The sequence below is a fragment of the Nelumbo lutea genome, chromosome 3, assembly GCF_056320005.1.
Source record: "Nelumbo lutea isolate HS-2025 chromosome 3, American lotus-T2T, whole genome shotgun sequence".
Taxonomy (NCBI): Eukaryota; Viridiplantae; Streptophyta; class Magnoliopsida; order Proteales; family Nelumbonaceae; genus Nelumbo; species Nelumbo lutea.
In genome coordinates this window covers 87187579-87475936 of record NC_142686.1, presented here as the reverse complement: position 1 = coordinate 87475936, position 288358 = coordinate 87187579, and the positions used below count along the sequence as shown (strand labels likewise).

At 40.2% G+C, this 288358-nt stretch overlaps 3 protein-coding genes and 1 long non-coding RNA gene across 15 annotated transcripts; 1 reads left to right on the top strand and 3 right to left on the bottom strand.

Annotated features, from left to right (window-relative positions):
• The first annotated feature begins 52383 nt into the window (after nt 1–52383).
• LOC148866218 (9-cis-epoxycarotenoid dioxygenase NCED1, chloroplastic-like) lies at nt 52384–57833 on the top strand. The gene has a single exon (XM_088981072.1). The coding sequence runs from the start codon at nt 55561–55563 to the stop codon at nt 57430–57432; it is 1872 nt and encodes a 623-aa protein (XP_088837198.1). The 5' UTR covers nt 52384–55560; the 3' UTR covers nt 57433–57833.
• A 14068-nt stretch (nt 57834–71901) lies between these two features.
• LOC148866217 (uncharacterized) lies at nt 71902–160937 on the bottom strand. 2 transcript variants are annotated; one of them, XR_016109672.1, is made up of 2 exons: nt 160650–160919; nt 71902–72244 (listed from the first exon to the last, which is right to left on the bottom strand). It is a non-coding gene; the product is annotated as an uncharacterized LOC148866217 (long non-coding RNA). The 2 variants fall into 2 exon arrangements; XR_016109673.1 differs by lacking the exon at nt 71902–72244 and adding an exon at nt 109065–109817 and having other exon boundaries at nt 160650–160937.
• A 3672-nt stretch (nt 160938–164609) lies between these two features.
• Nucleotides 164610–184153, bottom strand: LOC148866216 (pyruvate dehydrogenase E1 component subunit beta-3, chloroplastic-like). Of its 7 annotated transcripts, none has more exons than XM_088976833.1 (8): nt 184048–184153; nt 183793–183888; nt 183539–183645; nt 183390–183436; nt 170488–170539; nt 170156–170226; nt 169943–169999; nt 164610–165762 (listed from the first exon to the last, which is right to left on the bottom strand). In XM_088976833.1, exons 2-8 carry the CDS (start codon nt 183884–183886, stop codon nt 164790–164792), a joined length of 1401 nt encoding a protein of 466 aa, XP_088832959.1. In that variant the 5' UTR covers nt 183887–183888; nt 184048–184153; the 3' UTR covers nt 164610–164789. The 7 variants fall into 7 exon arrangements, with proteins under 7 accessions (XP_088832959.1, XP_088832958.1, XP_088832957.1 ...); XM_088976832.1 differs by having other exon boundaries at nt 183977–184126; XM_088976831.1 differs by lacking the exon at nt 184048–184153 and having other exon boundaries at nt 183793–184031.
• Nucleotides 184154–236174: 52021 nt separating this feature from the next.
• On the bottom strand, nt 236175–285938 carry PTAC12 (plastid transcriptionally active 12). 5 transcript variants are annotated; one of them, XR_016110913.1, is made up of 11 exons: nt 285473–285938; nt 285285–285352; nt 275936–276607; nt 274786–274898; nt 272437–272696; nt 253250–253371; nt 239506–239574; nt 237650–237703; nt 237464–237565; nt 237041–237232; nt 236175–236565 (listed from the first exon to the last, which is right to left on the bottom strand). XR_016110913.1 is itself a non-coding variant. In XM_088981590.1 (10 exons), the coding sequence occupies exons 1-10, from the start codon at nt 285504–285506 to the stop codon at nt 237134–237136; spliced, it is 1593 nt and encodes a 530-aa protein (XP_088837716.1). In that variant the 5' UTR covers nt 285507–285790; the 3' UTR covers nt 236628–237133. The 5 variants fall into 5 exon arrangements, 2 of the variants coding, with proteins under 2 accessions (XP_088837716.1, XP_088837714.1); XR_016110911.1 differs by having other exon boundaries at nt 236736–237232; nt 285285–285355; nt 285473–285726; XR_016110912.1 differs by having other exon boundaries at nt 285285–285355; nt 285473–285726.
• Nucleotides 285939–288358: the final 2420 nt, after the last annotated feature.

Genomic DNA, 288358 nt, shown 5'->3' with positions numbered 1-288358 from the left:
TAAGGGTATTACACAGAAACATACCAAGGGAACATGAATCAAATATGCACTTTTATTCATTTACAATAAACTCATAAAGTACATCAATTTGATTGAAGCTAAGGGCATGCGAAACTGTCTAACAGCTCCCACTTGCACTTAGGTCCAATCAGGTACTAGATGGAGTCCCATGATTTCCTCGTGTTTCTCAAACACTTTCTGATATAGTGGCTTCGTCAATGGGTCTGCTACATTTTCCGTTGACGCTACTTTCTGAATCAGGATGTCCCCTCTACCAACAATCTCCCTTAGTACATGGTACTTCCTCTCGATATGTTTCGACTTCGAGTGGGCTCGTGGCTCCTTAGCCTGAGCAATAGCTCCATTGTTGTCACACAACAATGGGATGGGTGATGTGCTGGATGGAACTACTCCCAACTCGTTAACGAACTTCTTCATTCACACGGCTTACTTGGCAGCCTCACTTGCGGCAATGTACTCGGCCTCGGTCGTGGAGTCTACAGTAGACCCTTGTTTGCTGCTTTTCCAGCAAACAGCACACGATCTTATCATGAAAACATACCCAAATGTAGACTTTCTATCATCTAGATCTGACTGGAAATCGGCATCTATATACCCTTGGATTTGTAGTGAGCTACCATCGAATACTAGACAAAACTCTTTTGTCCTTCGAAGGTACTTAAGTATGTTTTTCACAGCAGTCCAATGCCCCTACCCTGGGTTGGCCTGAAATCTGCTTAATACACTCACTACCTGAGCAATGTCAGAGCGAGTGCACAGCATGGCATACATGATGCTCCCTACGGCAGAGGCATAGGGAACGTCATTCATGCCATCAATCACCTCAGAAGTCTTGGGAGACATCTTCTTGGAGAGAGTGACTCCGTGCCTGAAAGGAACAGACTGTTTCTCGACCTGTTGTCTAAACTCTTTGAACTTTTCAAAAGATTCAGACTTGTTTCTCATTAGGTACACGTAACCATATCGTGAGAAATCATCTGTGAAGGTGATGAAATACACGTGTTGATTCCGTGTCCTAACACTTAGGGGACCACATACATCAGTATGTATTAGGTCAAGTGTGCCTGTACATCTTTCAGGCTTACCGTCAAATGGCCGTTTTGTCATCTTGCCTTGTAGGCAAGGCTCACAGGTGGGAAGATCTTCTACAGTTAGAAAATCCAAAGGACCATCCTTTACCAACCTTGTGATTTGGTCAACACCGATGTGGCCAAGCCGGTAGTGCCACAGGGATTAACTGTATCATGGGCTCTCTTCTTGGGGATTTCAACTGACGTAGTTTCGGTTATGTTAGTTTCTAGAGAAGGATGTAGAACATAGAGACCGTTCTCCAGTTCCTCGTATGCTATGAATCTGTAATTTCTTTTAATAGTAATCGTATTACTAAAGAAGACAGAATAACCATCTGCACATAGTTTTGAAACAGAAATCAAATTTCTTCTTAAGTTTTGTACATAAAGACAATCTTTGAGTACAATTTTTCCTTCTCTAAAAATTAACTCCATGGTTCCTATTGCTGCGGATGCAACAGTTGCAGAAGTCCCCAAGTAGAGAGTGACTTCTCCTTCACTCAGCCTTCTGCTTACCTTGAACCCCTGCAATGAGTTACACGCATGAATTGAAGCCTCGGAGTCAATACACCAGGACGCAGAAGCTACCAATAAATTGGTTTTTATAACACAAGTTTCGAAATTACCTTTCTTGGATTCAAGGTAGGCAGGACAATTCCGTTTCCAGTGGCCGGTCTTCTTGCAGAAGTGACATGCATCTGATGCTTTGTCTTTCTTCTGCCTTTTGCCCTTGGTGGCTTTCTTCTGAAGCTTCTTTGCCTTCCTCTTTCTCTTGCCCATTTTGCTAGTTTCAACAAGCATAGCTACAGGCTCATCCTTTTTAATCAGTTCTTCAGCTCTTTGCAACATATTGCTGAGCTCTTGCAAGCTGACATTTAGCTTGTTCATGTTATAGTTCATGATGAATGGATTAAAGGAAGGAGGCAAAGAATTAAGGATAGCATCTATCTGGGTTGCGAGGTCTAGCCCGGATCCAAGAGCCTCCAGTTCGTTGATGTAACCCAACATCCGAAGACAATGGTCGTGAACTTGTTGGCCCTTGGACATTTGAGTGGTCATGAACTGCTTCAAGACCTTTTGCTGAGTAGAACAATTCTGCCCTTCATACATCATCCTTAGGCTATCCAATATGTCCTTGGCAAGTTTGATCTGATCGAACTACCTCTGTATTGGGTTGTCCAAGGAAGCGATGATGTAACACCGGGCTAGGGATTTTTTCTCCTCCTATTCCTGATAGTCTCTCCTTCGGGCCTCAGAAGCCCTGTCTCCCGGACGCTCCGGGGCAGGATTCTTTGCCACTTTGTCCAGCTTTTCTGAAGCTAGGACCAGCATATGGTTCCTGTACCAGTCGGCGTAGTTTGGGCCCTTAAGTTTGTTGTCATCAAGAAGCTTTGTAAAAGATCCCTTTGCCATTTTCTGATAAAAGAGCAAACATCAGTCCATAACCTAATTTGATTCATGTTCATTTCATAGATATGGATTTTAATCTATGATCCATTTCCATTTATTCATCTCTGAGATTTCCCTCCTTTCTCAGTGACGGAGACTACGGATTGTCTCTAGAAATGTGGGAAATCACATAGGGTGCATGGAGCAACTGTTTCAGCTGCATAACCCCACCACCTTTCTGTGAATGATCATATCCACTCATCATATGAGTTTTCCCTTTGGCCTCTATCAGACAAGGTTTAGAGCTGTTTTCAGGTAAACATTTTTGTCCAGTGAGTGCTTACCCATCATATTCCTGAATGCCAAGATACCGTGAGTGAGTTCCCATTTTCTAGTGAAGCCCCTCCCACATCGGTCTATGACGCCCCTATCATCTTATGAAACATTTAGAAAAGCCCAACAGAAAATGGATAGCCCATTTTCTGGTGCGTTTCCTTATTACTGAAGGACCCATCCTCATGCTAATGATGGAAGGCCTTTAGAGAGTTCATCATATGAATCTCCCTATCACATGCACTCATATTAGCTGGAGGGAACAAAATTACGCCCTAGTTTGATTTAGGTCAAACCAAAGTGGCACCCACTGACTTTCATAAAGCCAGATTTCGGTGGGTCTTAAATCAACTAGGGTTCCACCCATGACCTCTTGATGAAGTGTGGGGCCCACCCCTGAGGGAAGTCATCCAATGACCAAAAGGGACACCAAGGCAATGATGTGCATTCAGCAATGGTGTGCGCAAGAGACGGTGTCGAATGAGCATGGGCCAAGTACTTATGGCCCATGTACGCAGCACATCACACATCCATACATCTCATGCAGGGATAAATTGATCCAATCAAATAATTATCTGTAAGGCCCGTTCGAAGCCCGTTAAAATTCCATAATATTAACCATTAATATTATCTAGGTATATGGGCTCAATTAGGGTTACCCAGTTCGGCCCATTTAGCTTTTTCCTTTAAAATGGGCTTTTGTAGTTTTAACTATTTAAAATTGGGGCTTTATAGGCTGGGCCGAATTAACCATTTAGATAAATATCAATCCTTAGGCCCATTAGTGGGAAAATTAGAGCTGACTTTCAACCTTGATTAAACCCTAGAATTGGTCCAAACAGTTTGAACCAATATTGGTTCGAATGGGTCTAGGGTTTGATTTTTAATTAAATCCTTAATTCAAGAAAATAATTTAAAATTAAATAACTGATAAAACAAAAATAGTTAATCAGGGCTGTTCGCACACTCCATCCTGCAAAACAGTGGTTAGATCACAGATTGCAGTTTCTCAAACTGCAAATCGCAAATAGCGAATCTCCCATCTGCGAAATCTCCTTCTCTGCGCCGCCATATTCGATCCAAAATTAAAAATAAATAGAAATCCTATTTCTATTAATTATTACATCAGATCGAATGCCTATACATTGAGTCTAAAAATAAAAAAAAAAATTATTTACAGACCAAATGTAACAAATTCAATTCAAAAACTACAAAGATTGCAGTTCTCCGTACGCAAATCAACATTTCAATTTCCACTTGTACGAACAACCCATAAATCCAGAAAATTATAAAGAACTATTCTAAATAATAAGCAGATTTATTTAAAATTAATTTCAGATTATTTGCCCATCTGTTTTGGGAACAAATTTCCCAAAACCCATATCTGCGCAAATTGGGTAGAATGCCTTCTCCCTAATTGCGCAAGTTCAGATCTGAAACAGAATGGTTCAAGACTTGAATCATGGCTCTGGTATCACTGAAGGGATAGGAAACCATCATATGGACGCCCAAGATTGCGGAATAAAGGTGGGGCGAATTTCAAAATTTTTCTTTCCCTTCAACTAGGAATCGAATTCCCTATTTAGAAAATCATATTTTCAAGGATCACTCTTGAACCATAAACTGAACCAGATCTGAACCAAAAGGAGGAGAGAGAGATAATACCTGATACAAAGAAATAATATCTCTCAACGGAGGTGTTCACGCCTAAGGTAGAAACTAAAATCTGCTCCCACTGAAGATGGCGTAGTGCAGGGTGGAGCCAAATCAGTAGTGTCCTTCCTAAGAACTTGATTCTTCCCAAGAATCACCTGGGCGGGTAGTGAATACAACTCCTATCAATCTTTTCTCCAAAAGATTGGAATCAAGATCTGATCTTGATTTCTCCCAAGCAATAGAGATCGAACTGCTATAGGCGGCGGCTGCAGGATGGAGACGGCTAGAGAGAATTTGCAGGGTGCAGAATTCTCTCCTCTGTGATCTCAGCTCTGAAGACAATACTATTGCTGGTGATTGTGTGTCTAGATGTCTAAAGGCTGTCGCCCCCTCTTCCTTTTATAGACTTAAAGGGATCAGCTCCTAATCCCATTAGGAGTTGCTAACCCAAATCATATCTGGATTAGAAGTCCCTTTAAGATAAGGGATAATCCTTATCTTATCTGCAGATTAGATCAGCTAACTCCTAATCTAATTAGGAAGTTTCCAAATCTAAATCTCATTTAGATCTTGGACTCTCTGAGTGGATAGGGTGTGGGCCCAATCCTATCAGCTGATCTTATCTCAGAATTCGCCCCTTAAAGACTAAGCAAATTAGCCTAGTTCAAAATGGCTTAAGGCCCATTTAGGGTTATGTATTCATTAAACCTTCCAAACTGCTGCCCAGTTGGGCTTCCTTGTATGGCGTGGGACCCAAACATTGATCTACACATCAGCCACATGGGTTCAGCCCAGCCTTTGTCACTAGGCCTGGCCGAATACACTGTTATGGACAATGCACCCCCTGAAACCCATCAGATGGGCTCTATGGGCTCAACACTTACTCTAAGTGGTTCCTAGGCCAAGCCACCTTGTAACATCCAGGGACTGTGTGCAGATGCAAGATTAGCCCATCAGGAATTATTCTCAATGGCCTTACACTTAACCTTTGAGCCCATAATGATCATACACTGCCCGACAAGAGAGGACCTCTCCCTCGGCTACAAGGAACAGTGTTGCACTCTCTCAAGTATGGATCCCGGGAATTAAAACCTTTTGCATACATTTCAAAACCATAATATATATATATACTTTTTATATCTCATATAAAATATATTTGCAAAACAAATCTCAATGATTGAAATCGGTTGCCGACAGTCTTGGTTTCCATCAGTGAGAGTGCATCCCCAATCATTACCTTTGTCCGACAAAGGGGCTGATCCTGTCACTATGATCACCCACTCAGATGAATTTCAGACTGTCCCAACATTCCCTGGTTTTGACCCTCGCTAAGGATCTCATGATTGGTATATCAAAGACAGCCCAATCCGACACTAAGTGCAGTATCATAATCGAGTCTAGGGGTTGGGTGTAACTTTCCAGTTTTGCCCATCAATCTCCAAGGTCCAGGGCGATACTGGAAATCTGGTCTAGTTCAATGATTCAATTAATCCCACATTGTATGTGCCTAGGGTCTCACCCCGGTAGTTGAGACAAGCCACCCCAATTGACTTGGTGGCACCACAGTGTCAGCCTTGTCAGGATAGGTCTCCCCAGAAGTTGGGGCAGCTTGTCTCAGTTGCTAGGGTTAAACCCAAAGCACATGTAGTGTGTGTATGGTTGAAACATTGAACCCGGACCATCTTCCAATTTTGCCCTAGATTGTGGGGATTCATGGGCAAAACTAGAAAGTTACACATAACTCCTAGACTTGATTATGGTACTACGCTAGGTGTCAGATTGGGCAGGATTTGATATGCCAATCAATGAGATCCTTTGTGTGTCAAAACCTAGGTATGCTGGGGAAGTTTGAGAATTCACTTAAGTGGGTGATCATAGTGATAGGATCGGCCCCTTTGTCAAACAAAGTGAATGATCGGGTTTGCACTTTCTCTAGTGGAAACTAAACTGACAGTAGTGGATTTCAACTCTGTTTGAGATTTGGTTTTACAAAATATATTTATATGATATATTAAGTTTTATGAAAAGTACTTGCAAAAAGATTTTAATTCCCAAGATCCATCCAAGCAGAGAGTGTGACACTATACCTTGCAACCAGGGAGAGGTCCTTCCTTGTTGAGTAGTGTTTGATCATTTGGGTTGAGAAGTTAAGTGTAAGAGACCATTAATAGTTGATTACCTGATGGGATTTCTCTTACATAAGTCCATTACCCTTGGGTCTTCATAGGATTGTTGGATTCAATGATCATTTAAGTGTAAATGTTGTGCCCATTTTGACCCCATAGTGATGAACTCAGGGATTCACTGCGTTTAATAGTGAATTCGGCCAGTTCCCAAAGGTAGGGCCGAACCCAGGTGGGCTTATGTGAGATCATTGTGGGGTCCCACACCATACAAATCAAACCTAAGTCAGCCAAGCAACACTCTTGGGTCGTGAGCCATATAGTTGATGGGCCTAAGACCCATAATTAATATGATTAATTAAGATGTCCTATGACAACTTAAGTTGTCATGTGACATGGAGCGAATCTAGGTTTGGAAATAGGTATGGAGCACCTGTCCTCTTAAGAGGATGAGACTTATCTCTTAATAGAGTCCAGATCCAAATGAATATTTGGATAATCTCCTAATTTAATTAGGAGAAGTACTCCATAAAGAGATAAAAGAAGAAGAGGGTGAACTGGTCTAGAACACTTGTCAATTCTGCTCTCTCTCTTCTTCTTCTGTCTCCCATGAAACCCTAGTTCGACTACAGATTTTTGGACTGAGAGAGATCAGTTTTCTCTTTGATTTTTGCAAGAAAAATTCAGGGAAATTTCGTGCTCACCTTCCCAGTTTGATCCAAGCAATTGGATTGAAGTTTTGCTAAAAACTACGTTGTTGAACCAGTTTCAAGATCAAAGTTGTGCCATCTTCAATGGAAGCCAATTTTAGGACTGATTTTGGCATGAACAACTTGGGATCTACACTTGTGGTATCCGTATCAACCATACAACTCCCTCTTTGTTTGGTTTAAAATTTGTTCCGATTCAGTGTGAGACCGATCCTAGAAAAATGTTATTTTTTGAAACTTAGGAAATACAATTCCTTTAAGGATAATGAAATTTTTGAAATTTCACCCAGCCATTTAGCATGGTTCATACATCCATATGGTGGATTCTAAACCTTCCTTCAATGGTATCAAAGAACTAGGTTCAGCCTTCAACTGAACCAAATCAGATTTAAAACCAAAACTCGAAATGGTAGTCTAGTCGATATGAGCCGTTAGCAATTTTTTACTGAGAAATTGGTTCTCAGAATGGACAAATGATCTAAAATTTTTCATGAATATATTCTGATATATTATAGAATTATTCTATTGTGAATTCTTGAATTATTGGGCTGAAAGTGTGATGGAGATCGAAATCTTTATGGCGCCAAGTTTTGTGTACTCGAGATTCTTGATTTTGATCATGTGGTTTGTAATTAATTTTTTTTCTTTTTGGAAAAATTGTATTAGGTTTTTATTGATGTAAGCAATAGAAATTAGAGTTATTTTCTATTTTTTACATTAGAGAAATCGCTGGAGCATGTGAGGAACACAAAACTAGCAGATGGAGAACAATCTGCAAATTGCAGTTTTTGCAGGGTTGCAGTTTTTGTTTGACAGTGTATGCCCTTAGCTCCAATCAGATTGATGTACATATACATTTATTGTAAATGAATAAAAGTATATAATTGATTTATGTTATATTTGGTGTATTTCTGTTTAATTACCCTTAAACTGGACACTTATGTGACTCATGTTAGTTTACAATGTTCTTAGCTATTGAATAGACTTGGGGAAGTTTATCCTACCAAGGTTACACTAATGTGCTACCAAGTAGATTGGGATAGCTTGTCTCAGCTTCTAGGGTTAGACCCAAAGCACATATAGTGTGTGTTTGCTTGAAATATTGAACTCAGACCATTTTTTAGTTGTGCCCTAGACCTTGGAGCCTGGTGGGCAAAACTAGAAAGTTGCACCTAACCCCTAGACTCGATTATGGTATTGCACTAGGTGTCGGATTGGGATGTCTTTGATATGCCAATCAGTGAGATCCTTTGGGGGTCAAAACCTGGGTATGTTGGGGCAGTTTAAGAATTCACTTGAGTGGGTAGTGATAGGATCAACCCCTTTGTCGAACAAAGTGAATGATCAAGACAACACTCTCTCTGAAGGAAACCAAAACTGCCAACAATCGAATTCAAACTTGTTTGGGATTTATTTTGCAAAATATATTTATATGAAAATATATATATTATGTTTTAAGAAAAAGTTTTGCAAAAGGTTTAATTCCCAGGATCCATCCGAGCAGAAAGTGCAACACTGCACCTTGCATCCAAGGGAGAGGTTCGTCCTTGTCGGGCAGTGTTTGATCATTAAGGGCTGAGAGGTTAAGTGTAAGACCGTTTAGGGCTGCTATACCTGATAGGCTAATCTCACTTAAGACCATTGTCCTTGGGCCTTCATAAGATGGCTGGACTCAAGGACCATTTAGTGTAAATGTTGGGCCCATTAAGAGCCAATACTGATGGACTCAAGGGTTCGCTATGCTTGACAGTGAATTCGGCTAGGATTTTTCACAGAAGCTGGGCAGAGCTCATATGGGCTTAAGCCACTTGCTTAATGGGCCTAAAGCTCATAATTGATTGGATTAATTAAGAAGTCACGTGACAACTTAAGCAGTCATGTGACTTGGGCGAATTTGGGTTTGGATAAGGGTTTGGATCAACCTTTAGGATAAAAGGATAAGTTTTATCCACTTAAAGAGTCTAAATCCAAATAAAGATTTGGATTAGGAGAGATGATCTTTAAGGCTTATAAATAAAGGAGAGCAAATTGCTCTAGATTACACACTTCTAATCTCAGTTCTCACCTTTTGCTCTTGCCTCCCTAACCCTAGTTTGACCTCTATTTCTTGGACTGATAGAGATCAGTTCTGATATCTGATTTTTGCTATAAAACATCAGATCTAATTCATGCTCACATCGTTTGCTCGATCCAAATTGTTGGATTACAGTTCTTGCTAAAGGACTATGTTGTTAAACCAGCATCACCCTAAGTTGTGTCATCTTCAGTAGAGACTGGTTTTGGTATCCTCTTTGGGTGGAACACCCACTTAGGAACTACACGTGTAGAATCCATATCAAGTATTCTTCTCCCTTTCTTTTGGTTTCAAATATGGTCTAGTTTGGTGCAAGAAGATCCTTAAAAAATGCAATTTTTCTAAAACTGGGAATGCGATTCATAGAAGAGTAAAAGAAAATTTTTGAAATTTCGCCCAACCATCTAGCATGGTTCGGCCATCCATATGATTGATTTCCCCTTCCTTCAGTTTTGTCTGAATTGGACTCAGACCAACACACTATCTTCCCTACCTTTTTTATTTCGGTTTATTTTCTATTTGATTATGATTCTTGACTAAGAAATTCCATATCATAATTATGAGAATTGTTGCATGTTTTGGACACCAAACCCTACACCAATTTGACCTAGTTTTGGTCCAATCTTTTTGGGCCAAATCTATGGTTGTTTGGGGTCTGATCACAGTCCCTTGGAATATGGTTTAAGTGACCCAATGCATGGACCAATTCGGCCCAACTTGAAAACCCCTTTTAGGTTAGATTAAAGCAAGACTAACCCATTGCAGCATGGACTCCTATATGGGTTGAGCTGCATCTTACAGTTTAGCCTATATACCAAGATAAAATTATTAAATAATTTGGTCCATTGATGTGTTGATCATGTATGAATCTAAATAAATTTGGGTTTTACAAGTTTTGATTTGATTTGGATCAATTTTGTGTGTGTATGTAATGTGGTGAATGCATGTAATTCATTCATGGACCATAAGTGCTTGGCCCATGGGTTAACTTATGTGGCTCTCTGCAAACATCATGGTTGAATGCACATCATTGCCATGATGCCTATAGATCAATGCATGGTTTCCCTTTTCGATGGTTCCCCTAATCAGCTACCTCCCCAAGAGAAACCTCACGGAACTGTAGCCCATTAAGGGTCCATTTGAATCTGACTTTATGAAAGTCAGTGGGAGCCACTATGGTATGACCTAAATCTGACCTAGGGACTGATATTCGCATTCCCTCCAGATTAATATAAGTGCAATAAGATAGTGAATATCATAGGATGATTTTTCTAAAGGTCTTCCGTCATTAGCATGAAAATGGGCTGAATTGATGGGTGGAGATGCACCATAAAATTGGGTTATCCATTTTATTGATGCAGTCAATGGGATTGCTTCATGAGATTATGGGGGTGTCTTTAGACTAGTGGGAGGGTTCTATCCTAAAATGGAAGACACTTCCATAGTACCTTGGGGCTCACGATATGACGGGTCTACACTTACCGGACATAAAGGTTTAACCTAAAATGGCAATGAACCTTGTTTGATGGAGGCCAAAGGGAAAGCTCATTGGATGGGTGGATATATGATCCTTTATAGAAAGTGGTGGGGTTATACAGCTGAAATAGTTGGCCCCATGCACTTATGTGATTTCCCACATTTCAAGGGACATTAACTGTGTCCTCGTCACAAAGATAGGAGAAAAATCTCAAAGATGAACAAATAGAGATGGAACATAGATAAAAGTCTATCCTGGTGTATTAACTCTGGGGCTTCCACTCATGCATGTAACACATTGCAGGGTTCAAGGAAAGCAGAATGTTGAATAATGACGAGGTTGTACTTTACTTGGGGACAACTGCAATTGTTGTGGCTACTGCTATAGGAACAATATATTTGATTTTCAAAGGAGTTGTTACTTTAAAAGATAGTCTATATGTACTGTTACTTAGAAGAAATTTGATTTTAGTTTCTAAGTTATGTAAGGATGGTTATCCGGTTTTATTTAGTAATAAGATTACAATCAAATTGAATAACAAATTCCTTATTAATGGAGAACATGAGAATGGTCTTTATGTCCTCCATCCTTCTCTAGAAACAAGTATAACTGAAATTGTGTTGAAGCACATCCCAAGAAAAGAACAGGTGGTACAGTTAATCACACGTGCCTATGGCATTACCGACTTGGCCATATAAATATAGAGCACATCACATGATTGGTGACTGATGGTCCTATAGATTCTCTCACTATGGAAAATCTACCAACTTATGATCCTTATTTCCTAGGCAAGATGACAAAATGGCAATTTACAAGTAAGCCTAAATGATCTATAGGCACACTTGCCTTTATACATACTAATGTATGTGCTCTCATGAGTGTTAGGACATGAAACCAACACTATTATTTCATAACATTCACTGACGATTATTCTTGGTATGCTTACGTGTACCTAATGAGACTCTAAATCCTTTGAAAAGTTCAAGGAGTTTAGACAAGAAGTTGAGAAATAGTTGGGGAGACTAATCAAAACCCTTTGATCAAATCAAGGAGGTGAATATCTCTTTGACGAATTCAGGGACTACTTAAAGGTGTTAGACAGTGTATGCTTTTAGCTCCAACCAGAATGATGTACATTATGGCATTTAATGTAAATGAATAAAGTACATATTTGATTCATGTTATTATGGTGTATTTCTGTGTAATACCCTTAAACTGGACACATATGAGACTCGTGTTAGTTTAGAATCTTCACAGTCATTGGATAGATCTGGGGAGATTTATCATACCAAAGCTGACACTGATGTGCTACCAAGTTGGTTGGGGTGGCTTGTCTCAACTGCCAGGGTGAGACCTAAGGTATATGCAGTGTGGGTTTTCTTGAAACCCGGAACCAAACCAGAATTCCATTATTACTCTGGACCTTGGAGATAGATGGGAAAAACTGGAATGTTACACCTGACCCCTAGACTCGATCATGAACTGCACTATGTGTTGGATTGAGCTACCTTTGATATGCCAATCAGTGAGATCCTTAGAGGGAGTCAAAACCTAGGTATGTTGGGACAGTTTGAGAATTCATCTGAGTCAGTGATCACAGTGACAGGATCAGCCCCTTTGTCGGATAAAGTGAATGATTAGGGATGCACTCTCTCTGATGGAAACCAAAATTGCCGGCAGTTGATTTCAACCGTTGAAATTTCTTTTTGAAAAATATATTTATATAGAGATATACTTATATATATTATGGTTTCAAACTATTTGCAAAAAGGTTTTAATTCCCGGGATCCATGTGAATAGAGAGTGCAGCACTGCCTTGCAGCCGACGGAGAGGTCCTCTCTTGTCGGACAGTGTTTGATCATTTTGGGCTGAGAGGTCAAGTGTAAGACCATTGAGGGTAATACCTGATAGGCAAATCTTGCATTTGCCCATAGTCCTTGGGATTTTATAAGGTGGCTTGACCCAAGGACCATTTAGTGTAAATGTTGGGCCCATTAAGAGCGCATGGGGATAGACTCAGGGGTTCACTGTCTCTTACAGTGAATTTGGCCAGGCCTGGTAACCGAGGCTGGGCTGAACCCATGTGGCTGATGTGTAGGTCAATGTTTGGGCCGCACACCATACAAGGATATCCAACTGGGTAGCAGTTTGGATGATAAGTGAGCACATTGACTTAATGGGCCTAAATCCCAATTCGAGCTAGCTTAATTAGATTAATTAAAGAGGGGTGGTTCTGGGATTTAGATCAATAGATAGAATAAGGGATTATCCCTATCCACTCAGAGAGTCCAGATCCAAATAGAGATTTAGATCTAGAAACTCCTAATTAGATTAGGAGGGCTGATCTTTATCTGAAGATAAGATAAGGGATTATCCTTATCTCTTAAAGAGAGTCCAGATCCAAATACAAGATTTGGATTTGGAAACTCCTAAAGGTATTAGGAGAACCTCTCTTTAAGGCTATAAATAGAGGAGTAGGACGAACCTCCAGTTCATCCTTCAGTTTACTGATTCAAGAGAGAAGAAGCATACAGTTGGACTGCCTCTATCTTCTGCTCTTGTTCTCTCCTACTACTGCTGCCATAACTAGTTCGATCTCCACCCTGGGAGCGATCAAGAAAGGTTCTTGATATCATCTTTTGGTAGAAAAGGTGATATGAAGTCATGCTCACTCGCCCACTATCAGATTCTTGGTGAAAAATCAGGTTCTTGCTGAAGAACCATCCTATTGATTCTGCTCCACCCTACACTGTGTCATCTTCAGTGGGAGCAATCTTTGGTATTCTACTTGGGCATGGACACCTTCATTGGGGGTTACTACTACTCTGTATCAGGTATATCCTTCTCCTACCTTTTGGTTTAATATCTGGTTCAGTTTGGGTTCAAGATTGATCCTTGAAAATGCAGTTTTCTAAAATAGGGAATGTGATTCTCACATGGGAGACAAAAATTTTTGAAAATTTGCCCAAACTACCTACAGGGTTCGGCCATCCATATGATAGATATCTCATCCCTTCAAAAGGATAGTGGGATTAGATCACAGTTGTCTCCTCCTGCTACACCTCAATTAAATGGTGTATTAGAAAGAAAAAATCAGACTCTATTACATATGGTCCGATCACTCCTCATTCATTCAAAGTTACCTATATCCCTTTAGGGGCATGCATTGGTGACTGTAATATACGTGTTGAACCAGGTTCCAACCAAGTTGGTTCCTAAAACTCCTTATAAGCTTTGGACTATCAAGAAACCAAGTATAAGACACTTGAAAATATGGGGTTGTCCAGCACACATCAAAAGGACAAGTGTGAATAAATTGGAATAAAAAACTAGTCATTGCCTATTTGTAGGCTACTCCCAGGTCTCTGTAGGGTATCTTTTTTATGACTCAAGAGAACAAAAATTGTTTGTTAGTCGAAATGCCTACTTCTTGGAAGAAGACTAATCCCGAATGATCATCATTAGGAAGTTGTTCTTGATGAAAAGAGATTAGGAGTAGTGGGAGATAACCCACAGATTCTAGATAATACCCAACTTAGAAGATCTACCCGGGTTTCTAGACCTCACGTTTGTTATGGCTAAGATCAAGAAAGTTACTTGAAGAAAGCTACGAATAGTGAGGAAGATCCTGCGACTTATATAGTAGATATGTTAGACATAGACTTCATGAAGTGGGTAGATGCCATGAAAGTCGAGATGGACTCAATGAAAACCAATGGAGTTTGGACTCTCATAGACCCACCCCCTGGGATGAAAGCAATTAGTTGCAAATGGATCTAAAAGTGGGAAAAAGATCCTGATGGAAATGTTGAGACTTATAAAGCTCAGCTTGTATCGAAAGGATACACTCAGAAAGAAGGAGTCGATTATGAGGAGACCTTTTTTCTAGTGGCCATGCTCAAATCCATAAGGATTTTGTTAGCTATAACCGTACACTATGACTATGAAATATGACATATGGATGTCAAAATTGCATTCCTGTCTCTACAGAAACACTGTTTCATTTGACTCGATGGTCAAATAGTTTGATTTTGAGCAAGATCTGCATGAACCATGTGTTTATATAAAGAAAATGGGAGAAAAGGTTACATTCATGATTTTGTATGTAGACGAGATTCTCCTCATTGGGAATGATGTAGGAATGTTGACTATAGTGAAGGTATGACTTTCACAGCAATTCTCCATGAAAGATCTTGGAGAAGCCTTCTATATCTTGGGATTTTGACTCTACAGAGACATATTGAAAAGGATAATAGGATTATCCCAATCTACGTACATTGACAAGATCATCAACAGATACAACATGGAGAACTCCAAGAAGGGATTCGTCTCTTTCAGGCATGGAGTCACTCTCTCCAAAGGCAGGTCACCTAAGACCCCAAAGGAGATAGAGGGCATGAGAGAGGTTCCCTATGCCTCAGCCATAGGGAGCATCATGTATGACATGCTGTGCACTCGGCCAAACATTGGTCAAGCCATTAGTGTGGTAGGTAGATTCCAATCTAACACTAGACTAGTGCATTGGACTATTGTGAAAAACATACTAAAATACGTATGGAGGACTAAAGACTATTGTCTTATCTTTGATGGTAGTTCACTACAGATGGTCGGGTATATTGATGCCGACCTCCAGTCTAACCCAAATGATAAAAAGTATACATCTAGATACATCTTCACGATGGGGTCTTGTGCAATTAACTGGAAAAGCAGTAAACAAGGGTCCACAGTAAATTTCACAACCAAGGCCAAATATATTACCGCAAGTGAGATTGCCAAGGAAGCAGTATGGATGAAGAAATTCATTCACAAATTAGGAATTGTTACATCCAGCACACCACCTATTCCACTATTGTGTGACAACACTAGACCCATTGCTTAGGCTAAGGATCCAAGGCCAAATATATTACCGCAAGTGAGGTTTCCAAGGAAGCAATATGGATGAAGAAATTCATCCACAAATTAGGAATTGTTACATCCAGCACACCAGCTATTCCACTATTGTGTGACAACACTAGACCCATTGCTTAGGCTAAGGATTTAAGAGCCCACTCGAAGTCTAAGCACATCAAGAGGAAGTATCACATTCTACGGGAGATTGTTGGTAGAGGGGACATCCAGATTTAGTAGGTAGAATCAGCAGAGAATGTGGTAGACCCATTGACTAAGCCACTAACACAGAAAGAGTTTGAGAAACACATTGACAGTATAGGACTGAGGCTTGTACTTGATTGGACCTAAGTGCAAGTGAGAGTTGTTAGGTCGTGTATGTCCTTAGCTCTAATTGGATTAATGTACAAATACATTTATTGTAAATGAATAAAAGTACATTATTGTTTCATGTTGACATTGGTTTGTTTCTTTGAATTTACCCCTTAAACTGGACACTTATGAGACTCGTGTTAATTTAGAATATTCTCAGCCATTAGATAGGCTTGGGGAGTTTATCTTGCCAAGGCCAACATTGATGTGATAACAAAGAAGTTGGGGCAGCTTATCTCAACTGCTAGGGTTGGACCCGAAGCACATGTATTGTGTGTTTGATTGAAACACTGAACTCAGACCATTTTCTAGTTATGCCCTAAACCTTGGTGATTGATGGAAAAAATGGAAACTTACACATAATCCCTAGACTTGATTATGGTACTGCACCGGGTGTCAGATTGGGCTATCTTTGATATACCAATCAATGAGATCCTTTGAGGTGCAAAACCTAGGTATGATGGGGCAGTCTGAGAATTCATCTGAGTGGGTTATCATAGTGATACGATTGACTCCTTTGTCAAACAAAGTGAATGATAGAGTTTACACACTCTCTAATGGAAACCTAAACTATTGGTAGTGAATTTCAACTGTGTTTGAGATTTGGTTTTGCAAAATATATTTATATGATATATATATATAATATTATGTTTTAGGAAAAAGTTTTGCAAAAGGTTTTAATTTCTGGGATCCATTTCACCAAAGAGTGTGACATTGCACCTTGCAGCCAGGGAAGAGGTCCTTTCCTGTCGGGCAGTGTTTAATTGTTATGGGTTGAGAGGTTAAGTGTAAGCGACCATTAAGGGCTGATTACCTGATGGGCTTTATTTTACTTAAGTCCATTATCCTTGAGTCTTCATAGGATGGCTGGATTCAATTATCATTTAAGTGTAAATGTTGGGCCCATTTTGATCCCATAGTAATGAGCTCATGGGTTCACTGCATTTAATAGTGAATTCGGCCAGGCCTTTTCACAGAGGCTGGGCCGAACCCATGTTGGCTTATGTGAGGTCATTGTAGGGTCCCACACCATACAAATCAAACCTAAATTGACCAAGCAAAACTCTTGGGTCGTGAGCCATATAATTGATGGGCCTAAGGCCCATAATTAATATGATTAAGCAAGATATCACATGATAGCTTAAATTGTCATGTGACATGGGGCAAAACTGGGTTTGGAAATGGGTATGGAGCACCCATCCTCTTAAGAGGATGAGACTTATCTCTTAATAGATTCTAGATCCAAATAAAGATTTGGATAATCTCCTAATTTGATTAGGAGAAGTGCTCCATAAAGTAATAAAAGAAGAAGAGGGTGAACTAGTCTAGAACACCTTTCAATTTTGCTCTCTCTCTCTCTCCCTACTTCTTCTGTCACCCAAGAAACCCTAGTTCCACTACAGCATTTTGGGACTGATAGAGATCAGTTTTCTCTCTGGTTTTTGTAAGAAAAATCTAGAGAAATTTTATGCTCACCTCCCCATTTTGATCCAAGCAATTGGGTTGTAGTTTTGCTGAAAACTATGTTGTTGAATCGACTTCAAGATCAAAGTTGTGCCATCTTCAGTGGAAGCTAGTTTTAGGACTGATTTAGGCGTGAGTTTCCACCTTGGGATCTACACTTTTGGTATCCGTATCAGGTATGCATCTCCATCTTTGTTTGGCTTAAAACCTGATCCAGCTCAGTGCAAAACTAATCCTAGAAAAATGCAGTTTTTCAAAACTAAGGGAATACGATTCCCGAAAGGATAATGAAATTTTTGAAATTTTGCCCAGCCATTTACCATGGTTCGGCCATCCATATGATGGTACTCTTCCTTCTTAATTTACATGAGAATCTCCCCTCATTTTTCATTGAGCAGTGTAAAAGTATGGTACTTGGCTTGGGGAGTTCGTAATCGTTTACTTGGTAACATTAATCTTTTGGATGACCTATGTTCACGTCGTCATCCCTTGTTGCTTTCTCTGTGGTTCTCATCTCAATCCTTCCTCTTCTTTCTCCCTGGTAACCTCGATTCGCCATGAGCTCTTCTACATTCATGTATTTCTGGGTGTGATTAAGGAATCTCTACATGTTTAGTAGGGGATTCTTGGCCAAGGGGACCCTAAGGAATCGATCTCTCACTCTAAGGTTTGCAGTAGTGACCTATACTTCTAGATAAAGGTCTCAAACTTGCAAACACTACATATTGAATTTGTGGACGTACTTCTAGATACTTTCTCTAGAATGCTGGCAGATGAACATCAAGCTTGCTACAATCTTAGTGTACTTCTAGCTAGTGTCAAAGTGAGAGATGAATAGGTCAATAAACAATTTCCAACTAGTGGTGGAGCCTGGTCTGAGCCCTGAATACCACATCTGAGCTATCTGGCAGAACGTGGTGGGAAGGCCAAACACATACTAGCCTCTATGGCCCCATGAATAAGCATGAGAGCCTGGAAGCTTTCTATGTGGTCCACAATGTCAGTTGGATCATTGTAGTTTTAGAGGTTCGATGTCTTAAAGTCATTCCAATGTGACTCAGTAATGATTTCAATGGACAAAGGAGAGGGGTGAGCGAATTAGTGAATGTTGGAGGTTTCTACATGGCTTGTCAACTGAGTAATGATGGCATATTGTTCCATGTGAGGTCCTAGACGATCCAACACCAAGGTGCGACGTGGACACCTCATGGGTCTATTGTGTCACAAACCGGCCGTGGAGCGAGATGCCTCAGTTTCGAGTGAGGTAGTGGCCTTGCAATCCATGATGTCAGTAATGTATGTGTGGTCCTGTTGTCTCAATGTAATTGTTCATGTACGTCTCCTCGGGGAGCAAGCTCATGAGTGCTAGTAATCGTTGTTCGAGGAAACCTACTTACCATGGTCTCCCACGTCAGCGACCTACTTGTCAAGGTTTTGGGGTTGGTCCTTTCCATTGAGGGCTTGCTTGTTGGTGTCCGGCAGAGGGTTCTATTTTGGTATTTTCATAGAGGGTTGTCCCATGGTAGCCATGTGTTGTTCCCATGTCTCCATTCGGAGGTTGATACCCTATATGTACTATGTCATCAACTCTTGAAACTTCTAGGCGTCAACCCTTTCTTAGGCCTGTAAAGGGTATTCAAAAATCCAAATTTGAATCCGAGATTTGGCATTATTGAATCAAATTTGGATAATTCAAATCAGATATTCGGTCAAATTCGAATACTATTTTTCTAATGAGTAAATTATCAGAATGAATTCAAATATGCATTGATCTGACTCGATAAATATCCAAACTGATTATATATATATATATATAACTAAAAAATTGGTTAAAAAATAAAAAATAAAAACAATTTTAGAAATTAGAATTGAGAAATGACTCATTTCTCAATGAGAACATTCGAACAGTCGAACCTTATCTCTCTCCAGTCTCCATCTCCTTTTAACTTTCAAGTTTCAAACCCTAACCCTAACCCTATATTCCTCACTTTGTTGTCACTAGAGGTTGCCCGAGCAACCACCATCATTGTCCACCGCACTTCATCTTCCGCGGCTTCACTGCCGCCCAAGAAACCACCATCATCGGCCACCACCCCTCATCCTTCATGGCTCCACCTCTCCTCAGTCTCTCACATCATCTGTCTCTCATATTCTCCTCTATCTCTCACTCTCTCAGTCCACTCATAGGCACAACATCATCGCTGCCTAAGCAACCACCATCACTGGCCACTAACCCTCATCCTCCACGTCTCTGTCTCTCAGTTCTCTCTCATCAATCATCTCTCATCTTCTCCTCTATCACTCACTCTTTTAGTCCACTCAATGACTCAACATCGCCGATCACCACTGCCCAAGCAAGCCACCTTCATTGACGGCAGCATCAGTGATAGCGGCAATCGAATTCGAATCAAATTAAAGATTGGATTTAATAATCAAATTCAAATTCAAATTGAAACATTTGATATCTGTCAAATATTGAATCGAATTTGAATATTAATCTTTATAATTCGTTTTGAATTCTGATCTAGCTAGATTCGACTCGAATTTATCCATTTGTAGGCCTAATCCTATTGTGGTTGTTGAACGGTCTATGGGTGTTTCTTTACTGGCATTGACTTGAGTGTCCTTTCTATTGTGTAAAGTCATGTTGATCACAATAACTGATACTGAAAGTAGTAAGAGATAGAGGTGGCCTTTTAGTCAGTTCCCACAGATGGCACCAATTGATGAGGATCGATCTAGTTGGATCCTAGTGTGAGAGTAAGGAGTGGCATGAACCCTATTTTAGGGCTTGCAAGGGAGAGGATGACAAAGAGCCTGGGTAGTGAACCCAAGCAAGGAAACTCCGATGGTCAAGTTAGTGCCGAGTTGGATGATCTGAAAGAGAACTCTGAGCAAAGAGAGAAAAAGTAAGCTAGTTCTTCTTCCATGACAATGTACCTTGTGAGGGTGAATGTCTCCCCTTTTTATAGAGACAAGGGTTGATCAAGGCAATTTTGAGATTCTTAGAAGCAATGGATCTTGACGACCAAATTCCTATGGGCCCTTGGGAGCGTTCTCTGGATGAGCCACTCATCGTTTTCCTAAGAAGTGGGGATACTCCTACCGTTACCACCAAGTGTTTGACATGCCTCCAAGGATCTTGGAGGCATTAAGTCCCTAGAAATGCATCCCTCGTGCTGATGTGGCAGGTTGGACATATGTGGCTGGAGTACCGATTTGGTGCCTGGGCCTTCTGATGTCTTGTGGTGTTCGAGGAGGTATCGTGGCCTAGGTTGATCTTCTTTGAGTGATGTTAGCATTTGATATCTTGTCTTGTGTGTGACATGTTTTGTCACAGGGAGAGCATTGATACAAACCTCAAACTCAGGTGACTTATGATAATAAGATACTGTTAGAGAACTCAGAGTTTGGTTTTCGTGGAGGACCCTCCGACAATTGAATTAGCAAGGAGTTAGAGATACGGACAAGCTGAAAATCTTGCTAAGTAAGCAATATGTGCCGAGGTAGGTGGAGTGTAGTGAGAGTTGTGAATGAGAGGGGAGAGACCTGTACCTCGGGAAGAGTGCACTATTTATAGAAAAGGTGCCTCAATCGAGGGACTAAAAGACACTCTAATTGGCTTGAGAGCTTTGCCCAAAATGGCTACCATTAGTCTCCTTATTACTTAGCCATCAATCATTCATTGTTTGATTATTAGCTTATTGTTGACATGTAGCTGATAGTGTGTGATCTAGTTGCTCCCTGCTAGAAGGTGACTCAAAGGCTGAGGTGGCTAGTTCGTTAGGTTGACCTACAAAGAGACAATATAAGAGTGGTCGGGTTTCTTTACCTGGGGTGGGCACTATGATGCTTAAGTTAGTGAGTTGGAGTTTAAGGAGAGAGCTATAGAGCAACATAGCTAGTCAGAGAGCTGAATCGCACATACCTTCTCTGAGGAAGGGGGTGCCTTTATATAGGCATAAGGAGCTGGAGCTTCCTGTAATGTGGTCGAGATTCCTAGGAAACCGCACCCAACAACTGCAGAGGAAATCTCTTGGTAGGATATGTTATCCTTACAAAGGGATAAGGTCAACTCCGATGTGGACGATATGGATAGTTGGACCTAACAGTCGAGCATTACGATCCAGGAGAAGTCGGAGGTAATAACTCAATCAAAGGGGGAGATCCGGCAGGTTGCTATTTGGACTCAGGTTAGGTCAGCAGAAGCATGTCGATTTTCATGCTTACATGGTGCAAAGGTGTCGGCCAACTGTTCAGAGATGCTACGTGCCATGTGATATCATTAGAAGACCAAATTACCCCTCATCAATTGCCCCCCACTCCTGAGTATGGGGTGGTCAATATGATGAGGGAGTAGCTATGGCTTAAGGTGATTTGGTTTGTTCTTCATTTTGGTTTGATCAATGCCCAAGAGAGGGTCGGTTCAATTGGTTTAGCTTAGGTGTGAAGTAACATACAAGGAATGCGGACGTCTTGCAACTATTAGGTCGCGCAGACGTAAAAAATGTGCTAAATTTATTTTACCTTGGAAAATGAACCATCACACCCTTGCAAACCATTGGATCCCACTGATCTCAACCGTTCATAACTTGGTCACCCTTCTATAAATAGGGCCCTTAGGGGCCCCTTTTTCCTTGTCCCTGTCTGAAGTTTTTTGGTGAGGTCGTGGAGCTTGGCTCGTTGTAGTGCTTAGCTCTTACTTGAGTGTTCAATGTCATTTGTTAGGTTAGTCTTCTTCTTTCTAGGTGAGTCACTTTCCCTTCGTTTTGTTTTCTTTCATAATATCTAGTAGTGAGTCCAAGGAAGAGGGGGGTTCAGCCCGTTGAGCCGAGGAAGGGTCCTCAATTTGGTCCATTTAAACTTTCCACTGATAATGTCTATGAGCTCACCACTAGATATAGAATCCCAAATGAGTTCAGCTATTTTCTTCCTCTAGAGGGCTACCCGTGGGATTGTAGGGATGATTTGATAGCCGTCTTTGAGGAGGGCTTAAAGGTAGGTCTTCATTTCCCTCTTCATCCCTCGATTCCCAAGGTGTTAAATTACTATAACATAAATTTAGATCAACTCCACCCCAATTCCATCAAAACCCTGGTTGATACTATTTCTTTCTGTCACCACATTGGCTTCCCTTTAGACGTAAAGACCTTTGCCAGCTTGTGCCAAATAAAGAAGAATCCTTCAAGCACTATGGGTATTTTTAGTTACTATCTATCATACCAACCTAAATGTAAATTTTTGAATGACTTCCCTTCCAAGGTAATAGCCCACAAGAAGAAGTTCTCCTTTCTTGACCAGAATGGCATATGGTCGTTCCAAATGACCTAGAGAGAGGGAATAAGGGACTCAGAAGAGGACATTCTAAGTGAGTGGCTGCAGGCAAGGGTGCAGGTCCTAGTGGACTGAAAGTCCATGCTAAGTGAGTTTTTGGCTGAGGAGAAGCTGATCTAGGCTGGGCTGAATCCTTTGGGTAGCTCATCACCTCAGGCATGGCTATTTTCTTTTTCTTTCTTTCATATGGTTCAACTCATCCTTGAATTATTTTATTGTGCAAGATACATGTCGGGCATGCTAACTCTTGGACTATTTGAGGCAATGACGAAGAAGAAGAGGAAGGTAACTCACTAGGAGTCACATCGAGTATCAGCTCTAGAGACAGTGGCACAAGCTGTGGAAGTCATACCCATTGTTGACCTAGTCGAGGGAGACCAACCTGAGAGAACCTCACCAAAGCTTGAGGTTGTTGGGGTATCCAAGGAGTGCCCTCTACCACCTGAGACTGAGGCAGGCGCCTACACTGATCCCAAGGAGAGGTACTGAAGGGATAGGAAATCCATCACATGGATGCCCAAAGATTGCGGAATAAGGGGCAAATTTAAAAATTTTTCTCTCCATTCAACTGGGAATCAAATTCCCTATTTAGAAAATCATATTTTCAAAGATCATTCTTGAACTATAAACTGAACCAAAAGGAGTAGGGAGGGATAATACCTGATACAGAGAAGCAGTATCTCCCAATGGAGGTGTTCACGCCCAAGGAAGGATCCAAAATCTGCTCCCACTGAAGATGGCACAGTGTAGGGTGGAGCAGAATCAACAATGTTCTTCCAAAAGGACTTGACCCTTCACAAGAATCAACTGGATGGCTTGTGAATACAACTCCCACCAATGGGAGTTGCTAACACAAATCATATTTGGATTAGAAGTCCCTTTAAGTGATAAGGGATAACCCTTATCTTATCTACAGATTAGATCAGCCATCTCCTAATCTAATTAGGAGGTTTCTAGATCTAAATCTCATTTAGATCTTGGACTCTCTAAGTGGATAGGGTCTGTGCCCAATCCTATAAGCTGATCCATCTCAGAATTCGCCCCTTAAGTGACTAATCAAATTAGCCCAATTTGAAATGGGCTTAAGGCCCATTTATGGTTGTGTATTCATTTAGCCATCCAAACTGCTGCCTAGTTGGGCTTCCTTGTATGGCGTGGGACCCAAACATTGATCTACACATCAGCCACATGGGTTTAGCCCAGCCTTTGTTACAAGGCCTGGCCGAATACACTATTATGGATAGTGCACCCCTTAAAACCCATCAGATGGGCTCTATGGGACCAACACTTACCCTAAGTGGTCCCTGGGCCAAGCCACTTTGTAACGCCCAGGGACTGTGGGCAGATGCAAGATTAGCCCATCAGGTATTATCCTCAATGGTCTTACACTTAACCTCTCAGCCCATAATGATCATACACTGCCCGACAAGAGAGGACCTCTCCCTCGGCTGCAAAGAACAGTGTTGCACTCTCTGCTTATATGGATCCCGGGAATTAAAGCCTTTTGCAAATCATTTTGAAACCATAATATATATACTCTAATATCTCAAATAAAATATATTTTGCAAAAACAAATCTCAACGATTGAAATTGGCTGCCGGTAGTCTTGGTTTCCATCAGTGAGAGTGCATCCCCGATCATTACCTTTGTCTGACAAAGGGGCTGATCCTGTCACTATGATCACCCATGAAGATGAATTCTCAGACTGTCCCAACATAGCAAGGTTTTGACTCCCGCTAAGGATCTCACTGATTGGTACATCAAAGACAGCCCAATCCGACACCTAGTGCAGTATCATAATCGAGTCTAGGAGTCGGGTATAACTTTCCAGTTTTGCCCATTAATCTACAAGGTCCAGAGCAATACTAGAAATCTGGTCCAGTTCAAAGATTCAATTAATCCTACACTGTATGTGCCTAGGGTCTCACCCCGGTAGCTGAGACAAGCCACCCCAACCGACTTGGTGGAACCACAGTGTCAGCCTTGCCAGGATACCGACCCACTGGCTGTGAACATTCTAAACTAACACGAGTCTCATTAAGTGTCCAGTTTAAGGGTATTACATAGAAACATACCGAGGGAACATGAATCAAATATGCACTTTTATTCATTTACAATAAACTCATAAAGTACATCATTTTGATTGAAGCTAAGGGCATACAAAACTGTCTAACAGCTCCCACTTGCACTTAGGTCCAATCAGGTACTAACAGATGTCCCATGCTTTCCACGTGTTTCTCAAACACTTTCTGTGATAGTGGCTTAGTCAATGGGTCTACCACATACTCCACTGATGCTACCTCTTAACATCATTCTCCCGTAGGTCTAGTGTTGTCACACAACAATGGAATGGGTGATGTGCTGAATTATAAATTCAGGAATGAACTCCTTCATTCATAAGTCAGCCTCACTTACGGCAATGCGTTCGGCCTGGGTTGTGGACTATTAATTTGCTACTTAGGACCCTTGTTTGCGGACATTCAGAAAATAACACACGATCCTATCATGAAAATATATCCAGATGTAGACTTTCTATCATCTGGATCCAACTGAAAATTGACCTTTGTATACCCTTGGATCTGTAGTGAGCTACCATCGAATACTAGACAAAACTCTTTTGTCCTTCAAAGGTACTTAAGTATATTTTTCACAGCAGTCCAGAGCTCCTGCCTTGGGTTGGCCTGAAATCTGTTTACTACACTCACTGCCTGAGCAATGTCAAAATGAGTGCACAACATGGCATACATGATGCTCCCTACGGCAGAGGCATAGGGAACACCTTTCATGCCATCAATCTCCTCAGAAGTCTTGGGAGACATCTTCTTGGAGAGAGTGACTCCATGCCTGAAAGGAACATTTTCTTTCTTGGAGTTCTCAATGCTGTATCTTTTGACTATTTTGTCAATGTAAGCAGATTGGGATAATCCTATTATCCGCTTCGATCTATCACTATAGAGTCGAAAACCCAGTATATAGAAGGCTTCTCCAAGATCTTTCATGGAGAATTGTTGTGAAAGCCATACTTTCACTGTAGTCAACATCCCTACATCATTCCCAATTAGTAGAATGTCATCTACATATAGAACCAAGAAGGTAACCTTATCTCCATTGTACTTCCTGTAAACACAGGGTTCATCCGGATTCTACTCGAAGTCAAACGATTTGATAGTAGAGTCAAATTGGATATTCCAACTTCTAGAAGCTTGCTTAAATCCATAAATGGATCTATTGAGTTTACATACCATGTTTTCCTGACCCGCAGCTATGAAACCTTGCGGCTGCAGCATATAGATATCTTCAGTAAGATCTCCATTCAGGAATGCAGTTTTGACATCCATCTGCCAAATCTCATAATCATGGTATGCTACTACAGCTAGCAGGATCCTAATGGATTTAAGCATGGCCACAGGCGAAAAGGTTTCCTCATAATCGATGCCCTCTTTCTGAGTGTACCCTTTTGCCACCAGATGAGCTTTGAAGGTCTCAACCTTACCATCGGGGCCCTTCTTCCTCTTGTAAATCCATTTGCAACCAATTGCTTTTACCCCGAAAAGCAGATCTACTAGAGTCCAGACTCCATTGGTCTCCATTGAGTCCATCTCTGCTCTCATGGCCTCCACCCACTTCTGGGAATCTATGTCCAACATTGCTTCCGCGTAAGTCATAGGATCCTCCTCACTAGTCAAGGTTTCCACCAGGTAACTATCCTGGTCATAACTATAACGGACTGGTCGTCTGGATACCCGAGTGGATCTTCTAGGTTGGTCACTACCTAGAACTTGTGGGACATCTTTCATTGCTCCTAAGATCTCCTCATCAAGAACAATTTCCTGACGATGGGTGTCCAGGATGTAATCGGTCTCCAAGAATTGGGCATTTCAACTGCAGAACACTTTCTACTCACTTGGGTCATAGAAAAGGTAACCTACAGAGCCTTTTGGGTAGCCTACAAATAGGCAATGGCTGGTCTTGGATTCCAACTTGTCTGCACTCATTCTTTTCACGTGTTCTAGACAACCCCAAATCTTCAAGTGTCTGACACTTGGTTTCTTTCCGGTCCAAAGTTCATATGGAGTGTTCGAAACCAATTTGGTTGGAATCCAATTCAGCATGTAAATCGTAGTCTTTAATGCGTAACCCCAAAAAAATGTGGGTAGCTCTGAGTGTATGAGAAGCGATCGAACCATATCCAATAAAGTCCCATTCCTCCTCTCTGAAACACCGTTAAGTTATGGTGTAGCAGGAGGAGCTAATTGTGATACAATCCCATGTCCTATAAGTAGTCCCTGAATTCGTTAGAGAGATACTCGCCACCTCAATCAGATCAAAGGGCTTTAATTTCTCTCCCTAACTGTTTCTCGACCTCATGTCTAAACTCTTTGAACTTTTCAAAGGATTCAGACTTGCGTCTCATTAGGTACATGTAACCATATCGTGAGAAATCATCTGTGAAGGTGATGAAATGCACATGTTGATTCCATGTCCTAACATTCAGGGGACCACATACATCAGTATGTATTAGGTCAAGTGTGCTTGTACATCTTTCAAGCTTACCGTTGAATGGTCGTTTTCGTCATCTCGCCTTATAGGCAATGCTCACAGGTGGGAAGATCTTCTACAGTTAGAAAATCCAAAGGACCATCCTTTACCAACCTTGTAATTCGGTCAACACCGAAGTGGCCAAGTCGGTAATGCCACAGACACGTGGGATTAATAATATCACAGGCCTTCTTCTTGGGGATTTCAGCCGACGTAGTTTCAGTTATGTTAGTTTCTAGAGAATGATGTAGAACATAGAGACCGTTCTCCAGTTCCCCATATGCGATGAATCTGTTATTTCTTTTAATAATAATCGTATTACTAAAGAAGACATAATAACCATATGCACACAGTTTTGAAATAGAAATCAAATTTCTCCTTAAATTTTGTACATAAAGACAATCTTTCAGTACAATAGTTCCTTCTCTAAAAAATAACTCCACGGTTCCTATGGCCACGGTTGCAACAGTTATAGTAGTCCCCAAGTAGAGAGTGACTTCTCCTTCACTCAGCCTTCTGCTTACCTTGAACAGTTATAGTAGTCCCCTAGTTTCAACAAACATAGCTATAGGCTCATCCTTTCTAATCAATTCTTTGGCTCTTTACAACATATTGCTGAGCTCTTGCAAGCTGACATTCAGCTTGTTCATGTTATAGTTCATGATGAACGGATTAAAGGAAGGAGGCAAAGAATTAACGATAGCATCTATCTGGGTCGCAAGGTCCAGCCCGGATCCAAGAGCCTCCAGTTCGTTGATGTATCCCATCATCCGAAACAATGGTCGTGAACTTGTTGGCCCTTGGACATTTGTGCGGTCATGAACTGTTTCAAGACCTTTTGTCGAGTAGAACGATTCTGCTCTTCATACATCGTCTTGAGACTGTCCAATATGTCCTTGGCGAGTTCGATCTGATCGAACTGTCTTTGTATTGGGTTGTCCAAGGAGGCAATGATGCAACACCGGGCAAGGGAGTTTTTATCCTCCCATTCCTGATAGTCTCTCCTTTGGGCCTCAAAAGCTCTGTCACCCGGACGTTCTGGGGCAGGATTCTTTGCCACTTTGTCCAGTTTTTTAGAAGGTAAGACCAGGATAAGGTTCCTATACCAGTCGGCATAGTTTGGGCCCTTAAGCTTGTTGTCGTCAAGAAGCTTTGCAAATGATCTGTTTGCCATTTTCTGATAAAAGAGCAAACATCAGCCCACAACCTAATTTGATTCATGTTCATTTCATAGATATGGATTTTAATCTACGATCCATTTCCATTTATACATCTCTGAGATTTCCCTCCTTTCTCAGTGATGGAGACTACGGGTTGTCTCTGGAAATGTGGGAAATCAAATAGGGTGCATGGAGCCAACTGTTTCAGCTGCATTACCCCACCACCTTTCTATGAAGGATCACATCCACTCATCATATGAGTTTTCCCTTTGGCCTCTGTCAAACAAGGTTTAGAGCCATTTTCAGGTAAACATTTCTATCTAGTGAGTGCTTACCCATCATATTCGTGAATGCCAAGGTACCGTGAGAGAGTTCTCATTTTCTGGTGAAGCCCCTCCCACATCGATCTATGACACCCCTATCATCTTATGAAACACTTAGACAAGCCCAACAGCAAATGTATAGCCCATTTTCTGGTGTGTTTCCTCATTACTAAAGGACCCATCCTCATGCTAATGATGGAAGGCCTTTAGAGAGTTCATCATATAAATCTCCCTATCACGTGCACTCATATTAGCTGGAGGGAACAATTATTACGCCCTAGTTTGATTTAGGTCAAACCAAAGTGGCTCCCACTAACTTTCATAAAGCTAGATTTTGGTGGGTCTTAAATCGGCTAGGGTTCCGCACATAACCTCTTGATGAGGTGTAGGGCCCACCACTAAGGGAGGTCATCCAATGACCAAAAGGGACACCATGGCAATGATGTGCATTCAGCCATGGTGTGCGCAAGAGCCACTGTCGAATGAGCATGGGCCAAGCACTTATGGCCCATGCACGCAACACATCACACATCCAAACATCTCATGCAGGGATAAATTGATCCAATCAATTAATTATCTATAAGGCCCATTGGAAGCCCGTTAAAAAACCATAATATTAACCATTAATATTATCTAGATATATGGGTTGAATTAGGGTTACCCAGTTCGGCCCATATAGCTTTATCCTTTGAAGTGGGCTTTTAGCAAGTTTTAACTATTTAAAACTGGGCCTTTACAAGTTGGGCCGAATTAACCATTTAATTAAATATCAATCCTCAGGCCCATTAGTAGTAAAATTAGGGCTGATTTTCAGCCTTGATTAAACCCTAGATTTGGTCCAAACAATTTGAACCAATCTTGGTTCGAATGGGTCTAGGGTTTGATCTTTAATTAAATCTTTAATTCAAGAAAATAATCTAAAATTAAATAACTGATAAAAGAAAATCAAGAATCAGTTAAATAGGGTTGTTCGCACACTCCATCCTACAAAACATAGGTTAGGTCACATATTGCAGTTTCACAAACTGCAAATCGCAGATAGCGAATGTCCCATTTGCAAAATCTCCTTCTCTAGGAATTCTCCCTTTCTGCGCCGCCATCTTCGATGCAAAATAAAATTAAATAGAAATCCTATTTCTATTAATAATTACATCAGATTGAATGCCTATACATTGAGTCTAAAAATTAAAAAAAAAAATTATTTACAGACCAAATGTAATAAATAAATCAAGAAACTACAAATCTTGCAGTTCTTCCCGCGCAAATCAAGAATTCGATCTCCTATTGTACGAACAGCCCATAAATCAAGAAAATCATATAGAACTATTCTAAACAATAATCAGATTTATATAAAATTAATTTCAGATTATTTGCCCATCAATTTTGGGAACAAATTTCCCAAAACCCATATCTGCGCAAATTGGGTAGAATGCCTTCTCCTTATTTGCGTAGGTTCAGATCTGAAATAGAATCGTTCAAGATTTGACCCATGGCTCTGATACCACTGAAGGGATAGGAAATCCATCACATGGACACCCAAAGATTGTGGAATAAGGGGCAAATTTCAAAAATTCTTCTCTCCCTTCAACTGGGAATCGAATTCCCTATTTAGAAAATCAGATTTTCAAAGATCATTCTTGAACCATAAACTGAACCAGATCTGAACCAAAAGGAGTAGAGAGGAATAATACCTGATACAGAGAAGCAGTATCTCCCAATGGAGGTGTTCACGCCCAATGAAGGATCCAAAATCTACTCCCACTGAAGATGGCGCAGTGCAGGGTGGAGCAGAATCAACAGTGTTCTTCCAAAAGAACTTCACCCTTCACAAGAATCAACTGGACGGCTTGTTAATACAACTCCCACCAATCTTTTCTCCAAAAGATTGGTATCAAGATCAAATCTTGATTTCTCCCAAGAACTAGAGATCGAACTGCTGTAGATGGCAGCTGCAGGAAGGAGGCAGCAAGAGAGTATTTGTAGGGTGCAGAATTCTCTCTTCTAGTAATCTCAGCTCTGAAGACAAGGATCTCTGGATTGCATTGCATGTCTAAAGGCTACCGCCCCCTCTTCCTTTTAATAGACTTAAAGGGATCAGCTCCTAATCCCATTAGGAGTTGCTAACCCAAATCATATTAGGAGGTTTCCATATCTAAATCTCATTTAGATCATAGACTCTCTAAGTGGATAGACTTTGGGCCCAATCCTATCAGCTGATCCATCTCAGAATTCGCCCCTTAAACGACTAATCAAATTAGCCCAGTTCGAAATGGGCTTAAGGCCCATTTATGGTTATGTATTCATTTAGCCTTCCAAACCTCTGCCTAGTTGGGCTTCCTTGTATGGCGTGGGACCCAAACATTGATCTACACATCAGCCATATGGGTTCAGCCTAGCCTTTGTTACAAGGCCTGGCCGAATACACTATTATGGATAGTGCACCCCTTAAAACCCATCAGATGGGCTCTATGGGACCAACACTTACCCTAAGTGGTCCCTGGGCCAAGCCACTTTGTAACACCCAGGGACTGTGGGCAGATGCAAGATTAGCCCATCAAGTATTATCCTCAATGGTCTTACACTTAACCTTTCAGCCCATAATGATCATACACTGCCCGACAAGAGAGGACCTTTCCCTCGGCTGCAAGGAACAGTGTTGCACTCTCTGCTTATATGGATCCTGGGAATTAAAACCTTTTGCAAATCATTTTGAAACCATAATATATATACTTTTATATCTCATATAAAATATATTTTGCAAAAACAAATCTCAACGATTGAAATCGGCAGCCGGCAGTCTTGGTTTCCATTAGTGAGAGTGCATCCCCGATCATTACCTTTGTTTGACAAAGGGGCTGATCCTGTCACTATGATCACCCACTGAGATGAATTCTCAGACTGTCCCAACATACCCAGGTTTTGACCCCCGCTAAGGATCTCACTGATTGGTACATCACAGACAGCTCAATCCGACACCTAGTGCAATATCATAATCGAGTCTAGGGGTCGGGTGTAACTTTCCAGTTTTGCCCATTAATCTCCAAGGTCCAAAGCAATACTGGAAATCTGGTCCAGTTCAAAGATTCAATTAAACCTACATTGTATGTGCCTAGGGTCTCACCCAGGTAGCTGAGACAAGCCACCCCAACCGACTTGGTGGCACCACAGTGTCAGCCTTGTCAGGATAGGTCTCCCTAGACCGACCCACTGGCTGTGAACATTCTAAACTAACACGAGCCTCATTAAGTATCCAGTTTAAGGGTAATACACAGAAACATACCAAGGGAACATGAATCAAATATGCACTTTTATTCATTTACAATAAACTCATAAAATACATAATTTTGATTGAAGCTAAGGGCATCAAAAACTGTCTAACGGGTACACCATTATGGATTTCTGGACTGCCTTGTTGAGGAGTAAAGAGGTTGTCCTTCCTAACGAAGTCACAAGGCTTCGCGAGCCGTACTCCACTGAGCTTGGAGGGATGCTCTATGCGTTGCCTTATGGTGGTACATCCTAACCTTCCCTGTATCATTCATTCTAAAATTCATTCTATACTTATTCCCTTTGCTTTTTCTACAAGCAAACACTTTGGCCCACTCTTTGCTAGGGCAAGCTGAGAGTCATTTAGCAAGGACCTAGGTAGCCGAGGAGGAGGCAATGGAATACCAATCCTGAGTTAAGCGGGCTGTTCACCTCATTGATGAACTAAATGATGAGTTGGTGATTGAGTGAGGACACAAGGCAGACCTGGCGAAGGAGGTTGAGAAACTAACTAAGGAGATTGAGCACAAAAAGGGCAAGCTCTCTAAACAGTAGTTGAAGTTCCTTGAAGACGTCCATGCAACCGAGGACCATGTAGTTGCCAAATTCCATACCTCACCTGGCTACATACAAGAGAGGGAGGATTTCGGGTCTAGTGCCTTTCATCAGGGGTTCAAAATCTGTTGCATTTTGGTGGCCAAGGTGTGCCCTAAATTCGACCTTAGCCAGCTTATGTCCTCGACATGCACCACCGAGATGATGGGTCAGGTTAAACAAGAACCTGACTCCAATGAAGAAGATGATGTTGATGCAGTCAGTGTCAAAGTGGATAGGGAAGTAGATGATGATGAAAGAGATGATGGGGAAGACGATCCCCAAGATATTCAATTTCTTTGCCTCTTTTCTAGGCCCTTCTATACATACATGTTGTATACTAACACTTTGAGCTCGGTTTTCTGATTTTTTTTAAGTACTCTTCTCTTTCTTAATGAAATCAAATTTCTATGTATACTATGCCCCACCATGTATTTTCAGTTGTTAGAAAATAGGTCGTCTCAAAAACCTTCAATGTTACTAAGGTGACCATGTGCATGAATTACCTAGGTGCCAAAGCGACTAGACTTGTAATCTTGGATAAGTCAAAACATTGTTGAGGTATCGAACTGCCGACATGTCTCGAGGTTGGCATAGGGGGCCTTAAAGAAAATAGTGGTTTGGCTTCCCCTTATGCATATTTTAGCCAAGTGTTCATAGGTCGGCTAGACCAGATCGCCAGGGTGGGTGGTCTTATCTTCATACTTAGTAAAACCTAGTAGCTTTACAGACGTAGCTTTAAACTTTTGAACTTCTCCATAAGTAATACCTCCTTAGGTTATCCACATTCCATGCACAAGGTTCCTACCTCCCTACTAGTGTCTTGAGCCCATACGTGCCTTCACCGATCACTTTGAGAACTCTATAGGGGTCTTCCCAATTCGGACCTAGCTTTCCTACGCCAGGCTCAGGGACCATAACCTTCCTGAGTACTAGGTCGCTAACTCTAAATTGGCGTCTCTTAACTCGGGCGTTATAGTACCAAGCTACCCGCTGTGGGTATGCTATGGTATGAATGTAGGTCAAGTCACAGAGCTCTTCCACCAAGTTGAAGTTAGTCCGCAGATCATCCTCATTGGCCTCCTTATCATACGTCTCGGACTGCAAGGTCGGCACCTCGATCTTAGTTGAAATTATAGCCTCAATCTCGTATGTTAGATTAAAATGTGTTTCCCTAGTTTCCATCTTGATAGTAGTTCGGTAGGCCCATAGGACACTGAGAATCTCATCCACCCATGAACCTTTAGCTCAAGAGAGTCGAGATTTAAGTCCACGAAGTATTGCCATGTTCGTCACTTCATCCTAACTATTTTCTTGGGAGTGGGCTACTGAGGTGAAGTTCTATTGTATACCCACCTTGGTGTACCAATTCTAGAACTTGATATCCTCGAACTACTTCCCATTGTCCGAGATCAATATCTTAGGGAGTCTGAGTCTATAGACGATGCTCTTCTAGAAGAAGTTATACACAATCCAAGCTGTGATGGATACCAGTGGCTCAGCCTCCACCCACTTCATAAAGTAATCAACCACAATGACCAAGAACCTCCTCTGCCCGGTCACAAGTGGAAAGGGATCGAGGATATCTATTCCCCATTGAGCGAAGGGCCATGGGCTAGTGAGGTACCTTAGGTCGGCAGCAGGATGATGTAGTATGTTGGTGTGCCACTAACACTTATCACATTTTTGAACTAGTTCTAGTGCATCCGCTTTGAACATGGGCCAATAATAGCCTTATCGCAGCGTTTTTTGGGTGAGTGCCTTGCCCCCCAAGTGTCCCCCATAGAGATGTTCATCGATCTCACGTAAAACCTAGTTCGCTTCAAATCGGTGCAAGCAACGCAGGTAGGAGAGAGTGAATGACCTGTGGTACAGCTGATCACTTATGATTACGTAGCAAGTTGACTACTGCTCTACCCTCTGAGCTGCATTACGCTTTGATAGTAGGGTATCGTGGCACAAATAGTCAACAAGCAAATCCATCTTGCTCGACTCTGCTGCCAAAATGGAAGTGACCTCTTTTGCCACCCTTTCTATACCAGGGCATGGTAAGTCGTCTATGTAGACTGTTCTCTTCGTGGAATTTGTTCCACTGGTCAGCTTCAAGAGCGCATCGGCCTCGGTGTTCTCTGACCTTGGGATCTGCTGGATGTACCAAGAGTGGAAGTTAGGTAAAAGCTCTATAACCTTGGCTAGGTAGGCCGACATGGTAGGCTACCGGGTCTCATACTCTCCACTCACTTGGTTGATGACCAATTGTGAGTCATTACACACTACGAAATGCTTTGCACTGACCTCTTTCGCCAGCGATAACCCCGGCTATCAACGTCTCATATTCAACTTCATTGTTCAAGGCTCCAAATGTGAACCGGAGGGCATACTCCAGCTTTACCTCACTAGGTCTATAGAAGATTAGTCCAGCCTCGCTTCCACGCTGGTTGGATGATCCGTCCACATGGAGGATCTAGGGTTCCTCATCCCAGGTTGGGACAAGAGTCACATTGGCTGATGCCTCCGAGGTGGTCACGAGCTCGGCAACCTCAACGGTTGGCGTGCTAAACGTACACACGGTAATGAAGTTGGCTAGGATTTGAGCCTTAATTGTTAGGCGTGGCTCAAACCAGATATTGAACTCACTGAGCTCAATTGCCCATTTTGTTAGTCTGCCGAGACCTCAAGCTTTTGAAGGACTTATCTAAGAGGTCCATCAGTCAAGACTATTACACTGTGGGCCTGAAAATAAGGTCACAATTTCCAGGCTGCTAGAACCAGTGAGAAAGGCTAGGTTCTCTGTGTTTGGATACTTAGTATCTATGGCGTACAGGACTTTTCCCATGTAATAAACAGGTCATTGCACCTTATCTACTTCATGAAGAAGAACTGAGCTGACTACCTCATCACTCACAGAGAGGTAGAGTTTGAGCTCGTCCCTGGTTCCAGCCTAGTTAACATAGGTGATTAACAGAGGTAGCTCTTGAGCTCATGGAAAGTGAGTTGGCATTCTTCGGTTCACTCAAAGTCTTGGTTTTTCTTTATGGCTTTGAAGAATGGAAGGCACCACCTAGCCAACTTAGACATAAACCAGTTTAGGGCAGTGATCTGACTTGTTAGCCTTTGTACTTCTTTTATTGTCTTGGGAGGTTGCACATCTAGGATGGCCTCAATTTTGTCCAACTTGGCTTTGATTCCATGTTAGTCCACTATGTACCCGAGGAATTTGCCCAACGTGACCTCGAAGACACATTTGTTCAAGCTGAGTTTCATGTTATATTTTCTCAAAATATTAAAAACACAGTTCATGTCAGAAATTAAATAACTTGAGAATTGATTTTTTACTACCATATCATCAACATAAGCTTCAATCTTCTTTCCAATTAAATCAGAAAAAATTTTGTTCACAAGGCATTGGAAGGTCACTCCAGCGTTTTTTAAACTAAAGGGCATAACTTTATAATAGTACAAGCCCAGTTCGATTACAAATGTTGTTTTTTCTCCGTTGGCTGCATCTATCTGGATTTGGTTGTAAACAGAGTATGCATCCATGAAACTCAACAGCCCGAACCCCAAGGTCGCGCCTACCAAGTGGTCAATTCTTTGGAATGGCTTTGTTGAGGTTGGTGTAGTCAATGCACATGTGCCACTTGCTGTTGGCTTTCTTCACTAGCAATGGGTTGGCAATCTAGCTTGGATATTTAACCTCTCTAACGAAGTCTACTGCGAGGAGCTTCCCAACCTCCTCATCTACTATCCTCCACCTCTCTTAGGCAAGGTTCCTTTTTCTTTACCGGACTGGTCTAACTAAAGAGTCAACATTTAATTTATGAGTTATGACAAAGGGATCTATGTCGGGCATTTTTACTACCGACCAAGCAAAAAATGTATAAATTTATAAATAAAAAGCTTACTAGATTAGAGCACAATGGTTTGGTGAGGCAAGCCCCAATCTGCACTGTCTTCTCGGGATCAATATTTGATACTAGCTCCAGGATGGTCCTCCATGGGGCGAGCTCACTCATTGGTGTTCTCTAGGGGTGGCTCTAGATCAATGTCGATGGCCTATTTTCCTTTGCCCTTTAGGGTGGCCACATAGCATTTGTGAGACTCAAGTTGATCACTTCACACCACTTCTACTCTGTAAGAGGTCAGGATTTTCATCGCCATATAATAGGTTGATAGCAACGCTCAGAGGGCATGTAATACAGGTTGGCCCAAAATGGCATTGTAGGGTGAGGGGGTCGCAACCACCAGGAAGTCATCATCAAATTGTTTTGATTTGGCGGTGAGCCCGCTGTCACTAGCACCCTCACCTGCCCTAAGGGTTGGACTACTTTGCTAAAGCCAACCAAGGCAAGGTCAGCTGGCTATAGCTCTTTTCTATCTAGATCCATCTGCTTGAATGCTTCCAAGAAGATGATGTCATCCGAGCTTCCAAAGTCAACCAGAATTCGTCTTACCTCGAAGTCATTTATCAGCAGCTTGACTACAATGGTGTCATCATGCGGATACTATATCCTATGAACGTCATCCTCAGTGATGAAGTAAATTACCTCTTCACGTCTCTATGCTCGAGCTCCCAGACTGAATTCCAGCCCATTGAGGTGGTGCATCCTACTACTATGGACCCACCCGTGATCATGTTGATGACACCACAAATGAGCCGGTCTACCGATGGTGGGTCATCGGGAGGCTAGTCCCCGTCTCTGTTATGATCCCTACTCGACTGAGTTGTGTCTATGTGGCCTTCTCTGGGTTGCTCTGTAGGTCGGTTTCTATCTTCCCTTTTAATGAACTGCTTCAGATATCCTCAGCGGATCAGCTCCTCGATTTCATCCTTAAGGTTGTGGCAGTTCTCGATGTTGTGGCTGATGTCCCGTTGAAAGTGGTAGTAATTGTTGGGGTTTCTATTAGTAGGGTCCCCTCTCATCCAAGGTGGCCATCTGACATACTTGGCCATTTTTATTTGCATTAATATTTCCCCCCTTTTTGCATTTAGTGTGGTGTAGTTTTTGTTCTAGACGGGGGGAGTGTGTGAATGTTATCCAAAAGATCGGATACCTCGGCGAGGAGACCACCTTTTATGTGGTGATATGCTATGCCGGTTCTGGGGAGACCTGTTGCGTCTTGGTGATTTGCTTTTTTTATGTTGCTTATTGGTCCCCAACTCTTCTTTTGTCCTCTTATGCTTGTTGTTCAACTCTAACCAGGATCCAAGCGCCTCTTCGGCATTTGTAAACTTGGCCGTTTGGTTAAGGAACTCCTCCATCGAGGCCAAATGCTGTTGAGTGTTGTAGTGAGTTGGACAGCCAGGTCAAGATTAAGAATTTGTAAGTGCTTCAGGTTGAATATTTTGAGGTAGTCTTGGAGCTTTTCATCTGACCACTAGACAACATTCAATAGGCAGGCCATCAACTTTGGGAACCTCTTACTTGTCGCAAAGTGCATGGTGAATAGGTCAGTGAATTGATTCCAACTTCTTATTGATCCCGCAGCCAATCAAAGTACCACATCCGAGTTGTGCCCCGGAAGGTGGTTGGGAAAGCCATACAAAGGCTTGAATCATTTTCCCCATGTAGTTTCATCAGGTCCTAAAAACTACCAAGATGATTGATGGGGTTAATAGTCCCGTCATAGGATTCCAGACTGGAGGATATGAAGTCTTTGGGTTGCGGGGCTATGAGGATCTCAGTAGCCAACGGCAAGGTGTGGGACATGGACTGAGCCAGTGAGTTGCCGATCTGGCTGACTTCCTTTTTCTCATCTTGTTTCCTCCCTTCTTCATTAGCATTTGGAGTGAGGTGGCTCCTTCCTGTGGCATAGTGTGTACGTCTATGGCGCCTCCTTCAGGACCCTTCAGTCGAGCTAGTGGCCTCGGTCCCAATTGCTACTGTGGGACAACTCAGTTCTTCCACCGGGACCTAGTTCTGGCCATCAAAGTGACGAGGAGGGCCAGGAACTAGGTTTTGATTCTGGTTGGCGGGCTGTTGATTCTGATTCATCTCAACATTCAAATTGTGGCCAGCATTTTGGTTTTGTTGTTGTTGATGCGGTTGTTGTTGTTGTTGCTACATCCAAACCAGGGTAGAAATCATTTTGCACACGTCCTCATTTGTAAGTCCATTCCTTAGATGTATTGCACCAACTCGTTGAATTGGCGTACATCGATCCCAATAGGAACCACTGAGGGCTCAACTAGAGGGAGAGGCACATTCACTTGGTGTAGGGGAAAGGTGGTGTTTGGCATAACAGGGATGCCTGGCAAGGCCAGGGGGATTGTGAATTGTTTAATAGTTACAGAGGGGACTTTAGGGTGTACCACAAGCTGGTCATGCCCCTCTGTGACTGAGTTGTTGATGGGTGCGTTGCTTAAAGATGCCATTTGGAGATGTGGATGTAAGATCACGGCTTTATACAATCTTCCCACAGACAGCGCCAAATGATAGTGTATGATCCGATTGCTCCCTTCTGGAAGGTGACTCGGACGCTGAGGTGGCTAGTTCGCCGGCTAGACTTGCAAAGAGACGATGTAAGAGTGTCCAGGTTGCTTTACTCGGGGTGGGTACTTTGATGCTTAAGTTAGCGAGCTAGAGTTTTAGGAGAGAGATAGAGAGCAAGATAGCTAGTCTGAGAGCTGAATCACACATACATTATCTGAGGAAGGTATAGGCATAAGGATCCAGGAGCTTCCAGTAATGTGGCCGAGATTCCCGAGAAACCACGCCCAACAAGTCCAAAGGAAATATCTCGGCTGGATATGTTATCCTTACAAAGGGATAAGGTCAACTCCGATGCAGACAATGCGAATAGTCGGGCCTAATGGTCAAGCGTTACAATCCTAGAGAAGTTGGAGGCTATAACTCACTCAAAGGGGGAGATCTGGCAGGTCGCTAGCTGGACTCAAATCAGGTCAGTAGAAGGTTAACTTTCGTGCTAACCTAGCATCTTGTCGGGACTGGGGTAGTCCGGTGGAAGCAAATCGCACCATACACCGGCCAAGGATCCCATCTAGTTGTCCGTAGTTTGGCTTATCGGGTTGGCCCCAAGGTTATTGAAGTATCCGAGGTGATCTGCTTACGTGGTGATAAGGTGTCAGCCAATTCTTCCAAGATGCTATGTATCATGATATCATTGGAGGACTAAATTACCGCTCATCGATAGCCATTACTAAGAGTCATCGTGATCGACAGTTTAGTGAAATTCCCATCCCCTAGCATTGGACCATGTGGCCTCTTCCTATTGGGCATCACAATCTGACTATATCATCTCCATCCTTGGCTGCTCTTATTTTTCCACTACAACTGGGTTCGCATGAGCTGAAGACAATATTTTGCAAAGCGGGCTGGTTACCCAACCGCGTTGTAACACGTATGCACCCGTGTTAATATTTGAAATTAACAGAAGAGAAACTCCCCTCTCCGTTACTTTTGCTTTCTATATAAGTTAATTAAAAAAACAAATAACCCCACTTCTCCTCCCCCGTTAAATGCATTTCCTGCTTCAGCAAGAACACTCATGTGGCTAAACAATGGGAGCAAATCCATCATATAAAATTAAATATTGCAAACTGTTACTACTCTTGTGAAGTGTGAACAATGACAAACAAAAATAAATAAAGAAAAAAAAAAGAGAAGACTGGGAGAGTAAAAGGGAAAGAATTAGGGCTCAAGAATTAGATATGGCTCTGTTTCTAATTTTTTGAATTAGGTTTTCTATGGTTGGACCTCTCTAAGACAACGGTTAGATTGTTTTGTCTGTAATTGCTTGCTCTCTGAATGACTCAGATTTAATTTTTAGTCACTCTGTAATGGCTTGTTCTCTGAATCAGATTTTATTTTTAATCACTTTTAGGTCTCTCGGCTCTGTGAATCAGATTTTATTTTCTAATCATTTTTAGGTCTCTCTGTAATGGCTCTCTCTCAATCAGATTTTATTCTCTTAAGACAAAGACAACAGTTGGATTTATTGTTTCTAGGCCTAGGTTTCAATAGAAACTAAGTTGTACTAGAATCACCATAAATAACTTAGCTTGAGAAAGATTTATGACAAAAAAAAATGAGAGGGCTTGATATTGACAAACAAGGTTGGATTCAGACGTTTGTGTTGCTTTTCGTTCGGTTTCGGATGTCGGTTGTCAATTGTTGGAAATCGATTGCTAGTCTTCGGTGCTGGCTTCAACTCTCTGTTTTTTCAAATAGATTCAGAAGATTTGTCACCAAAAAATGAGAGGATTTGGTGTTGATTCAATTGACAAATTGGATTGGATTCAGACATCCGTACTACTTTTCGTCTGGATGTCGGATGTCAATCGTCGGTTGCCGGCATCAGCTTCAACTCTACGTTTTTCACATTAAGTTAAAAAGGGTTTAAAGGGTTTTGTCTCTTTACAGGAAAGAGAAGTGAGGTCATTTGTTTTTTAATTAATTTAAATATAAAATAAAAGTAACGAAAAGGGGAGCTTGTCTTCCGTTAATTTCAACATTAAATGGGGCTAATACATGTTACAGCGCGGTTGCTGTAAAATGTTGCCTTCAGCTCATCCGAACTCACTAGAAGTATACAACTATCAACCCATCCGAACTCACTACAAGGTCAAAAGATCAAAATAAGATTGTTCACTTTTTAGGGATATTTGACCTGGCAATTGATTCTCAATATGTTTGGAGGGATGATCTCCCATATTGTGGCTAAACCTTCTTAAAGTTGATCAGTGGGAGAAAAAAATATGAAACAAAATTAAGTTCACTTGGATGATGTATTGCCATGTGTATTGAAGAACAATGTTATACGAATGAGAAGAAGATCAAAATCACCCCATGCCATGGGCTAAAATTTAATTAATTATAATGGGATGATGAGGATCAAACATTTGAACCGTTCAAGTTAACAGTTTAAGTTTTTATCCATGTCAAGTAAATTATAGGAATGACTCTTTTATCCATAAAAAATCATTATTAAAATGAGCACAGTTATCCTAATAAATTGTGTCAACTTTTCCCCCAAGTGGACGAATTATTTATTCACTTGGGAGATGATTATCGCTTACCAAATAAATGATATCTATTTTTCCATAGGTTGTACATGAACATGAAAAAAAACAATTAATGAGAACCACAAACCCATTGACTAACTCCCCGTCTCCCTCCCCTATTGCAAGGGTTAGGATCCATCATATGGATGGCTGAACAATACTAGATGGTTGGGTGAAATTTTAAAAATTTTCTAATCCTTCCGAGAATCGAATTCCTTATGTTTTGAAAAACTACATTTTTCAAGATTAGTCTTGCACTGAATCAAACCACATTTAGAACCAAACAAAGAGGGTGATATATACATGATACACATACACAAATGCAGATCTCAAGGTGGAAGTTCATGCCCAAACCGGTCCTAAAACTAACCTACACTGAAGATGGCGCAGTGTATAGGTGAAGCTGATTCAATAACATAGTTTTAAGCAAAACTGCAACCCAACTGCTTGGGTCGAACTGGGAAAGGTGAGACTGAAATTCCTCTGAATTTTTCTTGCAAAAATCAAAAGAAAACTGATATCTATCAATCCTTGAAAGCCTAGGTTGTGATAGTGTTTCTTGGAAGACAAAAGAGAACAAAAGAGAGTGGCATTTTATTCTGGTTCACCATCTTCTTCTTTTATCTCCTTATGGAGCACTCTCCTAATCAAATTAGGAGATTATCCAAATTTAATTTGGATCATGACTCTATTAAGAAATAAGCATTATCCTCTTAAGAGGATAGGTGCTTCATACCCATTTCCAAGCCTAGATTTGACTTAAAGAAAGTTGTCATGTGACAGTTTACTTAATCTTTTTAATTATGGGCCTTAGACCCATTTCCTTCAAAAGCTCATGATCCAAAATGTTGCATGGCCAACTTAAGCTTGATTTGTATGGCGTAAAACTCCACAATGACCTCACATAAGTTCACATGAGTTTAGCCCAGCCTCTATGAAAAGGCTTGGCCAATTTTACTACTAAACATAGTGAACCCCTGAGCACATCACTATGGCCTCAATATGGGCCCAACATTTACACCTAAATGATCATTGAATTCATTCATCCTATGAAGACCCAAGGATAATGGACTTAAGTAAGATAAACCCTTAATGGTCTCTTACACTTAAACTTCTTGGCCCATAATGATTAAAGAATGTGTAAGTCCTATCATTCACTTTGTCTGACAAAGGGGTTGATCTTATCACTATGATCACCCACTCAAATGAATTCTCAGACAATCCTAATATACTTAGGTTTTGACCCTTGATGGATGTCAATGATTGGCATATCAAAGACAACTCAATCCAATAGTTAGCATAGTATCACTATAATCAAGTCTTGGGATTGTGTAACATTTTAGTTTTTCCCATCAATCTCCAAAGTTTATGGCATAACTGGGAAATGGTCCAGGTTTAGTGTTTCATCCAAACATACACTACATGTGCTTCAGGTCTAACCCTAGTAGCTAAGACAAGTTGCCTAAGTTCTTTGGTAGCACATTAATGTCAGTCTTAGCAGAATAAACTCCCCAAGTCTATCCAATGGCTAAGAACATTCTAAACTAACGTGAGTCTCATAAATGTATAATTTAAAGGATAATTTCACAAAAATATACTAATGTCAATATAAATCTGATTGAAGCTAAGGGCATATACTATCTAACATCCCCTCCCCTCATAATCGAAAAACATATGGAGACCTTAGTGAAATGCCAACTTATAACCCTTACAGGGCCTATTTCTAGAGCAGCATGTTGTTGGTAAATAAACCACGTATCACTTTGTAAATATTACAATATGTAAAGCCTAATCACTTTGTAAATATCACTTTAGGGCATTATGTGTCATAGTTTTTTTTGCGTCATATATATAGTTAAATTAAATTTAATTTAATTTTCATATAGTTAAATTATAGGAGTTGGGATAACTAATAAATTAAATCATCCTTTATTATCTTTTCTAAGACTAAGGGTGGATAAGACCAAGTCTCTCGAGGGGTTTTTGACTTGCCCTCTTCTAAGGACAAGTGAGTGCTTCACTACTTAGGCTTTGGACACAATGGAGTCATATCACAATGCTCCAAAAAAGCAAGGTCTAGGTAGAAGAAACACAAATATCAGGAAAAGTTCATATCACCAATACTTGGATAATTGGGGGTTGTTGGGACAAGGCTTTTGGGTGTACAGACAAGCCATGTGTATGAGTGTTTTGAGGATCAGATGATGCTTTTATTGGGTCTTGAAAATGGGTATATATCCGATATGGTCGACCCGACCCGGATATAGCTAGACACCATTATGAAAGATGACACTGGAAATTGACAAAGTCAGTGGCGTGAGAAAGTGAATGTTCTAGTAGGGAAATGGTAGGACGACACGTAGCCATGGTTCAGAGCAGAAAGAATGTTGTAATTCATGGGTAAGGGAGTGGAGTGAGGCTCTCCCTCCACCTTTATTTGCCAAACACGCCAAAACCTAACTAAAGGTGATGGCGTGGTCGGTCAGTTCAGCTGGCCCAAAACCAAAAGACCTCCCATGGAGCAGACTTGACGACGTGGGGCCCACTTTGCCAAGCTCAAATTCCTCTATCAAGGAGACTCAGGGGGATCCAACTTCGAACCCAGTCAAAATTCCGCGTGGACACGTGGCAGAATCTCCGTGCTGGCTGCTTCTTTAAGCGCGTGCGCAGGTGTTCCAGAGATTCCTCTGCGCACGTGGAATCAGATTATCGGCCTGGCCTTTCAAAAGCACTTTAAACTTTAAAAAGACGTTGGACTGGGACGTTGTAGAACCCCCCCTCCCCTCCTGGCTCGTCCTATCTTTTTCGTCTCTCTCTGTCTCTCAACTGACATTGTGACAGCTGTTATCCGTTATCAACTGTTCCGTTAGGTTGTTAAGATTGTTATTCTTCTTATTCTATTTTAAAAATAATTTAAATATAAAAATTTGAAAATCCTTTAAATAATTATTTTATTCTTTATTAAAATACTGGAGTTCAATGATCTCATAGGAAGTCATAATCTTAAAGATTTGTCGACTAGTATTTCAAACCATAGCATCAGCATGGATTTAAAATAGAAAAAGAAATAATGTGTGTTGTCTGCGTGGAAGATCTTCAATTTTTATTTTTATTCCTTTCAGATGAGAAGTTAGGCTTTATCTCTGTCAAAAAAACTGAGAACAGAAGTTTAGAAAAGCAGAAAAGGTAGGTAAGTTGTAAGCAAAATTCGGAAAATTCTTTGGCATTGGCTAGGGGAGACTTTGGAATTTTTGCATCCATGCATATAGCATGTGAGAGAAGTTAGGTGATAGGGCTACAAATGGATTCAATCGAATCAATATAGGTAGATTTTAATTTGATTCATTTATATTTCGAATTTGGATAGGATCTTCTCAATGAGATTGATATCAGCTTGAAATCCAAATCAGATTGTAATTGGGTATTGAATAGTATTAATAAATTAAAATGAAATGATCAAAATATTATGAACTAAAAATAACTTTGATATTACATTTTATTATTAAAATGAATTAAAAAATGTTTGTATGAATTTTGAGCTCATGACAATTTCGTAAAAACACAACATTAAAACCCAATTGAAATGAATTTTATCAGATTGGAAAAGAATGGGGTCATATATGATCCAATTATAAACTGATCAAATTTGGACAAATGGTTACAGTTTGTAGTCCTACTAGATAATTTATTGACCAGTTGAATTAGAGAAACTTTGAATATGATATTGTAGCAAATGTGAACACCTGGTTCGTATGGGTATAGAATGTGCTTTTTTTCTTTTTTTGTGAACTTCCAACCGTGATTGGGATGCATATATCATGGTACAAAATGGGCAATTCTGACGGAATTCTAGCCACCATTTTAATGCCCATAATTTGACCTAATTTCATATTTGAGGTGTGGAAAGAATTTTTTTTCCTTTCTAAAATATTTTGATAATTAGTCTTGCTGAGAATCCCAATATTGATGACTGGGTTTAAAGAACAAGTGATAAATTATTTCTGCTTCAATAATACATATTCATGCATATAATTCCCACCCAAATAGTAGCCTCCAACCAATGCCTTGGCACAGGGATAAAGCTAAACAAGCCCCATGACAGTAGAATTCTTCAACAATCCACAAATAGTCCAACATTCAGCAATAAGAGTTTCAACTGTCTCCTCCTTCTGCCTCCTTTTTCTCATTTTTATTGTGTTTTAATTGGCATTTGCTTTTGAATGGATGGTAAAGAGACCAGAGACCACTCATGGAGTCTTTCTATTTACATGTCAACCAACAACCTAGTTTAAGGGGGAAACCAGGGGATGGGAGCCGCTTTCTTTTGCTTGCCCGCATCTCTCTTCTTTGTTTATTCTTTGTTACTAGTAATAGTAGAATTGTGACGTAAGCATCTAAGAATGTCCACCCATGACTCCATGAGGTGGTGGCACTTGTTGTCCATGATGACACATTACATGTAGTAGTAGTACTAGTAGTTATCCTTAACATCTATAATAAGTATATGTGTGAAAAAATTTGGCTTAGCATAGTGGCACCACAAGTAATCTTGTCTACTCTCTCATCACACCAACTTGCTTGTGTGTGGTTTAACTTGACATATGTGATATCGGTGTCGAGTAAGCCACGTCATCATTACCCTTTGGAGATTAAGATTGCATCAACATGGTAATCATTGTACACGTTAAGAATATTTCAAGAATGTTTCATTCAGCCAATTAAAGAAAAGGGTGGTAAGAGTTCATAACTAATGAAGTGGCTGAGTTGAAAACTTTATTGCTTTATCTTTTGGTGAATAAGTTTTTTAAGGAGGTTGTGGACTCCTCAATGACTGAGAGGCTGAAGTTTGGTAGATTGTTATGCACTTGATGATTTTTATCCATTGAAAGACAAGGTGAGTCATTCAGGGGTAACCCCACCCCACCCAAAAAAAGAAAAAAAAAACCTGGGTGAAGGCAGGACTCAATCCCAGGTCTCCTCCACAGCCAACTAGAGACTTTACCAACAGGCTCTGGTACTTTCATTCAGTCAGTTCAGAAACTTCAGCTGTTTTCAAATGACCTCTAAATATTAATTGGGTGTATCAGTGGCTTAAGGATACACCCTTATAGGGGTTGTATTGGGGTCTGACCTGGTTTGCGGGGTAGATCAATCTTAAATCGACCCCTCTGAACCAGTTTCAAAGAGAAAAATAAAAAAAGGGTGGGGGGAGGGGAGCGAGCTTCGATATAAATTGATACACCCCTACCCGCCCCTACCTGCGTATCAGCCTGTATTGATATTTTAAACCTTAGGTAACACTCCTCCTATACTATGGGAGTGTGCTAGGCCACTTTACTACCTAAGCTATCAAAAGTTGTAAATTTCAAAAGCAAAATGGCCGAATTAACCCTGCTTGTTTGACACGTATGGTGGGCTTTTGTTCTGAAATCCATCAAAACAAAAAAAACCAGGGTAACTTGGATATATTAAAATTTCAATAAACCAAATGTTACATACATGTCTATTTTCCACCCATTTTCCCAACGGAGGAGCTTTTTTTTCTATACACTCATAAAAGTTCGTGGGGAATCTCTGCAACTTTTGATAGTTTATACAATAAAGTGACACACCCCAGGGGTTTTGGAGTTTACCCCAATTCTATTGAGTTGATTACAACATTTTTCCATGAAATTGATTTTTTTTTATCAATTGATCTATAAAATTGATTGGGTTGGGATTAGTTACTCGGTTGGTAAATATTTACTATTATTGCATGATAGAAAAGGAAGAAGGTGGGACATTGTGGGAATGGTTGATATTACTAATTCCCTTTTCCGCCACTGCCTGGCGGTGGTTTGACCCTGTTTCTAGTCATTCTTGGATCAAAAAAAAAAAACCATAGTAAAGGAAGAAGAATAATAAATGGGTTCTTTCTCAAACAAGAACAACTGTTTGTTGAGTTTCGGTAAAAAATGGACTTGGAACTGTCCCCGCAAGAGGCATGGGTAGACAAGAAAGTGTTGTATTGTGATGAATCAAAGAGGAATTATTTGCGGTTGGTTGTCTGAACTCTGAAGCTCCTAGAAGAAAATGGTTAATTACTCAAACTGTGTGCTGGGCTTGTCTGTTAATGGCGGTTCATCGTTAATCAGAAAAGACAAGGCCTAGTCGAGACATGAGAAATTAAAAAAATAAATAAAATAAAATTGAAAACTAACCCAAAAGTAAGATCAGGTAAGAGTTAAAAAATAATATGTCTAGGCATATTTACATGGACACATGGGTTGGGTTGCTGAGTGACCATTATTATTCTCCTCACTTTCAATTGAAAGACTGTACAATGTCAATGTGTCACCAAGAGAAAAGCCCACTGTCCACATCTACTCTTGTGGGCTCCAAATGAGTGTATGGTCATGTGGGTCCCCAGACAAAAATCCGACAAGGAAAGGGCCTCTCGTGGAAGCAAATTTGGCCGGTAATAACCGTCGAAATTGCCCAAGTTTTCTTTATTTGTATTTTTGAAATTTTATCACTCCCCCCTCCCTCCCCTTTTGAGTTTGATGTGATGAGATGTGTCAGTGACTCAGTGGCAGCTTTTCTCTTCCCTTCCCTCCCCTATTGTATACGACACACATCACAAGAGTCCACTTCCAATTGAACTGCTGGAACAGATTTTATTACCGGAACATCACATTACGTCAATAATCCATCTCCATGTTGACTTCATTTCCCCTCCACTCTGTAATTCTTGGCTCTCGCTCTCTCTCTCTCTCACACACACAGCTTTAGTCTTTATGGGTCTGTTTCTCAACTTTCTCTTCACTTCTGTGGGTCACTAAACCTTGTTTTCTTCACCTAATTTGGCAGAGTTCTTGATTTGGGAATCACTTTTAGGTGAATATATATTTGAGGTGACAAAGCGATTTAAAAAGGGTAATTACCTTTATACATGAATAGCAATTAGGGGTTAGTTAACATTCATTATCCAAACCTCTGTATGAGGAAACGAATCAGATTAAATAGGGGAAAGACAGCTTTTCAAGTGGTTGGCAATGGATTCCATCAGTGGGCAAGTGACCAAGGGACCATAGTGGCTCTGACGATTTGCCAGCTAAAAGCATTGCCACCTAAAGAAGGTGAAGTAGGAGAGGGCTAGAAGCAACTTGTCTTTTCTCTTATTATGGAAACAATGGGTTTTGTATGTATTATGATTCATATCAACCATTGGAGTGCCATGCATGATGAGGACATGGCCAAAGAATCGAATGCAGCCACTTGGTGATCAAGTCACCAGGATACAGATGATGAGAGAGATAGCCATGGATTTATCTATCTATCTGTCTAATTAAGAAGCTAGCTGACAAAAAACCCTGACAAGAATTGCAACTAGGAAAAGATCGCAGTTTTCTATATTTTGACTTCAACATGTTAAACGTCTGTGCTCTTAATAGAAATTAATTAAGCAGTATGCTAGCTAAAGTTGAAACGCTCTTAGGCTGTGTTTGGTTTGATAGAAAATAGGAGAGAAAAAACAATGCATGTGAGTGATAGAAAGTGCTATAATTTCATGGAGCTAGTGATATTTTTTATGCTCTACATGCCCAAGGAGGCAAGGACGTAGTAGTTCTGGAAGCAAAGAATACATACATCATCTTAGTCAAGTAAAAACCCACTATTATAAGAGAGCTATGGTGGATTTTCTTGCCTAAGAAAATCCTCAACTACATCAAAAGTGGAATATGATTTGTTATTTTTTTCTTTTCTTCTTTTTGGTTGAACGTTTTATAGGTTTAAGTGGTCAGACTTCTGGGGTTATCAATGTCATTAGAATTTTGTTACAAGTTAACTTCCATCAGTCCTAAGAAGTATATATGGTTTAGATTAAACTGCTGTAACTTTTTTTTTTTCTTTCCACAAATTAATAATCTAAGTCATGAGGGATTCACTATGAAGTCAGCAACAGAATTATTTTGACAGTCTAAATGAAACTATTAGATGAATCAGATTGTCTGTATGTGAAAGTGGTAAGTCCCTCTGTAACATAAAACTGAGACTCCTATGCTTGTGGAACTCTTGGTAGAATAATTCAAGGAGAGAAAAAGGAATTTCAGTAATGCTGGGGAACTTCTAATTTAGAACCTTTCTTTTTGGTATGGTCAAATTTCCTTTGACACAAAATGGAGATATGACTTGTCTTCAAGCTTCATTAGGTTGAAAAAGTAAGAGTCTGAGTTAAGAGTAGCGTGCAAAACTCTTGTATTTATAGAATGCGTGATTCCTTAGCCATACAAGGAGATTAGTGGGTTTCATGGGGCTTTATTATTCTAGCTAGTCTAAACTTGAGAAACAAATGAAATTTGTGCTTGCAACAGGACCCTTTAGTTTTTCTTCCTTTGTCAAGGCTGTTGATTCAATTTCCACAATTCTTTGGATACTGAAGGGACACCTTCAGTGATATGTCCACCCACCTCACATTCTTCCCAGAAGCTATGTCTTCCATGTGCAAGTTATCAAATACAACATTAGATGGACCTAGCTAGATCTACTTATTCAAATCACTAGACTTATTCCATCCTCAAGTTCCATGTATATTCTCATCAATGTTTGACTTCATTAGGCATAAAAATTGGCTTATTATCATGTTTTACTTAAAAGAAACGATTTAAATTTAATTTCAAGAGTTTTTGTTGCAGTGCTCCCTTTATTTCTCTGAAGAAAGGGATTGGTTCTCTTTACAAGGAGAGCAAAAGTATCAGAAGGCATGACCAGCAAGAGAGAGGCTGCTGTTTACTTGAACATTGTAGCCCTCCTGTTTTCAAACAGAAAACAAGCTTACTACAACTATTACTAACACATGCTTGGGTTCTGTGCCACTATTAGCTTAGTGGGTTCTGGCAGTTGGTAGTTTTTCTTGTGAGATTGGTTGGTTAGGGAATCCCCCATTTATTATTTTGGTGATACACATGATGGTTGGACACCTTTCCCAATGCATAATTTATGAGCCAAATTAAATAATAAAGAAATTAAAATATTAATACTATAATAACAAGAAGAAAATGAGCCAATCAAACGGGTTGTGGAAGGAAGAGGACCAAATGATTTATATACCCATTAATTCTAATACATTATACTCCATTTGATTGTTTGTTTTTGGTAATTAATATAATTTATTTGATTGTTGGGTATTGGGAATTAATAAAAGATGTATTTAGAAGAGCTGAAAATAGACCTAGAATTTGAAATTTAAATTTGCCTGATCATTCAATTCAAACAAATACCCCATTGGAGGAAACAACTAGCTAGAGGGCTTGGAAAAACAAAAATTTAATTTTCCATAGGATGCTCTCCTTCCATTTGACTCAATGATTTGGGAGATCAGGTCTGGGGCAACCATGGGGAAGAAGGGGGAGATGTGCATGTGCCACCATGTGCAGACGTGGCCAAATGAGAGCCGATACCTGAAGCCCCCATATGCAAGGGATCCCCTTGCACGTGTCACACATGGGGCCATTGACTGATTTATCATTGGTATGATCAAGCAGGCATCCAAAATGAAAACCCATATGCTTTGGTGTTTCTTAATAAGCTTTCCTTGATTAATTAAATTATGTCTGATCTTCTCTATGTTCTTCACCCTTATTCTTTCTTAAATTCATTATTTCAAGAGCATTCTATGGATCCAACCCTTGTTTTGCGCAGTCCTGACAGTAGCAATAATGTTGCTTAAATGCCTTTGCATAATTCAGAACTCTATGATTAGCAAGTGTTTAAGACAAAGTTGGAGATGTTAATGCATTTCTTTTAAGTTCTACACATCTCCCTATATAAATTAAGCATAAATTTGTACTCCTTTAAGCTGCAACCCATGTTATTCAAATCTGATATCTCAATTCACTTATAACATAATAATAATAGTGACTCTCCAAACTCACTCAGTTCAACAAATAAATTTTAGAAGAACCACTGAACCAGACCCTTATTTATTTCTGCATTCATCAATCATCACATGTTACTAAATTAATTGTCCATGTAGTGTATATAATATGTATATAGATCAATCTCTGCACATCTCATGTGCCCAACTGTTACTAACGTCGATAACCAACTTCTGGATCCTCACAGTATCAGAAGTTCAGAGTCTTAACTAACTAATAATTAAAATAAGAATCGCACAGCCCATGTTAACAGGGTAATAAATAAACCATTTCCTGTCCCAGAACATGTGATAATTCTTGTGATTAGCCTCGTGACTCACAGATGCTGATGAGACTTATTGCCTCCCATAGATTATGCCAAAACCGCTTGGTTTCATGGCTTGTTCTTAGAAAGTAAAAACCAGCAGGATTTTTGGATTTGATGTTTCTTGTCTTTCTTCTGTTTTTTCTACTGCCAAAGTTACTTGACCTTTTGACAAAGTTTAATACTTTTTAGCTCTATCTTTCGCCAACTGATACATATATATCCATGAGGAGATGAAAAGGGAGAAATCAAGAGAAAGAAAGATATCTAAGATCTCATTTCAATGTACGATGTACAGAATGCAGCCAACATCCTAGTGGCCTTATATTTGTGGGACGTGAAGCCACTTGGAAGACCAACTCAGCAGCCCTAGCCTGAGGTAACTTTTTAGGGAAATGTCTTGTCTAATGTTATTGATTGTTCAGAGGAAGTTTGCACTGAATAAGATGTCTAATTTTTTATGTTTTCATCACCACCTAAATTGGCTGGAAATGTTGAAACTAAGCAATTTAGAGCCAATGAGAAACAAAAGCAGTAGGGCTGGCTACCAAGCTGCTGACATGTTTGTTCAGGGTGATTACTCTCCCAATTGGACCTCTCTGGGCAACTGGATGGCACTTCTCTCGTCTGAATATTCCTCGGCCTTTTGGGAAACAAACTCTGAAGTCAGGGCCAATTCCACATCTTGTGTCCTGATGAGTTATCTATAACTCAGACCTTCCATCAATTGCTTTTCAAGAAGTGGTGACCCCAGAAGCAAGTGCAATTGGCTGAGTTAGACAGTACTTGGTGCTGAGGACAAGCAAGGACAAGTCTAGCTAAGCTAGACTTGGCATTGGGCAATCAAATTAGAGGTAAAAGAATCTTGTCAAATATGTGTATGGATTTTCTAGCCATTTCTAGGATTCTTGTTTCATTTCTTGGGAAAAGCTATGGCTTAATTAAAGCTAAACAATTATTCAAACAAGAAGCATTAAACAAAGCCTAATTCACAATGAAATTTAAAAGGAATAAGCAAGAAGGATGGACTACTAGGAAGTTTGTGCATTATTGCTTAGACTATTAGCAAATAACAATGCCACCCGACTAACCATTAATTTTCAAATAAAAATAAAGGATCTGATTGCCAAGTGTGTCATTGCATTGCGCGCATACACGTGGATAGATTTTAGAATGTGAGATTGGTTCAAGAGGTGGGATTGAACGGCCTGGATCAAAAGGGGCATTGCCATTACACGTCTTTTGGGTTGAATAGATTAAATGCTAAATGTTCTTCCCATCCCAAACTGTGGTCGAGAGTCATCCATGACACTAGACTCAGCCTGGTACAGTGGTATGTATAAATGAATTAAAATATACTGTATATAATAAAATGGAAAAAGGGGGATATGTTTGTTAGCTGATGATTGGGAGTTGAGACCCTCTCATACTAAACTAGTCTTAAGTGATAGGGGATAATAAAGAATCCTTACCTAAAAAGAAGAAGAGGCATAAAAAACTCAACATTTTGTTAAAGAAGAAATCTTGAAGCAAGAGATATGCTAACAACAACAGTGTGAACAGGTTGAAATTTGCTGTTTATTAGGGAACCTCAACATCACATGCCCCCTAAAAGAGGTGTAATACATTATTTGTATTTGTTTTGATAGAAAATAACTGAGAACCAGAAAGTTTGGGGAAATTTATTAAGAAATTCCGCAATAATTCATTGAGATGAACTATCCTCTTTCTTTTTTTTTTTTTTTTCTTATATATCAAAAAAAAGGCTATTACGCAATGTTGGTCACAGTTATCTTGCGAGGGGTGGACTGGATAGGGTTCTTTTTTTTGTTTTTTTTTTGTTTACATAAAATTACTGTTCTCATACTCGAACCCGCATTCTCACGCTTGACAATCCGAGATTTTACCATAATACCAACAAGTAATGAACAGTGGATTTTACTAGAGATCAAAGTTCACTTATTAGTTGAATAAAATTCTAAAAGTTGGTGTCAACAACTTAGGTTCTCTGTGGGTCTTCTTCCTTGTTTTGCATGATTATAAATAATTAACTGCCATATTCATTCTCTTTCTAAGTAGGTTGCTCACTGTAATTAATCCTAAGGTTTGTTTGAAAAAAAAATTAAAAAGTGCACAACTAAATTGTACATGCAAGTCTATAAGCAATGAGTAACCAAGCTTTTATTACAGTTTTAGCTAGTGCTCAAAATTTTAGCTTGCCCTGTGATGAAAGGTCAAGAAAGTGACAATCATCTGGCATCATGTTATTATCTCAGATGTTAAATATATAACTAAATTGAGTATTCTCACATCTACTTCCTAACATGTATCCTATAATCTGGGCCTCAGAAGAAGGACCTATATATTCAAATGTTATTATCAACTAGACTAGACTATCCCCTTTTTCTTGGAATAGCAAGTAATAGTCAATTAAAATATCTTAAGTTTATTATTAAGAAGAAATAGCAATAAATTCTAGGTAGGAGATATGGTCCCATCTAGCTGGTTTATCTATAAACAAAAAAATAAATATCTGAGTCTGATATCTAATACCCTTCAGTCACATGTATGTATCAATTAAAAAAATGCATTATCTCCATATATCATTAAGTCTAATAATTTAATCTAAATCTAAAATCTTTTCACCTTTATGGATTAATCCTGAAATTCTACCAAAAAATTCCTGGGACATATTTATGTTTTTTATTTTACTTATGGCATATGCTGCATATGTATAAACATCAAAGATTTCATCTGAGAAGAAGGGTAACTTTTAGAGAGAGAGAGAGAGAGTGAGAGAATGTGTGTTTTGTGAGCAAACGTGTGGGGCAGTGATGTGACCTAGATTTCAGGTGAGAGTAGAGAAGAGAGCCACGTGGGTGAGATGACCTAAATTAGAGGAGGGAACGCGGGGAGAAGCGAGAAAAGGACTATGGTTTACCATATGGTGTGGGAGGGGAAACATTTTTTGGTTTTATTTTTATCATTAATCAATTATGTGCTTTTTGTTCAAACATCTCAAATGTTATTATGTGCCATGTGTGGTGGTTCACAAATCAAGGAACCTTCCCTAATATATGTCTAAAGACTCCTTCATAATTGTTTTTAAAGAGAGAGAAAAGGGTGGGCCGGGGGAGGTGGTCGTGTCAAACTTCTAAGGAGCTTTGGCTTGCTCCAACCTCTTTCTAATCCTTATAATGTCAAAATTGCTGTGTTTTTCCAATATCCTCCACGTGGTGGTCTTACCTTAGAAGTTGTGGTGGACTTCCTCTCTTATGTCCACCCCCCTCACCCCATCTCTATATAAACCTCTCAACTTCCCTCCTCAACTCACCTCTCCTCTCTTTGCTCACTCACTCAAATCTCCATCTCTCTCTCTCCTCCAACACCCAAACCAAAAGCATCAAAATCTCCATCTCACAATATCACTACACCAAAAACAAACCATTCATTACTACTCTCACTTCTACTGCCAGTCTACCACTCTCTTTACACTGTGAATCCCAAGACCTCAAAAACAATGAGTATGGCTTCTGCTGCTGCTTCCGTCACATCTAGTACATTTGTTAATTCCAACTTAGTTCAGCCTTCTCCATTGATGGATTTGGGCTACAGTTCCAAGTCCATAATCTTAAAGAAGCCCAACAGAAGAGCCCAGCTCCATTGCTCTCTCCAGACGACGCCTTCAGTGCTCCATTTCCCGAAGCAGACCTCGACCTTCCAACCAACAACGACCTCTGCCGCTACCACTATTACTACTCCTCTCCCCAAGCTCAAAACCAAACCCAAAACCAAGGAGGACGATTCGGTCTCCACCCCCACCACCACCAACCCTTCAGCTCCACAATGGAATCTACTCCAACGGGCTGCGGCCATTGCTTTGGATGCCGTCGAGGCCGCTCTGGTATCCCGCGAGCGCCACCACCCTCTACCCAAGACAGCTGACCCAGCTGTTCAAATCGCCGGCAATTTCGCACCAGTACTTGAACAACCCGTTCGCCATTCCCTTCCCGTGTCCGGCCGTATCCCCGATTGCATTCAGGGTGTTTACGTCCGTAACGGCGCCAATCCTCTGTTCGAGCCAGTCGCCGGCCACCATTTCTTCGACGGAGACGGTATGGTTCACGCTGTTCGTATCGAAGACGGCTCAGCAAGCTATGCTTGCCGCTTCACTGAAACCCAGCGTCTGGTTCAGGAAAGAGCCCTTGGCCGCCCTGTCTTCCCCAAAGCCATTGGTGAACTTCACGGCCACTTTGGTATTGCTCGTCTCCTTCTTTTCTACGCCAGAGGACTCTTTGGGCTTGTCGATCATACTCACGGCACCGGAGTCGCCAACGCCGGCCTAGTCTACTTCAACGGCCACCTTCTTGCCATGTCCGAGGACGACTTGCCTTACCATGTGCGTGTGACTGCCTCCGGCGACCTCGAGACAGTTGGCCGTTACGACTTCAACGGCCAGCTCTGCTCCGCAATGATTGCTCACCCAAAGCTCGACCCAGTTTCGGGGAAGCTCTTCGCTCTCAGCTACGATGTCATCCAGAAGCCATACCTCAAGTACTTCAGCTTCTCCCCAGATGGCCAGAAGTCACCGGACGTTGAGATTCCTGTCACTGAGCCCACCATGATGCACGACTTCGCGATCACCGAAAGGTTCGTGGTTATACCCGATCAGCAAGTGGTGTTCAAGCTCCAGGAGATGATCCGAGGAGGCTCTCCGGTCGTCTACGATAAGAACAAGATATCGAGGTTTGGAATCTTGGACAAGAACGCCGTCGACGCTTCAGGGATCAGATGGGTGGAAGTCCCTGATTGCTTCTGCTTCCACCTCTGGAACGCTTGGGAAGAGCCCGAGACAGACGAGGTCGTCGTCATCGGTTCCTGCATGACCCCACCGGACTCCATATTCAACGAATGCGAAGAGGGTCTGAAGAGCGTCCTTTCAGAGATTCGACTCAACTTGAAGACTGGTAAGTCGACGCGGCGACCCATCATCTCTGTTTCTGACCAATTGAACTTGGAAGCCGGGATGGTGAACCGGAATCGGTTGGGGAGGAAGAGCCAGTTCGCTTATCTAGCAATTGCCGAGCCATGGCCGAGGGTTTCCGGCTTCGCCAAGGTAGACCTCACCACCGGGGAAGTGAGCAAATTCTTGTATGGAGACCTGTGCTACGGTGGCGAGCCATTCTTCGTGCTGAGGCACCCTAACTCAGAGAGAGAAGATGATGGGTACATACTGGCTTTCATGCACGACGAGAAGACGTCAAAATCAGAGCTTGTAATAGTAAACGCCATGAATTTACAGTTGGAAGCCTCAGTCAAGCTACCTTCTCGCGTTCCTTACGGTTTCCACGGCACGTTCATAAATTCCAAAGATTTGGAGAAACAAGCCTAGACCCTATTGTAGATTTTAGCGGACCCAAATTCTCGTCCTAGTCGTCCTAGTCCTTCTTGAGGAGATTTTACCTGAGGGATGCTTTGGAGAAAGACAGATACGTCCCCGGAGTCTCCTAACACCTACCTCCACTATATAACCCCCTTTGGTGGGGTTTCTGCTTTCACCTTTTTTGTTTTGAAGGAGAAGTTTTGGGAAGAACCAGTTTGTAGCTTTTGCACTGTAGGTAGAGATGCAGCTCAGCTGGTTTCTGTTTATTCTCTTTTTTTTTTTTTTCTTTTTTTAGAGTACTTGATGTCCAGGTCCATATCCATGTGTTCTTAGACGTATCTCTAGATCTCTTCTTTTGCTTTTGCTTGGTGTAAATAATAAAATTTTACACATGTTTTTTACCTTATTAATTCATTTAGTACCCTCTTTCTCTCTCTCAACATATATCACCAACAGAGCATTTCTTTCATGGGTACACTTTCTATAAAGCCCTTTTTTGCGATTCTATGATTTCTATCCATTTGAAAAAAATTATCGTGGGGGAGGCAATGAAACATGGTGGTTGGGATTTTTCATTTTTCTGCTCAGCCATCCCTTGGGCCTTCATGCATTTATGAATTTTAACCATTTTTTTGTATTTATTTTTACAAATATCCCCTGCCTTCAAGTTCGGATATACCGCTGTATCTGATGATTTGACAGGCCATCAATATTAAGGTGGAATTTGCAATCAATCGGCCTTTCTACCACCCACTCTGCCATCGCCCTTGCCGCTGCCATTGCTGTGAACAAAACAATGTTCAAAGTAGTTAAAGTATTTGATGTTGCTCGACCTATCGTGGCAGACAATTCGGACGTTTAACTGAGTAGATAGCCTAATTGAGCTGCAAATAAAGATATCAGAATATGTTTTATTTGGGATGAGCATTATTATGCTCAAGTAAGAGAAGAGTTTTGTAAGAGGTAAAAAGTGGGAGAGCTAGAAAGTTGTGAATGATATAAATCATGACTAATTTTTTTTAAAGAAATGGATATTTTTATATAGACAAGCTATCATGAGGCTCATGAAGCGTGTTGGAGATTTCTAATCCATCTGGTTCGAATGTGGTTTTATGCCTAGAGGTGGATTTTGCATAAGTGAGTGGTGCTTATTCAGTCGTTCCCGAAATGGGTGGGGAGATAATTGGCTCTTTCAGCATGGTATCATGATCTTATGAAAGTTAGAGACGACACTCCACTCGTAGAAGAGGTTGGTTGACACTCTAGGCAGGTTGCTAGCTGAACTTGGGTTAACTCGGCAGAAGTAGGTTGCCTCTTATGTTGACCTGACGTCTGGCCGTTTGCAATTTGGTCTACCAAGGTGGTGCCTTAGTCGCAAAGGCGGTTGCAAGGTGTCTAAAGCGCTCCCAAAGTTTACTTATATGATGATGAGATATCAACTAATTATTTTGAGATGCCACATGTTATCACCTCACTCGAAGATCAAATCACCCCTCATCAATATTATTGGCCTGAATAACAATTTGAGATTATCAATGATGCTTTGAATTAGGTGATATGTTAAAATGGATATTTGGAGTATGGATACTTAGAGGCATTCACAAGAAAAGAGAGGTTATAGAGTCAAAGAAATGGGCTAAAATTTTGAGGTAGATTATTTGGATGTGAAGCCAAGGCAAGTCACCATCATCATTATATTATCCCAATTATATGAGCTCAACTACATCAATTCCGATTTATCACTCTATTTAAATCCATATCAGTTGTTAAATCATTAATGTTTAAATCATGTTTTACTATTTTTGTAAATATTCTTTTTAATCCATTCAACCTTGTAATTCCTTCAATTTTTAACAAATCACTTCTATCTTGTATGTGAAACTAAGACTGTTGTCGACTTTATGTAGTGATTATCAGTGGTAATTAATAATCAATCAATAATGCCTTATTCCAACTGTTCAGGGTACGATAACAAAATCCTCTTTACTTACTAGGATAAGGATGTGTCAATTTCTTTTTCCAACATCATCAGCCAAATTGATTTAACCATCTTCCTTCTAACTCTATTTGACGCTGACAATGCAAACAAAACTCTGACACAACATGTTTATCATAAGATGATTAAAGAACACTTGATACGAAAAGAAAAGAAGATAAATGGAGAAAATAATAATTCTTGATATCTAATTCAATAGCTTACAACCCTATTTATAATAAAGCTAGGGATACAATATCAGCTACCTAAATTAGAATACAAAAAGGATATGTATAGCTAATTTCGATAGGACTATCTCTCCCAGAATTAAGGAGATAATGATAGGAAATTAATTTCGATAGGACTATCTCTCCTTAATTTTAGGATACTAATGTTGATAGAATACACTAACCCCCTCAAACTCAAGATGGTAATGAACCAGTCATCTGGAGTTTGCTAACTAGAGCATGGAAGCGAAGAGGAGAGTGAGTTTTGGTAAATATATCTACAGACTGATCCTGGGAAGAGGCAAGAATAAGGCGAATAGTACCCTCGAGCACATGATAACGAATAAAGTGACAATCAGTCTCAATATGCTTAGTGCACTCATGAAATACATCATTGTGGGCAATCTATATGGTGCTATGATTGTCACAGTAAAGTGAGGTTGCAAATGAATGAGTAAGTCCCATGTCATGGAATAACCATCGTAACCATAACAACTCGAAGGTAGTGTCAGCAAGAGCTCTATATTCAACTTCAGTACTGGAATGAGAGACAACTGTTTGCTTCTTACTACGCCAAGATATAAGAGAATCTCTAAGAAAGAAGCAATAACCAGTAGTGGAGCATCTATCAGTAGGATCACCAGCCCAATCAGCATCAAAATATGCGATCAACTGAAGAGAGGAAGAACTGGCGTAGTGAAGTCCATGAAACAAAGTGCCCTTGACATAACGGATGATACAAAGCACAACAACATAATGGGCATTGCGAGGAGAAGACATGAACTGACTCACAATATAAACAATATACGCAATATCAGGATGAGTAACACTAAGGTATACAAGACTGCCAACTAGTTGCCGATATAAGGTGCAGTCACTAAGAGGAGTACCGTCAGTGGCTGTAAAATGGGCATTAGGCTCAATCGGAGTGCTAACAGTCTTAGTATCAGTGAGTCCTACACGAGAAATAAGATCAATAGCATACTTGTCCTGAGACAGATAATATCCCGATTGGTCGGAGGAGACCTCAACGCCTAGGAAATAATTTAGTCGACCAAGATCTTTTATTTCAAACTGTTTGCTAAGAAAAGTCTTAAGAGTGGAAATGCCCTGCAAATCATCGCCAGTAATGATCATGTCATCCACATAAAGGAGGAGAATGACACAACCCTGAGAGGTCTTACGAATGAACAAGGCATGATCATAAGTGCTAGATTTAAAATCAAACTGACAAACAGTAGAGCTGAATTTGGAGAACCATGCTCGAGGCACCTGCTTAAGTCCATATAGAGACTTACGGAGACGATAAACCTAATTAGGGAGATGATCATAACCAGGAGGGGGCTGCATATAAATCTCTTCAGAAAGATCGCCATTGAGAAAAGCATTCTTAACATCCATCTGAAATAGTTGCCAGTGCTTAGCTACAGCAATTGTAATAAGATTGCGCATAGAGGTGAGAAGGGCAACTGGGGCAAAAGTCTCCTTATAATCAATGCCATACTCTTGTATGAACCCTTTAGCTACCAATCTAGCTTTATACCTTTCAACTGAACCATCTACCCGGGTCTTGATTTTATAGACCCATTTACAACCAATCACGGATTTATCTGGAGGCAGGTCAACTAAATCCCAAGTGTGAGTACTTGTAAGAGCATGAATTTCTTTTGCCATTGCTTTCTACCATAGAGGGTCAGTACTAGCCTCGCGATAGGTGTAAGGTTCGTGTAAAGATACTATGGTAGAATAACAATAAAAATCATGAAGAAGGACGGAAGGTTTAGTGACCCTACCAGAACGATGGAGTGGAGCATCAGAATGGTCAGGGTTGAACTCATCAAGAGCAATCAAGGGCTCAGAAGAAGGCAGGGCTGGAGGATCCATAGCCAAGGTAGATGCATTCGAAGAGGTTGCAGGTTGTGCAATACTATTAGAGCTATCAGAGGAAGAAGTTGTTGAACTTGCAGGTAAATCATCAGGAAAAATCAAAATAGTAGGATCAGTAAAAAAATGTGAAGATGTCGTGGTAACTCGAAATGATGAGAGACTTGAGAACATTTTGTGTTCCCAAAAGGTAACATGACAAGATATGCAAAGCCGTTGGGAAAGAGGATTCCAACACCGATATCCTTTATGTTCTATACCATACCCGAGAAAACAGCATAGACGTGTTTTTTGTTCCAATTTGGTATGTTCATGAGGTTGTAATAGACAAAACAAGCACAACCAAATACACGAAGAGACTGGTAATCAGGGTAATGACCATACAACGTTCATAAGGAGAAATATTACCAATAATAGGAGAAGGAATGCGATTGATGGTATAAATAGCAATGAGAGCTGCTTCCCCCCAAAAACGTTTAGGACAAGAGGAAGATATTAAAAGAGCTTGAACAGTATCAAGAATATGCCTATGTTTTCGTTCTGCACACTCATTTTGTTGAGAGGTATCGGGACAAGATTTATGAATGATAGTTCCATTTTGTGAAAGAAATTTGGTAGAGATAGAACCTCTATATTCCATGGCATTACCAATGCGAAAAATTTTGATGATAGAGGAAAACTGAGTTTTGATCATGATGGCAAATTGAATATAAATTGCAAGTAATTCAGATTTATTACGCTTAAGATAAATCCATGTATATTGAGAGAAATCATCAATGAAGATCACAAAATAACGCGAACCACCCATGGTATTATGAGGTGAAGGTCCCCAAATATCAGAATGAATAAAATCAAAATGAGCAAAAAAAACAAAATCACTTATATTAAAAGGCAAAGCATTATGTTTTGAAAGAGGACATGAAACACAATCAAAGTGTGTTGTTTTAACAGGACCCAAACATCCATTAGAAATTAAAGATCTTAATCTAGAGGTAGAAATGTGACCTAGGCGAGAATGTCAGACACTAGAGGTGATAGCAGCAATAAGAGATGGTAATTGAAGAGATGATAGCTCAAACAGTCTCCCAATCTTACAACCTGCACATCTCTTGGGACCATAATATTTGAGTCATCGAAGGTAACAATGATGGAATGAGCGATATGTTGAGTAGATCCAGATGAATCCATGAGGAGAAACACAGATCTTTGGATCAACACAAATCACAGGAAAATCTTAATATTGACCTTAAAAAAAAAACTTCGCAGAATCCCTAATGTCTTATTCGTCGGGGCAACCTCAGTTCTGGTACACGCAAATGTCATCGAACATAACCTTCTTTGGCAATTCGCAGACTACAAGATGTAAACCAGGTTGATCGGGGTATCTGAAGGGACAAACACTAATGTCAAGAAGCTTCACCAGATGCAAGCCGCTGGAACTTTGTTCTTTCCTATGAAGCAAACACCAGCCTGGTACTCGTCCTTTACTAGAAAACAACCCGGAAGAAGACTGATCGAAACAGTCCTTAGAGAACCACCAAATCAATCTCAGAGATTACAAAGAAGATACGACTTCAAATGCACTTCATTCGAAGTAGACAACGCCCAAAAGAAAGAGCTTCAGCAGATCTAAGATCGATCTAGCTCTGATACCATGATACGAAAAACAAAGAAGACAAATGGAGAAAATAATAATTCTTGATATCTAATTCAACAGGTTACAACCCTATTTATAATAGAACTAGGATACAAGGTCGGCTACCTAAATTAGAATACAAAAAGGATATGTACAACTAATTTCGATAGGACTATCTCTCATAGAATTAAGGAGATAATGATAGGATACTAATTTCGATAGGACTATCTCTCCTTAATTCTAGGATACTAATGTTGATAGAATACGTTAACAACAATCATCATAAGATGCAATAGAAAACAAATGATGCAAAACCAATTTTCATATATATACAAAGGAATTGGAATTTTATATTGTAATCTCGAGAGAAAAGAGGAAAAGTTACAAATCTGCAATGAAAGGGGATGAAAGGCTGTAAAATTTTATTGTCCTCTTACATTTAACAAATGTAGTTGACAAGGATATTAGTTTTTAAATTAGGCAGATTTGGGTTGTGTTTGGTTTGATAGAAAAAGAGAGAAACAGAAAATTGAAGCATAGTTATTAAGGAATTTCACAAATGTTGTTAATTTTTTCTCAACTTTCTGTTTTTCTCCTATTTTCTATCAAATCAAACATATATTTAGTTAATATATGTGGAATAAAAGGCAAATATGACTGTTAGAATATTTTATTTATTTATTTATTTTGGGGTGGGGGAATTGTTTACAACTCATATCAATATATGAGAAAACAATAAAAAAAAAAACAAGATCTTGAGTTCTGCTTTTTTTTTTTAAGCGAATCCAATTTTTCAAGCTGATGACCTATACAACTCATTATCAATAGGAGGTGCTGGATGAAACCCATGGAACCACAGGCTCTATGTGTTATGGCCAATGGGCCTCACTTATACCCTGCTCTTCCCCACCATCGGTTCCCCTGTAATGTGTGTATGTAACACCACGAAAAAAAAGGTCAAAAACAGTCCATATTTGAAAAAGAGCCTTCAAATTCTGTCTGTAGTTAGTGATAGAAAAGAGTCCATATCATCATTCACAACAAATAAATAGGATTTTTTTAAACAGTTGCAATTACGAAAAGGGAGAAAATGGGTGGTAATTTGGGCATATACCCCATTTGAATTTCAACCGAAATCAAATCAAATTCAGGTATTGCTTGATCTGGATACATTTAAATTTTTTAAATTTATGTTAATTTTATTCAGGTTCATTGAATTTCAAATCTGGATATACTAATGAAATGACTTTGAGTCTATGGGTCAGTTCGGTTCTATTTTTGGATTTTGAGAGGGGGAAGTTGGTTAATGGGATTTTGATTCTCATTGATTAAAAAACCCTATATTTTTTTTTTCAGATTATGTGGGATTAATAGAAAATTTATTTTATAAGTGATATCCATCTTCCAGATAAATAAATAATTTTTCTTTTTTTTTCATAAAAAAGAAATTTATTAATAAGAAAGGATGAGGGGCATAGACCTTACCCCAAAAGAAAAATACGAATGCTTAAAACTATAAATGGAAAAAATAATTTCAAGTAGAATTTAATGGGTGATAGCTTTTATTTGGCCTTGTTTATTTGCGCACCGGAACCGAAGGCCTATTTATATCTTAATCCTTTTTTAGATTTGCGACCTCTCTTCTTCTTTGGACAGAAATGAAACCATGATCAAGAGCATTATCTTCTAAGTCACTTTTATCTAGAACTACAGTGTTCTCAAGGTCAACAACCCCAAGATAAGCATTCGACTATTCAGTTTGAGTTTCCATGCCAACCATAACAGATGTAGTTTCTTTCCCTTTTCTGCTTTGAATTAAAATCCATCAAGACATTTTGGATCATAGCACTAAACCTTTTCAATTCTTTAATGTCAAGCCTCTCCTCTCAATGAGAGTCATCATCTTGTATATGTTTGGCATGGTTTTTATTTATTAAATAAACGTTTGTATTTGATTTGTTTTCAAAATCAAGAAAAAGTGGTTGATAAATGTTTTTTCTGAGATTTGTTGATAATTAGGCATCATTAGGCACTACATCAGCAGAACAATAAATAAATACTTAACTGTTGAGGGAAGTGTTAAAATAAAACTTCTCAGTGCGCTCATAAATCATGACCAACTTTTATCAATACCTATATATATGAATGGACATGATGGGATAAATGATGATTTAGTGATAACATGACACCGTTTATCAAATAAACGGAAGTTATACCAAACACTACATTTGTCCCAAGTTTAAAACTGCCATAGTCGATTTTTCTCTATTTTCCATATTAGAATAAAAATCATTCTCCTATGTCACTGGGGGAATTTCCTTCTATTGGGCCGCCAAACCCTCAATTGGAATTGATAATGGTGAAATGGAAGAGTTCTCACTGTCAACTAATGCCACGAGGGGGAGAAACATCCAAACTATTTTTCCATCGATCAAACTTACCAATCAAGATGAGTTGTACTGTCTTCCAAAATTCTTTAGTTGGTGGGGCTGAGTTAGCCTTTTTGCCAAAATCCCAAAATGGTTTGTTATAGTCAGTAAGAAAAATGTCATCTTTGACCATAATACCTTGTTTGTGAATAGGCATTGGGTTAAAACTCACATTAAATGGCTCTAAAATAGCTGGCATTTCATATTCTTTATTTAAATTTTCAGCCAGCACCTCAGGATCTTGGCAGATCTATTTTTCCTTTATCTAAGGGAGTTTCCAAATCTATTGGTTTCATATTGAGAGAAGACTGTCTGTACTTTGTTTTCATGGACGCCAGCTGATTAGCTGGAATCTCTTCCTTACGGTTGTTGGCCTTATTGTGCTTGCAAGTATTAGCGCCATAGCCGTAGCAATGAGTGCAATATTCTGGAATCTGCTCATAGATCCAACTTAATACTAAGGTTTTTAAAATCGAACATGATAACGAAATGTTCAGGGGTCCCATTCCCAAGTGGAATGGTCCGGTCACTCAAACCGAACGGATGATCCGTTCTAAAAAAATTAAAAAAGTAAAAAACAAAAAACGATTAAAAATCAATGGACGGTTTGAACAGTTTAACCACTCAGGTCAGTGATTTGTTGACCAAATCAATGATTTTGAGCTAAAATGATAATTCTAGGGTAAAATGAAACTGGTCAGGTGACCGATTCCTAGTTTTTCTGGTACAACCGTCCGGCCCAGTTTCGAAAACTATACTTAATACAAACCCAAGCTACATTTGTTCTAGAGAGACTTGTAGTTGCAGGGTCAAGCTTTAGCATTGGGCCAATGGCTTGGGCAATAGAATGCAATATACCTTCCAAGAAAATTGAATTGGAAGAAAGGGGAGATTGATCCAAATGGAACCATAGATGGCTCCTAGTTGGAAACAAAATCTGGTTTCCACTTGAATAATCTAAATTAAAATGAATTGATTTTAAAGATATCATAGAACCACACTTTGAAAAGATCCTCCTCTATAGAGAAAGGGATCAAAACATGTTTTGAATCCAAAGAAATAATCCAAACCTCACCTTTCAAAAGAAAAGAACGAATAATGAAGCCTTGAATCACCGTTAGTGCTGGGCAGCCATGCATACACTTTTCGATCAAGGGCCATTTGAAAACTTCATAGGACTGCTACAGATATGCCCCAAAGAAGAAAACGGCGACTTGCTTCAACATGGAAAAAGATAGTGCTAGCATTGATATAGGAGAGAAAGACCTTACAATCGCAACAAAAGATTTCATTGGCATGTCATCCCAACGGCCACTCTCGTATAGAGAAACCCTAATTGAATAAGTAACTTTTTTAGTGGAGAAAGTTATCTACACTTGGTGTTAGACAGTTAGGCTCTTAGTTCCAATTAGATTGATGTGTCTTTTGACATTTATTGTAAATGAAGAAAGTACATAATTGATTCATGTCATTGTGGTGTATTTCTGTTTAATACCCTTAAATTGGATACTTATGAGACTCATGTTAGTTTAGAATTTTCATAGTCATTGAATAGATCTGGGGAAATTTATCCTGCCAAGTCTGACACTGATATATCGCCAAGCTGGTTGGAGTGGCTTGTCTCAGCTGCTAGGGTGAGACCTGAGGTACATGCAGTGTGAGTTTTCTTGAAACCCTGAACCGGACCAAAATTCCAATATTGCCCTGGACCTTGGAGATAGATGGGCAAAACTAGAATGTTACATCTAACCCCAATATTCGATTATGATACTACATAGGTGTTGGATTGGGCTGTCATCGATATCAAAACCTGGGTATGTTGGGACAGTCCGAGAGTTCATCTGAGTGGGTGATCATAATGACAGGATCAGCCCCTTTGTCAGACAAAGTGAATGATCGGGGTTGCACTCTCTATGATGGAAACCTAAACTGCCGGCAGTTGATTTCAACCATTGAAATTTGTTTTTGCAAAATATATTTATATAAAGATACACACACACACACACACACACATATATATATATATTATGGTTTCAAAATGTTTGCAAATGGTTTTAATTCCCGAGATCTATGTGAGTAAAGAGTGCAGTACTGTACCTTGCAGTCGAGGGAGAGGTTATCTCTTGTCGGGTTATGTTTAATCATTATGGGCTGAGAGGTTAAGTGTAAGACCATTGATGGTAATACTAATGGGCTAATCTTGCATCTACCCACAGTCCTTGGGTTTTCATAAGGTGACTGGACCCAATGACCATTTACTGTAAATGTTAGGCCCATTAAGAACCCATGGTAATGAACTTAGGAGTTCACTATCTTCTACAGTGAATTCGACCAGACCTTATAATAAAGGCTGGGCTAAATCCATGTAGCTTATGTGTAAATCAATGTTTGGGTCCCACGCCATACAAGTATATCTAATTGGGCAACAGGTTAAGAGGTTAAGTGAGCCTTAATGAGCCTAAAGCCCATTTGAACTAGCTTAATAAGATTAATTAAATAGGGGGCGGTTCTGGGATTTGGATTAGTGGATAGGATAAGGGATTATCCCTATCCACTTAAAGAGTCTAGATCCAAATAAAGATTTGGATTAAGAAACTCCTAATCTGGTTAGGAAGGTTGATCTTTATCTACAGACAAGATAATGGATTATCCTTATCTCTTAAAGAGAGTCTAGATCCAAATAAAAAAATTTGGATTATGAAACTCCTAATAAAATTAGGAGATTTTCTCTTTAAGGCTATGAATTAAGAGAGAAGACACTCACGGTCTGTTGAATTAAGAGAGAAGACAACTCATAGTTTGACTGCTTCTGTCTTCTACTTTTTTTCTTCTTGTTCTTGCCGCTCCTACCCATTTCGATCTCCACCAGTGGAAGTGATCAAGAATCGTTCTTGATATTGCTTCTTGGTAGAAGAGGCAATTTGAAGTCGTGCTCACCAACCCTCTACTACATTCTTGCTGAAGAATTTGATTCTTTTTAAAGATCCGTTCTACTGATTCTGCTTCACCTCACACTGTATCATCTTTAGTGGGAGCAATTTTTTGGTTTTCTCCTTGGGCGTGAACACCTTCATCGGGAGTTACTGTTATTCTGTATCAGGTATATTCTTCTTTTCCCTTTTTGGTTTCAGATCTGGTCCGGTTTGTTTCAAGATTGATCATTGAAAATGCAGTTTTCTAAAATAGGGAATGCGATTACCAAAAAAGAGAGAAAAATTATTAAAATTTTGTCTAATCTTATTGCAGGGTTTGGTCAAGATTGTCTCTTTTAATAATAAATTTTTAGAGATAAAATAGTCATTGTCTTATTTACTTAGAAATAAAAAAAAAACATGAATAAATACAATTATCCAAATAAATGTTTCCTAAAAAATAATTACGCAAATAAATACAAATACAACTATCATGATAAATAACTTACCAAAAAGTGAACGGGACTATGTGAATTTTGGATATCAAATTCAGATAATACCCTTATCTATATTTAATCCGATATAAATTTAAATAACCAAAGTAGGCCTTGTCTTTTAGCCAGATCAGGTTTCATTTATATTTATAAAAAACAGGGCGTGCCCAAATCCATATCACAAAAAACTTTCAGAAGACAAAAGAAAATATTTGGAGGCAAATTACGAGAGGGCCTGACATTTTTGTCGGTTGTTTGGGAGCGACGGGAATTGGGATTTCTTTCTTTTGCCGCAGAGGCGATGCCATCCATACGTTCGAGAAATAAATAAAGGAAAAAGTGGTGAAGGCAATGACAAATCAAATACACTACACACCAAACTCTCTCATTCTCTCATTCTTTTTTATTTGGTGGGTAGATGGTTTTCAAAATTGGATCGGATCGGATGTAGGATTGGAAAAATCGGGAATTGATCACTTAATCGGTTCTAATTTACTTTAAAATCGTCCTTTTGGCCAAAAACTGTTGGTTTGATCAACAAACTGCTGATCGGAGTGGTCGAATCATTTAAACTATTCAACAGTTTTTGACCATTTTTTATTTATTTTTATTTTTTTGTTAGAACAGATCATCTATTCGTCGGACTGTTCGACCTAAGAATCAGATCCTGAACCGTTCATTGTCCGATTCGATTTTGAAAACCTTGGGTGAATATTCTATCAAGCAGGAACACAAGGTCAAGTCCCACTTTACTTTGTCGTCTAAATTCTCCCAAACTTCATTCTAAACAGACCACCATACATCTCTCACAAAAACCCTTCTGTTTCTCTCTTAAACAATCAAATTCCACCTACCCAACTCAATTCCTTTCACCAAATCCCCATTCCCCATCCCACAAGCATTTATTGGTACAGCAACATTATTTCACCTCTCTCTTTCCTCTGCGTAAACAATGCTTGGTTGATGCAATTATCAATCATGAATTAAAGTTGAGTCAATGGTTACACAAATGACTTATTCCATGAACAAAGACAGCTCACATCTCCTTCTTCTTCCTATTTTGTCAAAGCTCATCATCAATTAACAGCATATCCAACCAATGCAGAGCGCGCTCTCTCTCTCTCTCTAATAAGTGAGGATATTAGAGGTTATTTTGCTGGGGACGTGGAGATATGGAATTACTTTTGTTTTTATATTTTATGGAAGATGGCTTTAAGAGCTAAAGGAAAAGGCAGAAGAAGTTGAAAACAACAGAAATCCGATTAATGAAATAAAATAATTATGTGGTTCTTCCACGACCGACCACTAATTTATCAATTTGATGTATTAGGGAGGGAGACTGATCAGAACTCATGGCGTGTTTGTCACTTAACCAACATTACCCCTTCAATTAGCCGCCCCCAGAATTATAGGGATAAGGCCTCTTTGATTGATTGATTTTGGTTTTAATAACCAAACTCTTTTTGGTCCATGTCTGCACTACTAAATTGCCCGACTCAGCACATCATGCCCCCTGCATTATTGAGTTGACTCGGTCTATTGAAGCTTTTAAGTATGATGCTATAAATATGGAAAGTTCATTTAGGTAGCGTTTGGTTAAACTTAATCTGATATCTGAAAAGCAGATCCCTTTTTTCTTTTATGGATCTGGTATATGAAAGCAGCAAATATGTTTTTATGATTTTGTAGAGCCTTTGCATTATTAAAAAAAGGAAGGTATTCTGTTCATTACAAACCATCTGGAATATGTTTGAATTTGAATGCATTCCCTGCATAGGTGTCCAATTAACAAATCAGACCTATTACAGCTTTTCCTAGGTATGGTTTTAAACATTAACACAAATGAGATCCAACCTCTAAAAAACTAGTTTTTAGATATTAGAACCCATTTCAGCATTATCAACAGCCACCTTAAAGCTTTTCCTTAGGGCATGTAATAAAGGTTGCATTGAATGTAAAAGGGTTATTATCTGAAAATCACCTTCACTTTTCTAACATTCTTTTACATTTATCCTGAATTTTTTGTGCCTCTAGAGACTCCATTGCCACACATTTGCTGTTACAAAAACGAAAGTCGTTTAAGAGATTACAATGATGCCTCTCTATTGAACTTTATTTTTTGAACTAAAATTCCAAAAATAAAATCATTCATTCACCGGAGTCAATCTTTCGGTGGGTTGTGAGATAAGTGAACAAGAAGCAGGGATGAAATAACAAGGAAAAAAGAGTAATTTTGTTACAGAAAAATTAGTTAACAGGGTAGACTGGTCAGTCAGGGTTAGTTTTAGGTATAAATGTTATAAATAGAAGTATCTAACAGGGAGGATTTCGGCTAATAACCCTTTGAAAAAAAATGTTCATCAGTTCGACTGACTTGGGGGAATTATGGTTTTTGAGGAAAAGTTCAAATACCCCTACAAAATTTGGAGCTTATATGTGGGTGTGTTAAATACCAATATGGTTCACTAATGGTCAAATCTAAAGGTGTGTTTTTCGTGTTTTCATTAATTTAATTTAAATTTTGCAAAAGAAGGCATGGTTCATTGATCAATACATATCTGATTGGGTCGTTCTATCAAGAAAGCAAGTAGAAATGGAAAAAAAGGAAGAGAAGATAAAAGCAAACGAAAGCAGAACTGTAATCCTGTAAACAACAAATCAAAGTGGGTTTGGCTTTGTGGGAATATGTATCCTTCCTCTCCTTCATTTTCTTCCAAATTCACCAAATAACAGCAGTCCTAACAATAACTTTCCGCACCCACAACCACATTTAGTTTTTTTATTTATGTGACTTGAACCAGCAAATATTCAGCTTTCCTTTCCATCTTGATTAGCTGCATCTGAAGGCTATGTTTGGTGCTGTAGTTCCAAGTATCAATACTTTAGATATGCAAAAAATCGCATATCCAGGATTTTAAACAATTGATATTCTATTTTTTTTTTTTTCAGTTTGATAAATTTACAAGATGGATATTAATGTTTAAAGTTTAAATAGATTCAAAATTTGATAAATAGTCAATACGTAGCAACATTTTAAACCTTATATTTAACTAATGAAAACCCATAACAGCCGTACATGTGAAGTGAGAGATTGGAGTTGTGGGGCATATAGACTTGATGGCTGACAGATGTTAGTATTGATTAAACAGACCCTAACATAGCTATCAAGTGCAGTTAACTCCTCTGCACCATCCCGGTTTAACTCCACCAAACAGATGTATATCTGGTTCATGTTAGATTGGTGCTTCTCCACCTGCTCATGAACTGTCAACCATTGGATCCAGTCAAACCAGCATTTTTCACATGAAAAATATTATTTTCTAAAGTAAAAGCAAAAGAAGAAATTCACTGTATACCCACAAACATGTTGAAAAGAGGGGAAACAAAGGAAAAATTACTGGGACCACTTTTCCTACATTTTGCCTGAAACTCTACTGATTAAGATCAGACATCAGCTATGACATATTACAAACCATCTCTGTTCATATGTGCTGAAATAAACCATTACGCTGCATTTACAAATGATGTAAATAGAGTGTAAATTCTAGTTTAGGTACTTCGCTTTATTTTTGTCTGTATTTGAAAACATTGTATTTATATATTGATAAATGATAAAAAATACATTTTCTAATGCATATTTACATTGATAATAAGATGTAAAAGTATATCAATAAAAAACAAGTAAATTTATATTCAAGTGGGATTTTGATTAAAAAAAAGGCACATGCTTTATTTGGAATTTGTATTTGCACCCATTATAGCTAAAAATCTCTTTGGTAAGAAGGTAAATTTGTCCATGCAAAAATAACCCAACTTTACAATTTACGGGACCGTTTTACACTCTATATATTTGCATCGTTTTCAAACACAGCCTTAATAAATTTTTAGAAGTCCAAGAAAAACCCTGCTTTCAGAAATTTAGATTTTGTTGAGACCAAAATGCCTCTATGGGTGATGGGTCTATAAAGTATTGATGATGGAAGATTCTGTTAAGGCTGTGTTTGTTTTCGGTGTAAACTTAAAAATACATCAGGGAGTTAAACACCGATGGATTTAAAATTTTGGTGAACTGTTGTAACTTTTTTAAATTGATAATTGATGTAAGTAATATATCGATAAAATTGATGTAATATTTATATCAATAATTGATGTAAAACTCAACGAATGGGAAGATTTATATTGATTTTCAATGTAAACCTTACACTACAAACAAACACATGAAAATAGGGACCGGGGTTGGAGTTTTACATTGGTCCGGATTTACACTGAAAACAAATGTAAACAAATTAAACAATGGTTTTTTATGTTGATTTGCATTTACATCACAATCAAATGCAGCCTAAGGGAAAATTGGAAAAGTAAGGATTGATTTTAAGTTAACAAAGCTTGGCTTGAGATTGGCTTCCCTACCTTTCCCTACTTTTTCCTTCAAACCAAACACAGCCTTAGAGTTTTTATATTCTTCGTACTTGAAGAAAATCCATGGTCCGATATTCAGATATAATTGTTTTATTTTCAGGCCCAATTGGGTAGCAACCCAATGCAGGAGGCTCCCACCAATGTGGGGCCTGGGAGGGACAGGTATAGGCAGGCAGCCTTACCTCTAAACATATAGAGAAACCATTTTCTAAGATTTGAACCCTGGTCATTTAGATTGCAATGGAGAAACCCAACAATTGCACCAAGACCTGAGTGGGTCAATTCGGTTTTCGGTTCATGATATATGATGTAGCGCGATATGACTACTCCTTGATGGAGGATGATCCGACTTCTAGTCGAGCAGTGAGCTAGGTGAATCTGCAAGACAGCGGATCAGAGAACCTGGGGTGGTTAACCCAGCGAGGTCACTCTGATGCTTTAGTTAGTGTATTGTGGTGCGAGCTGAAAACTTTGAGAGTTTGAGAGCTAGAGAGCTAGAGAGTAGAAAAATCACATGTACCTTGTGTCATTGGGGTTGGTGCCTTTATATAGTTGAGCTCTCGCGGGTTTCGCAGATCGGTTCCGGGATCTTCGTCTTAGGGGGATCCAATTCCGCTTTAATTGGGGAGTAACGTATCAATTAATAAGGTTTATCAATTCCACCCGATCTGAGCGAGGAGAAGATTAGGCCTGCCGTTACGCGACGTATCCCGTGAGGTTCAGAGACTACTGGAGAAACTTCTAGAGTCGTTACGTGGCGGTTCGGGTTGATAGCCCCGAGCTGACACTTCAGTTCTTTAGTTCTGAACTGGATTGAATGTCGAGGTGATTTTGCGCTGAGGTGACTCTGTGCCGAGGAGACCAAACACCCGAGCTCAAACGTTGCGAACTAGTCTTGCTAAGCTGAGCTATCATCCCTTAGTCAGGTCGTGTCCACGTGTCCCCTTCTCGCTAGGTCACACCAACTCACCCTTCATCAATTGCCCCCCACTCCTTGTGCCAGGGGTCTCAATCCGCTGCGAGGAGTTCATGGATGATCTAGGTGGATTTGGCACGGGTATGACAATCTGAAGAGCAAACCACTGGTTAGGCCTGTTCAACCGTCTGGCTCAATCACAAAATGACCCAAATTGCATCCCAGGTACGTGTGGACGTCACACTGTTTATAGACTCTGAGGATGTCAAAGAGTGTGCTCAACCGATTTCATCCTTGGGTGTCGTGCAACCGGTTTTCATGAGAGCCGTTGGATCGAGCAGGTCTCAACCATTGATCGCCATGCGATGAGCTATAAATAGGGGCGAGGGGCCCCTCTTCTTCACCAAAAATCTTGTAATTGAGCTCTCCCGAGGTCGTGTCGGAGTCTTTCAGCTCACCACTTCCTCCCTTGTGTTCCGAGGTCGTTTTCATCTTTTTGGTGAGTTCGTCTTTTTTCGTTAGTTTGTTCTCCTTTCCTATTCCAGTTTCAATATGTCTAGTGCTAGTATAGATAGGCTTCTTAGTGACTCTAGTGACTTTGAGGGTGCCGAGGTGCAGTCCTTGGTTCCCGTTGGTGAGGTCAGCTCCTCGCTAGGTAGTTCCCCCCCTCGCCCTTTAAGAGAAATTCCTTTACCCGAAGTCAGGCCATCTCGGCCTGAGGAGCCTGTAGCTCAGGAGGAGGAGCCGATCTCCAGGGAGGGGGTCTTGTCTTCTTCTCGGGGTCGGGATCCGGATGACTTTGGGCCTTCCACTATGACCTCGGACAGACTACTGTCCTTGGTAGCTCGTTATCGTCTTCCTGATAACCTAGTTTTCAATGTTCCTTTGGGTCGGTACCCTTGGATTCATGATCACCATGAGCTCACGGTTTTCGAAGAGCAGCTCGTAGTTGGGTTGTGCTTCCTCCTCCACCCATTTACACCCGAACTCCATCCGAACTATAGTAGGTACAATCTCCCTATTCCATGAGTATAACCGACCTCTGTCCCTAGACATTTTTAGCTCGATTTGTTCAATCAAAAAGAACTCCGTTTGCCTGCGTGGGGACATTGGACATAGTTACTACATCTTTCCTCGCCCTGGGATCAAAATCCTGTTCGGCAGCCTGAACAAAATACCTGCCTGGAAGAGGAGATACTTTGTTGTCCGGAACCCTGAGGGGTGGCCCTTCCCGACTCACTAGCGGGTGACCATTAAAGACACCGGGGTGAGGCTAGACGCGGAGACCAGGGCGGTCATTAATTCTTTGAGGGACCTCGGCCCGGAGATGAGGGATTTCTTGGCCAAGGAGAAGCTTGTGCGAGCTGGGATGAGCCCTCCTAGTAGGCCTCCACCTCGACGCTCATATTCTTTTTATTTTGAATTTTCTTCAATTCGCAACTAACCCTTTCTTTTACTCTTGTAGTTGCCATGCCGGAGGTCAATGCAGAGAACCTTTTGAGGAGCTTCCAAAGAGGAAAAAAGATGAAGGCCTCAAAGAAGTCTCGCCGGGAGGCTGGTCCTTCTGCCCTCGTCCTACCCGAGGTCACCGCGCCGGAGCCGATCTTAGCCAAGCTTTCGAAGGAGGAGGTCCGTTCCCAACCTCCTATCGTGGACCTAGACGAAGACCAGGATGAAGGAGCTCCACCTCCTGAGTCGAAGAGCACTTCTGTGCCTGAGCCTTAGCTCTCAAAGGAGAGCATAATGACCCCTTGGCTCGGACTCCTCAAAAGTAAGGATGTCGTATTTCCCACCGAACTCACGGAGTGGACTGACATGCCCACAAGCCAGCTCGGAGGTCAAGCTGCCAGTTACTATATGGTGGTGAGTACTTTTACCTTTTTTCTTCATTTCCTTGTTCGTTTTTTAAATGTACTTACATCTGCCTTCTTTTTTCCAAGTGAACTCCGCCATTCACTCGCTAGTCTACCAGTCCGAGGTCCTTCTAAAGTGAGCTCAGGAAGCCGAGGAGAACACTCGGAAACTTTACCACGAGCTGGACTTAGCTCGGGGTGAGGTTCTTCGGGCTAAGAAAGGAGCTTAGAGTCAACAGGAGCTGATCATGGTGCTGACTGATGAGAAAGAGAAGGTCCAGTGTGAGAATGAGAACCTCGATGCGATGATCAAAGAGCGCACCGAGATCTTCGAGACCGCTATCCAAGAGGCACGAGCTGAGGAGAGAGAGTGCGCCATCGAAGGCTTCAAAGAGTCTCTGGAGTTCCACAATCTCCAGGTCGAGTATGGATCAAGCTCTTATCGGTCTGGCTTCAAGCTATGCAAATGGCTGATGTGGCAGAAGTTTCCCGAACTGGACCTCGGAGCTATTTCCATGTCTAATCTCACTCCCGAGATGGCGAGGGCAGCCAACGAAGAACCCAGCTCCTCCGAAGAGGAAAGCGACGATGAAATCCGTAAGGCGGGCTCGTTAGGTGAATAGGATGTGAAGGAGGACCGCATGGAGACTGACCTGCCCGACAGTTCGAACGCATGATTCTTGCCCCTTTTCTTAGAACTTTATGATGTACACCCCGAGCCTCCGAGCTCGGTTCATAGTGATACTTTCTTCTTTCTCTTTTGTACTCAAAGCTTCACATTAATGAAATACAAGTATTTTGGCAATCTTTATGTAAAAAATTTTCTAAGTGTAAATAACTCCCGAACTGAACAAAAAATAGTAGTAGATTTTTTCTAAGTGTTGGTTACCCCGAACTATCGAGCTAACGAGCTGGACTATGGATAAGGATAACTTCGCATCGTTGTATGCCGAGGTGGGCGGACACTGTAGGGTATATACTAGACATGTCCGCACACAGACTACTCACTTAGGTGTCGGTTATCCCTTAGCACCGAGCCATCGGCCCTGACTTCAAATGGGATCAACCTATTGTTATATACCAAGGTGGGATAGACATAGTAGGGTTTGTACTTGAACTATCTATGCCTCAAGTGTGAGAACTAGTTTGCCTATGCCGAAGAGGCGACTAGGACGTGTCTACCTATACCGAAGAGGCGACTAGAACTTGTCCGCCCATGCCGAAGAGGCGATTGAGACTTATCGTCCTATGCCGAGGAGGCAACTAGGACTTATCGTAGTGCCGAGGTCTTATGTCAGCTCGTCATCATGGCCCTTGGGCTTCTTGACTAGTTAAGTGGTGATGAGTAGTACCTTCTTAGGTCGCCGATGTTCCATGCTCAAGGTACTTGCTTCCCTTCCAAAGTCTCGAGCTCATACGTACCTTCCCGAAATACCCGTCTTACTCAGTGTGGACCTTCCCAATTCAGTTCGAGCTTACCAACGCCGAGCTCAGGTACCATTACCTTCCAAAGAATGCCGACGCGGAAGTGTCGCTTTCTGACTTGGGCGCTATAGTATCGAGCTACTCTCTGTTGGTAGGCTGCAGTCCGGATGTATGCCATGTCTCGTACCTTTTCTACCAGGTCTAGGTTGGTACGGAGCTCGTCATCATTCGTCTCCTCGTCATAAGCCTCCAAGCATAGTGTAGGCACCTCGATTTCTATTGGGATCACCGCTTCTGTGTCGTAAGTAAGGTTGAAAGGAGTCTCACTTGTGGCAGTCTTAATGGTAGTCCGGTAAGCCCAGAGGACACTGGGCAGTTCATCTACCCACAACACCTTGGCTCGAGCTAAGCGAGCTTTCAGTCTGCGAAGTATGGCTCTGTTAGTGACTTCCGCTTGCCCGTTCGCCTGGGGTGTGCCACCGAGGTGAAATTTTGCTGAATTCCCATTTCAACACACTAACTCTGAAATTTAATATCCTCAAACTGCTTCCGATTATCAATCATGAGTACCCAAGGTAGCCCGAAGCAACATACTATGTTCTTCCAAAAGAAATTTTGTATGTTGCGGGCTGTGATTGTTGCCAAAGGTTCAACTTCCACCCACTTCGTAAAGTAGTCTACTACTAGGACCAGAAACTTCATTTGTCCTATCGCTGGCGGGAATGGACCAAGGATGTCAATTCCCCACTGTGCGAAGGGCCATGGGCTAGAGAGGTATTTTAGATCGACAGTAGGTCGATGGTGGATGTTGTCGTGCCTCTGACACCTGTCACACTTTTTGACAAGCTCAAGTGCATCTACCTTCATCGTGGGCCAGTAGTAGCCTTGCCGCAACGCCTTTTGTGCGAAAGCCCTGCCTCCCAAGTGTTCACCGCACAAGCCTCCATGGGTGTCGCGGAGTATGTACTCGGCCTCTAAGGGTCACAAGCAGCATAAGTAGGGGAGCGTAAAGGACCTTTTGTACAACTGTCTGTCTATAAGGACGTACTTAGCTAACTGGCACTCTACCCTCTGGGTCGCGTTGCGTTCTGTAGGGAGGGTCCCGTGAAGCAGGTAACTTACGAGTGGGTTGATCCATCTCGGTTCCACCTGCACCACGGGAGTGACCTCTCTTACCCCACCCCCACCCCCCGAGAATGCTAGGTTGAGGTAAGTCCTCTATATACATGGTCCGCATAGTGTTATTGCTTGTGCTGGCTAATCGGGACAAGGCATCGGCCTCAGTGTTCTCAGACCTTGGAATTTGTCTGATGAAGTAGGAAATGAAGCCGTGTAGGATCTTTTTAACTTTGGCCAAGTAATCAGCCATAGTGGGGTCGTGGGCTTCATACTCACCGGTGACTTGGTTGACCACGAGCTGTGAGTCGTTGCATATGACAAGGTGCTTTGCCTTGATTTTCCTTTCTAGGGTTAGCCCGACGACCAATGCTTCGTACTCTGCTTCGTTGTTTGATGCCGCAAACCCAAACTAGAGTGCGTATTCCAACTTCACCTCACTTGGGCCATACAGAATCATCCCTACACCACTTCTTTGCTGGTTGCACGAGTCATCAACGTGAAGAATCCAGGGCTCCTCATCCCAGGTCAGACTTGCTCTGATTGGGATCGGCGCCGTACTGGTTGATGCTTCCATCGTATGTTCGAACTCAGTTAGCTTGGGAGTTGCGGTAATGAATGTGCATTCTGCCACAAAATCGGCCAAGACTTGTGCTTTGATTGTCATCCGAGGTTCATACGGATGTCGTACTCACTTAGATCGATAGTCCACTTCATCAATCTGCCAGACACCTAGGGCTTGAATAGAATCTGTCTCAGAGGTTTGTTGGTGAGGACGATGATAGTGTGGGCTTGGAAGTACGGACGAAGCTTGTGAGCTGTTATAATTAGCGTGTACGCTAGTTTCTCGATCTCTGGGTACTTGGTTTCCACGTCCTACAAAACTTTACTAACATAGTAGATGGGTCGTTGGACCCGATCTACTTCTTTAATTAGTACCGAGTTGACCACTTCGTCACTCGCGGAAAGGTACAGCTTTAAAACATCCCCTTCCTCGGGTCGGGTTAGAATTGGGGTGGTACCTAGGTATCTTTTCATCTCGTAATCGAGCTGACATTCTACCATCCATTCGAAGTCCTTACTCTTTTTTATGGCTTTAAAAAAGGGTAGGCAACGATCTGCCGACTTGGACATAAAGTGGCTCAGGGTAGCTATTCGGCCAGTCAGCCTCTGAACCTCTTTTATTTTGTAAGGTGGTCTCATATCTAAGATGTCCTTTATTTTTTCTGGGTTGGCTTCGATGCCATGTTAGTTGACTATTTAGCCCAGAAATTTACCCGAGGTGACCCCAAAGACACAATTGTTGGGATTTAATTTCATATTATATTTTCGTAAAATTTGAAAAACAATTTGTAAATCATCCAACAAAAAATTTGAAAACTGGGTCTTCACGACCATGTCATCAACATAACATTTGATTTTATTGCCAATTAACAACTCTAAAATTTTATTTACAAGGTGCTGAAAGGTTGCCTCAGCATTTTTTAGTTCGAAGTGTATGACCTTGTAGCAATACAACCCGAGCTCAATTATAAAGGCAGGTTTTTCTTCGTTGGTGGGGTCCATCCTAATCTGGTTGTAACCAGAATAGGCATCTAGAAAGCTCAACAACTCATTACCTGAGGTCACGTCCACTAGGCGATCGATCTTGAGCAACGGGAAGTAGTCTTTTGGGCAAGCTCTATTCAGGTCGGTGTAATTGATGCACATGCACCATTTCCCGTTGGCCTTTTTTACCATAACTGGGTTAGCTAGCCAGCTCGGGTAATGGACTTCCCTAATGAAGTTAGCCGCTAGGAGTTTCCTGACCTCTTAATCAACTACCCTCCAGCGTTCCGGGGTGAGGTTGCGATTCTTCTGTCTAACTGGCCTGGTGAATGGGTCGGTATTTAATTTATGAGTTAGAATTTTAGAGTCTATTCCGGGCATCTTTGCCACGGACCAAGAAAATATATCTAAGTTTTTGAGTAAGAAACTTACTAGCTGGGAGCAAAGTGGCTCGTCGATCAAAGCACCGATCTGAAAAGTCCTAGTCACGTCATCGATTGAGATCGGGATGTGGACCATCTGAAGGGATAGGATATCCATCACATGGATGCCCAAAGATTGCGGAATAAGGGGCGGATTTCAAATTTTTTTTTCTCTCCCTTCAACTGGGAATCACATTCCCTATTTAGAAAATCATATTTCCAATGATCATTCTTAAACCATAAACTGAACCAGATCTGAACCAAAAGGAGTAGGGGAGGATGTACCTGATACCGAGAAACAGTATCTCTCCCAATGGAGGTGTTCACGCCCAAGGAAGGATCCAAAATCTATTCCCACTGAAGATGGTGCAGTGAAGAATGGAGCAGAATCAGCAGTGTTATTCCAAAAGAACTTGACCCTTCGCAAGAATCAACATGATGGCTTGTGAATACAGCTCCAATCAATCTTTTCCCAAAAGATTGGTATCAAGATAAAATCTTGATTACTCCTGTAGAGTAGGAGATCAAACTGCTAGAGGCGGCGGCTGTAGGAAGGAGGCAGCAAGAGAGTATTCGCAGGGAGCAGAATTCTCTCTTCTTGTGATTTCAGCTCTGAAGACAGGAGTTGTGGATTGCATATCTAAAGGCTGCCGCCCCCTCCTCATTTTATAGACTTAAAGGGATCAGCTCCTAATCCCATTAGGAGTTACTGATCCAAATCATATTTTGATTAGAAGTCCCTTTAAGTGATAAGGGATAACCCTTATCTTATCTGCAGATGAGATCAACCATCTTCTAATCTGATTAGGAGGCTTCCAGATCTAAATATTATTTAGATCTTGGACTCTCTAAGTGGATAGGGTCCAGGCCCAATCCTATCAGCTAATCCATCTCAGAATTCGCCCCTATTAATTGATTGATCAAATCAGCCTAGTTCGAAATGGGCTTAAGGCCCATTTAAGGTTATGTACTCACTTTGCCTTCCAAACTGCTACCCAGTTAGATTTTCTTGTATGGCATGGGACCCAAACATTGATCTACACATCAACCACATGGGTTCAGCCCAGCCTTTGTTACAAGACCTGACCGAATACACTATTATGGACAGTGCACCCCTTGAAACCCATCTCATGGGCTCTATGGGCCCAACAATTACCCTAAGTGGTCCCTAAGTCAAGCAACCTTGAAAAACCCAGGGACTGTGGGCAGATGCAAGATTAGCCCATCAGGTATTATCCTCAATGGTCTTACACTTAACCTCTCAGCCCATAATGATCATACACTGTCCGACAAGAAATGACCTCTCCCTAAGCTGCAAAGAACAGTGTTGCACTCTCTACTTATATGGATCCCGGGAATTAAAACCTTTTGCAAATCATTTCAAAACCATAATATATATACTTTTATATCTCATATAAAATATATTTTGCAAAACAAATCTCAACGAATGAAATCAGCTGTCGGCAGCTTGGTTTTCATCAGTGAGAGTGCATCCCGGATCATTACCTTTGTCCGACAAAGGGTCTGATCCTGTCACTATGATCACCCACTCAAATGAATTCTCAGGCTGTCCCAACAAACCCAGGTTTTGACCCCAGCTAAGGATCTCACTGATTGGTATATCAAAGACAGCCCAATCCAACACCTAGTGCAATATCATAATCGAGTCTAGGGGTCGGGTGTAACTTTCTAGTTTTGCCCATCAATCTCCAAGGTCCAGGGCAATACTGGAAATCTGGTCCAGTTCATAGATTCAATTAATCCTACACTATAAGTGCCTAGGGTCTCACCCTGGCAGCTGAGACAGGCCACCCCAACTAACTTGGTGGCACCACAGTGTCAACCTTGTCAGGATAGGTCTCCCTAGGCCGACCCACTGGTTGTGGACATTCCAAACTAACATGAGTCTCATTAAGTGTCCAGTTTAAGGGTATTACACAGAAACATACCAAGAGAACGTGAATCAAATATGCACTTTTATTCATTTACAATAAACTCATAAAGTACATCATATTGATTGAAGCTAAGGGCATACAAAACTGTCTAACAGCTCCCACTTGCACTTAGGTGCAATAAGGTACTAGCCGGAGTCCCATGCTTTCCACGTGTTTCTCAAACATTTTCTGTGATAGTGGCTTCGTCAATGGGTCTGCTACATTTTTCGCTAACACTACCTTCTGAATTAGAACATCCCATCTACCAACAATCTCCCGTAGTACGTGGTACTTCCTCTCGATATGCTTCGACTTCAAGTGGGCTCGTGGCTCCTTAGCCTGAGCAATGACTCCATTATTGTCACACAAATGGGATGGGTGGTGTGCTGGACGGAACTACTCCCAACTCGTGAACGAACTTCTTCATCCACACGACTTCTTTGGCAGCCTCACTTGCGGCAATGTACTGGGCCTCGGTCGTGGTGTCCGTAGTGGACCCCTGTTTGCTGCTTTTCCAACAAACAACACACAATCTTATCGTGAAAACATATCCAGATATAGACTTTCTATCATCTGGATCCGAATGGAAATCGACATTTGTATACCCTTGGATCTGTAGTGAGCTACCATCGAATACTATACAAAACTCTTTTGTCTTTCGAAAGTATTTAAGTATGTTTTTGACAGTAGTCTAGTGCTCCTGCCCTGGGTTGGCCAGAAATCTGCTTACTACACTCCCTGCCTGAGCAATGTTAGGACGAGTGCACAGCATGGCATACATGATGCTTCCTACAGTAGTGGCATAGGGAACGTCTTTCATGCCATCAATCTCCTTAGAAATCTTGAGAGACATCTTCTTGGAGAGAATGACTCCGTGCCTGAAAGAAACACTTCCTTTCTTAGAGTTTTTCATGCTGTATCTTTTGACTATTTTGTCAATGTAGGTAGATTGGGATAATCCTTTTATCCGCTTTGATCTATCTCTATAGAGTCGAAGACCCACTATATAGGAAACTTCTCCAAGATCTTTCATGGAGAATTGCTGTGAAATCCATACTTTCACCGTAATTAACATTCCTACATCATTCCCAATGAGTAGAATGTCATCTACATACAGAACCAAGGAGGTAGCCTTATCTTCACTGTACTTACTGTAGACATAGGGTTCATCTGGATTCTGCTCGAAGTTAAACGATTTGACAGCAGAGTCAAAACAGATGTTCCAACTTCTAGAAGCTTGCTTAAGTCCATAAATGGATCTATTAAGTTTACATACCATGTTTTCCTGACTTGCAGCATTGAAGCCTTGCGGTGTTAGACAGTTTTGTATGCCCCTAGCTTCAATCAAAATGATGTACTTTGTGAATTTATTGTAAATGAATAAAAGTGCATATTTGATTCATGTTCCCTTGGTATGTTTCTGTGTAATACCGTTAAACTGGACACTTAATGAGACTTGTATTTGTTTAGAATGTTCACAGCCAGTGGATCGGTCTGGGGAGACCTATCCTGACAAGGCTGAAACTGTGGTGCCACCAAGTCGGCTGGGGTGGCTTGTCTCAGCTACCGGGGTGAGACCCTAAGCACATACAGTGTGGGATTAATTGAATCTTTGAACTGGACCAGATTTTCAGTATTGCCTTGGACCTTAGAGATTGATGGGCAAAACTGGAATGTTACACCCGACCCCTAGACTAGATTATGATACTGCACTAGTTGTCGGATTGGGATGTCTTTGATGTACCAATCAGTGAGATCCTTAGCGGGGTCAAAACCTGGGGATGTTGGGACAGTCTGAGAATTCATCTGAGTGGGTGATCATAGTGACAAGATCAGCCCCTTTGTCGGACAAAGGTAATGATCGGGGATGCACTCTCACTGATGGAAACCAAGACTACCGGCAACCGATTTCAATCGTTGAGATTTGTTTTACAAAATATATTTTATATGAGATATAAAAGTAATTATGGTTTCGAAATGATTTGCAAAAGGTTTTAATTCCCAGGAACTATATTTGAGAGAGTGCAACACTGTTCCTTGCAGCCGAGAGAGAGGTCTTCCCTTGTCGGGCAGTGTATGATCATTATGGGCTGAGAGGTTAAGTGTAAGGCCATTGAGGATAATACCTAATGGGCTAATCTTGCATCTACCCACAGTCCATGGGTGTTACAAGGTGGTTTGGCCCAGGGATCACTTAGGGTAAGTGTTGGGCCCATAGAACCCATCTGATGGGTTTCAGGGGGTGCACTGTCCATAACAGTGTATTCGGCCAAGCCTTGTAACAAAGGCTGGGCTGAACCCATGTGGTTGATGTGTAGATCAATGTTTGGGTCCCATGCCATACAAGGTAGCCCAACTGGGCAGCAGTTTGGAAGGCTTAATGAATACATAACCATAAATGGGCCTTAAGCCCATTTCGAATTGGGCTAATTTGATTAGTCTTTAAGGGGGCAAATTCTGAGATAAGATCAGCTGATAGGATTGGACCCACACCCTATCCACTCAGAGAGTCCAAGATCTAAATGTGACTTAGATTTGGAAACTTCCTAATTAGATTAGGAACTAGCTGATCTAATCTACAGATAAGATAAGGATTATCCCTTATCTTAAAGGGACTTCTAATCCATATTTGATTTGGGTTAGCAACTCCTAATGGGATTTGGAGCTAATTCCTTTAAGTCTATAAAAGGAAGAGGGGGTGACAACCTTTAGACACAACATCCAACAGACTCAAGTCTTGTCTTCAGAGCTGAGATCACAGAGGAGAGAATTTTGCACCCTGCAAATTCTTTCTAACCGCCTCCTTCCTACAGCCGCCGCTTATAGCAGTTCGATCTCCATTGCTTCGGAGAAATCAAGATTGGATCTTGATTCCAATCTTTTGGAGAAAAGATTGGTAGGAGTTGTATTCACAAGCCGTTCAGGTGATTCTTGGGAAGAATCAAGTTCTTAGGAAGGACACTGTTGATTCTGCTCCACCTTACACTGCACCATCTTCAGTGGGAGCAGATTTTGGTTTTTACCTTGGACGTGAACACCTCCATTGAGAGATACTATTTTTCTGTATCAGGTATTATCTCTCTCTCCTCCTTTTGGTTCAGATCTGGTTTAGTTTGTGGTTCAAGAATGATTCTCAAAAATAAAATTTTCTAAATAAGGAATTCGATTCCTAGTTGAAGGGAAAGAAAATTTTTGAAATTCGCCCCCTTTATTCCACAATCTTGGGTGTCCATATGATGGATTTCCTATCCCTTCATGCGGATGCTGCATATAGATATCTTCAGTAATATCTCCATTTATGAATGTTTTTTTGACATCCATCTGCCAAATCTCATAATCATGGTATGCTGCTACAGCTAGTAGGATCCTAATGGATTTAAGCATGGCCACTGGTGAAAAGGTTTCCTCATAATCATGGTACCTTTTCGCCACCAGACCAGCTTTGAAGGTCTCAACCCTACCATCGGGGCCCTTCTTCCTCTTGTAAATCCATTTGCAACTGATTGCTTTTACCCCGGAGGGTAGATCTACTAGAGTCCAGACTTCATTGGTCTCCATTGAGTCCATCTCTACTCTCTTGGCCTCCACCCACTTCTGGGAATCTATGTCCAACATAGCTTCTACGTAAGTCACGGGATCCTCCTCACTAGTCAAGGTTTCCACCAGGTAAATATCCTAGTCATAACCATAATGGAATGGTGGCCTGGATACCCGACTGAATCTTCTAGGCTAGTCACTACCTGAAATTTGTGGGACATCTCCAACTGCTCCTGAGCTCTCCTCATCAAGAACAACTTCCTGACGATGGGTGTCCAGGATGAAATCGGTTTCCAAGAATTGTGTATTTTGACTACAGAACTTGGGTCATAGAATAGGTAACCTACAGAGCCTTTTGGGTAGCCCACAAACAGGCAACGACTAGTCTTGGATTCCAACTTGTCTACACTCGTTCTTTGTTTTGGACAACCCTAAATCTTCAAGTGTCCGACACTTGGTTTCTTTTTGGTCCAAAGTTCATATGGAGTATTCGAAACCGATTTGGTTGAAACCCGATTCAGCACGTAAATCGTAGATTCTAATGCGTAAACGCAAAAGGATGTGGGTAACTCTGAGTGTATGAGAAGCGACCGAACCATATCCAATAAGGTCCTATTCCTCCTCTCTGAAACACTGTTAAGTTGTGGTGTAGCAGGAGGAGCTAATTGTGATACAATCCCATTGTCCTTTAAGTAGTTCCTGAATTCGTCAAAGAGATATTCGCCACCTTGATCTGATCGAAGGGCTTTAATTTCTCCCCCTAACTGTTTCTCGACCTCTTGTCTAAATTCTTTGAACTTTTCAAAGGATTCAGACTTGTGTCTCATTAGGTACACGTAACCATATCTTGAAAAATCATCTATGAAGGTGATAAAATACACGTATTGATTTCGTGTCCTAACACTCAGGGGACCACATACATCAGTATGTATTAGCTCAAGTGTGCCTATACATCTTTCAGGTTTACCATTAAATGGTCGTTTCGTCATCTTGCCTTGTAGGCAAGGCTCACAGGTGGGAAGATATTCTACAGTTAAAAAATCCAAAGGACCATCATATACCAACCTTGTGATTCGGTCAACACTGATGTGGCCAAGTCGTTAATGCCACAGACACGTGGGATTAACTGTATAAGGGGCGAATTTCAAATTTTTTTTTCTCTCCCTTCAACTGGGAATCACATTCCCTATTTAGAAAATCATATTTTCAATGATCATTCTTGAATCATAAACTGAACCAGATCTAAACCAAAAGGAGTAGGAGAGGATGTACTTGATACAGAGAAACAATATCTCCCAATGGAGGTATTCATGCCCAAAGAAGGATCCAAAATCTACTCCCACTGAATATGGCGCAGTGTAGGATGTAGCAAAATCAGCAGTGTTCTTCCAAAAGAACTTGACCCTTCGCAAGAATCAACATGATGGCTTGTGAATACAGCTCCAATCAATCTTTTCCCAAAAGATTGGTATCAAGATAAAATCTTGATTACTCCTGTAGAACCGAACTCTTCAACAAGAATTCAAACTCTTCAGCAAGAACCAAACAGGTGGTTCTTCAGCAAGAACCGAACTCTTCAGCAAGAATTCGATGGAGGGTGAGTGAGCACGACTTCATATCAGTTTTTCACCAAAAACTGATATGAAGAACATTTCTTGATCACTCCTATAGGTGGAGATCGAACTGGCTATGGTGGCAGCAATAGAAGGAAGCAAGAACAGAAGATGGCGTCAGTCTAACTGGAGTTGTCTTCTCTCTTGAATCTGTAATCTGATTGAGTGAATTGGGGTCCCCCTCCTCCTCTATTTATAGCTTTAAAGAGAGCTTCTCCTAATCCCATTAGGAGTTTCCTAATCCAAATCTTGTATTTGGATCTTGACTCTCTTTAAGAGATAAGGATAATCCCTTATCTTATCTGCAGATAAAGATCAGCCCTCCTAATCTTATTAGAAGTTTCCTAATCCAAATCTTTATTTGGATCTAGACTCTTTGAGTGGATAGGGATAACTACCTATCTTATCTGCTGATCTAAATCCCAGAACCGCCCCTCTTTAATTAATCAAATTAAACTAGTTCAATTTGTGCTTTAGGCCCATTAAGTCCATATGCTCACATATCCTCCAATTTGCTACCCAGTTGGGTATCCTTGTATGGTGTGGGACCCAAACATTGATCTACACATCAGCCACAAGGGTTCAGCCCAGTCTCTGTTACAAGGCCGGGCTGAATTCACTGTAGGAGATAGTGAACCCCTGAGTCCATCACCATGGGCTCTTAAAGGACCTAACATTTACGCTAAATGGTTATTGGGTCAAGCCACCATATAAAAACCCAAAGACTATGGGCAAATACAAGATTATCCCATCAGGTATTAACCACAATGGTCTTACACTTAACCTCTCAGCCCATAATGATCAAACACTGCCCGACAATAGATGACTTCTCACTAGGCTGCATGGAACAGTGTTGCACTCTCTACTCACATGGATCCTGGGAATTAAAATCTTTTGCAAACATTTTGAAACCATAATATATATATATATATATATATATATATATATATATATATATTGCAAAAACAAATTTCAACGATTAAAATCGGCTACTGGCAGCTTTGGTTTCCATAAGATGGGTTGATCCTGTCACTATGATCACCACTCAGATGAATTCTTAAACTGTCGCAACATACCCAACTTTTGACCCTCTCTAAAGATCTCATTGATTGGAATATCAAAGACAGCCCAATCCGACACATAGTGCAGTATCATAATCGAGTCTAGGGGTCAGGTGTAACATTCCAGTTTTGCCCACTATCATCAAGCTCCAAGGCAATACTGGAATTTTGGTCCGGTTCAGGGTTTCAAGAAAACCCACACTACATGTACCTCAGGTCTCAACTAGGTAGTTGAGACAAGCTACCCCAACCAAGTTGGCGGCACATCATTGTTAGCCTTGGCAGGATAAATCTCCCCAGATCTATCTAATGGCTGTGAAGATTCTAAACTAACACGAGTCTCATATGTGTCAAGTTTAAGGGTATTACACAAAAACATATAATAATAACATGAATCAAATATGTACATTATTCATTTACAATAAAAAGCAAATATTAGTCCACAACCTAATTTGATTAATGTTATCCATATAAATATGGCTTTTAATCTATGTTCCATTCTCATTTATTCATCTATGAGATTTCCCTCCTAGCTCAGTGACAGAGACTACGAATTATGTGTCTGGAAATGTGAAAAATCACATAGAGTGCATGGAGGCAACTGTTTCAGCTGCATAACCCCACCACCTTTCTGTGAATGATCATATCCACTCATCTTATGAGCTTTCTCTTTGACCTCTGTCAGACAAGGTTCATTGCCATTTTAAGTTAAACCTTTCTGTCCATTGAGTGCTCACCCATCATATTCGTGAATGCCAAGGTACCGTGAGAGAGTCTTCCATTTTACGATAGGCCCCTCCCACATCGGTCTATGATGCCCCTATCATCTTATGAAACATTCCAACAGATCCAACAGCAAATGAATAGCCCAATTTTATGGTGCATTTCCTCATTACTGAATGACCCATCTTCATGCTAATGATGGAAGGCCTTTAGAGAGTTTATAATATGAATCTCCCTATCACATGCACTCATATTTCAGGAGGGAACAAAAGTTATGATCTAATTTAATTTAGGTCAAATGAAAGTGGCTCCCACTGACTTTCATAAAGCCAAATTTTGGTGGGCCCTAAGCGGCTAGGGTTCTGCATGGTTCCTCTTCAAGAGGTGTGGGGCTTACCACAAAGGGAGGATCATCCAATGATCTTTAGGGACACTACGACAATGATGTGCATTTAGCTAGGGTGTGCGCAAGAACCACTATCGTATCAGCATGGGCCAAGTACTTATGGCCCATGTACGTTTCACATCACACATCCATACATCATATGCAGGGATATAATTGATTCAATCAATTAATATCTGTAAAACCCATAATGATCCATAGTATTATTGATTAATATTATCTAGGTATATGAGTTGAATAGCAGTGAGCAGTTCGACCCAAATAGCTTTTGTGCAGTTAATGGGCTTAAGCAGTTTTAACACTTTAAAATTGGGTTTTACAGGTGTGGGCCGAATTAGGTCTTGCAATTAACTATCAATCCCTTGACCCAAGAGTGAAAAACTAGAGCTGAGAACAACCCCCATCAAACCACAGATTCGGTCTAACAAATTTGGTCCAATCTGGTTCGAATGGGTTTAGGGTTTGATTTTTAATTCAAGATTTGGTCTGAAATTAAATTACTGATTAAAGACAATCAAGAATCAGTACTAGGGCAGTTCACAGATCTGCTACCTGCAAAATAGATGTAAGATTACAGTTTGTAGTTTCACAAACTGCAAATCACATATAGCGAAACCCTAATCTGCGAAATCTCCTCCTTCTGCGTGATCAGCTTCGAACTTGATTGAAATAAAATAGAAAAACCATAATTTTCTATTAATATTAAATCAAATCGAACTCTTATACATTCAGTCTAGAAAATTTAAAAAAAAAATAATTACGGACCAGAATGTAAAGAACTGCAAGTCGCAGTTTTCCTACGCCATTAAAGAATGCGATCACCATACGAACAACCCATAAATCAAGATAAATATGAAGAACAACTCTAAATATATATCAGATTTAAAAAGATTTAATTTCATATCAATCGCCCATAATCTACTAACCGATTTCCCAGAAAATCTATTATCTGCGCAAATTGGGTAGAATGCATTCTGCCCATTTGCGCAATTTCAGATCTGATTAATTTCGGTTCAAGATTTGAACATGGCTCTGATACCACTGAAGGGATGAGAGATCCATCATATGGATGGCCGAACCCTACAGGTAAGTTGGGCAAAATTTCAAAAATTTCTCTCTCTCCCACGTGGGAATCACATTCCCTGATTTTGGAAAACTGCATTTTCAATGATCAATCTTGAACCTAAATTGGACCATATATGAAACCAAAAGGTAGGAGAGGGATATACCTGATACAGAATAACAGTAACTCCCAATGAAGGTGTTCACACCCAAGGAACACGCTAAAGACTGCTCCCACTAAAGATGACACAGTGTAGGGTGGAGCAGAATCAGGAGATGGTTCTTCAACAAGAACCAAACTCTTCACCAAGAATTCGATGGAGGGTGAGTGAGCACGACTTGATATCAGTTTTTCACCAAAAACTGATATCAAGAACGTTTCTTGATCACTCCTACAGGTGGAGATCGAACTAGCTATGGCGACAACAATAGAAGGAAGCAAGAGCACAAGATGGCGTCAATCTAACTGGAGTTGTCTTCTCTCTTGAATCTGTAATCTGATTGGGTGAATTGGGGTTCACCCTCCTCTATTTATAGCCTTAACGAGAGCTTCTCCTGATCGCATTAGGAGTTTCCTAATCCAAATCTTGTATTTGGATCTGGACTCTCTTTAAGAGATAAGGATAATCCCTTATCTTATCTGTAGATAAAGATCAGCCCTCCTAATCTTACTAGAAGTTTCCTAATCCAAATCTTTATTTGGATCTCTGAGTGGATAGGGATAATTCACTTTTCTATCTTCTGATCTAAATCCCAGAACCACCCCTCTTTAATTAATCAAATTAAACCAGTTCGATTTGGGCTTTTGACCCATTAAGTCCATGTGCTCACATATCCTCCAAACTATTGCCCAGTTGGGTATCCTTGTATGGCCTAGAACCCAAACATTGATCTACACATCAGCCGCATGGGTTCAGTCCAGCCTCTGTTACAAGGCTTGGCCGAATTCACTGTAGGAGATAGTGAACCCTTGAGTCAATCACCATGGGCTCTTAATGGACCCAATATTTACACTAAATGGTCCCTAGGTCAAGCCACCTTATAAAAACCCAAGGACTGTGTGCAAATGCAAGATTAGCCCATCAAGTATTACCATCAATCGTCTTACACTTAAGCTCTCAGCGCATAATGATCAAACACTGTCCGACAAGAGAGGACCTCTCCCCCGGTTGCAAGGAACAGCGTTGCACTCTCTACTCACATGGACCCCAAGAATTAAAACCTTTTGCAAACATTTTGAAATCATAATATATATATATATATATATATATATATATATTGCAAAAACAAATTTCAATAATTAAAATTGGTTACCGGCAACTTTGGTTTCCATCAGAGAGAGTGCATCCCTGATCATTCACTTTGTCCGACAAAGGGGCTGATCCTATCACTATGATCACCACTCAGATGAATTCTCAGACTGTCTCAACATACCCAGCTTTTGACCTCCTCTAAGGATCTCACTGATTGGCATATCAAAGACAGCTCAATCCGACACCTAGTGCAGTATCATAATCGAGTATAGGGGTCAGGTGTAACATTCCAGTTTTTCCCATATATCTCCAATGTCTAGGGCAATATTGGACTTCTGGTCCGGTTTAGGGTTTCAAGAAAACCCACACTACATGTACCTCAGGTCTCACCTTGGCAGCTGAGACAAACTACCCTAACCAACTTGGTGGCACATCAGTGTCAACCTTGGCAAGATAAATCTTCCTATATCTATCCAATGACTATGAAGATTCTAAACTAACACGAGTCTCATATGTGTGCAATTTAAGGGTATTACACAGAAATACACCACAATAACATGAATCAAATATGTACTTTATTCATTTACAATAAGTCATAATGTACATCATTCTGATTAGAGCTAAGGGCATACACTGTCTAACATTCCTGCAACCTCGGGCACTTCTTGTTGGTGATGAAGTGCGAGGTGAATAAATCCACAAACTGCGACCAGCTCTTGATCGATCATGGCGCGAGGTTTCGATACCATGTCCAAACTACCTCTTTAAAGGTAGTAGAGAAGGCCACACACATACAAGACTTGCCAACCCCAAATAGGTGCATCTAGGACTAGAAAGAGTCCACATGGTCATTAGGATCAAAGGACCCGTCATACTTGTCTAAGGGAGGCATCTTGAAGTCCTTAGGCATCGGGGTCGCTAAGAGCTCGAGAGACAAGGGAGACAACCTGGAAATTAGGGGAGGAGCAACCTTTGTAGCTACCGAGCTCGCTTCCTCCTTACCTTTAGCTTGCCCTTCTTGTTGGTTCGGCCTTGCGACATCTCCGCTATTACCTCTTTACCGGCTCGACGTTGGTGCTGCTGGTTTTAGTGTGTTTTGGTACCATTCTGCGGCGAGGTAGCTCCTGATTCCTTGTGGGATTCTAGGGCTGGCTATCATGGATAGAGAGGCCCTATCTTGAGTTTGTGGCCCTAACCCCAAACTGGTTACTTGCAAGCAAACCATCATTTTCTTGCTGTGAATGCCGAGGAAGATTGGCCCTGTTAGGTTGAGTATCCCTAGATCTTAGATCTATTTCCGAGGTTCCCTTGTGAGGCAGGTGGAGTAATCTGACTATCTCTTCTCCCATGGGGTGAGACTTGACTCTTGGGGGGAATCGGAACTTGGGGGTCTCTTCACCTCGATGGATAGATTGGATAACATCCTGGTTGACACGAGGTCGGTTCTGATTTTGCTGAGCTTCTAGGTGCCGAGGTGGAACCGGCTGTTGGTTTTGCGGCAGTGGAGGAAACTGTTGTTGGTACTGGTAGTAGAAGAGATACTCCTGGTACTATTGGAATTGCTGAACCTGCTGCATCTGGATTTGGATAGCTCGGATGCACTACACTAGGTCATTGAATTGGGATTGCCTGACTCTAGGGGGAACCACAGAAGGCTCAGAAAAGGTTGCGCCTACCACTGGGGGAAGTGGGGCGTTCACCTATGTGGTGCTCGGTGGCATGGTCTGCATTGGAACCCTAGTCGCAGTAAGCGGGATGGTGAACTGGCCGATGCACACCGAAGGGAGTTGGGGCTGTCCCCTAGAGACATTCATCTCGCTGCTTTGTCCGACGTGACTAGAAGATGCCATTGACGTAAGAGTAAGGTCGATGACTGTAAAAAAGGAGATGACTTTTTGGTCGTTCCCACAGACGGCACGAATTGATGTAGCGCGTTCTGACTACTCCCTACTGAAGGATGACCCGACTTCCAGTTGAGCAACGAGCTAGGTGAATCTGCAAGACAGCGGATCAGAGAACCCGGGGTGGCTAACCCAATGAGGTCACTCCAATGCTTAAGTTAGTGTACTATGGTGTGAGCTAAAAGCTTTGAGAGTTTGAGAGCTAGAGAGCTAGAGAGTAGAAAAATCACGTGTACCTTGTGTCATTGGGGTTGGTGCCTTTATATAGTTGAGCTCTCGCAGGTTTCGGGGATCGGTTCTGGGATCTTCATCTTGAGGGGATCCGTTTCCGCTTTAATTGGGGAGTAACGTATCAATTAATAAGGTTTATCAATTCTACCCGATCCAGGTGGGGAGAATATTAGGCTTGTCGTTATGCGACGTGATCCCGTGAGGTTCGGAGTTTACTAGAGAAACTTACGAAGTCGTTACGTGGCGGTTTGGGTTAATAGCCCCAAGCTGACACATCGATTCTTTAGTTCCGAACTGGATTGAATGCCGAGGTGACCCTGCACCGAGGTGATTCTATGCCGAGGTGACTCTGTGTCGAGGTGACCGAACACCCAAGCTCAAACATTGCGAACTAGTCTTGCTAAGTTGACCTGTCGTCCCTTAGTCAAGTCGTGTCCATGTGTCCCCCTCTCGCTAGGTTGCGCCAAATCACCCTTTATCAATATATTGTCCTGATTCTTATCAGGTCAAAGATGGTTCCACCAAATCATGAATTAATTTGGAACCGGGTTTACAATTACAAACATTGACTTGAAAATTTATCAATCTAATGTGAACTCGGGCTGGCTAGAGTATTGGGCCAAAGCTTGGGATAAAAATTTGTAGGGATAGGCCAAGACCAAGTCTAAACATAAAACTTATGACTAAGCCTAGAATTTTTGGGCCAAGCTAGGCATTTTCATCTATACCTCTATAACGTCTCAATTGAAATCCATGGAACGAAAGAAAACTAATATTTTAAAATATTTACTCTTCTCTCAATCTCTCTCTCCAAGAATTCAACCACTCCTTCCCATCCCTCCCCTGTTCCCCAACCCCTCTAACAATTTACATTTGTTAAAATGTCTTAGTTAAATGTATTTTTTAAGATTTTATTAATTATTTTAAAGTTATTATTTGTAATTGTAAAATTATTTATTTTAAAATTTTAATAATTAATGTAATTTAAGTATTTAATTATATTAATTAAATTAATAATGAATTGATTTACTATATTTAATTAATTAAGTTAAATTAACTAAATTAACTAATTAAACAACACTAAATTAATTTATTTCGTTTACTCAAATAGTTAACTTTAAATCTGCCTATATGAATAAAATTACCAATTTAATGTGTTATTGTATTCTGATCAACCCCTGCAATGCAGGGGCACTCCACTAGTATTGTATAGGAAATAAGAAGCATTTTAAGGCAATGAACTGAAGGGATGAGAGATCCATCCCATGGACGCCCAAAGATTGCGGAATAAAGGGGCGAATTTCAAAAATTTTTTTTTCTCCCTTCAACTGGGAATCACATTCCCTATTTAGAAAATCATATTTTCAAGGATCATTCTTGAACCTTAAACTGAACCATATCTGAACCAAAAGGAATAAGAGAGAATTATACCTGATACGGAGAAGTAATATCTCCCAACGAAGGTGTTCACGCCCAAGGAAGGATCCAAAGACTACTCCCACTGAAGATGGCGCAGTGTAGGATGGAGCAGAATCAGTAGTGTTCTTCCCTAAGAACTCTGTCCTTTGCAAGAATCAGTAGAATGGTACGTGAGCACAACTTCCTTTTCAATCTTTTCTCAAATAACTGATGTCAAGATCCAATCTTGATTTCTCCCACAACTAGAGATCAAACTAGCAAACAGGGCGGCAAGAACAGCGAGGCGGCAAGAGAGTATTCGCAGGGTGTAGAATTCTCTCTTCTTGATTTCAGCACTAAAGATGATCTGATGTATATCTCCTAAAGGCTGCCGCCCCCTCCTTCTTTTGTTAACTTAAAAGATCAGCTTCTAATCTCATTAGGAGCTGCTTATCCAATTCATATTTGGATCAGCCTTCTCTTCTAGTGATAAGGATAAACCCTTATCTTATCTGCAAGTTATATTAGCTTTCTCCTAATCTCATTAGGAGGTTTCTAGATCTGAATCACATTCAGATCTGGACTCTCTGAGTGGATAGGATTAAGACCCTATCCTATCTGCTAATCTATCTCAGAATTCGCCCCTTTAATTAACTAAATAAATAGCCTAGTTCGAAATGGGCTTTAGGCCCATTAAACTTTTGTACTCACTTAACCTTCCTAACTGCTGCCCAGTTGGGCTTCCTTATATGGCGTGGGACCCAAGCATTGATCTACACATCAGCCACATGGGTTCAGCCCAGCATTTGTTACAAGGCCTGGTTGAATACACTGTTAAAAATAGTGTACCCCCTGAAACCCATCGAATGGGCTCTATGGGCCCAACACTTACCCTAAGTGGTCTCTGGGCCAAGCCACCTTGTAACACCCAGGGACTGTGGGCAGATGCAAGATTAGCCCATTAGGTATTATCCTCAATGGCCTTACACTTAACCTCTCAGCCCATAATGATCATACACTGCTCGACAAGGGAGGACCTCTCTCTCGGCTGCAAGGAACAGTGTTGCACTCTCTCAAATATAATTCCTGGGAATTAAAACCTTTTTGCAAACATTTTAGAAACCATAATATATAAACTTTTATATCTCATATAAAATATACTTTGCAAAACAAATCTCAACGGTTGAAATCGGTTGCCGGTAGTCTTGGTTTCCAACAGTGAGAGTGCATTCCCGGTCATTACCTTTGTTCGACAAAGGGGTTGATCCTGTCACTATGATCACCCACTTAGATGAATTATCGGATTGTCCCAACATACCCAGGTTTTGACCCCCGCTAAGGATCTCACTATTGTTACATCAAAGACAGCCCGATCCGACACCTAGTGCAGTATCATAATCGAGTCTAGGGGTCGGGTGTAACTTTCCAGTTTTTCCCATCAATCTCCAAGGTCCAGGGCAATACTGGAAATCTGGTCCAGTTCATAGATTCAATTAATCCCACACTGTATGTGCCTAGGGTCTCACCCCGGTAGCTGAGATAAGCCATCCCAACTGACTTGATGGCACCACAGTGTCAGCCTTGTCAGGATAGGTCTCCCCAAACCGGCCCACTGGCTGTGAACATTCTAAACTAACACGAGTCTCAATATGTGTCCAGTTTAAGGGTATTACATAGAAACATACCAAAGGAACATGAATCAAATATGCACTTTTATTCATTTACAATAAACTCATAAAGTAAATCAATTTTTTATTGAAGCTAAGGGCATACAAAACTGTCTAACATGAACACCCGCAGTAATTGGGTTCCTAGAAAGGCAAATAGCCTAATTAATGGGTTGGCAAAACAAGAGGCTGCAAGAGAAAGTTCGTTTTAGGGCGTGCTGCTAATGTAATGAGTTCCACTGTTGTGTCCATATTACTGATAATTAACATTAATAAAATCTTTGCTCTACTACTGATAAAAAAAATTATATATCTCAATATATACTAAAGGAGATGATCATCTGATGGAGAAGTTGAATAATGTATTTTCATTGGAGTAAAACAGTTTCGTAATGCCTCTAAAAAAATAAGCATTCTGAAACGATAAGCTTAATAGCCACACCCAACCTAGCATTGCACATTCAGAATGTATTATTGGTCATGAGTTTGTTATGAGAAAAAAAAAAAAAAAAAAACACGTACCAAACCCTACACAAGGATAAACTGATAGTTGTCATAAATTACATTTCTAGTTCCCACAAGCTCCTTTTTCTGATGCATTCATACCACAAGTTTCAGATAAGCAGAAGGGAAGCATTTGATGCCTCACCTTCACCATGAGAAGACACAGATGCTTTTTCAACTTGTCTGCAACTACAACTCCAATAATCTATTCAAAGCTATAAATGCCAATCAAGCTGTCACAGTCTCTCTAGCCGCCACCCTATCACATAAGAGTGATCCATCATCCACGTGAAGTCCATGTGACAGAAAAAATTTGTGACGTGAGGGTGTGCCCAAGAACCAGAGGCCAATTAAGTCCAACAGAAATAACTCTATAGATGCCCTAAACTGCGAGATGAAGCCGGACATGTTTGAATAAGAGTCTCTTCATCCATCTAACACTTATTTACACATTTATTTTATTCCTTACTGTTCTTCTCTTTCTCTTCAATTTTTATAAAATCAGATTTGATCCTTACAAAACTGTCCTTACAGCCCTTTTGAATCGTGCATTGGGAATATCTCCCATGAAATAAGTACAGAGATATTCCTAACTCCACTAGATCTCTTATACTACATATTAAAGAGGAAGAATTGGGACAAGTGGCCAATTTTAAAGGACAATACCCTTCTTAGAAATATTCTATCTCAATCCTTGAAATTTAAAATAACTCAAAGATTATCGCTTCTTTGAAATGTACAATATGTAATTTTTGTATACTTTGAGCCTTAACCGGAACTCAGGAAGCAGTGGGGCAAAATAAAAAGAAGAAAACAAAAAGAGACCTCTCGGAAATCAATGGACCATGACGAACCACATGATGCATTCTCCCTCTCTAGAAATAACTATACAATATTAATTAGTCCTCCACTTCTATAATTACAATACATAACTTCCCATTCCCCTCCCATTTCAATAAAATAATTTGACTCTCTCTTTCTCTAAGTCTCTCTCAAGTTTAAAACTACCCTCAGATGTATATATACTAAATAATAAAAAGACATATCCCTTTCCCGTCATATTCACAAATACCAAGCTCTCCTAATAATCGGAGCGTCTTCCAAAACTTCTAGCTTTCAATTGGCTTTGGCTCTTGCCTTATTATATTATAATTGGACATTTCTTTTTCCCCTTTTGTTCTTAAAACTTGTATATCCACATCACAAGGGAGGAGGAGACAGAAGGTGGGGGAGTGGCCACTCTCACTTTCTCCACCTCTATTGGATGGCTACCAACCTCTACTGAGTCTATTGTCTCCAAAGATAAGCAAAACCAACCCTGAAAAACAAAACCCTCAATTTCAATCTTCTCCCTTTTCTGGTTAGTGGGCATTGAATAAACTCTAAGAAAACAAAATACCCAAAACAAATACAAAAGCATGTCTTCCATGTAGGTAGTCGGTCAGATACTAATATATTTAGCTGCCTCCCCTCTAACTTTAACACCCTAATTTATCTAACACATTTATTACATACATAAATACATGAATACACAAAGACCCACCACTTTTATTTCTCACAACTTGAAACCCAAAGAAGATAACATTCGAATAGAATGTTCTATAAATTCTAAGGCCAACTTTTATCATCTCCAGGCTATTTATTTATCGAAATTGAAAAAATAAATAAAAGAAGTGAACTCCCACTATATACAGGACTTCTCATCACTTTCACAAGTCAACTTCCAGCTGTTTAATGTCTAGTGTTCAATTGCATTATCTCCATCTATTTAATATTTTCTCATATCAGTAACCAACAACTAAATTTTCTTTTCTTTTCTTTTCTAGTTTACCCCAAAAGCCATAGTGATTAGTTAACCAATCTTTTGTTTAATAGACATTGTTTCATGTAAATTTGATTATCTCCTAAGTCAGTAAAATATAATTCTGATTTCCTCCTGTGTCAGATCAAGAAAAACCATGTGGAAAATAAAAAAGAGAGAAAAGTGCTACAGAGACCTCTTTAGTTTCTCAACATGTGAAAACTGTTGTTGTCATTTTCAGCACTAGAGAAGCCATGTGCAAGCAATCCTTTACGCCAATGGTTTTTCACTTTCTCTTGGTCCAAAGTAAGACTGCGTCAAAGCATTCACAGCCCTCGGTTTTCCACATGTGAAAAACTAGAGCAATCTCTGTGACAAGATTTCTTATTAAAAAGCTAACTTGCCAACAAATACCTACGTTGTTAAATGCAGAACCATATATTGAAATGCAAATTTCCATGGCTGGAGAGTGTTCAACTCATGTCTTTAGATGACCATCAGATTCTAAAACACAATGACAAAGCTGAAGAACAGGGCTTGGGACTTGAGAGATGTTAAATCAAACCTAATTATTGTCCTGTTCCATGCTTCCATATCTGTGATGGTTGCACTCGATAGAAGTAAAGAGAGAAAATGAGTATTAAACAAATAAAATTTCATCAACTGAACGGAAAGGCTTATATGACCAAGTCAATAACACAACAGAGCCAATGTTGTCCTGACCCGGTCGGACCCTAGAGATGGTGAAACATCCAGGCCAGTCTATGTTGACAGACATACCTAACTAGCCTCCATCAAAAGAGAGAATTGGAAAATGACACCAGAAATGAAAACAGTGAGTGACCCCATAAGCCAGTGTTGTTTCTAAGGCATTAATGAAAAACACCCCACTAAATTTACTATGAAACACAAGATAAAGTTTGGAACCGGAGCCTTTGATAACATCTAATTGAAAAGGGTAAATTACAGATTGACACCCTGTACTTAAGGGCGGTGACACTTATGCCATGTTTGATTCTGATGTAGGGTGGCCCAGCCCAGCCCATTCTAGGCTGGGAGGCCCAGCCCAAGAATGCCAGAACCAGGGATGCGATTAGCCACAGCTGGGGGTACCCTACACCCCTCGTATGGAGCCAATCGTGGAGCGCCATGCATCTCCACAGAGTTCGTTGACTGCCCTCGTACGACTCCCATCTCAGGCATTCATGTCCATCAACCTCCAGGGGCTCAAGTATAAATAGGGGGTACCCCCCCTCCAAGTGAGGGATCCTAATTCTGAAATCTGATCCTACCACAGAATTTGAGTATCCTTACATTGGGAGCTTAATATCTACGGTTAGCCTCCTTGGAGCTTTCGTCTATACTTAGTTCTCCTCTTCGTACCCTCATACTGACTTGACCGTCGGAGTCTCCGCCACGGGTTCTTACTCGGGGCCTCTGACATCCTTTGTCTTGCAGCACCTTAACTACTAGCCCTCGGTTTCCCTAGGGCTCGGCATACGAATAGCCTCGGCCTCAACATTTCATCCTCAAATCCTCAAAGCCTTCGGCCCACCTCTAGAGCCTAGGGACGAAATTACCCTGTTGTCCTCGGCCAACCCGAGCATCAATAGATTCAATTCTCATTCTTTCTCATTCTTACCTAAGATGAAATTCTATAAGAGACAAGAATGGGTAAAAATAAGCAAAATGAAAAAATATTGCTATGAATCAAACAATTTTTTCTTAAAAATGAATTCTTTTAAAATTAACAAGGGACAAGAATAGGTAAAAATAGGCAAAATGAGAAAATATTGGTATGAATCAAACAGTTTTTTCCTAAAAATGATTTCTTTTAAGACTGACAAGTGTCGTATGTAAAAGTATTTTTGTAAAAATGCTTTCATAAAAATACTTTGATAAAAGTACTTCCATAAAAGTGTTTTTGCAAATGTGCTTTTAGAAAAATAATTTGATAAAAGTACTTCCATAAAAGTGTTTTTGCAAATGTGCTTTTAGAAAAATACTTTTATGAAAGTTCTTTAATAAAAGTACTTTCGTAAGTGCTTTTATAAAATTACTTTTACGAATGTACTTTTGTAAGCTTTTATAAAAATACTTTCATAAAAGTACTTTTGTAAAAGTTCTTTCATAACAATACTTTTATAAAAGTGCTTTCGTAAAAATACTTCCATGGTAGTATGCTAGTAAACATCTATGATAGCAGTTTTGTAGGCAAAGTTTCCTCAAAAAATGAAAATGAGCAAAATGGGGCATGATTAGTTTTTAGGAAAAATTCCCGATTAGTACCCTATACTTTGGGTCTAGTGTCACTTTGGTCCCCAAACTTTAAAATGCAACAATTCAGTGCCCAAACTTTCAAAATGTGACAATTTAGTACCTATGTTAACTAGATGTTAATCAACCGTTAAGTGACATTTTAAAAAGATACAAATGCTATTCGAGTGCTATCTAATTTTCTTTATCAACTATCCAAACATTGACAAAAAAAAAAAAAACAAATAATAAGAATAGTTCTAAATCGTTGTCTCTTCTATTCAAGAAAGTTGGGATCACTAGAATGCCCACTTAAATGAAACCCCAACTTTCTTGAATGAAAGAAGCAAGGATTTGGGACTTTTAATTTTTTGTCAACGTTTAGATGGTTGATAAAGAAAATTAAATGACACTCAAAGGGTATTTGTGTCCTTTTCAAATGTCACATAACAACAGGTTAACTGCTAATTAATGGTAGGTACTGGATTGTCACATTTTGAAAGCTCAGGTACTGAATTATTGCATTTTAAAGTTCGGGGACCAAAGTGGCACTAGACACAAAGTACAGGGTACTAATCGGGAATTTGCCCTAGTTTTATGCTATAGACTACCATAATTTTTGTGTTATGCGTTGATTTTTCATTCTAAAAAGAATACGGCCCATTGTCACGGGGGTAGCTCTACAGCGGAAGAAACCCGTGCGGCATTCTAGGCCAAGGCAGGCCAGGGCAAGCCTTTATGTGCTTAGAGGCTAGGAGTTGTCCGATGAGATGGCTCCACCAAAGTCAGTAGCATTGGATCATGACCTCAAGTCGCATAGCCAAGGCACTCTGGTGGGTGCCGAACCCAACCAAAGATAAATATTCTTGCTCTGGGTTAATAATTTGCAAATAGTGATGAGCAAGGTCATTCTCCACAGGGATTGGGTTGATTTATTTCCAAGTAGATGGATTAAGGGGGGTTGTAAAGTTAACGAAAATAAGAAAATAACAGAAAATAACAGAAAACAAAGATTAAATCGATGGGAGATGGCTTCCGGTTGAAGGGACAAGTTCAGCTTTGATTCGTAGCATTGATCCTTGATGCAAAGATAGATTCCTATATTTATGAATAAATTGGTTATAGCTATTAACAAGCTCTAACAGTCAGCCTCTACTCTTATTATTCAACAACCAAAACAAGTTCTTTGATTGCTTCCCTTATTAATAGGCAGTCCTAAACAAGCTCTTAGGATTTAACCTATTAATAGCATTAAGAGGAGAGAGATTCAATTTTGGTCAGTGATCTCACAAGCTCGGATCGTTTAAACCAGATCATATATTTTCCTAACATAGATCGAAAACTTTTTTTGCAATCAATTTATGTCAGTTGCCACCATGATCGAACCTACCAATCATATACGAAATTGGAGGTTCAATCGGCCATAGATTATTTCCATTGAATGAGCAAGGGGCCCTTCTTGCTTAATCAACAAAAATAATCCTCACAGTTAGTTAGCAGAAAACATATGAATACCCATAAACAATGAACTAAAATAAAAAAAATCAATTAGATTTCACAATATTACAGAATCAAGGCTTTCTTAACCCTTCAACCAGAAATAAAAACTTACAAACACTTCATGATGAAGACGCAGCTTCTAGATGAGAAAGGGGGGCGAAATCTTGCTTCTTCCTCCTTGGTTGCTGATTTCCTTCTCTGAAGACTGAAGCTCTCTTGGAAGAATTGATGCCTTGGGTGCTGGTCCGCCCCCTTTATATAGATTTGGGGAGAGGGCTGCTCTCCAACTCCCTTAAGGAGATTATCCTCAAACTGGAAAGTCCTAGTCTAATTTGAACTTATCCTATCTAACTCTTATCTCTTATCTTTATAGGATTACAATTTGAGAATTTAAATCTGGTAAAACTCTTTTATTGAGATTACATTCAACTTTTATTCTAATGGGACTCTTGGATCTTGAATTCAAACTGGGCTTCTTTAACAATTCGGGCTTGCTTCAAGACTTTCTGCGAAATGGGCTTCAGCTTGTGAAATGGGCCTTGCTGTGAAATTGCTCTGACTTTGGGCCCAAATTCGTCTTCGATGCGGACCGGTTCTGCCAAAACCCAAAACATAAAAGTTGTGGGCCTTTTCCTTATCTTTCCAGTGCTTCTTGAAATATCCAAATCGGAGTCCGGAATTGAGAGTTAGGCCCATATCACTGATCAGTGCCGAAACTGTACAAAAACATCCGATTAGCCTTGTTTTCTTCCAATCGCCTTCTTGCTTGCCCTGAATCGAAATACAAGAGTAATGAGTCCAATTAGGTATCAATTAAGTGTAAAATACTGAATATTGAGGGATAAACATATGGCAAATTTTATTCTTATCACACTCGGTTGGATCTGGCCGGTCCATGGGAGGCGCCACTTACGTGCTAAAGGGGGATGGCCATAATGTGAGGCAACTGTGCGCCGAGAGGTAACTGGGCACCGATGTGATGGGTCTCTTGTATACCGATGATGATGGGCACCTGTGTGCCATGATGAGAGGCAACCGCTTGGGCTGGAACACACCCATGCGCTAGGGGCAACGGGATAGCTCATTCGGCTTGGGCAAGGGGCCGAAGAGGTGAAGGGTTATGCTTGAGCCAGGCTCGCATGCTAAGCCTCCCTTGAGTGTCGGTAGCGCAGTGCCGGTCCATGCTTTGTCCCCATGAGTATGCGCCCATGAGGAACCCTAGTAGCCATGCTAGCCGTTAACCATGGCCGTCCCGCAAGGGAAGTTGGTCTAGGAGTGCCAAGGTTAGGCACCCAATTGGTGGTTTGCCTGAAGATAACATCAATTCTCCCAAAAATCATATAGGCAAAAATGACGGTGATGTCCCTTAACGTAAGCCTGCCAAGCGTAGGCAAGGCTAATCCTGTCAAGCGTAGGCAAGGCTAAGCTTGTGTCAGACCGTAACAGGCTCCCCCACTCAATCCATTATCATCATCGACAATGGTCTTCTCGTGAATGAGCATTTGTGTCCCGCGCCATCCACTTCTCTGCTAGTTCCAGGGCTCGCCTGGCCAACACAGGTCTTGCCTATGTTGGTGTCCATTTATGGGGACGAAACCATTTCACCATGCTGGCCTACCTGGACTTCACCCCCTGTGTTAAGGTTACTCAAACTACGCAATGGCTATGCCGTTGAACTGTGTGAAAGAAGGGCCCTAGAAGAAATTATGTGTGGTGCTTCGTAGAGGTCCGCACCATGTAACATCTTTACCTCAAGGCTCGACCGTCTTCTTGGTAGTTTTTCAGTGGTGCTACTGAACACGCTGATAGGTCTACTCCTGCTGTTGGCGATGTGTCCTAAGTACCCTTTTACCATGTTGGCCTGAAGACTCCACCTCGCCGTGTGCGGGTTACTCAAACCTAATCCATGGTTTATGCTCTCTTGGCCCTCGAAACTACACTTCACCTCGTTGGTTCAGGCTACCTCTTTGTTCCAAGGGGACCCCAATGTGTTGCTGCCTCAAAGAGATCTGACCGCAATGTGTGCGAGTGGTGGCAACTTTTACCCATGATGTTGCCGAACATGCACTCGCCTTGTGATGCGCTATTGCTGCTACCAGTGTTCTGCCTTGTTGAATTGAGCATGTCCTCTGATGCATTTCCGATGAAGGGCCGCCATGCTCCAATAGCTAGTGTACCCTAGCTTCAACTAAGGACCCGTTTGATGCAAAACTGCCACTTCAATGATATTCCTTGACCAACCGTCGACACCAACCAATTTTGGACTACTGTCCCCACCTTAATAGTGTCTGAAACAAAGCTACGGAACAATGGCTCATCTGTCACGAAACCAAGATGTAGGTGCACTGCCCAACACCTCACCAAAATGAATAACAACTGATGTCCGTGAGGAAGCATGCCACTCCCCCACTCAAACTGCCACAATATGCCTTTCATGAAAAGGCTCACGCGTCTACCCCCACATGAGCACAACAACCAATGCGCCTGCCCCCGCAAGGGAAGTTGTTTTAGAGTCATTGGAATGGGGACACAATGAATGGCCTCTTGCTAGGCCTGATATGAATGCTGCTTGCTTGTACCCAAGTGGAAGTGCTTAGGGACCGCACCCCATAATGCTACTTGTCGAGATTACTGCTTCAATTGGCTCTAGGCTAATTTGCTTGACACCAACTGCGGCAACAATTGGCAACCTGACTCTAATACCAACTATTACGAGGGTAGTTCTACAATGGAAGAAACCCGTGCGGCATCCAGGTCAAGGCAGGCTAGGACAAGCCTTTGTGTGCTTAGAGGATAGGAGTTGCCCGATGAGATGGCTCCACCAAGGTTAGTAGCATTGGATCATGACCTCAAGTCTCATGGTCGGGGCACTTAACTAGCTTTGGTTGGTCCATGGGAGGTGCCACTTACGTGCTAAAGTGGGACGGTCATAATGTGAGGCGACTGTGCACCGAAGAGGTGATTGGGCACCGATGTGATGGGTCTCCTGTATGCCGATGATGATGGGCACTTGTGTGCCATGATGAGAGACAACTGCTTGGGTTGGAACACACCCATGCGCTAGGGGCAACGGGATAGCCCATTCAGCTTGGGCAAGGGACTAGCGAGGTGAAGGGTCATGTTTGAGATAGGCCTGCATGCCAAGCCTCCCTTGAGTGTCGATAGCGCAGTGCCGGTCCATGCTTTGTCCCCATGAGCATGCGTGCGCCCATGAAGAACCCTAGTAGCCATCTAGCCATTAATCAAGGCCGCCCCGCAAGGGAAGTTGGTCTAGGAGTGCCAAGGTTAGGCACCCAATGAGGTCAACCACCCCTCCTCAAATACGTTAAGCTTTTGGTAGTTTGCCTAAAAATAACATCAATTCTCCCAAAAATCTTATAGGCGAAAATGACGGTGATGTCCCTTAACATAAGCCTTCCAAACGTAGGCAAGGCTAAGCCTGTATCAGACCGTAACACCATGGCAAGAATTTTATAACAAACACTCTTATGCTATTTATTCTTACCCGGAATAATTAAGAATTAAAAGAATGAAGACTAAAACTATGAACCAAACATGACCTTAACCTCCCGAAATCTCTCTGAACTTTGCCCCTTTCTCGTTACACCATATGTAACAGGGTTGACAATGAAGATAAAATTACTAAACTGAGCATTCGAGATATGATGGGCTGGGGGCAAAAGCAATCTAAATGACAAAAATGAGGCAATTGGCATGCCTTGGACCGGGTTCTGTACTTCCAAACCGTTACCAAAAAAGAAAACAAGTTCAGATTTGAGTGTTTGGAAGAACCAAAACCCAATCCAAAATAGATATTGCGTTTTAGCATTACCATTGTCATCATATTGATGGCTTCTACTCTTAACCCATTGAATCTTTAATGGGCAAATTATTAATGTCACTCTAGATCAGAACAGGGGACGGAAACAAAGTGCTTTTAAGTGTCACCCCCCCCCCCCCCCCCATGTAATTTACCCAATTCAAAAATTCGGACACCGTTGGCAAACTGATCAATTGTATTGTAACAATGTGGACTTGACGTTTCCTAGGGGTCGGAAGTTTCTTGCGGCTTTTCAAGCTCAAGTAGATCAAGTTCTTGCCATGCTGGTTCATTTTCTTACACATTAGTGCATTATATCAAAATGATTTACAGAAAGGTTCTAGACTGTCCTTCACTTAATGAGGGTGGAGGAGAATGTCCGTGTTTTTTTTTTTAAGAAAAACCAAACCAAACCCACATCGGGCTCCACCCTCTACAGTCTACAAGCCATAATCTTGGACTCATAATTGCCTTCTCCATTTCATACTACTGTTGGTAAAAGTTGAAATTTTACTTCTATAGCTTTATTTTTAGGGTGGGGGAGGAAGGTAGGGGTAATGGTAGGCAAGCGGATGGAAAGAGAGACTTCAAAGGGACAAGCTATAAACATGTTTGGAAAGCGTTTTTGTTCTGTTTTATCTTTATTATTGGCTCATAGCTTAGAAAACGATTAAACCCTTCATAATATCATGTGGAAGGACTATCCCTTTTTATGGGAAAAGTGCAATATACATGTTGTATGAGGTAACGTGGAAAGAGCATCCCCCATCAGATGAGTGGTCTGGATTTTCTTTTGTCGGCTCTCCACAGAACGTAGACCCTTTGGCTGCTGGTATAGAGTCCGATTCGAAAGATTGGTCGGTTGACAGAATCAGAGTAGGCCATCATGGATTGTTTTTGTTTGCACAGGAGTGGGAACAAGACCTAGCCAGCTGGGGGAAGCACAACCACGGATGCTAGTTTGACCTTGTTACGCGTTTTAACTTTTAAGCTTCTTTTAAAGAATGGCCACAAATCAGATTGATTAGTAATGCCCTCAACGCTGAACAATCTTAATCTCGTAGAGGAATTTGGGTATTTGTTTGTTTTTGGAAACTTCAACCCTTGATTGGTGTTTCATCAAATTCAAACTCAGAAGCAAACAAAAGAGGCCTTGCCAAGTGAGTCAAGACTCAAGAGAAGAGAACCACCTTTTCCTTTTGGAGTTCCGTCCTACATTTTTAGTTTTTAATGCTCTACTCACCACACCCACAAAGAGCCCTTTCAAGTTTCAGCTTCCCCCCTCAGAGACTACTTCAAAGTTCAAACAGCCATGAAATTGAAAGCTTAGAGAAAGGAACCCTTCCATTTAGACTAGCCGGGCGAGGGCAGACAGCTTTGGAACCAAAACAGTGACGCATCAGGTTCTCCCACTCCATATTTGGGCCACCATGTGGCTGGGTGATTAAAATAAGAGGGAAAAAAATTAGTGCAATAGACCACAATTTTACTTGGCCAAAGGAGATATGCGGTCCCTTCAAAGAAACAGGGTTTTTGTTTTTCTGTCTTTTTCAACGAGGGGTACGTGTTTTCGTCACATTCGGCCGTCCCATGCCACATCAGACTCTGATTTATCCCTTAGTGTAATGCTGACCTTACTGCATGCCTCACTCATTCACACGAGTCAACATTCACACATCCAAATAAAAATGTCATTTCCTGTACATCATCCACCTTTCAACTAATATAAATTATATACATGTATTATTAAATATAGGAATGATGATGGTGAGATCTGAGAACAACATTTAATATAGAAAATCAATGTGGCATATCAGGGACCTAGATGGTGTCCATATGTTATAGTCCAAGTAATTTGAATTCCAATATAAAACCAATGAATGACACAAGGAGCATGCTAATATTGGGGGATTTCAGACATTCTATACTCTATAAATGGCAGATGAAGAAATTCCACAAGGTCCAAGACCTAAGAACATGACATGTATCAACTCTACAAGTACATTCTGCCAAATGCACAATCCCATTAACATTCAATATGTCCTCCATATGGGCAAATAATCGATATAGATATGGGCAACAAAAGGAGGACCAATCATTCAAATCATCCTTTGATCTTGTCTAAAAGAACTTCTGTCCTGTAGCTGGGGGCAAGGAAAGACACACTGCTTGCTATCCAGTAGGCATGCCTGGACATCTTTTGGTGGGCAAGTGATGGACGTAGTTTGTAGGATAGGCAGTGAAGACAAGTTTTGGACCAAGGTTTGGGCCATCGACCAACACTGTGAAGTTTACCAATTGAGTTAGCTGGCATCTTCAAGACTTCAACAAGCATGCGAACACTAGTGCTGAGCATGGACTAAACAGAGTATAATGCATCTATTTGCTTATGGCAGGACGAGAACAAACAGATTGCTTGCCATCCTAGCCATCCAGGATGTATGGCCACATGTTTTCCTTCAGTGGGCAGGCGGCTGTAGTAAGTAGGTTAGTAGATTAGTCAGTGAAGACAGTTTCGGGCCCAGTTTTGTAGCATCAACCAACATTCATGGATTATACCAACCAGGCTAGCTGGCATCTTCAGTAAGCCTGTCAACACTGATGTTGAACATGGGCTCAGTAATGTACAGTCTTCACTAGCCATCTGCTCGCAGCAGGACAGGAAGCATTGGCCTACCATTTCCTTTGTGCTTGTATAAAATTTAGCATGATCAGGCACCGCTCACATGCACGGAATGGAGATATAAATGGACATGTTTATGCTTGCCATAGACCAAAACCAAAACATGCACAGAAATGGAGCCATAAGTGAACATGTTTTGTGTACCATTGACAGACCAAAACCAAAACCAAAACCATAACACAAAGGGAGAATAATACGAATTTGCCACATTGCACATGTTGCAGAGTATACCAACCCATACCTTCAAATCTTTCTATGTATCTTAGCCAACTGACCCATTTCAATTGTCTAACTGATCTTCCTAGGCATCAGAAAAGCAAGGACCCATCATTGTCATTTAGGACACAGTGAAATGGGGCTTCCATACTACAATGTAAACCTTAGGAAAGAAAATAACATATGGAAATGATAATATGAAGAAATCAATGTTGCTAGTTGCTACATAAAAGAACTTGTGAAACCAGACTGTCAATAATCCTTGTTATTCTAAATATTCAACTCAATTAAGCCTTGTCCCACCTGTATGGGCTCGGCAGCATGAATCCTATTCCCTCATAATATTTGGGAATGAGAATATGAAAAAATCTTTGTTACTCTAAATCGTTGAGGTTAATACAATCACAGAAGAATGTCAACAAATATGACAGCCCCATATGCCTGTTTCTATAATCTCATGTGTTAGCCGTAAAACTCAAGGCACTGTAGGAGTTCCTACTAAGAGGTACATCATCTTAGTGCTGTCAATGGGTTGGGTTGGGTCTGGGTCAGGGTAGATCAGGTCATTAGCTCACAGCTTAGTAGTGGCCTACCCAACCCATTGTCAGCTCTACATCATTCTGTTACCTGATACTCGATGAATGCTGGGTCCCACACTAAACCATATCCAGTGATGGGCCATTTATAGGTTGCCCTTACAGCCCAGTAGTGCCTATGACTTTAAAATCCAGTGGTGAATACTTAAATGATGATATTAAATAGTCAGGTCAGTAGCTCTTAATAAATAATGCTCAACTGTTAGAGTACAGCTTGATTGTTTTCTTGTATCAATCTTATAAACTGAATGTAAATTTCTAGAACTCAAAATTAGAGAAACAAACACTACAATCTCAATATCATAATCTAATTTGCTCCACACAGACGCTTTCTTTTCAAGATAAAGGAAAATGGAAGAGGAAATTGCCTCAGAAAATAAGTACCCTTATGGTTCTCACAAGCTTACCAAATGCTCCACAAAATGTTTTGGAGAAAATCACCTGATACATTTTCAAGTGTTGGAGAGTGCAAGGAATTATGTGCAGGCTTGGCAATCTGATTCATGTTTCTAAACATAAATCCAAATTTATGTTTACTATTAGACAGTGTATGCGCTTAGCTCCAATCAGATTAATGTACAGATACATTTATTGTAAATGAATAGAAGTACATTATTGTTTCATGTTAACATTGGTATGTTTCTGTGAATTTACCCTTTAAACTGGGCACTTATGAGAATCATGTTAGTTTAGAATGTTCTCAGCCGTTGGATAGACTTGGGGAATTTATCCTGTCAAGGCTAACACTGATGTGCTGCCAAAGAAGTTGGGGCAGCTTGTCTTAGCTGCTAGATTGAGACTTGAAGCACATGTGGTTTGTGTTTGGTTAGAACAATGAACCCGGACCATTTTCCACTTATGCCCTGGACCTTGGAGATTGATGGGCAAAAATGGAAAGTTACACATAACCCCTAACCCAGGTATATTGGGACAATCTGAGAATTCATTTGAGTGGGTGATCATAATGATAGGATCGGCCCCTTTGTCGAACAAAGTGAATGATAGGGTTTACACTCTCTCTGATGGAAACCTAAATTGTCGGCAGTGGATTTCAACTGTGTTTGAGATTTGGTTTTGCAAAATATACTTATATGATATATATATAATGTTTTACGAAAAATGTTTGCAAAAGATTTTAATTCCCAAGATCCATCCGAGCAGAGAGTGTGACACTGCACCTTGTATCCAGGGGAGAGGCCCTTCCCTGTCATGCAGTGTTTAATCATTATGGGCTGAGAGGTTAAGTGTAAGGGACCATTAAAGGCTGATTACCTGATGGGCTTTATCTTACTTAAGTCCATTATCCTTGGGTTTTCATAGGATGGCTGGATTCAATGATCATTTAACTATAAATGTTGGGCCCATTTTGAGCCCAGAGTGATGTGCTCAGGGGTTCACTGTGTTTAGCAGTGAAGTCAGCCAGGCCTTTTCATAGAGGTTGGGCCGAACCCATGTGGGCTTATGTGAGGTCATTGTGGGGTCCCACTGTTGAGGGCCCGGGAATAGGATCTCGTCACGGGTCGGTCCACGGGGAAAACCTCCTGTTTTCCCTTGTTCCTTCCTGCTCGTGATGAACCTATCTTGGCGCCCTTGGTGATTTGTCCAAGAGATCACCAACTCTCCTAACTCACTCTTGACTAAATAATTTGATATCTCATTCAATAATGGGGTCTCCTTAAATAGGAGATTACAAGAGTCCTAATCAAGGGGAGTCTCCTTGCTAAATAGGGAGACTTCCAGTTCTATCTTGCTAAGGATAAGATAAGCTAAGCTAATCCTAATATGATAAGCTATTAACAAGATAAGATAAGAGATAAGAACAATAAGAAAAGAACAAGCAAAATGAGCTAATCTAATCTAGATAAGGCTGCTGTTGACGAACTAGGTAGGATGAGCATCACTGAATCCTTGCTACTACAGGCGGTGGGCCCGGGGCCTGTTACTGCCGGCGGCGACGGTACGTCTTCCCGAGGAAGGCGTCCATAACATTACTCCCCTCCTGGACTACGAGCTTGTCCTCAAGCTTGAAAGCTGGATATGTGGCTTGGAACTCTGCCAATGGGATCCATGTGGCTTCTGTTGGTGGTAGATCACACCATTCCACCAAGACCTCAAGGATTCCACGATTGAAACGAGAGCGGGTGACAGTTTTAGGCTGGGGGACCAGTTTGCCATCTTTCAAGGGTGGTAGGGAGGGAACTTGGTTTGGGGGAACACCCGTAAATGGTTTCAGCAAGGAGATGCGGAAGACATCATGAATTCGGCTAGTCTCTGGAAATTCCAGCTGGTAGGCCACACTGTCAATCCGTCGTAGAACCTTGTAGGGCCCATAGAACTTGGGGGCCATCTTCGCGGTGGCCTTGTGGCGCAAGGAGCGTTGTCGGTAGGGCTGGAGCTTCAACCAAACAAATTGTCCTGGATCGAACGACGGTTCCCGGTGGTGTTTATCATAGCGGAGCTTCATGCGGAGCTGGGCCTGCTGTAAGCGAATGCGGACATCGGCGAGGAGGGCGTCGTAGTCTTGTAAGGAGTGATCGACTGCGTCCAAGCGAGTAGATCCAGGCTCGTAGGACATCAAGCGGGGAGGATCCCTTCCGTAAACGACGCGAAAGGGGTCCATGCCGAGGGAGGAATGGTAGGCTGTGTTGTAGCAGTACTCGGCCCAAGGAAGCCATTCCAACCACCGTCGGGGTTGATCGCCTACGAAACAGCAGAGATACATCTCGATAGTGCGGTTAACCACTTCCGTTTGACCGTCGGTTTGTGGCCGGTAAGCTGATGAGTAGGCCAGGGTGGTGCCGTGTAGTCGAAATAATTCTTTCCAGAAGGCACTAGTGAAGATTGGGTCTCTATCGCTAACGATGGATTCCGGCAACCCATGTAAGCGAAAGATGTGTAAAGAAGGTGAGGGCAACCGAAGTGGCACTGTACGGGTGTGATAGAGGAATGAAGTGCGAGTATTTAGAGAAGCGGTCGACTACCACAAAGAGAACTGATTTGCCCCCTACCTTGGGAAGTCCCTCAATGAAGTCCATGGATATGTCGGCCCAGATCTGCGATGGGATGGAAAGGGGCTGAAGGAGGCCTGTCGGGTGTAGGTTTTCCCATTTGTGTTGTTGGCATGTGGAGCAATTTTGGACAAAATCTCGAATAGAAGTCTTCATACCTCGCCAATGGAAATCAGTCTGGACGCGGTGTAGTGTTTTTTGAATGCCCTCATGGGTGGAGTTATGGATGCTGGTGATGATGGTGGGAATTAACGGGCAGTCTGTTGGAAGATGGACTCGTCCCTTATACAGTACCAACCCATCGTGAAGTGACCAATCGGGGTCGGCCGTGCCGGTCTGGATCTTCTGCAGTAAGAGCGACCATTCCGGGGACTGTGGTGCTGCCTTCTTAATGTCGTCAAGCAAAGAGATCCGAGGTTGGGAAATGCTACATAGAACCATCGCGTCTTCTTCTCGCCTAGACAGGGCATCAACTACGCGATTAGAGGATCCCGCCTTATATTCCACCCGGAAGTCAAACCCGAGCAGTTTGCTAACCCAATGCTGCTGAGGGGAAGTGGTGAGACGCTGCTCTAATAGGTATTTGAGGCTATAATGATCAGTTTTGACGATGAACGATCGCCCCTACAAATACGGCCTCTAGTGCTGGATGGCTTGGGCAAGGCCGATTAGTTCGCGCTCATAGGCTGGAAGCTTCAGATGCCGGTCGGCCAATCTGCGGCTGAAGAAGGCGATCGGGTGCCCTTGCTGCTGTAGTACGGCCCCAATACCCACTCCGAAAGCATCGCACTCGACTGTAAATTCGAGGGCAAAATTAGGTAATTGCAGGACAGGGGTTGAAGACAGTGCATTTCGCAGTGATAGAAAAGCTTCATCAGCTACGTCGTCCCACCGGAAGAAGTTTCTCTTCAACAGGTTGGTTAACGAGGGTGCCAACACTCCATAGTTCTGTACAAATTTGCGGTAGTAACCCGTTAAACCGAGGAACCCACGTAAGGCCTTGGCAGATTGAGGTTTGGACCGTTCTGTTATAGCTTGAATCTTGGAACTATCAACTGTGACACCCTACCCATGGATGATGTGGCCGAGGTAAAGAACCTATCGTTCCCCGAAGGAGCACTTGGACCGTTTCAGGAATAAGCTGTGTTGGCGTAGGAGTACAAAAACGGTCCTCAGATGGTGGACATGCTCTACCCATGATTTGCTGTAGACGAGGATATCATCAAAGAAAACTAAAACAAATTTGCGCAGATAGGGCTGGAATACCTCGTTCATTAGTGCCTGAAATGTAGATGGTGCATTGGAGAGTCCGAATGGCATGACTAAAAATTCGAAGTGGCCATGGTGAGTGCGAAAAGCAGTCTTCTTCACGTCACCGGGAGCCATGCGAACTTGAAAATATCCGGACCTGAGGTCCAGCTTAGAGAAATAATGGGCACCATGCAGCTCGTCCAACAGTTCGTCCACAACGGGAATAGGGAACTTATCTTTGATCGTCCGGTCATTGAGTTCTCTATAGTCAACACAGAACCTCCATGTTCCATCCTGCTTCGCCACCAATAGAACCGGCGAAGAGAAGGGGGAGTGACTTTTGCGTATGATCCCTTGGTTCAGCATCACTGTACATTGTTTTTCTATCTCATCCTTCTACAAGTGAGGGTAGCGATAAGGCCTGACAACGACTGGTGATGAACCCGCCACCAAAGGAATACGATGGTCACAAGCTCGGGAAGGGGGAAGGCCCTTCGGTTCCTGGAACATATCTGAAAACTCAGCGAGAAGTTTTTCTATGGTTGCTGGTTCTGTCTGGAGTGCATGAACCTGGGGTGTCTTCTCTTTAACCCTGCAACCGTGCCATGAAATTTGCTCGCCATTCAAGTGGAAGGTCATGGTGACCCTAAGAACAAAATCGGGCCTAGGGTAATTAACCACTTGACCCCGAGAACAATATTGAACCCATCCAATGAGAGTACAAATAAATCAACAAGAATTAGTTCAGAATTGACCTGTACTGGAACGTCCTTACAAATCCCTGGAATGTGAACTTTTTCACCATTTGCGACGGCTACTTGTAGTCGCGGCCGGAGTTCCATTGGTGGTTTTAACTGTAGGGCTGCAGGTTCACTTATGAAGTTGTGTGTGCTCCCTGAATCGACGAGAATGCGCACCGGCTGACCTGCGATCTGTGCCTGTAACTGCATGGTCTGAGAGGTTTTAATACCGGTGATCGCATGGAGAGAGATCTCTGGTTCGAATATGACGGGTTCCCCTTCCTCCTCTTGCTCATCTATGAGAAGGCAAAAAAGCCTCTTGCATCTATGTCCTGCCGAGTAGAGGTCATAACAGTTGAAACATTGACCTCTCGCTCGGCGCTTTGCCATTTCTGCCCTGGTCAAGCGCTTGATGGGAGGAGTGACCATGTTACTGCCTGTACTTATCACTGCTCTAGAGGTGGTGGTCGTGGGAGGCTTCATTTCCCGGCTGGTAGCAGAAGAGGGGGTCGTTGCTGCTGGTCTTGGGGGCACCCACGAGTTCGGTGGACGACCCACATTAAAAATTCCGTGGCTGAGCTGCAGCTTGCGCTCAAAAGCGCGGGCTAAGTTCATGGTTGTGACCAAATTTGGGGGATTCTGCATCTCGACATCCACTCGCAGGGATTCTGCTAACCCTGCTCTGAACATATCTACTTGCTGGTCTGGTCGCACAGAGGATGCCCTCGCGAGGAGGGTTTGGAACTATTGCTAGCAACTGTTCTGGTCTGTTTAAGGTTAATTAGCTCGCCCAGTGGGTTGCTGGTCAATGGGGGCCCGAACCGAAGAAAGCAATAGGATTTAAACTGGGGCCAACTGAGCCCAGGTTCTTCTTGCTCTAACCGATAAAACCAAAGTTGTGCTTCTTCTGTTAAATGAAAGGCGGCTAGGCTTACCTTGTCTTGGTCATTTGTCCGTTGATTCCGGAAGAGCTGCTCGCAGCGATACAACCAGCCTAGGGGGTCTCCGTTGCCGTTGTACGATGGGAACTCCAACCTACTGTACTTGGGGATGATGGCTGCTCCATTGCGGACGGACTGTTGTTCGCTGGAACTCCAGCAGATCTGGTTGGCGGTCGTTAGCTATTGTCCCTCCGTCAGAGTTCCTTTCCCTGCTGGAAAGAAACATCTCCATTAGTCGCCGCAGTTCTCGCACTTCACCTTTGATCTCACGAACTTCGGAGTTGGTCTCCACGAGTTGGTGCTCGAGGTCGTGGACCCTAGAAGGTAGTTGCTCCAGATCTCCCATGACGCCTTGCTCTGATACCAAGTTGTTGAGGGCCCGGGAATAGGATCTCGTCACGAGTCGGTCCACGAGGAAAACCTCTTGTTTTCCCTTGTTCCTTCCTGCTCGTGATGAACCTATCTTGGCGCCCTTGGTGATTTGTCCAAGAGATCACCAACTCTCCTAACTCACTCTTGACTGAATAATTTGATATCTCATTCAATAATGGGTTCTCCTTAAATAGGAGATTACAAGAGTCCTAATCAAGGGGAGTCTCCTTGCTGAATTGGGAGACTTCCAGTTCTATCTTGCTAAGGATAAGATAAGCTAATCCTAATTTGATAAGCTACTAACAAGATAAGATAAGATAAGCTAATCCTAACCTGATAAGCTATTAACAAGATAAGAGATAAGAACAATAAGATAAGAACAAGCAAAATGAGCTAATCTAATCTAGATAAGGCTGTTGTTGCCGAACTGGGTAGGATGAGAATCATTGAATCCTTGCTGCTGCTGGCGGTGGCGACGGTACGTCTTCCCGAGGAAGGCATCCATAACACCCACACCATACAAATCAAACCTAAATTGGCCAAACAACACTTTTGGGTTGTGAGGCATATAGCTGATGAGCCTAAAGCCCATAATTAATATGATTAATTAAGATGTCACATGACTGCTTAAGCTGTCATGTGACATGGGGTTAATTTGGGTTTGGAAATGGGTATAAAGCAACTATCCTTTTAAGAGGATAATTCTTATCTCTTAATAGAGTCCAAATCCAAATAAAGATTTGGATAATCTCTAAATTTGATTAGGAGAAGTGCCTCCATAAAGAGATAAAAGAAGAAGAGGGCGAACTACGCTAGAACACCAGTTAATTCGACTCTCTTCTTTTTCTCTTGTTTCCCAAGAAACCCTAATTTGACCACAGCTTTGGGACTGATAAAGATCAGTTCTTTCTCTCTTATTTTTGCAAGAAAAATTTAGAGAAAATTCGTGCTCAACTCCCCACTTCGATCCAAGCAGTTGGGTTGTAGTTTTGCTGAAAACTACGTTGTTGAACCGGCTTCAACATCAAGCTACACCATCTTCAGTGGAAGTTGGTTTTAGGGACTAATTTGGGCGGGAACTTCCACCTTGGGATCTAAACTTGTGGTATCCATATCAGGTATACATCTCCCTCTTGGTTTGAGTAGGAATCTGTTGAATTAAAAAAATACGAAAGAAAGTAGTTTCTTGAAGAGTGAATGAAGAGAGAAGAAGAAGAGAAGTTGAAAAGAAAAGAGAGCAATTAATCTGACCGCCCCTTCACTTATTATTTATACTAAAATAATAGAACAGTACAAAGACAACTATGCCCTTATAGGATGGCAAAACATAAAACAACATATATAACACACAAAAAACATAATAAAATTTGGACTCACATAACTATTGTGGTCCCCACCACCTATCTAACAACTAACATAAAACATCTACTTAGAAAAACACCATAAAACTAATTAATCTTCAACACTCCCCTCAAGTTGGGAGTAAATGTCACACATTCCCAACTTGCGTAGATCATGTTCAAGCTTGTTTGTTGCCACCCCTTTAGTGAGAACATCAACTAGCTGCAAATCTAAAGAGACATAAGGCAAACAAACTTCTCCGGTTGTTACCTTTTCTCTTATAAAGTGTCTATCAACTTCAATGTGTTTTGTCCTATCATGCTGAATTGGATTGTGGGCAATATTGATTGCAGCCTGATTGTCACAATATAACATCATAGGTTCCTCTGCTTTCACCCCAATCTCACTCAAAAGAGATCTAACCCAAAGAAGTTCTGAGACACCATGAAACATGGATCTATACTCAGCCTCTGCACTTGACCTTTCCACAACTGCTTGCTTCTTACTCTTCCAGGAGATCAAGTTTCCACCGACAAAGGTACACACTCCTAATGTAGACCTCCTGTCATCTAAGCGTCCTGCACAATCTGCATCTGTATAGGATTCTAGCTTCAGATTCTCATGATTTGAGAAAAAAATGCCTTTGCTAGGGTGCTTTTTCAGATATGCAAGTATTCTCTCAATAGCTTCTCAGTGCTGAACCCGAGGTGCATGCATGTACCGACTCACAACACTAACAGCATAAGAAATATATGGTCGTGTCATCCACACCATTAATTCTGTGATTTGGATCAATAGGAGTGTCTGCTGGTTTGGTCCCTAGCTTCCCAGTCTCTCGCAGTAGGTCAAATACATACTTTCTCTGTGAAATGAAGATCCCATGCTTGGATCTTGCAACTTCAATCCCTAAGAAGTATTTGAGCTTACCAAGATCTTTGATCTCAAATTCTTGCTGCAATGATTTTTTGAGATCATCAATCTCCTCCAGATCATTTCTTGTCACCACTATATCATCCATATACACAATCAGAATTGACACCAAAGCATCTCTCCTCTTCACAAAGAGGGTGTGATCAGACTGTGTCTGTGTATCCAAAACGGATGAGTGCCCCTCTGAACCTGTCAAACCAAGCCCTAGGTATTGTTTCAGTTCATAAAGAGATTTTCTGAGTTTGCACACACCTTTCCTTTACCAACATTTTCATAAAACCCTGTTGGAATGTCCATATATACCTCCTCCTGTAAGTCACCATTGAGGAAAGCATTTTTGACATCAAACTGGAATAAGGGCAATGAATAGGTAGCTGCTAGAGATAAAACTAGACACATATTATGGTGTGTTTATGTGTAATACCCTTAAACTGGACACATATGAGACTCGTGTTAGTTTAGAATCTTCACAGCCGTTGGATAGATCTGGGGAGATTTATCCTGCCAAAGCCGACATTGATGTGCCGCCAAGTTGGTTGGGGTGGCTTGTCTCAGCTGCCAGGGTGAGACTTGAGGAACATGCAGTGTGGGTTTTTTTGAAACCCTGAACTGGACCAAAATTCTAGTATTGCCCTAGACCTTGGAGATAGATGGGTAAAATTGGAATGTTACACCTGACCCCTAGACTCGATTATGATAATGCACTAGGTATCGAATTGGGTTGCCTTTGATATGCCAATCAATGAGATCCTTAGAGGGGGTCAAAACCTAGGTATGTTGGGATAGTCCGAGAATTCATCTAGGTGGGTGATCATAGTAACAGGATCAACCCTTTTGTCGGACAAAGTGAATGATCTGGGATGCACTCTCTCTGATGGAAACCAAAGTTGCCGGCAGCGGATTTCAATCGTTGAAATTTGTTTTGCAAAATATATTTATATAAATATATATATATATATATATATATATATATATATATATATATATCATGGTTTTTCAAAATATTTGCAAAAGGTTTTAATTCTCGGGATCCATGTGAGTAGAGAGTGCAACATTGTCCCTTGCAGCCAAGGGAGAGGTCCTCTCTTGCCGGGTAGTGTTTGATCATTATCGGCTGAGAGGTTAAGTATAAGACCATTGAGGGTAATACCTGATGGGCTAATCTTGCATCTGCCAACAATCCTTGGGTTTTTATAAGGTGGTTTGACTTAGGGACCACTTAGTGTATGTGTTGGGCCCATTAAGAGCCCATGGTGATGGACTCAGGGGTTCACTGTTTCCTACAAGGAATTCGGCCAGGCCTTGTAACAGAGGCTAGGCTAAACCCATGTGACTGATATGTAGATCAATGTTTGGGTCCCACACCATACAAGGATACCCAACTGGGCAGCAGTTTGGAGGATATGTGAGCACATGAACTTAATGGGCCTAAAGCCCAATTCGAACTGGTATAATATGATTATTTAAAGAAGGGGCGGTTCTGGGATTTAGATCAACAGACAGGATAAGGAGTTATCCCTATCCACTCAGAGAGTCCAAATCCAAATAAAGATTTTGATTAGGAAACTCCTAATAAGATTAGGAGGGTTGATCTTTATCTAAAGATAAGATAACGGTTTATCCTTATCTCTTAAAGAGAGCCCAAATCCAAATAAGATTTGGATTAGTAAACTACTAATGGGATTAGGAGAAGCTCTCTTTAAGGCTATAAATAGAGGAGGAGGGTGAACCCCAGATCATCCTTCAAAATTACAGATTCAAGAGAGAAGACAGCTCCAGTTAGACTGATGCCATCTTCTGCTCTTGCCTCCTTCTATCGCCGCCGCCATAGCCAGTTCGTTCTCCACCTGTGGGAGCGATCAAGAAGCATTCTTGATATCAGTTTTTGGTGAAAAACTTATCTGAAGTCGTGCTCACTCACCCTCCATCGAATTCTTGTTGAAGAGTTCGGTTCTTGCTGCAAAACCACCTGCTGATTCTGCTCCACCCTACGCTATGTCATCTTTAGTGGGAGCAGTCTTTGGCATTTTCCTTGGGTGTGAACACCTTCGTTGGGAGTTACTGTTACTCCGTATCAGGTACATCCCTCTCCTACCTTTTGGTTTCAGATCTGGTCCGGTTTAGGTTCAAGATTGATCCTTGAAAATGTAGTTTTCTAAAACAGGGAATGTGATTCCCATATGGGAGAGAAACTTTTGAAATTTCGCCCTACCTACCTACAGGGTTCGGCTATCCATATGATGGATCTCTCATCCCTTCAGTGGGTTGAGGATGTGTGGAGTCAACCATCATCTGTCGGCGCTAATATTGCTGTGAGGTTGCCCGTAGTGGCTCAAGTAATGAAACTGAAGGTGCAAGTGCTGGCTGAACTGATGGTACAGGTGGTGGCTGAACTGATGGAAGCACCACAGAAATAGGAAGAGGAACAGATTGTGAGTTCTTCTCCCCTGAGGAGAACCACTCAAGAAGAAGAATGTGGATTCAAAAAAGGTTACATCCATAGTGACAAATCTTCTCCTCGACACTGGGTCATAACAGCAATACCCCTTTTGGTTCTGAGCATACCCAAGAAAAACACATTTTTTGGGCCTTAGGATCCAATTTCTTGCGATGAGGGCCAAGAATGTGAACAAAAGAAACACAACCAAAAACCCTCAGAGGTATATGAAATATCTCTCCATCTGGAAAAAGAAGACTAAATGGCACTTTAAACCCCAAAGTCCGTGAAGGAACACGGTTAATCACATGTACGGCTATAAGAACTGCATCTCCCCAGAACTGCACAGGAACTGAAGCACACACCATAAGACTCCTTGCCACCTCCACAATGTGTATGTTTTTCCTCTCAACAACTCCATTCTGTCGCGGTGTATATGCACAACTACTCTAACGAACTACACCACGTTCTAAATGATACATGGTCAGGTCCTTTTCAAAGTACTCTCTGGCATTATCTGATCTAAAAGCCTTAGTTCTCACTCCAAATTGTGTGAGAACCATTTGGTGGAATTGTCGTACTAAGTTAGGAACCTCATCACGTGATCTCATCAAATATATCCAAGAATATCGTGTATAATCATCCACAAACAAGAAAAAGTAACGGAATCCTCCCATGGAAGGGATTTGATATGGCCTCCATACATCAGTGTGAACAATATTAAAAGCAGAAGTACTTCTTTTATTACTTGGTTTAAAAGACTGTCTACAATGCTTTCCTAACTGACAACTCTCACACTCCAAAGTAGATAATTGAACAGACTCAAACAACTTTGGGAAAAGACATTTCAAAGAACTAAAAGAAAGATGTCCCAAGCGATTGTGCCAAAGCATAATCTAGTTCATTGACTCTGACCCACTACTACTGTTGCTGCTAACATGATGTGCCAAAGCGATTGTGCCAAAGCATATTGTGACCATTCTAAGTAGTTTGTACCATCCAACTTGACTATAGTGATGGTCCCAGCCCCGAAGGGGTCTCCAACACCTCCTCCCCTAAATCTCATTTCACATGCAAATTTGTTTACGACTCCACAACCCTCTATAACTCCCAGAACAAGTTAGGAAATCAATTTTAGATGAAAAGAAAGGTATTTGTCACCTTTAGAAAGCTCAAACACCTTCTTGGTACCCTAGAAGCACCTCTCTCCAAAGATTCCCTTTTTTGTGAGAGCGGGAAAAAGAGAGAGAAGAGGTTGTCGCTCCCTCTAGAGAACTCCAAAAAAAGTTGGGACTTGAACCACCTCCTTCAGAAAACCTCAAGGAACCCTAAAAAACTAGAGTGCCACTTCCTAGGTCAAAATTGAAGAGTCCTACTATATCAGGACTCTCCCCCTTTCTCCAGTTCTTCTTGATTTTGGTGTCAAACCCTAGACCAGCTACAAGAGATTGCAAATCCAGCAAAAAATCCAAAAACCAGGCTTACTTGAAGTCTTTGATCAGCCCTTTACCTCATCATGCAATCAGTAGATTTGGGGCTACATGATGGAGCAGCTCAAAAGATCTTTAAACTTGCTCTAATACCAAGTAGAAAAGTTTGGATAACTTGTTTTGATACAAAATCTGTAAAAGAAAGAAGAAAATAAAGAGAAGAAAAGGTTTCTGCTTAGAAAGAAAGATAAGAGAGATAGAAGAGAATGGAAGAAACCAAGATTAGGTCTGGCCGCCCCTTTCATTAGATTATATACTCACAAATAAAAGAGAGTACAAAGACAAGTATGCCCTTAGTAAGTCGACTAGTTGTAAGAACTGAATAAACGCTCTTAAACAATAACTAATGGGCCTAAGGCCCAATAACTCCTTAACTATGCTATGTAAATAAAATAAGTAATATCAGCCCAAAACTAAATAGAGCCTAAAACTAGTGTGAATTTTATGTTTTTGGATACAGCTAAGGAGATCTAGGACCATGCTAAGAAACTTGATTTTGGCCAAGATAACACCATTAGAGTATACCAACTTTATCAAGAGTACTTTAACTTGAAGCAGGGAAATCAAAGTCTAGAGAAACATTATGCAAGTATGAAAAATCTTCGTAATGAGCTTAATGTGTATCACCCTTTGACTTTGGATATTAAAATTCAGCACCAATAACGGGAACAACTTAATGTGACAAGATTTTTAGTGGGATTAAAATCTGAATAATAACCTATTTGGGCACAAATATTAGGTGGATCAACTCTTCCCTCTCTTCAGGTGGTTTCTGCCCGATACTGGAGGATTTCTATTGAACCCATGGAGCATTCCACTTTCTTGGATAGGTCTGCTTTTGTGGTGGCAAGAGGGAACCGAGGTGGAGTTGGACATGGACTTCCAAGAAATCAAGGCGGTCCTATGTTCAATTATACAGGTGGCCACAATGTACTCGAGATTCAGGGTGAGGTCATGGTAGAGGACGGATAACTAGTCCTAGGAGGTGCACATATTGTGGATTAGTGTTAGTGGCACAATTAGTGAGAACCAACAGGCTGATCAGACACCCTCAACATCTACAGGTGCTTCTGGGAAGGAAATGGTGAGTGTCCCACATGATGAGTATGAGAAATTTCTTCAAACATCCTCTCAGCAGAATACAACCATTCTTGTTCATTTAGGTATGGCTTGTTTGGCATCCAAACCTTCACATTGGATTATTGACTCTGGAGCCTTTGATCATATGACTGGGACTCCAGGTGTGTTTTCTTCTCTTTCCAGCCTTCCACATCTCGAACAGTAACCCTTGCTAATGGTTCTAGTTTTCCCATTTGTGGTGTTAGTGATGTTGACCTCACATCTTTATCTTTATCCTTTGTCTTATATGTATCCAAATCTCCTTTTAACCTCATATTTGTTAGTAGATTGACTAAATTTCTTAATTGTTCCTCTTGATAGTATGGCCGGCCAGAAATAAGAGGAAGAGAAGAGAAGAGAAGAGGAGAAGAAGAGAAGAGAAGAGGGTTTTGCAATGTAACAGTGCTGGCGGCGCCAGCCTTTATTTTATAAATATAGGGCGGCAGAAATAACAAGGGAAAAGACCCTTGTGCACCTGAGTACAATAACAGACATAACAGAAAGAAAAAACGAAATAAAAAACAAAAACACTTTAACTATCCAAATAGACCCTAACATCAGCAACTAAATTATTTTAACACTCCCCCTCAAGTTGGAGCATAGATGTCAATCATGCCCAACTTGTCACACAAATCTTTGTGCCACACATGATGAAGACCTTTGGTGAAGATATCTGCAAGTTGTTCTTCTGAGCTGACATATGGTGTACACACTTCTCCACTTTCAAGTTTCTCTCTAATAAAATGCTTGTCCACTTCAATGTGTTTCGTCCTATCATGCAGAATTGGATTAGCAAAAATATTGATGGCAGCTTTATTGTCACAGTAGAGTGACATAGGATTGCTCACTGCGAAACCCAGTTCACCTAACAGATTTCTTATCCACATGATTTCCGCAACCCCATGAGCTATCGCTCTATACTCTGCTTCAGCACTGGATCTAGCCACCACAATTTGTTTTTTGCTTCTCCATGTGACAAGGTTTCCTCCTACAAAGGCACAATACCCACTGGTAGACTTTCGGTCATTAACTGCTCTTGCCCAATCTGCATCAGTATATACTTCCACTTTTAAGTGACTTCTGGAACAACAAACCAGCTCCAGCAAACTTCTTGAGATATCTCAAGATCCTCTCTGCAGCCTCAAAGTGAGTTGTCCTAGGGTTGTGCATGAATTGACTAAGGACACCCACTGCATAGGCAATATCAGGCCTGATCATAGACAAATACAAAAGTCTCCCCACGAGTCTCTAGAACATCTTGACTGCTCTTGCCCAATCTGCATCAGTATATACTTCCACTTTTAAGTGACTGTTTCTGGAACAACAAACCAGCTCCAGGAAACTTCTTGAGATATCTCAAGATCCTCTCTACAGCCTCAAAGTGAGTTGTCCTAGGGTTGTGCATGAATTGACTAAGGACACCCACTGCATAGGCAATATCAGGCCTGGTCATACACAAATACAAAAGTCTCTCCACGAGTCTCTGGAACATCTTTACATCTTTCAAAAACTCTCCCTAACTGTCTCCCAGATGGTGATTAGGTTCAATAGGTGAATCAAATGGTTTTACCCCCAACTTGCATGTATCTTCTAGTAGATCTAGTACAAATTTCCGTTGGGAAATAAAAATGCCCTTGTGAGAGCGAGCAACTTCAATTCCAAGTAAGTAACGTAAGGGGCCTAAATCCTTCACCTCAAATTTAGTGACTAAGAATTTTTTTAGTCTCCGGATTTCAGCCTCTCAATCTTCTGTGATCACTATGTCATCCACATACACAATAAGAGTTGCAATTTTACCTTCACCTCTTTTCACAAATAGAGTATGATCTAACTAGCATTGTTTGAACCCCATCTGTTGAACTACTAAATGAAACTTACTAAACCAAGCCCGAGGTGATTGTTTCAAACCATATAGAGATTTTTTTAACCTGCACACCTTTTGTTCACTGCCTTTGGCACAGAACCCTGGGGGTTGGGTCATGTACAATTCCTCTTCCAAGTCACCATTCAAGAAAGCATTTTTGATGTCCAATTGGTGAAGGTCCCAGTCAAGATTTGCTGCTAAGGAAAGAAGAATCCTGATAAAGTTCATCTTGGCTACTAGAGCAAAAGTCTCTGCATAGTCTACTCCATATGCTTGTGTAAAGCCTCTTGCTACCAGTCTAGCCTTGTACCTTTCAACAATTCCATCAGCCTTGTGTTTCACTGTGAACACCCCCTTGCACCCCACTGGTTCCTTCCCTTCAGGAAGGTCTATCAACTCCCAAGTGCCATTTTTGTGTAAAGCATCAATTTCTTCCTGCATTGCATCTGTCCATTCAGGTTTAGACAAAGCTTCTACCACGGTCTTAGGAACGGGGACACTGTCCACAGAAGAGAGAAAGACACGGTATGAAGGCGAAACATGCTCATAGAACACAAAATTAGAGATAGGATGATTAGTGGTACAAGACCTAACACCTTTCCTCTTAGCAATAGGAATATTAAGATCATTGGTGACAAGTGAATCAACACTTAGAGGAATAGACATATCAATGGGAGCAAATGTACCTGGCTGATGAGACGGATTTGCCTCGGGTGAATCCGATGATGTTGGTTGCATAGTGTCAGGCTCCATGGCTCTTGAACTCTGCTGGCTCTTATGGCGACGATAAAAAATCCTGAATGGAGGAGGATCGGGTAAAAGAGGTAGTTGAATTTGAGTCATCGCCTGTTTCTCCTCAACCCTACTCTCCCCTTGAGGAGAAACCGAGAAAAAATGTTGATTCTCAAAGAATGAGACATCAATGGAAACATAGTACTTGCGAGCAATGGGATCATAGCAGCGATACCCCTTTTGAGATAAAGGGTAACCACGAAAAACACAAGGAATAGCCCGAGGATCAAGCTTACCACGAGTAGGGGACAGGTTATGAACAAAACAACGACACCCAAAAACACGCACCGAAATGGTGGACAGCAGGGCTGTAGGGAACAAGGGCTGATGTGAGGCCTTATACTCTAGTAGCCGAGAGGGCATGCGATTGATGATATATGTCGCACACAAGACTGCATCCATCCAAAACCGTTTTGGCACATTCATATGAATCAATAAGCCACGAGCGACTTCGAGAAGGTGACGGTTCTTCCGTTCAGCCACACCATTTTGTTGGGGTGTCCTGGCACAAGAGCTTCGCTGAAGTGACCCACTCGAAGCAAAAAACTTCATGAGATCACTATGGAAATATTCCTTCACATTGTTCGATTGGAAGATATGGATTTCCGTTTGGAACTGAGTGAACACCATGCGTTGAAAATCTTTCACAATTTGTGGCACTTCATCTCGAGATCACATAGGGTAAACCCAAGTGTATCTAGAATAATCATCAATCAAGGTAATGAAGTACTTATAGCCAATTGCAGTAGGTAGAGTAACAGGGCCCCAAACATCAGAATAAACAATATGAAATGGAAATTCAGATCTTTTATTTCGTAAAGGTAGAGAACTTCAATAATGCTTACTCAACTGACAAGTTTGACACTGTAACTGACTCACTGAATATGACTCAAACAACTTTGGAAACATAACTTTTAACAACTCAAAGAAAGATGACCTAAACGACTATGCCATAAATAGGCTTGACTCTCACTTGACGAACTCATGGACTCTGTCACCACTAGACCAACATTATTCTCCAACATGTAGAGACCATCCACCATGCTTCCTCTACCAATCATCTTCCCCAAGGTCAAATCCTGAAACACACATGAAGACAGAAAAAAGTGACTGAGCAGTTCAAGGAGTGAGTCAGACTACTAATAGACAGCAAATTAATAGGTAATTTCAGAACATGCAGTACATTAGGAAGGGTAAGGCCAAGTGGGAGAGGTATGGTGCCTCGGCTAGCTATGGTAGAAAAAGAACCATCAATCAGTTTTACCTTCTCTCTCCTAGATAGAAGCTTATATGTCTAAAACAAATTTGATTTACCGGTCATGTGGTTTGAGGCTCCGGAGTCAATAATCCAGGGTGAATCAATAGTATGAGATGACACATGGAAGGCTGTGGCATTACCTGATGTAGACGCAAATGAGGTAGAGGGAGTAGGACTAGAATCCATCTAGCGAAGAGTCCTACCATACAATTCCAAATGTTCACGGAAGGAGTTGATAATGTCTTCCTTAGGGTCAGAACTGGGATGCCTCTCCTGAGTTACCTGTAGAGAAGATGGGCCGAATGGCCCATAGACTGTCATTTCAGGTTATGTTATGTTTCTCTCTGTTGTGGGCCTTATTTTGGGCCCATACTCTGTAATATTCTGTTTTTTGTATTTTCCTGCTCACTCAAGGGCCTCTCTGTAATTTGTCAAAGATTAACTTATTAATAAGATGTTTAGAGTGTTAGAGAGGGGTTATGTTCGAACCTCTTACTCTCTAACACTCATTGCCGCCAGCTCTCTCTTCTCTTCCTCTCTTGTTTGTTCATTTTCTGGTTTGCATCTAATCTCAAACAGTTCCATACATCAAGTGGGCTGTTTTTCAACTTGGTATCAGAGCGGGCCATTGCTTGGCGTGTCCCTCAGGTGGTTCTAGTTCAGCCAACTACATGAGGAGGTTCTAGGGCTGAAAGTTTACAGTCATCCGCCTGGTTCTTGGAGGTCATTGGAGGGTGCCCAAGTTTCTATACACTTGGAGAAGGGTTCGGTGACCAGGAAGAATCAGAGAGCAAGTTTTTTTGCCTGATTTGAAATCAGAGAAAAGGACTTTCGAAGTTATCTCAGAGAACAAGTGTTCGGCCTGGTTTATAGTTCAAACCAGAGACTCTCTTGCTGTAAGTCTTTTCTCAGTCCTTTGCTGAGTTATTTTTGTTGTTTGGGAGGACTATTAAAGCATTCAAAGCCCACATGCATTCGGCCCACTGTTGCTAGACTGTTTTTCTGAGTTGTTTTGGAAGTGCTATTCGGCTGATTATTGGACTGCCGAGCTGCTGAAACTGATCTAAAACTAAGTGGCACTAGTCTCATCTTCATCCCAGCCTCTTCTTGGACCTATACTGAACACCTTGAAGTGGTTTCTTCTAGTTAACAGTAGGCTGTTAACTACTGCACTCTGAGTGTTCGACGAAAGGTCTCTTAAGGACTGTGGCCCTGTTTTCTTCTCTTTGGGACAACGGCTGTTGAGAACCTGAAATACCTTGTGATTGGAGGTTTGTTGGGTGTCCTTTAAAGGGTGAAACAGTAAAGAAAAAAGCTACCACCGAACTGGACTGTCACAGTTATCAAGTCTGAACTGATTCTGTGAGCTAGTTGTTGTTGCCTATTCAGCTCAAACTAAACTCATCAAGACCCCAGTACCTTGAGAAACCTATTAAAAATCCTAATTGGAGCCTTTACATGATGGATTTCTCAAGCCTTGAAAACAAGAATGCTGCTGAATATGGAGAGATTTTGGGAACCCCAACTGATTCTATGTTGGCTGTAACTACAGTTAAGCTTGATGGGACCAACTACTTGGCCTGGTCACAATCAGTGAAAATCCACATTTGTAGCAAAGGAAAATGGGGTTTTATTTCTGGGAGCAAGAAAGCTCCTCCAGAGGATGATCCATCTTATGAAAGATGGGTACAAGAAAACTACACAGTGATTGGGTGGCTTGTGAACTCAATGCAGCCACAGATTAGTCAGCATTATCTGTGGATGAACTCGGCTAAAGAAATCTGGGATAGTGTTGCAGAAACTTACTCACAGAAGTTGAATGTTGCCAGAGCTTACAAACTGAGAAGTGATGTGAAGAATCTAAGACAGGGGGAGAAGTCACTTGCAGCATACTTCTCAGCCCTAAAATCTATATGGCAAGAGATTGATTTGATAGAGGCCGTGACATGGGATACCCCTAAGGATGCTGAAACATATAGGAAATTGGTTGAAAGGAATAGGGTCTTTGAGTTCTTGACAGGGCTGAATTCTGAATATGACATTACAAAGCAAAACATCTTGTCCAAGGAAGATGTTTCATTGTCTCAAGCATATGCTTTGGTCAGCAGTGAAGAAAGCAGGAGGCAAGTGCAGGTTCAAGGGGTCAGTATCAATGATCATTTTGCAAATATGGGAATCAAACCCAAAGGGGTTACAGAAGCCCCTAGTGGCACAGGAAAGAAGGAGGTGGTGTTTGAGTTTGCAAGTGCACAATTGGCAGCCATGAAAGCTGATTATGAGAAGTTTGGAAGGATGATCAGCCAGCTTGAAGGTGTAACTTCATCATCCAACCCTTCTGGAAGTCCATCCACCTCTGCATTTGCTCACTCAGGTATAAGGGCTTCTGCTAACCATGCATCTACCTCAGGTAATCCCAAGACCCCTTGGATCATTGACTCAGGTGCTTCTGATCACATGACCAACCTTTCCACTTTGTTTGTGTCATATGATTTGCTTCCTGGTCGTGACAAAATCACCTTAGCTGATGGTTCTCTTACCCCCATTTCTGGCAAGGGAACTGTCAAGCCTACAGACTCTTTACTTTTATCTTCCACTCTTCATGTACCTAAGTTAAATACCAACTTGTTATCTGTAAGTAGCTTGACCAAGTCATTGAATTGTTGTGTAACCTTTTTCCCTTCTCACTGTGTGTTTCAGGACCTGAAGTCTCGGAAGGTGATTGGGAGTGGCCATGAAGCGAATGGAATATACTTGCTCGAAACCCCTGGCCAATGCTTTGATCATCCCAAGAATGCTGCTTTTGGTTCTACTTCTTCAGAGTCAGTCAGTCAAATTATGTTGAGTCATTGTCGGTTGGGTCATTTACCTTTTTCTGCTTTAAGTCATTTGCTTCCCAAACTGTTTAAGGGACTCAGTGTGTCCAGTCTCAATTGTGAGTCATGTCAATTGTCAAAGCATTGTAGAAAAAATTATCCTGTGAGCAATAAAAGATCATCTTTTCTTTTTCATATTGTACACTCTGATGTGTGGGGGCCTTACTACTTATCCTCTATGGGGGGCTACAAATACTTTATCCTGTTCATTGATGACTTTTCTAGATTCACTTTGATATACTTAATGAAATTCCGAGACGAAATCCCGAGACTTGTGAGGCAATTTCATGAGCTTGTTTTGACTCAATTTGGTACCAGAATTAAGGTTTTCAGATCTGACAATGCAAAAGAGTATTTTGAGAAGAGCTTATCCTTGTATCTCTCTGACATGGGGGCTATTCACCAAAGCTCCTGTGTTAGAACCCCTGAACAAAATGGAGTTGCTGAGAGAAAAAATAGACATATTGTTGAAGTTGCAAGGAGCCTTTTATTTAACTCACATGTTCCCACAAGATTTTGGGGTGATGCTGTACTTACTGCTACCTATCTCATAAACCGTATGCCATCCAGGGTTTTAGGGTTTAAATCCCCCTTCAATCTTCTTCATCCAGATAAGGATCTCTTCCCAATTCCTCTTTGTGTGTTTGGTTGTACCTGTTATGTTCACATTCCAAGTGTGCAGAGACACAAGTTTGAACCAAAAGCCCACAAATGCATCTTCCTCGGTTACTCCCCCACACAAAAGGGTTATTGTTGTTTTGATCCAAAGACTGGCACCAGACATGTCTCTATGGATGTTACCTTTGATGAACTTTCTCCTTTTTATGGTTCCTCTCAGGAAGGACATTGTCAACAGGGGGAGAGTCTGTCACAAGTTTTTGCTCTTCCCCTTCCTGTCCCAGTTCAGTCTCTTGACAAATCTGTATCCTCACAAAATGAATCAAAGGAGGATCAGCCACTTCATTCCTCTTGTCCTAGTGCTCCTATTTCTTTACCTCCTCGTCCTACCCATAATCCCAAAGTGTATCAAAGGCAAAGATCCAGGAATGAGCAAGTGGTTTCCCTTACAACAGATGAGGCTCACACCCTCCCAATCACAGATGAGATAACAGGTATTGCTTCAGCTCCTTTGGAATCCCCCTTCCCAGATCTTGATGTCCCCATTGCTGTTAGGAAAGGCAAGCGGAAGTGTACTACACACTGCATTTCCAAACACCTTTCTTATGACCTACTTTCCCCTTCATATTGTGCCTACCTCTCTTCAGTTGCTTCTAACCCCATTCCTAGGTCTGTATCAGAAGCTCTTGGGATTCCAGAATGGAGAGATGCCATGCAAGCTGAAATGGATGCTCTACATGAAAATGGTACTTGGGAGGTGGTGGATTTGCCTGAAGGGAAGGATCCAGTTGGATGCAAGTGGGTTTTTACCATTAAATACAGGGCAGATGGGACTATTGAGAGGTACAAGGCCAGACTTATTGCAAAGGGCTACACACAAACATATGGGATTGACTATCTGGAGACTTTTGCCCCTGTTGCTAAGATGACATCTGTGAGGGTTCTTTTATCTCTGGCAGATCACTTTGATTGGCCTCTCTATCAGTTAGATGTAAAGAATGCATTTCTGAATGGTGACTTACATGAGGAGGTCTACATGTGTCTTCCTCCAGGAATGTATGGGAAAGATATGCAAGGAAAGGTATGTAAACTGAAGAAATCTCTTTATGGCCTCAAACTATCTCCTAGAGCTTGGTTTGAGAGATTTAGAGCTGCACTTGTTAAATTCGGCTATGTTCAGACACAGTCAGATCATACTCTTTTTGTGAAGAAAAGTGGGTCTCTAGCAGTGTATCTCATTGTGTATGTTGATGACATTATAGTGACTGGAGATGATGCCTCTGGCATTCTGGGCCTTAAGTCTTTCCTCCGTACAGAATTTGAGATTAAGGATCTGGGAGAGTTGAGATATTTCCTTGGCATAGAAGTTGCCAGATCCAGGGATGGGATTCTTATTTCCCAGAGGAAATATGTCCTTGATTTGTTGTCTGAAACTGGAAAATTGGGTGCAAGACCAGCTGCAACTCCTATTGATATGAGTCACAAACTTTCAGCTTCGGATGGAACTTTGTTGGAAGACAAAGGGGTCTTTCAGAGACTTCTTGGGAAGCTTTTGTACCTGTGCATGACTAGGCCAGATATCGCGTATGCTGTCAGTTGCATTAGCCAGTTCATGCATGCTCCTAGAGATACCCATATGGCAGCAGCAGAACGGATTTTGTGCTATCTGAAAGGCTCTCCAGGAAAAGGAATTCTATTTGCCAAACATGGTCATCTGAAACTTGAAGCCTATACTGATGCTGATTGGGCTGGAAATATTGATGATAGAAGATCTACTTCAGGGTATTGCAGTCTGGTGGCTGGTAATGTTGTCTCTTGGAGGAGTAAGAAACAAACAGTTGTGGCTCGATCCTCCGCAGAAGCAGAATATAGAGCCATGGCACATGGAGTCTCGGAATTATTGTGGCTAAGGTCCTTAATGGAAGAACTTGGGGTAGATCATGACAAACCCATGATGTTGTACTGTGATAATCAGGCTGCCATCAACATTGCTCACAACCCGGTACAACATGATAGAACCAAACATATTGAGGTTGATAGACACTTTATTCGTGAAAGAGTCTCCTCCGGTGAAGTGTGTCTTCCATTCATTAATTCTGAAGGACAACTGGCAGATTTTCTCACCAAGGGCATTTCCAAGGCAAGGCTTCAACATGACACTGGCAAGCTGGGCATGATTAACATCTATGCTCAGCTTGAGGGGGAGTGTAGAGAAGATGGGCTGAATGGCCCATAGACTGTCATTTCAGGTTATGTTATGTTTCTCTCTGTTGTGGGCCTTATTCTGGGCCCATACTCTGTAATATTCTGTTTTTTGTATTTTCCTGCTCATTCAAGGGCCTCTCTGTAATTTGTCAAAGATTAACTTATTAATAAGATGTTTAGAGTGTTAGAGAGGGGCTGCGTTCGAACCTCTTACTCTCTAACACTCATTGCCGCCATCTCTCTCTTCTCTTCCTCTCTTGTTTGTTCATTTTCTGGTTTGCATCTAATCTCAAACAGTTCCATACATCAAGTGGGCTGTTTTTCAACTTTACCAAAGGACTAGTCTCTGTCGATGCCATATTAGCTGAGTTATACCTTTTTTTATTCTACTGGCCTGGTTTCTTGCCCTGATCAGGTGCTGACTTCTTTCCCAAATCCTGTGCCCATTTAGGTTTTCCATGGAGATCCCAACATGTATCTTTCGTGTGTTGTGTCTTCTGGCAGTGAGTGCACCAAAGTTTGCTCTTATCATCTGGTTTTTTCTGAGTGTCACCCTTTTTAAAACCACCTCCGACATTTGTATCTGAATTTCCCCGGACAGCTAGGGCAACTGACTCCCCTTCTACACCATTCATCACACTTCTTTTGCTTTCTTCTAACTGCACCAAGGCATACACCTCTTGAACTGATGGCAAGTCTTTACTACCCAAGATCTGCACCCTGATGGACTCATGAAGGATTCAACCCTAGGAGGAGATACAAGCGACTTATAGGCCTTTGCATCTTCATCACACTTCTAATTCACATTCTGATAGTGATCAAGTTCTTTCCATATTGATGTCAAATCAGAATAGTACATCGAGAGACTCCTCTCCCCCTATCTCACAAGTAGAGGATTCAGCTTGCAATTGATATATCTTGGCATAGTGTCTCTACTCTGAATAGGTGGACCTCACTTGTCCCCATATCTCGCAAGCAGTTTCAGCCCACATAAAAGTCTTCTTTACTTGTGGCAGCATTGAAACCAAGAGCCAAGACATCACCATATTGTTCTCTTGGTTTCACCTATCATGCTCAGCACTTCCATACTTCGGTTCCTTCACTCTCCCATTGATGTATCCTATTTTCCCCCTAGCAGTGATGTAGAGTTTTATTCCCCTAGACCACTCAAGGTAGTTCAGACCATCAAAGGGAACAACAGCCATGGGAAAGCTTATATCCATTCCCCCATTCACTCCATTGTGGCTCCCTGAAATCTCTGAAGTAGCAGAATTCTCAGTCGACATGGTCAAACAGATAATCAGTCCCAAACACCGGACTTAGGACCCCTCCTTACACCACAAAACAATGCTCCACTCAGTCCACACCCACACACTTGGGTTTAACAACCAGGTTGAGCACAAACAGTACCAAATTCAGGACAAAACAGAGGTAGTATTCAGCAGATTTCAGACCTGTATAGTTTTAACAGTCCCAACCTACCAGAATTCCAGAATGTCTAACAACCACTAATCAGCAGGAGAGATGCTTATTACTTATAATCCAATAAAATCATTGAGAAGACAGGTCATCCTTGACCTACAGTTGTCTTAACACATGAACAGGATCACACGATCCAAGAAAAACAGGGGTATACAGATTCGACAGCATTCAGCCACCCAGACTCATAGGGTTTTCACTTGGCACATGACCAAGGAGGGTAAAGAAGAGAAAACAGGGAGAACTGTACCAGTTGTAGAGCTGTTTTTTCAGTCCAGAATCAGATATTTGTTCCGCCCAGGTTCAGCAAGTCTGTTCGATCTGTTCTCTCAGTAAGGTTGTTTGATCTGCTCTCTTTAATCAGTATTCCCGCTCTGATACCATCTTGATAGTATGGCTGACCAGAAATAAGAGGAAGAGAAGAGAAGAGAAGAGAAGAAGAGCAGAGAAGAGAGGAGAGAAGAGAGAAGGGTTTTGCAATGTAACAGTGTTGGCGGTGCCAGCCTTTATTTTAGTATATATAGGGTGGCAGAAATAACAAGGGAAAAGACCCTTGTGCCCCTAAGTACAATAACAGACACAACAAAAAGAAAAAACGAAATAAAAAACACTTTAACTAGACAAACAGACCCTAACATCAGCAACTAAATTATTTTAACAGTTCTATAACCTTTTACCCCTCTTCTTCTGTGTTTTAGGATCTCAAGGCAGGGATGAAGATTGGTGGAGGGCATGAAGTAGGTGGATTTTATTACTTTGATGGTGGTGGTCCGAAAATAGCACTTTAGTCTTCTCTTACTCCTCTCCAGTGGCACTATAGACTTGGTCATCCGTCTCTCAAGACCCTAAAGTTACTTGTTCCATCATTAAGTCATCTTTCTTTGAATTGTGAGTCATGTCAGTTTGGAAAACACCATAGAGTCTCTTTCGGTCCTAGGATTGATAATCATGTTTTGAGTCATTTTTCATTAGTTCATTCTGATGTTTGGGGTCCCAATAAAGTAGTGTCGTACAATGGCTACAAGTACTTTGTAATTTTTGGTAATGATTATTAAATGATGACATGGCTTTATCTTATGAAATACAGAAGTGAATTGTTCTTTATTTTCCAAAAGTTTCATGCTGAAATTCGTACCCAATTTGGTCTTTATACTCAGCTTCTTTGTTTGAATAATGCAAAAGAATACAACTCAACACCATTTCAGCAATATTTAGAACAACACGGGGCAATTCACCAAACTTCTTGTTCTTATACCCAACAACAAAATGGTGTAGTTGAACGGAAGAACCGACACTTACTTGAAACTATTAGGTCCATTATGCATGATATGAATGTTCCCAAGAGATCTTAGTAATAATGTTTTAAAAGCAAAAGGCGCAAAAAAGGTACAATGGCCATTTTGCGCCTAAGGTGCAAGGTGCAAAGCACAAGATGAGGTGCACAGTTTTTTGAAAAATCAGAAAAAAAAAATGAGAATTGAAGGATATAATTAAAAAATATATATATACCTAAACTTCAAATTAAATTAAATTATTAACAAACAACCTATTAATATGACAAATGACAACAAAAATCTGAAATAATCAAATAAAAACATCTCAAGTTCTCAAGTACTCAACAACCAACATTAAGTTCAAGACTTCAAGCAAGTTGCAAGCTATTAATGAAATACAATCACATAGAGTTAGAGTCATGTCATAGGCAATTTTCTTTCAAAAAAAAGAGAAAGAGACAGAGACAATTTTCTTTCAAAAGAAGACACATAGATTATAGACATAGATCCATAGACAGATTTCTTACAAAAAAGAAGAGTCATAGACAGTTTTCTACCCAAAAAATGAGTCATAGACAATTTTCTACAAAAAAAAAGTAAGAGACAATTTTCTATATAAAAAAAAGAGTCTAAGGTTTCAGCCATTCTTCAAGACTCAATTAGCATCCTCTTCATCTTCACTTGGAAGTTCAACTTCATCATCATTGTCATCTAACTTGTAGTCATCAAAACCCTTTTCCATTTCTTCTTCAACTTCAACTTCAACATCAACTTCTTGCTCTTATTCATCTTCCAATTGAAGGCGTCTTGGTCTATTTCCACTAGTGTTTGTTGCTCTTACTTGTGAAGTTTAAGCTCTAGACCTTGTATACCTTAGTGGATCTTCAACAATTCAACTCTAGAAGCACGATGAACATCTCCCCATGTTAGTGTATCATCATCAAACACCAAATCAGCTTTTGCACCATTCTCATCACGTATTACCTCCCCCATTAACCATTCATTACTCTCATCTATATCTTTTAATGAGGTGGGGTCATTGGTGCTACGTGAGACAAAACTTTCTTAAAGCATCTGATTAAACTTAACAAATACCAAGTCACTTAATCGCTTCTGATCCAACCGATTTATTTTCTTAATATGAATCTACTAATTCAAAAGAATTAAATGTGTAAATTTAAGATAGTTTATCCAAAAAAATGGAAGTATTCTAGTGTAGTAGTTTGGCATACATGCTCAAATACACTCCAATTTTGCTCACATTCTGATGTACTACATGTCAAACTTAGAACTTTCATTGCAATCTTTGGTAGATTAAGGGTAGAAGCACCAAATATAGTTCATTAATCAGCTAAAAAGAATAAATGTTAACTGAATTAGTGATTGGAATAAATAAAATCTCTCTCCCTGCAAACTAATGTCATACGAGAGAGATCTAATGAAATCTCTCTCCCTGGATGCGCAAAACACAGAGAATAGGTCTCTAGAGAGATCAAAACAATCCAGAGTCAATCAGCAATGATTAAAGTTGTCAAACTAATCAAAAAGGAGGAGATAAGGATCAGAGAGCAACCTGCTCTGATACCATGTCAATTCGTGAGAAAGTGAATGAACAAGGAAAGTGACAAAAGTTTAGATCTATTAGGGTTGATCAATTTGATCGAACCAACCCAGAAAAGATATATGTATATTAATCTTATGTAAATGGGACAAGATTGTCCTTACAAAGATAATAAAAGAATTGTACACTAAAGTACATGCCTATTACAGTACAAGAAAGAAAAATAAAGTACAGAAGAATTACAAAACTACCCTTTAGTAGTTCTTCTACAGTTTTTAGGACTAATTTGGGCGTGAACTTCTACATTGGGACTTGCGTTTGTAGTATCCGCATCAGGTATAATTCTCCCCTCTTGATTTGGTTTCAAATCTGGTCCGGTTCAGTGCAAAATCAATCTGGAAATTTGAGTTTTCAAATGCACCAGTTCCCGCAAGGGTTAGAAAAATTTTTGAAATTTCGCCCAGCCATCTAGCATGGTTTGGCTATCCATACGGTGGATTCTAAACACTTCCAACAAACCATTCCCAAATAAGAGAAACAAAAGGGTAGGAGATTAATAAGCAATAGCAAGACTCGTCATTAGCTTTACAAAGGATGCACCAATTAGGAGATAAGAGTAGAAATCTACTGAATTAAAAAATATGAAAGAAAAGCAGTTTCTTAAAAAAAGAAGGAAGAGAGAAGGAGAAGAAGAGAAGAAGAGAAGAGAAGTTAAAAAGAAAAGAGAGCAATAATCTGGCCACCCCCTTCACTTATTATTTATACTAAAAATAATAGAACAGTATGAAAGAAGGGTAGGATCCATCTAATGGACGCCATGAAGGGTGCGGAATGGGTGGGCGAATTTCAAAAATTTTCCTACCTTCTCCCAACTGGGAATCATATTCCCTAAATTTAGAATACAATATTCAAGAATTCTACTTGAACCATAATCAAACCAGATCTAAAACAAAAGGAAACATGAAGGATTATACCTGATCCAGAGAAACAATATCTCCCAAAGTTGGTGTTCACACCCAAAGAAGATGCCAAGATCCGCTCCTGCTGAAGATGACACAGCTGTTGATGGAACGGAACCTGCAGGGTGCATCCTACACACTGGATCCTTCGCAAGAACCCACTGGAAACTCTTAACACTGAATCCTTTTCAGTCTTTTCTGCAAGACTGATGTCAAGAACTGATTTCTTGACTTCTTTCTCCTACAAAGATCGAATCTTGCAAGAAGGGTTGGCGGCGGCTGGAGGAGAACTCCTGGGACGAAGATGGCTGAACAGCTTTTCTTCTCTCTGGAGTTCTTGAGATCAAAAGCTCTGTTGCAGAAGACTTTCTTCTCTCTCTTAGAGAAACTTAGTTCCAAATCTGGTATATTCGAACCCTATTTTCTCCTCCTTTCTTCTTGATTAAGAAATCCTCCTAATTAGGAGTTATCGCAATCTAAATCAATATTTGGATAGGGGATAATCTTAATCCTATCTGCAGATTAAGTTAGTTTACTCCTGATCTTATCAGGAGGTTACCAGATTCAAATCTGATTTGAATTTGGTCTCCTAGAGTGGATAAGGTAAAAGGCCCAATCCTTTCACTAACATTAATCTCAGATTCGCCCCACAGATGGGTGATCATATCAGCCCAGCTCGTAATGGGCTTTTGGCCCATTAAGTATTCAGTATTTAATTAGTTTCCAATCTGCTGCCCAGTTGGGCTTCTTTGTATGGCGTGGGACCCAAGCATTGATCTACACACCAGCCACATGGGTTCGGCCCAGCCGAATTCACTGAAAAACTCAGTAACCCCCTTGAGCCCATCACATGGATCCTATGGGCCCAACACTTACATTAAGTGGTCCCTGGGCCAAGCCATCTTATAAAAAACCCAGGGACGGTGGGCAGGTGCAAGATTAGCCCATCAGGTATTATCCTAAATGGTCTTACACTTAACCTCTCAGCCCTTAATGATCAAGCATTGCTCGACAAGAGAGGACCTCTCCCTCGGCTGCAAGGAACAGTGCCGCACACATATATATATATATATATATTAATTTTGCAAAACAAAATTCCAACTATTGAAATCAACTGCCAGCAGTTTGGTTTCCATCAGAGAGTGCATTCCCGATCATTACCATTGTCCGACAAAGGGGCTGATCCTGTCACTATGATCACTCACTCAAATGAATTCTCAAACTGCCCCATGTCCAAGTTTTGACCCCCACCAAGGATCTCACTAAATGACATATCAAAGACAGCCCGATCCGACACCTAGTGATGTGTCATAATCGAGTCTAGGGGTCAGCTGTCTCCAAGGTCTAGGGCAATACTGGAAATCTGGTCTGGTTCAAGGGTTCAAGCAATCCCATACTACATGTGTCTTGGATCTTACCCTGATGGCCGAGACAAGCCATCCCAACACTTGGTGGCACATTAGCATCAGCCTTGGCAGGATAAATCTCCCTAGACTTATCCAATGGATGTGAACATTTAAAACTAACACCAGTCTCTATAAGTGTCCAGTTTTAGGGTCTTACACAGAAATATACCAAACAACATGAATCAAACATGTACTTTGTTTATTTACACTAAATGTCAAAAGTACACCAACTTGGATTGAAGCTAAGGGCATACAAAACTGTCTAACAGCTCCCACTTGCACTTAGGTCCAATCCGGTATAAGCCGGAGTCCCATACTTTCCACGTGTTTCTCAAACCCCTTCTGTGTCAGTGGCTTAGTCAATGGGTCTGCCACATTGTCCGCTGATGCTACCTTCTGAATTAGGATGTTCCCTCTACCAACGATCTCCCACAGTACATGGTACTTCCTCTCCATGTGCTTTGACTTCGAGTGAGCCCGAGGCTCTTTAGCCTGGGCGATCGCTCCATTGTTGTCACACAACAACGGGATGGGTGATGTGCTGGACGGAATCACTCCCAATTCGTGTATGAATTTCTTCATCCACACGGCTTCCTTGGCAGCTTCACTTGCGGCAATGTACTCGGCCTCGGTTGTGGAGTCTGCAGTGGACCCCTGTTTGCTACTTTTCCAGCACACAACACACGATCCTATGGTGAAAACATACCCACATGTAGACTTTCTATCATCTGGATCCGACTAGAAATCAGCATCGGTATACCCTAGAACTTGTAGTGAACTACCATCGAATACCAGACAAAACTCTTTTGTACTTCGAAGGTATTTAAGTATTTTCTTCACAACAGTCCAATGCTCCTGCCCTGGGTTGGCCTGGAATTTGCTTACCACACTCACCGCCTAGAACGTCTCTCATGCCCTCAATCTCCTCAGAAGTCTTGGGAGACATCTTGGAGAGACGGACTCCATGCCTGAAAGGAGCATTTCCTTTGTTGGAGTTTTCCATGTTGTATCTTTTGACAATTTTGTCAATGTAAGCAGCCTGGGATAATCCAATTATCAGCTTTGATCTATCTCTATAGAGTCGAAAACCCAGTATGTATGAAGCTTCTCCAAGATCTTTCATGGAGAACTACTGTGATAGCCAAACCTTGACCAAAGTCAACATTCCTACATCATTCCCAATGAATAGGATATCGTCCACGTACAACACCAAAAGGGTGATCTTATCCCTACTAGATTTCCTGTAAACACAGGGCTCATCCGGATTCTGCACAAAGTCAAACGTTTTGACAGTAGAATCGAAACGGATGTTCCAACTCCTAGAAGCCTACTTAAGTCCATATATGGATCTATTAAGTTTAAATTCCATGTGTTCCTAACCCACAGCTATGAAGCCTTGCGGCTGCTGCATGTAGATATCTTCATTAAGATCTCCATTCAGGAGCGCGGTTTTGACATCCATCTACCAAATCTTGTAGTCATGGTATGCTGCTACAGCTAGCAAGATCCTAATGGATTTGAGCATGGCCACGGGCGAAAAGGTCTCCTCATAATCGATACCTTCTATCTGAGTGTACCCTTTCGCCACCAAACAAGCTTTGTAGGTCTCAATCCTGCCATCGGGGCCCTTCTTCCTCTTGTAGATCCATTTGCAACCAATTGCTTTTACCCCAGAGGGCGAATCTACTAGAGTCTAGACTCCATTGGTCTCCATCGAGTCCATCTCAGCTCTCATGGCCTCCACCCACTTCTGGGAATCTATGTCTAACATAGCTTCCGCATAAGTTACAGGATCCTCTTCACTAGTCAAGGCTTCCACCAGGTAACTATCCTGGTCATAACCATATCGGACTGGTGGCCTGGATACCCGAGTGGATCTTCTAGGTTGGTCACTACCTGGAGCTTGTGGGACATCTCTCACTGCACCTGAGCTCTCCTCATCAAGAACTATTTCTTGACGATGGGTATCCAGGATGTAATCGGTTTCTAAGAATTGGGCGTTTCGACTGCAGAACACTTTCTGTGAGGCTATGTGGAGTCAACCATTATCTGTTGAGGATATGTGGAGTCAACCATTATCTGTTGGCGCTAATATTTATGTGAGGCTGCCCGTAGTGGCACAAGTGATGAAATTGGAGGTGCAGGTGCTGGGTGAACTGATGTAGGAACTGGCTAAACTAATGGAGGCACCAAAGAAACAGAAAGAGGAACAAATTGTGAGTTCTCCTCCCCAAAACTCTCCCCCTAAAGAGAACCACTCGATAAGAAGGTGAATTCAAAGAAGGTAACATCCATAGTGACTAATCTGCTCCTCAACATTAGGTCATAACAATAATACCCCTTTTGGTTCTGGGCAATACCCAAGAAAAACATATTTCTTGGCCTTAGGATCCAATTTCTTGCCATGAGGGCCAAGAATGTGAACAAAGGAAACACAACCAAAAACCCTCAGAGGTATATGAAATATCTCCCCATCTGGAAAAATAAGAGTAAATGGCACCCTAAACCCCAAAGTCCGCGAAGGAACACAGTTAATCAAATGCACGGCTGTAAGAACTGCATCTCCCCAGAACTGCACGGGAATTGAAGCACACACCATAAGGCTCCTTGCCACCTCCACAATGTGTCTGTTTTTCCTCTCAACGACTCCATTCTGTTGCAATGTATATGCACAACTACTCTAATGAACTACAACATGTTCTAAGAGATACGTGGTCAAATCCTTTTCAAAGTACTCTCTAGCATTATATGATCTAAAAGCCTTAGTTCTCTCTCCAAATTGTGTGAGAACCATCTGGTGAAACTGTCGTATCAAGTTAGGAACCTCATCATGTGATCTCATCAAATATATCCAAGAATATTGTATATAATCATCCACAAACAAGAGAAAGTAACGGAATCCTCCCATGGAAAGGATATGATATGGCCCCCATACATCAGTGTGAACAATATTAAAAGCAGAAGTACTTCTTTTATTACTTGGTTTAAAAGACTGACTGCAATACTTTCCTATCTGACAACTCTCACACACCAAAGTAAATAACTGAACAGACTCAAACAACTTTGGGAAAAAACATTTCAAAGAACTAAAAGAAAGAAGTCCCAAGCGATTGTGCCAAAGCATAATCTAGTTCACTAACTCTGACCCACTACTATTGTTGCTACTAACATGATGGCCCTGATGTCTCGGAATCTCATCCAAAAGGTGGACACCATTCACCTCACGACCACTCCCAATCATCTTCTTTGACTCCAGATCCTACAAAACACAATTACCAGAAAGAAAGGTCACGGAACAATTCAAATTTTTTGTCAAAGAACTAACAAACAATAGGTTGGTATGAAGTCTAGGGACATGTAAAACAAAAGACAGAGTTATATCATTGGTCACTCTAACTTCCCCTTCCCAAAAATGGACATATGTGAACCATCTGCTGTAGAGACTGTCTCTACCAAAGCACAACTGATAGGAACTGAAAAAGGTAGAGGCATTAGTCATGTGCTCAGATGCTCTTGAGTCTATATTCCAGAGAGATCCCTCCTTACCTGAAGTGGATGCAAGATTTGCAGTTGCATATGAACTACTTGTATGTGCAAAGGAAGTGGTGTAGTTGGTTCCTGCATTATGTTGTTCATTTGGAAGGCTAGAGCTAGGTGAATCTTTCTTACTCATAAACTGTCCAAACCTCTTTAATTTTGTTTTCACTGTTGCTACTGCAATGGATTCCCAACCAATTTGGGAAAGTGGGGCCGAAGAGTCTCCTGTAGTGGCCACATTTGCATTTCCCTTCTTGTTCCTTATCTGAGCAGGCATAAGATTTGGATGAAGCTTCCAACAAGTGTCCTTGATATGCTTAGGCTTCTTGCGATAATCACACACCAAGTCCTTATCTTCCCTTCTAGTCTCACTACTCCCCCTGTCTCCATTCGGCTTAGGTTTTGTCGTACCAACCATAGCCAACTAGTTAATTCCAGGCTGTCTCAGCATTACATTCCTCCTACTCTCCTCTCTAGAGACAAATGTATATGCCTGAGAGAGTGTCACACCCTCCCTAGAAATAATATGCTGCTTAGCAATGTCAAGTTTAGGGTTCAGCCCTGCCAAGAACTCAAAAACCCTATTCCTCTCTACCAATCTGTGATAAGTTGTTGCATCATTTACAGTTTCCCATACCACAGTTTCTAAGTGATCTATTTCCTACCAAAGGATTTTCAGCAAGGAGAAGTACACAGCAAGAGGTTTTTCTCCCTGTTTCATACTTATCACCTGATTTCTTAACTGATAGGCTCTGGCTTCATTTTGCTTCTGAGAGTAGGTTTCACCGTTTCAGTCACTCCATCCCAAATCTCCTTAGCAGTATTAGCCCATACGAAATTTTTTGCAATATGAGGTAACATAGAATTACACAATCAGGACACTACCATGTAATTCTCCTGCACGCATCGGGAAGAGTCTGTATCGGGTTTCTTCTCCTCCCTAGTGAGATACCCTAATTTTCCACGGGCTCTAATAGCCATCTTAGCTAATTGTGCCCACTCCAAATAATTTGTATCATCAAGTTTTACAGTAGTAATGATCCCAAACACAAAAATATCACTACTACCTCCAACACCCAGTCCCACAATACTGGTAGATTTCATCTCAGTATTCCAACTCTACATCTTACTTCAAATAGTTCAACAGTAAGCAAAAAAATAGATTGGAGACCTTTCAAAAATAATTTAATATCACACACACAGAAACCAACACTTCCGGAAGAAGAAAACCCTAGCTGGAGAGAAATCCCTCTCCTCCCCACGCCTCCCAATAGAGAGAAGAGTGAATCGATCACTCCAAGAGGCTCGGAAAATTCCAGAAACCGAACCGCCCTCTTTAGAAAATTAAAAGAAAACTAACAACACATGGGCGCCCAAGATCAGATAAAAAACAAAGAGTCCAACTTTTCTAGGACTCTTCCCTGTACTCTAGTTCTTCTTGATTTTGATGCCGAACAGTAGATCACCTTCCTGATGACTAGATCCCACCAAAAAATTCAAGAACTGGGCAATCTATAGCAAATCGATCAGCCCTTTACTACTTCATGCAATCGGCTGATCTAGGGCTGCATGAGAATGCTTCAAGAAACCCTAGCCGATGTTCTGATACTAAGTAGAAATCTGCTGAATTAAAAAATATGAAAGAAAAGTAGTTTCTTGAAGAGAGAAGGAAGAGAGGAGAAGAAGAGAATAAGAGAAGAGAAGTTGAAAATAAAAGAGAGCAATAATCTGGTCACCCCCTTCACTTATTATTTATACTAAAAATAATAGAGCAATACAAAGACAATTATGCCCTTATAGGGTGGCAAAACATAAAACAACATATGTAAGACTCAAAAACATAATAAAATTTGAACCCACATAACTAATGTGGTCCCCACCTCCTATCTAACAACTAACATAAAACATCTACTCAGAAAAACATCATAAAACTGATTAATCTTCAACAATAAGCACCAATAAGGCATCTTTCTTTGAAGCAAATCACAAGTGTTGATTATTCCTAAGAAAACTTTCCAACAAAAAGCTCCAACCTTTGGAGGAACTGGCTTTCCCAAACTTCCTTATTGAGGAAATGTTGACCAAGGTTATCATGATTTTGAGATAAGGCTTTGAAAAAGGATGCACAGGTAAACAAACCAGAAGAGGAAAGAATCCAAATCCAGGAGTCCAATTTAAATGGGTCCAAAAAACCTTTTGTGAGATTAAAAACAATGTCGAGACATTGTCCAACTCTAAATCCCTAACTCCCCTTTTGAAACCCAAGTCCCATTCAAGCTCAGAGCCCATCCCAATAGAGATTGAAAGGTGGAAACTGGCTCATTCTTATAATTAGATAGGGAGAAAAGAAAAGGAAATTGGTCTTTTAAAGGTGAGCACTCCACCCAAACATGTTCCAAATTTTACCTGATTTCCAAAGCACAAGTTATACCTAATGAAAGGTACGAAAGAAGGCATATGTGGATTTCCAAGGAGCAACATTAGTAGCTCTAGTAGTATGGAAGCATATGGAGCATATCGTACCGTATCCTTTGGTTCCTGATACATTTGTTTACAGGTGTTTTCAGGAATCCATTTTTTTAAATAATATATACAAGTATATGTAAAACTGAAACTTAAAACAAAAAAAAAAAAAAACTAAAAAAATGGGGGGAGTATCATTGAAAGTACCAATACATCTCTGCCGATACATAGAGGTGTATCGATACTTGGAATGGTTCAAATTATTTCTCTTACCTTTGGTGAAATCTATTTAAGATAATCTCATTGAGAAAGGTAAGTTTATGTTAGACAGTGTATGCCCTTAGCTCCAATCAGATTGATGTACAGATACATTTATTGTAAATGAATAAAAGTACATAATTGTTTCATGTTATCATTGGTGTGTTTCAGTGTAACTACCCCTTAAACTGGACACTTATGAGACTTGTGTTAGTTTAGAATGTTCTCAGCCGTTGGATAGACTTGGGGAGTTTATCCTGCCAAGGCTAATATTAATGAGACTTGTGTTAGTTTAGAATGTTCTCAGCCGTTGGATAGACTTGGGGAGTTTATCCTGCCAAGGCTAACATTAATGTGCTAACAAAGAAGTTGGGGCAGCCTGTCTCGATTGCTAGGGTTAAACCCAAAGCATATGTAGTATGTGTTTGTTTGAAGCACTGAACCAGGACCAATTTCCAGTTATGCCTTGGACCTTGGAGACTGATGGGCAAAACTGGAAAGTTACACATAACCCCTAGACTTGATTATGGTACCGCACTGAATGTCGGATCAGGTTGTCTTTGATATGCCAATCAGTGAGATCCTTTGGGAATCAAAACCTGGGTATGTTAGGGCAGTCTAAGAATTCACTTTAATGGGTGATCAAAGTGATAGGATCAGCCCCTTTTTTGAACAAAGTGAATGATCGGAACTGTATTCTCTCTTATGGAAACCAAAACTGTCGGCAGTCGATTTCAACCATATTTAAGATTTGTTTTGCAAAATATATTTATATGATATTTATATATTATGTTTTAAGAAAATGTGTTTGCAAAAGGTTTTAATTCCTGGGACCCATCCGAGTAGAGAGTGCAACACTGCACCTTACAATCAAGGGAGAGGTTCTTCCCTGTCAGGCAGTGTTGATCATTGTGGGCTGAGAGGTTGAGTGTAAGAGACCATTAAGGGTTGTTTACCTGATGGGCTATATCTTACTTAAGTCCATTATCCTTGGGCCTTCATAGGATGGCTGGACTCAGGGATCATTCAACTGTAAATGTTGGGCCCATTAAGATCCCATACTGAATGGATTCGGGAATTCACTGCATTTGGCAGTGAATTCGGCCAGGCCTTTTCACAAAGGCTAGACCGAACCCATGTGGACTTATGTGAGGTCATTGTTGGGGTCCCACGCCATACAAACTAAACCTAAATGGGCTAGCAACTATCTTGGGACATGAGCCACTTACTTAATGGAACTAAAGCCCATGATTAATGAGATTAATCAAGTTGTCACATGACTGCCTAAGCTGTCATGTGACTTGGGCAAATATGGATTTGGATACGGGTTTAGAACATCCATTCTCATAAAAGGATAAGTCTTATCCACTAATAAAGTTCCAGATCCAAATAAATATTTGGATTAGGAACCTCCTAATTCGATTAGGAGAGGTTCTTCTTAAGGCTTAGAAAAAGAGAGGCGAACTGCTCCACATCACTTTCTACTTTCAGTTCTCTCTCTCTCTCTTTGTTCTTGCCACCAAAAACCCTAATTCGACCTCCCCTTCTTGGACTAATTTTTTATCAATTCCTTCTCTGAATTTTGCAAGAAAATTGCAAAGAAAATTCATGCTCACCTCCCTTGTTCGATCCACACAGTTGGATTGCAGTTTTGCTGAAAACTACATTGTTGAATCAGCTTCATTCAAAGATGCGCCATCTTCAGTGGAAGCTGGTTTTGGGATTCACTTTGGGCGTGAACTACCACCTTGGGAGCTACATCTGTGGATTTCATATCAAGTATACTTTTCCCTTCCTTTTGGTTTCAAATCTGATCCGGTTTCGGTGCAAGAACGATCCTTGAAAAATGCAGTTTTTCTAAAATTGGGAATTCGATTCCCAGAAGGTGAAAGAAATTTTTCAAAATTTCACCCAACCATCCAGCATGGTTCGGTCATCCATATGATGGATTACACCTTCATTCAGTTTAAGTATATAAAGGATGCAAATCCAAATAGTGGGACTTATGGCTATAACAATTGAGTGCAAGAGAACATGTAAATAATGAGTTAATGACATGGCTCAGGAACAATATGAAAACTCATAGTAGTATTAACCTAATGCTACTAGAGTCTTCAACAGGACTAATCAGAGAAGAAGCTGGTGGTGGGTTAGTTTGTTTCTTTTGTTTAGGGTTATATGCCTAATTTGACTACAAAAACTTATCCAATTAGGGTGCCAAATCTTCAAATGCTATTATTTAAAATGCTCCTTTGCTACTCATCAGTTTAAATTTTGAAACTCCACTATTTGGTGTTACCTTTTAGACTGGCTAACTTTGACCAAGTGTATGAGTTTTCAAATTTAAATAATAGAAACTGGAATACTTAACATTGTACCCATTATCTTTAAGGAAACCCAAACAATGACAAAGACTAGTCCTTCCTTTAACTAAGAGGAGAATATTTAAGTCTTCAATATTACTTTATGACCTTCCTTTTTAGGTGTAAATTAAGCTAAATTCATTTCTTTTTTATCGATTTTTTTATGTGCAAGTTGAAATCTTATTTTATTTTCTGTTTTTTAAGTTGTACACTTGTACTTTCTGTTTTTCATTGAATTTTTTAAATATATAACCTAAATTCATTTCACTGGATTTTTTAAATATGTTTTTCATTGAATTTCTTATTTTAATTCCTTCATTCGTATCAAATTCAAGAAATTGTTCATTATCTTCTTCCATCAGCACAGAATTAGTTCATGTATGTTTTCCTTTGGAGGTTATACCACTGTAGTGCTTAAAGTGATGATGAGTTGCTGAGGACATTGGTCTCCGACTTACCAATAGATCCACCCACCAATTGTGTGACTTTTTTCTTTCGTTTTAAGACCCCTAAGTTTTACTCTAGGTGGAGGGGCAGCCATCTTGAACTTTATTAACCATTATCAAAGGGAGGTAAATCAATATAGGAGAGGACGTAGCCCACCTTGCCCCAAAACCCAACAAAAAAACACATAGCCTCACCCTCTCAACCCATCCCAATACAAGACTGGAACCAAAGTGAAGTTTCGTTTTTTTTATTGGAAATGGTAACTTGCATTAACTTTAAAGAAGAGAATTACAACTGTCACCTCCAAAAAAATGGTGATCCCTGAAATCACAAACAACTTACAACCAGGCCCAAAATAAAGCCTCCCTATTAACTCCTTGCTTTGCTAAAGCATCAACCAAACCATTTGCTGACCTCTTAGTCCATTTAAACTGTGCTCCTAGCTCCCTTGTGAGGTTCATTATTTCCCTTTAGGCTATGTTTGGTTTGAAGGAAAAGGTGAGGAAAGGAAAGGAAAAGTAGGGAAACCCATACAAGGTTTGTAAAGGTTTCCTTCCATCCTTTCCTTTCCCTACTTTTTCCTTCAAACCAAACACAGCCTAAAGGTTGTCTAAGGGGCCAAATGTCCAAGCTGCTTGTTTGCATCTAACCTATGACCAACTTAGAATCCCCTTCCACTTCCAACTATTGAAAACCCAGCTGTTTATACAATCTGAGCCCTTGAAGTAGCGCCCTTCTACTCTAAGCAAGTCACCCATCCCAATTGGGCCAGAGAAAAGGGCCAAGACTCTTCCTTCCATATCTCTAAAAATACCAACTACTCCAGAGGGGTCAGGATTACCTACAGAACTACCATCAAAGTTCAGCTTCACCCTAATCTATAAATAACTGCCACCAAAGTAGAGAAGTTTCCCATATATTATTTGGAGAAGCCCCTTGGAGGGAAACCTATAAGCCAAAATTAGTAGTAGATTCAAACAGGCTGTCCAGACTAATTGGAGTGCTCCACCTAGGCCCAAAAAGAGAAACAAAACAATCACAAATACAGCAAGAAAATGGGCAGGAAATTAGCTTCACACAAAACAAACCAATTTGGGGCAAGACAACAGCCAGGTTCTTCCTTTGCAGCAAGTCACAAGTATTAATAGCACCGTGGAAGACCTCTTAGCAGAAAGCTCCCACTTTGGAAAGGATAGGACGACACAAAACCTGTTTAACTGGTTAGTCATTGGTGTTTATTATAACCACCATATATATATATAAGGAGAGCAAGGATTAAAGTATCAGTATCGGATATCGTATCGGACAACTTAGATACGAATACACTTTGGAAACACATGGATATGAACGAAAAAGATGGATACGCTAGGGAAATACACACAAATTTCCTTTGCAGCAAGTCACAAGTATTAATAGCACCGTGGAAGACCTCTTAGCAGAAAGCTCCCACTTTGGAAAGGATAGGACGACACAAAACCTGTTTAACTGGTTAGTCATTGGTGTTTATTATAACCACCATATATATATATAAGGAGAGCAAGGATTAAAGTATCAGTATCGGATATCGTATCGGACAACTTAGATACGAATACACTTTGGAAACACATGGATATGAACGAAAAAGATGGATACGCTAGGGAAATACACACAAATTTCATAAATATATTTGATGAAGGGTTTTTTTGGCTAAACCCTGTTGTTCGGACTACTTCCAGGTGGCCAATGACTCAGAGGCCAAAGTGGAGGATTTTTGCTGGATGAGGACTTGGATGCCAAGCTGACTAGGCCGAGCTGGGGGTAGATTGGGTGCCAAGCTGGGTTGATTGCTGAGCTAGGTAGCTCTTCAAAGAAACCTACAAGGAATCAATGTTAGAGGACCCGGGGTGGCTAACCCGACGAGGTTGCTCCAATGATTAAGTTAGTAATCTCATAGTAGATCGCGAGCTAAAAAATCATAAAGTATGAGAGCTAGAATGTGCTTACTCACCTCTTTCTTGTGTCATTGGGGATGGTGCCTTTATATAGGCATTGTTTGGTTTGGGCCTCACGCACCGCATCCAAGATTTCCGAGAGGTAATGCCTAACCGGTCCGAGATCCTCGGAGGTAACCGCCATGCACATTGACCATCCTCCGGAACATTCGATACGTGGGCCAACTTCTGAGAAACCTGGGAGCGTCGGGATATGCATGCCGAATTTGTCGGTGAGCACATCTCGCAGGTCACTGCCTGGTCCCCAGTCAAGTCGGCAAGCCCTAGAGGGATGTCGCTCCTCACGTCGAGGTCACTTTGACCGGTGACAAGGTGCTACAAGCTAACCCTGGACGAAGTGCTGCAAGCCGACCTAAGTTGTGGTCGAGGTTGCCAGGTCGACGGTGAAGGCAGGTCGCCAGGTCGCCAAGTCGGCAGTAAAGGCAGGTCGGCGGTAAAGGCAGGTCGCCAGGTCGGGGTAAAGACAAGCCGCGATCTGGGACTCCAAATCATCACGTAGGTGGTGTCTTTGTGTCATCTAGCTATTCTGAGATGCCATGTGTCACAATGTCATTGGAGGGCTAAATCCGCCCTCATCAATTGCCCCCTACTCCCGAGCTGAAAGTAGCTCGACGAAGGGAGTAGATCGCTCCTTTTGGCCCGGAATGACTGATTCGAGAAGCTCGTAGTCATAAGCGTCGGTCCACTTTGCTTGTCAGGTTGGAAGAGTCCAAGTGTTTCCAACCTTACGTAGGACCTCGCCGTCTTGATTATCGGGGCACAAGAGCGAATTCATCTGCTCGAGAAGATGTGGAGCAAGTACCCCAAGGGCATCTACCTTATTATGGATGCGACCATCAAGGGGTTCTACAGTCCAACTAAGTACTTCAAGAGCAAAGCTCATCATGCCATCCTCAAGAAGGGGTTCAATGTGGTTGTTTTATCAGGTCGCTACACCTAGGTAGACTTCGACGTAGTGTTTCTCGAGTTGGTTCTCAAAAGAGTAGCCGGTGAGTTCGATGCGGAGCTAGGAACCAAGGTGGAGGTCGACCATGAAGAGATCAACCAAGTTTGCGTCCATCATGATGTTGAAAGCGAACTAGTCTTTCCTTTTTTTTTCTTTCCTGTGCCGAATTAATCTTCCTTCCGTCGTTTCTTTTTCCCTCTTTCTTTTCCTCCAAAAAATTTTCTAAGTGTGGATTCACCCGAGGTGTCGAACTGGTGGGCTGGGCATAGTTAGGAATAATCCGAGGTCGATATAAAACGAGGGGCACGAACACTGTAGGGAATGTATCTGACATGTTTGCACACCGATGAACGTGAACTGCTTTTTTATTTCGCCCATGCCGGAGAGGCGACTAGGGTTTAGGTTACCCTTGCTGAAGCGACTGGGGTTTAGGTTGCCCATGCCGAAGCGACTGGGTCTTGTGTGGTGCCAAGTTCTTCTGTCAGCTTGCCACCATAACCCTTAGGCTTAGGGAGCGACTCGTAGTCCACTCTCCTTATTCTTGACTTTGCCCATGCCGAAGGGGCAACTGGGTCTTAGGTTGTGTCGAGGTCTTTATCAGCTTGGCACCTTAGCCCTTAGGCTCTGGGAGTGACTTCATAGTCCACTCTCCTTAATATTATTTGGCTGATGTGCGGCCTAACCTTTCCACCTACGCGGTTTGTCATTCTGTAGTAACTTCTCATATGGTTGCTTCTATGTCATCCCGTGGGATTATCTTCCTGTGTGAGTGCTTGCGAGACCACGATGTACATGTTCTGTCCCCCCTTGCGAGGGCATAATGTTGTTGTCAGTGTGAGTCGGCAGTTCATGGCCACGGCTGCACTGTATCAGCCTCATAATGACATTGGTCGTCCACTCCTACAAGAAGCCACAGGGAGCTCGACCTGCGGGAGCAACTCTACTAAATGTAGGTCGCCGACTCGCTCAGGAGCCTTGAGGGGCTCGACCCGCAAGGGCATTCGCATAGTTTGTAGGCCGCTAACTCCCACGGGAGCCACAAAGGGTTCAATCTGTAGGGAGACCTCGCGAAGAGGACCGATGAAGCTTATCCGGGCTAAAATAAAGTCGGCAGAGCTGCGTAGTCTATTGGCCGTCAACTTCCTGCGAGAACCATGACTGGCTCGACCTGCGGGGACAGACTTACTCCGAGGTGCTTGTCGCCAGATTGCTGGTTGTTAAGGTTGTTCTATTGTTGCCTATTCTGCATCAACATGAATACGTCGAGCCGCTCCCATGCCCACATCTGGAAATTCGTGCTTCATCTCATGGAACTGCCGCGCTTTGATCCGGCAGGAACTGCTGATGGCTCTACCATGGGGAGAGGGGCGTTCACATGCGGTAGCAGGGTATTTATCTAGGGCACTAGGGATGCAAAGTTCGGCCTGAACTTGTCTGATTGTCATAGGGGAGTTCTCCAAGTTCATCACAGATGTTTTTGACCCCCAGTAATCGGTATTCGTTCTGAGTATTGATGCTACTCAAAAGTGCCTTTGAGTTCATAAAAAGTGGAAATTAGAAAGTGAGAACTTTAATTTCTAAAAGGTGAGATCTTAGTTTTCTGGAAGATAAGGACTTAGCTTTTTAGAGGTGAGAACTTAGCTTCTTGTAGCGTTTCCCACAGACGGCGCCAATTGATGAAGGGTTATTTGGCAGGACCCTGTTGTTCAGACTACTTCTAGGTGGTTGATGACTCGGAGGCCGAAGTGGAGGATTTTTGCTAGATGAGGACTTGGATGCCGAACTGACTAAGTCGAGTGTTAAGGGCCCGCGAATAGCATCTCGTCACGGGTCGGTCAACGGGGAAAACCTCTTGTTTTCCCTTGTTCCTCCCTTTTCTTGAGGAACCTATCTTGGCGCCTTAATGGTGATTTGTTAAAGAGATCACCAACTCTCCTCTGCTCTTTCTTAACTGAAAATTTCGATGCCTTTATTGAATCATCAGCTCCTTTAAATAGGAGATTACAAGAAGATAAGAGTCCTGCTTTTAAGAAGACTCCCTACTAATCTATACTACTAAATTTAGAAACAGATAAGATAAGAACACTGAACAGATAAGACTCCCTACTAATCCAAACTACTAAAAACAAATAAGATAAGAACACTGAACAGATAAGATAGAACTGTATCTAGCTAGATAAGATGAGGACACTTAATTAGATATGATGAGAACACCGAATCTTGCACCTTTTACTGTTGTTGTATGCGGCGATATTGCTTCCCAATAAAAGTGTCCACAACACCGAGCTGGGGGTAGATTGGGTGTCGAGCTGGGTTGATTACTGAGCTAGGTAGCTCTTCAGAGAAACCTACAAGGAACCAATGTTAGAAGACCCGGGGTGGCTAACCCAGCGAGGTCGCTCCAATGATTAAGTTAGTACTCTCGTAGTAGATCACGAGCTAAAAAATCATAAAGTATGAGAGAGAATGTGCTTACTCGCCTCTTTCTTGTGTCATTGGGGATGGTGCCTTTATATAGGCATTGTTTATTTTGGGCCTCACGCACCGCATCCGAGATTTCCGAGAGGCCGTGCCTAACCGGTCTGAGATCCTCGGAGGTAACCGCCATGCACGCTGACCATCCTCCAGAACATTCGATACGTGGGCCAACTTCTGAGAAACCTGGGAGCGTCAAGATATGCATGCCGAATTTGTCGGTGAGCACATCTCGCAGGTCACCGCCTGATCCCTAGTCAGGTCGGCAAGCCCTAGAGGGATGTCGCTCCTCACGTCGAGGTCACTTCGACCGGTGAAGAGGTGCTACAGGCTAACCCTAGACGAGGTGCTACAAGCTGACCTAAGTTGTGGTCGAGGTTGCTAGGTCGACGTAAAGGCAGATCGCCAAGTCGACGGTGAAGGCAGGTCGCCAGGTCAGCGGTAAAGGCAGGTCACCAGGTCAGCACTTAGGTGGTGTCTAGGTGTCATCTAGCTATTCTGAGATGCCGTGTGTCACAATGTCATTGGAGGGCCATAATTCACCATCATCAACATTAATAACACTAAATTTAAAATCAAAATGATCACAAAATAGTATATAAATACATAGAAAATGTAAATTCTAAGGATATATATGAAGAAATATATTACAACTAATGTATCGAGATGTATAATTTTATTTATAGTGCATCAATCAAGAGTCCAAGACACTAAACATATGCACTTGTTATATTTTAATTATTATATCAATTAAGAAAATGTCAACTAAATACTAAATTTTCAAGTGCAAATTAAAATATCAATTAATAATTTATAAAAATATAATCTTAACTTAAAGCATATCAAATTTGTTAAAATTTCTAAGATACATATATGTTTGGGTTATGGTTAAGCAGGCCCTAGGTGCCACAGGTCACCTCCGCGGCCGTCTTATCTCTTCGGCCACGTCGGCACCACGTAGGATGGATAAGCGCGATCAGGAGAGGAGAGCCCTGTACAAATAAGGACAGCTCCGCCGAGGATTAGGTCTTATCCCGAAGACCTCGGCGGACAACCTCATCGCGACAACCCTGGAAGCCTCATCCGAATCAGACACAGATCCTCAGCTATAAGTAGGTAACCTCCGATCAAGGTAAAGGACTTTTGACTCTCCAGCCTTCAGACTGTTAATCAGCCTCTGCTCGGACTAGCATGTTTCTCTCAACTACTTGGCCCGACAACCCATTCTTCTAACTGACTTGAGCGCCAGAGTGCCTACCCGGGTAATAACTCCTCGAGCCTCTGATCCCTTTCTTGGTTTCAAGTCTTGCTGCACGGCTTTGTCCTTCCACCTCGACTTCACCAATTGGCAGGACTAGATATCTAACTATGACTTCAATTCGGGACACCTCGGATCGAGCAGCATGAGATTATATACAAATTCATAGTTTTTAATTACTAAAATAATTATTCCATTATTAATATTTTTATTTCTATAAATTTTATGAAATAAAAAATCATTTTCTAAAATAAATATAGATTAGTGAATTTGATAGATTCAATTTAATATCATATTCTTCAATACTTTGTATATAATATTTTTAAGTTTTGTAAATAACAAATATGTTGTTATTACTTACTAATGTAAATTAAAATATTAGTTAATAACTTGTAAAAGTATATAAAAGTTTTAAGATTTATAGCATGTGTAAATTTATAAATTTTAATTATTAAAATAATTATTCTATTATTAATATTCTATTTGTATAAATTTCTCGATATTAAAAAACATCTTTTTTATATAAATGTGGATTTGATTCACTATTTATTCTATTAGCTTATAAAATACTATTTTAAAATATTATTTTTTTAATTTTTAGTTAGAACTATTAAATATAAATTTGTTTTTTATTTAAACTGCATGCGAATACAAAAAGTTAATAAAACTTATTTTATTTCACTTTATATCATGAAATGAAACGTGGCTTGAAATCGTAGTGAGTTCTAAACGCATTAAGTGATCTGAGTTCGAATCACCTCATTCGCATTTTTTATGGAGACTACTAATAGACGCAACGTGTATCGTGTGTATCAGCTAATACGCATCTATATCCATCCGATACGAACAATTGACGGGATACGCTTGTATTCATAGTGTATCGCATATCATTAGTAACCGATACCGATACGATACGCCCCGTATCGGACGTATCGTATCAATATTTAAATCCTTGAAGTAGAGAAGTGGATAGCTGGGTCTAATTGAAGACTTTAAAGTGGGTAGAGATGGACCTTATATTTCTCATTTGCAATAAGCAGATGACACTTTGATTTTTTTCTTGGATGCTTTAATTGAGCAGGTCTTAAATTTGAGGGGTGTTAAAGTGAAGTTTGAGTTATTAACTAGTTTGAAAGTTAATCTGTCAAAGAGTGTTTTGATTGGAGTTGTGGAGGTTGAGAGGGAGGTTTTATTGGAGTATGTTAAGGCCTTTGAATGCAGATTAGGGGAACTCCCTTACATATTTAGGGATGTCGATTGGGGGAGCTTCAAATTTAGGTGCATTATGGAGACCAATAGTGGAAAGGGTGGAGAGGAGATTAGATGGATGGAAAGCAAAATATCTATCTTTGGGGGGGGGGGAGAGAATAACTTTAATAAGGACCCCAACATAAGTTGCTGAAAGAATTGAAAAAATTTAAAAGGATTTCTTATGGGAAGGGGTTTGCAGGGAAGGTGGGGGAAAGAAGTTTCACTTGGTAAATTGGGGGAGAGTTTGTAGACCAAAGGAGAAGAGTGGGTTGGGTTTTAGGAGAGTGAAGATTTTCAACAAGGCATTGGTAGGGAAGTGGTTATGGAGATTTGGGTCAGGGAGGGAGGAAAACTCAATATGGAGAAGAGTGATGGTGGGTTAAGTTTGGGAGGGTGAGGTTTGGGTGGAAATCCAGGGGGGTGAGATTTTCATATGGGGTGAGTGTGTGGAAGGAGATTATGAAATTTAATCACGAGCTCAGATGTCTAACAAGCTTCTTAGTTGAAGATGGAGCAAGAATCAGGTTTTGGGAGGACGATTGGTGCGGGATAGGTAAGCTGTGTGATCTATGCCCAAGTTTGTATAGGTTATCTGAGGCTGAAGTTTCTATAAGTCAGTGTTATGAAAGGAGGGGTGAACAGTTGATATGGTACCCAAAGTTTAGAAGGCCTTTGCTGGATAGAGAAGTGGAGGAATGTATATCCCTACTGGAGAAACTAGAGGAAGTGAAGATCTCAGCTCAGTCGAGGAATGAACGTCGGTGGAAAGAGTGCTCAAATGGGAAGTTTTCTGTCAAACCATGTTACTTGGCTCTTCTCAGAGATAGTTCAGATCCAAATCAGCTAGGTGCTGCTTGGGGAAATCCAGTTCTTCAAGGGTTGAGGCGTTTGCTTGGCTTGTAGCCATAGACAGCATATTGACTGCGGACCATCTAAAATCTAGGGGCTTTAGCATGGCCATGTGTTTCCTCTGTAAATAACAGGAGGAAACTGTTGGTTATCTATTCTTCTCGTACAAGATAGCTGGATTCTTATGGAGGATATTTACTTCTATGTTCGGGTTCTCAAACTTTCAGCCAGAATCTACTGCAGAATTTTTTTCTACATGGACAAAGTTAAGACTTAAGAGGTAGCAAGAAAGCAAGATCACTTTGGAGCTGTATCCTGTTTGCAATTTGTTGGGACATACAGAAGAAAAGAAATAGAACTTTTTAGGACAAATGTTGGAATCTGAATAAGATTGTGGCAGTTGTTAGCAATTTGGTTGCAGACTGGGTTCTATTAACTCCAGAGTTTAATCAAGTCTCTAGGGAGGATTTGGGGGACAGATTGGGAGATATTTTGGGTTTACAACTTTGTGATTTAGATAGTTTACTTAATTCTGTTCCTTAGCAGTTCTTTTCTGCTTTTCTGTGTGCGTGTGATGTCTTATCACCTGCTAGATTGTATTATTTTCTTTTCTTATTCAATGAATTTTCATTTTATATTAAAAAAAATGCTTATATTCCTCTATAATGGAGAGCCGTGTTGTATAATTCTACACAAAATCAATATAGCATTAACTTATTACCAATCAAAAAAAGAACTCTAAAAAGCATTATAGTTCTTCATAGTGGAGAAATTGCTCATTTCCCCCATGGGCATCAACAAATCTATCAAAAATGCACCAATGTTATTATATTTTCCTCTATTTCATAAGGATGCAAGCTTATTTTTCGACACCAACTACATTAATCTCTTTGGTCACGCTAATATGGAAAGCACCCAAACATTGTCTAATCTGAGTTCCCCTACTCTAAATCTATCAAGTCATGGTAGGGATCCCACTTACTGTAGGCTAACTGGAGCCTAAAAATACCTTAAATTACACATTCAGTTAATCTGCATCATCAACCAAACATGTCAGTTCATGTTCCTAGAACATCTCATATTGCAACAATTAGATGTGCCTCATAATGTGTGATGCATAATCCACAATATAATATTTGTACTGATGAGCTATCTAATTTCTTTCTGTCACCTATTTCAATGCTGATCCACTTGATGAACCAATGGTCAGAAGGCAACAGCCTAAATCAGCCAAATACATTTAACTTAGAATCTTATCCCTTGAGCAGCCTACAGACAACAGTACCTCATTCTAGGATCAAAGCAAAAATATGATTCTCTTGCCACTGCTACTGCCAAAATGTATATGGATTCTGTTTTCACTTCACGACTTGGAACTATTCTTCATCACTGCCACTTGTTCATTGCAGCAACATCAGCATCCTTCATCATGCTTTGGCTTCTGTTTTTCACACTCGTAATAGTAGTTGATTTATCATTTTGTACAAAAGCATGGTACTTGCGACAATTTGGTGATAATAATTGTTCCAAATGCTCAATAATTGCCTGCCATTTTTTTCTCTTTTGATTTGTTACTTAACTGCCATTTTCACCAAGGGTCTGACCTATACACGCTTCTCTTTGATTCTAAACAAATCAGGCAATGAGACAGATTCCTCTATTTTCCAGGATACTTGTTAGTATCATCTATGACTCATGTCCTTGTGTTCTAATATTTGGTTTTATGCATCTTTGGTAAACCCATCCAGTACACAACACACTAGAACTATCTTCATACCAATTCATTAAGCCAAATGAAGATACCCATTAACCCATGAACAAAAACTTACGAAAGAAAATAAGGATACAATAATAAAAAACTTGAATATGATAAAGAATCACACAGCACAATAAGAACAAAAATTATATGCACACATGCGCACAAACACAGGTTATGCATATATACGACAGAATCAGCCCAATAGGGACAAAAATCACCCATCCCAGATGGTAAAATATAAACTTGAACTAGAATTTACTTTATTAAACGAATAAATAAGAAAAATCTAGACATACCGAGGTGAGTTTTCTTCTCGAGAGCAGGAGCGGTGAATGCTCATGTGTTTCGGCTTACAACAAATTTCCTCTGATAAGCTTACAGTTCTTTTATTTAGCAAAAAACAAAAAGAAAGAAGTAACTAATCTGTCTCGCACTCTCTCTTCTCACCCAAACCACTTACCAGATTGTGCGTGCGTCTGTCTCTCTCTCCCCTTCCCATAATTCTTGTATTGTGTACTTCGCATTTTGGAAATACAAAGAGAATGATCGTTGGCCTTTCTGATTTCACATACAGTGTCGTCGGTGAAAGAATCGTTTACAGATGCACTCGTAATAATTGGCCAATTACGGTAGACCACGTCAGCTTTGTACACATGGGTCCCACAGTTGGGATGACGTGGCACATTTTAATTGGCCCAGATTGTCCAATTCCCAGAGGATTCGGACTGGGATTATGACCCATTTTGGGTTTCGCACCCTTCATGACGTGGCACATCTTAATTGGCCCAGATAGTCCGATTCCCAGAGGATTCGGACTGGGATTATGACCCATTTTGGGTTTCGCACCCTTCATTCAAAATTCTCAGAGGGATGCGGACACTAGGGATGTAAACGGCATTGAAATACGAATGCTATTGACAGTCGAATTTGAACGAAGCATTTTAACGATTAATTAATCAAATCTAATTCAAATAGGAGTCGATCCGATTCGATAATATCTATTATACATGTATATCAATATATATATTAATATATTATTTTGTTGGAGCTGAATGAAGACTGAGACGCTATGATGATTTTCAGTCAAATAAAATAATATTTTAATACTTATTATATTTTAATAATAAAACAATTGAACCAGTGCAGATGTTATTATTTTGTACTTTTCATTTCAATCACTTTTAATTTATTTTTATCTTTTTTCTTCCTCGCCTCCCCGTTCTTACTCTACAATATTTTTTCTTTGCATTTCTGTTTTTTTTGGTCTATTGCAACTTATAAGTTTTAATGTTAATACGGCCTTCTTCATTCCTTTTTATTATTTTTTATATACAAGTGTTTTTTATTCTTTGTTTTTTTGTCACTCTTTCTCTCTTCCTCTCTCTTCCTCTCTCTTCCTCTCTTTCTCTCTTTCCCTCTTGATGTTGTAGAGCACATGCACATGATGGACAATCTTTTTGTTGCAGACCATACTAATAGCAACACTTGTTGTAGAGACATCAAATAGATGGCTATGATTCAAAAAAAATTAATTTATTTTTTCTTTATTATTTGAATATTAGATTGATAGGGAATGAAACAAAATTCAAACCAGGTTTCTTATTCTTCCCCTGGTGAAGAGGTTGGTGTTAAAAATGTATTTCGAATTCAAATCAAATTCGAATATTCGATAATTTAGACGAATTCGAATTCGATGTATTGTTTTAAGAAACCTTCAGATATTGAATCAAATTCGAATATACATCTATTTAATCAGGTTCAAATTCAAATCAAGCGGACGCACCCTATTTGGTCGTTTCTAATATTGATGAACGTCTTCCAATCTTTTTACAACTGGCTGGAAGCTGTTCGATAGGAACTTTTTTAGCTAGAAAATTGACAAAATACGTTTTCTGTTACAAGAAGATCGTAGGTCCTTCTACAAACACCATTGGATTAGAATCCTGTTCTGATTTATAAGGACTGCAATCAATGTCTCAACTAAATAGTGCATGGGACCAAAAGACTGACAGATGTAGGGCCCACTTGAAATGTGTGGTATACCAATATACCATGCATTACAACATTCCTACAGGGGATGAGAAAACCAATTCCCATCTTCAGCATAGCTCCTAGTGGCCACGAGCCGAATCCTTCATGAGCTACTCGACTGGTGAAAAGCTCGGTTTTAACTGAGTTTTGAGCCGAGTTCAAGCCCAATTTACAGATTTGATTAATGAATGAGTTGAGCTCGAGCCTAATAGAGTTGAGCTCATGAGGTTCGTGAGCCAAGTTCAAACCCTAAACCCTAAACCCATATATATATAACAAAATTATAGAAAATAATATATAATAAAAATATTATACTTCTTAATTTTTTAAATATCAATTAAAAAATATTTTTTATATATAATTTTTTATTTTTATAAAACCTATTTTTTCAAATCAAACTCGAGCCAAGCTGAATTCAAGCTTATGAGTTTTTGAGTCAAGCCAAACTCGAACTCAATATTCTAATTCAAACCAAGCTCAAGCCTTGTACAACCTTGACGAGCCAAGCTCATATTATTTGACTCAGCCCGGCTTGAATCCACCCCTAGACTCTAGAGAGGGCAAATAAAGGCAAAAAGCCACCATCACAAAAACAATTCCCATTTCCCATGCTCATGATGTGACCTGTTCCACATCTCAAAATCAGGAGTCACCATCAAATGGGTGCTACCTAGTGGATAAGCTCGGCCAATAGTGGATAACCCAATGCCTCATATTCCACATGGAAGTGATACAGAGTGGCTGAATTCGAATGGGCCCACGATCAATATTTTCTACATTTTCAAATATCCCCAAAAAAATTACAAAACTAAGAGGGGTCAAGGAGAGCAAAGAGGAGTTTTGAGTTTTGACATAAGTAGCTCCATTATATATGCCATAGCTTTAACAATAAAAATGATAGGCCAATTGCCAATTCCCCTAGAGTATGCTAATCAAGTAGTCATCATAGGATGGATGCACTTCAATAAGGAAATTAACATTGATGCATCTGTGGGACACCATTGTGAAGTAATGGCTAGGTCTGTTGCATAGGGGTAAAAGCAATTGATACATTAGAAGCAATTGCAGCTAGAGAAGAACCTATTCCTGCAAAGAATAATGGATTGAAATAAGATATGGATTGAGAGATACTGAGCCAAGTATGGATGCCTTACAGGTGTAATTCGCATTTGGTGGCACATCAAAATTTGGACAGAGGCCAATAGGAGGAAGAACACACTAACTCAACATCAGCATCATCTCTCAGGAGGGCAGCCAGGCGGCAGACTTCATAGTTAATAGATGGCATTTGGATAGGAATCAACAAGAGGATGAAAGACACTAGTTCAACCATCAAATAATTTCCCTCAAAGATTTCCAGGGATGTGCTAGCACCTTTCTTATCCTTGTAAAAAAAGTTTAAGAATAACGTACATATAGTATATAGATAAGTCGATGAAACAAGACCCCATTTTATACATTGATTTCGGGCATAGGTTTGACAAGGTGGTTCTAGAACTATACCTGCCAAATGATGGGAACTAACCGAGCATGTAGGAAGAAGTAAAAAGGTAAAAACCATAAAAAAAACATTATTGCATGCCTACAGTTTAAATGCTTACAGGTGCTTGCTAACTGGGTCCAGGGTTGAAACTGATTCTTTTTGGTCTTTTAAGTTTTAATCAAGGTTTTTAAAATCGAATCCGACAGGGAACCGTTCTAGGTCTGGTTCCCAGGTCAAACAGTCCGACCGTTCAAACCAAACGGACAGTCCATTCTGATAAAAAATAAAAAATAAAAAATAAATAAAAAATGGTCAAAACCATTGTCCGGGTTGATGGATCAATGGTTCAACCACCTGGGTCAGCAATTTGGTGGCCAAATCAACGATTTTTTGCCAAAAAATGGTTCTACACTGAAATGGAACTAGTCAGGTGACCGTTCCTGATTTTTTTGGTCCAACCATCCGATCCGGTCCAGTTTTGAAAACATTGCTTTTAACTTACAGAGATGTGAGATCCGAATAGGACCTCAATATGATGGGACCAATGTTTCTGAACCCAGACCCTGCTAACTCTGGTTAAAAACACAAGAATTTAGTCTTCATGCCCTGGTCTAAGCATGGTACCTAGTTAACTTCCCTTTATGTCCGGCCTCAAGCATTAGATCCTCATCCATTGGAGTATTATATGTTTCTTTCCTAGATTAAAACCTAAAAATTATTTTTCATACTTAGGTTTTTAGAGTTTATTCTAAAGAATAGCCTGTAAATAATAATAGGTCAAAAGCACAAAATCTACAAGAATACGTGAAATTGATAAAAGCAATGTCATGAGAAAAAAACAAGAAAAAAACTGCAGATAAAGAAAAATGTTGGTTTGGAAGTAAAAAATAACTTCTAAAACTGAATCTTGGTGCGACTGATGCTACTGACATAGCTGCTCTACAGCAGTCACAATCTGGGCAGGCTGAACGACAGTCCATTCCTCCAATGTCCCAGCATATGGGGTTGGCACATCCTGTGATGAGAGACAAGAAACTGGAGCATCCAAGTAATCATGGAAATTCTCATTGATGGCCGCCGTGAGGCTTGCACCAATCCCACCTGTCCGCATGCACTCTTCCACAATCAGCACACGGTGTGTCTTCTTTACTGAATTTCCTATTGTGTATAGATCAAACGGTTTCAATGACCTGATATCAATAACCTCAGGATCATATCCCTTGTTTACTAGCGTCTTTGCTGCCTGCATGACATGGTACCTCATGCGGGAGTAGGTTAGAATTGTTATATGTTCACCAGGTCTCACCATCTCAGCCGCCTCCAGTGACAGAACATACTCCTCATCTGGGATCCTCTCCTTAAGGTTATAGAGAAGCACATGCTCAAATAATATCACTGGATTTTCACTCCGGATGGCCGCCTTCATCAAACCCTTGGCATTGTAAGGAGTTGAGCAGGCAACCATTTGGATCCCAGGTATTGACTGGAAATATGACTCCAGTCTTTGTGAATGCTCTGCCCCAAGTTGACGTCCAACCCCTCCAGGCCCACGGATGACAATTGGGATTTTGAATTGACCACCTGAGGTGTAGTGGAGCATGCCACAATTGTTGGAAATCTGATTGAATGCCAGAAGAAGGAAGCCCATGTTCATGCCCTCAACTATTGGCCTGAGGCCTGTCATGGCAGCCCCAACAGCCATACCCGTGAAGGAATTCTCAGCAATGGGGGTGTCCAGCACCCTGAGATCCCCATACTTCTTGGCCAGGCCCTTGGTGACCTTGTACGAACCTCCATAGTGTCCCACATCTTCCCCCATGACACACACTCGGGGATCTCTGTCCATTTCTTCTTCTAGACCTTCTCGAAGGGCTTCAAACAGCAAGATCTCATGCCTAGTGATATAAAACAAAAAAAAAAAAAAAAAAACCAATCATCATATCATCTAGCTGACATACACAATGAACCAGTTTTTCGTAGTTAAAGTTTCTCATGAATCATAGAAGAAATAAGAAATGCATAATTTGAAGGAATTTAACCACAATCAGGTAAGGGCCATTACCCAATAATGGTCCCAGATAAACAGGGTCTTGGGAAAGAATTGATGGTCAGCAAACATCTCAACAAAATCAATATAAACTCCTAGTCAAGGTTCAAAGTATTAATACTCTACACACCCATTTTTGTGTATCAAGAGTTTATATTGAGCAAAACTCTTTTTTTTATCTTTTCATTTGGTAATTTGACAGGGGCCTTGTCACATCATTGAAATGATGTAAATACTCTTATTTAGCATATTGGTCACTCTGAAAACCGATTCATATCTGTTGATACACACCAATACGTTTCAATATTTTGAATCTTACTCCTAGTACATCCCAAAACCAGGGAGGATCTTCACCAAGGATATGCCTTTTGGATCCCAGTCCCAAGCTTGACAAGTTAGAAGAGTCAATGGATCATCACTGCCAAATTCATTTCCCAATAGCTTTGGTTTCTCTTAAGTGGGAGATTAAGGGATTCTACCAATCCTTCCCTTGACTCCATGTTGTCCAGACTCCCACCTAATACTGAACATGAGACTCCAAATAAATCTTGGAGATGATTATATCCACAGTCCACACACTTGACTCATAGAATCATCTCACTACATTGCTATCCCAAATATTGCAATGGAGAAGCAAGGAGAGGAAAGTGTGGTAGTATTGAGGTTTTAGGTAGAGAAGAGAAGTGAAACTGGGGAAATTTTGGATTAGACCAAAGGAGGAACAGTTGCTGATCTCTCCCTAAAGAGGGGTAAGAAAGCAAAAAAAATTCAAAGAACTTGCAAATTTGAAAGTCTATTTTAGGAAGGATGGGGGAGGAGAGAAAAGGTAAAAGAAAGAAGAGTGAAGTGGAAAGATTAGCTTGTGGTGTGTCTTATGATAAAGATGAGAGCCACTGGAAAAAGGAGAGAAAGAGAGGGGAACAATAAGTTGGTGGAGAAGTGGTAGGGTCCTTATAAACATTATTAACAAAGATTCTTTGTTGGAATGTGTGGGGTTAGGGAATGCTAAAAAGAGGACAATCAGGAATGTCATGAGAAAAGAGAAACCAAAATGTAGTGCTGTTACAGGAAACAAAACTCTCTGGGTGAACAGAAGATGGATAAGGAGTATATGGGGTAGTAGAGAGTTGAGATGGTCCTATGCCCCATCCTAGGATGCTTTTGGAGTAGTACTTACAATATAGAAAAAAGAAGAATTGGATTGTCAAGAGGAATTAATTGGGAAATTTTTAGTTTTGGTAAAAATGAAAAAGGAGAGTGATGGAAGGGAATGGGTATTAACAAATGTGTATGGCCCTGACTCGTATAGAGACAGAGACCTTTTCTGGGAGGGGCCAAGGTGTATGAGAGGTGACTTCAATGTTATAAGATACACAAGTAAAACAAATAATCCAACTCAAGGAATAAGCACAAGTATGAGAAAATTTAATGCTTTGGTGGAGTCCTTGGAACTATGAGAACCCCACCTCGTTGCAAGCTACTTTTACTTGGTCTAATTTTGCGGAAGTACCAATGTGCTATATAAATCATGATTTAAAATGTCCCTAATTTCCCCAATGAACACTACCAACACCATGTGGAGTACACAAGATAGTTTCCATGGCATATTTCCATTTCCACTTCCATGGGTAGCAATATGAAATTTTACTAGAATCAACATATTCCCCAATGAACACTACCAGCACTAAGTGGAGTACAAGAAAAAAGGGCAGCACAGTTTAAGAGGCTCCCACCAATGCAGGATCTAGTGACGGACACATTGTACACAGCCTTACCTCTGCACATACAGAGAGGTTGTTTCCAAGATTTGAACCTTAGTCACCCATGTTGCAATGGAGCAACCCAACAGTGGCACCAAGGCCCACCCTCATTATGTGGAATAACAATGTTTTTTTTTTTTATAAATTATGTGGAATAACAATGTTATTACCTGCCTAACTTACATGATTACCACCTTGAGCTAGCTCAATGTTCATTTCAAACATGAAGTTAAATATTAGTTTTTGTTTGTGTAATAGATTCTTTGGCTGGTCTATTACAACCATTTACATTTTCTCTGAGTTTAAATTGTGCTTTAACTCATTCTATAATGAAGTTTCGAATCTTAAGGTTTACAGGACGGATTTAGAATGTATTCTTTTGTCTATAACCTTAGTTTCTTAGCTTTGTTTAATGATTTGGAACAAGATAATAATTTAAAAAGGTGTGCCTACACTTCATTTATCATTTTATAAAATATTATTCTATATTTTGCATACTTTACAATGTTTCCACCATGTCTATAATTTGTACAATATTTCCAACATTTTCAACATGTTTCATATATTCAGACGATCAACATTTCCATTAACACCAACATTTTAAACCTAGCTCTAAATTGGATATATTCATGTTCTCAATAGACTGGGAGGATCTATGGGGAAATTTAGTCTTAAAAGCACTACCCAAAGTGACCTCAGATCATTGTCCCCTTTGTCTTGATCAAGAGACTTACCTAGGGGCCCCACCCCCTTCAGATTTGAAAATGTGGTTGGAAGACTCAAAATTTATTGAAAAAATAAAAGGGCGGTGGGTGGACAATGGAATCAATGTCAATAATAAGGGGTGAGATTCATTAAGAAATTGAAGAAATTGAAAGAAGGGATTAAAGAGTTAAACAAAGAAGAATTTGGATGATTAGAAGAGTTAAACAACAGAATGAAAAAAGAACAGAGGAGCTTGATCTTAAGTGTATTAAGGAGGAGATAACAGAGAGGTGGAGGAGGCTAAAGGTGGAATTAGAAGAGATTGCAAGGAATAAATTTCTTGTAGACAAAAATCAAGGTTTGGTTATACGTAATACAAAGTTCTTTCACTCCCTAGAAAATGGGAGAAGGATGTTAGGAGCTCAGAACCAGCAGCCAAACCAATAATACAACACGTGTATTCCAGAAGTAAGAAGAAAGGAGCAACGTCAGAAAATTCAATTGCAAAAGAGATGTAACTACCAAGTCTTGATCTTGATGTAATACTTGGTACATTATCTTTTAATGGGATGAGGTTTGTTGACTGTAAGCAGTAAACTGCGCTTCTAGTGTGCCCTTCTCTTTGTTGTTCACTTTTGTTTGTAAGTCTTGCTAATGTAAACTTTTTATGTTCAAATACATTTTTTTCTGATTTATAAAGCACCGCTTTTATAAATACTGTTCTGCTATTCTATTTCATGCATAGAATATTGGTTTTCATATAGTTCTTCATACCTCTTATATTAGAGCTCTTCTGTTTGACTTCATCCCATTTGGTATCAGAGCCATTGATCCAACGTTCCTTTAAACCCTTGAGCTAATGATCCACAGTTACCCTAAGTTTTGAGCCTTTTGGTCCATATTTCTTCTATAACCTTTTATGTCATTAGACCGTAAGATTAGAATTTAAATCTGCAAACTTTAGAAATATCTTCTGCTCAGATACTACCTAGAACCTTGGCTAGAACCCAAAGACTACAACCTCCTCAGAGATTTCACTTGGCTAGAACCCAAGTTGGATAGACTAGTCACCTACCAATTCCACTAAGGCTAGAACCCTTGAACCGAGGTCGAAGTCGCATTAGACCGAGCAAAGTTAAGGAAAGGCCGTTGAAGTTGACTAGATCATTTAATAGGGAATTCTGATAATATGTCAAAAAGAATAAGTGAACAACTTATAAATCTTAAGTATAAAACATTATATGATTTTAGATGGTATAAGGATGTATTTCTGTCCGAAGTACATAGGCTAACTAATTCAAAAGAAGCCTATTGGAAAGAACAATTTATTTCAGGCCTTCCCCCATTATTCACTGAAAAGGTCAGGAACCACCTCAGAAGTCTAGGAGAAGGGAGAATCGAATAATACCCATTATACGCTTGAGTATCTAATCCAGATAGTATAGCAGATAGGACTGGACTTACGCAATGAATTACGCCTAAAAAGGCAGATCAAAAGAGAGAAAACTAACTCCAAAAAAGAGTTAGGAGATTTATGCTACTAGTTTGGGGTAGGTCCTGAACCTGGCAGTGCTAAACCAGCACATAAAAGGAGAAAATCCAAATTTCACAAAAGAAAACCTGAGAGAAAAGAAAGAAAATTAGAATCCTCCAAAAATAAAAGAGACTATAAGACCACCACTTGCTTTAAGTGTGGAAAAAAAGGGTTATTTTGCTAACAAATGCTTTAAAACCTAAAAAGGTTAATGAATTACGTGAATCTGTAAGAGAGGTTACCTTTGAAGAAGAAAGAGAAAGAGAACCTCTACCTCTACCTCACCAGAAGAGTGTTGTGACAACCAAGGTCTCTGTACATGTAAATATGAAACTAGTATAGAAGATGATTCAAACAGTATTAATATGATCTCTCTAGAAGAAGAACATTTATTAGAAATACTAGAGGATATTCCTGATGAGGAAACCAAGAAAAGGCATTTACTTATGGCAATACATAGTAGATAAAAGAATAAAAAACAAAAATCTAAAAAAGATTTGTTTAAAAAAGAAAATATAATATTGTACAATGAAATTATCAAAAAGGCTCAAGAAACCTCCTCTTGGCCCCCTACCTTGATAGACCTAAAGCAAGAGGTTTGAAATCTCAAAAACGAAGTTAAATCCCTGAAAGAAAGAATTAATATATTAGAATCTTATAAAGATTCCATACACCAAGAAGGATCTAGCAAATCTTCAGAAATAGGAAGTATAGAACCCGCTGCATTTGTGGGAGAGGATGAAGAATTCGTATATTCAATTGAAGAGGTAAAATACCAAAAGTGGTACTCAAAAATAACCATTAAGATTAAAAATTTTAGTTTCTCAGTTATAGCCTTAATCGATTCAGGTGCAAATATAAACTGTATTAGGGAAGGAATTGTGCCTTCCAAATACTTTGAAAAAACTTCCCAACAAGCAAATGCCGCTGATGGAAGGAAGTTGGAAGTTAAATACAAAATCCCTGTTGCCCATATCTGTAACCAAGGAACCTGCTTAAAAACCACGTTTCTTATGGTCAGAAACCTTAGGCAGGATATCATATTAGGAACACCCTTCCTATTATCAATTCTTCCCTACCAAATAGATTCTGTAGGAATTACTACCACTATAGGTGAAATAGTCATCACCTACAAATTCTGCCAAAAGCCAAAAACAACTATAAATACTTTAAGGGAAGGTTTGAAAAATAAAGTCAATTTTATTTCTAAATTGCAATCAGAAATAAAAGAAAAACAATTGGTTAAATCCTTGGAAGATCCAAGAACACAATCGGAAATAGCAAAGTTCCAAACAAGATTGGAAAAAGAAATATGCGCTGAAATTCCCAGTGCATTCTGGCATAAGAAAAGGCATGTGGCAAGTCTTCCTTATGAAGAAGGATACAATGAAGCAAAGATCCCCACTAAAGCTAGACCAATCCAGATGAATAGTAGACTATTAGAAATCTGCAAGAAGGAAATCAAACAATTCTTAGCAAAAGGTCTAATTAATCCAAGTAAATCCCCTTGGAGCTGTCCAATGTTTTATGTAGAAAACGCAGCAGAAATAGAAAGAGTACCAAGGCTAGTGATTAACTATAAACCACTCAACAAAGCCTTGAGGTTGATTAGATATTCATCCCTAATAAGCAAGACCTAATAAACAAGTTATATATGATGCAGAGATATTTTCTAAATTTGACCTAAAATCAGGTTATTGGCAAATCCAAATAAATGAAAAAGATAGATATAAAACAGCTTTTTACAGTTCCTTTTGGGCACTATGAAATGTTATGCCCTTCGGATTAACAAATGCTTCCTCTGAATTCTAGAGAATTATGAATGAGATTTCTACTCCCAATACTCAATTCATTATAGTCTATATAGACGATGTATTGGTATACTCTCCATCTTTGGAATCCCACTAGAAACACTTGAATATATTTCTAAAAATCATGAGAGAAAATGGCTTAGCTGCATCAGCCAAGAATGTGAAACTGTTTCAAACAGAAGTAAGATTTTTGGAATATCAAATATCCAAAGGGAAAATAGTGCCTATTCAGAGAGTGATAGAATTTGCATACAAATTTCCTAATGAAATTAAGGATAAAACCCAACTCCAAAGATTTCTAGGTAGTCTTAACTATGTAGCAGACTACTATGAAGACCTAGCTAGGGACTGACAGCTGCTTCAAAAGAGGCTAAAGAAAAGTCCTCCGGAGTGGAATGATCAGTTCACTCAAACAGTGAGAAGAATAAAGCAGAGGGTAAAAACCCCTCCGTGTCTTAACATCCCTCATCCAGAGACCCCCAAGATCGTAGAAACTGATGCTAGTGAAAGTGGATATGGAGAAATCCTAAAGCAACATAAGAATGGAAAAGATGAAATCATCTGGTTTACTTTTGGTACCTGAAATGAAACCGAAAAACAAATATTCTATTGTTAAAAAAGAAGTGCTAAGCATTGTTTTATGCATCTCAAAATTTCATGGAGATTTGATAAATCAGCATTTTACTTTGCAAATTGATTGTAAATTTGCAAGAGAGATTTTGGAAAAAAGATGTCAAAATTTTGGTTTCAAAACAAATGTTTGCCCGAAGGCAAGCTATTTTATCTATATTTGACTTCAAAATTAAATATATTAAAAGATCTGATAATGCTTTGCCAAATTTCTTGACCAGAGAATTCCTTCAAGGACATCTAATTAAAGATGGCTAGCATGAGACAAGATCTCCCTCCAAGTCCTAATCAAAGGCTGTTAGACAGTGTATGTCCTTAGCTCCAATCAAATTGATGTACTTATTGTCATTTATTTAAATGAATAAAGTGCATAATTGATTCATGTTATTATGGTGTTTCTGTGTAATACCCTTAAACTGGACACTTATGAGACTCGTGTTAGTTTAGAATCTTCACAGCCGTTAGATAGATCTGAGGAGATTTATCCTGCCAAGGCTGACACTGATATGCTGATAAGTTGGTCGGGGTGGCTTGTCTCAGCTGCCAGGGTGAGACCTAAGGTACATGCAGTGTGGGTTTTCTTGAAACCTTGAACCGAACCAAATTCCAGTATTGCCCTGGACCTTGGAGATAAATGGGCAAAACTGGAATATTACACTTGACCCCTAAACTCGATTATGGTACTACACTAGGTGCTAGATTGGGCCATCTTTGATATGCCAATCAGTGAGATCCTTAGAGGGGGTCAAAACCTGGGTATGTTGGGACAGTCCAATAATTCACCTGAGTGGGTGATCATAGTGACAGGATCAGCCCCTTTGTTGGATAAAGTGAATGACCAGGGAATGCACTCTCTCTGATGGAAACCTAAACTGCCGGTAGTGGATTTCAAATGTGTTTGAAATTTGTTTTGCAAAATATGTTTATATAGAGATATACATATATATTATGGTTTCAAATTGTTTGCAAAGGTTTTAATTCCTGGGATCCATGTGAGTAGAGAGTGTAGCACTGTACTTTGCAGCCAAGGGAGATGTCCTCTCTTGCCAGGCAGTGTTTGATCGTTAAGGGCTGAGAGATTAAGTGTAAGACCATTGAGGGTAATGCCTGATGGGCTAATCTTGCATCTGCCCACAATCCTTAGGTTTTCATAAGGTGACTGGATTCAATGACCATTTAGTGTAAATGGCGGGTCCATTAAGAGCCCATGGTGATGGATTCAGGGGTTCACTGTGTCCTACAGTGAATTCGGCCAGGCCTTGTAACAGAGGCTGGGTTGAACCCATGTGGTTGATGTGTAGATCGATGTTAGGGTCCCACGCCATACAAAGAGAGCCAATTTAGCCAGCATATTAAAGGGTAAGTGAGCCATGTGACTTAATGGGCCTAAAGCCCATTTTGAACTAGGCTTAAGTTAGTTAATTAAAAGGGGGCGAAATCTGATTTATAACCTGATTAGGATTAGCTAAAGGATAAGATAAGTCTTATCCATATCCAAATATCAGATTTGGATCAAGAAACTCTCTCCTAATTGGATTAGGAGGCTGATCCAAAGAAGACTATAAATAGGGGGTGAATTCCTCAGTTTTCACACTCAGCAACCTGCAGAATTCTCCCAATTCTTGCTGCCCCTACCCAATTCAATTTCCACCTATGGAACTGATCAAAAAAGGTTCTTGATATAGTTTTTGCTAGAAGAAACAATCTGAAGTCGTTCTCACTAGCCCTTGCTCGATTCTTACTGAAGAATTTAGGCTCTTGTTGAAGAACCATCCTGTTGAGCCTGCTTCACCATACATTATCATCTTCAATGGAGGCGGGTTTTGGTCTTCTCTCTGGGCGTGAACACCTACGTTGAGAGTAATCGTTACTTCGTACCTGGTATATCCCTCTCTTCCCTTTTGGTTTTAGATCTAGTCCGATTTTGATTCAAGAACGAACCTTGAAAGTGCAGTTTTCTAAATTAGGGAATACGATTCCCGGATGGGAGAGAAAGAAATTTTTGAAATTTAGTCCAATCTTCCTATAGGGTTCGGCCATCCATATGATGGATCCCCCATCCCTTCAAAGGCATCAAAGAAGGAGTAATCAGTCAAGCCCACAAACTTATTAGTTCGGGTCAAGCTCTACCAGGACTAATCAGTCCCCCAGTGTTTCTCCCTTAATTAGGGAATCGTCACCAGCAATAGATGAGGCTAATTCAAGCTAGTACATAACCAGTTCTACAGACTTTGTGGTAACAATATCCCACGAAGGAGCAGCCATGGTATCCTCCCATGTTAATCCAAAGGATATGCCCTTCAACAGCTCGCTTCAATATCTTTAAGGAAATCATTTCACAGCGTGTGGTTAAATAAAGACCAAAAATACTCTAACGAGATCCTTCTTCATACGGGTGTTAGACAGTGTATGCCCTTAACTCCAATCAGGTTGATGTATTGATGCATTTATTGTAAATGAATAAAAGTACATAATTGATTCATGTTATATTTGGTGTATTTATGTGTAATTACCCTTAAACTAGACACTTATGAGACTCGTTTTAGTTTAGAATGTTCTCAGTCGTTGGATAGACTTAGTGAAGTTTATCCTGCCAAGGCTAACACTAATGTGCTACCAAGTTGGTTGGGGTAGCTTGCCTCAACTGCCAAGGTTAGACCTGAAGCACATGTAGTGTGTGTTTGTTTGAAACAATAAACCCAGACCATTTTCCAGTTATGCCCTAGACCTTGGAGACTGGTTGGCAAAACTAAAAAGTGACACCTAACCCTAGACTTGATTATGATACTGCATTAGGTGTCGGATTGGACTATATTTGATATGCCAATTAGTGAGATCCTTAAAGGGGGTCAAAACCTGGGTATGTTGGGACAATCTAAGAATTCACTCGAGTGGGTGATCATAGTGACAGGATCATCCCTTTTGTCAGACAAAGTGAACGATTGGGACTGCACTCTCTTTAATGGAAACCAAAATTTGATATTTGTTTTTGCAAAATATATTTATATGATAATATATATTATGTTTTAGGAAAATGCAAAAGATTTTAATTCCCGGGATCCATCCGTGCAAAGAGTGCAATATTGCACCTTGCAGCCAAGGGAGAGGTCATCCCTTGTCAAGCAATATTTGATCATTAAGGGCTGAGAGGTTAAGTGTAAGACCATTTAGGGTCGTTATACCTGATGGGCTAATCTCACTTAAGACCATTGCCCTTGGGCCTTCATAGGATGGTTGGACTCAAGGACCATTTAGTGTAAATGTTGGGCCCATTAAGAGCCCATACTGATGGACTCAAGGGTTCACTGTGCTTGACAATGAATTCGGTCAGGCTTTTTCACAGAAGCTAGGCTGAACCCATATGGACTTATGTGAGGTCATTGTTGGGGTCCCACACCATACAAAGAGAGCCAAATTGACCAACAACTAAAAGGGGATGTGAGCCACTTTCTTAATGGGCCTAAATCCCATAATTAATTGGATTAATTAAGAAGTCACATGGCAGCTTAAGCAGTCATGTGACTTGGGCAAATATGCGTTTGGATAAGGGTTTGGATCAGCCTTTAGGATAAGAGGATAAGTCTTATCCACTTAAAGGGTCCAAATCCAAATAAAGATTTGGATTAGGAAGTTTCTAATTGGATTAGGAGAGCTGATCTTTAAGGCTTATAAATAGATTAGACCTCCAGTTCTCTCCTTCTGTTCTTGCCGCCCTAACCCTAGTTCGACCTCCAGTTCTTGGACTGATAGAGATCAGTTCTAATATCTGATTTTTGCAAGAAAACATCAGATCCATTTCATGCTCACATCCCTTGCTCAATCCAAGCTGTTGGATTGCAATTCTTGCTGAAGGACTGCGTTGCTGAACTGGCTTCAATTCAAGTTGTATCATCTTCAATGGAAGTTGGTTTTGGTACCCTCTTTGGGCGCAAACACCCACTTTGGGAACTACACATGTGGAATCCGTATCAGGTTTCTCCCTTTATTTTGGTTTTAGATCTGGTCCAGTTTGGTGCAAGAACGACCCTTGAAAATGTGATTTTTCTAAAACTAGGAATATGATTCCTGAAATGGTAAAATAAATTTTTGAAATTTCGCCCAACCATCTAGCATGGTTCGATCATCCATATGATGGATTTCTCCTTCAACAGGATCTACTAGAATCCAACACTACTATAGGGACCCTAGTAATCAGAAATAGCTTATTCAAAGCTAGTAATAGTTAAATTCATGATGAAGGCATCATGGGGTGACTCTGGCAAACCGAGATTCATCACTGAGCCAATAGATAGGAGACACTGAATGTTCAATTATTGGGATTATCAGGATGCTTGGTATAAGGTATTTTTTGTTCAAAATTCTATCCTCAAGCATCCGTGGTTCATTCAATTCTCTGAAGAGTTTCAGGGCCCATATCCAGATTGGGTCTATGTTTGGTGGAGTACATGGGGGGATTCAAATGATATCTTCCTCCAAAAAGAATAATTAGATAAATATACAAAATTTGGGCAAGGAAGAAGCTATTTAGAATTCGAACATGTAAAACAGTTTGAATTCTTCAAAACATATCACCAATGGAATTACCATTTGGATGTTTCGTGGATGCCTCGATCAATTGATAGAACCGTTGAAATTAAGTGGTCGGATAAGTTCGACCTCACATCGGCTCTTAAGCCAGTAAAGGAAGACGAGGTTTTTCAAACCCTGTCCGAGTCCTATATGGAAAAGCTTAAAAGCAAGTGTCTTGACCTAGATTGCATTTGAGCTCGGAGAGATGTCCCTTTGGTTCGTAGGAAATATGAAAGAAAAATGCAAGGGAATCTCTAAAGACATCGAGACCGAAAGTGTTCGGTCTCTCAGTCCCCATTAAGGGTCTCAATTATGAAGGAATCTCATTGTTGACAGACATCTCTCCACTTTAAAAAAGGTTCACTCTTATCTTCAACAGTAAGATTCGCCACCCCAATAGATAAAGTCGCATCCACTTCTACAAAAGTTCGTTAAAGATAACGAAACCATCTCAGCCTGTCTAAAAAAGACAAGAGTCGATAAGATAAGCATCTCATCTAAAGGGGCCTCTAGAAATGATCGAATTTAATGAATTGTTTAGGTCAACATCTAATCCAAAAGATAGTCCTAAAGAATGCAGCACCAGTTCTTCCCTTACTAAGTCCATGTCCATAACAAATATGGAAGAAATAAATTATAATAACATAGAAAAATCCCCTCAAAATTGGCCCATACCCAAAATAGCATCATCTAAAATTTACAAAAGGGAAATTTTTAGTCTAAAAACAGACTTCAACATAAGAACTGTAGAAAGAATGATAGCACTAGGAAATGAATCAAAAGATTTCCATCTTATAGATCGGAAAACAATAGAGGCCTATAAGAGAAAAGTTGAGTGTCATTTCATCCATTTTGGCCTAGTACAAGTAGCCATCAAACCCTTGACCCGATTAGGTCTTCAAACGGCTACTTTATCAACTCTAAAAGATTCCAAGCATAATAAATTAAGTGATTCCTTAATAGGAGTATTTGAAGGTAGCCTTAGTCAAGGACCCATATACTTTAATGTGTTCCCTAATTTTACGGTGTCACTAACAAAATGAAACCTTAACACTGAACCAACAAACCCAAGGTTTCAAAATGAAACCATGATTAGAGAATGTAGCGTTAGTCTACAAGGTCTATTTCAAGACCATGAATACTACTTGTCCTAATACCAGGATAACAGGAACAAAGGGAATGACGACTTTGTTCAAAACCAACGCTAGGGATAATGTTACAATTCCTAGGCAAATCTTATGGAAACACGTGAAATTGTCGAATAGTTGGTTAATAGCTAATACTGAGCCACCCAGACCCATGGAGTCCATTGGACTAGCTTCAGTGAACAGGATGGAGACCCTCATACACTGAACCGTTGGATGTAAGATCTTATTTTAGAAGGTAGGTGGATCTGTCAGAACCACCTCGTCCCCCTCCGAGCATAATATATGCTACATACGAAACACCAATAGTCAATACATCACCGTTGGCTTATCATACAACCCAAAACCAAGTCCCTTCTGTAAGATCTTATGAACCAACAAAACCAATTTTGAAATAAACGTCTTAGAAATTGAAGAAGAATTTCAAATAGATAAAGACCTTATTAGGTTAGATTTCAATTCTCAAACCATAAGAAAGAAATAATTCTTTGAAAACTTCTCTAAATCTTAGAGAGATCGTACTAGAGAACTCTGGTACGAAGATATGATAGAAGCAAAGGAAAATATTCCTTTCTGGGAGTGGTATGAACAACAAAAGCAGTTTAAAAATACAAAGCCCCAAGAAGAAGAATTAGATTTATGTGTTACTAATAAATTGTCTAGAGCATGGAAGATTGTTTCTACAGGTAAAATTGTAGAATCAGTACATTCTCCTTTAGAAGCAACAAAGATAGGAAAAGACGAGCTAATAGCTAGTCCAATAAAGAATTCTTCAGCAATCAAAGAAGCTGAAAAGGTGATACCAGAACATTATTCCCAAACTTTGAAAAGCACTTACAATCCTTCCTTGAAGAAAAAAGAGTGATTCACCAGAGTTCCTGCCCTCATACTCCCCAACAAAATGGGTGTTGAAGAGGAAAGGTAGACATGTGATTGAAGTTGCCAAAGGCTTGTTATTGCAAATGCATGTTCCAACTCGGTTTTAGGGGGGATGCTAGTTAAACAATTATATATCTTGTTAATAAACTTCCCTTGCGGACCCTGCACCTCCAGTCTCCTCATTAGCTTTTTTTTCCTGATAAAGATACATTCCATCTTTCTCCCAAGGTTTTTGGGTGGGTCTGCTTTGTCTATGACATGAGTCCTTCTAGAATGAAATTTGATCCAAAGTCTATCAAGTATGTCTTCTTGGAGTATTCTTCAGTCCAAAAGGGGTATCGTTGTTATGAACCTTGTTCTGAAAAACGGTATGTGTCCAAAGATGCCACATTCTTTGAGTCTACTCCCTTCTTCCCCGTCTCTCGTCCTTCTCTTTAGGGGGAGAATGTTAGTGAAGATCAGACTCCTTTTTGTATGTTGATTCCTACAACTGATGTTGTCAATCCTTCTTCTCCTCCTCCCTGTGGTAGCAGTAGTCCTCCTCCTGTGCCTCCTCCCATCCCTCAGCCTTGGCATCAGTGGTTCATCAGACAAAAAAAGAGGATGACTCCAGAGATTGAATGTCCATTACAATTTGACCTCCCGGACTTGGGTGATTTGGATTTTGAACCTCTTCCTGCTTCCGATGCATGTGTTGAATCTGTTGTTGAGCCTCCTCTTGTAGATTTTGACCTTAACCTTCCTATTGCAATTCGTAAAGCAAGATGGACATGTGCTAAGCATCCTATTTCAAACTATGTCTCTTATGATACTTTATCACCCTCTTATTGTGCCTATATCTCTTCTATTGCTTCTGTTTTTATCCATCACAATGTTACTAAGGCAGTGCGGTTTCCTCATTGGAAGAATGCTATGAACCAGGAAATGGAGGCACTTGAAAAAACCAAACATGGGAAACTACATAGTTTTCAAGGCGCCAAGGCGAGGCTAGGCGACCACAAGGCACCTAGTCACCTAGGCGTTGGAATTTTAAAATGTTAATTTTCTTGAGATTTTACTTTATCTATGCTTCTCTAAGCTATTTTATTGGTTTTGTGTGCTAACCAACAAGCATGTACACTAACCATTAACTCTATAAATCATTCAAATGAGTATAAATTTCATATAACTAGCAAGCACGTACACTAACTATCCAGCATGTACACTAACTATTAACTGAAAAAAATAAATAAATAAGTGTAGGAACTAGGAAGGGATTAGAGGAGTAAAGGGGCGGAAGAAAAAGAGGAAGAAGAAGTATAGGGGATTAGGGGTAGGGAGGAGTATAGGCCCCTATTTTTTCAAAAAAAAAAGGGACTGAGATTATCGATTGAGAACAGTCAGGGGCGAAGAGGAGTATAGGGGCAGTGCCCTTGTTTGTTCAAAAAAAAGGGACTGAGACTAAGACTAGCGACTGAGAACAATCAGGGGCAGAAGAAGAAGAATGAGTGGAGTTGTGGAGGAAGGGAGGAGTATAGGGGCGGAGCCCCTGTTTTTTCGAAAAACAAAAAAAAAAAAAAGAAAAAAAATGACAAAAGTTGGGCTGGAAGAAGAAGAAGAAGAACTAAATTGCTAAAGCTGAGGTGTAATGGACTTGGGGTGGAGCATGAAGTTTTCGGTTCTCCTCCCTCTCCAATCGAATCGAAAAAACCCTTATGTTATGCATAAATAAAAGAAAAAGGCTTTGTACTACTGTCTTAATAATAAAATGATAGCATGTAATTGGTTTTATTTTAAAAGAATAAAACATTTAATAAAATATCAAAATAATAAATTAAAAAAAATTATTAGATGTATGTAGGCGCCCAATTAAGTCTCTAGGCAGGCACCTAGTATACAAAATCTAGGGCATTTGGGCGAGGCGACCATGGAAAACCCGCCTAGGCGTCGCCTTAACAACTATGGGAAATTATTTCTCTTTATAGGCAAAGTTCCTGTTAGATGCAAGTGGGTTTACACAATGAAACATAAAGTTAATGGCTTAATTCAAAGGTATAAAGCTCGACTTGTGGCAAAAGGGTACACTCAGTTTTACGGCATTGATTACCAAGAAACGTTTGCTCTAGTAGTTTTACACAATGAAACATAAAGTTGATGGCTCAATTGAAAGGTATAAAGCTCGACTTGTGGCAAAATGGTACACTCAGTTTTACGGCATTGATTACCAAGAAACGTTTGCTCTAGTAGCCAATATGAATTCAATCCAAGCTATCATGTCTCTTGCTGCCCATTATTTTTGGTCCTTGTATCAAATAGATGTTAATAATGCCTTCCTTAATAGAGACCTTCAAGAAAAAGTTTACATGAAACTTTCTCCAGGAGTGAACATCCCTAGGAGTGAAGGAAAGGTTTGTCGTTTGAAGAAATCCCTTTATGGCCTTAAACAGTCTCCTAGAGTTTGGTTTGATAGATTCAAGAAAGTTGTCTTAAAAATTGGCTTCTCACAATCACAAGTTGATTATACCCTGTTTATTAGGAGAGCAAATGGAAAAATAACTATGTTGATAGTATATCTCGATGATATTGTTATCACAGGGAATGATATCTCCGGGATTACTAAACTGAAGTCTTTCCTTGCTACTGAATTTGAAATTAAGGATCTCAAAAATCTTTGGTATTTCCTAGGGATTGAGGTCGCAAAGTCAAAGAAAGGCATTTATATTTCTCAGAAGAAATATGTCTTTGATTTGCTTGAGGAGGTAGGAAAATTAGATTGTAAACTGGTTGAAACTCTAATTGATCCCAATCATAAGTTGGGAGTTGATGATGGAGATGTCCTTCCTGACAAAAGTGTGCATCAAAGACTTGTCGATCACCTTCTCTACTTGTGTCTAACTAGACCAGATATATCATATGCTGTAAGTGTGGTCAGTCAATACATGCACATGCCTAGATCATTTTATATGCAAACAGTGAATTGAATACTTGCCTATTTGAAGGGATGTCCAAGAAAGGGAATGTTGTATTCTAATCGTGAGCATCTGAAGGTAGAGGCCTATTCTAATGCTAACTGGGTAGGTTCTATTGATGATAGGCGGTCTACTTCTGGCCATTGTACCTTGGTGGGTGGTAATGTTGTATCTTGGAGAAACAAGAAGCAATCAGTTGTGGCTCAATCTAATGTAGAGGCAAAGTACAGAGCTATGGCACATGGTGTCTCAAAATGGTTGTGACTGAAGAATTCATTGACAGAAATGGGAGTGCAGATTGATACTCCAATGATATTATATTATGACAATCAAGTTGCCATAAACATAGCCCACAATCCTGTATAACATGATCGTACAAAACATATAGAGGTTGATTGACATTTCATTAGAGAAAGAATTGCCAGTTAAAATATTTGTCTACCTTATGTGAGGTCTGAAGATCAATTGGTTGATTGTCTTACTAAAGGTGTTTCCAAATGAAAGCTCGATAACAATTAGAACAAACTATGCATGATAAATATCTATGCTCAGCTTGAGGGGGAGAGTTAAGAGTGTGATGGCATTTCTGTCCTTTTATGAATATTTGTATTTGGGCACCTATTCAAGGGCACCTTTGTTATTTTGCTTGTGAAGTAAAATGATCTCTTGGTGTGAACAGTAACACACCAAGCATTCTCCACACTTCCTTCTTCTTCTTCTTCTTCTCTTCTTCTTCTTCTCAACATCTCTAAACCTTCCAACTTGATGAAATCAAGCATTTCAATCCAACCTACGATTAACCCCCAAAATAAAACTGCGAAGAATTCGGGCCAGCCAATCGGAGTTTTTGTAACAACTTATTTAAATCTACTGTTGCACAATGAAGAAGCCAACAACAAATTTCTTCCTGAACTAAGGCATGAAAACTTCTCGTCCTTACGGCTGTGTTTGGAAGCGTGTAAAACGTCATCGATGTAAAAGCTCATCGATGACATTTCACACTGAACTGTTTGAAAATGTGAACCGTTAAGCATAGAAAAACGTGCAATCGATGTAGTTTTTACATTGATAATTGACGTAAAACCTCATCATAAGTGACGTTGTACTTTGATTTATGATGTAAAACTCCACTCCATCCAAACGTAGACAAATCTGAACTGGAGTGGAGTTTTACATCGATCTTGATTTACACTCCAAACAAACACAAGACTAAACCGGTGGTGAGGTTTTACACCGATTCCAAACGCAGCACAATGCAATCAGACCAACTGACAGCTGTAACTACAATAAACAAATCCAATAACACAGTTTGTTGTCACAGTAGGACTCATCATCATCACCATCATCTCAGCCTCACCCCAACTATATGGGGTCGGCTGTTGTCACGGCAGGACTAACCAAACAAAAGAAGAAATTCAGGTCTTCACAGCAAGAATCAAAATAATAGAACAGTCAAAAGATGCATGGACATAACCAACCAAAAAAAAAGTTTACCCTCCGATCTTAGATGCTGCAGAAGCCGTAGACTTATCTGTTTTGGCCTAAACAAGAAATAAATTAAAAAAGAAAAACACCATCAATAAGAAAGCCCCAGTTTTTATAAAATCCAAAGGAAATGCTAGACAGAGTAGTAGATGTTTAACTGCAACTGCGTTAGTAACCAATCTACTAGCGCTGCGAGCTCTAGCATTAGATGCAAAAACTGCCAACCTTCTATCAGATCTGTCAACCAGAAAACCTCCCTTCCTCTCTGAAACCCATAACAAAAGCACATTATAATCCCGCCGAATAAATAGATAAAAAAGGAACCGTAACTTCTAGAGATATTTGAACCTCTATACCCATCAGAATCGGAAGTGCCAAAACAATAGATGGATATAGAGAGAGAGAATCAGACCTAGAAGAAATTTGACGGTGGGGAGCTGAGCTCCCTTGGAATCGAAAGCAGCGGACGATGAGAGAGCTGCTGTTGCTACGACTCCCTGCAACATCACTGCCATTTACAAATGAGAAAGGGAGAAAGAGGAAGAGAAGAGGAGAAGAGGCGAATTGAGATCTTATAGACGAAAGGGAGTTCACACAGAGTTGAAGAGAAGTGCTGAAGGGGCGGAGAGACTTAAGGGAGGAAGGAGGAGGCGTTGGATGCCCGTACACTGTTGTGTCCCTCTCTTATGTTATTAACTTGCTATAACGCCTTCCGCTTCCCAATCAAAACCGGTGACAGTCCACTGAACTTCGTTAGTCCCCCGCACTTTTATATTCTAGCAATTTACCCGACTCATGGGATTAAAATTATTAAATTACCCTTCTAAGATGATGGTAATGATAATGAAATAAACCAATAAAGCACAAATCATTCTCAACACATCCTCACGATAATTTTTTTTTGTTGAAAGAAAGTGAGAGAAACGTGTAAGATTTAAGATTTTAGAAAAAAAAAACCCTAAATCAAAAGAACAAAATTGTATTGTAAAATAATATACGGATATTTTGGGGTTTTAAAACGTTTAATGGAATACCCGAATACTAAACTGAGGACAAGGGCAAAGTGGTGGTGTCAAAAATTCAGAGGGTCATTGTAGCAAAACAAAGTACAGGGTGGTTATTAAATTACCCATATAGATTCCTTGATGGTAATGAATAATGATAATGAAATTAACCACTAAAGCACACATCATTCTCAGGATATCCTCAAGATAACCTTCAAGAAAGTGAGAAAAACATATAAGCTCAGTTTGAAAAGAGTATAAATGCAAATATGTAAAGCACAAAACCTTATATTTTATATTATTTTGTATATATTTATATTTTAACAAAAACCTAAATCAAAAGAACAAAATGGTCTTATAAAATAATATAAGAATATTTTGGGGTTTTAAAACGTTTAATGGAATTCCCCGATACCCTACGAAGTTAATTAAAGACTAACGACAAGGGCAAAGTGTTGGTATAAAAAATTCAGAGGGTCATTGTTGTAAAACAAAGTACAATACCCAAAATGATATAACCGATATTAACGGCCATTTAATTGTAGAAAGTCACACACGGACAAAATCCCCATCTTTGTTTTGTCGCCTGCTTCCGTGTTATCTCTCTCCCTCCCAATTCTTACCCTTCTCTCTTTCTGTGTGACAATGGGATCCAAGCCTCGGAGTTTAACCCAATATTTTGGATTTGGTTATGCTTGAATCGCCATTTTTTTTTTTGTAAATATATATGGAAAAGGCCAAAACACCGCTGACTCCAATAATTGAACCGATGAACTATTCAACCCGATCAGTAATTTGTGCGTCTCAATTCAAAATTAATTAAAAAAAATGATGAAAAGGACATTTTTAATCCCAAAGTGATAAAGAACAGGCAAATTTTTTTTTTATGTTTTTCATCATAACATTATAAATCAATACCATAAGAAAGTAATTATTAATTGGGCAAATTTCTTAAACTATCCTTGTAGTTTAAATAATTGAATAACTCTACTTTTGTTGTTTATATGTTGTTTTAGAGTATTCCTAAGTTTTCTAACAATTGATTAAGCCTTTTTTGTCATTAACATTTGTTAACAAAAAAATGAAAAAGACTATTTTACCCATTATTTTTCTTCAATTTTTTAAAATAAAACGTTAATATCAGTAGATTAAAACCACTATAATTCAATAAAATCAACTGATAGAATCTTCGTTTCAGCTGCCGCCGACTACGTTCATTGAGAATAGAACGGAATCACATCCTTGAATATGAACGGATTGACAGACCTTCAACCTGTTAGCTTACTTCCAATTTGGGGCATTATCGTATTAGTATTGGCCAGAGGGGATACGAGATACGCTATGACTAAACTCGTATTCCCTGAATTGCACGTATTGGAGTGATTTGCCTTCATATTGGCCCGTATCGTGATGTATCAGAACGATATGCACTGATACGGCCGATACGGATCAACGTGTTTCTTGCGCACGCGTTTATTTGTAAAAAGTTGTGCCTAGCATGATTTGAACACAAATCACCCATCACAAAAGCCTTAAATGCACACTTCATCCATTAAACCAATTTTCATCTTATGAAATCAAATAAAATAAAGTTTCTTTCTATTCTAGTGTCCACATGTAATGCAAAAAAAATTACATTTGTGTTTAACAATTCCAACAAAATAAAAAAATAATATTCAAAACTAATATTTTATAAACTAATAGAATAAATAATTTCTAAAATCCACATTTATATCAAAATTTTATTTAATCTCAAAAAATATATACAAAAAAGATATTAATAATAGAATAATTATTTTAGTAACTAATATTTATAAATTTGAACATGGCATTATCTTAAAATTTTATAAATTATTAATTAATATTTTAATTTGAACTAAATAAAAGTATATATATTATTTATAAAAATAAAAATATTATTTACAAAAACTTCAAGAATATAATATAAATTGAATTTGTCAAATCCATTTATCTACATTTATATAAAAAATGATTTTTGTATCTCAAAATTTATGGAAATAAAAATATTAATAATGGAAAAAATATTTTAGTAGTTAAAAATTATTAATTTCCATATGATGTGTATCTTAAAAATTTAATATATTTGATATATTTTAAGTTAATATTATATATTATTATAAATTTTTAATTTATATTTTAATTACATTTTATAATAACATGTATTGTTAACAAAACATTTGAGAATTATTTTTTGGTTGACTTTCGGTTAATATTAAAAATTAAAAATAGTAAAATAGAAAATAATTGACATAATAATTCACATATAATAGTTGCATATGTTTTGTACCTTGAAATTCAATAGAAAATAACATAATATTAGCTTTGTGCGTGTATTAATTTTTAATATATATATATATATGTTCCAAGATTCTTGATTGATACAATATTGATATAATTTTATGATTTCTTTGCATCCCACTATATTAATTGTAATACATTTATTCACATATACCTTTAGAATATACATTTTCTATGTATCTATACATTAATTATGGCTATTTTGATCTTAAAAATAATATTATAAATATGTTTATGGAATTTATATACATCTTTTGGCATATCCATATTTTTCGTCCGTATCCATATGTTTCTAAAATGTATCCGTATCCATATCCGTATCCGAGTGGTCTGATATGATACCTGATACCCCATACTTTGCTTCACCCTCCTCAAGTTCAAGTGCAGGTCATCTCATCTACGATGGGGGGCTTCAATAAATGCATTTTAGCATGGCAACAGCTAGCCAACAAGGTGGAGGTGGGAGTTTTGGTAATGGAAAAATGGGCCCTCACAATTAAGTATTCAAGTTCCACCATGCAGGGGAGGATCTAGCAACGTTCGGTGAGGGGGAGTTGAATTAGGGGGGAGCTAGATCAAGCCACGTTGAATCTCTCGGCCTTCCCTCTCTATCTCCTAGTTGTGAAACCCTAGTTGCACCAAACCTAGTTGTACATAACCGGATAACCCCAATATCATCATCACAAAAATCTTGCGATGAATAGGGTCCACATCAGAGACCTTACGAATGTGATCTATGGCATCAAAATGCTTACCGAAAACTTCTTAAAGGAGATCGATGAGTTGATCTTTGGAGAAAGGTCAGTATCATCATCACCTTCGTTGGCACCATCTCTATCAGTGTTTGTTGCCGATGGTGTTGGAGTTGCCTCCCTTGTAGCTATTGGATTTTAATCTCATTAGAGATTGAGATTAAATCCAATGGGTTTGATTGGTCAATTACATGAGAAATTGCACATGCACACTTGTTTTAGAAAACAACTTTTCTCTTACTAAAACCAGTTTTGAACTTGTCCCACATTGGATATTTACAAGTTCTGTTTTGGGTTTTTTAACAGAAGATGAGAGTATGGAGACCCGATACTACACAACGCGTGTGCACGCGTGCGCGCACGCGTGTGAGGTGCTTTAGAGGCACACTTTGCTCACACTTCGCATGCACCCGCATGGCTCGTGAAGGGTGGCTTTGGTTTTGGTGCGACGCTGACTGTTGATCACTGATGTGATCAACGATCACGATTCGATCAGGTGTGATCAAGAGGCACAATTCAAAGTTAACAGTCATTAACTGTTAACTACCTTTTAAACAGTCACAATGTTTGAAATTGTGACTGTTCAAGGAGCTTACTCTGAACCAACACCTACCTTTTCTTCATAACTCTTCAAAAATTATTTAAGGGGCATGAATCAGACATCTCACACACAACAATTTTGAAATTCACTTTCTCTCTCTCTCTCAGTTCGATCTACTACAGTCTCACATAAGGTTTCTTCGGAGACTCTTCAACTTTGCTGGTTGCAGATCCTCGCTCAAGGCTCTGTTGTATCCTAGGAACGGATTTGCTTGTAACCCAACAACAAACTAAATGAAAACTAAGTAGGGGCAAATAACATTCTAAAGATAGTGTCTTCAGACGTGCCTCAGAGCTTTTTCTCTAAGTTTCAGTGACCCCATTTCCCAATAATTTTATAATGTTATTCTACAATGGAGGCGGAAGCAAGAATGACTTCAATCAAGATGATGAACCAAGATCTTGTTTGATTGGACTAGTTCGATGGAGCAAATTTCAGTCGGTGGCAAGATAAGATGATATTTATTCTAACCACTCTAAAACTGTACTATCTCTTGGATCTGAATCTGTAATCACTTCTTGAACCCACTGACAAAGACTTAGAAAAAACGACGAAGGAAAGAGCAAAACGAGAAGAGGATTAACTTCTGTGCCACAAACACATATTGAATGCCTTATCAGACCGGCTCTACGACTTCTACAAGGAACTTACATCTCCAAAAGAAATACGGAAGGCTTTGGAATTCAAATACAATGTGCAAGAAGCAGATACGAATAATTATCTTATTGCAAAATACTTTGACTTCACCATGAATGACTATAAGCCCATACTGGAGCAAGTTCATGAACTACAGGTGATAGTCAACAAAATTCAATCCATTGATATCATTCTTCATGAATCTTTCCAAGTAGAAGTAATCATTGCTAAGCTTCCACCCTCTTGGAAGGATTACATGAAGAAGTTTCTACACAAGACTGAAGAACTTACCTTGGAGCAAATTCAGTAACACCTTTGTATTGAAGAAGAGTCTCGGATTAGAGACAGTAGGGATAAGACCATGGTCGGTATGCTGAACCCTAAGTTTGATTTTGTGAAAAACAGATTGAAGAAGACTAACCCTACATTACAAGTAAAGAAGAAGGATGAGAACTTCAAGAATAACAACAATAAGAAAGGATCTTGCTATGTTTGTGGAAAGAATGGGCACTATGCCCGAGTCTGCCGACATCGGAAAGGTGGAACCAAGTCTGCAAACATGGTGGAAGACAATCTAGTGGCCATAATTACTAAAGTCAACATGGCAGAATCATCTTTTGGATGGTGGTTTAATTCAGGAGCCACAATCCATATTTGCAAGGACAAGTCCTTGTTCAAGACATATGAAGAAGAGACTAATGACCATGAGGTATAAATGGGAAACCAAACATGTGCAAAGTTGTTGGAAGAGGCAGCGTAGAATTGAACTTCATCTCCGGAAAGACGCTGACTCTCTTGAATATTCTCTATGTTCCTGCCATTAGAAAAAACTTGGTCTTAGTAAATCTTGTCTGTAAGAGGTAATTCAAAATTGTTTTTGAACCCAACAAACTAATCCTATCCAAGAATGTGATGTTTGCTGGAAAGGGATATGGTTATAATGGTATGTTCAAATTAAGTATTAATGAAGGAAAATGTTCTGCTTATATTGTTGATTCTTTTTCTTTATGTCATGATAGATTAGCACACTTGAATTTTAAATCCATATAAAATATGAGTAAACTTCTTATAATTGCTTATAATAATGAATCAAATGAAAAATGTGAGATATGTGTAGTAGTCTCCAAGTAGAGAGTGACTTCTCCTTCACTCAGCCTTCTGCTTACCTTGAACCCCTTTCTTGGATTCCAAATAGGCAGGACAATTCCTTTTCTAGTGGCCGGTCTTCTTGCAGAAATGACTGGCATCCGATGCTTTGTCTTTCTTCTGCTTCTTACCCTTAGTGGCTTTCTTCTGAGGCTTTTTTTGCCATCCTCTTTCTCTTGCCCGTCTTGCTAGCTTCAACAAGCATAGCTACAAGCTCATCCTTTTTAATCAGTTCTTCGGCTCTTTGCAACATGTTGCTGAGCTATTGCAAGCTGACATTCAACTTGTTCATGTTATAGTTCATGATGAACGGATTAAAAGAAGGAGGCAAAGAATTAAGGATAGCATCTATTTGGGTCGCAAGGTCCAGCCCGGACCCAAGAGCCTCCAGTTCATTGATGCATCCCATCATCCGAAGACAATGGTCATGAACTTGTTGGCCCTTGGACATTTGTAAGGTCATGAACTATTTAAAGACCTTTTGTCGAGTAGAACAATTCTGCTCTTCATACATCGTCCTGAGACTGTCCAATATGTCCTTGGCAAGTTCGATCTGTTCGAACTGCCTTTGTATTGAGTTGTCCAAGGAGGCAATGATGTAACACCGAGCAAGGGAGTTTTTCTCCTCCCATTCCTGATAGTCTCTCCTTCGGGCCTCAGAAGCCCAGTCACCCAGACGCTCCGGGGCAGGATTCTTTGCCACTTTGTCCAGCTGCTGATCCAAATCTTATTTGGATCAAACATCCTTTTAGGTGATAAGGATAAACCCTTATCTTATCTGTAGATTAGATCAACCTTCTCCTAATCTCATTAGGGGGTTTCTAGATCTGAATCATATTCAGATCTAGATTCTCTTAATGGATAGGGTTAAGACCCTATCCTATCTGCTGATCCATCTCAGAATTCACCCATATTTAATTTATCAAATAAGTCCAGTTCGAAATGGGCTTTAGGCCCATTAAGCTTATGTGCTCACTTAACCTTCCTAATTGCTGCCCAGCTGGGCTTCCTTGTATGGCGTGGGACCCAAGCATTGATCTACACATCAACCACTTGGGTTCAGCCTAGCTTTTGTCACAAGGCCTGGCCAAATACACTGCTCAGGACAGTGCACCCCCTGAAACCCATCAAATGGGCTCTATGGGCCCAACACTTACCCTAAGTGGTCCCTGGACCAAGCCACCTTGTAACACCTAGGGATTGTGGGCAGATGCAAGATTAGCCCATCAGGCATTACCCTCAATGGTTTTACACTTAACCTCTCAGCCCATAATGATGAAACACTACCCGACAAGAGAGGACCTCTCCCTCGGCTGCAAGGAACAGTGTAGCAATCTCTACTTATATGGATCCCAGGAATTAAAATCTTTTGCAAACATTTTAAAAACCATAATATATCTACTTTCATATCTCATATAAAATATATTTTGCAAAACAAATATCAACGTTTGAAATCGGTTGCCGGTAGTCTTGGTTTCCATCAGTGAGAGTGCATCCCCGATCATTACCTTTGTTCAACAAAGGGGCTGATCCTGTCACTATGATCACCCACTCAGATGAATTCTCAGACTATCCCAACATACCCAGGTTTTGACCCCCGCTAAGGATCTCACTGATTGGTACATCAAAAACAGCCCAATCCGACACATAGTGTAGTATCATAATCAAGTCTAGGGGTCAGGTGTAACTTTCCAGTTTTGCTCATTAATCTCCAAGGTCCAGGGCAATACTGGAAATCTGGTACAGTTCAAAGGTTCAATTAATCCTACATTGTATGTGCCTAGGGTCTCACCCTGGCAGCTGAGACAGGCCACCCCAACCGACTTGGTGGCACCACAGTGTCAGCCTTATCAGGATAGGTCACCTCGGACCGACCCACTGGTTGTGAACATTCTAAACTAACACGTGTCTCATTAAGTGTCTAGTTTAAGGGTATTACACAGAAACATACCAAGCGAACATGAATCAAATATGCACTTTTATTCATTTACAATAAACTCATAAAGTACATCAATCTGATTGAAGCTAAGGGCATACAAAACTGTCTAACAGTAACAATATTGTGTGTACATACATTTTGTTTCTTACCGAACTAATATCTTGTGGTTTTTTGGTAGCCATCATGTCTAGTGTTGACGTGCGCCGCCTCCTCTCAAGCAACCAGAGGCGTAAAGTGAATAGAGTCCTGATCGGACTCCCACCTCTGGGGGTATTGAGTTCGGGTCTATGGAGCCAGACTTTACTTCTCCACTGCCTGAAGTTCCGTTGCCTCCATCTGAAGGAGGTGCTGGTGGAGTTGGCCTCGGGGAGGGCGAGCTCCTGCAGCAGGGGTGATTCCTCCTGGTCCTTCTCATCTGTTTCCCTACCCGCGGCTCCCAGTGGGGAATTGAGAGGGTGTTAATGATTATGTTGTGGTCAGGCGAAAGAGCCAAAGGGCGATCTGCAACGAGGACATCGCTAAGTGGGGGGAGATGGAGCCCGGGGAGCTCACCGCGCTTGCCTTCTCTTACTGTATGGTGGTAAGTGGTCTTTCCCCTCTCCTAGTTTTTTGCTTCCTTTTGCTGTCTTCTAACCTTAGTCTCTTGTTGGTAGGTGAACTCCGCCATCCATGCCATGGCTCTCCAGACGAACATCCACTCCAACGATGCTTGCAATCAGAGGGTCATCGTTCAGAAGCTCCAGGGCGAGCTCGACCGAACCCGGGGCGAGCTACTTCACACTCGCAAGGGGAGCGAGTCCCAAGAGCAACTCATCCTGGACTAGGAGTCCCAAGAGCAACTCGCAAGGGGAGCGAGTCCCAAGAGCAACTCCGCAGAGAGGGAGCTCCTTCGCTAACAGGTTCGGGACTTGGAATCCACACTTCTGGACCGACCTCAGAACTTTGATACCATGGTGGAGACGGAGCAGGAGAGGGTGGTCTGAGACTTCAAGGACTCCCAGGAGTATCACGACCTCCAAGTGGAGTATGGCTCGAGCTCATACCACTCCAGATTCAAGCTCTGCCGTTGGTTGGTCAGAAAGAAATTCTCTAGGCTCAACCTTGATGGCGTCATAATGAAGGGCCTGGCTCCCGAGACGACGGAGCAGGTGGAGGAGGAAGAGTCTAACTCCCCAGAGGAGGTGGACCCTTGAGGCTGGTGGCTCTACTTTTTTGTTCTTCTGATTGTTGGTGGCTCCTGGGTGCCCTTTTATATCTCTTGTTGAACTTTCTCGAGCTATTTAGCTCGTTATTTTTTTTAATAGCATGGCAATGATTTTTTTTTCTTCAAAGTATGGCGTGCTCCCTTTATTTTTTGCCAAAGCGATCTCATCACCCGAGCTATTAGAACTGCATACCCGAAGTAGGATTTTTCGGTAATCGTTATCCCGGGCTACCCTTAACATTTAAGGCATCTATATGGTATACCGCGAAGTGATTACCATGTATGCCCGAACTATACATTTGTTGGTTATTCTTGAGGTCAACCAACATACTAAGATGGGCTATGCTTCGTAAGGTTTAAACCTGAGCTGCTTACGCCTCTGATATTTCATACTTTGCCTTCGCAACTGAAGCAGCTATATTTCTTGATGCCGAGGTCTTTGTTAGCTCGGTGTTTTAGCCCTTAGGCTGAGGAGGTGACTTATAGTCTGCCCTTGAAGTTTTCCCATGCCATGAAGGCGACTAGGTCTTATAGCGCCGAGGTCGTGGTAGCTCGGTATTTTGGCCCTTAGGCTCTAGGAGTGACTCATGGTCTATTCAGTAGTTTGCCCATGCCGTAGAGGCGACTGGGTCTTGTTGTGTCGAGGTCGTGTTAGCTCGGTGGTCTGGCCCTTAGGCTCTGGGAGTGACTCATGGTCTACTTAGTAGTTAAAGGTAATATTGCCTTAAGTTGACCATATTCCATGCCCGAGGTACTTGTCTCCCTTCAAGGGTTTCGAGCTCGTATGTTGCTTCCCCAAGCACCCGTTTCACTCGGTAGGGTCCTTCCCAATTCATTCCGAGCTTGCCAGTGCAGGACTCAGGTACCATAACTTTACGAAGGACCAGGTCTCCGACGCGGAGGTTCCACTTCTTGACCCTGGTGTTATAGTATCGAGCTACTCTTTGTTGGTAGGCTACGGTCCTGATATATGCGAGGTCCCTTACTTTGTCGAGTAGGTCGAGGTTGGTACGTAGCTTTTCTTCATTTCCTTGTCATCATATGCATCCGGTCATAGTGAGGGAACACCGATCTCAGTTGGGATGATTGCTCGGTGCCATAGGTGAGGTTGAAGGGAGTCTCTCCTATGGTGGTCTTCTCTGTGGTTCGGTAAGCCCATAGAACACTAGGTAGCTCATCTGCACATAGTCCTTTAGCTCGGTCTAACCGTGCCTTCAGTCCGTGGAGTATTGCTCTGTTCGTAACTTTTGCTTGACCGTTTGCTTGAGGTGTGCAACCGAAGTAAAGTTCTGTCAGATCTCCATGTCTTTGCACCGTTTCTGGAATTTGATGTCCTCGAATTGCTTACCATTATTAGAAATCAATACCTGAGGCAACCCAAAGCGGCACACTATGTTCTTCCAAAAGAAGTTCTGAACGTTTCGGGCTGTGATTGTTACAAGGGGTTTGGCTTCTACCCACTTGGTGAAATAATCCACTGTGACCACTAAAAACTTCCTCTGGCCTGTTGCTGGTAGAAACGGTCCAAGTATATCGCTACCCCATTGTGTGAAAGGCCACGGGCTAGTGAGATACTTGAGATCGGTAGCGGGCTGATGGTGGATGTTGGCATGTCTCTGGCATTTGTCACACTTTCTGACGAGCTCAATGGCGTCTGCTTTCATTGTTGGCCAGTAGTATCCCCGTCGTAGTGCTTTTTGGGCAAGGGCCCTGCCCCCTAAGTGTCCATCGCACAGGCCCTCATGAGTGTCCTGGAGCACGAGCTTGGCTTCAGGAGGTTGCAAGCAACGAAGGTAGGGGAGCGTGTAGGATCTTCGATATAGTCGTTCATCTATCATGACGTATTTGGATGCCTGACGCTCTACGCTTCTGGCGACATTGCGATCTATAGGGATGGTCCCATGTAGCAGGAAGCTCGCGAGTGGGTCAATCCAGCTCGGCTCTGGTTGAATGACAGGAGCGACCTCCTCTACCCCCCGAGAATGCTAGGCCGAAGCAAGTTCTCTATGTGCATGGTTCTCATGGTGTTATCACCGGTGCTAGCTAACCGGAACAAGGCGTCGGCCTCATCGTTCTCAGACCTTGGGACTTGCCTGATGAAGTGTGACTAGAAGTTGGGCAGTGCCTCTGTTACTTTGGCTAGGTAAGCAATCATAGTCGATTCGCGAGCTTCGTATACTCCTGTTACCTGATTGACCACGAGTTGGGAATCGTTGCAGATGATAATGTGCTTGGATTTCATTTCTTTGGCTAGAGCTAGCCCGGCTATCAACGCTTCATACTCTGCTTCATTGTTGGATGCCGCGAACTCAAAGCGTAGTGCGTACTCCAGTTTCGTGCCACTTGGGTCATGCAGAACTATTCTCGCTTTGCTGCCCTGTTGGTTTGAGGAGCCATCTACGTGAAGGATCCAGGGCTCCTCATCCCAGTTCGCTCTTGGCCTAACTAGGAGAGATGCCGCACTAGCTGCTACCTCACGGTGCTCGGACTCAATCGACCTGGTAGCTCCGGGCTCGCCCGAGCTGGGGGCCTTGTGCTCAACCGGCCTGGGGACTTCGGAGTTAAAAGTGCACTCCGCAACGAAATCTGCTAAGGCTTGGGCCTTAATAGTAGTTCTCAGCTTATATTGGTTGTACTCGCTGAGTTCAACGGCCCACTTCGTTAGTCAACCAGAGACCTCGGGCTTGAGTAAGACTTGCCTCAGAGGCTTGTTGGTGTGGACGACAATGGTATGAGCCTGAAAGTACGGACAAAGCTTTCGGGCTGCAATGACCAGTGCATACACTAGTTTTTCTATCTTTGGATATCTTGTTTCTGCTCCCTACAACACTTTACTAACATAGTAGATAGGTCATTGGGCCCAATCTATTTCCTTTATTAGTACCGAGCTGACCACTTCGTCACTTGCTGAGAGGTACAGCTTTAAAACATCACCCTCTTCGGGCCGGGTTAAGACTAGTATGCCAGCAAGGTACTTTTTGAGCTCGTCAAACGCGAGCTGACAATCTTAGGTCCATTCAAACCCTTTGCTTTTAATTGCTTTAAAGAAAGGTAGGCAGCAATCTGCCGACTTGGACATGAAGCGGCTTAGGGCGGCTATTCGGCCATTCAGCCTGTGAACCTCCATCATTTTTCGAGGTGGTCTTATATCCAAGATGGCCTTTATTTTGTTCAAATTGGCTTCAATGTCGCGTCGATTTACGATGTATCCCAAAAATTTACCCAAGGTGACACCAAAGACACACTTATTCGAGTTTAGCTTCATATTAAATCTATGCAGGATTTCAAAAACTAAATTCAAGTCTTGTACTAAATCACATGAGAACTGGGTTTTGATGACCATGTCGTCTACATAACATTCTACTTTCTGGCCAATCAATGGCTCAAGCAGTTTGTTGACAAGTCTTTGAAAGGTCGCCCCAGCATTTTTTATCCCAAAGGGCATGACTTTGTAGCAGTACAGGCCGAGCTCGGTTATGAATGCAGTTTTCTCTTCATCAGCAGGGTTCATCCTGATTTGATTGTAGCTCGGGTAGGCATCTTGAAAGCTCAGCAACTCATGCCCCGAGGTCGCATCCACCAGACGGTCGATCCTGGGAAGTGAGAAGCAGTCCTTTTGGCAAGCTTGGTTTAGGTTGGTGTAGTTGATGCACATGTGCCATTTACCGTTAGCCTTTTTCACCAGAACGGGGTTGGCCACCTAGGTCGAGTAATGGACTTCCCTGATAAAATCGGCGACAAGGAGCTTCCCAACCTCCTCGTTGACTACCCTCCATCACTCTGAGGCTAGGTTGTGTTTCTTCTGCCTAACAGGCCTAACTACAGGATCAATATTGAGTTTATGAGTTATGATGCTATGGTCTATGCCGGGCATTTTTGCTGACCATGCAAAAATATCTAAATTTTTAAGTAAAAAGCATACCAGTTTAGATCACAGGGGCTCTTTAATGGAAGCACCAATTTGAAGAGTTCGGGCCGGGTCTTCCATTGAGGCCAGGATGGAGACGCTCTTCTGTGGGCGCAGCTCGCTCCTCGCTTTGCTCCGTAGGTCGCTCCAACTCGAGGTCATCAACCACCTTGGTTTTTCCCTTAAGGGCGGCGACGTAGCATTTGTGAGACTCAAGCTGGTCACCTCACGCTACAACCTATAAGGCGTGGGTAATCGACCGACCTACTATGGCGTTATACGGGGAGGGGGTTGCGACCACCAAGAAGTCGTGGTTGAGCCTCACTATGCTAGGCCAGGTGCCGAATTCCACATGTACTATTACCCTTCCTAGGGGCTGAACTTCCTCTCCACTGAAGCCTACCAGGGGAGTGTTCGCGGGCTTTAGGTCGCACTCTTGAAGTTGGAGTTGGTCGAAGGCCACTTTGAAGAGGATGTCTACTAAGCTGCCCAAATCGACAAGGACACGCCTAACTTCAAAGTCGCTGATCTTCATCTTTATGACGAGTGCGTCGCCATGGGGGTAGTGGACCCCATGCGCATCGTCCTCTGTGAAGAAGATGGGGTCTTCTGTCCTTGGTCACTTCGGTGGGTTCCACTCTTCCTTGTCGGTCTCGCGAGCTGATGCGTGAGCTACTGCTAAGGTGCAGCCCGCCACAATCGAACCTCTGACTATGACATGGATGGTCCCTCGAACCGGTCTCTCTTCGGGGGGCTGCTTCTGCGGCTGTTCCGCTTGCCTGCTGGACTCGGGAGTGTCTCTACTTTGCTCCCATTGTTGACCTGTTTTATTATTATTATTATTATTATTATTATTATTATTATTATTATTATTATTATTATTATTATTATTATTATTACTTTGTACAAAATTTCTCAAATACCCGTGACTGATGAGTTCTTTTATCTCATCGTAGAGATTTTTACAACTTTCGGTGCTATGACCGTGATCTTTATGAAAGCTACAATACAATTTTTTATTCCTGGTGTTAGGGTTGGCCTTTAGCCGAGGTGGCCACTTCACGTACAGAGTGTCTTTGATCGCCATAAGGATCTCGGTCCGCTTCGGGTTGAGGGGTGTATAGTCCCTTTCTGTTGTTGGAGCTCGAAAGGGCTGGACTGGCCTTGCCCCCCGAGCTGTGTCCTTCTTCTTCCTACTATTGCCTTGAGACGGGGGTTCTGGCTCCCTCTTTCTTTTCTCTAGGGCCTGCTCTTCCTTCTGGTTGATTTCCTCCTCTATCCCTATGAACCAATCCGCGAGCTTAAGGAACTGGGTCACGGTCTTGGGTTGGTTGACAACTACGTGCCACTTGAACTCTTTGTGGGTGATACCTCGCTTGGCTGCTGTGAGACAACCTGCGGGATCCAAGTTGGGTATCTGCAAACAAGCGTCATTGAACTGATTGATGTAGCTACGGATAGACTCCCCTTCCTTTTGCACTATGCCGAGGAGGCTCTCCTGAGTTCGTGGGCACCTTTTGCTGGTGACGAAGTGAGAGGTGAAAACTTGCACGAACTGCGCCCAACTTCTTATCGAGCTAGACGTGAGGTTTCGGTACCAGGTGTGGGCTACTCCTTTGAAAGTGGTGGAGAAGGCCACACACATGTAGGACTCACTGGCTCTTGCCAGGTGCATCTGGGACTGGAAGGCGTCCACATGATCATTTGGATCGAAGGATCCATCATACTTGTCCAGTGGAGGGAGTTTGAAGTCCCTTGGCATGGGGACAACGAGGAGTTCTGGAGATAACAGGGAAGAAACTGAGAGGAGAGGAGTAGCTTTCACTTCACCTGAGCATTCCTCATCTTTTCCTTTGAGCTCGGGAGAGACTCGGGTAGCAGTTTAGCGAGCTCGTCGGCGTCTTCGCTGTTGCTTCGCTGGCTCGGCATTGGTGCTTGATGCTTCAGCGTCACCGAGCTTGACGGGCTCAGACTGCTGGTGGTGGCTCTGGACCGAAGGGTCCTACCTATAGTCTACGACCAGGACCTCAAATGGATTCTTCGTGAGCGGGAGCTCGAACTACGAAGGCTGGGGCGATACAGGCTTGGTTGGCTGGGAGGACCCCGACCTGCCCACAGGCTGCGAAGCGGGGGTAGTTGGCCTCTCCTTCTTGCTATGGGAAGAGGCTTGGCTCTTGGCGGGATCCTGGGCCTGGGAGGCCTCTTCCCGGCGAGGTTGCTCACTCCGGCGGGAGGGCTTGGTCTGCTTTGTGGCCGGATGCCAAGGGGGAAGCGACGGCTGGGCCTAAGGCAGAGAGGGGAACTACTGCTGGTATTGGTATTGGGAAACCTAGTGCAACACTTGTTGTTGGTAGAGTTGGAATTGTTGAAATTGTTGCATTTGAGCCTGCACGGCTTGCATGCATTGCATTAAGTCCTCCAACTAGTTTGGGCTGGCCACTGGGGGCACAACTAAGGGTTCAGCAAAGGTTGCTCCAACTGTGGAAGGGAGTGGAGCGACCGTAGGTGCCACTGTAAGAGGCATTTAGACTGGGAACCCCGTCCGCGGAGAGGGGGACAGTAAACTGTCCGATGCAGACAATAGGAAGCCGGGGCTGCTCCCTAGAAGCATTCTAGCTGGTGCCATGTCTGACATGTTTGGAAGAAGCCATGAATGCTGAGTTGTTGGAAGAAGGAACTATAAAAGCTTAGAGGAAGGCTTTTAGAAGCGTTTTCCACAGACGACGCCAAATGATGCGACACGATTCAGGCACTCCTAGCTGGCTGTTGACTGGCTCATTGTTGGCAATGGACGACACCTAAGAAGAGGAAGAAGAAGGATTCCCAGGGATTTGCCCAGCGGGAATACTCCAAAGCTTAAGTTAGAACATTAGAGAGGAAGAAAAGAGTGTAAAAGGCTAAGTGTGTAGGTCGCGCTAGATCACTGTGCTCGTGAGGTTAGCTCGTGAGCAAGTAAGATAATTCCAGTTCAGATGAAAGTTCTAGAGTGAGTGAATGTGTGAGAGTGTGTCCTCTCCCCTTTGCCTAAAAGTCTTTTATAGGGGCGTTCTTATCAAATCGGGCGTAACCGCCACTGGGCTCCTGTCGCAATTGTTACCTGCCAGATTTGCGCAGGTGATCGTTATAGTGTACTATCCGGTTGGTTGAGCGACACGTCCCAAAGGGGAAGGCACGCCTCCATCTGTCGAGAGACGTGGATGCAAACTGTCGAAAGGACAAGGACTGGCCGCTAGTTGAGAGACGTAGCACAGTCTGACAAGTACGGTCTTGTCAGATGGAAGCTTCCTGAGAGCATCGCTTCACTCAGTAGCGAGCTACTTCGTAGCGAGCTATCCTTGCTGCGAACTAGTTTGTAGCAAGCTCTTAGGGGTACTTCAAGGTGACCCTCATCAAGGTTGGTCTTTGGAGCAGTTCTTTTGCCCAGGTGCTGGAGCGAGTTGGTTTCCCTAGCTTACGAGCTGAAATAGCCTTGGAGTATTCCCTTCTTAGTAGCTCGGGAGACCGGGAACTCGCATTGTAGCGAGCTATGACGTAGCGAGCTGCTCTACAGCCTCGTTACTTAGTTGTGGTCAGGCCTGATGCTGAGCTGTTGCCCGTGCTGAGTCAGATCCACGTGTCATCGTCTCAGTAGGTCGGGTCAAATCATCCTCCATCAATTATTAATTTTCTAACAAATTATTATAATTACCATTATAGTATTTTAATCATGTTTTTTTCTAATAACTATATTGATATTTTCTTAAAATTGATGATAATTCCAGTCAATTATCAATAACCATAATTGTCAATAATCAATAATTAGTAATTAAAAGTAAAAAAAAACTAATGTTTAATTAATTGTAATAAAAAATATTAATAGTAAATAAAAGTAATAATTATTATTGAAAATTTTAAGAATAAAAAATTATTATTATTTTACTAAGATTTGAAATAATTATTATTGATATTTTTAATAACAATAATATTATAAAATAAACTATTATTGTGTATTATTATTAAACAAATTATAATAATAGTTAAAATTATTATTATGTAATCGTGCATGACACGGTAAAGCTAACAACCGTGTATGACACGGTAAACAAATAGGTCAAAAACAGGTCGACATTGAACCGTTATACCATTATTGAAAACAGGTTGACGTCAACTCATTTTCTGTTGTCTTCTTCACCAACAATAAAAAATGGGTTTCTTACAGATTTTTTCCTTTTTTTTGGTTTTATTCCTTATGTTTTTTCTTCCTAATGATACCTATAGTGTTTGCACTACACAATAAAAAAGATGAAGAAAAAGTACCCGGATCAAGAGCAAAAGTTACTATTCACGCTTGAAAAAGACTATGTTTCTACCCTATTTTTAGGCAAGAAAGAAAATATATTTAAGGACAAATTTCTTAATCTACCCTTATAGTTTAGCTAATTGACTAACTCTACCTTTACTATTTATATATTGTCTTAAACTACCCCCAAGTTTTTTAACAATTGTGTCAAGATGAGAAACTCCATTACCTACAACGGTTACTGCTGCAACATCTGATTGGAGCCAATACCAAGGCTTTCTCATCTCCATACCCCTTTTGAGCCAAAATCTTGGATGCCAAGATCATAAAATCGGTTCAGTGCAATGGTGATTTCTCTATTGTTTGTCATCGATAGGAGATAGATGAATAGGGGATTTTAGGTCCATGATGTGGAAGGAGTGGTGGTGACGGTCCAAGAAGATACTTTGGGTTTGTCGAATCCAAGTCTGCTATTGCTGAAAGAAAGGTAGGATCCATCTTATGGACGCCAAAAAGATTGTGGAATGGGTGGGCGAATTTAAAAAATTTTCCTACCTTTTCCCAACTGAGAATCGTATTCCCTAAATTTAGAATACAATATTCAAGGATCCTACTTGAACCACAATCGAACCAGATATGAACCAAAAGGAAAATGGAGGATTATACCTGATCCGGAGAAGCAGTATCTCCCAAAGTTGGTGTTCACACCGAAAGAGGACACCAAGATCCGCTCCTGCTGAAGATGACATAGCTATAGGTGGAACGGAACCAGTAGAGTGCGTCCTACACATTGGATCCTTCTCAAGAACCCTCTACAAACTCAGAGCACCAAATCTTTTACAGTCTTTTCTGCAAGACTGATGTCAAGAATTGATTTCTTGATTTCTTTCTTCTGCGAAGATCAAATCTTGCAAGAGGGAATGGTGGCTTCTGGAGGAGAACTCCTAAGACGAAGATGGTTGAATTGCTTCTCTTCTCTCTGGAGTGTGTATGAGATCTAATCTTAGTTTGCAGGATGCTTTCTTGCTTGAACCCTTGGTTCGAAAATCTCTTTTTTTTCTCTTAGGGTTTCTCATTCTTTCTTCTTGATTAAGAAACCTCCTAAATTAGGAGTTATCCCAATCCAAATCAGTATTTGGATAGGGGATTATCTTAATCATATCTCCAGATTAAGTTAGCTTAATCCCAATCTTATCAACAGGTTACCAGATTCAAATCTGATTTGAATTTGGTCTCCTAGAGTGGATAAGGTTAAAGGTCCAATCCTTTTGTTAACATTAATCTCAGATCTGTCCCATAGATGGGTGATCATATCAGCCCAGCTCGAAATGGGCTTTTGGCCCATTAAGTGTTCAGTGCTTAATTACTTTCCAATCTGCTGCCCAGTTGGGATTTTTTGTATGGTGTGGGACCTAAGCATTGATCTACACACCAGCCACATGGGTTCGGCCCAACCTTTATTACAAGGCCCAGCCGAATTCACTGAAAAGCTCAGTGAACCCCTGAGCCCATCATATGGACCCTATGGGCCCAACACTTACATTAAGTGGTCCATGGGCCAAGCCATCTTATAAAAACCCCGAGACTATGGGTAGGTGCAAGATTAGCCCATCAGGTACTATCCTAAATGGTCTTACACTTAACCTCTCAGCCCTTAATGATCAAGTACTGGCCAACAAGAGATGACCTCTCCCTCGGCTACAAGGAACAGTGCCGCACTCTCCACTCACATGGATCCCAAGAATTAAAACCATTTGCAAACATTTTGAAACCGTACAAATATATATGCATATATTAATTTTGCAAAACAAAATTCCAACAATTGAAATCAATTGCCGACAGTTTGGTTTTCATCAGATAGAGTGCATTCCCGGTCATTACCTTTGTTCGACAAAGGGGCTGATCCTATCACTATGACCACCCACTCAGATGAATTCTCAAACTGTCCCAACATACCCCCCACTAAGGATCTCACTGATTGGCATATCAAAGACAGTCCGATCTGACACCTAGTGAAGTGTCATAATCGAGTCTTGGGGTCAGGTGTAACTTTCCAGTTTTGCCCATCTGTCTCCAAGGTCCAGGGCAATACTGGAAATCTGGTATGGTTCAAGGATTTGAGTAATTCCATACTACATGTGCCTTGGGTCTTACCCTGGTGGCCGAGACAGGCCATCCCAACACTTGGTGGAATACCAACATTAGCCTTGGCAGGATAAATCTCCCCAGACTTATCCAATCGGTTGTGAACATTTAAAACTAACACGAGTCTCTATAAGTGTCCAGTTTTAGGATCTTACACAGAATTATTCCAAACAATATGAATCAAACATGCACTTTCTTTATTTACACTAAATAACAAAAGTACATCAAATCGGATTGAAGCTAAGGGCATACAAAACTGTCTAAGAATTGCAACGAGTTGTAGCGGCAATGATGATACAAGATAAGGGATAGAGAGAGAATGGGGGGGAAAGGAAAAAATGGGTACCTCTGAGACGTCTTGGTGAGGCATTGGATTTCTCTAGTTGCCTAAATTTTGGAAATTAGGTTGTCAGATGTGAATGAAGTGTGAACGGAGATAGAAGATAACCATGTTGTCCACCTCAAACTTTGTTACCAAACATTCAATCAAACAACCTTAATGCCTTGTCCTGTTCCGATCTACTTATACCGATGAGTAATCAAACAACCTTAATGCCTTGTCCTTCTTCGATTTGCTAACACTGATGAAGAATCAGATAGCCTTAATGCCTTGTCCTGCTTCGTTTTGCTTATGTCGATGAATAATCAAACAACCTTAATGTCTTGTCCTACTTCGATATGCTCCAATTTGCTTACACTGATTAGATGAACTGTGATGCCAGTTTCCATTTGATGTAGCGTGATCTGGTCACTCATAGCTGGCAGGGGCCTTGTTCCTAACTGGCAACGGATAACACCAGAGAAGGAGAAGAAGACGAAGAATTCTCGGGGAGCTCGCCCAGCAGGAACACTCCGATGCTTAAGTTAGAACTCAGAGGGGAACTGAGTGAGTTGCAATGAAAATAAGAGCTATGAGTGGAGATGTGCACTTCGTCCAAAATTCCCTTGCCCCTTGGAAATCGGGGCCTTTATATACTGATGCTCTGTCAAATTGGGTGTAACCGCCTCTGATTCTTTGCTACAGCCGTTATTCGCCATGCTGATTCGATTGGTGCAGGTAATCATCGCAGAGTGACAAGTGCTGCGCCGCTAGACAAGAGACATGGGAGTAGTCTAACAGGCACGATCTTTTTGGATAAGGAGTTTCCCGAAGACTCCGGGTTGCTCAATAACAAGCTCCTTTGTAGCAAGCTCCCTTGTAGCGAACTCCTTTGTAGCGAGCTGCCTTGCAACAAGCTGTTTTGTAGCAAGCTGTTTTGGGGCAAGCAATTCTGCTGGGGTTTCAATGAGCTCATTATGCCGAATTGTGGCCAAGCTGTCATGCTGAGCTATCATTTACGTCGAGTCATATCCACGTGTCCCCTGGTTAGGAGGTCGGGTCAAATCAACCTCCATCAATTGCCCCCCACTCCTCGGGCTAAGGGTCTTGCTCTAGCGTGGGGAGTTCATGAAATGACGGGTGGATTTGACCCGTAATTCAAATTACTTTGACCAATCGCACGTGGTTTTCAAGTATTTCAAGCACCAAAAAATGCGCCAAACTGCCTTCAATTACGGAAGACATGCAGCCGTCTTTATTGTGAGCCGTTGCATTCACTTTAGTTGGAGCCGTTGGCTTTCAGGCACAATGGCTATAAATAGGAGGGCCCCATGCCTCTTTTTTTTTTTACGCCAAATTGCTTTGCTTTCGGTTTTGAGGTCGTGCCTTTGCCTTGTTTGTTCGAGCTCTCCCCGTACACCGAGGTGAGCAATATAGTAAGGCATATGCCCGACCTATCTACACCTGGGTTACTGAAGTTGAAGTCGGTTGTCCCTAACGGGTCCAACTTGTATACCGGGGTGGGCTATGCATCACAGGATTCACACTCGAGCTGCCTGCACCTTTGGTATTAATACTTAGCCTATGCCGATGAAGTGGTTAGGTCTTGTATGGTGTCGAGGTCTTCGTTGCTCGACGTTTTAGCCCTTAGGCTGGGGGAGTGACTTATAGTCCACTCTCCTAGAGTTTGCCCATGCCGAAGAGGCGACTGGGTCTTATAGTGCCGAGGTCTTTTGTTAGCTCGACGTATTGGCCCTTAGGCTCTAGGAGCGACTACGGTCCACTCCCTTCTAGAGTTCGCCCATGCCGAAGAGGCGACTGGGTCTTATAGTGCCGAGGTCTTTTGTTAGCTCGGCGTATTGGCCCTTAGGCTCTGGGAGCAACTACGGTCCACCCCCTTTTGGAGCTCACCCAAGCTGAAGAGGCGACTGGGTCTTATAGTGCCAAGGTCTTTTGTTAGCTCGGCATATTGGCCCTTAGGCTTTGGGAGCGACTACGGTCCACCCCCTTCTGGAGTTCGCCCATGCCGAACAGGCGACTGGGTCTTATAGTGCCAAGGCCTTTTGTTAGCTCGGCGTATTGGCCCTTAGGCTCTGGGAGCGACTATGGTCCACCCCCTTCTAGAGATCGCCCATGCCGAAGAGGCAACTAGGTCTTATAGTGCCGAGGTCTTTTGTTAGCTCAGCATATTGGCCCTCAAGCTCGGAGAGCGACTTTTTGTCCACTCAACTCGGTGATTACAGGTAATACTGCCTTAAGTTGATAATATTCCATGCCAAAGGTACTTGTTTCCCTTCTAGGGTTTCGAGCTCATACGTTCCAGTTTGGCCCGAGCTTACCAACACCGGGCTCAGGCACCATAACTTTACAAAGAACCAGGTCTCCCATGCAGAGGTTCCGCTTCTTGACCTTGGCGTTATAGTACCGAGCAACTTTCCACTGGTAGGCCGCGGTCCTAATGTATGCGAGGTCCCATACCTCGTCAAGTAGGCCGAGGTTGGTGCGTAGCTCATCTTCGTTTATTTTGTCATCATACACTTCTAAATGTAGCGTGGGAACCTCGATCTCGACTGGGATGACTGTTTCAGTGCCATAAGTGAGCTTGAAGGGGGTCTCGTCTGTTGCGGTCTTTACCGTGGTCCGATAAGCCCATAGTACACTAGGTAGCTCATCTACCCATAGTCCCTTAGCTCGGTCGAGGCGTGCCTTCAGTCTGCAGAGAATGGCTCTGTTTGTGACCTTCGCTTGGCCATTTGCTTGAGGGTGTACCACCGAGTTGAAGTTTTGTTGAATTCCCATATCTTTGCACCAGTTCTGGAATTTAATATCCTCGAATTGCTTACTATTGTCAGAGATCAGTACCCGGGGTAGTCGAAAACAACACACTATATTCTTCCAGAAGAAGTTATGCACATTCCACGCTGTGATCGTTGTGAGAGGTTCAACTTCTACCCACTTAGTAAAATAATCAACTGCCACCACTAAGAACCTCATCTGCCCTGTCACAGGTGGAAATGGTCTGAGTATATCGATCCCCCACTGTGCGAAAGGCCACGGGCTGGTGAGATACTTTAGGTTGGCGGCAGGCTGGTGGTGGGTGTTGGCGTGCTTTCGGCACTTGTCACATCTTTTGACGAGCTCGATCGCATCTGCCTTCATCGTTGGCCAATAGTATCCCTGTCGTAGCGTTTTCTGAGCGAGAGCCCTGCCCCCCAAGTGTCCGCCGCACGGGCCCTCATGAGTGTCATGGAGCATGAGCTCGGCCTCGGAAGGTCACAAGCAACACAAATAGGGGAGAGTGTAAGATCTTCGGTACAGTCGTTCGTCTATTATGACGTATTTGGCCGCTTGACACTCTACCCGCCTAGCGGCATTACGATATGCAGGGAGGGTCCCGTGCAGCAGGAAGCTCGCGAGCGGATCAATCCAGCTCGGCCTCCTCTACCCCCCCCCCCCCCCCCCCCCCCGAGAATGCTAGGCCGAGGCAGGTTCTCTATATGCACAATTCTCATGGTATTATCACTAGTGCTGGCTAACCAGGATAGGGCGTCGGCCTCAGCGTTCTCAGATCTCGGGATTTGCTTGATGAAGTGAGACTAGAAGTTGAGCAAAGCCTCTCTTACTTTGGCAAAGTAGGCAATCATGGTTGGCTCGCGCGTTTCATATTCACCTATAACTTGGTTGACCAAGAGCTGAGAATCACTGCAGATGACGATGTGCTTGGCTTTTACTTCGTTTGCTAGAGCCAGCCCGGCTATTAACGCCTCGTACTCTGCTTCATTGTTGGATGCCGCGAACTCAAAGCGTAACGCATACTCCAGTTTCACCCTGCTTGGCCCATACAGAACGAATCCCGCTCCGCTGCCCTACTGATTGGACGAGCCATCCACATGAAGGATCCAGGGCTCCTCATCCCAGCTCGGGTTCGATCTAACTAGGAGAGAAGCCGCACTGGTTGCTACCTCACGATGCTTGACCTCAACCAGCTTGGGAACCTCAGGCTCATCCGACCTGGGGGCCTTGGGCTCGATCGGCCTGGGGACTTCGGTGCTGAAAGTGCATTCCGCGACAAAGTCAGCTAAGGTTTGAGCCTTGATAGTAGTTCGTGGCGTGTACTTGAGGTCGTATTCGCTGAGTTCGATGGCCCACTTCGTCAACCTACTAGACACCTTGGGCTGGAGCAAGACTTGCCTCAGAGGCTTATTGGTGAGAACTACGATAGTATGAGCATGGAAGTACGGGCGAAGCTTCCGAGCTACAACAACTAGAGTATACGCCAATTTTTTTATCTCTGGATACCTCGTCTCTGCCCCCTACAACACTTCAGTAGGATGAAGTAGTAATAACCTTCAATGAAGGTGTTCATGCCCAAGGAAAGATCCAAAGACTGCTTCCACTAAAGATGACACGGTGCAGGATGAAGCAGAATCACCAGGATGGTTCTTCAACAAGAACCAAATTCTTCAGCAAGAATATGATAGAGGGCTAGTGAGCATGACTTCAGATTACCTTTTCTACCAAAAGGTAATATCCCACAGGTGGAGATCGAACTGGTATGGTGGCAAGAGCAGGAGAGAAGTAGATAGTGTAGTCAAACTGTGTTGTCTCTTTGTGGAAATCAATAGTCACTCAGATGAATTATGTTGTGTACTGAGGGTTCGCCCTGCTCTCCTATTTATAACCTTAAAGAGAGTTTCTCCTAATCCCTTTAGGAGTTTCCTAATCCAAATATTGTATTTGGATCTGGACTCCCTTTAAGAGATAAGGATAATCCCTTATCTTATTTGCAGATAAAGATCAGCCCTCCTTAATCTAATTAGGAGTTTTCTTATCCAAATCTTTATTTGGATCTAGACTCTCTGAGTGGATAGGGATAATCCCTTATCCTATCTGCTGATCTAAATCCCAGAACCACCCATTTTTAATTAATCTCATTAAGCCAATTCGAATTGGGCTTTAGGCTCATTAAGTCTATCTACTCACTTACCCTCCAAACTACTGCCCAGTTGGATATCCTTCTATGGCGTGGGACCAAAACATTGGTTTACACATAAACCACATGGGTTCAACCCAACCTCTATTAAAAGGCCTGGCTGAATTCACTATAGGAGACAGTGAACCCCTGAGTCCATTACCATGGGCTCTTAATGGGCCCAACATTTACACTAAATGGTCTTTGGTTCAAGCCACCTTATAAAAACCCAAGGACTATGGTCAGATGCAAGATTAGCCCATCAGGTATTATCTTCAATGGTCTTACACTTAACCTCTCAGCCCATAATGATCAAACACTGCCCGACAAGAGAGGACCTCTCCCTTGGCTACAAGGTACAGTGCTACACTCTCTACTCACATGGATCTTGGGAATTAAAACATTTTGCAAACATTTTGAAACCATTATATATATATATATATATATATATATAGGGATAATCCCTTATCCCATCTATTGATCTAAATCCCAGAACCACCCTTTTTTAATTAATCTCATTAAGCCAATTTGAATTGGGCTTTAGGCCCATTAAGTCGATCTGCTCACTTACCCTCCAAACTACTGCCTAGTTGGATATCCTTGTATGGTGTGGGACCAAAATATTAGTTTACACATCAGCCGCATGGGTTCAGCCCAACCTCTATTAGAAGGTTTGGCTGAATTCACTGTAGGAGACAGTGAATCCCTGAGTCCATCACCATGGGCTCTTAATGGGTCCAACATTTACACTAAATGGTCTTTGGGTCAAGCCACCTTATAAAAACACAAAGACTATGGGCAGATGCAAGATTAGCCCATCAGGTATTATTCTCAATGGTCTTACACTTAACCTCTCAGCCCATAATGATCAAACACTGTCCGACAAGAGAGGACCTCTCCCTTGGCTACAAGGTACAGTGCTGCACTCTCTACTCACATGGATTCCGGGAATTAAAACCTTTTGCAAACATTTTGTAACCATAATAGAGCTGATCCTGTCACTATGATCACTCACTCAGATGAATTCTCGGACTGTCCCAACATACATAGGTTTTGACAGCCTCTAAGGATCTCATTGATTGGCACATTAAAGACAACCCAATCCGACACATAGGGCAATATCATAGTTGAGTCTAGGGGTCAAGTGTAACATTCCAATTTTTTCCATCTATCTCCAGTGTCCAAGGTAATACTGAAATTCAGGTCTGGTTTAGGGTTTCAAGAAAACCCACACTGCATGTACCTTAGGTCTCACCTTGGCAGCTGAGACAGGCCACTCCAACGAACTTGGCGACACATCAGTGTTAGCCTTGGTACGATAAATCTCCCCAGATCTATCAAATGGCTGTGAAGATTCTAAACTTACACGAGTCTCATATGTGTCCAATTTAAGGGTATTACACAAAATCACACCATAATAACATGAATCAAATATGTACTTTATTCATTTACATTAAATGTCATAATGTACATTATTCTGATTAGAGCTAAGGGCATACACTGCCTAATAGACAATTCCTCCTCCAATGGTCGATCTATTTACAGAAGTAGCAAGTATCCGATGTCTTGTCATTCTTATGGCTTTTAGGTTTGCTAACATTTTTCTGAGGCTTCTTCTACACCCTCCTCTTTTTCTTACCCGATTTGACACCTTCAACAAGCATGGCTATCGGTTTGTCCTTATTTATTAGTTTTCAGCCTCTATAACATATTGTTGAGTTTCTGAAGGTTAACATTTAGCTTATTCATGTTTTAGTTCATGATAAACTAATTGAAGGAGGGAAGTAAGGAATTTAGGACGACATCAATCTTGGTGACATGATCAAGCCCTGACCTGAGAGCCTCCAGTTCATTGATGTAGCCTATCATCTTTAGATAATGGCCATGAACCATTTGGCTCTTAGTCATTTTAGCGGTCATAAACAACTTTAGGACTTTCTGTCGAGTAGAATGATTATGCTCTTCATACATTATCTTCAGACTATCCAGAATATCCTTGGACACTTCGATCTGAGCGAATTATCTCTGTATCGGATTGTCGAGGAAGGCTATGATGTGTCACCGGGAAAGAGAGTTCTTCTCTTCCCATTCTTGATATTCCTTCCTATGGGCTTCAGAAGCCCTATCACACAGATGATCTGGAGCAGGGTTTTTAGCAACCTTGTCCAATTTCTCGGACGTTAAAACTAGCATAAGGTTAGGGAACTAGTCAACATAGTTTGGGTCCTTAAGCTTATTGTCGTCCAACAGTTTGGTGAATTGTCTGTTTTCCATTTTTGATAAAAGGCAAGGCAGATTATTAGTCCACAACTTGATTTGGTTTATGTTATCTACATAGAAAATGACTTTTAATCTATGTTCCTTTTCCATTTATTCATCTCTGAGATTTCCCTCCCATCTCAGTGATGAAGACTATGGTGTATGTCTTTGAAAATGTGGAAAATCATAGAGTGCATGGAGCCAATTGTTTCATCTGCATAATCGCACCACCTTTTGTGAAGGATCATATCCACTCATCTTATGATCTTTCCATTTAGTCTCAGTTAGACAACGTTCATTGCCATTTTAGGTTAAACCTTTCTATCTTATAAGTGTTTACCCATCATGTTTGTGAACGCAAGGTACGTGAGAGAGTCTTCCATTTTAGGATATACCCCTCTCACATTGGTCTATGACGCCCCTATCATCTTATGAAACAATCAAACAAACCAACTAGCAAATGGATAGCCCAATTTTATGATGCATCTCCTCATTGCTGATGAACCCATCTTCATGCTAATGATGGAATGCCTTTAGAGAGTTCATCATATGAATCTCCCTATTATATACACTTATATTTTGCTGGGGGAAACAAGTAATTATGCCCTAGTTCTTATTTGGGTCAAACCAAAGTGACTCCCACTAACTTTTTCAAAGTTAGATTTAGATGGGCCCTAAATGGGCTAGGGTTCCACACAGTTCTTCTTGAGTAGTATTTTGATGTGGGGCCCAATAGGAAGGGAGATTATCCAATGATCTTAAGGACACCTTGGCAATGATGTGGATTCAACCATGGTGTGCGTAGAGAGCCACTAACGAATGAACATGGACCAAGTGCTTATGGCCCATGTACGTAGCACATCACATATCACATACATCCACATGCATGGCAATTAATCCAATAAATCACATAAACTGTAAAATCCTAATTAATTAGGTTAAAACAACGTCAGCCCATTTACAGCCCATAACATTATCATATAACATTATCTAGATATATGGTCTAAGCTGCAAAAAGCAGTTTGGCCCATATAGAATTTGTGTTGATTTGGGCTAATGCAGTTTCAACTTAACAAAACTGGGTTTCACAGAGGTGGGCCGAATTAGATCTTGTAATGGGCCATCAAACCCCTGGCCCATAATCAAAATTTAGAGCTGAGAACAAACCCTATTGAACCACAAATTCGGTCCAACCAATTTGGTCCACTCTAGGTCAAATCGACCTAGGGTTTGGTGTTTATTGCAAGATCCAATTCAAGAAAATGATTTGAAAATTAATTATTATCTGAAAAAGACATTCAAGATTAGAAAAACAATAATCAGAGGGCTGTTCATGTGGCTGCAATCCTGCAAGAAAAAATTTAGTTTGTAGATCACAGGTTCCATATCTACAAATTGCAGATAGTTGAATTCAGATATGCAAAATCTTCTCCTTCGCGTGCTTCCAGTAGTTCTTCCAATTAAAAAAATAGAAAAACCTAATTTTTTATTAATTACATCAGAATAAATCCTATACATTTTTCCTAAAAATAAAAAAATATTTACAGACCGAATTGAATAGAATAATAGAGCAGGGGCGCAGTTCTAGGCGCCAATAAAGATTTCGATCTCCACTATAGGAACAACCAAAAAATCAGGAAATAAAAATAGAACAATTCTATAATTATTTCAGATAAATAAAGAATTAATTTTCAGACCATACGCCCAAAAATTGGGAACCAATTCCCAAAAACACCGCAAACTGTGCAAATCGGGTAGAACCGATTCTGCCCTTTTGCGCAGGTTCAAATCAGGTCTGATTTGGTTCAATAATTAAACCAAGGCCCTGATACCACTGAAGGGAAGGGAGATCCATCATATGGATGGCCGAACCTTGCAGGGAGGTTGGGCAAAATTTCAAAAAATTTCTTTCTCCCTTTTGGGAATCCTATTTCTTATTTTAGAAAACTGCATTTTCAATGTTCATTTTCAAATAAACCAGACCATATTTAAAACCAAATGATGGAAAGGAATACCTTATATGGAATCCATGCAAAAGTTCCTTCCGGTATAGGTGTTCACGCCCAAAGAGGTCACCAAAACCTGCCTCCACTTATGATGACATAGCTTATGTTGAGGCAGGGTTAGCAAAGGGGTTCTTCACCAAGAATCAAGTAGGGAGTATGTGAGCATGACTTCAAATTGTTTCTTCTACCGAGAAATAATATCAATAACTATTCTTGATCACTCCTAGAGGTGGAGATCAAACTGGGTAGGGCAGAAAGAGCAAAGGGAGAAAATGACTACAGAAAGAATTGCCTCTTTAAGAAGAATTCACCCTCCTATTTATAACCTTCTTTGGATCAACTGCTTAATCTAATTAGGAAAGAGTTCTTTGATCCAAATCATTATTTGGATCTGGACTCTTAAATGGATAAGACTTATCTTATCTTTTAGCTAATGATCTGGATTCTTAAATGGATAAGACTTATCTTATCTTTTAGCTAATCCTAATCAGATTATAAACCAGAATTCGCCCATTTAATTAAATCACTTAAGCCCAGTTTGAAACGGGCTTTAAACCCATTTAGTTACATAACTCACTTTCCCTTTAAATGCTGGCTAGTTTGGTTCTCTTTGTATGGCGTGAAACCTAGCATTAATCTCCACAAAAGCCATATGGGTTCAGTCCAACATCTGTTGTAAGGCTTGGCCGGATTCATTGTTGAAGACAATGAAGCCCTAAGTCCATAAACATGGGCTCTTAGCAAGCCCGCAAGCCCAACATTTACACTAAATGGCCCCTACATCCAGCCACCTTATGAAGGCCCAAGGACTATGTACTTATGTGAAATTAGTCCATCAGGTTTATTATCCCTAAATGATCTTACACTTAACCTCTCAACCCATAATGATCATACACTGCCCGACAAGAGAGGACCTCTCCCGCGGCTACAAGGTACAAAGTTTTACTCTCTACTCACATGGATCCCGAGAATTAAAATATTTTGCAAACATTTTGTGAAACCATAATACATATGTATATCTCTATATAAATAAATTTTGCAAAGAAAATCTCAACAAGTTTGAAATCAACTGCCGGCAGTTTAGGTTTCCATCAGAGAGAGTGCATTCCCCGATCATTCACTTTGTCCGACAAAGGGGTTGATCCTGTAACTATGATTACCCACTCAGGTGAATTCTCGGACTGCCCCAACATACCCAAGTTTTGACCCCCTCTAAGGATCTCACTGATTGATATATCAAAGAGAGTCCAATCCAACACCTAGTGTAGTACTATAATCGAGTCTAGGGTTTAGGTGTAACATTCCAATTTTGCCCATCTGTCTCTACGGCCCAGGGCAATATTGGAATTTGGTCTGGTTCAGGGTTTCAAGAAAACCCACACTACATGTACCTCATGTCTCACCCTGGCAACTGAGACAAGCTATCCCAACCCACTTGGTAGCACATCAGTGTCGGCCTTGGAATGATAAACCTTCCCAAGTCTATCCAATGGCTGTGAAGATTTTAAACTAACACGAGTTTCATAAGTGTTCAATTTAAGGGTATTACACAAAAACACACCACAATGACATGAATCAGTTATGTACTTTATTCATTTACAATAAAGTACCTTGCAGTGAAGCACCTTGTAGTGAGCAAGGTGCAAGAGGGGGGAGTCAGGGCAAAGCCCATTCGGGTAGTTTTTACTACCTTGCAGTGAAGAAACCATGTGAAATCTTAGCGAAGCCCAAGCCCAGTGAAACACCAAATGCGGTCAACCCCTTGTGGTAGTCAGTTGACCCGAGCAGCCTTTTAGGTTTTCCCTCATATCCCCCCATTATCTTAGTATACCTTGCTTATAGTCAAGTCATCTGTGTTTTCCCGAAGGCCCAAATCAAATCCATGATTAGAAGTGTTATGATAGGTGCGCCAACTCACCCGTTATAGTTGAACCTCGCTCATCAACACCTGTGAGGTTCGTCCTTCCCATCGATGATAGGGAGTTGTCATTTGTTGGTAGGGTCATCACTTGGAAGTCAACTGTTGTAATCAATCAGTTTAGGAGAAGGAGTTTCCAAATATTTTGGAAGAATCCAAATTGAGATGCAAATGACCAAGAAGGATGATTAATGCCAAGTCCAAGTTTGCAAGCTCCCTTATTGTCCCAACCTTGTGTCATTGAGTGCGTGGGCAGACTCTTGTGTTGGGAATAGGTAGAAGCACCTATTAGCAACAAATAATCCAAAAACAACAATAAGGAGTGAAGGGATGAGAGATCCATCATATGGATGGCCGAAACCTGTGGGAAGGTTGGGCAAAATTTCAAAAATTTCTTTCGCTCTCATATTCCCTAATTTTAGAAAATTGCATTTTCAAGGTTCGTTCTTGAATCCAAAACTGAACCAGATCTGAAACCAAAAGGGAGGAGAGGGATATACCTAACACGAATTAATAATAACTCCCAATGAATGTGTTCATGCCCAAGGAAAAAAATCAAAACCCACCTCCACTGAAGATGACACAATGTATGGTGAAGTAAGATCAGCAGGACGACTCTTCAACAAGAACCGAAATTCTTTAGCAAGAATGAAACAAGGGCTATTAAGCATGACTTCATATTGCTTCTTCAGCCAAGAAACAATATCAATAACCTTTCTTGATCAGATCCACAGGTGGAGATCGAACTATGTAGGGATGGCAAGAACAGGATAGAACTCTGCAGATTCATATGTATAAAACTGAAGAATTCGCCCCTATTTATAGTCTTCTTTGGATCAGCCTCCTAATCTAATTAGGAGAGAGTTTTTTATCCAAATCTGATATTTGGATCTGGACTCTTAAATGGATAAGACTTATCTTATCCTTCAGCTAATTATAATCAGATTATAAATAAGATATTGCTCCTTTTAATTAACTTAATCTGATTGGAGCTAAGGGCATAACTGTCTAACAGCTCCCACTTGCACTTAGGTCCAATTGGGTATAAGCCAGAGTCTTATACTTTCCACGTGTTTCTCAAACACTTTATGTGTAAGTGGCTTAATTAATGGGTTTGCCACATTCTCCGCTGATGCTACATTTTAACATCAATCTCCCGTAGATCTAGTGTTGTCACACAATAGTGGAATTCGTGATGTGCTGAATTCCAAATTCTAGAATGAACACATTCATTCATTAGGCATGCTCACTTTACGACAATGTGCTCAGCTTGGATTGTGGACTGTTATTCTTACTACACAGAACCCCATCGTGAATATGTAATCGGATATAGACATTCTATCATCTGGGTTTGACTGGAAGTTGGTATCAATATACCCAACGATCTGTAGTGAACTACCATCGAATAATAGACAAAATTCCTTTTGTCATTTGGAGGTATTTCAGTATGTTTTTTACAGTTGTCCAATGCTCCTACCTTAGGTTAGATTGGTTTCTACTGACCACACATTGCCTGAGCAATGTCAGGACGAGTGCACAGTAGTTAATATTCCTACATCATGGAGAATTGCTGTAAAAATCACACTTTCACCGTAGTTAACATTCCTACATCATTCCCAATGAGTAGAATGTCATGTACATAGAGAATCAAGAATGTAACCTTATCCCACTGGTCTTCCTGTAATTACAGGGTTCATCCAGATTTTGCTCAAAGTTAAACTATTCTACAATAGAGTCAAACTGGATGTTCCAACTCCTAGAAGCCTGTTTCAGACCATATATTGATTGGTTAAGTTTGCATACCATGTGTTTCTGACCTGCAGCAATGAATCCTTGTGGTTGTTGCATATAGATATCTTTAATAAGATCTTCGTTTAGGAATGCGGTTTTGACATCCATTTTCCAAATCTCATAGTTATGGTATGCTGCTACAGCTAGCAAAGTCGTAATAGACTTCAGCATAGTCACCGACGAAAAGGTCTCCTCATAGTCGATTCCCTCTTTCTAAGTGTACCCTTTCACCACAAGAAGCACTTTATAGGTCTCAATGTTACCATCTGGGCCCTTCTTCTTCTTGTAAATCCACCTGCAACCAATTGCTTTCACCCTAGAGGGTGGGTCTACAAGAGTCCAGACCTTGTTGGTCTCCATCGAGTCCATCTTGGCTTTCATGGCATCTACCCACTTCAAAGAATCTATGTCCAACATAGCTTCCGCATAAGTCGTGGGATCCCTCTCACTTGTCGTGGCTTCCACCAAATAACTTTCTTGGTCATAGCCATAACGAACTGGAGGCCTAGATACTCGGATAGACCTTATAGGTTGAGTATCTGGAGCTTGTGGGACATCTCCCACTACTCCTGCGCTCTCCTCATCAAGAACAACTTCTTGCTGAAGATTCTCCAAGATGTAATCTTCTTCTAAGAAATAGGCATTTTGACTACAAAACACCTTTTGTTCTTTCGAATCATAGAATAGGTAACCTACAGAGCCTTTGGGGTAACCTATAAATAGGCAACGACTGGTCTTAGATTCCAATTTGTCAGCACTAATTCTTTTAACATGTGCCAGACAACCTCAAATTTTTAAGTGTCTCACACTTGGTTTCGAAGGGATAGGAAACCATCATATGGACGCCCAAGATTGCAGAATAAAGGGGGGGCGATTTTCAAAAATTTTTCTTTCCCTTCAATTGGGAATCGAATTCCCTATTTAGAAAATCATATTTTCAAGGATCATTCTTGAACCATAAACTAAACCAGATCTGAACCAGAAGGAGGAGAGAGAGATAATACCTGATACAGAGAAATAATATCTCTCAACGGAGGTATTCACGTCCAAGGTGGGAGCAGACTGGAGAAAATATTGCAATGCGCCATTTTCTACCTTGGGCGTGAACACCTCCGTTGAGAGATATTATTTCTCTGTATCAAGTATTATCTCTCTCTCCTCCTTTTGGTTCAGATCTGGTTCAATTTATGGTTCAAGAATGATCCTTGAAAATATGATTTTCTAAATAGGGAATTCGATTCCCAATTGAAGGGAAAGAAAAATTTTTGAAAATCGCCCCCCCTTTATTCTGCAATCTTGGGCATCCATATGATGGTTTCCTATCCCTTCGAAACCAAGTGTGAGACACTTAAAAATTTGAGGTTGTCTGGCACATGTTAAAAGAATTAGTACTGACAAATTGGAATCTAAGACCAGTCGTTGCCTATTTATAGGTTACCCCAAAGGCTCTGTAGGTTACCTATTCTATGATCCGAAAGAACAAAAGGTGTTTTGTAGTCAAAATGCCTATTTCTTAGAAGAAGATTACATCTTGGAGAATCTTCAGCAAGAAGTTGTTTTTGATGAGGAGAGCGTAGGAGAGAGAGATAATACATGATACAGAGAAATAATATCTCTCAACGGAGGTGTTCACGCCCAAGGTAGAAAATGGCGCAGTGCAATCTTTTCTCCAATCTCTCAACGGAGGTGTTCACGCCCAAGGTGGAAGGACTGTTGATTCTGCTCCACCCTGCACTGCACCATTTTCAGTGGGAGCAGATTGAAGAGATAATACCTGGGCGGCTAGTGAATACAACTCCTACCAATCTTTTCTCCAAAAGATTGGAATCAAGATCTGATCTTGATTTCTCCCAAGCAATGGAGATCGAACTGCTATAGGTGGCGGCTACAGGGAGGCGGCTAGAGAGAATTTGCAGGGTGCAGAATTATCTCCTCTGTGATCTCAGCTCTGAAGACAAGACTGTTGGTTGTCTGTTGTGTTGGATGTTGTTGTGGATGTCTAAAGGCTGTCGCCCCCTCTTCCTTTTATAATCTCAAAGGGATCAGCTCCTAATCCCATTAGGAGTTGCTAACCGAAATCATATATGGATTAGAAGTCCCTTTAAGATAAGGGATAAACCTTATCTTATCTGCAGATTAGATCAGTCAGTTCCTAATCTAATTAGGAAGTTTCCAAATCTAAATCTCATTTAGATCTTGGATTCTCTCAGTGGATAGGGTGTGGGCCCAATCCTATCAGCTGATCTTATCTCAGAATTCGCCCCTTAAAGACTAATCAAATTAGCACAGTTCGAAATGGGCTTAATGCCCATTTAGGGTTATGTATTCATTAAACCTTCCAAACTGCTGCCTAGTTGGGATTCCTTGTATGGTGTGGGACCCAAACATTGATCTGAACATCAGCCACATGGGTTCAGCCCAACCTTTGTTACAAGGCCTGGCCGAATACACTGTTATGGACAGTGCACCCCCTGAAACCCATCAAATGGGCTCTATGGGCCCAACACTTACCCTAAGTGATCCCTGGGCCAAGCCACCTTGTAACACCCAGGAACTGTGGGCAGATGCAAGATTAGCCCAGTAGGTATTATCCTCAATGGCCTTACACTCAAACTCTCAGCCCATAATGATCATATACTGCCCGACAAGAGAGGACCTCTCCCTTGGCTGCAATGAACAGTGTTGCACTCTCTCAAGTATGGATCCCGGGAATTAAAACCTTTTGCAAACATTTCGAAACCATAATATATATACTTTTATATCTCATATAAAATATATTTTGCAAAACAAATCTCAACGATTGAAATCGGCTGCCGGCAGTCTTGGTTTCCATCAGTGAGAGTGCATCCCCGATCATTACCTTTGTCCGACAAAGGGGCTGATCCTGTCACTATGATCACCCACTCAGATGAATTCTCATACTGTTCCAACATACCCAGGTTTTGACCCCCGCTAAGGATCTCACTGATTGGTATATCAAAGACAGCCCAATCCGACACCTAGTGCAGTATCATAATCAAGTCTATGGGTCAGGTGTAACTTTCCAGTTTTGCCCATCAATCTCCAAGGTCCAGGGCAATACTGGAAATCTGGTCCAGTTCAAAGATTCAATTAATTCCACACTGTATGTGCTAGGGTTTCACCCCGGTAGCTGAGACAAGCCACCACAACCGACTTGGTGGCACCACAGTGTCAGCTTTGTTAGGATAGGTCTCCCTAGACTGACCCACTGGCTGTGAACATTCTAAACTAACACGAGTCTCATTAAATGTCCAGTTTAAGGGTATTACACAGAAACATACCAAGGGAACATGAATCAAATATGCACTTTTATTCATTTACAATAAAATCTTAAAGTACATCAATTTGATTGAAGCTAAGGGCATACAAAACTGTCTAACATCTCCCACTTGCACTTAGGTCCAATCAGGTATTAGCCGGAGTCCCATGCTTTCCACGTGTTTTTCAAACACTTTCTGTGATAGTGGCTTTGTCAATGGGTCTGCTACATTTTCCGCTGACGCTACCTTCTGAATCAGGATGTCCCCTCTACCAACAATCTCTCTCAGTACATGGTACTTCCTCTCGATGTGTTTCGACTTCGAGTGGGCTCGTGGCTCCTTCGCCTGAGCAATAGCTCCATTGTTGCCACACAACAATGGGATGAGTGATGTACTAGACGGAACTACTCCCAACTCGTGAACGAACTTCTTCATCCACACGGCTTCCTTGGAAGCCTCACTTGCGGCAATGTACTCGGCCTTGGTCGTGGAGTCTGCAGTGGACCCCTGTTTGTTGCTTTTCCAGTAAATAGCATACGATCCTATCGTGAAAGCATACCCAAATGTAGACTTTCTATGATCTGGATCCGACTGAAAATCGGCATCTGTATACCCTTGGATCTGTAGTGAGCTACCATCGAATACTAGACTAAACTCTTTTGTCCTTCGAAGGTACTTAAGTATGTTTTTCACAGCAGTCCAATGCTCTTGCCCTGGGTTGGCCTGAAATTTGCTTACTACACTCACTGCCTGAGCAATGTCAGGGCAAGTGCACAGCATGGCATACATGATGCTCCCTACGGCAGAGGCATAGGGAACGTCCTTCATGCCATCCATCTCCTCAGAAGTCTTGGGAGACATTTTCTTGGAGAGAGTGACTCCGTGCCTGAAAGGAACATTTCCTTTCTTAGAGTTTTCCATGCTGTATCTTTTGACTATTTTGTCAATGTAGGCAGATTGGGATAATCCTATTCTCCGCTTCGATCTAACTCTATAGAGTCGAAGACCCAGTATATAGGATGCCTCTCCAAGATCTTTCATGGAGAATTGCAGCGAAAGCCATACTTTCACCGTAGTCAACATTCCTACATCATTCCCAATGAGTAGGATGTCATCCACATATAGAACCAAGAAGGTAACCTTATCTCCACTGTACTTCCTGTAAACACAGGGTTTATCCGGATTCTGCTCAAAGTCAAACGATTTGACGACAGAGTCAAAATGGATGTTCCAACTTCTAGAAACTTGTTTAAGTCCATAAATGGATCTATTAAGTTTACATACCATGTTTTTCTGACTCGTAGCTATGAAGCCTTGCGACTGCTGCATATAGATATCTTCAGTAAGATCTCCATTTAGGAATGCAGTTTTGACATCCATTTGCCAAATCTCATAATCACGGTATGCTGCTACAGCTAGCAAGATCCTAATGGATTTAAGCATGGCCACAAGTGAAAAGGTTTCCTCATAATCGATGCCCTCTTTCTAAGTGTACCCTTTCGCCACCAGACGAGCTTTGAAGGTCTCAACCCTACCATCGGGGCCCTTCTTCCTCTTGTAAATCCATTTGCAACCAATTGCTTTTCCCCCGGAGGGCGGATCTACTAGAGTCTAGACTCCATTGGTCTCCATTGAGTCCATCTTTGCTCTCATGGCATCTACCCACTTCTGGGAATCTATGTCCAACATAGCTTCTGCGTAAATCACAGGATCCTCCTCACTAGTCAATGTTTCCACTAGGTAAATATCATGGTCATAATCATAACGGACCGGTGGCCTGGATACCCGAGTGGATCTTCTAGGTTGGTCACTACCTGAAACTTGTGGGACATCTCCCACTGCTCCTGAGCTCCCTTCATCAAGAACAATTTCCTGACGATGGGTGTCCAATGCCCCTGCCCTGGGTTGGCCTGAAATCTGCTTACTACACTCACTGCCTGAGCAATGTCAGGGCGAGTGCACAGCATGGCATACATGATGCTCTCTACGGCAGAGGCATAGGAAACATCCTTCATGCCATCAATCTCCTCAGAAGTCTTGGGAGACATCTTCTTGGAGTTTTCCATGCTGTATCTTTTGACTATTTTGTCAATGTAGGCAGATTGGGATAATCCTATTATGCAATTCGATCTATCTTTATAGAGTTGAAGACCTAGTATATAGGAAGCCTCTCCAAGATCTTTCATGGAGAATTGTTGTGAAAGCCATACTTTTACCGTAGTCAACATTCCTACATCATTCCCAATGAGTAGAATGTCATCTACATACAGAACCAAGAAGGTAACCTTGTCTCCACTGTACTTTCTGTAAACACAGGGTTCATCTGGATTCTGCTCGAAGTCAAACGATTTGACGGCAGAGTCAAAACGGATGTTCCAACTTCTAGAAGCTTGCTTAAGTCCATAAATGGATCTATTAAGTTTACATACCATGTTTTCCTGACCCGTAGCTATGAAGCCTTGCGGCTGCTGCATATAGATATCTTCAATAAGATCTCCATTCAGTAATGCAGTTTTGACATCCATTTGCCAAATCTCATAATCATGGTATGCTGCTACAGCTAGCAGGATCCTAATGGATTTAAGCATGGCCACAGGCAAAAAGGTTTTCTCATAATCGATGCCCTCTTTCTGAGTGTACCCTTTCGCCACCAGACGAGCTTTGAAGGTCTCAACCCTACCATCGGGGCCCTTCTTCCTCTTGTAAATCCATTTGCAACCAATTGCTTTTACCACGGAGGGCGGATCTACTAGAGTCCAGACTCCATTGGTCTCCATTGAGTCCATCTCTGCTCTCATGGCCTCCACCCACTTCTAGGAATCTATGTCCAACATAGCTTCCACGTAAGTCACGGGATCCTCCTCACTAGTCAAGGTTTCCACCAGGTAACTATCCTGGTCATAACCATAATGGACTGGTGGCCTGGATACCCAAGTGGATCTTCTAGGTTGGTCACTACTTGGAACTTGTGGGACATCTCTCACTGCTCCTGAGCTCTCCTCATCAAGAACAATTTCCTGACGATGGGTGTCCAGGATATAATCGGTCTCCAAGAACTGGGCATTTCGACTGCAGAACACTTTCTGTTCACTTGGGTCATAGAAAAGGTAACCTACAGATCCTTTTGGGTAGCCTACAAATAGGCAACAGCTGGTCTTGGATTCCAACTTGTTCGCACTCGTTCTTTTAACGGGTGCTAGACAACCCCAAATCTTCAAGTGTCTGACATTTGGTTTCTTTCGGGTTCAAAGTTCATATGGAGTGTTCGGAACCGATTTGGTTGGAACCCGATTCAGTACGTAGATCGCAGTCTCTAATGCGTAACCCTAAAAAGATGTGGGTAACTCTGAGTGTATGAGAAGTGACCGGACCATATCCAATAAGGCCCTATTCCTCCTCTCTGAAACACCGTTAAGTGATACTATCCCATTGTCCTTTAAGTAGTCCCTGAACTCGTCAGAGAGATATTCGCCACTTCGATCAGATCAAAGGGCTTTAATTTCTCTCCCCAACTGTTTCTCGACCTCTTGTCTAAACTCTTTGAACTTTTCAAAGGATTCAGACTTGTGTCTCATTAGGTACACGTAACCATATCGTGAGAAATCATCTGTGAAGGTGATGAAATACACGTGTTGATTCCGTGTCCTAACACTTAGGGGACCACATACATCAGTATGTATTAGGTCAAGTGTGCCTGTACATCTTTTAGGCTTACCGTCAAATGGCCGTTTTGTCATCTTGCCTTGTAGGCAAGGCTCACAGGTGGGAAGATCTTCTACAGTTAGAAAATCCAAAGGACCATCCTTTACCAACCTTCTGATTTGGTCAACACCGACGTGGCCAAGTCGGTAGTGCCACAGACACGTGGGATTAACTGTATCACGGGCTCTCTTCTTGGAGATTTCAGCCGACATAGTTTTGGTTATGTTAGTTTCTAGAGAAGGATGTCGAACATAGAGACCGTTCTCCAATTCCCCGTATGCGATGTATCTGTTATTTCTTTTAATAGTAATCGTATTACTAAAGAAGACAGAATAACCATCTGCACACAGTTTTGAACAAAAATCAAATTTCTTCTTAAGTTTTGTACATAAAGACAATATTTGAGTACAATTTTTCCTTCTCTAAAAATTAACTCTACGATTCCTATTGCCGCGGCTGCAACAGTTGCAGTAGTCCCCAAGTAGAGAGTGACTTCTCCTTCACTCAGCCTTCTGCTTACCTTGAACCCCTGCAGTGAGTTACACGCATGAGTTGAAGCCCCAGAGTCAATACACCAGGACGCAAAAGCTACCAATAAATTGGTTTCTATAACACAAGTTTCGAAATTACCTTTCTTGGATTCCAGGTAGGCAGGACAATTCCGTTTCCAGTGGCCGGTCTTTTTGCAAAAGTGACATGCATATGATGTTTTGTCTTTCTTTTGCCTTTTGCCCTTGGTGGCTTTCTTCTGAGGCTTCTTTGCCTTCCTCTTTCTCTTGCCCGTTTTGCTTGTTTCAACAAGCATAGCTACATGCTCATCATTTTTAATCAGTTCTTTAGCTCTTTGCAACATATTGCTGAGCTCTTGCAAGCTGACATTTAGCTTGTTCATGTTATAGTTCATGATGAACGGATTAAAGGAATGAGGCAAAGAATTAAGGATAGCGTCTATCTGGGTTGTGAGGTCTATCCCAGATCCAAGAGCCTCTAGTTCGTTGATGTAACCCATCATCCGAAGACAATGGTCGTGAACTTGTTGGCCCTTGGACATTTGAGTGGTCATGAACTGCTTCAAGACCTTTTGCCGAGTAGAACGATTCTGCTCTTCATACATCGTCCTTAGGCTGTCCAATATGTCCTTGGCAAGTTTGATCTGATCGAACTGCCTCTGTATTGGGTTGTCCAAGGAAGCGATGATGTAACACCGGGCTAGGGAGTTTTTCTCCTTCCATTCCTGATAGTCTCTCCTTTGGGCCTCAGAAGCCCTATCTCCCAGACGCTCTGGGGCAGGATTCTTTGCCACTTTGTCCAGTTTTTCTGAAGTTAGGACCAGCATAAGGTTCCTGTACCAGTCGGCGTAGTTTGAGCCCTTAAGCTTGTTGTCATCAAGAAGCTTTGCAAAAGATCCGTTTGCCATTTCTTGATAAAAGAGCAAACATCAGTCCACAACCTAATTTGATCAATGTTCATTTCATAGATATGAATTTTAATCTACGATCCATTTCCATTTATTCATCTCTGAGATTTCCCTCCTTTCTCAGTGACGGTGACTACGGGTTGTCTATGAAAATGTGGGAAATCACATAGGGTGCATGGAGCCAACTGTTTCAGCTGCATAACCCCACCACCTTTCTGTGAAGGATCATATCCACTCATCATATGAGTTTTCCCTTTGGCCTTTGTCAAACAAGGTTCAGAGCCATTTTCAGGTAAACCTTTCTGTCCAGTGAGTGCTTAACCATCATATTCGTGAACCCCAAGGTACCGTGAGAGAGTTCCCATTTTCTGGTGAAGCCCCTCCCACATCGGTCTATGATGCCCCTATCATCTTATGAAACATTAAGACAAGCCCAACAGCAAATGGATAACCCATTTTCTGGTGCGTTTCCTCATTACTGAAGGACCCATCCTCATGCTAATGATGGAAGGCCTTTAGAGAGTTCATCATATGAATCTCCCTATCACATGCACTCATATTAGCTAGAGGGAACAAAATTATGCCCTAGTTTGATTTAGGTCAAACCAAAGTGGCTCCCACTGACTTTCATAAAGCCAGATTTCGGTGGGCCTTAAATCAGCTAGGGTTCCGCATGTAACCTCTTGATGAGGTGTGGGGCCCACCACTGAGGAAAGTCATCTAATGACCAAAAGGGACACCATGGCAATGATGTGCATTCAGCCATGGTGTGCGCAAGAGCAACTGTTGAATGAGCATGGGCCAAGTACTTATAGCCCATGTACGTAGCACATCACACCTCCATGCATCTCATGCAAGGATAAATTGATCCAATCAATTAATTATCTGTAAGGTCCGTTGGAAGCCCGTTAAAATTCCATAATATTAACCATTAATATTATCTAGGTATATGGGCTGAATTAGGGTTACCTAGTTCGGCCCATATAGCTTTATCCTTTAAAATGGGCTTTTATAGTTTTAACTATTTAAAACTAGGCCTTTATAGGCTGGGCCGAATTAACCATTTAATTAAATATCAATCCTTAGGCCCATTAGTGGAAAAATTAGGGCTGACTTTCAGCCTTGATTAAACCCTAGAATTGGTCCAAACAGTTTGAACCAATCTTGGTTCGAATGGGTCTAGGGTTTGATTTTTAATTAAATCCTTAATTCAAGTGTCCTCTCTTGTCGGGCAGTGTTTGATCATTATGGGATGAGATGTTAAGTGTAAGACTATTGAGAGTAATGCCTGATAGACTAATCTTGTATCTACTCACAATCCTTGCGTTTTCATAAAGTGGCTGGACCCAAGGACTATTTAGTGTAAATGTTGGGCCCATTAAGAGCCCATGGTGATGGACTCAGGGGTTCACTGTATCCTGTAGTGAATTCGGCCAGGCCTTGTAACAAAGGCTGAGCTGCACCCATGTGACTGATGTGTAGATCAATGTTTGGGTCCCACACCATACAAAGAGAGCCAAGTAGGCAGCAAGTTAAGAGGTTAAGTGAGCACATAAACTTAATGGGCCTAAAGCCCAGATCGAATTGAGCTTAAGTCAATTAATAAAAATGAGGCAATATAGGATTTATAATCTGATTAGGATTAGATGAAGGATAAGATAAGTCTTATCCATTCAAGAGTCTAGATCCAAATATCATATTTGGATTAAGGAACTCTCTCCTAATTGGATTAGGAGGCTGATCCAGAAGGCTATAAATAAAGGGGGTGAATTCCTCAAATATACTACACAACATTCTGTAGAGTTTTTCCCTGTTCTTGCCGCCCCTATCCAGTTCGATCTCCACTTGTGGGAGTGATAAAAAATTGTTCTTGATATTGCTTCTTGGTAGAAGAAGCAATCTAAAGTCATGCTCAATAGCCCTCTACTCCATTCTTGCTGAAGAATTTGGTTCTTACTGAAGTGTCGTCCTACTGATCCTTCTTCACCACACACTATGTCATCATCAGTGGAAGCGGATTTTGGTTATCTACTTGGACATGAACACATTCATTGGGAGTTACTGCTACTTCGTATCAAGTATATCCCTCTCCTCCCTTTTGGTTTCAAATCTAGTCCGGTTTGGTTCAAGATTGATAATTGAAAATGCAGTTTTCTAAAATAGGTAATGTGATTCCCAGATGGGAGAGAGATAAAATTTTTGAAAAATTTCCCTACCTTCCTACAGGGTTCGACTATCCATGTGATGGATCTCTCATCCCTTCAGTAATTGCTCTGGAATACAGATTGACCTGGACCCACCGAAGGGCACTAACTAAAATGATGGGCCGGACTTGCACAAATGAAACATGTTGGGCAGGATGACAAGGTTGAGAATGGGCTAAATTGTTGACAACATGCAAGGACTTGGTCAAGTCTTTAGGCCATCTCATTAATCTTGTCTAGTTGTCGAGACACATGGTTTCAATCTATCTGTGGCTTAGGTTGGAAGTAGTTTCTCATTCCACAAACTGCGGCCATTGAATTCATTTTATTTTGTTTTTAAATTTGAAAAAAAAATTATTAATTTTTTTGAAATTTAAAATTTAAAATCAAATTTGAATTTTTTTAATTTTAAAAAGATGCAAGAAATTCAAACACCCGACCTATGGGTTAACCTAAGGTTTTCTAAACTAGTGGTTCAACTAATGTGAATCCTCTTAGGTTCACTTGGAATTACACCACTTCCTTAGGTTGGTCAGGTAAGAGGTGGGGATGTTGGAGGCTCCCCTTGTTCTCGTAAGCACCTAATTAAGTAACCACAAAACCGGCTTAGGCTTAGCCATTTAATCTCTTTCCTTAGATACCAACCGTCGGATATGGAAAGTAATTACAAGCTTCCCTAAAATTCAGTACACTTTTGAACCAAATGTGAGGCTCCCTAAAGTTGGATTGCCCTTAAATGGATTAACAGAAAAAAAAAAACAAAATAAACAAAATAATTGTAACTAATTACAATGCATGAACAATTATCTATAATATGCAATTCATCAATTTAACATAAAATAATAAAATAAAACTAATTCAGCAAAAGGAACAATTAAAATAATAAAAAAGAAGAAAACATAAAGCATTCACAACAAACAAGATAATTTCAACAATTAAATAATCCTATATGATGCATGCTCTAGCATATCAAACCCAAAATGTTGGAATGCAAATGCAAAAATTTTAATTGTTTTTTTATTTTTTAATATGAAATTTGAAATTTAAGTTTTGAAAATTAAATTCAAATTCAAATTCAGATTCGAATTAAAATTTAAATTTAAATTCAAATTTGAAATTTAAACTCAATTTCAAAACTTGGAAAAATTTCTTATTAACAATTACTTATTCAATTAATTAACTAATTAAAGGGCAATTAAATAAAGCAACAAATAATTATAACAAACAGAAATAAAAGAGTTAATTATTCTAACAAATATATTAACAACTACAAAAATAAATTTTAACAAGAAAAATTGCTACTCTAAGGATTAAACCAAACAAAAAAGAAGAAGAAGATTATACTGCAAAAAAAGTAAAATAAATTAAATTAAACGAAGTGATTTTTTTTATCTGAAAAAAAAACAAACCTAATGAAATAGAAATTCACTCGAGAAATTAAAATAAAGAAAAAAATAGATCTAAGAACAAAATGAGAGAAAAATAATACTAAAAAAATAATAAAACTAATCGGATCTATATAAAAAATTAACTAAAAATTCAAAAATCACAATTTTAACAAAAAAAGAATTCAAAAATAAAAAAAAAATAAACAAAATAAAAATGGGATGACTACACCTGAAACGCAATCCAATTTCTCTTCTCTTCTCTTCTCTTTTTCTTCTTCAGTCTGGCAATGCTTCGGTACCCCACCTTGCGCTATTACATCCTACAAAATCAAAGAGAAATAAGAACTAAAATGAGATTACAGATCAAGTAATCAAACAAAAATAAAAAAATAGTAAAACAAATCTAGACAAAGCAAATAAAAATTTTTCATCGTTGCTTCCCCGGTAACAACGCCAAAAACTTAGTGTGTCCGTTAGTGTGTTGTTAACCACTTCGAAACACCAGTTTTAATATTTGTAAGTTCTCTAATTCTCAAAATAACTACAAACGCAATTAGTGGTGAGAAATGGGTCATATCCACAGGGAAGCAAGGGAAAATTCACTACGTACTTTAATCCTAACAAAATAACATGATGGGAAGTTGCAGAACCACATAACTTTAATTAATTAAACTAGAACCCATTAAAATAAGATTCTAACAATGCTGAAAGTGAAAAGTGCAGAAAAATAAATAAATAATAGGAATAAATAAATGAATGAAACTAAATAAAAAGTCAGCAACTCGGTCAAAGGTAGCAATATCTGGATCTCTCCTTTGACCCTCGAACTGCACGAGCTAGGCCTTCCATCTTACCTGGCCGAATCCCAAATCACCAGAAAAAAAAAAATTAAACTAGATAAAAGTAAATTGTAGAAAGGAAAAATAAGAACTGGAAATTAAATCTAAAACGAAAGTAAAATTGGTTGAGATCCGAATCCAGAGGTGGCAGTAGTGGCTAGGCGAACTACAAGAAAGAACCCCTCCTCTTGCTTGAGCGTTTTCCTCTTCCTCTACCCTTGAACTTTTCAATATCAGCCTTCCGTTTTACTTGGGGGCAAAATCCAACCCCTTCTCAAGAGCCTTTGGGTCTTTTTTATAGAGAATGGTGGATAAAATTGGAATTAGAGAGTAAGAGGGGGGCAGCAACTGGGTTTTTGCAAAAATATGGGCGCCCTAGGGTTTAGAATGAAGGGTTAGGATGGTTCTAAGGTGATCCTAAGGCTGAGAAAAGAAGGAGAGGGCGCTCAATATTATGTAGGGCTGAGATTTAGGCACCCAAAATTGGATGGTGGAGACTTGGGCGCCTAGGGTTGAAAGGTAGAGATTAAAAGGAATGGGTGACGCCCTAGAGTGAATAGCTGGGATAGAGAATGGAATAGAGGGCTGAGATCTAGTGGCTAAAGGCTGAATGGTGAGGATTAGAAGTTAGGTGGCGCTCTAGGGATAGAATGCTAAAAAGAGAGTGCCCAAGAATGAATGGTGGAGATTAGAAGGGATGAAAGGTGAGGATTTACTAGTTAGGGGCGGCTATGATTTGTTAGAAATGAAAAGAATGAGTGGAGAGGCGCTTTAGGGTTTGCTAGGGAGAGGGGAGTACGCTAATACAGTAGGAGGGGCACCATTCTTCGTTTAGCATATAGGAGGCACCCTCCTCTACTCAGTTTTTCACAAAACCACCCCCTCTCTCAACTGGACTTCATACCAGCTTCCAAAAAATTGCATTTCAGCTATGAAACTTTCCCAGTTTTCACAAGATTTGCACAAATACCTTCAGATGTCACAATATTGAATTTAACTGAAAAAATGAGACATTTTGACTATTCTAAGGCCTGAAATGATGCCCCTATGGCATCAAAGTACAGAGTTATGAGGCAACTCAAGCAAAAGATAGGGCACAAAAAACAAAAAAAAACCTAGAAAAGAAAGGAAAAATAAACCTGCTAGATGAAAACATGAAATGGCATCTAGGCAAAAGATAAGACACAAAATAATAAATGGCATGAGCAATGAAGATTATATCTCTTTAAGATGAGCTTACAAGCTACACATATATGAGGATAAAGGAAATTCAAGCCAAGGGCATGATTTACGTTGAGCCTTGTTACAAGATCCAAAACCGAGGAAATCATGAATGACTAATCTTGCGACAAGGCCTAGACCTAGGTAGATTTGGGTGCCATGTATATCTTGAGGAAAGGGCTAAGCTTCTAAGCTAGTGGTTTGGATCAATCCTTTATCTGCAATGTAATCAAGTAGTGCTTCTAAGGCAAGAAGGTCCCAACAACAAAAAAAGTGTTTTCAACAAGTCAAACATTCATATTTCTCAAAATAAAGTATTCTTGGCATCTCATATAGTCCATCACCACCATTCACTCCAGCATACATTTCCAATGCATGTTAGCCACAATCGATTACTTCAACATGAGCCATCAAGAGTTAATACATGTAAGCAACATGTATGTAATCATCAACTCAAACATCTTCTCACTTGCACTATCTCATCTTTACATCAGCATCACTATAATCACTGCACTACATCCATCACAGGAGCCCTGAGTTTCATACACCCCTAATCTTCATATTAGGTGTCTGACCCAACTCCCAACGTCAAAGTATATTTTGGACTTCAAAGTCAAATGCCCAAAGAGCCATGCATATTGACTTGCCCACGTCAAACATGCATAGCTCAGGTGTAAGAACTTGTTGGATGTCTTTCAGTTTTGCTTAACAAGGAAATACATTGGAATGACTTTCCCATACTCAACAGTTTTCTACAAAAAAAGATTTTCTCATTGACAAAAGTCATCTTTCCTTTTTCATCATCTATTTATCAAATCATGCATCTAGAAAAATCTCAAGGAATTGGCCAGCGAGAGATTCAACAATTCCTTTGTTACAAGGGTAACTGTAGTCCTAGACAGTCACACAAATGTTGTGGGTGAGAGATTTCATTTCAGAAACCCCTTCAAGAAGATCTAGGGATTGGCCTGCGTATGACTATCCTTCTATCAAGAGCCGAACGAGTGCTAGACAACTATGGGAGCATACCCTAGGAGGATATTCCAAGGACATCATTTTCAATCAAATACAATTATCTTTTTTCTACCATCAACACTTTTGTCATGAAAAACTTTTTTGAGTAGCACTCTTTTGATCAAGATAGTCATTCCATCGCATTCCTATGCAAAAATGGGTCGTCTCCTCAAGCTTTGTTGTTCGGATTATCATCCTCCAACAAAGAGGGGCAATCTATAGACACCCCATTTTTGCGCTCTTCAGTCTTTCTATGGCACTTTGAGCTTCAAGCATGATTCATCTAACCTCTCAGCCGAACCGGGGGTATTTTTGGAATTTTACAAAAGTTGGGGTCTCAAGGATCCAAAACCATAGGTACGTAGAGCTTAAAAAACCAAACCCAATGACACCAATATCACCCAAATTTAACATTATTTACCCCTTCACCCTATGACTCGAAGTCGAAACCGATTTCGATCGTCCGATCGGAGTCATTTTAATCCTATTCCTCATTTCACATCAAATCCAAAATATGAAACCATAGGTACGTAGAGCCCAAAAATCTGAATCCAACAACACCAAGATCACCCGAGCCTGACACCGTTTACCCCATCATCCTAAGACCCAAAGCCATAATCGATTCTGATTGTCCGATCGGAGTCATTTTGATCCTAATCTTCATTTCAAATCAAATCCAAAATCCAAGACCATAGGTACGTAGAGCCCAAAAATCCGAATCCAATGGCACCAAGATCACCCAAGTCCGACACCGTTTATCCCATCATCTTAAGACCCGAAGCCAGAACCGATTTCGATCATCCGATTAGTGTCATTTTGATCCTAATCCTCATTTAACATTAAATCCAAAATCTAAGACCATAGGTATGTAGAGCCCAAAAATCCAAATCCAGCAATGCCAAGATCACCCAAAGTCGACATTTTTTAACCCTTCATCTCAAGACCCGAAGCCAGAACCGATTTCGCTCGTCCGATCAGGATCATCTCTGATCCTAAATCCTATCCCGAGAAAATCTGAAATCCAACCTTATAGATGGATAGAGATCAAAATTCCGAGTCCAATGGTACCAAGATTGTCCAATTCCGACACCGTTAGCCCCTCCATCTTGAGCCCGAAGCAAGACTCGATCTGAACCCTCCATTTAGAATCCTCTTCATAATAACTTCGAACTTGGGGCATTCCACAGCCAGAACTTCCCCTCAACCTCTAGAAACATCTTAAAAATCTAAGATTTGACCAGCTATAGCTTCCAATCAATCAAGCCAATCACCTAAGCTTAGAATGTCTAATTTAGGTAAATTGGTGAAATCTTTCACGTTGTCTTGATTGATTGAGAGAATATCTCACAAAGCTGTCTTGGCAGCCCATTCTCTCAATCAATCTCTCTCAAAAAACCATTTAAACATCAACCATTGATCTCCTTTGTCTGCCATCTCAACCCTCCATTACCTTCTCAAAAAATCTATAAATACCACCCCTTCCTCACATCCTAGACACATAATCTGGCATACACAAGCTAGCTTAGGAAGAAAGCTCAACTCCCACAGTTACTACCCACGTCCCAAAGCCTCCTCATTCACTCTCCAGCATCCCTAGAGTCCCCTATATCAGTTTGAAGCCAAAGAACACCCTTGCCTCGAGCATATCCAAGCAAAGAAGCATGAAGCATTCTTGAAGCAAAGATCTTGTAGCAAAGAAATTCCCATCATCCAACACATTCTCCACCACTTGGGTCACATTCCATCACACTAAAATGACACCAGATATTTTGAGGATTGAACTAGAGAGTTAATTCCTTCTGGGCATTAAACTGAAGAGAGGAACTAGAGTGATTATGGGGTCCAAAGCTTGCTGAAATGGACCATGAAGAATTCAATCACGACCTACACCCATAAGTGGCATATCTCAAGTCTATTTTTGACAACTATGAGTGAGGTGGTTAGGCTACGTATTAGGGTTTCCTTGAAGGACAAAAGAAGACCAAGTGCAGGAAGGACCCCTATTTATAAGGAGAGATCCTGAGGCCCCAAAAGGGAATGAGGCAAAAGTATTTGATTCCCATTAGGAAAGGGAATCTCAAATTTTCTATCACTTGTTAGGGAGTACTGATAAGGTTTTGCCATGTGTCTTATGACATATCTCAAGGACGAACCTTCCTTTCGTTTGAGGATTCCCATTATACACATGTGCTAATTCCTTTCGCGACCCTTTTAAACCGACGTAGCGTGGGTGACATCACTATTTACCATGCACACCCTTATTAAGCCCACATTGTATAATTTAATAACGCACGTGTCTATTATTCGTTCTTGGCCTACGATAATTCCACGCTTGCCATAGTTCTACGATGGATTTGAACTCATCGCACGTCCGCATGTCTAAAGTTCATCATGAGTCTGAGCGTGTCCAAAGCTCATTGCAAGTCCGCGCATCCAAAGTTCATCGCAGATCCGCATGGACCAAAATTCATCGCAACCTATTTCAGGTATGAATTCGTCACAGATGATGAACTCATCCCAAACATGCAATGGGTTATGGACTTGTCACAAGTATTCGTGTAGTATTGATTTGACACCCTCTGTACTTTGATGGTCTAAATGACCAATATGTACCTACAACAACAATGTTGCTTGTTTCCAAGAAAAAAAGGTTGAGTTGGTCTAAATGACCAATGGTCTAAATGACCAATATGTACCTACAACCATTGGTCTAAATGACCAATGGTTGCTAAACCCAAAAAGGTAAAGAATGACTTGAATTTTAAGTTAACTATGAAAGGGAGTAGGAAAGGACTAAGGACTAACGAGTAAGGACTAAGTAGTAATTACCTAAACATACAAGGTTGAGTTGGTTCGGTACATAAAAACCAAAACCGAACTGAGTTGACGATTTATTTTTTCACACAAATTAAATTGATTTGGTCAATTTGACATTTAATGTGAACACCCTAAAAACAACAATGTCCAGCAACAAGAACCCCTTTTTGGAACACAATTTCCAGGAATTTGGGCTTAATAATGCATTTTTTTCCGGTTTCATAAATTCGAAATGCATATACGAAAATAGATGTTAATGATTAAACTTTAAATCCATTAAACAACCCTAACTCTCGGTATTTAGCATTTCGATGATTCTGAAAATCAATACGCACCATACGATACACACTGATATGTTGCAATATTTTGAACAATACTGAGTGAAATCAGTTTCCATCAATAATATAAAATCACTAGAATGTAGTTCAATATGAGCTAGTTTTATTTTTGGGTACATTATAGATTGCCACCTTATAGTTAGAGGGTAGTGACAATCCATGTTCAGAATATCGGTATTGCATATCATATTATGAAGGTTGGACTCACATACCCCCCAAAACATAAATAACACTAAATATAAAATTTAAATAATTATACATTCAGTATAAGCAGACAAGAAATGCACAATTAAATAGTTTATATGAAGAGATACATTATAATCAACAACATCATAAGTGAAAACAACAACAGGGAGGAAGAGATGAGAAACCTAAATTACAAAATAACTATATACGATATATAAATACTTAAAAAATGCACATTTAAATAGTTTATATGAAAAAATACATTACAATCAACAACACTAGAAGTAAAAACAGCAAGGAAGAAGAGAGTATTTTGAAGAAGAAACCAAGAAGATTACGAGAAACCCACATTAGGAAAAGGGGTCAGTTGTAGAGGTTCAACTGGAGAAACCAGAACAGATCCAGAAAATTGAGGAAGAATTAGAAACAGTCCACTAAGAGCAAAGATGAAATATTGAAAATAAGTCTCAATACCTAACCCATGTAGGAACAATCGAGGTCCAAAATATTGATATGATACTTTCAATACAGAGCATATCATATCTATATCTATAGCCACAGATATGGGATATGCCACAACTAGGTATGTATCCTATGAGTCGTGCATATTGGCACAATTCACCTTCATATCAGGCCATATCATGTTGTATCAATGGATACATTTTAATACACACTAATGCGAAATGTATCGATACCTGGTTTGACAAATTTATATGCTTTATTTTATAATTATATGTTAAAATGAAAAATTAGTTATTATTAATATAAAAATACTAAATAAATAAAATTTTCCAAAAGAATTAATAAAAATTAAAACCTTTAATTATAAAAACTGAAATAGAGTGATAATTATTATGATGTGTCCATGTTCTATAGTTCCAATATTGTTGATTGTAATGTTTCTCTTCATATAACCTATTAAATGTGCATTTCTCAAGTGCTTATACTTTATTCATAAATAATTCATCTTAGATTTAGTGTTATTAATGTATTTATGTGATTTGCATGCATTTCCGAGCTATCCAAGCATTTCCATATCATGTGTTTCCAAAGTGTAGCTGTATCCAAGCTATTTGATACGATACTTGATACCCATACTTTGATCCTTAGAACAATACATTATATCAACAAAGTAAAGTAATACTGGGACATACAAGAGTGAAATCAGTTATGGATTAAAAATCCAAAGCTTGGGTTTTTGAATGGCAGAATATTCTAAAATTGGAAGCATTGATAGTGAATCCTACATTTTGATACAAAACTGTATCAGATAGTTCCAATCTTACTGAAATCAAAATTGTTCATCTTGGTAAGCATCCCCTAAAATAATGCCAAAATTGCTTTAGCAAAAAATTTATTCTTATGGTAAAACATAATCATGTAGATCAAACCACCTTCGGATCACTATGAAATGCAACAAGACAGATGGTAAACTGCTCCAATTTTTAGCTACATGTTCCTCCTATCTGATATGAATGCTTCAAAAGCATTCATGTATTCATGCGGTTTACTATATGCAGCCCGGCCTCTATCGGCTGCATCATGTCAATACTTTGAGCCTTGACTGTAATTTCATCTAATCTGGTCAATGAAACCATCTCTTCTTTAGTTGAATATTAGCACCAAATGGTAATAGGATGAACTGAACGAGAAAAAGCTTTGCTCTCTTTAGAGCATATTATATACATACAGATGCATATCTTTTCTTAAACAGTGTTCCAAGATTATGTGAATAGGGTGTGTATGCATACCAATGGTCCAGTGGAACCTCAGGAGCCTTGATTCTCTACATTTAGATTCACATGCATGTTGGAGTTTGTATAATAGGCATCTGAGTGCATCCTTGGAAAAATTGAGTTTAGTCTGCTCACATCTTAGAACTAGGACAGATCCATGACACAAGGATACACTATAATCCTAATTGGAATAGTGCATCCTTGTCAAAATTGAGTTTAGTCTGCTCACATCTTAGAACTAAGATAGACCCATGACACAATGATATACTATAATCCTAATTGGAATCTTACATCTACAACTTCAAACTTCATCACTATACCTGCTCAGATAAACCCCCGGTGTGGAAAAATCTTCATCTTGTCTGAGTAGAAAATGCTTACTTTGGGAAGTTTAGTTGCTGAGCTGAATGAAATTACTCCTCTTCATCAAAGTCCATGAGAAAATCAGTAAGGTTCTCTGAGTCATCAATAGCCTCCTCAAGACTCATCGAATCTTTTCTCTTTGGTTTCTCCTAAAAGAAAAAGGATAGACCATGTTGTAGTTAGAAACATTGCATAAAGTGGTTGACGTGGATTTTATTTGTTTGGCATATGATCTTTTTTATGGAACAGATAAAACATATAGAAGAGAAAGGAAGAAATACAAATAAACAGTAGCTAACAATCAACTAATACCAAAGAACAGTTGGTAAAAATCCCACAGCATCTGGAAACAACGTAAGAAATGCAGAAAATAGAAACACCTTTGATTTGCGGAGCTCAGGAGTACTTTTCAAAACACTCCAATTGCGTGTAATTTTCTCTTCTACTTCATCTTCTCCTTCAATATCACTCTCCTCTCCATCCTGTCACAAACAGCAATTCATCAAGCAAACACAAAAAACGAAGCAAGAAGATCTTAAACAGAATATGGTTGCATGCCAACTCACATCATTTTCACCTATATCAACTGCTCGTGCCATAGCTTCATCCATATCTGTCATCTGTAATCATAGTTTTGTTGAAGCAATACATTAGTAAGACAAGGGTATGAAATTTACCCTTATAAGTTGCAAAAGTTTCTTTATCATCAATAAGCTCTATGTTCATAAATTCTATCTAGCAAGGTGCAGGCATGCACCGAACCTATATGGTTAGGGCAAGGATTTAATGGGTGTTCTTTTTTTTTTTTTTTGAGTTTTAGTTGAGGATGCAGATACTACATAACCTGGATATTGTTTGGTTTTGTCTAGCTAAAAAAGAGTTGTTTAAGTGTGAAACCAGTACATAATCTCACTCTGCTGAATATTAAAAAAGATGCTTATTATATTTAGAGGAGCTATGTTATTTTCCCTTCACTTCTTGGAAACCATATAACAGAACTTAACAGATCTTGGATTACAAGGTTTCTTGTTTTTAAGTATTTATATTCTATTTATGTATCTTTTCCTTCTCCATCGGATTATTATAGGTACATTCCCTTTGCAATAGTTACATGAAATATTTTATTGTGGAAATCTATCACAACTTTTGGAATAAACTGCAAGGATAGGTCTGTGACTGTGTTTTGGGAATCCAAAGTTTTCATATCAAGCACCTATTAATTTTGGATACTGATACGTTGATCAAGTCATTAGTTCAGAAAAATGTACCAGAGATGTTGACTGCAAGGACAAAATTGAATATGAAAGGGAATGGGTTCACAATTCAACAGGCCTGTCAAGGAAATGATGTTAAACAAAGTTCAGTAAAGTGGATGATCAACTTCTTTGGACCACTAACCATACTCCAAAGAATTCCATTGTCTAGATGTAGGCCGATGACCACATTCCCAAGTTGAATTGCTCAGAACAATCTTATCTGTTCACCACTGGACTGAAAGATCACCACCATAATTGATCAGTGGATCACACGGCTGTACATATCAAACAAGTCATGCCACTATATACTGTATGGCAAAGTTGTCAAGGTGACACCTAGGCAACAAGGCACCCTTTGAGGCTTGCCTCGCCTAATTACCAAAAAGTTCTGTACTTTCTATTGTAAAATACTTTTTTATTCTTTATTTTTTGAGATTATAATTATAAAATAGACATTATTAAACTAAAATGTTCATTGTGTGTTTATATACTAATTTCTTTTTATTATTTTCTTATTTGTTAGTGTTTAATCAACACAAACATTGCCAAATGCTGTATTGAACCCTCAAACACTTCAAAACCTGAACCAATAAGGAAGAAATTAAAATTTTCTCTAGTCAACACATTTTCTTCTTCCATATGTTCTTCTTCTTCTTCTTCTACCACTACTACTACTTTTTCTTTTCTTCCTTTCCTATAACAAAAGTAAGGATTCAGCCCCTATATTTTTTCAATTTTATTTTCCTTCTTTTTCTTCTCATGAATATGTTGATTTTCTGTACTTAAACATGAACTTTATACTTATGAAAATTATGAACAATTATTAAGGAAATATGGTTATAGTACCTAGGGACTACCCTAGGATCTATGTTTTTTACATAAAAAAATCCATCACCTAGGCACCCGCCTAGGTGACTAGGCGACAAGGCGCTCCCCTGTTGCCTAGCCTTGCCTTGGTGCCTTGAAAACTATGCTGTACGATAAAAATATGCTAGCATCTTGTATAAAATGCAAGTAACAGGTGTAACTGCTCGATAATATTCTCCAGCATATGGAAAATAAAAAACACCAAATTACTAGAATACACATATGTGCCCATTTTGTGAACGATATAGGGCATACATTCAGTTAATTAGTAAATTTTCTCAATTTCAACTCTCCATTACCTCAAGTTCTTCAGTCTTCTGTTTGGCAAGAATTTTCTCAAGTTCTGGCCTTGGTGTAATTTTTCCATGCTGAAGTCAAGTGATTAAGAATATAAAATGATGTTAGGGGAAGAACTCAGAAATTAAGTATAACTGAATGGCGCATTAAGCATATGCAGCAGCAACACTTTAATAGTTTCAGTTTTTCATCCACAGATTTTTCTTGCAGAAAAATAAAACTCAAGTACATTTCAGAACATAGATGAATATTGATATTGCATAAATAGCAGTGGTTCACTCCACCAACTCCAAAGCAAAGATGATTTAAAATCCACAGAAACAGCTGTGGTCTTTCTTTTAAAGTAAAATGCTACATACTTGAGAAGAAAAATATAACCACGGTACTAGAGGGCAAACTATCATAGAGGATATTTAGTATATTTTAAGGTAAAAACCTAGACAGTTCAAGATGCATAAATTTTTGCATTTCCCCGAAATGCAGGTAACCTAGATCATTGGACAAGTACCTTTGAGAGATTCTTCACACTGCATATCAATCCAATTTAATTGCTAGAGCTATCTAATATTGTGAATATGTCTTTTCATGCTTGTTCTAAGGCATTCCCCAAAATGCGCTACACTTTAACCCAAGTGTAGTATCAAATGGGCAAGGGTATGCTAGGACGTTCCTTTGAAGTGAAATTCCACAAATACACCCATTTAGATGAGGGTGAGTAAAGAGGTTAGTCCAATAAAAACGAATTAGTAGACACCATGAAGAGGAAAAGGATTAATGTTGTATGCTGAGAAGAAAACTAAATGAAAGGGTAAAAATCTAAAGAAATTGATAGCTACAAATTACGGTACATTGGAGAGGTAAATAAGAGAAATAGAGCAATGATAATAATAGATAAAGATCTAATAAATCAAAACTGTAAATGTTAAACATCTAATAAATGATAATAATAGATAAAGATCAGAATAATTTTAATTAGACTTGTTTCAAGTGAGAAAATCATTAACATAATTAGTGCTTCTGCACCTCAAGAGGGTTTAGAAGAAAATATTACAAGACAACTTGAAAAAACTTAAAAGGATAAATCCAAGAAATTCCAAATAAAGAGAAGATTTGATAGGAAGAGACCTAAATGAGCATGTGAAGAAAAGGTGTAAGATATGATATGGCACATGAAAGATTTGGATTTGGAGAGAGAAATGAAAAAGGAGAATATTTTAGAAATTGCATGAGATTAAGATATGGCAATAGTAAACATATTTTTGAAAAAGAGGGATTAACACTTGATAACATTTAAAAGTGGATCAAACATAACTCAATTAAATGTTTTCCTTACTAGGAGAATATAACGGATGATGTGTAAAAATTGCAAAGTTATTCCATGGGAAAGCTTAACCACAACATAGATTAGTGGTGATAGGTGTGCACATTAGGAAATAAAAAAGAAATAAAGAAAATAGGTGTCTAAAAATTAAGTGGGAAACCTAAAAGGAGAAAAAACTAACACAATTAAGAGATATGTTAATAACAGAAGAAAATTGGAATTTAGATGGAAAGGCTAATGATATGTGGCTTGAAATGGCCAATCACATAAAATAACAAACAATGTTTTAAAAAAATCTAAAGAAAAAATGGAAAAGAGCAAGGAAACATGGCAGTGGAATGAACCGGTTAAAAATACAAACAGATTAAATCGAGATTGTTATAAAGATTGACAAAATACTAAAAATAGAGAAAACTTTCTCTATCATAATCAATGGAGTGGCAAAAGATTTTTTTTCCAGCAAAAACAGGAATTAGGCAAGGAGATCCTCTCTCTCCCTTCTTATTCACTTTTGTGGCTGAGGTTCTAAGTAGGCAAATCATAAAGGCTGATCTAGAAGGTCTTATCAAAGGTTGGAGGGTAGGGAGATCTGAGGTGGTGGTAACTCACCTACAATTTGCATACGATATTATCATCCTCTATGAAGAGGTTGATGATTATAACTTGAGGAATTTGAAAATATGCCCTTAGCTCCAATCAGCATGATGTACATTATGACGTTTATTGTAAATTAATAAAGTAAATATTTGATTCATGTTATTGTGATGAGTTTCTGTGTAATACCCTTAAACTGGACACATATGAGACTCGTGTTAGTTTAGAACCTTCATAGCCGTTGGATAAATCTGGGGAGATTTATCCTGCCAAGGCTGACACTGGAATACTGCCAAGTTGGTTGGGGTGGCTTGTCTTAGCTGCCAGGGTGAGACCTAATACATGCAGTGTGGGTTTTCTTGAAACCCTAAACCGGACCAAAATTTTAGTATTGCAGTGGACCTTGGAGATAGATGGGAAAAACTGAAATGTTACACCTGACCCCTAGACTCGATTATGATACTGCACTAGGTGTCGGATTTGGCTGTCTTTGATATGCCAATCAGTGAGATCCTTAGAGGTGGGTCAAAACCTGGGTATGTTGGGACAATCCGAGAATTCACCTGAGTGGGTGATCATAGTGACAAGATTAGCCCCTTTGTCGGACAAAGTGAATGATCGGGGATGCACTCTCTCTGATGGAAACCTAAACTGTCGGCAATTGATTTCAACCGTTGAAATTTGTTTTTGCAAAATATATTTATATAGAGATATACATATATATATATTATGATTTCAAAATGTTTGCAAAAAGGTTTTAATTCCAGGGATCCATGTGAGTAGAGAGTGCAGCACTACACCTTGCAGCTGAGGGAGAGGTCTTCTCTTGTCGGGCAGTGTTTGATCATTATGGGTTGAGAGGTTAAATGTAAGACCATTGAGGATTATACCTGATGGGCTAATCTTACATCTGCCCACAGTCCTTGGACCTTCATAACATGGCTGGACCCAAGGACCATTTAGTGTAAATGTTGGGCCCATTAAGAACCCATAGTGATGGACTCAGGGGTTCACTGTATTCAGCAATGAATTCGGCCAGGCCTTGTAACAGAGGCTAGGCTGAACCCATGTGGCTGATGTGTAGATCAATGATAGGGCCCCACACCATACAAAGAAAGCCAAGCTACCCAGCATTAAAGAGGAAGTGAGCCTGAAAGCTTAATGGGCCTAAATGCCCATTTCGAACTGGGTTAATTAGATTAATTAAATAGGGGCGGATCTGGGATTTGGATTAGCAAATAAGATAAGGGATTATCCTTATCCAATCAAAGAGAGTCCAGATCCAAATAAAGATTTGGATCAAAGGAACTCCTAATTTGATCAGGAAGGCTGATCTTTATCTGCAGATAAGATAAGGGATTATCCTTATCACTTAAAGAGTCTAGATCCAAATAAAAGATTTGGATTAGGAAACTCCTAATGGGATTAGGATATTTTCTCTTTAAGGTTATAAATAAGAGAGCAAGGCGAACCTCCAAAGACACATTCGCCGAATACAGAGAGAAGACAACACAGTTAGACTGCTCTTGCCTTCTGCTCTTGCCGCCCTACCCTGTTCGATCTCCAGTTCTTGGATTGGATCAAGATTTGATCTTGATATTGTTTCTTACCAGAAGAAACAATTTAGAAGTTGTGCTCACTGTCCTATTCGATTCTTGTTGAAGAATCACTAGTTCTTGATGAAGAACTACATGTACCCTCTTTGGGCGTGAACACCTACGTTGGGAGGAGCATTCTTGCATGGATTACATATCAGGTATATCCCTCCCTTAATTTGGTTTCAGATTTGGTCTAGTTTGGTTACAAGAACGAACCTTGAAAATGTAGTTTCTAAATTGGGAATAGGATTCCCAGATTGGAGTAAAGAAATTTTTGAAATTTCGCCCAACCTTCCTATAGTGTTCGGCCATCCATATAATGGATCTCCCATCCCTTCAGTGGTATCAAAGCCAGGTTCAAGTCTTGAACCAAATTAGATCATATTTGAATCTGCGTAAATGGGCAGAAGGCGTTCTACCCGATTTGCACAGTTAGCGTTTTTTCTGGGAAATGGTTACCAGATTATGGGCGGATGATCTGGAAAATAAATCTTTATTGTTCTGTGATATTTATAGAATTGTTCTATGAATGTTTCTTGAATATTTGGGCTGCACATGTGATGGAGATCAAATCTTTTTGGTGCCAAGAATGGCACACCCTGTGATTTCTTTTCTATTCAATTTGGTTTGTAAAAAATTTTTATTTTTATTTTTATTTTTTGACAAATTGTATAGGAATTCGATGTGATGTAATAATAGAAAAATTGGGTTTTTCTATTTTATTTCCATCTGGAGATTCCTGGAGCGCACAACAGAGGAGAAGAAATTTTCGTAGAAACAAGTTCCGTGGTCTGCGATTTTGCAGATATCAATTCAGCAATCTGCGATTAACTGTTCTTTGCAGGTTTGCAGGATATCCAAGAAAATCATAGTGCAGCCCTTTGATTTTAGTATCTTGATAATTTGATTATCTTAAATTAATTTATTTTCAGATTATTATTCTTGAATTAAATCTTGAACAAGACACCAAAACTTGGGTCGATTTACACTAGATTTGGTCCAAACTGGTTGGACCGAATTATTGGTTTGATGGGGTTGGTTTTCCTAACCCTAATTCGATTCAGGCCAGAGAATTGATGGCCCACTTCAATTTTTAATTCAACCCTCCTCTGTAAAACCTAAATTTAATATGATAAAACTGAATCAGCCCTACTTTAGCTACATGGGCCGAACTACTTTTTGTAATACAACCCATGTACCTAGATAATGTTATATAATAACATTATGGGCTTTGTTGGGTCGATACTGATTTAATCTAATTAATTAAGGATTTTACAGATATTTTAATTGATTGGATCAATTTCATGCATGTGATGTATGGATGTGTGATGTGCAACGTACATGGACCATAAGTACTTGGCCCATGATTATTTCGCCAGTGACTCTTTCGCACACCATGGCTGAATACACATCATTGCCATGGTGACCATAAGATCATTGGATAATCTCCCCATTTGGTGGGCCCCACATCAGCTTCCTCCCCAAGAGGAATCGTGCGGAACCCTAGCCGTTTAGGGCCCATTTAAATCTAGCTTTGAGAAAGTCAGTGGAAGCCACTTTGGTTTGACCTAAATAAAACTAGGGCGTAATATTTCGTTCCCTCCACTAAAATATAAGTGCATGTGATAGGGAGATTCATATGATGAAATCTCTAAAGGCCTTCCGTCATTAGCACGAAGATGGCTCCTTCAGTAACGAGGAGATGCACCATAAAATTGGGTTATCCATTTGTTGTTGGATCTGTTGGATTGTTTCATAAGATGATAGAGGCGTTATAGACCGATGTGGGAGACGCCTATCCTAAAATGGAAGACTCTCTCACGGTACCTTGGCGTTCACGAATATGATGGATAAGCACTTATTGGACAGAAAGGTTTAACCTAAAATGACAATGAACCTTGTCTAACAGAGGCCAAAGGGAAAACTAATGAGATGAGTGGATGTGATCCTTCATAGAAGGTGATGGGGTTATGCAGCTGAAACAGTTGGCTCCATGCACTGTATGTGGTTTCCCGCATTTCCAGAGACATAGTTTGCAGTCTCCATCACTGAGATAGGAGGTAAATCTCATATATGAATAAATGGAAATGGAACATAGATTAAAAGCCATATCTATGTAGAAAACATGAATCAAATCAGTTGTGGACTAATAATTGCTTTGCCTTCTATCAGAAATGGCAAACGAACAATTCGCCAAATTGTTGGACGATAATAAGCTTAAGGGCCCAAATTACGCTGACTGGTATCATAACCTTATGCCAGTTCTGACGTCTGAGAAATTGGACAAGGTTGCTAAGAACCCTGCTCCGGATAGTCCGGGTAATAGGACTTCTGAGGCCCGCGGGAGGGAATATCAAGAATAGGAAGAGAAAAACTCTCTTTCCCGGTGCTATATCATAGCCTCCTTAGACAATCAGATACAACGACAATTCGAGCAGATCGAAGTGTCTAAAGATATCTTGGATAGTCTAAGGACAATGTATGAGTAGCAGAATTGTTCTACTCGTCAGAAGGTCCTAAAACATTTTATGACTGCACAAATGTCCAAGAACCAGCTAGTTCATGACAATTGCCTTAAGATGATGGGGTACATCAATGAACTGGAGGCTCTTGGATTTGGGCTAGATCATGTCACCAAAGTTGATGCCATCCTGAACTCTTTGTCTCATTCCTTCAATCAGTTCATAATGAATAACAATATGAATAAGCTAAATGTTAGCCTCCAGGAACTCAGCAATATGCTGTAGAGGGCTGAGGAATTGATAAAGAAGGATGAGCCCATTGCCATGCTTGTTGAAGGTGGCAAATCGGACTAAAAGAAGAGGAAGGCAAAGAATAAACCTCAGAAGAAAACTAGCAAGCCTAAAAAGCAGAGGAAGGACAAGGCATCAAATGCTTGTCACTTCTGCAAACAGGCCGGCCACTAGAAGAGGAACTGTCCTCAGTACCTGGAGAACAAGAAACAAGGTAATTTCGAATCCTTTGTCTTAGAAACCAATATGTTGGTGACTTCTGCTTCCTGGTGTATTGACTCCAAAGCTTCTACTCATGCAAGTAACACATTGCGAGGGTTCAGGACAAGCAAAAGACTAAGTGACGGTGAGGTGATTCTTCACTTGGGGACTTCTGCAAGCGTTGCAACTATAGCCATAGGAACTTTAGAATTGTATTTCAAAGAAGGAACAATTACATTAAAAGATTGTCTTTTAATTTGTGGTGCATCAAATCCTGCACTTTGCCCTATCCTTGGTTCTTTACACCCCACGCTGGCCTCCCATAGAGCTCCCAACATGTGTCACGTGTATGTCTTGAACACTGACAGTGGGTACAAAACAACTTGTCCTTATCACCAACTTTTTTGGAGCCATTTTTCTTTCCCATATTATTACCACCCATTGTAGCTAATGCCACCTATTGCTCCCCCTCAGTTGTAACCATCACACTCCACCTACTTTCCTCAAATTGAACAAAGGCATACACCTCTTGAACTGAAGGCAACTCTTTACATCCTAAAATCTGAACTCTAAAGTGTTCAATTCATATGCAGGGCTTAGTCCTAACAAGAAGGCAAAAACCCACTGCTAAGAAACCAGTTTCTTATAGGCTTTAGCATCATCATAATGTTTCCATTCTATAGCTTAATAGTGGTCCAATTCCTTCCATACTAAAGGGCTGAATGATAGGTTGCAAATTACGGTTCCCCTATTTACAGATCAAGGATTCAGCTTGTAACTGGTAAATCTTTGCAATAGTGCCTTTGCTCAGAATAGGTGGTTTTGGCATGTTCCCATATCTCACTAGCAGTATCTACCCGCATAAAGTTCTTCACATTAGGTTCCATGGCTGTAAGAAGCCAAGACATCACCATACTGTTTTCTTGGTCCCACCTATCATGTTCAACTGTCCCACTCTTGGGTTCTTTCACTCTTCCATTTATATAACTAGTTTTTCCCCTTGCTGTTACATAAAGTTTTACACCTTTAACCCACTCCAAGTAGTTCAGGCCATTTAAAGAGGTGATTGACATAAGAAACATCATGTTCTCAACTCCCATACCAGCTGTACTACGGGTTGATGTAACCCTGGATAAAGCAGAATCATCATTTGCCATTGAGGGAAAATTCTACACTACAAAAAACAGAACCATAGGTGCACAAGACCAGTCCCCACCCAACTACTACCTCTCACAGTCACAGTCAGTCTACTAAACACCAAAGACTTCTACTTCTGAAGCGAGAAATGCACTGCTGAATCAGTCCAGCAATTAAATAATCCAGAAACAGTCCGGAAGCAATCTAAAAACAGTCCAGCAACAGTCCAGCAATTAAAGAGACAACAGAAACAGTCCAACCATTAAAAGGACCACATATGACATACCAACCAATTACAGCACATACCTGTGACAAAGGGGATCACACACCCCTGTACAGCACCTGTATGAAGGTGCAAACCCAAAGAAGAGGCCTTCACAGCATCGGCCAAAGGAAAAGGAAGCCTTCACAAGGTGTTCTGACCAGTCTGATTAGGGTTTCTTGCCTTCATTGTCCAAGAAATCAGGTAAAAGCTGGGAATGAATGTGATTCAGAGGAGAAAGAGAAGAGGAGAGAAGAGAGAGGAGAGGAGAGAAGAAAATAGAAAGAAAGAAAACTGTTTGAGAGTCAAAAGTCTTGGCTGGCAGTGCCTAGCTTCTTATTTATAATAGCAAGAAATAAATAAAAGAAAAGAAAGTTACAAACATGCCCCTGGCGGCACACCCTAATAATCAAATAATTAAAACAAGAAAAGAATATGTCCACAGCACCCTAACAGCAGAAACATAGAAAAACTATAACAGAAGTCACAATTCCAGGTTGAGTTTTCCTAAAACCTGGCTTTTGACCAAAAACCGTTGACTTGGTCAAAAACCATCTGACTCGGGAAGTTGAACCATTGACCCATTCAACTCAAGAACTCTGTGCTCGTTGTCCAATTGGGGTAAATCTTTATATCGTTTTGAGGTAACTTTTCAGGATCTATGTACACCAAACACACCTTAGCACCTTAGCCCACTATTTTTGCAAAAAAAAAATAACAAACAATTTGCCCACGTATCCTAATTTTTATTATATATTTATATTTATATATACATGTCATGGTTTGACCTGTTCAACATGGATGGTCAAACTGGTTCAACAAGACCCCCCTTTCCACTAGTGTTATGCATCTTTATTCTTTTTAATATAAAAGATTTTTATTAAAAATAAAGAAAAAATGAAATCCCCCCTTCCTCTTCTTCCTCCTGATCCCCCTCCTCTTAAGGAGGCTTACACCTCCTTGTGTTCAAGAGGCATACGTTCTAAACTATGCCTCACGCCTCTAGGTAGTGGAACACCTTGCGTCACGCCTCTGCGTTTTAAAACATTGTTTGAAAGTCCAAGGTGCAAGTTAGTTGCTTCTTACCCATGAAATGCCCACTTTTTAATCTCCTTCCACCTTAATTTGTCTAAGTCCCAACTGTTTAGCTAGTTTCAAATCTTGTAGCAATGCCAACAGTTCAGCCTTCAATGAATTCCCGATGCCAATTGGTCCCGAGAACAAAGCCAACATCCTTTCAGAATATCTAATTACTCCTATACCTGACAGTCTCAGGTTTCCAAGGGAGCTCCCATCAAAATTCAGTTTGATCTTATTGCCTTCTAGAGGTTTCCACTCTACCCTTACTTGCTCTTTCACTCTCAAAGATTGTGCTACTTCGATGCAGGCTCTTAGGATGTATGTGGTTGAGAAATCTTGGAAGCTATCCAATGATATTACCTAGTGAGCTACTTTCACCTTTATGGTGTCTATCACTTCCTCTACTGTTCTGTTTTTTTCCAAGCAGATTCTGTTATTCCTTTTCTTCCACACCATCCAGCATATTGTTGTCTTCGTAGCTCTCCACATTACCATCCCTCTTTTCTTTGGTTGCCTTAAGAAGTCAAGGTTGAAAAGGCCCAACACATCTTGAGGAGGAACCCACCTAGAGCCAAAAAGAGCATAAAAAGACTCCCAAATTCGATGCATGAATGAACAAGATAATAAATGAGATAGGCTCCTTTTTGTGGAGATCACCCATATCCATCTTTCTCCCTTTCTAGCTCTAACCTCTATCAAGATACTCCTTCCTGCTGTTCCACTTCTTTTAAAAATTGGTCTATTAAGCCCTAGGAACTTTCTCTTGCCAACTTTCCTTTCCTAACCTGATTTTCCTATCTTCCATTATGCCCATCGACGCTAAGATCTTGAGCTTCATTCGAAAGTCCTGGGCAAGCTGAAAGCTTCGAGCTAGCATGCTGAACTGAGGTAGACGATGGCTTCTTTACTCGTGTGACTTGAGAAGTTAAAGGAGTCACCAGACCCATTTTTACTAACCCATCCAAGTCCCCTAAAGCCGGTTCCACCTCTAGACCTTGAACCTGTTTGGGCCATCTCCGGCTTAAGTTTAAATTAACTAGTGGTCCAGATATCTTAGATGATGCGGCCCCACATAACAGCCACCCAAAAGATTTTTCACCTGTCCTTAGTTCTCCACTTTCAAGTAATTTTGATTTCCAAACTAACCCGCATGAAGCCTCTTTGTTTACCTCCAACTTTTGGCCAATAGACCTCAACACTTGGCCTATCTTTTCCTTTTCACATGTAAGCCATCCTTCAAAAATACCATTGTCATTTTCCTTGGTACAGTTCATCCACAGAGATGCTTCAACTTCCAGCAGAATCCAGACCTTAAGCCATAAACCTTCTGCAAGCAGGTTTATGCATCTGCGAACTTCTTCAGGCTTCAGCCCCATGATTCTGATTCTTGCAGCATGGAGATCTTGGAGATTATATGCTATCAGTGTTCCACCCATAGTCTGGATCAACTTTTCAAGGATTTCCTCATTCCAGAGATTAAGTCCCACTAGTTGAAGCACGAGAATTCCTGCAAAAATTGGATTCTGGTTACAAGACATATAGCAGCTCTCCACACTTACCCTAACATCTAAAGATTCCACCATTTCAGCAGTGGGGAACACTACTTCATCAACTCCAAATAACACAGCCTTCGAATCATCGAAAGGCTTGATATTCACAGAACCTTTTAAATTGAATCTCTTCACAACTGCCTCCAAGACCCTTCCCCAATCTGTAATTTTTTTGGCTCTTGTAATAATAACTTTCATCTCCCAAACTTCTTTCTCCAAATCTAATAGCATCTTCTGATTTTTTGTTTTGCTACACACTATAGCTTCTTGTGTTCCTTTTTTTGGTTTTTCCTTCTTTGAATTGGTAGCTCTGCTTGTCAGACCTCTGGACCATTGCATTGTTTTGGAATTTGTTTTTGTTCCACATTCAACAGAAAGTCCTGTAGTAAATCTACAAACATTCTCCACCCTAATCGCATTCTACCCTCTGGCAAACATAGCATCTGTTTTCTGTTATCACCACACATTTCCATGATCACTACAAACCAACCTTTCACATTTTCCCTTCTCAACTTCAAACTTTTTACCATCTGCTCCCACCGCACTCTTCCAGTCTTGTTTTTTAATGGAGAATGTTGCCCATCCATGAAGCCTTTCAGCCATCCAATCACCTCCTCAGCTACATAAATGGTGGCTCTTTTTTCTTCTTCAATCAAATATAACTCAAGTTGGTATCAGAGCATTTATCAAAGTCACAACTGTCAACTGCACACCTATCGATGTGCTGATGTCCAGTCACAATACAATAACACTAATGTGGGTGTCAGCAGGTTTTATCAAAAAAAAATGTTGGTGTCAGCAGTAGTGTTGCTAATGAAGCCACTCCAAGAGGACTCGTGACGTTTGGAAAATCTTTGCTATAGAAGAAATTGAGGGAAAGGGAATGAGAACAGTCTGCCAAAAGTGCAGAAGTGATTTCTTTATCAATAACCAGAAATTTTCATTAATTAATGAAAAAGATACAAATAAGCACCTCGGAGAGAAACTCTCTTAGCTCTCTCCAAGATGACATAAGAATACAGAAATTACAGAACAGCCAGAAAAGTTGATCCCTTCCCACCCCTTGCTTTGCCAAAGCATTTATACTCCATTTAACCCACTGCATCTTGATCTCTATATCTTGTGTTAAACACTTGAACTTCCTTCTTTCATTGACAAATTTCCACCAACCAATCTCATCTTTTTGCAGCCAGTTAACTACCAACTTTGAATTCCCTTCTATGATCAATTTTCTTATGTTCAACTCCTTCGCTTTTTTGATTCCTTCAATCACAACCATGATTTCTGCCCTCAAAGAATCTCCAGCATCTATTGGCCCCAAGTAGAGAGCAATATTTTTAACCCTTTAACCCCCCAAACCCTGGTGACAGGGATTTTTTTTCCTTACTCTCCACTATAAACAGCCAGAGATCACACCAACTGAGCCACCTTAAACCGGTAATGCAAAAGTGATTTTAGAAATAGTAGCAAAGGTGGCACCAGCCATTTGGCTAGAAACATGGCCACAAATTTGAGAAAAAATGATGATCAGAAACCACACCCTTCAAAATTGTATATGGCCGAGATCCCCCATCTATTTTACCCTATGAGAGGGATGCAGCTGTGGTAGCAGAAGTCGATCAAATGCTATATGCTAGAGATGAGGTACTAAAGTCACTTAAGGCCCACCTATTACACAGGCCCAACAGCAGATGAATCTACAGTATGATAAAAAACACCGGACCAATGTTTTAAAAGCGCAAGGCACAAAAAAGGCATAGGGGACAATTTGCACCTGAGGCGCAAGGCACAAGACGAGCCATGCGCCTTTTTAAGCAAGGCGCAAAAATTAAAAAAAAATGCTAAAAAATAAAAAACAAATTCAAAAAAATTTAAAAAAATATTGGTAAACATAATATTAATAAAAACATGAACTTAAATTTTAAAATAAATGTTTTAAAAAACCTATTATCTAAAATAAAAATACATATATATATATAACATGTAAAGCATATTCAAATAAAAATTTAAAAATAAAATCAAACATATAAAACATTTTCAAGCATATAAAACCCACAATCTCTTTTTTTCTCAATTACATTACTTCAAGTAGCTAATGTGAGTGTGACATATTACATTCCTGATTCTACGAGCTGCCTTTGTGCCATGCCCCTCGAGGCAAGGGGCGTGGCACAGGGGATCTGGGGGCAGAGCCCCTGTCCCAGCCGCTAGACTCAAAAAAAGAAAAAAGCAAAAAGGTGTCAAATTTTCAAAAGGTGTGCGCCTGGGCTGAGGCGTGTGTGGCTCCTCTCCTTTGGCTTGTAACCCTAATTTCCAGAGGCTGAGCTCCTCAAAGAGTTCAGTCATTTTTGGGGGTGTCAAACCAATTGCCACTCCCATTGATACCAATCATGGATAAGTGTAGATCAAGGACATCTGTTAGAGTACAAGGATCAATATTAAAGATTAGTTATGAGGTTATTACTCATGCATCACTTGTCCAGATGTATTATATGTTGGAAGTATATGCATCAACCACAAGTGGCACATCTTAAAGCAATTGAACAGATTCTTGCTTATTTGAAGGGAAGCCCAAAGAAAAAAAAATCTTATATGCAAACCATGGTCACCTAAAATTAGAAGCATTCACCAATGCAGATTGAACTAGTTCAGTGGATAATAGGCATTCAACATCAACCTACTTGTACTTTATTGGGTGTGTCATGGAGGAACCATAGACAATTTGTCATGGCCAAATCTAGTGCTAAGGCACAGTATAGAACTATAGCTCATGGGGGTTTGGCATTAAAGTTATGAATAGATTTTGAAGGGCCTATGCAGTTGTGTTATCATAATCAAGCAGCCATTAACATTGTACATGAACCAGGTCAGCAAAACTGAACTAAGAACACAGATGTCAAATGACACTTGAGAGAATTTTTTTTTTATCAATATTTTTAGAGAATGTTACTTCTAGTGAAGTGTGTATCCCTTTTGTGAAATATACATCTAATTCTGCAAACAAACCAAAGAATCAGGTTTCTTATGCAAAATTTACCAAACTTCCCCCTAGCTAGACTATGACTTAACAAATTGGCATACTTTTGGAGCTCCCTGATTAACTTAATCTCCACAGGCCATTCAACCCACAATGGAATAAATAGATAACAATCTGGGAGCTCCTATCCACTTACCATCTTAAACCATGAGAGTATTATTGCGAAAGATGTCTTCAGGACTAAATATAACAGTAACATTTATTGATACTAACCTCCATAAGATAAGACAGCATGTTGGGTGTTGGCTCATGGAAATCCGGACCCCTGTAATCAATCCCTTCATTTGGATCTTGAATGTAATTCACAGTAGGATAAACTGGATCTCCGCCCCATACTGTAGAGAAGAACGAAAAATTAAAACAAATAAATAAATAAATAAAATAAAAAGACTAAAAACAGGCAAGGCAGCTTTAATGAAAACCTTAGATGAGAATATAAATTAGCAAGATCCTATTAACAGTCAAGAAACAACATGTCCATAAAATGAGTGTGGCAGAAATGTGAATGCTAAGATGGATGAGTAGAAAAATAGAAAGGATAGTATTAGGAATGAAGTCATATGTAGGACCTAGAGAGTAGCTGCAATAGGTGATAAAATGAGAGAGAGAAAGAGAGTAGACTAAGATGGTTTGGTCACATGCATAGAAGACCCCCAACAGCTCCAGTTAGAAGTGATTTATTACAAGTTAAGGGGCTAGAAGAGCTAGGGGTAGACCAAAAAGGACATGGGTAGAAGTAGTAAATGATTTAGGCACTAATAATTTAACAGTGGATATGGCTTTAAATAGATGGATTGGTGAAACAGGGTTCATGTAGCCAACCTCATATAGTTGGGATAAAGGCAAGGATGATGATGAAAATCCTATTAACATTATAGGCTAACCATTTTACAAACAGGAAACCTGAAACTAAGTTAAGTATTATGAAATTGTTACAAATGGTTTACCAAATAAATACACTTTTAGCCATTTTTTAATTAACAAGACTTTATTAAATTAAGAAGTCATGTATAAATGGCAACATCTCTGAGATGGCCAAGCCAGAAGCATTATACATCAATGCCTTCCTCCTACACTCCAAAATAGATCTTCTCCATTCACTCCTAGTTTTGCCAAAGCATATGCCAACCCATTAGCAGATCTATAAACCCATTTTGTGACAACACGTCTATTACTTTTGGCACCTTTATCTTCATAATGTTTCTATATTTCCAAGGAGTCTTGTCCCCATTCTGAATCCAGCCAGCCACCAATTTAGAGTCTCCTTCAATTATCAGGTTTTTTTTTATAAGATATGAATTTTATTGAAATTAAAGAGAAGCAAAAGAAAGGTACAAGATGCACACTACAACCGCAGAAGCGCGATCTGCAGTCTCAAAGAGTAAAAACCAAATTACAACTGTGCCCAGAAAAACTGATTCTTGTGTACCCCTTGCTTAGCTAAACAATCAGTGACCTCAGTATCTGATCTTCTTTCCCAACGAAACCTTACTTCAATGCTTGTGGTTAGCCATTTAATTCTTCGCAAAACCCCCCTAAATGACCAAGGCGCTTTCTCTGGTTCCCTTAGCCACCCGATTACCAGTTTAGAGTCACCTTCAACTAGTAATCTGCCAAAGCCCAACTCTCTAGCAAGCTCCACTCCTTCTAAGAGTGCAAGGAGTTCTGTATTCACAGCATTCCCTACTCCAATGGGACCTGAGAATAAATCTAAAATGTGACACCAGCATTTCTGAACACCCCCCCCCCCCAAATCCCAGAGGGACCCGGATTGCCTAAGCTGCATCCATCAAAGTTCAACTTGATAAATCCTTCTTCAGGGGGCCCCCACTCTATCACAGGCTTCTCCTTGACAGTTGAGCTTTTTGCCATCAGTCCCCAATTCCGCCATAGGTCATCAAAGGTGTAATGTGAAAAGTAGTCTGATTTCGATCGAGAGTGAAGAAGAGAAGAAGAAGAAGGAGAAGAAGGAAGAAGAAGAAGAAGAAGAAGAAGAAGAAGAAGAGAGAAGAGAAGGAAGAGAAAAGAGAAGATTGAGATAAAAAAGTGTAGCTGGCAGCGCCAGACTTTGTATTTATATGTTAGGGTGACAACATAAGAAATAAAAATAAAATAAAAGACAAAAGTTCCCTTGCGGCACATAACTAAGGTTACACCACTCCCCCTCAAGTTGGGGCATAGATATCAATCATCCCCAACTTGTCACAAAGATTATAGCAATGTTTCAAAACATGGAGGCACTCCACTACCTAGAGGCGTGCGTGCGTAGTTCAGAACACAAGAGGCGTAAGCCTCCCGAACACAAGCAGGCATAAGCCTCCTTAAGAGGAGGGGAGTTAGGAGGAGGATGAAGAGGAAGGGGGATCTCATTTTTTCTTTATTTTTAATAAAAATCTTTTATATCAAGAAGAATAAAGATGCATAATAAGGGGGGGGGGGGGGGGTAGTGACACTTAGCCCTCCAAACTTTCATTTACAACAGAGAACCTAAACTTTCAGATTCCAACACTTTGCCTCCTCATTAACTGGATTGATGGAGGAAGTTAATTTATGAAAATTCCCTTTCAAGATTCATGTGGACAAAAAAACAACAATTCAAAATGATGAAAATGGGCAGGGAAAAGTACATTATCTCTTTTTTTTTGAAGAATAAAGATCAAAGTTCATTAAAAAAAGGAAAAGAAATACAACAGAAAGGTGATAAGACATCACCCAAAGAAGTACAACCAAAGGACCCAGCAATCAGACCTCAATGTCTCCATAACAAGACCCAAAAATAACAATCTCTTTATCATCCATTTTTCTTCTAAACCCTAATCAAATAAAACCCTCAATGTGAGAAATAAGTAGAAAGAAACACAACAAAAGGATTTGTACAGATATGTAAGAGTAAGGGCAAAATGGTCCCACAAATTAAGGGAAGGGTAGTGAGGATTTAGAAATGTTTAACAAGCACATCACAGTCACATGAGAATCTTTTTTTATGTTAACTGGTAGAATGCTAACAGAGGGGGACAAAGTGTTGAAATCTGAAAGTTCAAGGGTGTCTTTGTCACAAATAAAAGTTTGGGGGTGCTAAGCATCACTACCCAAAAAGTAAAGGGTAGTCACCTCTAACTTACCTTTTTTTCTTTCTTTGATGGGTGGTAGTTCAGATTTTTTACCAGCCTCGGACCTTGCAAAACAACTAGCAACTCGGTCCAAGTAAATTTTTAATCTCGTTCGCATAATAGTTAAAGCAAAACCATGTTATTTACAATGAGAAATGGAAAGAAAGTTCTTTAAAAGTAGGTTAATACTTGACAGAAAACCATGTTATTTACAATGAGAAATTGAAGTTTTATCTTCCCTTCGATGAAGGAGGTCTGTGCATCAAAAGAGTAAGGATGTCAATATGGATTTGCTTGGGAAATGGATTTTGCAGTTTAGGGTTGATAGAGAGGTTTGGTGGACGAAGCTAATAGACTCAAAATTTGGTGTTTCTAGAGGCAACTGGATCTCTGAAGACTCTTTTCCTTCTTACAGATGCACTGTTTGAAAGGGAGTAATGAAATCTTGCATCTCTTTCTCTAAAAGGGTATCGTGTAAGGTGGGAGATGGAGGATGGCTGAAAGAGTTGTTTCCCGAGCTTTTCAGTTAGCTGAGAATAAAGAAGCATCTCTGGGAGATTCTCATAAAATACTTTGGGGGGTGGGTAGTGGGGGTAGTGTGGTTTGGTCTCCAAGTTTTAGGAGAAATTTGCATGACTGGGAGATGGAGAGTGTGCTGGACCTTAAACTGTTGAGAAAATATAACTCTAAGAGCAGGGCAGGAGGATGGGTGGTGCTAGAAATGGGAGAACAATGGCATATTTACTGTCAGATCCTATGAAAGACACTTGAGAACACCCAGAAACACCTTGTTTCCCAATAAATTGATTTGGAGGCCCCTGGTTCCCTCCAAGGTCAGTTTCCTGCTGTGGCCTGCTGTGATTAGGGCTGTAATCGGGTCAGATTCGGATGGGATTCCAATTATTGAAATTCCAAATCCGAACCCAATCCAAGTCCATACTTCAGAGTATGGATTTAAATATAATCGGAGTCCACTATATTGTCATCGAAAATAAAGAAAATTTAAAAATAATAATAATTATTTTTATACATCTATAAAAATGTATATAAATATAGAATATTCTGATAATTTCATTAAAAATTATAAAACAGTTACAATAAAGTACAAGGGGAGAGGTAAACACTCTCTTAACTCTCCCCAAGACAGAAATCAATTACAACAAAGCCCAAAATAGACTTTCCCTTCCCACCCCTTATTTTGCAAGCATATCCGCAAAGGAATTAGCAGTCCTCTTTACCCACAGTAGTATTTTCCATGTCCCTGTTCAGCCACCTGTACATCCTTTTTTCTGTTTTTGATCAGCAAAATGAAAATTTTATTCAATTAAGAGAATTAGATACAGAATTACAGCAATTAGAAAACAGACATTGCACCAGAAATTGTAGGAAGAAGTCCCAAATGAGCTGTTGCCTTTGAACTCCCTGTTTGGCTAGAGAATCATCCATTCCATTTGCAGTTCTCCTGATCCATGTGAACGAGGCATCAAGTCCCGTTGCTATGCTTACTATCTCCCTCAACAGATGTTTGTATATCCAAGGAACATTCCTCTTGGCAGTGTAGCCGGCCAGAGATAGGTGGAAGAGGAGAGAAGAGAAGAGAAGAGAAGAGAAAAGAGAGAGTTTGCAATGCAACAGTACTGGTGGCGCCAGTGTTTATTTAATATATATAGGGCGACAGAAATAACAAGGGAAAAGACCCTTGTGCCCCTGAATACAATAACAGACATAACAGAAATAAAAAACGAAATAAAAAAAACACTTTAATTAGACAAACAGGCCCTAACAACTACAATTAAGTTATTCTAACATTATTCCAACACTCCCCCTCAAGTTTGAGCATAGATGTCAATCATGCCCAACTTATCACACAAATCTTTGTGCCGCACATGATGAAGACCTTTGGTGAAGATATCTGCAAGTTACTCTTCCGAGTTGACATATGGTGTGCATACTTCTCCACTTTCAAGTTTCTCACTGATAAAATGTTTGTCCACTTCAATGTGTTTCGTCCTATCATGCAGAACTGGATTAGCAGCAATATTGATGGCTGCTTTATTGTCACAGTAGAGTGAAGTAGGATTGTTTACTGCAAAACCCAGTTCACCTAACAGATTTCTTATCCACATGATTTCCGCAACCCCATGAGCCATCGCTCTATATTCTACTTCAACACTGGATCTAGCCACCACACTTTGTTTTTTGCTTCTCCATGTGACAAGGTTTCCTCCTACAAAGGCACAATAACTACTGGTGGACTTTCGGTCATTGACTGCTCCTGCCCAATCTGCATCAGTATATACTTCCACTTTTAAGTGACTGTGTTTCTGGAACAACAAACCAGCCCCAGGAAACTTCTTGAGATATTTCAAGATCCTCTCTGCAGCTTCAAAGTGAGTTGTCATCGGGCTGTGCATGAATTGACTAAGGACACCCACTGCATAGGCAATATCAGGCCTGGTCATAGACAAATACAGAAGTCTCCCCACAAGTCTCTGGAACATCTTTACATCTTTCAAAATCTCACCCTGACTGTCTCCCAGATGGTGATTAGGTTCAATAGGTGAATCAGATGGTTTTACCCCCAACTTGCCTGTATCTTCTAGTAGATCTAGTACATACTTCCGTTGGGAAATAAAGATGCCCTTGTGAGAGCGGGCAACTTCAATTCCAAGGAAGTATCGTAAGGAGCCTAGATCCTTCACCTCAAATTTAGTGGCTAAGAATTTTTTTAGTCTCTGGATTTCAGCCTCCCAATCTCCTGTGATCACTATGTCATCCACATACACAATAAGAGCTGCAATTTTACCTTCACCTCTTTTTACAAACAAGGTATGATCTGATTGGCATGTTTGAATCCCATTTGTTGGACTGCTACATTGAACTTACTAAACCAAGCCCGAGGTGATTGTTTCAATCCATATAGGGACTTTTTCAACCTGCACACCTTTTGTTCACTGCCTCTGGCACAGAACCCTGGGGGTTGGGTCATGTACACCTCCTCTTCCAAATCACCATTCAAGAAGGCATTCTTGATGTCCAATTGGTGAAGATCCCAGTCAAGATTTGCTGCCAAGGAAAGGGGAATCCGGATGGAGTTCATCTTCGCTACAGGGGCAAAAGTCTCTGCATAGTCCACTCCATATACCTGTGTGAAGCCTCTTGCTACCAGTCTAGCCTTGTACCTTTCAATAGTTCCATCAGCTTTGTGTTTCACTGTGAACACCCACTTGCACCCCACTGGTTCCTTCCCCTCAGGAAGATCTACCAACTCCCACGTACCATTTTTATGTAAGGCATCAATTTCTTCCTGCATTGCATCTGTCCATTCAGGTTTTGACAAAGCTTCTGCCACGGTCTTAGGGATGGGAACACTGTCCACAGAGGAGAGGAAGGCACGGTACGAGGGTGAAACATGCTCATAGGACACAAAGTTAGAGATAGGATAATTAGTGGTACAAGATCTAACACCCTTTCACTTAGCAATAGGAATATTAAGATCATTGGGGACATGTGAATCAACATTTAAAGGAGCAATGGGAGCAAGTGTACCTGGCTGATGAGACAGATTTGCCTCGGGTGAATCCGATGATGTTGGTTGCATAGTGTCCGGCTCCACGGCTCTTGAACTCTGCTGGCTCTTATGACAACGATGGAAAACCCGAAACGGAGGAGGATCGGGTAAAGGAGGTAGTTGAATCTAAGTCGTCGCCTGTTTCTCCTCAACCCTACTCTCCCCCTGAGGAGAAACCGAGAAGAACGGTTGACTCAAAGAATGAGACATCAATGGAAACATAGTACTTACGGGCAATGGGATCATAGCAACGATACCCCTTTTGAGATGAGGGGTAACCAAGAAAAACACAAGGAATAGCCCGAGGGTCAAGTTTACCACGAGTAGGTGATAGGTTGTGGACAAAACAACGACACCCAAAGACACGCATCGGAATGATGGACAGCGGGGCTGTAGGGAACAGGAGCTGATGTGGGGCCTTATACTCTAGTAGCCGAGAGGGCATGCGATTGATGATATATGTCGCACACAATACTGCATCCATCCAGAACTGTTTCGGCACATTCATATGAATCAGCAAGCCACGAGCAACTTCGAGTAGATGACGATTTTTTCGTTCAGCCACACCATTTTGTTGGGGTGTCCTGGCATAAGAGCTTCGCCAAAGTGACCCACTCGAAGCAAAGAACATCGTAAGATCACTATGGAAATATTCCTTTGCATTGTCCGACTGGAAAATATGAATTTCCGTTTGGAACTGAGTGAACACCATGCGTTGGAAATCTTTCACAATTTGTGGCACTTCATCTCGAGATCGCATAGGATAAACCCAAGTGTATCGAGAATAATCATCAATCAACGTAACAAAATACTTATAGCCAGCCGCAGTAGGTATAGTAACAAGGCCCCAAACATCAGAATAAGCAATATGAAATGGAAATTCAGATCTTTTATTTCTTAAAGGTAAAGAGCTTCTACAATGCTTACTCAACTGACAAGTTTGACACTGTAATTGACTCACTGACAAGAACTCAAAAATCTTTGGGAACATAACTTTTAACGACTCAAAAGAAAGATGACCTAAACGACTATGCCATAAATAGGCCTGACTCTCACTCGCCGAACTTGTGGACTCAGTCGCCACTAGACCAGCATTATTCTCCAACACGTACAGACCATCCACCATGCTTCCTCTACCAATCGTCTTCCCCAAGGTCAAATCCTAAAACACACACAAAGACGGAAAAAAGGTGACTGAGCAGTTCAAAGAGTGAGTAATACTACTAATGGACAACAAATTAATAGGTAATTTCGGAACATGCAGGACATTTGGTAGAGTAAGGCCAAGTGGGAGAGATATGGTGCCTCGACCAGCTATGGTAGAAAAGGAACCATCAGCCAGTCTTACCTTATCTCTCCTAGAGAGAAGGTTATATGTCTGGAACAAATTTGACTTACCGGTCATGTGATTTGAGGCTCCGGAGTCAATAATCCAAGGTGAATCAGTAGTATGAGATGATGCATGGAAGGCTGTTGTAATCTGAAGAGCTATACTCGAAGTAGCAAGGAGGAGAAGAGAACCACAGAACTGAAGAGAATGTCGAACTGTTCTATCCAGTCGACCAGTCCTTTATTTATAGATGAATATGGTACAAAGTACAAGAAATTACTGGGATGCCCCTGATTAGTGATGGGACACCCAGATGACTTAAATCATTAAACAAGATTAGGCCCAGGCCCATTAACACAAGCCTAGTTACAAGATAAGTTAAACATAAGAATGGGCTAATAAGAACTCTTATCAGCCGAACATCACTCTAACATTCTAACAGGAATTACCTGATGTAGATGCAAATGAGGTAGGAGTAGGCCCAGAATCCACCTGGCGGAGAGTCCTACCATACAATTCCAAATGTTCACGGAAGGAATTGATAATATCTTCCTTAGGGTCAGAACTGGGATGTCTCTCCTGAGTTACGGAAGGACTAGTCTCTGTCGATGCCAGATTAGCTGAGTTATACCTTCTTTGATTCTGCTAGCCTGGTTTCTTGCCCTGATCCGGTGCTGACTTCTTACCCAAATCCTGTGCCCATTTAGGTTTTCCATGGAGATCCCAGCATGTATCTTTAGTGTGTTGTGTCTTCTGGCAGTGAGTGCACCAAAGCTTGCTTTTATCTTCTGTTTTTTTCTGAGTGTTACCCCTTTTAAAACCACCTCCGACATTTGTATCTGAATTTCCCCGGACCGCTAGGGCAACTGACTCCCCTTCTACACCATTCATCACACTTCTTCTGCTTTCTTCTGACTGCACCAAGGCATACACCTCCTGGACTGATGGCAAGTCTTTACCACCCAAGATCTGTACCCTGATGGACTCATATGACTGATTCAGCCCTAGGAGAAAGGCAAACACACATTGCTGTGATACAAGTGACTTATGGGCTTTTGCATCTTCATCACACTTCCAATTCACATTCTGATAGTGATCAAGTTCTTTCCATATTGATGTCAAATCAGAATAGTACATCGAGAGACTCCTCTCCCCCCTGCTTGCAAGTAGAAGATTCTGCTTGTAGTTGATATATCTTGGCATAGTGTCTCTGTTTTGAATAAGTGGACTTCGCTTGTTCCCATATCTCACAAGCAATTTCAACCCACATAAAGGTCTTCCTTACTTGTGGCAGCATTGAAACCAAGAGCCAAGACATCACCATACTGTTCTCTTTGTCCCACCTATCATGCTCAGCACTTCCATACTTCGGTTCCTTTACTCTCCCATTGATGTATCCTATTCGCCCCCTAGCAGTGATGTAGAGTTTTGTCCCCCTAGACCACTCAAGGTAATTCAGACCATCAAAGGGAATGACAGCCATGGGAAAGCTCATATCCATTCCCCCACTCACTCCATTGTGGCTCCCTGAGATTTCAGAAGCAGAATTCTCAGTCGACATGGTCAAGCAGTTACTCAGTCCCACACACTGGATTTAGGACCCCTCTTTACTCCACAAAGCAATGCTCCACTAAGTTCACACCCACACACTAGGGTTTACCAACCAGATTGTGCACAAACCGTACCAAATTCTGGACAAAACTGAGGTAATAATCGGTAGTTTCAGACCTGCCTATCAGAATTCTAGAATGGCTAACAGCCACTAATCAGCAGGAGAGATCCTTCTTGCTTATAGTCAACTCAAACCATTGAGAAGACAGGTCAGCATTGACCTACAGTTGTCTTAACACATCAACAGGATCACACCATCCAAGACAACTAGGGTTACACAGGTTCGATAGCATTCAGCCGCCCCAAATTCATAGGGTTTTCACTCGGCCCATGATCAAGGAGAGTAAAGAGGAGAAAATTAGAGGAAGAACTATACCAGTCGTAGCTATTTTGTAGTCCAGAATCAGATTTCCTTTCTGCTAGCCTGTTCCACTAATCAGTAGGGTTGATCGATCTTCTCTTGACAGTAGGGTTGATCGGTCTGCTCTCTTTTAATCAGTATTCCTGCTCTGATACCATCTTGGCAGTGTAGCCGGCCAGAGATAGGTGGAAGAGAAGAGAAGAGAAGAGAAGAGAAGAGAAGAGAAGAGAAAAGAGAGAGTTTGCAATGCAACAGTACTGGCGGCGCCAGTGTTTATTTAATATATATAGGGCGACAGAAATAACAAGGGAAAAGACCCTTGTGCCCCTGAGTACAATAACAGACATAACAGAAATAAAAAACGAAATAAAAAAACACTTTAATTAGACAAACAGGCCCTAACAACCGCAACTAAGTTATTCTAACATTATTCCAACAATTCCCGCTTGAGTTGGTCCAAGATATCACTATTTTTGAGTCCCCTTCTATCTCCAAGTTCTTAAGATCTGCTTGCTTGGCAAGTTTTAAACCTTGTAGCAAAAAGCTAATACTTCATCTTTAGTAGGGGTGAGCAAAAAAATACCAAAAAACCGAACCGGTGGAAAAACCCAACCAAAACCGAACTGAAAATTCGGTTAACCAAACCGGTCGGTTCGGTTTTGGTTCAATATTCTTAAAAAACCGATAGTTTCAGTTCGGTTTCAGTTAACCATTTAAAAAACCAGCAATTAACCGAACCAACCGATATATATAATATATTATATTTTTATTTATTTTGAAATTCAATTAAAAGAGTTCGACAGTTTGAGAAACTCAAACTGCCGGCATTGCCAATCTAACAATGCCAGACTGTCAGTTTAAGTGTCTGACAGTTCGGCATTGCCAGTTTGAAACTTTCAATTGAAAATTCGGTAGTGCCAGACTGCCAGTCTAATAGTCTCCATTGCCCATCAGTTTTCTCTTTTATCTTTTCTACTTTTCTCTTTTCTCTCTCTCACTCTCTCAGTTCTCTACTTCTCTTACTCTTCTTCAGTTCTTCTTCAACTCTTCGTATTCCCCAATCCCCACTCTAGAGTCCAAACGGCCACGCGGCCGGCGCCAACCACCAGCACAGCAGCAGCCGCAACATCAAGGGGCAACGCCGGTCACTACCTCGCCAGCAAGCAAGCACCAACGGTCCAACGCCAACCACCAACACGGCTGCATGGCAGCACCAAGCCCGTCGAATAGACTTCCGTCTCTCTTCTCTCTCTCTCACCTCTCCTCTCTACGTCTCTACCAGACTTGCGACAGCAACCACCAGCACCAACTAGTGCCGGCACAAACAACAACCACCATCTTCATGAAAAATGAAAAAATAAATGAAAAATCCACCATCTTCGTGAAAAATACGGCACCAACAGCAGCAACCAACAATTTTAGTTCTTTTTTTTATTTTAAATGCATAAAAAATCGAAAAACCAAATCACGGTTAACAGGCCACCTGAACCGGTTAACCAATTGCATCGGTTCGGTTTCATTTTGGATATTTAAAAAAACGATCAGGTCGGTTCGGTTTGACAAAATACCCCACGGTTCGGTTATATCTTTAGAGAATCACCTTCCCCTAAAGGTCCTAAGTACATAGCCAATACTTTGCTTGAGAAATCTCTAATCACACCACCAATGCCTGCCATACCCAGGCTTCCTATAGAACTCCCATCAAAGTTTAGCTTAATCTTGTTGGGGCTTGGGGCTTCCACTCCATGACCTTTCTTTCCTTCTTCTCAGCAGTGTGTGCCACTTCATTCCACACTCTTACTATATCAGAAATTGAGAAATTTTGAAAGAGATGAAGTGGTTTCACCCAGTGTGCAACTTTTATCTTTATGGCCTCCACTAGATCTTCTTGTGACCTGTACTTCTCATAGAAAATTCCTGCATTCCTTTTCTACCATATTGTCCATACCACTGCTGCCCTTACTGATTTCCACATAACCCTTCCTCTTTTTGTTGGCTGCCTAAGAAATTTGGACTGAAGAGGCTTTCTACATCATGGGGAGTACTCCACCTGCAACCAAAAAGAGAGCAAAAAGATTCACAAACAGAAAGCACATAAGGGCAATGAATCAATAAATGGGGTAGGGATTCACCATCTACAGAGCAAAGAATGCACATATGAGGGGAGAGGCATTTATTGGCCTCCTTTTTTGAAGAATGTCACAGGTGTTCACCTTCCCAAGAAACACCTCCCAACACAGAGCTTGAACTTTTGGTGGAATGGGCTTGCTCCAAATCTCATTCATTGGAAAATTCTCACCCCCAACAGGAGTTTGTACAAGGGTATTTAAGAAAGAAGCACAAGTAAAGGTGCCATCAGAAGAAGTAGACCATGCTCTAGTGTCCTCCAAAGGTTGAACCAAGTAAGTTGACCTACGAGTATCAAGCAAACAAATAAGGGACACACTCATTATCCCTCAAACCCCATCTGAAACACAAATCCCAACTCAATCTAGAGTGAGAGAAGCTAACGGAATTTGAAATGGATAGTAACTTGTAGGTTGAAACTGAAAAAAAAAAATCAATGAAAAGGGAACACAATGGAGTATCATCCAGCAAGAGGTCTTCCCAGAAAAGCACTCTAGAAGCACAATCCACATCAAATCTGATAAGATTAAAAAAGATAGGATATACCTCTTGAACGATTTCTATCACCTTATGCCACAGTTTGTCACTTTCCAATGGAAACCTCCAAAGCCACTTTCCTAACAAACAAGAGTTCCTGTGGACTAAGTTCCCTAATCCTAAACCCCCTTTTCCCTTGTTTCGTTGGCTTATTCCCACTTTACTAGATGATCCTTCTTTTCCTCCCCAGGTTCCCAGTGAAAATCCCTCATAAGTTTTTTAATTGTCTTGCTACTCTAGTTGGAATTCTAAAGGTTGATAGAAAATAGGCTGTTAGGTTAGGTTTGCTAAAGTTGCTCTAATCAGGGTAGTCCTCCTACCTATGGATAAATAATTCCTCTTCCAAAGTGCCAACTTCCTGTAAACCTCTCCACCACTGGCTTTGAAAAGGCTTCTAGTCTTGGATTCCCTCCCAAAGGTAACCCTAAGTACTCCAACGGCTACAATTTGACCTCACACCCCAAAAGCTCAGCTAGCTCTCTCAAACTTTCATCTTCCAAGTTAAGCCCTGCCATACAACTTTTTACCCAATCTACCTTCAATTTGGAAAGTGATTCAAAGGAAGTAATGAGCTCACGCAAATTCCTTATACTCACTTGATTGCCTCCCTCATAGAATAAAATGATGTCATCTGCAAACTGCAAATGAGTGGCTGTCACCTCAAGTCTTCCTATCCTCCATCCTCTAAATAGGTTTCTCTGATCATCCTCCATAATCATCCTACTTAGGACATCAACAATTAAGGTGAAAAGGAAGGGGGAAAGGGAATCCCCTTGTCTCAATCCTCTTTTTGCAGGAAAGTAATCTCTAGCCACACCATTAATCATGATCAAGTACTGCAGTGAACTAAGGCATCCTTTCATCCACATCCTCCACCACTCCCCTAACACAATTCTCCCCATAATTTCCAAAAGAAAAGACCAGTCCACAAAGTCATAAGTCTTCTTTAAATCCAACTTGCACATCAAGCCCCTCCCTCTCCTCTTCTCTACTTCACATTCATTTGCTACCAATACTTGGTCGATGATCTATCTTCCTTCAACAAAGGCACCTTGATGTTGTGAGATGACCAAAGCTAACACCTTTTTTAGTCTCCTGGATAAGACCTTTGCTATAATCTTGTAGAGGATTCCCACTAGGATTATTGGTCTGAAATCCTTTGGAATTTTTGCTTCCTTCTTTTTGGGAATTAGGTCAATGAAAGTTGAGCTTATACCTTGAGAAATCTCCCCTTCAACGTGGAACTCATTGAACACTTCTAACAAATCTCTTTTGATAAGATCCCAACACTCCTGATAAAAAGATAAAGAGAAACCATCCAGTCTAGGGGTTTTAGACCTTTCCATTGAGAAAATTGCCTCTCTTATTTCTTCTAAAGAAAACTCCACCTCTAACGCTGCAACCATAGCTTCAGACACTCTACCCTATTGAACATCTGGGAGGAAATGGCTCCTCTCCCCTTGACTCTGGTAGACATTCTTAAAGTGACCCACAAAAACCTTAATAATCTCCTCCTCCCTGGTTATCTCAAGGCCATCCACTTCTAGCCTAGTAGTTTGATTCTTTCTTCTCCTCCCATTGGATAGAGAGTGAAAAAACTTTGTACTGACATCCCTCTCCAACAGCCACTTGCATCTAGATTTTTGCCTCCAAGAAATCTCTTCCTTCCTAAGGAATTCTTCCAACTCACATTTTAACTTCCACCTTTCCTCTCTTTCCTCGTTGCTCATAGTTCTTAGAGATTCCTTCTTATCTAGCTCCTCAATCCTTGAAATATTTTCTTCTTTAATCTCTTCCCCTTTACCAAAAGTATCCTTGTTCCATGCCTTTATTTTCTCCTTTAGACCCTTAAGCTTCCTCAAGAAGTTAACCCCTTTCTTCAAGCCTCTGCCCCCCACCTCCCGCCACCAACATTTAACCTTTTCTGCAAAGTTAGGATCTTCTAGCCACATGTTTTGAAACCTAAACGGTAAGGGGCCCCATTGAAGTTGCTTGAGCTAGACAAATAGGGCAATGATCCAAAATCACCCTCACCAAAGCTCGTGAAATTAAATCCTCCCACAAAACTTCCAAATCCACTAAAAAAAGGAATCTGTCTAGTTTAGAACAAATCAAGGAGTTTTGGAAGTTCAACCAAGTAAAGTCAGCTTGTAGCAATGGTAGCTTTTTCAGTTCAAACGAATCTACAAACTCATTAAACTTCCTCATACTTGTGGTGATTCTCTGACTTGGATTGTTTGCTTCTGTTGAAAACCGGATTGTGTTGAAATTACCACCCAAACACCAAGGTCCCTCCCAGAAGCTTATTTAGGAAATGATTCCTGTAGAGATTATGTCAACCTTGTGGGCTGAGAGGAATAGGAGGGTGTTCCACAATATTAGCAGGGCAGAGGATAAGCTTCTTAGGTTCTGGTGGTAAAATTAGGTCTTGGGTTTCTGCCTCTAAGGACATACCTCTCAAGTCCATGGGGTGGCTTATGCAAAATGTAAACTTGTGGAGCATCTAATGTTCTTCTAGCCTGTAATTTTTGGCTCCTGTATTTGGGAGCCTGCTCTAGAAAGCTTGTTGTATATTTGTTTGTGGTTTTGAGTAAAATTACTTTACCCTTGTTTTCAAACAAAATAAAAAAAGTGACTCAAAGTAGGAGAGGAGCACCAGTAAACGCCTCCAAGATGACATGGAACTTATTTATTGAAAGAACGGAGAAAAGAAAAAAAATGCGGAGTAATCCATTCCTGATGCAAAGATATAAGTTGGGACACTTGGGGGTGAGGTGGAGGCATTCAAAGGCCAAAGTTAAACATATACAGAGGTTGTTGCTCACCATTTAGGCCTATAGTGGACCCTTTTTTTATCAGAAACGGTAACTATCATTAAAGGTAAATAAAACTGAGATACAGGAGTCAACCCTTATTAGAAGAGATTGATCTACTAAATACCGACCATTAAAGCACTGCCCAGTAAAGTCTCTCTCCCTTACAGTCCCTTGTTTAGCTAAAGCATCAACCAAACCATTTACTGACCTCCTTACCCACTTGAAACAAAGAACCACCTCCCTTGTTATGCTAAGCATTTCCCTTGTTAGCTGTCTATTAGTGACTCAGATGCATCCGAAGATAAGGTATTCCTTTATTATAGGCTCAAGGATTTTCAAATGCATCTGAAGAGAGAATGTCATTACTAGTTCTTGGGGACTCAGGAAATGGTATCATGTAGGCAAAGAGAGAATGTTTAGGTCCATGTCAATTGGCATACGACCTGAGATTAGAGCTAACCTTCTTCACCAAGTGTGTGTGTGTGTGTGTGTGTGTGAGAGAGAGAGAGAGAGAGAAAGAGAGATTAGAGATAACCTAGAGAATAGTAAACCAAGAAGATTATAGGAAGAAGAAAGAAGAAAACAACAAAATTTAACATGGACAGGCTTGGTTATTCCTTTCTTATAGGCCCAAGAATTGCCAAAAGAATGTGCCATTACTAGTTCTTGGGGACTTAGAAAATGGTATCATGTGGGCAAAGAGCATGTTTAGGTCCATGTCAATTGGAATACGACCTGAGATTAGAGCTAACCTTCTTCACCAAGTGTGTGTGTGTGAGAAAGAGAGAGAGAGATTAGTGATAACCTAGAGAATAGTAAACCAAGAAATTAATAGGAATAGAGAAAAACACCAAAATTTAACATGGACAGGCTTGGTAGCCTACATCCATGGGAAGAGAAGGAAAAATATCCACTATGATAGAGATACATAGCCAACTTCTCTACAGTCACAATAAAATGTCCACTCTCACTCAACCTTAGTCCAACACCACCAATGGCATTAAACATAAGCCCCTCTTCCCTCCATAAATACATATTAGTCCCCAAAAGTCTATCAACATTATAAACATAGTTTTCAAGGCACCAAGGCGAGGCTAGGAGACAGGGGGGCGCCTAGTCGCCTAGGCGATGGATTTTTTTATGTAGAAGTAGTCAATCTAGACTACAAGCAGTCTTGAATTAAAAGAAAAAAGGATGAAAAAATTGGAGAGAAGAAGAGAAGAGAGGAAGAAAAGTACACGAAGAGAGTTTCAGAAAAGAGAGAGAGTAGGTCTTAGTTTCTGCCGACCCTCTCTTAGTATTTATAACTATTGGCTAACTGTAAAAGGGCTGAATTGCCCTTATTGCTTACATGGCAAATAGAATAAGAAGTAACTAATAATAAAGCTGAAATAACTAACTGAAAATAACTACCAACTAACACTGTCATATCTAACAGAAATATTGCTGCCATACAAACACTGTGAGGACCACATCAGTGGGGTCCACATCAGTGTTCTTTACAGTAGAAAACAAAGATCCTAAGGTAGTTCCCTAGGTACCATAACCATATTTCCTTAATAATTATTCATAATTTTCATAATAAAAGTATAGAGTTCATGTTAAAGTATAGAAAATCAACATATTAATGAGAAGAAGAAAAAGAAGGAAAAGAACATTGAAAAAATATAAGGGTTGAACCCTTATTTTTGTTAGAGGAAAAAAAGCAAAAATGTAGTAGTAGAAAATTTGTTGATTAGACAAAATTTTAAGTGCTTCCTTACTTATTGGTTCAGGTTTTGAAGTCTTTGAGGGTTCAATACAGCATTTAGCAATGTTTGTATTGATTAAACCCTAACAAATAAGAAAATAATAAAAAGAAATTAGTATATAAACACACAAAATGAATATTTAAGTTTAATAGTGCCTATTTTGTAATTATAATGTCAAAAAATAAAGAATAAAAAAGTATTTTATAAGACAGTACAAAACTGCTTGGCAATTAGGCAAGGCGAACCTCCAAGGGCGCCTTGTCGCCTTGTCGCCTAGCCGTCGCCTTGACAACTATGATTACAAATATAGCCCTATAATCTCCAACACGCTCCCTGAAAGAAAGCTCAAATACAACCAAATACACTCTACACCCTCCCGCAAACTCGAGATGGGGAGCCCAGCTTGAGTTTGCAAGTAAGGGTGTTGAAGCAACCTCTACGAAAGTCAATGTACTGTTGAGGCAACCACGAATGAAACTCAAGATGTTGAAGTAGCCTCCTAGAAACCAGAATTGGCTCTTTATCTATTTTCTCCTTTTATACATTTTCTTATTTTCTTTTGCTTTAAAAATATAAAAAATAATCACTGTTAATTTTCATTGCACAAATTACATCATGCCATCAATAAAGCTGCACACTATTATAGAGAAACAATTAAGAGAGAGTGTGAATGAGAGAGTGAGAGAATGAGAGAGAGAGAGAGACGTGTTTGAGGCCATTTAAGAGAGTGTGAATGAGAGAGATATTATATTATTATTATTATTAGAGAGAGAGAGACCTTTGAGTTTTCCAAGGTGTCTAATCTCAATGCATGTTATTATTACATTTAAGAAAGATATTTAAGAGAGAGAAATACAGAGAGAGTGATGGTGGGAATAGTAATACAACATAATAAAATAAAATTTTAATAAATGAAAAAATATAAATAGTTAATAAAAGTCCACTAAACTTCCAAATAAAAATAATAACTATTAATCAAACTTAGTAAAAATTAAAATATATTTATCTTTAATAGTTAATAAAAATTATGAAATTTGTTTTCCTTAACACGTTAATTAAAGACATTCCAATTCCACTGACAATCAAACTTAATAAACACTAATAAAAATAAGAAGTTTAAATATTATGATTTAAAATCCATTGGACATAATAAACATGGGTTTGATATATTGCACATAGAACCCGTGTTCTAATGTTGTATTTTGTTTTATTTAATTCTTTTTACTTTATTAGATAACTTTGTATTAATGCATTTTAGATAAATTAATAATATTGTTAAAATTAATAATTTTTATGAGTTAAGACCTTTACTATGCATAGTGCACATACTACATAAAAGACTTGCATAAAATAGGAGACCCATTAAAAAATTATGTAAAAAAAATTAGTGAATATTTAAAACGTAGAACTTGTTTTATCACTCGGGTGAAGAAGACGATCTAAACAGGTCTGTATTGATCCATTTTCAAAAACGGTTCCGGTTTGTCCAAAAATCCGTACTATGTGATATATGGTACAACATATTTTAACACATGAAAAAATAATAACAATATATTAATATATAATAATATATAATAATAATAATAATAGTAATATATATTTATATATATAATAAAACAAGACATGCCATGTCAGCATGGCTTTCCTTTCTCCCCTACCATTCAAATTCCTTTTAATTTGTTAATTGTCAGAAAATTATAATTTGAAACCTAATAACCAAAATTAATAAAAAAATACATCTTTGTCCCCAAAATTTTATCAACATTACAAATATACCCCTGTAACCTCCAACCAAGGTTCAGTCCACAAGGATTACTGAGATGAGATTAGAGATAAATTTCTTTCCAATGGCCTTGTTTTGAATTCCTAAAAACATGAACCTGGGTGTTGATGATCTAGCTAGTATGGTTTGTAGATTTTTTTCAAGGGGGGTTACAGCAACAGCACAACAGCATTATGCCTGTCAAGTTTTTTCTTTTCTCTTCAGGATGGGGCTGCAGTCACATATTTCACATACATGTGTACATCCTCTTATGTACTCATCAGCTTTTATAGTTACATTATTCAAGAAAAAAAATGGTAAACATATTCTGTGTCTGCAAAACCAGAAGAAGAACCGAGGGTGACAGAATGATATCTGATAAAATAAGAGATAATTGAAAAAGGTATGGCAGCAGAATCCATACTTTCTTTTATTTGATCTTCTCGCATTCGCATTGCTAAAGGATCCCGGCGGATACGGACATCTGTTCCCATCATGATACGATATTCTGCAGCTGTTTGATTCTGAAACATATTAATAAGTTGGGTGTTCTCATCTTCACCAGTCTCTTCAAAATGTTTTTGCACAGCCTCCCGTGATGTATCCTTCTTCCATGCTTTAACCCATTCTGAATAGTATGCTATTGGTCCTATTCTTTCCAGTCTCTCTTGTTCAGATTGTAGTCTGATGATAATATAGAAAACCACTAATGACAAATCCAATTCATGAAAATGCAGCAGGAAAAATATCTCCAAACTACATGACTACATCTTCAGTTTTATAACTAGGAAAGAAAGCATTCACAAGATTGAAACTTTTGATAGGTTGTATAATTGTCCTGTGACTCCTGTCAAGAATATGCTTTAAGAACCCTTTGAAAATTTATTAAAAATACAAAGGACAGTAAACAGTATGAGTACAAACAAGTAAAAGGGTTTTCTTCAGTTATCGTGTAGCAAGGTCTTCAGTAATTATTAACTGCTTAAAGTTCAAACTAACTAAATTAGTTAAACTTGGAACTTTATAACACAGAAGAGAGAGAGAGAGAGAGAGAGAGAGAGAGAGAAAGATCAACAAAATAAACAATGAGATAGACCAAACATTCCACAGGAATTCTCAACTGAGGATGCCACTTGAGCAGGTAATCACTAAATCTAGTAATCAGAAAGCTGGCAAAAGTAGCCTTGATAAGAATTACTCTTCCCCTTAGAGGTGTCGTTCCTCATCCAAGAAACGACATATCTTTGACACCTCTGAACTACTGGATCCTGAAAACAGGATGACTTTGGATTTCTTCCTAGGAAGATCCCCAAGAAAGATGCCAACCTTCCCTTCTTCCCAATAACCCCCCCCCAAAAAAAAGGTTCATTTCATCTTGGACATATATACATGACAAGCAGCTTTTTATCAAGCTTATCTTCAAAATTGAGATCATTTCAAAAGATGCCTCCCTTGATGTTCACCAGAGTTTGGTGATGACTCCAAAAACAAAATGATGTCATTGTAAAATCAATAAATCATGCATGCCAAGCTTGTAAGTGATCTCTTTCTTCTGCTCTAGCAATTAAGGAGCCATTACTCATAATAGAGAACTAGGGTGGCTCTACATAGCCTCTAACCACTTCATCTAATAATTCCAAGCAACAAAGGCAAAACTCTAATGCAACTATATGGGGATCAGCCATCACCCAGCTATCCCTGAATGGTTTGGTGCATAAACTCCCAGTTCGCCCTATTAGACACCCTCTCCAAGCCTAATTTGCAAACAACTCCAACATCATCTTTCTAATCCTTTCTTTTGCACATTCATTTGCCACTAAAAATTCCATCCACCATTTGTCAGCACTTAACAAAAGCACTCTGATTGATTGAAATGATATGACCTAATATTACCCAAGTTAGGATGCAAGAATTTTGGCAATAATTTTATACATACTACCAACCAAACTGATAGGACTGAAATCCTTAATCTCCTCTAAATCCTTCTTAGAGATGAGAACAACAAAAGGTTGTTACTGAAATTACCTAATGTAACTTTTCTTATGTGCATACTGTTCATAGCTTAAGGGGCCTTGGCACTTATACTTTCTGATTACACAATACAATAAATCGCTTACCAAAACAGATATTTTTTGGATAAATAACCTGAAGTTCTTTTTATTAATATATATAGTGTTTGTCATAAAAACAAATTAGTAAAAATACATATTTTCAATGAAACTGAAGAACAAACACCTTTATTCCAACCGTCCAGCCAGGAAATTGCATTTTTTTTTTATCAATAGCCAGGAAATTGCATTTAAGGCATCTTCAATGGTCTCTCTTTCTTATCATTGCACTGTTTATTTTTCAGAGAGGGAAACAGAACAAAGAAGGTAAAAGTTGAAACAACTGAAGTCCACAAAGATCAGTAGCATTCAGTAGAGAAAAAAGGGCCCGCTGTAAAATTTAAACTGGATACATCTTAAACTACAGAAGATACAGCATAAACTTGCATAGAAATTAAATCACAACCTAAATTGCATTGCATTTTTCATGCTACATGAAGTAATATCTGGAAAGGCACCATTTTCCATCCACTAATATACCAAAACACGAAAAAGAAGAACTTCAAAAGCGGAGATTCACATAAAACTTTTCCTTTTGAGAAATAATGGATGTCATCCTGTATTAAACATTTACCTGCAAAGAAAATATCTCTGTTCTACCAAAATGCAAGAGCATGCCACAAAAGATCAGTAAAAGAAAAGCGATTAAGATTTTACAGTGTTACCTTTCCTCTTTAAATAGATGCCGCCTTGCCCTGTAAAGAGAGGTCTCAGTCAGTGTTGGTTGGTCTCCATAAAGCTTTACTTGCCCAGTCTCTGCCATAGCTTTAAGAAATACCTGCAAACATCTCCACATCTTTAACCTTGAGTTTCTCTAGAAGAGACTTCAGAAAATCTATAGAACTATTCAGGTTAGCAGCAGCCAATGGCACAATGAAATATATGGTGCCATTTGGCAAGTCTTTTTAGGAAGATCTACTGACAACCCTAATGGCCAAAAGACATGGAACTCTTTGGGTCTTGTCATTAAAGATCAAGACTGCTTGGTATGTACCCTGGTCTACTGTGGTCTACCAGGCTGTTAAACAAAAGATTTTAGGCATGGAAAGACAGGAAGCTTCATTAGATTTTTGTCTGTTTCAGGCTTTCATGAGATTTTTGGGACGTGGGTCTTTCTGGATTCCTATCTTTCATTGACAAACAGAGAAAGACCGTTTTCTGGTCTAGCAGTCTTTGAAAAGTCCAAAAGATCTTCTGAAAAGAGTAGCCAAACAGGCCCTAGTAAATGTTCAACAGTAAGATCAACCTGGGAGATCTCCTGTAGAAAAATTTTTCCAGTTGGATTGCTCTAGTATCTATAAACAGTTTTTGGTGTCGCTTTTTTAGAGGGCTGATTAGGCACACCCCAATTTTGATAAGGGGACATCCCTGGTTTAAAAAATAAAAGGTATCTCTATAAAAGTACACAAGTACGTAAAGGTGTCTGTCTTTTCAAAACACCACGTCTGGCCTATTCAGTAGGGTTGTGCTCCATTTATCAATAATGAGTTGTGCTATAATCACCACTATCTTCTTAACGATAAACAGTTTTTTTCTTTTTTTATCAGTAAAAGGATTTCATTTATCAAAATCAGTAAACAGTTTTAGTATAGTTGCAAAAATTTTTTCTATCTGCCAAGAAGAAGAAAACAAAAAGAAAATGAATTTCAAGACATCTAATGAGTAGATTCACTTGAAGAAATACAGCATGGACTGGGAGATCTCCCAGGTAAAACGTTAAGATGGTGGGTCCACCTGCATCAAACATTGTGCTATTACAGCATACCAGAAAATATCATATATTCACTATTCATGCTCTTTTTTTTTTTGACTAACCGTTTCAACATCTGGTTTTCTCCTTTGCCACCTTGACCATTGTTCCTTATCTGGCTTTCTCCAGTTCCACCATAGTTCTTCACTTGAAAGTGTCTCCTCGATTGGTTTCTTAACCTTTGGATCAACAAAAGGGTGAGGGTGTCCATATTTCTTGTCTAATTCATAATCATCGATGTTCTCTTCCTCAGGCTCCGTTTGATAAACAACATATTCTGAGGATGGGTCTTTAGTCTCCTCCGAAACATCATCAGAAGTTTCAAGCATTGCTGGATCACTTGAATCTACACTCAATTCTGAAGATTCTACAGTGCCTACGGATGCTTTATACTTCTTCCTCCTGCTTCCAGGATGTTTCCCAAATGATGATGCAGTTATGGACTTTCCGGTTGGCTCAGGAGCCCTGGCAGCTCTGACCCGACTCACTGTGCCTTCAGGCCAATAATCCTGCCCAGGAATGCTTGCACGAGCACCAGACGCTGGTTCAAGCTGCCCAGATGTGGAGTCCATATAACTATAGTATGGTGGACGCTCAACAGATAACGGGTCAAAGGAACCATCCTTCTTTGCACACTTGATAAAGGGAAGTAAAGTGGTCTTCATTATAAATGGATTACTGTTCAATGCAATCTTAAGTTGCACCTTTCCTGCTGTAAATGAACCTACAAAAGATGTCTGGGTGATTCCCAGAAAATTGGATATGCCCATATCAGTTATCAGTTATTACTTTAGGAGAAATACTCAAGTCAGGTCAGGGAGGAGCAATGGAGCCTTCCTACTCTTCAGTTAAAATAATGAACATGCAGGTTAGTTGGGAATGGTATTCACCATTTGGTGAATTCCACCAAATATCACTGTCAAAACTAACTTAATTGAATGAGGAAACAATCTGATCCAATGTGTTTAGACATTTAAAGAAATTATATGGATCAAACTGTTATTTTTCATTCCATAGGACCAGTTTCTTCCCCTTAAAAATTTCTTGGTGGAATTATTACTAAATGGATCCCAACCACCAAGATTCATGGAACATGTACTGAGAGGATAGGGAAAGTGAGTTTTCCACAGCCTCCTTCCTGACTCATGTACTCAATTACTAATATATGAAAAAGATCAAGTACTAAAATCTAAGAATCCAATACAGAGTAAGTTAAACATTCAAAATTACTACCTTTTTTTCTGATAGAAAGGAAAACAGATTATACAAACTCAGGGATGGAACAACCCCAAGCATCCTATAAGAAAAATAAAAAAGATTATGATAATTGCTACTCAACAATACCTTCGTACTGCAGTTAAAAATATTCCAATCACCAATTGAAGGGTAAATGACAACTAAAAAAAATGAGCTACTAGGTGGCTTTGGAAGTTTGTTTTCGTATGTCTAAGTAAGGAGCATCAAAAGTTTCTCAAGGAAGCTTTATCCTATGATAATGAGATCTTTGATATTCAAGAATGTAATTCCCAAAAGGAAAAAAACTGGTGCATACTTCAGATGATGAAAATTCCAGCATCTCATTTCCACAGGACATACCACATACGTTGGATGAGAAACATAGTTATCAATAAAATGCCTAGGTCAAAGAGCATCTTTATGAGTATCCTTTTGTGCCTGACAGCCTTGACCCAAGTGTTTTTGCGTGAGAATGTGCCAAATGTAGGTATTGTTTGTGTCACATCATATCATATTGTATTCACCATAGTAAGTGAAGGAGCATTGTAAAATATCAGTTTTTAGTTCAAAGAACCATAAAATGAGTTTAGTTATCGGTTAACTATGATAGAACTTCAACTAGTAGCCTTCACTATCATATTCTTTGTGAGAGCCAAGAGGCACCTTCTTCTACTAATCTCTCAATCTCTGTGAGCAAAACAGAGTACCATTTCTCTCTATGGAAAACTAGCGGCTTCTATGGAAAACTAGCAGCTCCTTCCCTTCATGTTTTCCTTTTTCCTTACCCCCCATGCGGACCTCAGTCTCTTTATCACATTGAACATAACAAAGACTCCACCCCTGTTTTCTTTTTCTCCATTCTCTGATTTAGACATATACATATTTTCTTCATATCTCTCTTTGGCATGAATAAAATGGGATCTTCACCCCCTTGTATTTTTCCCATAGATTATGTAATGTTGCTTTTATACTTTTAATTCTCATACTTGCTACTTCTAAGGAAACAACTATGTTTTAGTGGTTCAGATAAGTCCTGTTCAAGGAGAAAGAGAAAGAAGGAGGAGGAAGAAAGCTGTCAAACTAGAGAGTCTCAACCCTCCTAGTCAACCATAATCTCTATTATATTAAAATAAGGGTACAAAGACAAATATACCCCAATTTTAAGTATGGGACAAGAAAAATAAAAAAAACAAAACAGAATTGCCACATCACTACACTACTTAAAGTTTAATGAAAAGACTAAGTTACCCTTACTCGACCAACTCAAACACTCTCCCTCAAGCTAGAGAATATATGTAATATAATCCTAGCTTATTATATATATAGTTCGCTCTCCCTGAACTCAAACCTTTTGTGAACAAGTCTGCCCATTGATCACCTGAACTCATGTATTCTATGCTTATCTCTCTAGTAAGGACTTTCTCCCTAACAAAATGGCAATCAACCTCTATGTGTTTTGTCCTTTCATGGAAAATCGAATTAGATGAGATGTGGATTGCAACTTAATTGTCACAGTACAATCTCATAGGTTTGCTCATTGAGAATCCAACTTCTTGCAAAAGATTTTTCAGCCATATTGATTCACATGTGGTGTGTACCATGGCCCTGTATTCAGATTCAACATTACTCCTTGCCACAACAGTTTGCTTCTTACTCTTTCATGTCACTAGATTTCCTCCAAGAAATGTGCAATAACCTATAGTGGATCTCCTAGTAGACACCGAGCCTGGCTAATCTGCATCTATATACCCAACTATCTCAAGTCTTCCCCCTGGTTTATACAACAACCCACGACCTGGAGCTCCCTTCAAGTACCACATAATTCTAAGAACTGCATCCCAGTGAGGTACTTAGGAGTTTTGCATAAATTGATTCACCATACTAATAGCAAATGAGATGTCTGGTCTGCTAATGCTTAAGGTAGTTCAGCTTCCCCACTAACAGTCTATATCTTCCAAGATCATCAAACATTTCACCTGCATCACTAATCAACTTAGCATTTGGTTCCATGGGTGTTTCAACTGATTTCACACCTAACAATCATGTTTCTTCCAACAGATCAAGAACATTTTTTCTTTGGCACAAATTTATACCTTGTATCGACCTAGCAACTTCTATACCCAAGAAGTACTTCAACTTGCCAAGATCTTTTGTTTGGAAATGTTCTTGCAAAAAGGCCTTTAGTTTGTCAATCCCTAATCTGCCACTACCAGTTATGACTATATCATCCACATAAACCACTAATAAAATCTTTCCGGCTTCATAATTATAGCTAAACACTGAGTGATCGACCTGACATTGTTTCATTCCAAAATTTTTCACCACTTCACTAAACTTTCCAAACCAAGCACAAGGAGACTGTTTCAGCCCATAAATTGCCTTCTTGGGCCTACACACTTTACCATCCCCCTCTTGAGCAACAAATCCTAGTGGTTTCTCCATATAGACCTCCTCCAAAATGTCACCATGGAGGAAGGCATTTAATCATACATAACTACCAAGGAAATCAAGACACAAATTGAACCAATCTTAGTCGCAGGAGAAAAGGTTTCCACATAATGCACCCCATATAACTGAGAATAATCTTTAGCAACCAATCGGGCCTTCAACCATTCCACGCTGCCATTTGATAAATAGTTAACATATACACCCAGTTACAACCTATAACATACTTACCAGGAGTAAAAGTGGTGAGCTCCCACGTGTGGTTGTACTGAAGAGCAAATAGTTCCTCCATTACTTGACTCCATCCCAGTGAAGTAAGAGACTCCTAAACATCCTTGGGTATAGATATAGAAGACAACAAAGAAACAAACCGGTGATGTGAAGTGGAAAGGTGAGAAATAAAAACATAATTGGAAATGAGATGTAAGGTACAACTATGTTTACCTTTTCGTAACGTAATGGGAAGATGAAGTTCAGAAGAAGTAGGCAACTCTAGGACAGGAGCAACTACAGGATCTGCAGACAAGGTAGAAGTCGAAGGAGGTGTCAGTGTTTGTCAATGAGTTTACACGTACCAGATCGATGGTCGTTCAGTAAGTATCTACACTGGAGGAGGTGAAGGGTCAGACATAACAACAACAGTTGGAATGGGATCACCAACTGGAAGAGGAAGAGGGATCAATGGTGAAGAGGACGGTACATCAAGACTCAAGAAGAACGGCATGGACTCAAAAAATGTAACATCAGGGCAGACAAATGACTTCCGAGTGATAGGATTGTAACACTTATACCCTTTCTGGGTCTAAGAATAGCCAAGAAAGATACCCTTAATAGAGCGTGCATTCGACTTGTCTAAACCAGGGCCCAAATTATGAACAAAGCAAACACACCCAAAGACCTGAGAAGTTAATGGAAAGCGAGACAAAGTGGGAAACAAAATAGAAAAGGGAGACCGACCATAAAGAATAAAGGAGGGCATCCGATTAATGAGAAAAAAAGCCCTAAGCACAACGTCACTCCAAAATCATTTAGGAACGTTCATATGATGAAGGATAGACCGAGCAGTCTCAAGAAGATAACAGTTCTTTCGTAGCCACCCATTTTGTTGAGGGGTGGATGCACACGAAGTCTAATGAATGATGCCATATTGCTCCAAATATTGTTGAAAGGAAGTAAAAAAGTATTCATGACCATTATTAGAACAAAGAAATTTTATTGGAACACCAAACTGTGTATGTATTTCAGCATGGAATTTTTGAAAAAATAGAAAACAATTCACTCATTTCTTTCATTAAATAAATTCATGTCATCCTTAAACAATCATCAATAAAAATGATAAAATACTTGTAACCGTTATAGGACTCAACTTTAATCGGACCCCAAACATCTGAATAGACTAAAGCAAAAGGACTAAACATACGACTATCAACACTAGGACTAAAGGAATCCTGATGGTGTTTCCCATACTGACACAACTCACACTACAAAAAAGACAAATGACTCAAAGAAGGAACTAGTAGCTTGAGAGAATAGGGGTCAGCATTCGGTTTATTCGGTTAAAAACTGAACTGAATAAACCGAAATTTTAAAAACCAAAATAAAAAATGAAAACCCAACCGAAACCAAATTACAAGAAAATCAAAATTTTCGGTTATTTCAATTAAAAACTGAATTTAATTAATATTATATCTTATAACCTATAATGCATACATATATATATATTATTATAATATATTGTGAAATTGAATTTCATTATGATACATTATATATAATATATTAACATATAAGTATATAGCATATTATATATTAAATGTTATATATAGTATATTATATATTACATATTATATAATGAATTTCAATTAATTCAATTTTTTCGGTTAATTGAATTTCTAACTCTGAAAACCAAAACCGAAAACCAAAATTCCTAAAAACCGAACTAACTAAACCGAATTACCCAAAAAACTGAAAAAACCAAAACCGAAATTTTCGGTTCGATATTTCGGTTTTAACCAAATAATGCTCACCCCTACTTGAGAGCCTTGAGAGATGGATGTCCCAACCGACAATGCCATTGGAGAGGAGTCAAGGAAGTTTGAAGTGTAACTGAAAATCCACCACCGTCAAAATAATACAATCCACTGGCTTCATACCCTCCACCAATCTTCTTCCCCGTCTAGAGATCCTAAGAAACACAAGATGAAGGGTAAAAAGTGATAGAGCAATTACGGGCCTTAGTTAATTTACTAACAGACATGAGGTTGAATGGAAATTTAGGCACATATAGAACAAACGATAAAGAAAGCGATGCAATGTCAACATTACCAACAACACCACAAATGGGGGGAAGAAGAACCATTGGCCAGGGTAACAGTTTGTGATGTGGAAGTTTTAAAGAGGGAAGAAAACACACCTAGAATCCCGGTCCTGAGTGTGCAAGAGTAGTAGTGTTATGTTGTGAAGTGGCTTGAAGGAACCTCTCATACTCATCTCGTAGTACACTCATTGTCTCCTTCCCGAAAGCAAATGTAGATGTGAAATGTGTTTGATCCGTATGTTGATTATCACTCACATCACCACCAACAACAACTACATGATTAGCCCATGTAGAGAGTGGGCCATTTAGATCATAACAAAAATTAATCGTATGTCCGTCTTTGCCACAATGTGTACACTTTCTAATAGTATGCCCTCTTCCTCTACCACGGCCTCCCCCTGAGTCATGACCTCCACCACGACCAAACATGGGACTACCATGGCCTCCTTGAAATGTATGCTCCCCCTATTGCCACATTCACCTCCTCTCACTACAACAAACATTGATCTATCAGACGTTGTGGTACTCTCTATGGGTTCCAAGGAAATTCTGCAAAGCCGAGCAAAGACCTCCTCAAGTGTAGGAAGAGCAAAACCTTCCAATATTTGTGCTCTAACTGGTTTATATTTTGATTTCAGCCCCATTAAGAACCTGGTTACATCAAGTTGCTCCCTTTGTTGTAGCTGAATTTTAACATCTGAAGTTAGGGGATAATGGATACTGAGTTCATTTCTGAGGTTCCTCATACTAGCATAATACTCTTCAAGGGTCTGCTTTCCTTGCTGCAAATTAAAATACTCCCGATAGAGTTGATACACTCTCGTAGCATTATCCTATCCTAAATAGAGCTTTTTGGCATGTTCCCATATTTCCTTGGTTCTATCTAGGAACATAAAGTTTACACTTATCTTAGGTTCTATATTGTTCCATAGCCATGTCAGGATTTGGGCATCCTCTTGTTCCCAATCATCAAACCCTAAAGAGTCAACTGATGGTTTATCCTCCTTCACATTTTTCACCTTCCTCTTGGCTTTGAGAAAAACCTCAACCGACTTGGCCCATGGAACATAATTTTCACCATTAAGTTTAATTGATGTCATCTGCACACCTAAATAGTCTGAGGGGATCACCACCACTATCTCCGGTTGCTGCCATTATGTTCTCAATACACTAGATTTCTCCTAGTTCTGAATAATCAGCCAACAAAAAGGATTTCTGCTGTTCAATCAACACTACTGCAATCTGCACATCACCTTATGGCACTTTCTCAACCAGCCACCATAAAAAATAAAAATAAAAAACTGATTTCTCACACCGCTACTGTTAACCACACTATTTCGTGCATCACCATTCAAACACAAACAAAGAAAAAAACCCTCTTGAAACTGCTCAGTAGAGGGTCTGTAACACAACAAACACCACCACACAACCACTAGGGCTGTCACTCATGGTGACAGCAATCTAAGAACTACTCACCTAGGGCTGTCACACCTTCCTAACACCTGTAATGGGGATTGCAGCAGTCATGGATCACCAAAAAAGGGTTGCCACAGCCTTCTACTGGGTGTGCCACAACCTTCTACCTGTGTAACTGAGATCACACCTCAGAGAAAAGGAGAAAAGAAGAAGAGGAGAGATTGCAGGTCCAGGAACTTGAGATTGCAGCCTTCCTCTCTTTTATTTAGGGCTCTGATACCATGTTTTAGTGGTTCAGATAAGCCCTGTTCAAGGTGAAAGAGAAAGAAGAAGAAGAAGAAGAAGGAAGAAAGCTGTCAAACTAGAGTCTCAACCGTCCTAGTCAACCATAATCTCTATTATATTAAAATAAGGGTACAAAGTCAAATATACCCCTACTTAAGTATGGGACAAGAAAAATAAAAAAACAAAACAGAATTTCCACATCACTACACTACTTAAACTATAATGAAAAGACTAAGTTACCTTACTCGACCAACTCTAACAAACTGGTTCATAAAAACGAAGGAAATCAGCTACAACTAACCAGGTATTTTGATAATGCTTAGATAGAAACCCAGTTGCCTAGGCAACATGGTTCTCCCTGCCACCTACAATCACCTTAGCACTTTGACGACTAGCCCATAGAAAAAGGGAAATAAACGAAAAACCAAGTATTTATCAAAACCTAATGCCTGGAATAGAAACTTAGTTGCCTAGGCAACATAGTGCTCCCCGCCACCTAGCCTCACCTTAGCATTTTGACAAATAACAACTACGATGAGAAGAAAGAAACGGATTTATCATTCAACAATCTAACCTAGATTGTTATGTTCAACCTGATCAGATGGTGGAACTATTTGATCTATTGTCTTCTTCTCAAGGAAACCGTTACTTAGGGGACAGAGCACATATTGGATAGCAATATTGATCTAATCATTTCAACTTTATCCAGGAATTCACCAGCATGACACTCATAACAGGGTATGTGCAGATCCATGGTACATGTACATGGACACTGTCATAGCATGCTCAGTTTTTCTTTTAGTGCACAAGTTGCATCTTTTCTATACCTAGGTAACATAGCATGCATAACATGAATGAGTCAATGAATTTCCATTTATAACTAGTTGGGATAAGGCATGGATGATGATGATGATAATGATGGTGATTTTTTTCTCCTTTCTATCATAGAAGGAATGTTTCTCTCCCTTTCATTCCCTGACCCTTGCTTATATTAAAATAGAATGTTTCTATATTGTAGAAACAGTGTCCACTCCACATTCCATGGTGAATAACTAAAATTTAAAAATATATATATATAGAAGATAAATTTAATAAAACTAAAAGACCTCTTAGAGCTCTACTCAACTTGAATATTGATGCTTTTTTATCAGTAAATCAGATATTAATTGTTTTAGCAAATATTCCAACACAATATCTGTTCTTAAAGGCAGAAAATTCTCTTACTCAAAATCAGCATTTTCACAACAAACTAAAACCACTGAGCCCGAGGTCATATCTAGGTGCAACAAGTCCATGTTTCTCCATAGATTAGCAATGTATGGACAAGACAGATTCTTACAATGTCAAAAAAGTTATTCAGGGATGCACCAAAGGCACCAAAATTTAACACAAAATGGAAGGGAAATACTGAGGTAACAGAATGAACTAGACCATATATATTCAATACCTTGGAATTCTATGCTAAATACTCAACGCACTTAGCTAGATCCTAGGGTATTTCTTTTTCTCAATGTGAAGATTATATGATTCAGTATTTCTCTATTACCAGAAAAACCCAGTTAAAAAATTTAACGAATTTACACAAATCACTGATAAATAGCGAGAACTCATAATAGAACCAAGAAAAATTAAAATTTAAGCATAATACAAATACAGGAATGCAGGGAATGGTGATAAGAAGTAGAACACCCTTTTAAATTTATCCAAACTAAACAAACCTGGGAATTTAAACATGACTTCCCAATAAGAAATCCATCATTAGACGCCAAACCCTTAGGTCCTCTATCTGCTAGGAAAAAAGGAAATGAACACATTTCTCTTACTAATAAGTTCAAAATATATCTCAACAGAAATATCATAATTATCTATCAAAGAAGCTGAAAATTCAAGAAAAAAAAATAGGCACCTTGATAAAGCCAAGTTGGTGCTAGAGACGCCATTTCTACAACATATACAACAGCAGGGAGTCCGAAAAAGAATTGCAGGTACTAATTATTTACTTAAAAAGATGAAAATTTTGCTAAAGCAAAAAACCAGGTTGGAGTCAAGAAAAATGAGATAGAAATCGTTAGTTGCTTCGCCGGAGAAATAGAGTGATTCTACTAAATTTCGAGAGATGAAGAAGTGAAGCGGGAGACTGGGAAGTTGAATGCGTAACTACAACTTTGAAGAGAAGAAGAGGATAAACCCGCTAGTTATATTGTATTGTACAGCCGACCCGGTCAGTTGACTCACTTCAACTTTGCCTCCTTATCGAATGAACCGGATTACCGGCTATGCAGGGTTTAGAAAATTGTACGGTCATCTATCAGCAGTTCATCACTACCGTTTCTCATGGGTCCCAACTCCAAGAGTGAGAGACTGAGAGTCGCACTTTATATTCATTCCCCTCTTCCCTTTTATCCATTTTGAAAATTTGTATCATGTCATTTCGGCCTAGTGCCATTTTGGCCTCTGAAATTTAAAATGCAATAATTTATTATCAAAACTTTTAAAAAGTACAACAAAACATTATGAAAATATACAAATACCCAAGGGTCATCTAGTTTTGTTATCAATCATCAAATATATATTAAATTGGTCTCTTAAGGTCATTATACCTCTCCTTGCTTCAAACCCTCTTTCCTAATTTTCTTTTTTTATTGAACTTTTTAATTGTATATAATTTTTCTAAAATCACATATGTTTAACTATTTCTAACAACCATAAAGAAAAGAAGGATTTGCTTTTCTAATGTTTAGACAAGTGGCACCACTTTCCCCCACTTCTTCCTAAATTGTCTCTAATTTCTATTAATCTCCTAAATTATCTCTAACTCCTATTTATCTCTTAAATTATTCAATTTAAATGTTATTCAAATAATAAAAATTTAACATTAATAAATTAAACATTGTTTAAATATTCCAATAAATAATAATATTAATTAAAAAACATCAAAAATAGCTAAATAATATAACAAAATATTTAATATTATATAATAACATTAAAATAACTAAAATTCAAATAATGAAAACTTTTAAATATTTTATATATTATTTAAATATTAAAAATATATTTAACATGACAAAATTTTAAATAGTTAGAATAAAGAAATTATGTAATAAATTTAAAAAAAATCTTAAAAGTAGAAAAATAATTATAATATAAATCGTAATATTCATATTAATAATAATTTAATATTTTACAAAATTAATTACGAATTATGTAATATACAATTATAATTTTATGGATTATTAAATTAAATAAATAATTAATGTTTTAAGAATTAAAATAACAATATTATTTCAATAACTAAATAATATTGTAAATAACTAATTTTACTTATATCAATTAATAATTATAGAAAATAACTATCAACAAAATTATATTTATTAGTAATTTGTTCAACGATTGGTTCAATTCAATTGCAGGTTGTTTCGCCAACCAAATCGATCTGGTCAAGTCCGCAATTTGTCACTTGAAACCGATTGACCATTAGCAAAAAAACCCACCAAATCGGGTTGTACCGCTTTGGGTCTATTTTCGGTTTAGTTTGTTTGTTCAAAAGATTTAAACTTGAAAATTAACTTTAAATTTCTTAAAATTAATGATATTATTAAAAAATAAGTTACAAAAATTAAATCTATGATATAAAATATTTTAGACTAACAAATATGAGAATTTTCCTACTTTCCCGTATTAAAAAATAAATTTAAAATATAAAATATTAATATATATTTACTAAACCAAAGCTGATCTCAAATACTAGAAAACCGACTAACTTGGATTGAGTTTGATCAAATTGTTTATTAAAAAGTTAAAATATAAAATAATTATATACTCTTATGTATTTCTATTGTTTAACTTTCACTTAACAAATCACAGGTCCCTGTCACCATGCTTCTCCTTGCTCCATTATCCCCACCCTACATTCTCTTTGACTTTCTCTCCTATAATCTCTCTCCTAAGGTATCTCATTTAAACTAGGAAAGTCTCATGTTTCCCCACTCCTTAATCAATTCCTAAAATGCATCCCCCAATCTATATCCACTCTCCCTCATTTTAACTATTCATATTAATTAATAAATAGTTAAATACGATTAATATTTAATCCCACCCATATATTCAATGAGTATTAAATAGTGTTATTACCAAAAGTTAAAAAAATGGTTAGTAAATTACCAAAAATTAAAAATTCTTTTTAGTACAATTATTAAATTACCAAAAATTAATAAATATTGTTATTAATTAACTCATTAACAACATTTTATAGAAACTGAAAACTCTTTAACTAATTTCTATAAAATTGAGAATCAAATTTAACAATTATAAAAAAGTATAAAATTTTAGTTATTATTATTATTATAATTAATAACCAAATACAAATGGGGGAACAAAATATTATAATGTTAGAAAATGAAATTAATAATTAATTTATATTAAAAAATAAAAGATAAATTAGTGTAATTTTGTTAGTAAACTACCAAATAAAAAATATATATAATAACAATTTAAAAAAAATCAATAAATCCCTATAGTTACACAAATGTAATAAATTTTTCAAAAGTTTTCATAAAACTACATTTTTGTAAAATAACATGTTTGAAATTAAAAGATATAAAGTATTTGAAAGTTTATTTAAAATGCCTTCATTAATTAATGAAAATGATTAGAATATTTTAGAAATTTTAGGGAAATTTTTTACATTTGATAGATTTTGGAAAACCATTGAAAAATTATGTAATTATCATTGCAAATTATTGAAAATTATTAAAGATAAATGACTATGGGAAATGGAAAACTATAATTTGAA

Excerpts from the sequence above, each read along its gene's own strand:
- LOC148866218 (XM_088981072.1), top strand. The coding sequence starts at position 55,561 with ATGAGTATGGCTTCTGCTGCTGCTTCCGTCACATCTAGTACATTTGTT.
- LOC148866216 (XM_088976831.1), bottom strand. The coding sequence starts at position 183,895 with ATGGCAGTGATGTTGCAGGGAGTCGTAGCAACAGCAGCTCTCTCATCG. Across the intron at positions 183,437-183,538 it reads TGGTTACTAACGCAGTTGCA|GCCAAAACAGATAAGTCTAC; the intron begins GTTAAACATCTA and ends TTTCTTGTTTAG. Across the intron at positions 170,227-170,487 it reads CTTGCTTTAGGTCTATCAAG|AGACCTTGGTTGTCACAACA; the intron begins GTAGGGGGCCAA and ends TTACATGTACAG.
- PTAC12 (XM_088981588.1), bottom strand. The coding sequence starts at position 285,506 with ATGGCGTCTCTAGCACCAACTTGGCTTTATCAAG. Across the intron at positions 272,697-274,785 it reads CATCTATTTAAAGAGGAAAG|ACTACAATCTGAACAAGAGA; the intron begins GTAACACTGTAA and ends TATTATCATCAG. Across the intron at positions 237,233-237,463 it reads CTGAGCTCCGCAAATCAAAG|GAGAAACCAAAGAGAAAAGA; the intron begins GTGTTTCTATTT and ends TTTTTCTTTTAG.